At 42.0% G+C, this 288358-nt stretch overlaps 14 protein-coding genes, 2 long non-coding RNA genes and 2 pseudogenes across 21 annotated transcripts; 12 read left to right on the top strand and 6 right to left on the bottom strand.

Annotated features, from left to right (window-relative positions):
* Positions 1–1058: 1058 nt before the first annotated feature.
* LOC120457180 lies at positions 1059–1329 on the bottom strand. Its single transcript, XM_039644476.1, is given in 2 exon segments — positions 1059–1167; positions 1169–1329. Coding segments are annotated over 2 exon segments (270 nt in total).
* A 12721-nt stretch (positions 1330–14050) lies between these two features.
* On the top strand, positions 14051–15084 carry LOC120456987 (serine protease SP24D-like). The gene has a single exon (XM_039644136.2). It carries the CDS (start codon positions 14079–14081, stop codon positions 14865–14867), a length of 789 nt encoding a protein of 262 aa, XP_039500070.1. The 5' UTR covers positions 14051–14078; the 3' UTR covers positions 14868–15084.
* Positions 15085–16170: 1086 nt separating this feature from the next.
* Positions 16171–17207, top strand: LOC120456973 (serine protease SP24D). The gene has a single exon (XM_039644120.2). It carries the CDS (start codon positions 16181–16183, stop codon positions 16958–16960), a length of 780 nt encoding a protein of 259 aa, XP_039500054.1. The 5' UTR covers positions 16171–16180; the 3' UTR covers positions 16961–17207.
* A 17066-nt stretch (positions 17208–34273) lies between these two features.
* LOC120456521 (NPC intracellular cholesterol transporter 1 homolog 1b) lies at positions 34274–38940 on the bottom strand. Its single transcript, XM_039643389.2, has 6 exons — positions 37658–38940; positions 37235–37536; positions 36185–37135; positions 35660–36069; positions 35309–35463; positions 34274–35208 (listed from the first exon to the last, which is right to left on the bottom strand). The coding sequence occupies exons 1-6, from the start codon at positions 38828–38830 to the stop codon at positions 34447–34449; spliced, it is 3753 nt and encodes a 1250-aa protein (XP_039499323.1). The 5' UTR covers positions 38831–38940; the 3' UTR covers positions 34274–34446.
* A 1387-nt stretch (positions 38941–40327) lies between these two features.
* On the top strand, positions 40328–43210 carry LOC120456925. The gene is made up of 2 exons (XM_039644064.2): positions 40328–40596; positions 40658–43210. Exons 1-2 carry the CDS (start codon positions 40425–40427, stop codon positions 42940–42942), a joined length of 2457 nt encoding a protein of 818 aa, XP_039499998.1. The 5' UTR covers positions 40328–40424; the 3' UTR covers positions 42943–43210.
* A 4504-nt stretch (positions 43211–47714) lies between these two features.
* On the top strand, positions 47715–55654 carry LOC120456129. 2 transcript variants are annotated; one of them, XR_005616814.1, is made up of 3 exons: positions 47715–47744; positions 49146–49452; positions 55608–55654. It is a non-coding gene; the product is annotated as an uncharacterized LOC120456129 (long non-coding RNA). The 2 variants fall into 2 exon arrangements; XR_005616813.1 differs by having other exon boundaries at positions 49143–49452.
* A 259-nt stretch (positions 55655–55913) lies between these two features.
* On the top strand, positions 55914–203911 carry LOC120457327 (innexin shaking-B). Of its 4 annotated transcripts, XM_039644833.2 has the most exons (10): positions 55914–56208; positions 136420–137314; positions 170502–170658; positions 183917–184050; positions 184130–184319; positions 198993–199147; positions 199599–199663; positions 201755–201921; positions 201986–202164; positions 202507–203909. In XM_039644833.2, exons 3-10 carry the CDS (start codon positions 170608–170610, stop codon positions 202697–202699), a joined length of 1134 nt encoding a protein of 377 aa, XP_039500767.1. In that variant the 5' UTR covers positions 55914–56208; positions 136420–137314; positions 170502–170607; the 3' UTR covers positions 202700–203909. The 4 variants fall into 4 exon arrangements, with proteins under 4 accessions (XP_039500767.1, XP_039500766.1, XP_039500769.1 ...); XM_039644832.2 differs by lacking the exons at positions 55914–56208; positions 136420–137314 and adding an exon at positions 138981–139730 and having other exon boundaries at positions 202507–203911; XM_039644835.2 differs by lacking the exons at positions 55914–56208; positions 136420–137314; positions 170502–170658; positions 183917–184050; positions 184130–184319 and adding exons at positions 192474–192592; positions 192692–192913.
* On the top strand, positions 78768–79470 carry LOC120455724 (annotated as a pseudogene).
* LOC120457330 (type 1 phosphatases regulator ypi1) lies at positions 90974–91781 on the top strand. Its single transcript, XM_039644838.1, has one exon. The coding sequence runs from the start codon at positions 91117–91119 to the stop codon at positions 91741–91743; it is 627 nt and encodes a 208-aa protein (XP_039500772.1). The 5' UTR covers positions 90974–91116; the 3' UTR covers positions 91744–91781.
* LOC120457329 lies at positions 103365–104821 on the top strand. Its single transcript, XM_039644837.2, has one exon. The coding sequence runs from the start codon at positions 103475–103477 to the stop codon at positions 104624–104626; it is 1152 nt and encodes a 383-aa protein (XP_039500771.1). The 5' UTR covers positions 103365–103474; the 3' UTR covers positions 104627–104821.
* Positions 106847–107789, bottom strand: LOC120455723 (annotated as a pseudogene).
* LOC120457334 lies at positions 131703–134113 on the bottom strand. The gene is made up of 3 exons (XR_005616940.1): positions 133955–134113; positions 133452–133877; positions 131703–132676 (listed from the first exon to the last, which is right to left on the bottom strand). It is a non-coding gene; the product is annotated as an uncharacterized LOC120457334 (long non-coding RNA).
* Positions 140054–143886, bottom strand: LOC120457328 (glycerol-3-phosphate acyltransferase 3). Its single transcript, XM_039644836.2, has 2 exons — positions 143716–143886; positions 140054–141577 (listed from the first exon to the last, which is right to left on the bottom strand). The coding sequence occupies exon 2, from the start codon at positions 141573–141575 to the stop codon at positions 140253–140255; it is 1323 nt and encodes a 440-aa protein (XP_039500770.1). The 5' UTR covers positions 141576–141577; positions 143716–143886; the 3' UTR covers positions 140054–140252.
* Positions 187090–187835, top strand: LOC120457333. The gene is made up of 2 exons (XM_039644840.2): positions 187090–187384; positions 187442–187835. Exons 1-2 carry the CDS (start codon positions 187095–187097, stop codon positions 187584–187586), a joined length of 435 nt encoding a protein of 144 aa, XP_039500774.1. The 5' UTR covers positions 187090–187094; the 3' UTR covers positions 187587–187835.
* LOC120457331 (30S ribosomal protein S2-like) lies at positions 194294–195313 on the top strand. Its single transcript, XM_039644839.2, has 2 exons — positions 194294–195036; positions 195104–195313. Exon 1 carries the CDS (start codon positions 194377–194379, stop codon positions 194992–194994), a length of 618 nt encoding a protein of 205 aa, XP_039500773.1. The 5' UTR covers positions 194294–194376; the 3' UTR covers positions 194995–195036; positions 195104–195313.
* Positions 203912–227045: 23134 nt separating the features above from the next.
* LOC120456005 lies at positions 227046–228057 on the top strand. Its single transcript, XM_039642563.2, has 2 exons — positions 227046–227368; positions 227581–228057. Exons 1-2 carry the CDS (start codon positions 227302–227304, stop codon positions 227859–227861), a joined length of 348 nt encoding a protein of 115 aa, XP_039498497.1. The 5' UTR covers positions 227046–227301; the 3' UTR covers positions 227862–228057.
* A 9271-nt stretch (positions 228058–237328) lies between these two features.
* LOC120456993 lies at positions 237329–238597 on the top strand. The gene has a single exon (XM_039644145.2). It carries the CDS (start codon positions 237651–237653, stop codon positions 238509–238511), a length of 861 nt encoding a protein of 286 aa, XP_039500079.1. The 5' UTR covers positions 237329–237650; the 3' UTR covers positions 238512–238597.
* Positions 238598–277257: 38660 nt separating this feature from the next.
* Positions 277258–280104, bottom strand: LOC120456908 (segmentation protein Runt). Of its 2 annotated transcripts, none has more exons than XM_039644036.1 (2): positions 279110–280104; positions 277258–278719 (listed from the first exon to the last, which is right to left on the bottom strand). In XM_039644036.1, exons 1-2 carry the CDS (start codon positions 279831–279833, stop codon positions 277890–277892), a joined length of 1554 nt encoding a protein of 517 aa, XP_039499970.1. In that variant the 5' UTR covers positions 279834–280104; the 3' UTR covers positions 277258–277889. The 2 variants fall into 2 exon arrangements, with proteins under 2 accessions (XP_039499970.1, XP_039499971.1); XM_039644037.1 differs by having other exon boundaries at positions 279119–280104.
* Positions 280105–288358: the final 8254 nt, after the last annotated feature.

Below are 288358 nucleotides of genomic sequence, written 5' to 3'. Positions count from 1 at the left end.
TAATACATACATATATCTGTATCTGTGTACATATATATCAGCATATATGAGTGTATGCATATGAAATATATGTGGGCCTGGACGTGACTCCTGACTCCTCATGACTCATGACTCATGACTCCTGTCTCCGTATCCTGGCTGGTTTCCTTGTCCTGCTCCCGAGCCCATTATTGGGTTAAATTATAATTTGTTCATTTAAATGATTACAACGGCAGGGGGCAAGCAGGCCTCGTATGAATGTGTGCACTTGCAACTATAAAAATGTAGTGTCCTTTTTTATTACCACCAAGGAAATGGTTTGCTTAACGTTATAGATGTTTTACTCAAATCGCATTTATTATTGGATTGTAAATTGTTGTTTGAAGATTTGGTTTTATTTCTTGTAAGTCAGTCTTAACAAAGTTATCAAGTGAATGAACTGCCAAACGATATTGAATAGTTTCTATAATAATCCATTTTTGCTGAATAATGGTTACAAAGAGATATAGCTAGTTACTGTTTGTTTTCATTTATAAATTCGTAAAAGTCGATAAAAAGTCGATAGAACGGACTCTAAATTACTTAAAATAATTGGATATTTGAAATGTATTTATATGGCTTTACTGGAAAATTGCCATTTCTGCCAGGAGTGCAAGACATCTAAACTTTAGGGAGCATAGAAATAGCCCACATCTTGTGCAAAGCGAAAATGACATTCTCGGCTACATGAAAGAAAATGGAAGTTAATGTCTTAGGGGAATGCAAGATTTTACTGGAAAATAAGCACGTGTTTTTTTTTTGTTTTTTTTTTTTTTGTTTTGTTTTAAGGAATGCAACCATTTGTGGCACCTGGTCATTAGGGAGCATGTGTGTGCGCATCCGACTGACACAACTGAAATTTAAAGTGCAACATCAATCACTGGTGCAAACGGGGACAAGACTTCTTCTCTTCTCGCCTTTTGGCAAGGAGCATTTATGCCTTGGCTAGGCCCAGAATATATATCCTGGCTTCCTGTTGCTCAACACTTCAGATGATCCCCCCGCAAAAGTCCCAACTCGAATTGTAATGACGCAACAATTTAAAGTTTGTCGTTGATGCTGCAAAACTCGGTGCTAATGGCGTCAGCGTCAACGTCTCTCAACTCATCTTTGAGCCCCCCCCCTCTCTCCGCCGCCCCTGCCCTATTTCGTCCTCAGGAACCAGGACCCAATCCTGTCGTCCTGATCCTGTCCTGCCATCTTGTTTTTGTTGTTGTTGATGGCGGCGATTATTTGCGCCATGAACACATGGAAGCAGCTGCAAAAGGTGGCGTCCTGCATCCTGTAATCCTCCTCCATCGACGTCCGCATTTTTAACCCCCACCCCCTTCCCCACCCCTTCCCCTCATCCAGCTGCATCATGGTTCCAACCTTCGGCCAGGTTGTCCAGGCGGAAAGACACTGCTATACATTCAAATGTCCTTTGATATAATTCTTCATTATATACTTTAACTCGAATTAAAAGAATAAGATAAAATTCCATTATTCAAATGTCTCAGATTCGATTATCACTCTAAGCTAAATGCCGAAATAATCAATGTCCAATGTTGAAACAATACAATTTCTACGTTCAAACGACAATTTCACTGTCAATCGCGATAAGAATTAGTTTAATTGCTAGTTTCTCTCAGTGGATTAGCGACTCCGTGTGCAGCAATTCAAACTTTAAGCTGTCGACGAGGCAAAGTCGAGCACTGCAACTGCAGACAGTGCGAGCGAGAAAGAGAGAAAGACAGAAAGAGACAGATAGAGCTAGACACTTGGCAATACAAATTGAAATACTTCTTCCTCAGCTTCTTGTATAGCTATACATATACCTATATCTATCTCCGTCTCTTTCGCAGTGAGTTTGACTGTTGCTCTGCAGGATGTATTAATATAAATGAATTATTCGGATGAAGCAGTATACGGTATACGGTAGTATTCCCCTCGTCTCTCTGATAGATATTATGATGGATACGCCTTAACGATGCTGAGGACGACATCGGCGACAGGATGAGGGGGGCGGGAAAAAGGATGGAGAATGAAGGATGCGGAAGGACGATGCAGTTTGTCTCCAAAAAGTTGGACAAACTTCATGACCACACAGAAAGGAGGGCGCATTATGGCCACGAAAACCTCAAACCTGACATTCGCAACGGAGTCTGAAAGTCAGCTAAGAGTACATGAAGAAATCACTGGAGGCCTGCGTCAGGATCTAGTAATTGAAATGAGCAATGGCATACATACATATGTATGTATGTATGTACATACCATAGGTGTGTAGGTGGCATTGACCGATGGCAACTGTACTAGTTTTTAGTTGGTTATAAACCAAGTACAAACCTTATGGGCACACGTCCTGACCCGGAAATTCGAATTTCCATAGCCTCCCGTTCGAGTTTTCGGTGTTGCAACCGATTTTGGCCATGGCCCTGAGGAGGTAGGTGCATTTAAGACAAGTATATTTATACGACTGTGCGGCCCCGGGACACACAACGCACACAGCTTAGCACACGAGGATCTGCTTCCAAGGATCTGCGTATGTTGCTGCTGTGCTCGAAACTTATTGTCGTCGCATGGCACATTGAGAATGCGCCCGGGGCAAGTTCGCCCGTCCAGTGCACTGGCAGCTAATGATATAATGAGCTAATCAATACAATTAATTAGCATTATCTGCATCTTGAACGGAGCTGTGGCAAAGGGCAAACGGCGACGTGGAGTGGATTGGAATTGGAATGCAGTAGAACTGAGCGAGGTGACCCCAAAAATTCCGCAACTGAATCCCAATTTGACTGACTACTTGAACGGCCGAGCCACGGGTAACTTTATACCCGCACACTTGCAGAAATGAAGGTGCTACGATATCCTGTTTAAACTTTAAGAGCATGCTTTTGGACATTAGTTCACTAAGCACACATTCACTAAGTAACGGCGAATGAAATAACCTTAAATAAGATCTATGAAATAAATTAAAGTTCAGTTGAAAATCTGAGGTATGTGGTGCTACTCGCAAGTAATTTATCAAGACTTTAACTTTAACTTTAACTGGTTAACAAAATCATTCAAAAAGGTATATGAAAACAATTACACTCCACAGCACCATAAGCTTTTCATGTAAATATGGGTAAAGTAAGGTAAGTTTTTCGGCTCTTGTTCCTTCCACATTTTGTTCTTGGTGTAGAGGAGGGAGGGGTGCATAAGAAGGGGTCACTCGGGGCACCTTCCAGGGTTGGTTGGGGGGTGGAGGTTTCATTCCGTACTCCGGTTCCTGTGGTGCCCGCTGCTGCGTAAAAAGTGGGCTAAATGTCGTTGGCAGTCGACTGGCAGCACAGCTGGGATCTCCACCCAATGCCATTCCCATTCTCGTTCCCATTCTCGTTCCCATTCTCAGTCCCATTCTCAATCCCAATCCCAATCCCAAACCCAAGGCAACTTGAGCGCCGTGAAGCGCTCAACGAAATGGTCCAATTGCCGGGCAAGTGGACCAAAAGTGCCGACGTCGCCTGTTGGATCTGTGTCTACTTTCTGTCTCCCATTTGCCCCTTTACTCGGACCACCCACCCACCATTTCCGACTTTATATATTCAGCTACCATATCCGGCTCGTTCACACCTTGGCTTTGGTCCTCTACTTAAACTTAAGCTGTGAAGGATTTATAGCAAGTACAGCCACTGTTCATCAATAAGCATATATATATATAGCATACGATTGACTCTCCGTTTTTGCGCCAACAAATGTGATAAGTTGATTACAAGTAAGCCAAACATAACTTAATTACGTTCAGAAATTATAAATGCTTTATAGCTAGATCCGTAAAAAATAAATTCATTTTGCAAGCTGATGTATTTCAAGCTAAAAACTTTGTAATTGGCACACGTTTCGTCAATGGAAGTGCAACACTTTTCACATTTTAATAAGCTAAATTTTCATTTGTTCTTCGGTGTTTGAAAGTCATATTGAAAACAACCCGATCAATGGCGAGAAGTCCCTAAGCCCCCAAACAATTTACGCACATTTGCCAATTAATTATGGCACGAAATTTGATTTCGTTTTGCAATTAGAATGCAATTCCATTTTTATCAACGGATATGCGAACCACGATAATTTATGATGGAAAAACAATTAAATTTATTCAACCCAAATGTGCTGTAATGAACGTGGGTCAGCCAAACGAGCTATATCGTTGGATAGTTAGTTGTATATATTATTGATAACAATAACAAATAACTTAAGCAGCTTTTTGCGGTTGCAATTCCGCAATTGGGGCTTTTTGTTAAATGTTTCTTTTTTTTTTTTATTCGTTTTTTTTGTTGTTGTTGTTGTTTTTGTATATTTGGGAGGAGTTGCACAAATATGTAAGCATAATGTAACTACAATGCACGGGAGCGTGGAGCAGAATGCGAGACAATACAAAATGGTTGGGCCAAAAATTCTAAACAAAATTGTGGCCACTAACCGAAATTGAATTTGTTGCACTCCACCATTCTCCATTTTCCACTTTCCACCCATTTTCCGGGTCCGCTTTTATTGTTGCATGTCATAAATGATGCTGCTAAAGAGTCAAAAATAATCCGCTTTTGTGTGCATATCACAATCAAATGCTAACCACCAAAACGCACGGCTTTACGATATACTCCCCCCCACAATAAAAAATTCAAAATAAAAAAGGACGAAATAAAAGGTCCTCACAGTTGGCTTATCTGCGACAGGGAGGATGATAGTTTAGGGATGGCTCCCAAAGGATTCAGAGTGGCATAGCTCCCTAAAAAACGGTACCTGGTAAAGCCGCATCAAGTGCAATCTACTCATAGACCTGAGAAATCAGGGAAAATTAATTTTCCAAGCGCTTGAGATGGGACTTCAGAAGGAGTTTGGAGTTTGGTAAGACTGCCAATCAAATAAAGCAGGAGCCGCTAAACAATCTTTGTATTTCTAACTTACAATTTGTAGAAATGCTAAGCATTTAGTTTTCTGACAAGCTGTTGAATGTTTTATGCTGCTATGTAATTTTCCAGTTTTAATGTAGCTGAGACGATTTTCGATTTTCTTATATCCACACCAAGCAAAGCAGATCACTAACAAAAATTGCAACTCTCTGACATATTTTACCAAAAATGTTCCCCAAATTTACTTAAGATGGGGGCGTGGCAGAGTGTTGAGGCAGGGAGTTGTGGCAGGGGGTTGGGGCAGGGGCCATGTGCGGATCATGAGGACGTTACAAACAACATGACGCAGCATACCAGCAACGAAAGTTACAACAACAGCAGGCACATCAAACGCTGCAAGAACTGGAACGCTCATACACACGCAAACAAACACAATACTTAAGTACGGGCACACACACAGTTGCATGACCCCGTGGCACGATGGGAGATTGTACCAATTTTGTTGCCCAAATTCCATTTTTAATGCTGCAAGCCAGAAACTTCAAGAGATGGCGCCACTAAAAAGATATTACCTCTGCTCTGGAGATTTTAATATTAGCCCAAAAAAACCCGTCTTATTTCAAATAATGAATGGATATTTGATACAATATATTTTTTCGTGTTCTTTACTTAAGTTAATAATAACTTTGGGAATTTTCTTTGGAAAAATTAGGCGTGTTTAGATTACTTTCTAAAATTCTAAATAAGAATAGTTTAATCTAGAATTAGGTTCCGTGTCAGCATAATCATATAATTATTTAATATTTTTTTAAAAACTAAACTGTTTAGCCCAGAGTACAAGGGCAGGATCTATACAAATGTCCGGTAGATAGCGCTGGACCAGGCATCATACACACAAAAATATATTATGTAATAATAAAATATTGTATAATAAAAATAGAGTTACTCTGCGAGTAACGGGTATAAAATTGTGTTCCAAACACCGTAAACACAATTACACAATAACACCTTAAACACAATTCAAATCACAATTAAATTACGCCTAATATTATTTTAAGTCGTAAGACTATCCAAATTTTTTTCACTGCACTCCAAAGTTGAGGCTTCAAATTCGAAGCCTAAGAAAACGCAACAACAGCTAGGAAACAAAAACGAAGAAAAGTAGGAGAAGAAATCAACAGTAACACATACTCACCACAAACACACTCACACACATGCCGCCATGCGCATACGTATACACACACACAAATTAAAAATGCAGATTCCTATTGCAACATTCGGAAGTGCTTGAAAAATTGTTGTTGCCACTGCCGCTGCATCATTCCCAGTCATCGTTATTGCCAGCTCCATTCCCCATCGTCCTCGTATACCACCTCCTCGGTCTATATGGTATATCCCCATAGCTTCCTGCTGTTCCTGCTTCGGTTTAAAAAGCCTCACAGAGCTCCCTCACCCTCATTGTTTGCCGCCCTTCTCTATTCTGCCAGCCCATCCTTCTCCAAATCTCCATCTCCACGTCTTCTGTGCTTCATTCGGTTGTTTTGAATTCTCTGAATGGGGTACCCAGAAATTCGGGAATATCCTTTAACTAAAATCTAATACCAGGTTTAAAATTCATAAAATTCTATAATAGGCATTTGCAAAAGATAATTGGTATTGTAACGAATAAAACAATGATAATCACTAAAAAAAAAACATATTATTTGTTTGCATGTCAAGAAAATATATAACACAATTTTAGAGGATGATGTGTGTATGCGCCGATGTACATATCTGTGAAATATACCACTAAAACTATTGCCTAAAATATTTGCAGAACACAATCTTCTAAGAGTGTTAGAAACTTCGTTTACTTTCGAGGCGGGCCGCACTTTTGGTTTTCTCCTTTTTGTGTTCAGCAATAGCATCAAAATTGCAAAGAAAAGCCAGCAAACAGTCAGTAAAATATTGTAGCTGGCAGCTGCGCGAGGGCTCCAAAAGAGGAAAAACGCAGAGGACTGGGGCTAGTTTTGTATGAAAAGCGAGCGTAACAAAACAATGAAAACATCGTCGTCATCACAATCATCGCCATGCGGTGTTTTCTTGCCATTTGTTTCCCGAAACTCTTTCACTCACTCCTCTGGCTATCTCTCTTCCTCGCTTTAGCACGCATAAGACCAACAAAATGAAAGCGCAACAACAACAATAACGGCTAGAACATCCGAGTGAAACGTGGCCAACAAAAAGTACAAATAACCCACAGAGGAGGCGGTAATCCAGAGTCCAGCGTCCAGAGACGAACTTTGAAATATCCTTAAAAACAAAGAAACGATGCAAATCGATAAGCCATTTACTCAAAAAACTAAACTAAAGACTAAACTCAAATGTGTGATCAAATCTTGACCCATTTATTTATTTTTGGCGCCCAACATGGGGCCCTCATTGATCATATGCTCCTGTTGTACTAGGTATATAGCAATTCGTGTTGGATCTATTGTCCTTATTTACAAGCCAGAAAACTGAAAAAGTTCTTCAAGAAATATTAATATTCGATGGCTTGTTGTCTGTAGCTAAGGATCTTGGCACCAGATAAGCTTCTTATGTAGCAACTGGTCGTGTAAAGTGTGTTACTTTAATAGCTGAACTAATAGAAAAGCATGAGACAGTGTCCTCTAAGATTTTACCAGGAATATAGTCAGTAAACTGGTTCTTAACAAACACAGACAAAAAAATCCTGATAGCCAAAGGAGCAAGTGGTGCTTGCAGATTATCATCGGTTGATACTACACCCGGAATTAGGGAAACTGAAATTTCAGATCTGAAATTCACCAGCCATCGGGTGGGCCGGAGTTGAGGCCTTATACTGCCATCCTGCCGGGCCCATCTTCTTTATTTTAGCCAAACCCAGTTACCAAAGTCTGGTGCTGCTCCATGGGCTTGCATCGAGTTGACCCCCTTCCCTCTTATGGTGGTGCATGTGTGCATTGTCTTTGATGTTTGTTGTACGTTCGGCTTCATCTTCAGCTGCAGTTACAGCTCTGCACTCGCACTCGCATTCGCATTCTCGCACTCGTAGCGGTAGTCGTACTATATCTGTGCCACGTCTAGGTCTAATGTTTCAAGCGTCAGCAGCAGGAGTACTGCACAAAATACAACACACAAGAAAAAAGTGCACAGGGGGGAAAAGAACAAAAGCCATGGCCAGACAATTAACCAGCCATCAGTCATTTGGTTTTCCGCATGGCACGCATCAGGGAAGGTTGGTTAAGCCCCAGTTTCCCAGTACCATCCCAGGCAGAAGGCAGTGGGTGGTAAGGAATGATAGTCCCGAGGTGGTAATCCTACGCTTAGGACAAAAAATATCAACGAAAATGGTACAAAAGCAGGTCATATCGCTTACAAGCGACTAAGAAACATACTAGAGTTTGCATGGAAATGCTTATTTTCATACTTTAGTTGAGTTGAAAATGGTAAACGTAGAGAGATAATTTGGCATTAAACACACCTGGCACCTGATTGTGTGATTTTCAAATTCAATAAAACGAACAAAATAAATAAATAAGCAGCATTTCCAAAGCAGATGACTCTAAGAATTAGTTGCCATGCTTCCTCTTAAGTGTAAAGCTTTCAATTGACACTCCAATATAATAAACAAGTAAGTCAAGTAAAACTGCTTTCTTTGCGGGATCTAATGATTTTCATATGCACACGCCAGTGAAGATAGATATGTATGTATATACTTGTATGGGTATGTAATGGCATATATGTGTGTGTATTCGCGCCTTTGACTGCACAAAACTTCGCATTGAATTTTGAGAAAATTTCAAACATATTTAAAAGATGGCGCATAAATTATGTGCAGACATATTGGCCAAGTGCAAGACAAGGCTTGAATCCTGCCCGAGTTCGAGTTTCCACACTTTTCCTCCCAGCCTCACCACCCACTTGGTGTGTATGTAGAAATTTATGGCCACCATAAATTGCATATTTCCCTTTTATTGACTTAATTAATTTCACAAATAAAATTGTGAAATACAAAGAAGGCCAGAAATAAGAATTTGAAATTGCCAATATTGATTAGAGTACAATTTTACGACGGCGACATTGGAGTTTTATTGATTGATTTAATTAGGAAAAGATGTCTGAAATAAATACGCATTTTTGTATATACCTTTTTAGTTATTACTTGAACTTTTTGAAAGTTAGAAGCAGTAAATTGCAATAAATTTTACGAAATATAAATTGTTTACTTAACCTCAAACCACTAAAAGTAGATGCAAAATATTATCTAGATTAATGTTTAAAGCTTGATATACTTTATATATATTCATGCTACGGTTTTTAGCACCTGCACTTTGAAAAGTCCGTACCAGCGATTTTCTCTCATTTTCCCACATCTCAAACTGGGAAATTAGACCACAACTGACAGGCGGCCATCAAACAAATAGGCCCGAAATCGAAATAATCAACTGCAGTGGATTGCAGGCCTTCGAGGGATATTCAGGCAGTGGAGAAGGGCTGTATCAGTCAGAGGAGAGAGCTCCTGGCCAATCCTTTGGGCTGACAGACAACATGTAAATTCCATTATATGTCAGAAATGGAAATTAATTTCGGTTGCATACCAAAACACATATATGCGAGGATTTTTATGTTTTCATTACCGAGTCGAATCTCCAAAGGGGAATCATGCGCCAGTAGTGAGAAAGTGAAATGAGCTGTCAGCGGATAAGGGGTGGTGGGTGATGGGTAGTTGGTAGTCGGTAGTGAGAGTAGTAAGAGTAGTGAGTGCTTTAGGATGTGAAGGAGGCTGACCCCTGGCCAGGCCAATGCTAATTTGAATTGCCTGGTGCATGGTCCTTTGGCGCATGTCGTTGACTCCTTGCGGCAACTAAATCAAGTGCTGCACGTGGCAGATGCACTGGGCCACCCCTCCCTTTCATCTTTCTCCAGTTCTCCTTTCTTTTCCGCCCCTTTTCCCGCCTTATGCTTCGCAATGCTTGTCCTCCTTCTTTGCTCTCTGTCTGGAGCGAGGTTGATGCTCTGTTATCGCAGTTTGGGCACACTGAGATGAAAATTATAGCGCGTTGGTAACACTGCATTAAATGTCTAGTTGTAGTTTCGCCTACCAATTGTCAACACCAAGTGGTATTATATCTCCGTCTACGAATTATTTTAAAATAATCAATACAATAAAATATTATAATAAGACAAAAATAATAATGAAATGCGTCTAATACTTTTAGTTTGAAAGCACCACGAAATTAAGTTGCTAAAATTGCAGTTCTTTTAAAGGCAGTTTTTAAAGAAACAAAGTTTTTTTCAGTGCCCGAAATGAAACGTGGGGGTGAGGTTGGGTTGGCGGGAATGTGAGTGGCTATACGCCTCCTTTTTTGGCAAATGTCGCGAGTCGCGAGGCGTCGCTAACGTGGACATGGACATGAGCAATGTGCAATGGCGATAAGGAGGAATTCTCGCAGCGGACATGGCCATTCCCATTAGAGAATACCCCCCTTTTCGGGGGCATAATTGGCCAGTCAGTCACCCCGCGTCACCCCGCCCGCGGCACTCCACAATCAATTGAAGCGTAATGGCAACAGTTCAATAACTTTTTGGCCAGTCTCCACGAGAGATTCCGTTGCAGGCTGAAGATGATGGCCACCACCACGCCGATGACGATGATGATGCTTCAATTATCTATTATGGATCTAATGAGTTGTCATGTTCGGATATTACGGGAATTGATTCGATTGCGACTGTTTTGTTACTTGCAGACGACGATAAAAGTATTTCAAGTTGAGGGTTCTTCATACTTGCCAGCCTTTAGTGGCTTTATATCTGCCTGGATGGCTTTCAATGGCTCTATGTATGACCCTGCGGAGTCTTTTATATATCTGTCTAATTTACCTGATTTAAAAATTCTTGCGTGGTGACTTTATGTCGCAATCGGTACAAAGTATGTATATAACATACAAACCTGTAAAAATAAAATATACATAATAATTTTTTTTTTGTATTAATGTTGCGAATTGTAAGTAACGTTATTTAAGGGCATCTTAGCCTTCGTTTAAGCCAAGTCTCTGAGAAATGTCCACTGCATTAATCAAAAGCCAAAGAAGTTAAAGGCAATGGCTAATATTTTTCGCTATCAGCAGCGCCAAATGGCCAACGCTCGCCGCCCCTGGAGAGACCCCCCCCTGCCCAACAAACCCCCCTTTTTGGCCCACATCTATGTGCATATTTAAGCTGCAGGGATATACATACATACATGCAATTGGTGGAGTACATGGTTTACCTGGCTTCGGGTTTTCGGAGTCGCTCGGTGTGGAGTTCGAGGGTGCTGAACAGCAGGAGGAGGAGGTGGTGGTGGTGGTGGTGGTGGTGGTGGAGTTGGAGGTGGGCTTTTCCGAGGATTGATGCTGCTGGTTTTGGCTTTCGGTGGTTCGCTATCATTGCACAAGTGCGCAAAATTTTGGACTCAATTCACGTGCTCGGCTGCCAAAATTGTTGCCTGGCCTCCGTACCGCCCAACCTACCTATAACAAACAGCACCCCACCGCCCCTTTCGCATGCCCCACTGGTACCGCCTTTCGCTCCATAAATTTGCACATTGATCGCCCTGTGGCGCTGCCTTCAAATGTATGTATGTATGTATGTCTGTCTGTCTGTATGTGTTTAATTCGATAACAGCGCCAACGGTAAAGGGAGTTGTTCGAAAGATTTTTACCCAACTCAGCGCAACTCCAGCGCCGCTCCGCCGTTTTCGATCCAACTGCCGCCCTTGCGCCCTTCCGCCCTTTTGCCACGCCCCCTGCCACCAGTATTGCACTCTCAAGTGCAGTGAAATAGTTGTGAAACACTTTGCCAAAGATGAAAGATAAATCCAAAAAAGCAAATGGCAGCGCACAGGCAACGCTCCAGACCGGAATCATTTTTGCATAACTTTAAAAAATTTAATCAAAAGTATTTGAGGTATTGTAACTGCACTGGTAAAAGAAACCTTATTTCTATGCTTAGAGAATACAATCCTTTTCTTATTACGAGCGTTACTATGGAAGTTAACAAAATAAATTCGCCATTTAACCCATAATTACACTTGTTTTTACAATTACACCAATTTTGATAAAAGGTATTTATTTGGTTATTATTATTAAATATGTAAACGGGCTTGCAATTAAAAGTCTGTCGATCGAACCACTGCTGGTGAGTTCTCTAACAGGTCGAACGAAAGCCGTGCATAATTTAAATGTCTAGACCTCATCCCGCTGCCCCGCTGCCCCCCCTTTCGCTGACCGCAGGCCGTGGATTGGCATGGAAACCTGGAAAAGGGCAAAAGAAAATGCTAAAGGAAAACAGAAGCTCATTTCCGCAAGCCGAAGCTGAAATACACTCGCTGGAAAAAAGAAGAGTTCGAGTGTGTGCTTTTCAGAAAACATAAATTATCCATCAAATTAATTAATTAAAAATAACAGAAAGTAAAATATATATTTAATTCATATTTAATATATTTAACTTGTATTCCATGACCGAAGATATTTACAATTTTCTAAATAAAATATAAATTTATACGCGAATAATAATGCTTCATAAGCAGAAGCATTCTGAGTGTGAGTGCGCAAGAATCCAAACTGCCCACTAGGTATTCCCTTTATCAAGAGCGAATACCTCAAGCTTCCGGCCTGCCACTGTCAATAATTAAGTGCGAACCTTGATATAAACTTTACGCCAACTCCGCTGACGGTCGCCGCGTCTTCCGTCTCTCTCGCAGTCAGTGCACTCGAAAAAAAGTAGTGTTGTGAAGTAATACGGAAGTCTGATTACAAATGGACTCCACCCAAGCTTTTAGGCTAGAGCTATTGAGCCGTAGTGAAGGTTTTACTCACAAATCTTCTATATCGAACACTCAAACATAAAGAAATTTTAATGAACATTTGTTAGTGTACCAGCTCTTTGTTTTCTTTCAGTGCACTACTGCATAGTCCATTTCATTTGCTCTGTCTGCGTTTATCCTTTCCCAGGCTCCTCTCACTTTGCGTTCGCTTCGTTTTGATTAAATTAAAAAGTTACCACAGCCTCAGTCGCCCACAAGCACAAACAAACCCACATTCAAATGCAAGCGAACAAGTAAGTGACGAGAATTCCCTCACTTTCCCACCGTTCGTTCTCTAATTGTGTCTTCGGCCGTCAATGGTTGCTATCTCTTTCTGCCCGCCACAGCCCCTCTCTTTCGCACGCCCGAGAACAATGCGACCTGGATGTGCTAATAGATTTATCATGAATCATTACTGTTATTGTTCCTAAGCCACAGGTTGAGGCATTGTCTTTCAGCTGTCTTTTTTGTGTTCTTTGCCAATTCTTCAGGACACTTTGGCATGCCTGCAGAATTCTTCTTCAGGAGTGTTTAGCCTTAGATTTAGTGATTTTCATAAGCAAGAGCTTCCCGTATTTCGTAAATATAAAAGGTAAACAACATGTGTAGACAAGTATTAAATAGAAAGCAGTGTTTTTGGTTTCGAGAACTGTAAAAGATAGAAAACTAGAATTAATAAGTAGAATATTTCAATGTTTCAAATCACTTACACCCCCTCCTCACAAACAACAAAACGCTTTCATGCCCACATTGCTGAAACCTAAGTAAACGTTTCAGTATCAATTGTCAATTCATTTGTGTAACAATTATCAAAGGTCTTTGTTTTTGCCTGTGGATTTGACCATCAAAAGACTTTAATGCCGCAAAGTATGCATCTTTCCAATCGACGGACAAGGTCAAACTACAGAATGGATTGCCCCATCAAGATAAGTCAAGCTTATCTGCTAGTGACATTCTCCAAATCTCCGTAATAGTTGACAATTTCGATTAGATTTCCCACATAAGGCCAAAATAGATCGATAAGATATTACAGGCTTAACGGCAAACCAAGCAGCGGGGTTAAAATGTGAATGGACACAGAAATAAATCTATTTACTACTCGACTGCTTCAGCGGTATTTTAAAAAGAATATTTATTTAAGAATTTAGGGAAAACGATTCTCAAACACATTTAGAAAAGGTTTTTACTTATTGGACAATTTTGCGTTCGTCTTATACATAAACCATTTGGTCTTAGATTGGAAGTACACATACTGGTTAAGTACAGATAGTGCAAGTGTTATAAATTAAGTTAAATGCCAATCTATATAAGGAGGTAACCCCCGTTGGGGTTTGCCCATTTGAAAAATGAGATCCGTTGAGCGATTTGCAGCGATTTTCCTTGGTAGTTGTTTGCTACTGTTGGCACTGCCCGTACAGTCGGCACCTGGTAAACTAAACGGTCGTGTGGTGGGCGGTGAGGATGCGGCGAAAAATCAGTTTCCCCACCAGGTGTCCCTCAGAAATGGTGGCTCCCACAGCTGTGGAGGTTCGATTCTGTCCAGGAACTACATCTTAACCGCCGCCCATTGTGTAACCAACCAGGACTCAAATGGAAATCACATTCCAATTGCTGCGGAGCGTTTTACCATTCGAGCTGGCTCCAACGACCGATTCAGCGGTGGAGTCCTCATCCAGGTGGCCGAGGTGATTGTCCACGAGGAGTACGGCAACTTCCTCAACGACGTGGCCCTGCTGCGACTAGAGACCCCCCTGATCCTGTCCACGAGCATTCAGCCCATCGATCTACCCACTGTGGACACGCCAGCGGACGTGGATGTCGTCATCTCCGGCTGGGGAAGAATCAAGCACCTGGGAGATCTGCCCCGCTATCTGCAGTACAACACCCTGAAGTCCATTTCCTTGGACAGGTGCGACGACCTGATCGGCTGGGGGGTCCAAAGCGAGTTGTGCCTGATCCACGAGGCCGACAATGGGGCGTGCAATGGGGACTCTGGTGGTCCGGCCGTGTACAACAACCAACTGGTGGGCGTGGCCGGGTTCGTGTGGTCTGCCTGTGGAACCAGCTATCCAGATGGATATGCCAGGGTGCACTACCACAACGCATGGATCAAGAATAACTCGGATGTGAAATAGTGCTGTCATAGCTGCAAACTGCACTCCGGGAACTTAATTTGAATAACTGCTGGACAATAATTAAAATTTTAGATTGCACTATCAATAAAATATTAACTTTTAATTGTTTTTCTCTTTCCCGCCAGCTATAAGTCTCAGCATATGGTAAAAATGATCGTAATAACAGGGGAACAACATCGGTTTATATTGCAATTGAATAAATATTCTTTAGAAACTATTTAATCTTTAATATGGTTGGAATGTTTGCAATGGTAAAATTAAATGGTTGGATGAGGATATTCTTAAAACGATTAGTTTAAAAACATGCTGTTTATGTGGTAATGATTTCATGCAAAGCTTAGCTTAGCTTAACACAGATACTGTGTTAATTGGATAAACTTTACGCGGTTTTTAATTCATAAAAACCACTAACCCATGTGCATAAGTCACTTTTCATGATTTCTCTAACATGCGAAAGTTGACTATGAGTTCAGAAACAGTGCGTGATAAGGTAAGTTTGATTAAAAGCCGTGAAACCTCATAGCATAAATAAAGTACATAAAAATTTGTCGTAATTATTGAATTCTTGTTTTTTGATTATTGGCTAACCAAACCATTCTAAATAGTAGGAACTGGCGATTACATCGTAACATTCATACTAATATTACATTGGTCGGGGACCAAACATTACGAAAAAAGCACAAAAATATCTATGCATATATTCTATCTATATATTCTTAATATTTAAAACCTTAAAGTAGTAAGAAATATTTTTTTTTAAACAAATCTTCAACTATATAACTTCTGCAAAAATTGTTCTTTAGAGAATAGTCAGTTGATGTTAAAGAAGTATTCTTATGTAAGAATAGTTTTGTTGAAACGACGGCTTTTATTTTTTTTAGTGTGAAATTAATTTATTGATTCTAGAATAGCCAAATAGGCTGGGGAAAGATATTAAACAGGTATTTTTCCGATAATCATCGATGATCATCGACATATTTACATAAAATTGCTATATGATACATTCTTAATAACCATTTTATACATTATTTGGACAATGGGTTATTGATTGCAATGTGTTCAAAACTGGGCAAAGAAAGTAACTTCTTTAGATTTGACCACAAGATAAGCCTACAAGCCGTAAAACAATTAGCAATGACATAATTTATCGCCACGACTCTTCGATTGGATTTATACATATTAAAACACCTATAAAATAAATATCGCTCGATAAGATACGGATAAGATAGTGACTGCTGCAAATCAGAAGGCTAGATCACCGGGTGATCACATATAAGAGGCTTCGCCGAGTTGGGCATTGTCCATTTGAAAAAATGACAATCGGTAAAGTGACGATTTTGCTTTGCAGCTTTCTGCTGTTCCTGGTGCTTCCCGTACAGTCGGCCCCTGGTAAACTAAACGGCCGAGTGGTGGGCGGTGAGGATGCATCGAAAAACCAGTTTCCCCACCAGGTGTCCCTCAGAAATGGTGGTTCCCACAGTTGTGGGGGTTCAATTCTGACCAGAACCTACATCCTAACCGCCGCCCATTGTGTGTCCAACGAGGACGAGAACCATGTGATTACGCCAATCGCAGCTGAGCGTTTTACCATTCGAGCGGGCTCCAACGACCGATTCAGCGGTGGAGTCCTCATCCAGGTGGCCGAGGTGATTGTCCACGAGGAGTACGGCAACTTCCTCAACGACGTGGCCCTGCTGCGACTAGAGACCCCCCTGATCCTGTCCACGAGCATTCAGCCCATCGATCTACCCACTGTGGACACGCCAGCGGATGTGGATGTCGTCATCTCCGGCTGGGGAAGGATCAAGCACCAGGGAGATCTGCCCCGCTATCTGCAGTACAACACCCTGAAGTCGATTACCACGGAGCAGTGCGAGGAGCTGATCGAATTCGGATTCGAGGGTGAGCTCTGTCTGCTTCACATGGTGGACAATGGTGCTTGCAATGGCGACTCTGGTGGTCCGGCCGTATACAACAACCAACTGGTGGGCGTGGCCGGATTCGTCGTGGACGGGTGTGGGTCCAGCTATCCGGATGGATATGCCAGGGTCTTCTACTTTAAGGACTGGATCAAGAAGCACTCTGATGTCTAAGAATATAAAACAAGAAAATACTTTTGTTAATCAAACTTAGCACATAAACGGAATTTTTTTTTTTTATTTAAAGCTTTATAAATAAAAAATACTTTGTTTATAATATTGTTTATTATGAAAAGCGGAAACTTAATGGGTATGTGTGTTATTTGGTGTTTGATGTACATGATACTGCAAAAAATGATAGTTTTGTATGCTACAATTTCCGTAAATTAAATGCTCTATCACTATCTCTGAAAAGTGAAAAGATTGGCGTTTTGTTTGCACTTGAGTGATAAGCAAAAGCTCGGGAAATCACGGGTTTAGGTGTTTTGATCTAGCCAATAAATTAATGTTTAGGGTCGATTAATCACGATGAATACCAGGGCTGTGAATCCATATCATATCAGCTTTGGTGCGGTTCGGGGTTCGAACCTCAACGGATGATAAGGTCCCAGTTTGCGAACCGGTTCGTCGACATGCTGGACTAGATTCCGGTTCGGACGCGGGTGACATAAATTGGCTTGTATACAAGTATATATATATTTTTTTATTAATACAAATTAATTTCATTGTTATACCCTTGCAGAATATATTGTAAAGGAGGTATAAGTTCAGAATGAGTGCTTACTCGGTTTTTATTAATTAGTTTGGTTTTTATATTTCTATATACTGCAGTTGCATATATAATTACGCTGGCTACAGTGGTTCACTGCACTGATAAATACCCATAGTTGAGATCCTTAAAGGACTCTTATCTTTTGTATATTTTACTCCGCCGAATCGCTGAAATTTCTGGCAGGTCTTCGCCTTTAAAGTGTTGGCTTCTCTGAGCTGGCGCGCCTTCAGTGGGTTACACATTTTTTGCATATTTGTCAAGCAATTTTACTCTAAATTTGCCAATTATGCGCATTTTTTGAGCGTGACCCGAATGGCCACCAATACCCACCCAAAAAACACATACCGATACGGAATTGTACGTGTGTGTGTGTATTGGGAATATGGCCCTTTATCGATATGGCTACATTGTCTCCTGGCCATTGTTTTCAACGAGGGTTGATACAAAATATTAATACTACTGTCGTCTAACTGGGCTGGAAATTAGATGAAAAGCGGTAAAAGGATAAGTAAAAGTGCTCTGCAAGTATGGACTTAAAGAGTGTATCTCATGAATTGTTTTGTAACTGTGTTACTAACTTTTTAAGTTTCGAAAATTAATTAAAATTAATGAGCGTTTTAATTATTAAATTCAAATTAATTAAAATTACTGAGGATTTTAATTAATTTTTGAAGGCAGGTAAAAATGTGGTTTCAAAACCAATGATCCCAATTGCCTACACATTTAATGGTTAGCTTTTCGTTCCCTTGTCTTGTATGTCAATGGAGAAGTTTCCTATTAATTAATTAAACCCATTATAGGTCACTGTTTCTGTTAGTTTATTTTATTTCCCAAATGTGTTTCACAGTAAGTTTTCAAAAAGCAATCTGTGGCATTCGACGCCAACCGGAGTAAGAGATCGCAGATCTCACTCATCGATCGATCTTTTCCTCAACCGATAATATCGATGCACAATGGTTCCTTATATTCTAATATAATGTTCACAAACTATAGTTATGCTATATTTATACAATAATGTTAATATGTACAACAAGGTACTTCTACTATGGTCCTACACCACGAGCATTTGCTTTTAATCAGAACTTTGTTTGCCGCCCTCGCTTAACTTTGGTGTCACTTTTTCTCACTCGTGGCCCATGTTGTTGCTGCGATCTCGCGCATTTACCAACTTATATTGGCATAATTTATACTTTAGCAGCATTTTTATCGCTGCGCTCCGCGCGATACACCAAATACAAAATCAAATAAACAATGGGCCGCTGCACAGGAACAATAGCAATAACAATATGCCAGTTCAGCGTTAGCCCCTCTGCCCAGCGAAAAAAAAAAAATGTCTATACTATATGTATGAATGTATGTGTATGCCCTTAACCCTCTGCCTTAACCCTTTCTGGTGCACTTTTCGTGCAGTGTTCTGTGCGTCACTTTGCGCGCTTTATTTATTTACGATTTTTGCGTGAGCCCCGTTCGATTCTTGTTTTTTTCGTTTATTTATTGATTTACAATTTATACATGCTCGGTCGCACACACATGCAGTCACACAGTACGTATGCGTTATATTTGCCAACGAGTGTGTGTTGTCATCATCGCAGTCATCATCGGCATCTTTATTTGGCTTCGGTTGCGAATCCGCAGGAGTCCTCCGAGGCGCCCTCTCCCTTCGGCCCTATGTCAATGCCATCAATCATTGCTAGCAGCATTTTTATGTAAATAATTAAAATAGAAAATAATCGTAAAATAAAAGGACCGAGGACCGAGTGTAATTCTTTTTTGACGCAGTCTGCCGAAGAAGATGACTGCAGCGCAGCAGTTTGTGGCGATAAAAGGCCGGAATTTCCCATGAACCTTGTCGCGTGTCGCTCTTCATAATTTCCCTCTTAAATTGTCGCTGAAATCGCTGACTGAAAAGCCACAGCAGTGGAAATGAAGTGGAAATATTTGAGTTCATAAATATGGGGAATGCAATGAGGGCGACTCGACCTCCATATCTATTTGCTTGCAAGCAATCCGCCTATTTGACTCCCAATTAAGGTAATAACTATTAATAAAGTATTACGTATGGCACTTGTGGCGGAAAATGGCTTTATTACTTCGTTAGTGTTCCACTGGAGCAGGAAGTGCAGGAAGTTACCATCTATCACCTCATTCCTATACGCTTGCCCTCAAACTGCCACTTGCAGGGGCACTCGCAATTTGAATATTGAATAACTCAAGTCAAGAGTTATTAAATTCCACAAAAATACAACCATATCGATCATTATTTTTCTTGTTTCTGCCGCAAATCGAACAAGTTCGAAGCGGAAATTGTAAACAAGAGTGGACTGGAACTTCGATCTGGCAAACTCCTTCACGCCTCACTCTTCTGACGGACACGTTTTGCGATGTGTCATCATTCGGCATCGATGAAATGGAGGGACTCAATTATATTGTCGATGCGACTAGTGCAGGCACATTGGAATTTTAAATGAAAAGGAGCATCGGGGCTGGCTCGACTTTAAATACTGGGCAATGAAGGGGCCGGAACCGTGTGTGTTTGGCATAAGAATGCGTCCAAGTGTATCAACGATATAAACTTCTACGTCCACATAGACAAGCGAGTAGTATGGGCCAGCAGCATATAGCCATGTTTGCGCACATATCTGAGCATATATGTGTTTTTATTTAAATGAATTGCACGGAACAGCAATTCCGAAAATTGGTTTCGGCAGGAGAAAGGAGTTGTGCGATAAGAGATATTTTTTTACTCCATGCTTTTTCAAGGAGCCAGTTGGCTCTAAGTGACACGGTATGTGCACGGCACTAATTGGCTTATTGCGCAATATTTATTTTCTACCTATTGCCAACTGAGCGTAATGTGTAACATCAATATTAATGGTAGAGGTTAGAAAACTAATCATTTTTCCAGAGCTACCTAAGAGATGTCGCACATTACTAGCAAATTACGTATACGACACGTGGTTGTTAGGGGTAATTTTTCAAAGTAAAAATATGCAGTTGTTGCTTAAAACAAAAACTTTGGTAAAAACTAAATGCATAGTACGAGATAGAGTAACTCGGTTAATTAAATCAATCATTCAGGCTTAAAACACAGGCTGGTAGGTGCCGCTTTGCATTATAATTTTGGCTCATTCGTCACATTGGTTCCTACAATAATGGTTAAACAAAAATAATGGAAATAACTCTCTGGAACGCACACATAAATAAGTCCACCCATACACTCACACGCAGAAGGCACAACAAGCGGGGGCGACAGACATGTGTAAGTACATACATCTGTGTATATTGGGAAGTGTCGTCGGTTGGTGCTACTTTTGCCGCAGGAAGCGGTCGCAGCTGTGGGTTTTAAAATTTCAATTCATTTCCGTTGTGCATACCGTGTGTGTACGTGTGTATAGGCGGGTGTGTGTGTGTGTGTGTGTGTGTGTCAGCCGACAATACACACGCAGGAGGGCACACGCACTGGCTAAAATGAAAAACAAAATGCGGCTAAATGGCAGACAGGCACAAAAACAACATACCAACAGAAACAGAAACAGCAACAGCAACAACACAGACAGCTCCTTTCTGGTCTGGCCAGGGCAATTTATGTGCCGAAAAGGCCAAACAGAGCCGAGCCTGAGGCATGTTACCGGGGATCCCCCGAAACCCGAAGCCCCACACCCTATACCCTATACACTACTTCCTATACCCTACACCCTATACCCTACACCCTATACCCTACACCCTATACCCTACACACCATACCCTACATACCATACCCTACATACCATACCTACACCGATACCCTATACATGAGACCCACAACACCAGGAACCCATACTAAAGCCGTATGCAAACACTAGCAGGACCTATGGAGCTCTCCACTGCCATGCCAGATGGGATTCGAATCGGTGTTATCCTCTAATCACTCTATTCTGTATGGAAGAACTATGTAATTGAGTTGTGGAAATTTGGAATGCATGCCACACTGCCACGTCATCAAAGTGCAACTATTGAATGATGAACCCACACATGAACCCCTTAGAATACAGGGTATCTGCTGGTCGATCCGGTCGACACATTGGCTCTGCTTGCTTGCTTTATGTTTAAAATGTAAAATGCTCGAAGTCACAAAATTCAATAAATGCTCAGTGCCCAGTGCAGTGCCACTCCCTTTTCGCCACCCAACGCCCCCTCCCCCCAACGCCCACTCAGTGGGCGTGGCACAATGGGGTAAATTGCATAAATGTATGACAAATGAATGCGTTGAATGCAGCACTAGTACAACGTTCGCTCAGGTGGCATATCATAGGTGCTATTGTGTGGCAATGGCACACACACACACACACACACACACACACACAAACACACGGAGTGTGCTTTTTTGAGAGGGTTAAAGGGGGAAATTGGGTTAAAATGGGGCTTCCCAGCGGTTGGCACCCTCGAAATTAAGCGATTGATGAGAGGCTAATGAGCGGGCACCGCAAAATGAAATGCAATGAAAAGTCCGCTCGATTGTGAAACGGTGACAAAAGGAAACTGTGCACTCCACATATCAGTAGGCATTTTGCGTGATTTGGTCACTCTGAGGTTGGTTCAACGATTTTGAATTGCAAAAAGTGAGCAATTTGGCACCAAACCCGAACAAAAGTCCCACTGGCTGAATATGAATGGCAGAAAGTTGGGCAGCTATGTACATATGTATGTATGTATATTCATGTCAATGGCAATTTGGTGTACTATTACTACCAAACTAGATAATAAAAACAAGAGAGAACGCTATAGTCGAGTTCCCCGACTATCTGATACCCGTTACTCAGCTAGTGGAAGGGAGAAGGAGAGTCTTAAACACAGTTTTTTGCGGTTTGTAGGCGTTATAGTGGGCGTGGCAAAAAGTTTTTTGGTAAATCGATAGAAAATTAGAAGACTAATACAAAAATGAAAAAATTTCAAAACATTTTTCAAAAGTGTGGGCGTGGCAGTTTTGGGCGGTTTGTGGGCGTTAGAGTGGGCGTGGCAACATGAATCGACAAACTTGCGCTGCGTCTATGTCCCTGGAGTCTGTATACTTAATCTCAACTTTCTAGCTTTTGTAGTTCCTGAGATCTCGACGTTCATACGGACAGACGGACAGACGGACAGACGGACAGACGGACAGACAGACGGACGGACAGACGGACATGGCCAGATCGACTCGACTATTGATCCTGATCAAGAATATATATACTTTATATGGTCGGAAACGCTTCCTTCTGCCTGTTACATACTTTTCAACGAATCTAGTATACCCTTTTACTCTACGAGTAACGGGTATAACTAGTCTCCACCGCTGGACATAGTTCCTTGCTTAGTTTGTTCTGATAAAGTTCTTACAAAAAGCAAAATTGTTCAATAATAATTTTCAGACCACTGCTGTGAAACTAAAGTGGCTTAAAAATTGCAAATACGTTTGCTTTGTAAATATTCGTTGTTTCTCTACAATTGATAAATTGATAAACAACATTTGCAAGCACTTCAACTTGGATTCCAAAGTGGAAATGAAATGAAAGTTTTAGCTTTTCAATTTGCCTGATTGGGCGTTATCCCAATACAAACTAGATGATTGCCTAGTACAACAAACAGGTAAAACGAGCCGAGCCGATCTCACGTTGCGAATTCCCCAGAGCAACCAAACATTGAACATTCGCATCGATGTTGGTTATGAGTATCGCATAAAGTAAACATATTTTTGGGGCTACAGCACTTGGCCACGCCTACCATCGACCAACAGTAACAACAACAACAACAACAACGATAGCATACAATATCCAACAAATGCAACTACAGCTACAACAACTTTGACCGCAGCAATGTTTGGGTCTCAAAACTTTGAGGACGTTGCAGCTTGGCCTACACTTTCCATGGGAGCCGTCAACTGCAGTCGAAGGTTTGGGACTCATTTGAAAGATTGAATAAGGAAGCAATAATCTCCATTTGTTTGAGTGGTAAGAATCCAGGTTTATTGGCGATTCAGCAGTACCTTCAGCTGTAAATATAAAATATATATGAAAACAGTGACTTTTTCAGTCCGCATATACACTTTATTTAATTTTTAATTATATGGTATGGATTATATTTATACTTACCAAGTAAACATTACGCAGGGCAGCAAGAAGTTCGTTTGCGAAAAATAGCCGACAAAGTTTCACCATTTGCCCAGGTTGCCTTTTGTTGCTTTTTGTTGCGCTACTGGGAACGTGCAAAGATTTAGCAAAAGTACTTAGGCAAGCAGCCAGTTTGGCCGGGAAAATGGAGTTCATCCCGTCTCGGAGCTGAATCTGAACCCGAATCTGAACCCGCATCTGCGGCTGGAGCTTGAGCTGAAGCTGGAGCTGGAGCTGAAGCTGAAGGTGGTGTTGCTGCAGCAGCTCTGGGCCATGGCAATAAAGGTAACCTTCTTAATTTGTTATGACTGTCATTTTGGAGCACGTGTATGGGTGCGGCTCCGCCGGGCAGCTGTCCTGACCCGTCTCGAATCCTCCTGCGATTCCCATTTCCCTCCTCTTCTTGCACGGAGTACTTGGTTTGCCAGGGGTATGTTGAGATTCTTCTTCTCAGCTTCTTCGGAGAAAATGAAATTTAGCATGATTCAGTTGGAAGAGAATTTGTAAAACTAACTTAAATCTTTAGTAATAATATGTATATTTCAGTATTTATAATTTCTTCTTAAATTGTCTATATTATACATGGTTTTTCAATATTAAAACATGCTTAAACGTGAAAAAAGTTATTCAGTTGGCACTTAACTCTTAGGTATATATTGTTTAATAATATTTTAAATATAGTTTAGGTAACCTTTTGACCAATATGAATGAATTTAAGATTATGCGTTAACTATTTACATAGCATTGCATTACATTCTGGGATTACAGGGTAACTTTCGACTTAAAACTGCTGCCTGGGCTCTCCCACTGTTGCAGTTCTTTTGGCCAGTTGGCGTTTTTGGTTCGTCGCCGAAACGCCGCTGGCGATTTTGGCCCAAAAGTGGGGGCCACGTCTGCGTTTTGTCCCAAAAGTTGCTGGAATATTTGCATTGGGCTGTCGCCGGCGTTGGAGGAACTGCGATTTGGTGGATATGAAGAGTGCGAAACACAATGAAAAAAGCAACGGCGAAGGGGTGGAAAAGTTTGCATTGTTTACTCTTTGTTTTATTTTTCTTGTTATGAATACTTCTGATATTTCCCTTTTTTTAACCACGTGGTGTCACCAACTGCGGATAGTACAAGATGAAATTGAGATGGCTAGCAGAAATTAAGAAAATATTTTGTTTACCTACTAGCAATACGCGGCCCTTTAATTATAACAAATGTTGAACATTGAACAATTGTAGCGAAAAATATATCGACATGAGATCGAAACTTGAGGAATAGGAACAAATCCCCATTGAAAACTAACCAATAGACAGTGCCCAATTTTGGGCTTAAAGAGAGAAGAGAGAAGAATTCCCTTCAGGTCATCGATAGAAATGTTAGCAGGAGCATGTTCATCCCGCTGACTATTTTCCCACTCCCCAAAAGCCGCCTGCTGTGCTACCTTGTGCCAAGTGCTCTGGATTTTTCCCCTCTGTATTTCCTGTGTTTTTTCCTCATTTTTTTGGGCCCACGCTAAGCACACAAAAACATAATTTGTTTGCTTGTCATTTTGCCATAATACGCTGACAACAACAACAAGGACGAGCACAGCAAGGAGGCCAGGAAAATTCTGGGATGTTTCAAAAAGGCGGTAGGGAAAGTGGAAGGGGATGGGGTGGGGTGTGGGTTCCACCAAAGGAGCGGGCGAAAAAGAAAATCAAGCACGAATACTAATAAACGTGAATGGAGGGATGCTGCGGAGAAAAGCAAAGCTCGCGCTCACCACTAATGTGTTTTAATTTTTGGTCAAAGTGTGAAAAGCGGAAGGTGGCTCGGTTCCATTTGGATCAAAGTTTTCAAAGCACCAGAACGCTCTTTGAGTAAAATCGTCACATAGAACTGAAATGTAAATGTTTCACGAAAATAATACAACATTCCGAAAACATACAACTTTTTTAAAAATGTTTAGCCTATTCATCTGCATCAAATGGTATTAAAACTATTAGAAAGTGGCTAGTCGCGAGACTAGTTATATGAACTGCAGTCATTAATCATTTGTACTTTCGCTTTATATTACTATTATGAGTAATTTTTGCTGCCTAGTTTATGTTCACGAATATTCCAAATGTTAAATAATTTGGTATAGATAAATATTCTTTCACTGCTGAATTTACAAATATATTTCGAAATTGTATCATTGCAATAAAGAGGCTTGTCTTTAAGCCAAGATTTCGCTGGCCATTTCAGTGTGAGACGATTTTAAAGGTATCTACTCGGACTACTCAGGCCAATGGCATGCCTATTTTCGGACTCAGGACTCTGCTTACAGAGCGTAATGAATGTGCTTACGAATTGGTTATTATATTCTTGGGGGCAGAAGGACTTGCAGGACACTAGGGTGGACCGAGACAGGCGGAGGATGCAGGACTCTCTGTTGGTTTGTTTGCTGTTTGCTGTTTGCTGGCAATGTGTTTGCTTTTTTGGCTGCCTGTTGACCTGCAGAGCACAAATGGCTAAAAAGAAAATTGAGCGCAAAATGCTTAACAAATATTTTATGACTCCGAAGTTCAAACGCTTAAATGTGGCAACATTGTTCTTGGCCCTGCTTTTCGGCTCTTCTTTTGTTGTTGCCGGCAAATTACCCACAGCAGCAGCAGCAGCAGCAACTATTTTCCGGCATGGCATATTTTTGGTCATGCTCCTAAGCGAAACAAAGGAACAACAACAGCAACACATAGCACACAGGGAAAAATAGCAGGAAAAGCAGGGAAAATGAAAAAAATGTTATACTCGTATATACGAAAATCAAAATAACAAAAATCAGCAGCAGCGGCACAAGAAGCCGAAAGAGTGGAAAAAAATGGTTCGAAATTCCTAACAAAGCATTTTAACAATTTGCTGACATTATAACGGCGACAAGTTGAGCGAAGTCAATAAACTGTTAACTAAAACTGAACAACAAAATATGACAAAACAGCTTTGGCAAGCCGAAGATTATATACCCTTCAACGGAAGGACGTGTACATTGAATAAAAATTTGTTTTCAATTTATACATTTGTATAAATTTTAGCAGACTAGATCGACAGATCGGCATGGTTCATAAAATGTTATTTTAAAGATATGTAAAAATACTACCACAATATTTGAATTTCTTTACTGAGCGGATAAAATGTGCTATTGATAGGGTATATAATATATAATATATATATATATATATATATATAATATTGCAGCATTCGGGATAAATTCGAAAGGTTAAGTTTTTGTGTTTCGTGATACCCATTAAATGGTCTTTCGGAAGAATAGTTTTATTTCTGTAAAATGGTCAAACAAAAGAAAGTTTATTAAGTTTGCGTTTTTTAATTCAATTAATGAAATCTATAGGTTTAAAAAAAGAGCCCAGTTCAGTGCTTTTAATTAGAGCTTAATATATTTTCTGTGTATTAACATCCTTGTTATCTTGGCATATTCTATAAGTTTTTGTTTGTTTTAAGCGAATGCAATACCTAAGCCATGCTGTTTTCTTGCTGAAAGTACAATGCTTCCTTGAATGCCGAGTATATGATGGGTATAAAAACCAGGAAAAACGAAATGCGCCAAAGTGAAAAAGTGCTGATAGTAATAGACTGGAAAGACGTGCATCAATAGCGCCTCAAATGCCCCATAACATTGCTCGGTCAGGATGGGATAAACGGTGGTGAGGATCCATAGAGGAACTCGCCGTGGAATTGACGAAAAAGTTTTTAACAAAATTTCCGCAACAGCAGCAGCAACATCAATGTTTGGCAGCTGGCAGCATAAACGGCCTGAAACTTTATTATAGCGATAAAAATCAGAGTCGAGGTGGCAACTAAAATCGAGCTACTGAAATGGCCAAGGAAACTAACAGACAATTTGCTGCCCTACGATCTAAGCCAAAAATCATTTTCTATTCAATATACGGAAAATTGCAATAACAGGTGGATGAAAAATAGAAAAAGGCACTTCTGAAATAAAATATGGAAAATATGTTTTTTGAACTTTCGTCCATATGCATACGTTTAAATCGTATTTAATGAACATTGAGCTGTGCTTTATAGGCTGATTAAACGTTTACCATTTTCAAATGGAAAGAGTAAAATCAGAGGCTCCGAGTGAAAATCCGGGCTCAAAGTATGCCCTGCTCGCCACAGTCAAAATATCCAGAGGAGCCACATCACCTAAACGTGCAACAGTGGGCAACAGGGGGTTAAGCCTCGCCAGGATGGACCCCCGCAAAATACAAAGGCTCCCAAAGTTATTAAACTTGTTCGAGAGCATGTTTATGCAGCAGGATTCCCGCAGATTCCCACACTCACCTGGATGTGGACCACCTGCCTCAGCTGATTAAACGCCGGGCTCGCCAGTCAAAGATTTATGACGAATTGTCTGCCCTCCTTGGTGGATGCGGTGGTGTGATTATTAATTAAGGGGCGTGGCATTGGGAATGGCCTGCAGGCGCCTGGAGGGGGGAAAAAGTGTGATTTAATGTGCAGGTGCTGCCAGCACATATTACTATAGCCTTTTTGCACTCGCCCATGATGGACATTGATGGACGTGAATGGAAGTTTATGCCCTGGCACTGCATATGCCGCAGATCGCCCCGAAAATGTATAGGCTCGTATTCACTTGTGCATGTCAGCCCAAAAGTAGGCATTACACATTTTCGGCATGGTAATTCCCCTTGAAAGCCCAAAAAGGATGGTACAGCATGTTTAATAAACGTATGTAGTTTAAATGAACCATTACTTAATGAACTTGCCAGTGAGAAAAAGATAGGCAATCAACATTGCGCCTACCTTGAAATGCGGCCTGTTCATTAGGGGCAACTTAAGTGGATCTAGCCAAGTCAACACTATTAACGTTCGGCCAAGATTTTAGTGGGCAACCACAGTGGCGAAACCACCAACCACCAGAAAGAAAATGTTATGTAACAAAAAGAATAAAGGGGCAGCAGCAACAAAAGAGCGTCATAATTTGTGCCATATCAAAAATAGTTGCCCGGTTGCGTGTTTCCTTCGCTTTCGTCACTTTCCCGCTCCAATCTCGAAGCGGAAAATCCGGGGGGAGATACATAGACAGGCGTAAAGGAAATCAACTATTTTGATTTAACGCAGACACACACACATGAGCGCACAGCGGAGCTGAGCAGCGCTTTTCGGATAGCAAAGATTCATAATTACGATAAACAACGCAGCACTGAAAGAAAACATGGAGTGTCAGTGGGGGGGTGGGAAAATGTTGGGCGGCAAACAGCAGCGTAGATAAGCAAATGCTCCCCAGGCTGAGGTTTCCTTCTTGTTGCCAAACGGTTCTGCTGCTTCTGCTGCTGCTTTGTGATAAATCACAAGGGGATGCCTCCTTCGTCTTCACGGGGCCATAAAAGTGCTCAGAAAAAGGGGAAAAGCGGGTGGTGGAGGTGGCAATGGAGGTGGAGGCCCAAACATCAGTGGCCCAGGGATAAGAGCCGCACTCACCGCAATCAGTGCTCTCAGTGCTTTTCATTGATATCATTGGCCATGATTTTAATTGAACAGTGGCTGGCCATAAGCCAGTAAAAATTATCCTTGCTCGGCCGCATTCCACAAAACGAACGCATCAGCGAAGCTGAATCAGTCTAGAAAACAAAATATGTAATTAACAATAACTAATTTTATGAAATGTAAAGTAAATGAAATACGACATTTGTAAATAAATGATTTTTCAACTTAGACGATACCTGTGGTACTGTTGACTTTTATAGTAAGGCAAAGATTTTTCCAACATCTGAAATACTGACAGTATTTGCCACATCCGGGAACAACTCCGTAGCCCGTGCTGTATGTGCATCCGTACGTGTCTCTCAGTGTTTACCATGCCATTAATTGGATTATCTAGCGCTTCGTGGCAGCACAACAAAATAATTATAATTTGTATAGTTTTTATTCTCGCACACATTCGTGGGTTCGGTTCACTCGCATTTCATTGTGGGGTGAAAAAATTAATTAAAAGTTACTATCTTGCGTGTTGCGATCTATCGAAGGCCAATCAATCGATAGCTGCATTGCCATCTTGGCTGCCATTTTGCATGGCATTTATAAGCCACCACACAACATCACACACCACCCCCTCCCTCATCATGATTTTCCACCAGTTTTCACCAGCTGACGACAGCGCAGTTAGAGATGGTGGGGCATTTTCCGGACTGCTGTTGAACTCATGCTGTGCAGGCTTTTCCATGTGTTGGTCAAATGTGTGTTTGACATTTTCGTTATGTTCGGTGGATGGAGGCGGGTTGCGGCAAAATCGGGGAAACGTTTTTTTGGGGAGCGGGGGGAGTTCGGTGTGGAAAACGTGCGCCATTTAATGCAACCAGCTGCTGATGCTGATGCCTTTGTTGCTGCCACTTTTTGCGGCATGTCCTGCGTCCTGGCTCCTGCATTTTGCATGAAATTTCTCAAAACTGTGCGCATTTGTTGAGGTTGTTGTTATAATTTAGTTGGAAATTGCTGTCACACCCACACAATCGCAGCCCCCACACATACACACACCCACGCACACACACATTCGCACAACATTAACCCACTGAGGCAGCGGTGTCATCTCAGCTTGTATTTAATCTGCAGTAATTTGTTTGATTTCTGTTATTGGCCTGTCACTCCTCCACTGCCGGCCACAAGGAAATCCAGCAAACATTTACCACAAATTTGAAATGATGAAAGGGCTTTCTTGCATTTTTCTTGCATTCCTAGGGCGTTTGAAATTTTTAAAATCATTTATGCATTCATTTAAAGCTGCAGCAGCTTTAGTTCCAACTTGTATTTTAGCATTTGCTAATTATTTTTAATAATTTAGATATGTAACAAACTCTACATATTATTTGCTATTGTCCTAAGCCCATTCCTAATGAATTATATCTATTTATAATTTTAATTATGCTGCTTAGGGTTAAGCGTTTATGAATTTCCAATTTAATTTTAGAGGCAAAAATAAAAACAGGACTAGTTGCAAAAAAAAATGGAAACCGAGCTCATTCGCTCACGCGCTTTCGCTTGGCTTCAGTTTCAGCTTCAGTTTCAGTTTGCTAGTTTCAGTTTTAGCTCTCAGTCTGGCCAAAACCCCTTGGACTGGCTCTAACCAGCCAGCCCCCTTTTCTCTGGGCCAATTCCACGGCCATGGCCATGGCCAGTTGGCCAGTTGGCCAGTTGTGAGTTTTGTCAGTGTTGATAACTTTCTGGCTAGTGAAAAACTAAAATAGGCTAAAACGGGCTAAAATGGGCTAAAATGGGCTAAAGTGCAGAGGGGTGCTTGGATGGCTGGGGGTGTGGGGGTGTGGGGAAAACTGTTGAAAATGGGTTTTTGGCCTGCTGCAAGTGTAATTTTAGCCAAAACGCGAATTGCGAATTGCGAATTGGATTGCGGCTTATAAGCACGTTTATAAATTACTGATTCGTCTGTGGACTACGGCCAGGTTAGCCATCGTCCCACGGTCCATAGTTCATCGTCCCAAGCCGAACCCGGGCTTATGTCAGCGAATGAATAAATTAAATATTCCATCTCCATCATTGAAAATGTGGCCGTGTATTTATGTGTGTGCTCTCGCGCTCGGCTTTAATTAACTTTTTTACGTATGGCTGTGGCAGATTGGCAACTGCTAAAAATTGAATTTCCTCTTTTGTAATTAATTTGTATTAAAAACCAATATTAGACGGCGACCAGCCAGAAATTCCGGCTTAGTCCGGCTTAGGCCTTGTCATTTGACCCAAATGCAACAACTGACTTTGCTCCTCCGGTTGATTGCATTAATTAGGCAAAAAATGGACAACTACGAGTATGGAAATGCAATAAAGTGTATAATCCAAAGCAAATACAACTGCTAATTGGATAATAATTGAAAAGTTTCCACCATTCTGGATGAAAGCAGAAGATGAATATGTCATCCTGACACTTTGACTCAATTAAAAATATTGTAAATAATAGTTTCAAGTATTTGCCTTAATTCAATCCATTTGCTTGCCCGTTGTAAAGTGTAAATTCATTGAAATAAAAACACAGAACAGAACAGAACAGAAAAGGGCAGAACAGAAAAAACCACCACTTATCTCAGTCCAATTTCCGTTTCACTCTTGAACGAATCCCGAAATTCCCCAACTAATTAAAAAACGCATTATTCAAAGTGCCACAAAAAATATTGAAAATGAAAGGAAATCCCCAAGGGCAGCCAAGTGAGTTTCCCTTTTGGAAATCGGGTTTTTGTTTGACCGCCGGTTTTATGGGCAGATTGCAGATACGGAGATACAGATAAATACGCTTTTCCGGCCTTTCCACGCATCCAATAACCGATTAATAAATATGCGCAAATTTTATTTTAATGCCTTCCCTGGCGGCACGTGAGTTATGACCTGGTTAAGAGTCCTGGCTTTTGGCCTTTTGGCCTTTTACGACCTATGCCAAGCCGCCTAAATTGGCCACAAATCGTGCGAAAATAGCGAAGATCTGTTCTGTTTCGCTTTTGCATTTTGGGGCCTTTGCACATGCCGCAGCCAGCGCAAAATCAATTAATTTAAATTTTTATTGCCACACTTGCCACATTAATTCGTTGATTCGCCTCAATTTCTGTGCGAAATGTGTTGTCTGCTCACACGCATGATTTATGTGAGTCTGCAAAGATGCTTCTAATGGATAATTCATCTGCATGCCGCTTATGTGTTTTCCTTTCCGTCTCCAGTTCTCCACAGAGATCACACACATGGCCCATGAAGGGCCCTTTGGAGATATATATTTAAATAAATATTTATATTAAAAATAAATTAATAGATATCCCATTTATTTATTATGGTTGAAGTTACAAATAAGTGCAACACATTGTTTCCTATAATAACAAAATACACTAGAGGGGTATTTTTAATGGTAAAATAAGAATTCATACATTCAATTCATACATCGACTCCTCGGTATGAAGTACACTTAAAATTCACAGTTTACGAACTCAATCGCACTTGTCCTGCTTTACGCCTCCAAAAATACTCAAAGATTATTTGGGCATTCGATGGGCGCCATTCACGTGTTTATTTTCTGGCCGAGATGTTCCAGCTCATTGTGTTCATTTTTGGCATTAGCACTTGGCATTGTTAAAGCACTTTGAATGGCAATTAAGTAGAGGATGAAAAACATTCCCACCCACACACGAAAACAAACACGCACACACACGTACAGGCAGCAATGGAAATATGGGAAAATACGAGTGCAAACACACACCGCACACCACACACCACACACCACTCACACTCTTACACGGACAACTCAATTTGCACTTCATCTGTTGATGCGAGTGTGCTGGTAATTGCTAATTGATTTTGCCATATGCATTAGTTGATACATTTATAATTATGCCTTTCAATTGTCGGCCGTTTGAAGTGCCGGCGACTCGATGAGGCATGAATCTTAATGCCGCACACATTTCTCATTAGGTGATTATGATTGAGGGCGAGAAAATCTGGAAAAGCAGCAGAGGCTGGAACAGCAACCCCAAATTGCTTGGCTTACTGACCACGGTGCATGCGATGCGGAACAACACTCTAAACTTTATTAATTTTAATTAAAAACACTCGACTCATTTTGAGGGTTAAGCGATTTTCCTTCAGCTTTTCTCTGTGTGTGTCTGGTTTCCATAAGCCGCAGAACACTCGAATGGCCAGCATGCGGCGAGAACAGTTAAAAACAAGGAAGCCATCCTCAGGAAAACTTACTCCATTCGCCCATTGCAGTCTCGACGACTCAGTGAGTTCCCTACACCAACGGGTTCACCTTGGGATGGCCATCTCAAGTGAGATGGTTGCATCTCAACTGACGAATGATGCTTTATTCAAATAGCTGGTACATATAACTGGTATAGTAGTACTTTTCGGGTTAAAATATTTTCAAGGCTTTGAATTGGTAATGGGATAGGTATAAAAATGAATAATTTCAACACAATCATTTGTAGTCCTGCGAAACTGTTAGGCAATCGTAAACTGAGTAGAGCACCCGGGCTTCTCCCAAAGCGACTAGGAAATATCATTAAAAAATCTGAAGTGAAGTTAAACTTCTGCCCAAAAGGCGTAAGACGTTTTGTGTATTCCGGAAGTCCAGAACCAGAGACGAGAGACGAGAGACGAGGGCACCAAGGAGTCAGGATAAACAGGGGTTGGCCAGAAGCCCGGGCCCGGGGCCGGGAAATCGTTGGGTTGTGCGACTTTTTGTTTATTGTTTTGACGCCGCACGCGGCAGTTGGTCGCTTTACGCCATAAAACGCAAAGGTGCGACGGCGATAAACAATGGGCAATGGGCAAAAGGCTCAACCCCCAACTGTTAATTGTCTTGGGCCAAATGTACGTTGGAAAGGAGAAATTATCTTTATAAATATACGTAAAAATGGAAAATAAGAATGGGTTAACTCTACTTCCACGAACTCAAGGCTGGATTAAGTGACTGGTTTTGGCTGTAGGTTTCGAATGGCAAATTGTGTTCACCTAACTTCATCGAAAACTTTATTTACTTAAATATTATGTCTGTGTTTAATATTGAACTAAAAAAAATAATACGAAAATTGTTTTCGTACATAAAGATACGTTAAATAGTCCATTTTTTTTGTCTTTTTTTTGTCGTATTTGTTCGATTTATTTTTACATTAAAAGCTCATGGTTAATGGAAAAATCAGACCGTTTTAGGCAGGCATACAAAAGATTTCAGACACACACTGGCAGGCACACCTTACTGACTAAACACATATTTATATAATTATTTCCTTTTTGGGATCCGATCAGTAGACTGTGATGGTGCTGGATGTCACGGGATCGGCATTTGAGCTTCCGGCCAACTTATTTGGACCCAGGAGACTGAGGAGAACCGGCAACAGGATCAAGCCGTGGGCGGCTCCAATCAGGACAATGCCCAGATACATCCGGAAGTAGAAGACTTGGAAGATCTGCGAATTGGAGAAGCCCAGGACAACGATGCCCGCGAACTTGGTGAGAGTTATGCCCGACAGGACACTGCTGCCAGTTACATTTAGGGAGTGACGAGCCCGCTCCTGGGCAGTTCCTTCCGCCCTTTTAAAGGACCTCACAATATGGGCCACAAACTCCACTCCAATGCCCACGCAAACCACCAGATTCACCAGCGATATGGCATTCAGATTAATGCTCCACGCCCACATCATGCCCAGCATATTGATCAATATGCAGATAACCATGAAGAGTACGATGAACGTAGATGTGATGTCCAGGCCGGTTACCAATAGGGTGACCAAGAATATGGCCACCAAGGACATTCCCAGCGAAAACATGGCATCCTCCCAGATCGTCAGGTACTGCTCGTAGTAGATGTAGAACACACAGTAGGGGAATATCTCCGCATCCACGCCATTCTCTTCGAACATCGCGTTTATTTCACCTGCAATCCTTCGAACTTCGCGCAGCTGGGAGTAGAATTCTTCCGAGGTGGTCGATGTTGTGGAGTATTGCATGAAGTAGGTGTCCTGTACGGTGGACATTCCCACATCGTCGATGGTGTAGATCACGGCCTTGAAAAAATTCGACATTTTATTCAATTATATTCACCTCCAAGGCATAGAATGGTATATGGTATATGGTATATGGTTTTCTAATTATGATAGTACTCACATCTGCGTATGAAGCTCTACCAGCCTTGGCACACTCGGCATCTGGCAGATCGAATAGGAAGTAGGGAATGTACTTGTTGAAGGTTTCGGCATCTGGTCTTAGGCCATTCTCAGTAAATCCGCGTTCACAGGGCAGGCAGTCTTCACTCTTTGAGTCTAGAAATGACAATCTTATCAGTTCTAAGTTGTTTATAACCCATTAAATATATTCTGTGAAAACATATGGTATCAAAGAACCACCTGCAAACTAAACACTTTCATTAATTCATTAATGGTCATTCAATCACTTATAATATGAATTGCTGATAATAGGTGAATGTGCATTTTTCTTGTAATACCAATGGATACTCACTGCTGGAACAGAATCCGCCGGTGGTGATGTTGTACTTGCAGCAATCGCTGATGGCCAGCCAATCGATGTAGTCATCCAGCCAGGATGAGGCCGGTCGGATCAATGCCGTGATTTCCGGGTACCGCGACTGCGTGTACAGCTGGACGGACAGTGAGTTGTTATTGCACTCGACTCCGCCGCATATGAGATTCTGCTGCAGCGGCTCGGCGTAGTTGAGTCCGGGCTTGAGGACCCAGTAGACCGGAGCACCCATCGTCAGCAGGTCGACCATGTAGCGGAAATACTTGACCACATGGGAGTTCTTCGGCATGGACATCTCTTGATCGAGGCCCTTCTCAATGGAGGGCGTCACCATCAGCGATAGACATGTAATCACGGTGAAGATCAGCAGCACGGACACCTTGACGGGCCTGAAATGGTAGTAAGAAGTAAGTTAGTATAGAAATGGGTGCCCAGGGATACGATTTTGTAACATAATTTGTATGCACTAACGCTTTCTGACCGCTTCTGAACGCATCAACTTACTTGGACAGCAGGAAGGGAGAATAAAAGTTCTTAAACATGGTCTCCAGTAGGCCGACCTCCTTGGGTCTATCCACGCCCTCCACGTCCCTCGTCTTCCTTTTACCGCCCCTCACGCAGCACAACATGTCCAGTCGTCCGTCCATGTAACGCTTCTCATCGATGGCCATCAGGGCCACAAATGCGGTGATCTGGAGCAGAAAGTCCAGGAGAATGGCGATGGCGGCATACATGGCAAAGGTTTTCACAGCCGGCATATCCGATATACAGCCGATGGCAAAGCAGGCCATTTCGCTGCCCGCCGTCTGGAGGATCGATGGACCTACCTGGCCAATGGCCTCTCCAATCGCCTCATGTGTGCTCTCAAATTTGGAATGGTCCAGTCTCTGGTATGTATGCACCATTATAAAGATGTTATCCACTCCCACGGCGAGCACCAAAAACGGAATCACTTCGATCGCCAGCATTGTGGTGGTTACGTCGAGATAGCCCCAGAAACCCAAACTGCACACCACCGAGGCCAAGACAATGACTATGCCTCCAATGGCCAGCATTATTCGTGACTCCCTGAGGAATCCCCGACAGCTGCGAATGTGACCCAAAGCTATGGCCACGTAAACGAACATCACCACATAGCTGATGACCACTGTGCCCACTTCTCCCTCGGATAACTCCACTATTGCATCCTGGATGGATCTCTCGGCCATGTAGGCAATGTCCAGTCGATCGCTCTTGTAGTCCCGCAAAAAGTCAACGAATAGCTTCTCCCACTTCATATTCGGCTCCAGCTTGGACTCGTCGTTGGAGTTCCGACCCAAAAAGGTGATCACAAGTCCGGTGGCCAGCATGTAGTCGGGGTCCTCACCCACCGCCACCTTGGGCATGCCACCCACCGCAATGCCGGGCTCGATGGGTCCGCCAAATGTTCCAAAGCAATCCTCCATCATGGGGACACTAAAAACGTGAAATGGTATATATCATATGTTAGTTGACCCAAATTAAACATATTTACTTTTAAATTGAATAGTATAATTGAAGAAACATCTTGCTTACCGAAGACAATCCTCCATTTGATTGAGGTAGTTAATGGTGTAGTTGTTGCCATCAACATAGGAGTTCTCAAATCGATCCATATCGTGCTGGAAATATCCATAGACCGACTGGATAGCACAACGCTCGACTGTGGGCGTTTCGCCAGCCATTAACACAGGGGCATAGCAGATCTTATCGAGGCCCTCGTTATCCGCCATACCCAATTTCATAATGGAGTCCTGCAGTTCAAAGACTTCCTTCAGGAAGTTATACTCGAAGGCTGGACCAAAGTTCAGCAAACCGCTGGGAGCGTCGTGGGTGAACTTTAAAGAGTTTCGAAGATCGGTTTTGATCGGTTTTTAGGAAGACTTTTGAACACTGAAGTTACGCTTCAAGCGATTCCTTCTTTACTTCAGATGAAGTAGGAGGATATATGCAACTTACATATGTCTGATTGACGGCCCTTATGAAAATCTGATTGGTGCGATAGAACGGGCCGAAGTGCAGATCGAAGTAGTCCTTCTCAATCCTCGTCTGACTCTGCTCGCTCGCCCACAATTCCACGGGATCCGTGGTGATGCTCATGTACCGAATGCCATAGGACAGTCCAGCGATGGCCCAGGAACAGAGGGCCAGGACCAAAACCGGGTACTTGGCACAGAAGGTGCCCCAGATGCGGAAGCCATGGTAGAAGAACTCCCCGAAGAGGGTGGGCATGCAGACACTGACAGCCGATCGCTTTCCATAGGCACCCCAGAAAATAAATATGGACAGGGCGCAGGCGATGATCAAGGCCAGGATGAAGGTGACCCCGTACAGTCCAGCGATCTTCCACAGTTCCTCGTGACTCGTGGGAGGATCCGTCAACGGGCAGGACTCCTCGCAGTCGATGCAGGCGCACGCATAGCTGTCCTCGTAACTCTCGCCGCACTTGAGAGGGCTCAGATCGAGGTATATCTCACTGGTACCCTCCTCCGCATCCTCCGACCACTTATAGTTGATCTGGAATGGCACGTAGTCGCCGGTAACGTCGCCCATGAACTCGTACCATCGCCGGTAGCTGCAGGTCTTGGCATTGTAACTGCCACAGCCCAGATCCATGGCAGGACGTCCGGTTTGGGTGTGCTGTATCTCAATGCAGCTGTTGTAGATCCTCGATACGGTGTCATCCGTAATTCGATAGTCGATGTATTCCACATATTCCTCATTTGCGTCGTTTATATCATTGTAGGCGGTCAAGAAGAGAGTGTGGTTCTTGGCACAGGTCATGGCGCACACGGTCAAGGCCATGTTCCTAGTGCACGTGGGACACCTGGAGAAGACGCCATCTGCCTGCGATAATCCAGCCTCCATGGAATCGATTTGGGCAGCATCGCAGCACAGACTCAGCTCGTCCTCGCCACTCTCACCCTTGTACTCCTTGTACAGCAGCGGACATCGCTTGGCGAATAGAGCCTCCGCAGTCGGATTATTCAGAGGTCTTGCCGGATTCGTATCGGCCTTATTCACCCAATGAGGGCCTACCATGTGACTCTGTCCATACCAAATGCATCCCAGCTCTGCGCTTTGCGACCAAACTTCGGCTATTAGCCATACAAAGGCAAAAATCACTTTCATTTCGACACTAACAGCAACAAAAAAAGAAAAATAAATAAATCTTGAGAACTCTACTCTTCGTAGAGAGTGAAAACAACTCGCGCCGGCAGCACGCCACTAACTGAAGCAAACCCAGCCCAATCCACTGACCATTAACACATTAAATGGTGGGCAGACTATATCGAAAATCGCGTGGAGTACCCACCGATTAGATTACCGCCGTTTTGGGTTTCTTTCACCACTTTTTCCCCCGGCCTTATCATCAGGCGATAAGCTTCTGAATTCATTTGGATTGTGTTGAAGCAGACTTAATGGGAATGCTGGAACCTTATCTTCACGCGGATTAATATGATATGACATGGCGACAGGTGATCGAAAAACGATTAGATATTAAAGGTCAATTCTGGAGCTTAGCACCTGGGACCACACATCTTTGGATGGCAGAGTAGCCAGACGGTAGCTTTCTTGGAAAGCACAAACATTTACCACATTACTTTATAGTCAAAAATTACTTTATAGCCTTAAAACTTAGATAAGTAATTGATTTATTTTTTCTAGAGATGATAGTATAGTTTATACTAATACTAACATAAGCGTAAAAAGCGCTAGCAACGAGATAATTGCTTCCAAACAATGTTTTAAAACAAAAGTTTTTTATATGCTCTTGGCAAAGGTGCACAATAATTCTTACTCCAAAGTTTTATACGTTACCACTTTCCTGAAACTACACCTGTGCAGACACCTGAGCTTGTATCTTGGGCTTATCGTAGGGTGAATTGGCCCAAAAGCAGCTGGCACAGCTCGACGGCACAATAAAATCGGCTACCGGCTCTTTTCTGGAACACCTGTTCCCTTGCTTGTTGATAAGTGAAAAGAACACTCGAGATCCTCGATTGCCATAAAGTTTATACGGCTCGGCAACTTCGGCGCGAAGGCCTTAATCTGCGCCGGATGAGTGATTCACTGACACATACCAACCACAATACCAAAGTAGTCACTAAACTGTTGGCCTATCGAGTGGCAATGCTCATTCTTCGTATTCAAAGAATAGAATGCTTCGTTCCTCGAACTAAATCAGATTTGATTAATCCTCAATCGCACTTTGGTTTGTATTTGTAGTTAAACATATTTGAGTGTTGGCAAGTTTTCCCAACATAGTTACATATAGTTCATCTTGATGCTATAAAAATATCACTAGATGTTGATTAAATTGTGATATTTTAGGACGAGCGTCCCAAGAAAGGCTTTAAGTTAACATTGTATACTGATCCACGTAGTTCGTTTACAGAAAAAGTATATTTACATTCCATTCCATTTGCCAGGAAGAAAAGTTTTGCACCTAATAAAATGTTTTGTGGCATATGTATATGTATATAGGTAAAATAAAAAGCATTCGTTAGAAACAATATACAGATGTTATCAGTCGCGACACGATTTTGGGTAAATTATTGAAAACCATTACCGAGTTTGAATTCGATATTTATTGAAAGCACCAAATTTCAATCGTAGCTCGTTTGTTTAATCCATCAGATGGCAAGCAATTGTTTGCTCGATTTATGAGAAAGTCTGGTAAAATTTCAAGTTTTCATAAAGTTTATAAATTATTTTAAATGAAATGGGAAAGAAGTTCTGCTACTCGGAGAAAAAGACCCTAGCGCATATCGAAAAAAACCCGATTCGCCAGGGAGGTCGGGATTCTCAATTTGAGAAGGGTCAGCATGGCGAGAAGGAGGAGGATGATGGCGGTGAGGCTATGGCTCCTAGGAACTCCGCAAAGACACCGCAGAGTATGTTCTATATCAAATGAATCTATATATGAGTGTAGTCTATGTTGTCTATATTACCTAGAGTTGGGAGTTCTGAAAAACCTTGCCAATGGTTACTTGAAGTTGGTCAACGAAATCGAGACCAACCTCTGCCTTCCAGCGCCTCCTTTGCTCGAAGCTAAACCAGAGCGTGAGTTGGGCGGGGCAATCGCTGGAAATTCCCAAGCCGAGGAGGAAATATCGCAATCTTCTGAGGATACCACTCATTCAGGAATAGGCTTTGTGGATTTGTATCGGCGCAGTCTACATTTCGAGTGCTTGGGAATTCCACTCACTTCCCTAGAGCTTTTCTCCATTGAATGCCAGAAAAATGAAGAACTAGAGGGAAGAATCATGGGAGGCCATCGAGCTGACGCTGAAGGGCTGCATTCATTGAAAGCTTTAGATGAGCGCTTGACCAAGAACACTGAATGGGTTCCTAAAAAAAATCTTTCGAATAGAGCTGATTGTCATCCATACGAATGCAGAAACACCAAAAAAAATACTTCTGATTCGATTTTGTTCCCGGGGAAATCCACAAAACTGAAGCCTATGCTAAACATGCCAACTAAAACTGAACTGGATGAGGAAACGGAAGCAGTACTTGATGAGGAACATGAAAATCAATTTTCCACGATCGAGCTATATCATCATTCGTCCAAGTTCCAGAGTCGATCTTCATGGAAAAGTACCAATAAAAAAACAGCAAGGAGTTCTCCCGGTTCACATTTTGAGTCAGATCTAAGCTCCGTTCGTTCAACAGAGAAAACAGCAGTCCAAAATCCAGTTGATGAGGTACCATCCAAAGGGTCCGTTCAATTACCAAAACAATCTTATAAATGGGGTAAATTACCAGCTAAAAGTTCAAGCAAAGTTCTTGGTGCCAAAAAGAAATCGGCAAGTCCAGAAAATCGTCAAGTCCATGACTGCAGTGAAATGACCAGAAAAAGATGGCACAACGATTTTAGAGACTTGGGTGAGCCGAATTCGTCTAGATCTAATAAGAAAACCGGAAGTACCAAGGTCAAGGGATCATCTTCACGTTGGCTGCCTTGTAGGCCAGATTGTAAATCGAATACATGTAGAAGATTACATGCAGGCTCAGAACTCAAGGCAGCCACACCCTTGGCGTTCGAGTCCCATTTACGTGGAAGTGACAGTGAGGTGTTTGGGGATGCACCTCCTCTATTAGAGGAGCTAATAAAAAGAAAGCCAAAAAAAGAAAAGAAGAAGAAGTCTATCAGCCCGATTGTTGAGTCCGATTTTGAGACAATGGAGCCTCTGCGTTCTAACGATACCTTCACGGAGGCGTGGAAGAATTCGCACTTGAAAAGGGGCCAACGCCACCAAGACCTACGGATCGGCGGGTTTTATAGTCGGGCCGAGAAGCTAAAGTTCCAGCCCATAGATCGCCTGGACGCGGGCGGTGCTGGACTGCCGCTGTTCAGGAACTCGGACGAGTCCCTGGAGCGGACACAGTTCTTTGTGACCGAGTTCGACAAGCTGAGTCGCGCTGAAAGGATGCAGAACATAGAGTTTCGAATAAGCCAGTTGCGGTGTCTGCAGGCCACTTCGGATCAGCAATATCGCCAGCACTTCCGCAAACAGAGGATTGATTTCAAGAGGGTCTTGACTAAATCGGCGCAGTTTGCGTGTCCTTTGGGACACGACGAATGTCCGGCTGTGATGAACGCCACTCTACTGGCACACGTCGTATCCCGCCATTTGGATGAGCCGGGCAAGGAGCTGCGTGAGGTTTTCAATGGCGAACAGGTGCTAATGGTCTTCACTCCCATGGCCTTCCAGCTGGGCAAGACTGAGTGCATGGCCGTGCTGAGCTACGGGGGCATCCGGAATAAGCCCTGCACCCTGCCCGCCGTCAGATTTATGCCAACCCGGAACAGCTGTTTGCCAGAAGCCTACGCCAATTTCGACGCCCATTTGCCCCTGCTCGTGATGATTAGTAGGAATCGCCTGAGTAGCGTAGAAGGCAGAAAGGTGCGGTTCGATGGACTAAAAGACGAGGACACCCTCGCTCTGTGGATGGTCACTAGAGATCTGCCTTGCCCCATCCACGTGATGATGACCGTAATCAACCGACGACTAGACATCACCAGAAGCTCCATCATGAAGGTCCGAGGACTTCAAAAGTCGCACGATCCTCTCGACTTTATGCTAACAAGCAAAAACTATATGCGACTCACCGATCACGACTTGCGCGTCCTCACCAACGATCATACAGAGCCCATTTATATGGAGATCGTTGTGAAGGAGTACAACGGTATACATCCACGTCACTTTCCAGGCCACTTCCACGGCGCCGCCTGAATCTATCACATTTCCCTCAGTTGGACCTCAGTTTCTGGAATACGTTAGTATTTATTTAAAACCATTTTCGGCCAGAGTTATATAATTTTTGAAACTTTTAAGAGACTATATTCATAATGTATGGTATGTACATATGCAGTTTTACGATTTCAGACAGTGTTTTGCAACTCAGAAATGGATTTTTTTTCCACATCTATAACATTGGATCAAGGCAATTAATTCAAAGGGACAAAATTACTTAAAAACTGTGTGTTAAAGATTAAATATCCTTAAAATTTTTAAAACTACAAAGGAAATATAAACTACGTCTTGTCCACGTTGGCTTGTCTTTTTTGTAAACAATTTCTTATTCAATTGTGTCTTTTTTACCGCCCGAACCGCGACGTTAAGAGGCTGAAAAAAAAGTCTTTTTGGTCTATTTCCTAAAAATAAAATACAGTTTAATAAAACTGTATTATAAAGGTGTTGATAAAGACTTAATTTACTTATTTATAATTATAGGGCATACATGACTTGTTGAAAAGTAAGTAACAGGTTGACATTCGAGATAATCAACAATAGCATTCCATCTTGTTGTAATTTTAAGTGCATTTAAGGAAAAACAAATGTCAAATATAAAACAATAAATAAGTATGCGGTAATGCAAATAAATAAATTAATAAAGACCATACCAAGATCAAAAGATCATTTTCGGAAATCAACGGGAATTTGGGTAAGCAGCTAACCACTCCCAGTGAAATAATGAAGAAGAAATGAATGAATAAATGAAGAACCTCCAAAAACTAAAGGCGTTACATTCATCTACAAGGCATAACATTCATTAAGTTTATAGCACCTGTTCAGCCCTATTACGGAGGAGTTTAAGAATTGAGGAGTAAGGGACTAGGCGTTAAGTGAAGTATTAAAAATAAATAAACATTTTGTAATTTTCAAGTTCATATGATATTCTACAATACCACCTCGCACAATCGATGACGGAAGGCATATTTATTTATAATTAGTTAGCTGGGTAACAGGTATCTGGTAGTCGAGGCAGCGTTTGCTTAATTCTTGTCGTTCATGTCAGTTCAACAATTAGTATGCTTTATAGGTTACATATGCAAAATGCATTTCACTTTACTTAATTGTTATGTAATCTAATCTAATTATCTAATTACTATGTTAGCTTGCTGATTTTTTTATTACCCCAACAATATTATTTATTTATTTTATTTATTTATTATATTTATTTTATTTATTTACCGCTCAGTCAAAAATAGTCAGTTTCTTTCGCTTACTAAAGCTAATCAAATTCAAACATACTCGACTACACGCTTTATGATGCAAAAACGTTTCCGATTACTTATCTAATCCTAGTTGGGGACCCTAAGCGATAGATCACTACAAAGTGGGCATAATCGAGTGGTTTCCATTCCAATGTGTGATTTGATTGAGTCATTGAGTGAAAAGTAACTTTACCTGTCAGTGCTTATCGCTATGTCAACCCCTTTTAATTTTTCTAAAATTTACTGCTTGACCAACTAGGTCAGTGACGTCATTGTCAGTAGGTTAATGTAAATTTTACACGGGGTATAGACCAATACTTAAGAATCAAAATAACTTAATAATGGTATTTTTTGTTATTATTATTTGCCCTTTTATAGGTTATTTCACATTGATTATGTGATCAGTAAAGACATTTAATGTTAATGTTTTCTTGGCTTAATTTTGAAAGTGAGCATTGTGTTTTCAGATCGCCTAAGAGCAAGCGATCACTTTGCAGGGCCATTTAATCTCTTGGTCGTTAGTTTTGGCTCTTAAAAGCTTTGCCTTTAATCTCTCGACGCGTTAACAGCCTGTTAAGCTACCTGTCTCACTTCCGCCTTTCTCTCTCCCTTTCGCCGTGTCTTTTTCTCTCTCACTGCACTGCAGCTGCAAACTTTTGGTTTTATTTATTTTTTATTTCCCAGCCCAAAATGCTATTGAACTCACACGCACACACACACCCAAACGCGTACAGCCAGACTTACCCACACACGCGCACGCACACACACACGTACACATGCATACATATATAGTGGGAACAGATTAAAATATTTAGCTCGCCATGAAGCAGACCTGTATCGGATATAATTCCGTAGAATTTTCAAATAAAATTAAAAAGATTCGAGATAAACCGAAAATCGGCCAATTATAAAGCCCACCCGCCGCAGGACCACCCAGGACAGGAGCACGCAGTACCGCCGGGGACACGTGTCCTGAAAATCCAGACCTACATCAACAAATGCAGAACCGAGTCCCAAATCCCGAATCCCGAATCACGAATCCCGAATCGCGAATAGCGATTCCCGATTCCCGAAGCCGAAAAACTCGTAATGCGCCGCTGCAAAGCTATGCCCCCTTAGCCCCGGTTACCCGCAAACCCCTATAACCCCTATATGATTGCTCCCGTTTTTGTTACTGGTTTTCGGCTGGCTATCCCCCGCTCCATTCCAGGCGCATTTTCTGGAAAATTGTGTCAAGCTGACGACACAATTTTCAAATCGCATGCCCGGAGTTTTGCACATTGCAGTTTTCCGGCTGCACGTCGGCGAAATGCGGCTTTGCTGAGCGAACTGCGAGCGGGTAAAAATCGCCAACGGAGAGTCAGAGAGAGAGAAAGAGAGAGCGTGTGCGAGAGAAGTGCCGTTCTTTTGCCGGCATGCCACACAAAATAATAACGGTACAGTAGCCCAACAGGAAGTGGTGCATTAACACGCGCCGCTTTTCACCTCGAAAATTCGTGCTAAAATCAACACAAAAAGAAAAGTGGAAAACTTCGCGTAACAGTAAACAACAAAAAACATTTTAGAGTGCTTGTGTGTCTATGTATGCATGTGTGTGCGAAACTCCGTGTGTGTGTGTGTGGGTGGAATGCCGCATTCGATTGCATCACCTAAATAAAGCAGAAACAACAGCCAGCAATGCCTTTTGTGTTTTTTTTGTAAATGTTCAGGTGTGTGTGTATGTGTTAGTGCTTGTGTTTGTGGGAGATTCTGTTTGTTGGTGCATTTTTTAAACTCAATTCAAAATCATTTCGCGTATTTCCTGAATTGTTTAGTTTTTTTTTGCGGTGCCTCAGTTTGGTTGAAGTTTCTTTAGTAACTAGAACATTAAACAAGATTTACCCCCAGGAGGTGGCTACAAACGTGTAGTTGCACAGCGATTTAAAAGATCCAATATTCTTGAAATTAGGTCCTGCTATAAAGGTTTATTTAATATGCACGTTGAATTTCCGATTTTCATTTGGAAATTACCGATAATAAAACGTTATATTTTTTCTCCGGCAATATTAAATTAATAGATATATTTAAAAATATGGCTATTAAGGGAATTAAATTTTGATATAAGAAATACAGCACAGTATAGTTTGCACTTAGTTTTGTGATAAGCCTTCGGTTTTCCGGACCTAAGAAAATTTGTAGTATTTATACGCTTAAATTTAAAACATTTGTCCATGAATATGCCCACATTAATATGCAATATTTTTGTTAACCGCAAAATGGCAAAACCGGCAGGCCAAAAACCCCACAAAGGGCGAAAGATGGCCAGGGGTGGAGCGGGGGTCGAGGGAAAGAGAGAGAGGGGATGCTCGGCTTGAAAACGTGAAAAGCACGTGCAGCACGAAAAGCGACGGAAAAGCGGCGAAAACTTTTCGGTGTGAATGCCTTCTGCACAGACACAAAAACGAGTTTTTTTCGGCCAACGTCGCTAGAGACGTCGACAGCGCTGCCGACGCTAACAGTGCTGCAGTTGGGAGCGATCTCTGTTAGGCGGCTAATGTTAACTGGGGCAAAATGTGAAAGGACAAAATGTTAGCAGGCAGCTTTTTGATTCTGTTGCACATCCTATCATATATTAAGTTTTTCACTAAATGCTCGAATTGCAAGCGGCCAGAGATGGATTTCAGAATATGAAAATAAAATTTACATGTTTTATTTAAATTAAATATCTAATTCCATATTACCGTTTAATTTTAAATTAAACTGAAACTCCTTTTGATATAATATTGTTAGGGTTCTTGTAATATAACTTATTTATAAAAAACAAGAAAATTTTCCAATTTGGTATTTTTCTATTTCTTTGGTGGGTTTTGCTTAAAGCATTTCAAAAACAACCCAATACAATTGTTAGTCACGTTTTTCAAAATGTTGTAATTTCTATGGTATTCAAACTTCCTAAAGGGCTTCAAATATAGTTTACGAGTTTTATTTGGCTTGATGCAATACTAAAGTAAATATATTTAAGAATCTTCACATTGATTCATCGTTAAATGTGTGAAAATGATTTTTCTGATTATAGTTGTTGTATTTGGTCTTACTTTCACCAATCCCACTCCCCCCTTTGCCGCACTTTTTTCTCTTGCTGAAAAATTAGCGCTTCAATGTAGGCAATTTGTCAATTACTGATGGCAATGCAGCAAGCGCACAACAGGAAGACAAACAGCTGCAGCAGGAGCTCGTCCATCTCTCCAGCACCGACTCTTCGGAAAGCTCTGCTCCCTCGCAGGAGAGAGCGCGGCAGAGACGTCGGCAGAGAGGCACGAAGTGGCATCGCGCCACTTCGTGTTCCTGCCGAGCAGCTTGGCCTTCCGCTCTCGCTTACGCACGCTTACCGCAATTGTCTGTCTGCCGAAGACTTCGGCTCAACTTCGGGCGGCGCTTCGGCTGCGCTGCCGTCGTCGGCGTCGCCGTCGGCTTTTCAGCTGAATTTCGTTTTTCCGAATTTCCCTGCAGCAAAAACAGTTTGCATTTGTTTTTCCGCGTGTTCGCACACGTTCACGGGTCTGCGTTTTGATTTGCTCTTCCCACATTCCTATATTCTCCACCTGCCACACATCCATATCCACATTCATTCAAATTCTCCATTACTCTCTTCTTGCGGCTTTTTTTTTTGGCAGCCGTAACACCGTTATTGCACCGCGTGTGTGTGAGCCAGTGTGTTGTGTGTGTGAAGGATTTGAAAAACTACACTTGGGATTACTAGTTTTTGGGGGTTTCTTGACGCTTCCCGGTTTATTTTGGCAGGCAATAAGAATGGAGAATGCGTTTTTCCATTTCCAAAATCGTAATATTATTACCATTGATTGAAGCCAGATCAAAAGATTTTCAAATGAAATATTGTAGTTACAATGATTTAAATTATTTTGAATAGATTTTGTTTGGTTGCAAATTTAGTAAAACTTGGGAACTAGAAAATTATTTCAAATAATTTTGTTTTTACGTTTAGCAATTTCGATAAATTATTAGTAGTATGTGTAGGCTCAGAAAATTTAAACGAAAACTTTTTTTGTGAAAAACGAGAATAAATCAACCGAATGAACCAAAATATTACGCCATTTTTATAAGTGTGCATACTGTAAATCTGCGAGCAGTTAAAAGATTCAGAGCAAAAACTTTGTTCACAACTTTGTTTTTTCTTAAATAACTATTTTTGTTTAAATAGGGTTTTAATTCTCTTACTCGCTGTTATTTCGAAAATTTAGATTGTGGAGCTGAAAACCATTTAAAATAAGGGGCTTAACAGAAATATACTTCTTTACATTCAAAATGGCCTGATCATATTTGAAAGGATACGGTTTAATGTAGGGAATTGAGCCAAATCTATAATATAATTTCAAAAATTGCCACTAGTTTTAGACAAAGTTCGTAGGCAATGCAGTTTTGGAGAGAACCGAATCTCTCCAGAAGTTGCAACTCCGCAGCGCCGACGTTAACTCTCCCGCTGCCACCGCCACAGCTGGCGTCTCTGCCGACCGCGATAGCGACGCCGACTGCGGGCAGAGCAGAACTGAAACTGAAACATGGAAATCGTGAAGAAAAGTCGAGTCGTGTCGAGATCGAAGCGCCGAACGGAACGGAACGAACGGAGCTGAACGGAAGTGCAGTGCAAAGCGGAAACGGAAGCTGGAGCAGTATTCCCACTTAGTGCTTGGCACGCACACACACCAGCTCGCACACACCACACACACAGTCAATCGAACACGCTCGCACACACACACGTGCGTTTGGCGGCGTTCCCCAATAATATTGTTTCTTATATTTTTTCAAACTTACAACGCGTGCAAGCGATTGAATTTTTTTTGCAAATTTTTTTAACGTGCTCTCTGTCTTTATATATAAAAATACAAAATAAAAACAAAATGTATGAAATAAAATGTAACGAAAAACAACCCTAAACAGCAGCGAGAACAACAACGTGCGGTGTTGTGTGTGAGCCTGCCGCAAAAATCAAATGAAAGTCCAACTGCAAAGTAAGGCTAAAAGAAAGTCGACAAAACTGGCAATATGCAGTGCGTGTGCATAGAAAAACCAGATATACAGCGGCAACAGGGTATTGTACTTTGGACAAGTGAAATATCCCCCAAACGCCAGTGAAAATCGAAGGAAAAACCAACGCAGCATACGCAGAAAACACCGTAATCACTGGGAAACCGGACAAAATGCTAGGCAGCCAAATTGGCTGCCTTTGAGGCTGAGTGAGTGGCTCAAGGTGTGTGAATCTAAATATTGCCTCATGCACGTATTCTATATGCATATATTGAAAATTGTACAACAGTGTTTATCCCCCATTGTTTTTTGTGTATTTGTCTTGTGTTTTTTATGAGCTAAGTCCGCTGATTTGTGGCCAATTTTTGGCCGAACACTTCCGCTTTTTGGATATACGCGCTGATCGGAATGACCTATTTCACCGGCAAATCAAAGAATATCTCAAACAAATAAATATTGAGAAAACTATATGTTTTCTCTGCTTAGCCATGGCATATGTATTCAAATAATTCCACTGGGAATTCCATACCAGTGATGAAGTGCGAAAAGGCAATTGTTTATCAATTGTTCAATAATAGCAAATGAATAATTAAATATGCCAAAAATACTTCAAAAAAAGCAACGAATGGCTCATCGACAAGCTTTTTTCCGTGGGCTTAAATTAAATGCCTGAAATTTAAACGCAAAAATTTTATTGGAAATTCCATCTAGCTTGTTCAACAATATTATTTTAATGTTATTGTACATTTAGCAGATAAAAATACTTTTTATATGAATCTATTGGTATTGCATCATTAATGTGTTTTTAAATATATATCATTGCAATTGCTTTTCTAAGATATTTAATTATAATTATATGATTAGTTATATTGCAAAATGTTAAAAGTGCTATTATTCCATTTCTTTATTATTTTAATGCTTAACAATAACAATATGTAAATCTGCAAATTTTTGTACTCCTAACCCATCCGTCTATAGCCCTTTCATTTTTGTAATTTAAGCAAGTTTGTAAACAAACTCTGCCGTCAGCTGCCGTCGCTAGACAAACATAAACAAAATCGAAAATCATTCAAGCGAAATGGGAAAAAGTTACAATATTTTTAAAATAAATGCCGAGTTGATTTGATGATTTGTTCATGTCTTTCGGCATCTTTGCCTGGCCATCTCTCATTGAGAACCCAGCGAACCGCAGCGGGAAAAACATCTCCCGATCTCAACGGTCTTTTTTTGACGGTCTATTAATAATTTGGATGCATAGCCATCGCCTTTGGTCCATCCTATTGGCCAGATCGTTCTTATGCTAACTTTAGAGGGCCTTAGGCCTTTGATATACGAGTTTCGACTTTTACTGCGAATTACACAAGTTCTTTTATGTTTGCGGGAAAATTAGTTCAATGCCATTGGGGGACTAGAGAAAAAAATTAATTTGATTTATTATTCTGATCAAAGTTATGTTGTTGTTTTTATATTTGGAATAAGAAGGAGTAATTGTCCATTAAGAGACTTAAAAGAAAACCACCCTATCGTAAAAAAATGGGTTTGAAAATGCGTGTTCATAAATAAAAAGCCATTTGGTATATTTGGTTAACTTTTGAATAGTTTTCCGTATATATTGGCATTCGGTATAATTGATAAATTATTTAAAACACAACTGCACAAATCCTTCACTCCCAAAATAATGGGCAAAATAATTGCCCATCGAGTCTTAAACATATTTTCATTTTATTTGTTCAATTTGGTTATATTAAAAACAACGCTGTCACATCCATTAATGCTCAATCGTAAAATTATTCAGAATTTCGCAAAGAAATGGCCACTTGGCTTCCTCCATCACAAATAATTATTGTCAGGGGCTTTCTCCCCTCTTCGGTTTTATTTCCATGCATACATGTGTATGTTTCCAAATTGGTTCCGCACATTTTGCCATATTAAATCATCAAAATGGAGGAAAAACATCAAAATGGCCACAAAAAATTAATGCAAATGCTGGCGCTTTCGCATTTAATATGCAGAAATAACAAAAAACGGTCGATAGAGTAAAAAAAATTCAGGCGAAGCAAAGTTGAAAGCAAAAAAACAATTGGAATAATTGTGCAATATAATGACATATGAAATTTCATTTCAATTTTGTTTTTGCATCTCTTTATTTATTTATATAAGCAGAAACGGCGCAGAGGAAATCATGTCCATAAACTGAAAATTGCCATGCCAGTAAAAACTCAGTCACACACGAAATGAACAACAAGGACTGCAGTCCAAATAAAATAAAGTATGAAAAAGCCCGAAAAACTAATTGATGAAAAATATTATAAATAAATTAAAATAAAATAAATTTACTCGGAGCCAGCATCATCAATTGGTCAGGCAAGCAGAAGAGAAATTGTCGGAATCATAATCAAACTTTTCCGGTACAGGGTAATCAAGGGCATACTTGTTTAGCGATCATTTGTATAAACCATTTTGAGCTATATCTGTATGTAAATACACTTACGATAGATACTCTTATTTTGCCTTGTAAGATTAATAAATTTAATTCCCAAAATCTTTTGTTCTTCGGAACGTATAATATAATATATAGGAACAGAGAGGGCCTAATACTTCAGTTACTGCTTCTGATTTTTTCCGCACTTTCGGTAGCCAATAGGTGGTCCGCTTTTGATAGATTTCATTTTAGCTATTGTCATTTTACGCTTGACCTAATTTACGAGCAGGAAAAAGGAAACAACATCCCAGTACGAAAAATCAGATGGCAGGATATTCAGGGAGAATGTACATGGACGAAAGTGTCGCATATTTGTCGCTATCTTTTTTTGATTTAAGCCTGGTAAAAATCCACACTGGAGCACACTGCATAATGGCGAATAATGCGGGCTGAAAACAAAAGTGACTTCCTTTATTGTCGTCTCGACATATCCTTCCATTGTGATCTGAGTTTCAGCTACGGATTTGGGCTGTGGATTGTTGGTTCTGGGTTTTGGGTTTTGGGTTTTCGGGTCCTGCGCCTGGCCTCATTTGTCCTAGTTTAAATGGTCTTTAGGTCGCGCATTAAACCATTGCAAAATTTTGCATACATACATGCACACGGCCAGCTCTCTCTCGCCTCCTTTGTGTTGGTGACTATCTGTGTGTGTGTGTGTGTGTGTGTGTGAGTCTTCCTTTGTGTTTGTATTTATTTGTTTGCTGTTGGCTTTGATTTGGTTTCTGGCCTGGCCTGCTATCGCCATCAAATCAGGCACACAAACATAATTGTGCATGTGCTCGTGTGTATGTGTATGTGTCTGCGCCAGGATCTTCGCTCGATGTGAGAGTGAGTATCTGTGTGTGTGTGAGTGTGCCAGTGTAAATAGCAATTACAGGCCAACTATCCGCGACCCCCTCTCCATCCTTGCTCCATGTGTTAGGGTAAATATACATAATCAAGCGAATGCCCCCAAAAACGAAAATGCAATGAGGCAGCGCACAGAAAACAACAAAAACACTATTTTTACACTAGCCAAGCAAAAACACCAACTAGGGTACACTTGAAAATAAGTCAGCTCTCGATTTCAGACCGACAGAAAAGGTATTAGGGTCAAACCTAAAAATTTTACGTACGAATAAAAGTGATTTTATAGCGAAAGAGTCAGCTGCAACAAGGAAATGACTGTGGATTTATTTTTCTTAATATTTCTTACCTTTAAGTTGAAAATCTCTTCTACATACTAGAAAAAAATATAGCAAATGACAGCGCTAATGCCCTATATATTATAAAACTAGTTGCAATCGTGCCATATCCATGTTTCTTGGAAGTTAATGTATAATATTTTTCCGTGCAAGCCCACAGCAACAATGTTGCACTTAAGCTTCGCCTGCGCCCATAAGTATGCTTCGATAAGTGAGAATAAGCGTGCCTCGTGATGACGATGAATAGCGAGGAAAATGGGTGGCTAAAGAGGAGAGTACATAACGATGCACTAACTTAGTTAAAGTACTTGAATGAAGATGAAAAATTGTCTATCTAAAAATAGAATAAGCAACGTGTACACTTAAAGGAGAGGACAGCTAATGGTTGTACAAAATGCCATTGGATGGATAGAGTGCAGTAAATAGTTGCTTTAGGACAAGTGCCTTAATTGTAATATACCAAATTAATATAAATTTTATATTACCAACAAAATATAAAAAGAATAAAGAATATGATATGCATTCGCAAAGGAAGTATGATCCGCTGTTTATTACACGCTTGAATACCATCAACATTCTATCCACTAGCTGCTGTTTTCACTTCGAGTAGGTCGCCCAACGAAACTCTTAGCAGCAAAATCATCTTCATTACCTTCTGCAAGTGGCTTCCACAAAGTCCAAATGAAAAGCCCGACAAACCCGGCAAAACCGCGTGAAAGGATCGCGCAAATGGGGCCGCTTCTCATGTCCGGACCCATATGTAAATTGGTGAAACTAACTGAATCAGACAAGTAACACCAAATTTAATTACATACATAGTTCGGAACCCAGCGATGGGGGGCATACTCGCAAAGGGAGACAGACGGCACATTACGGAATATTTATTTAATGGCATGCCCTTTCATACATAGAACCGCCGTCAATTTATGTCGCCCAGCACAGAGGACTTCTCCACCGAAGCCATCCCCAGTTTTCGCCCCGTGACCGAGATTCAGAGCTGGCGATGACGGCGGAGAAGTCCCAACTCAACCCCTTTTGGCCCCGAAGAAGTTCGACTTTTGGCTTTGTCTTGAAATCGAAAGCAGCCCGGAAATGTTTGTGCTGGCCTCATCGTATACAGTAACTACTTAACTGTACTAGACCGTACACCAAACAAGGGGGATTGGCAAGGGTGTGTGCTTATATTATGCAGTTACTTTGCAGATGGATCGGGAATGTCTTTGCTAACACAATGCAAGAAATGTTGCAACACTATTTTCTCCAATAAATGTTTCTTTAAAATGAGCACATGAAAAGCATCGAAGAGTGAAGACCTTAAAATATAATATTAGATTAGAAGTTACAGAAAAGGAGAAAAGCAGAACAAATAGTGTAATGATCAGTAGGTAAACTGTGCGTTTAAAACAAATAAAATTAGCACTAAATACTTGCAAAGATAAAGTTATTTTAAAATGATTAAGTCAACAATAGAACTCATATTAGTGTGGCTCTTTTTCCACAATGTTCTTTTCGAGTTTTAAACTCTATTTTCCCCAGTGAATCTTTTGCACATATTTTATCTTTTCTCTGCCGCTCCTTTTGCGCTATCTCTGACCAACTTTTCGCTTGCCTTTCGCAGTTTCGCTTTAAGTTGGCTTTAATCACGGCCCGCATATGCATGTGGGTAAATGCACTGGTGCACAGATATACATACATACATATATAGCTTGCATATGCATATATCTTGTGTATATATGTCCATATATATATGTATATATGTGTATATATACATATATACACCGACAAGTCTGACAAGCCCGATTTTCCACTTCTCCGCCACTCTTCTGTCTCAATAACTTTGGGCTTTGAATTTTCGTTACGTTTCGTATGCAGCTTTCGCATTAGTCTATCTCGCTCGCACTGCGGATGGACGGTGGGCGGTGGCAGTGGGCTGGTGCCACGCCCCTCTGCTCGCTTGTTTAATAGCATCCGAAGTTGCTGTTGTTGTTGTTGTTCTTGTCGATGGTACGTGTTGGGAATGTAGGACATTGTTATGCAGGCAGGCGGCACAAAAGGAAGAGCAAATGAGTGCGACAGAGACGGGGCTTGTGGGCGGTACGGCGTGATGAGGTGGAAAGGGTAGGGGTGGGGTGTGTGGCAGGAGTAGGGCAGCCGCATGGCACGAAATGTGCAACACAAAAGTTTTCGTCATTATTGGCTTATGAGGTGAAATTTATTGCAGCATAATTCAATGGAAGACGGTAACGATCGCGGCGTCTCTTTCACACTCTGCCGTCTCTTTCTTTGTCTTTGGGTCATGCAGTCAAGCAATAAAATGGAATACAGATGATAAAATTTGATGGAATCGAGAAATCGTTCCCTTCAGTCGTCGCCAATATAATAAATATTAATATTATTATTATTCTTATACCCGTTACTCGTAGAGTAAAAGGGTATACTTGATTAGTTGAAAAGCGTTTCTGACCATATAAAGTGTATATATTCTTGATCAGGATCAATAGCCGAGTCGATCTGGTTTCTATCCCACTCTAACGCACACAAACCGCCAAAAACTGTCAGTGTTGAAGACTCTCTTTGGCACTTCCACTAGCTGAGTAACGGGTATCAGATAGTCGGGAAACTCGACTATAGCGTTCTCTCTTGTGTAAACTGCACTAGCATAAATAGAATTTTCGACTTACTCATTAACTGCTCTTTAACATTTTTTCATTTCAGCACGGAGACCTTTTTTAAGACAAAAGCCTAGAGACACTAAACAAAACTTTCGAATTATTATGAGAATCTTCTATATTTGAAATATTTTCAAATTCAAATTTAAATAACTTTATTCTTAATAAACTAATTGATAATTAATTACATAATAGTAAACAAAGCTCAAATAGACTGAAATAGAGTCCAAATATATTACGAAAGTAAAATGCAATTAATTCAACATATCATATAAATTAATTAGAACAAATTGCATTTAAGTTATTAAAAAGCAAGATCAACCAAAACAAAGCAAAACAAGCGTAAAATTAAACAAAAAACACAGGGCTGCAAATCCAATGAACAAAAGTCAAAAATAAACACGAAAAGAGGCGAGAATTAAGTGAACAAATATTAAAAAGCAGATCAAAGTGCAAAAAGTGTGTGGTGGCTTCATCGCGAAGAACAATAACCTAACATCTAATACAGCATAATTAATTTCTTTCAAATACTCCGTTTAGTTCGCGTTTTAATTCAATTCAATAAATTAATATGTTAAACCCAACAGCCAGAAGAACGGCGACATAAATGGATCATCAATCGTAGAGGCAGCCGAAAAGAAATCAAGGTAAATACTATAAATGGAAATTCCTCCAAGATCTGCTGGATTATTTGTAGTAATTTTCCGGAATTTAAGACATGCAATGGATGGATTGAATGGGATTTTCCTGGGAAATGTATGAGAGGTCATGGCATTGCCGACTATCTTGCCTCTCGCTCTCCCTCTCCCTCTCCGTCTCGTTTCATTTTCAACAAGTGCCTGTTCCCCTAGGTTTCTATTCTTAGCCAAACGATGCCATTCCCCCGGTCCCTCCATTCAAATTGTCTTTATTTATTTGTTGCTGCCGCCCGTATGTTTGTTTGGCTCCTTGTGAAAAATGATTTCTTAATGAGTCGCAACTGTGCGGTAGATTGAACAGAAAACGGCCCACGAAAAGATTTTTGGAATAGATTGGCATAGATCATCGTGAGTATTACACTGACAAATGAGTGGAAGAAGTGAAGTGATGCCTGAGAGTACAAAAGATATCAAACAAATGGAAAATATGAAGTATCAAAGCCAGTTCACAATTTTAATATATTATATTCAAGAAAATGTCACAAATCGGATATAAATTTTTAAATAGGTCAGCTTTTTGTACACTCTTATTACTTATATTTAATCGAAGTCAGCAAAATTGTCATCTGTGGATGCGAAAACTAGCTGATGAAAACCGCAAAGTAGCAAATTGCTGATAGGAAGTTGAGATTTCGGAATATAAGTGAAAAATCAAAAAATCGCACACACAGACAGCGAAGAGCACACGGCGCTTCATTAACATCATTCCACTTTCGTAACTCAATTTGGAAGCTGAAAATTCGTGGCACATGTGCGACAGCTCAGGAAACAAGCTAATTTCAGAATCAGACTCAGAGTCCTGCACACACACACAAACACACACACACATTGATATGTACGGATAACGCTGACGAAGTGAAACCAATTTCAGCACTGAAAAATCGAGCAAAAAATCATAAAAAGGGGAATGATTTCTCTTCTTTGTGGCCATTCATCGGGATTCATTCATAGAGCAATCAGAAGAAGATGGAGCGGGGTTAGCACTAATCAAATCAAAGAGTTCGAAGGAGCTAAAAAAAGACACTTCCGAAGGAGGAAGGCAAGCAAACAAACTCGAGACAGGAAATGAGGAGCCATGGGAGGTTTTCTTCGGTTCAGTCAGCCAACTGAGATGATAAAAAATGCTACAAGCGTAATATCAATAATATGTATTTCAAAATGTTTCCCCAAACCCAAAATATACCGAGTCAGTTAAGTTTTGTGGTTCTAAACGTGAACAAAAATTTGAGAAATTAAAAGTTCGGCCATGTCGTGGCCTACTCCACCTCCTGGTAGCAATAAAAAAGCTGTTTATAAAACAAACATGCCAGCCATGTTTTGCCTGCTTTGTCACTCGGCGGCTTGTAAGACTTTCCAACAGCTTCACTCCCCTTTTGCATGTGTGTGAACCCCCGCCCCTCACATGATTTTCCACTTGACTCGGGCGGCAATAAATACAATGAAAATCCCTGCATTGGAGATCAACACATTTCGTTCAAATTTCTAGGCGAATTCCAGGAATGAAGTGGTGCTCATATAAATTAAAGAAGATTGGCCGAATTGTGAGTTTATGTATCTTTTAATCCCTTAATTACATTTCTTGGAATTGACTTTGGCTTCCATTTTTGTTTGTTAATTTAATATGGATAAGCATTCTACTTCTACCTGAAATATGAATATTAAATGCATACTTTTTAGTCAAAAATTGTATATTCTAATTTTATTTTTATTTTTTGGTATTAGTTAATTTAAATTAGTAATTTAAATTTTTTTTTCTCTAAAATATAATGTATGGCTTACCTTTTCATTTAATATAACTTTTCGCAAAATCCTTTTAACGTTTATTTTTATATAACAGAGTGTAGTACACCAGTGCACTGAAAGATTATACAAAATTCGGCTTGGACCTGGATTCTCTTTGTTTGCCCTCCAATTTGTCCGGCGGGGAAACACCTTTCAACGTGGTGTGAAAGTCCCCAACATGTGTCCCATTTCCAGGGGGGGCATGGCACGGAGTGCTGATGGATTTTTAGTTGTTACGGTCGCCGAGTGCCTTTGCTGAAGGCGTTGCGCATACGCCCCGTGGGATGCCAATGGCATAACCCTTTTAATGCGCTTCCATATTTTATGCCGCCCACACAATTTGTATTCATCAGACGTAGATTTCTGGGCTACGATTTCAGTTGTAATTAATTTTAATGCAAACATTTTTGCGGCTTGGAGCAGCGTTTCATTTGTTCCCGTTTACCGCTTGATGTTGCTAATTTTTATGAGCATAATGATTGATTGATTGATGGATGGATGGATGCCTGAACGGCTGAACGGTTGAGGGTGTCGGGGATGAATCCAAATGAATGCTGATGGTTCGGTTGAGTGAATTGCTTTTTGATAGATCACAAATATGTCAGAGGGGGTAAAGGGGGCTGCCAGAACGGTCCCAGTTCATTGTTCGTTGTTGTCGGGCGGACCAAATGGAAATCGAAATGGAAATTCAATAAAAAGAGACAAACGAAAATAGAAACGAAATTCAGTTTTTGAAGCGCAAAAATGGAACAGCGACAGCTTAAATTGGATTAGCCTCATTACCCAAACTAACTTAACAAATACTAAAATAAAAAAGCGATAACTGCAGTGACATCTATGGAAGAAGGTATTTCAAGCAATAGAAAAATAACTTTAACTATTTTTTATAGTAATATAGTATAGTATATTTATGTACCTTTTTTTCGCAATTAAATTTAATATATTACAAATATGTATATGAACCATCACTTTCGGAAGCTTATTCGCTGTTTTCTTAAATCTAAGAAATTTTAAAATAGTCACAAGAGTATGGCACTTCTTCCGCTTCCTTTATTTAAAAATACGCTTTTACTCGTTTTTTAACTCGCCGCGCAGCCATTTTTCTTTGTCCCGATATCAGAATTCTGCTGAACTTTTTGGCTTTGGCCAAACAAATTGTAAATTTAATTTGAGCCCCAAAAAGAAGAGTGGAAGGGCGAGGCCACACACACAAATAATTGCCACATGTGGAAAGGGCTCAAAGGACGTTGCTGTTGCAGTGGAATGCATTTGGTTTTGCATCTCGCATAAAGTTAAACTCTCATTTTTTCTGCGCCACGACGATCACAATAAATAAAACTCTTTTTCCAACAGCAGAGGCATGAATAAATTTTGCACAGCGAATGCCTGAATGGGTGGGAAAACTGAGACACATTTGACAAGTTCATAAATTATCAGGCATGGCAGAAAAATGTGTGTAATTTTTTTGATTGTTGAAAATTTTTCATTGAAAGCCATTCGCCTACGTTCCCACTCCTTTGAAAAGTATTAAACACAATATAAAATGGCTGAGAACATTTCCATTTTAAATGGGGCGTGGCAGGCACTTGCAAGGCAGGAAATAAATAAAAGGAAAGTTTCGCTGGCGCAAAAAATATAAAGAAGAGAATAAAAACTTGTGTACAGCGCATAAAAAGCAACAATAAAAACCCAACAAAGTGAGACACAGCCACCAAAACTATCGCCAAGTATAGTTATCCCGTTCCCCAATAAGGGAAGCCCCAACGTATAGTACAAACAAAGCTGGTAGAAGGCGATTTGGGAGGAGAATTGTAAGTGGAAATAATGGCCAATGCGGCGATTTAAATTTTTCATTTCCAGTACCCCAACACAAAAAAGGGGCTGAACGGGGCTTTAAATTATACAAAGACTTCTTGCAAAAGGAAGGATATACTGGCAATAGATTATACAAAAATTCCATGGAAACTGCGAGCATTTAAGATAGCGTACAGGGTCAAGCGAATCTTTAAATCGCTGTATGCACCAAATAAATTAGGTTGATGATTAAGAATAAGAATAGATTGCTCCTGGAACTTGTAAGATCTGATTTCAAAAGATTGATTTGAGAAGAATAAATAAATAAATTTGTGGAATATCTGTAAGAATATGTTTTAAATGAAAGCTCAACTATAAAATGTAAATAAACATTTAATACATTGACTTTATTTTATTTATTACTTTAAGTTTCTAAAAAAACTAAGTAGTATTTTTATAGGGAATATATATTCCCCATGTTCCTTTCTCACATAACTTTCAAATTGTTGTTTCCATTTCTCAACTACTATCCGTATTGCTTCATCTTGTAAATCTGTAATTTTCCTCAATTTCGAGCCCGCTTGACTTCTTCATTTATCAATCATCCGCCCAGTTGCACTTGGATGACTTCATATGCAAATAGTTTGCCCTAAGTGAATATTTTCTAATGTGTTTTGCGCTCGCTGCTGGGAAGGAGTCTGGTCAAAAGCCTTTCAAGTGAAATGCATTTGCCCCTTTGGACAGGCCATTTTTTTTTTATTGCCCCAGCCTTAGCCCCAACACTATCGCATATATACAAAATTTTTGAGGGTCATTTTTCTTAGGGGCAAAACAAACTTCTTGCGCCCCATTTTCGTTGCTGCTCCTTAACTATCTCATGGGGTAAAAAATGAATCGGGCCCGGCACACACACACACACACACACACACACATGCAACATATACTTGAGTATGTGTGGAGGGGTAGCCTATATGGTATGGCATACAATGAATAATGGAGGCCGGGGGTCCTGGAAACCAAAAAGAACGAGATGCCGTAGCTGAAGCGTTGACAACTATAGAAAATATTATAAGGATATGCGACCATAAAGCACAAGGAGACCAAGAACAACGACCAGCGACAACGAACGTTGCCGGGGAAGACAAATAAAAGAGAAATCGTTTATTGCAAAAGAGCCCATAAATTGATTTTTTCAAATAAAAATAAAATATCGACACACGAATGGGGGGCCACCAACACCACCATCGCCCGAGAGTCAGACAGATAAAATAAGCCATCTACCATAAGGAGTTGGGTGGTGTTGGGCTGTTGGGCGCTTGGGCTGATGGGGTTTTGGGTGGAAAGGACTAAGTGAGATGCTGCCAAGATACACGACTCAATAGCCTGCTTGTGGTCCAAAAAGAAGCCGCCTCCAAGACGCCATGAAGAAAAAAACGCACAGCCGGAGAGGAGCGAGGAAATGGCCAGAAAGAGTGGAAGATAGTTTAAGTAGAAATACGTAGGAGATGGCTGATGGGGAAACATTGTCCTCGGCGTCTTTGTCGTCATCAGAGATTCGCCTGCGTCCTTTTTGGCCAAGGTATATTGTCTCCCAGCCCATTTTCCTATTTTCCCATTTAAGTTAAAAACTATTAGGAGGCACCCACAAAGTCCACTACCCACTGTAGTAGTACATAAATTAGATGAACCCACATACTCACCCAAAAAAAGAGAGAAAAAAAAAGGAACGACGGAGTTTCCTTTGGCGGGGGTTGAATGAATTTTTATTAAAAACTACGACCGTCTCTTTAATAAAGATGTGAGCGGCACACGAACACATGGAAACACGGAAACCATCACCAGCCAGGGAACATAAATAAGGACACACACAGACGGCATTTATCTAGCGCAGAAAAAATGATACAAAAAATGGTAAAATGGTGGAGGCAGTGCAAAGTTTGTAGAATGGGCGGAAAGATAGTTTTCCGGAGGAGAGAGATGGTGGTTAAATAAGAAGGATATTTGATTCCATTTCAGTTCACTTCATTCAGCTGAAAAAATATGTTTTACTTTATGGATTTTTGCGATGCTGCTAGGTCTTTTTGGCCTCATTTCAGTGGAAACCCAAATTTAGTTGAGTATTTTGACCAAGAACCTCTCTAATGATCGTAATAATTGTAAGCCTACCCCTACTTAAATTAATGTTGAATAATTTATAATTGGCAAATACATCACCTTTTGAAATACAGGTCGTATTGTTAATACGAGTCTTCCACACTTGCTCTTTCTAGTTTTGAAAGTTGGTAGCCGCAGTTCTACGGTCTTTCAATCCCAGAACCCCCACCATAATCCTCCTCTAGGAAAAAAACCACACTCTGCTCCAGTGTCGTTGGTTTCTCCGCCCATAACTCGCAACATAAATCAATTTGGCCATTTATTTAGCAGCAGGCAGCAGGCGACATTTGCATTTGCTTATTAAAAGCGGGGCGGGAGACAAAGAGGATGGAACGAGTAGTCGTGACAAATATATTTCACAATTTTAATTGGCCAAACAAACTTGAAGTTTTGAAGTTGGAACCGAGTTGAAGTTAAGGCTAAAAACTTGATTCCTTTCTTCATTCGCTGCAGTTTCTGTCTTTGCCGCTTCTTTTTCTTTTACTTATTCATCGTCTTATTGTATTCATATACTCTTTTGTTTCGACGGCATGGCAATTATAGCGTGCAGCCTGGAATTGGGTGACTGATTTCTGTTTCTAAAAATGTGTCTATGTCTTTTTGTTACGGTTGTTAATGATTTAAAAATGAATAAATCTTTAAGGTAGAAAATGTAAGTCAGGAACTAGTTGCTCAATACTTAAGTGGCGTCCAACGTGGGGCATTGTAATTTTGACGTCTCTACCGATTTATGAGTACAAGTAAATGTGCATTTGGTAAATCTAATTTACTCCGATTAAACCTAATCCAGATATGGTGGCCACCGTCAAGTGTATTTGAAAGTTGGAGAGCAACCAAACTTTCGCTTGGCCTGTTTTGTTTGCTGGCAAGGGACAAGTTTTCAATCCAAAAAGGCAGGTTGGCTAAATTAAAAAGAGTGCGTGGAAGGAGCGGGGTGGAGATTCATTGGCGGCAGTTCCAACTTGGCCATAAACTTTATCGCCAAAGCGGAAACGGGCGCATCTGCCGGAGATTCTCGATGTTCTTGGAGATTGAAGAGTGGGGAGTCTGGGGCAATCATACATCCATGTCCTCATGTTTATTTAATGATGCTTTTTATGTGCAGCGCAAAATGCAAAAAGGATTAAAAGTCATCCCACTCAGCCCTCATCTCGGGATCCTTAAAGTGGCGTGAAATTTGGCACTTTGAGTGGCGTTTTGCGGTCTTTACGTAACTTTTAACTAAACTGAAAGCACTTTTGTGTGTGCGTGGTAAAATATTAAAAAACCTCGTTTACTTTCGAGGCGCATAAAGCGTCAAAGTGGTTTTCCATCCCCATCCCCAATCCGGAAAAGTGTAGGCACTCGCCAGAAAACTTTTCGCTTCGATTAGTAGCCTTTGATTTAGTTGTCATGAATTGCATTTGATGTGAAGTAAATATCATGTTTCTATAAATAAATTGTCAGCAGGAAGCAACATCAAAGTGGTGTGTCCTTCCATCGCGATCGATGTATTCGATTTTTAATTGAACATTTTGAGCTTACAAATCGGAGAGACAGACTTTTGATTTTTTTTGGCTTACTGCTTATGTAACTATTCCATGATGAAACGAATTTAATTTCTTTTTTAAGGCGACAATATGTATATATAATATCCTAGCCTATTAAACGAGCATTGATTCGTTGGCATTTCTGTGTTCGCTGAATATTGCTTCTGTTTTTTACATTCTCTTTTTACATTTTCATACACTGTTTTTTTGTGCACTTTGCTGCTTGGTTTCATACTCTTTGCATTGGCCAATTACGTCGGGAAAATGCAAACGGAACGCATGCCAATTGGTTGCCAGATAAAGAATATGCAAATGCAAACTCGGATTCAGACTCAGACCCAAACCAGATCGGCAGAGAAACAGGTAGGGAAATACGCAAATACGGCTACAAATGCCAGCGCGGGTATATTTTTTAATATCACAAATGGAAGGAATTATTATTGAAATATTTCCAAGGCACATATACAATTGAAGCGGCGGCAGGAGGAGTCAGACTCCTTCGTGTCCTTTGGCTCCTGTTTCAGTTTCTGTTTCTGTTTCAGTTTCAGTTCCGGCTCCGGCTCCAGACCGAGATGACATTATTTATGGCAGCTAGTGGAGTGGAGACAAGTGTCCTCCAGCGGTCTCCCCCGGGCAATTAAAACGCCAAACTAATTAGATGAATTCTGTGTGATTTCCGTATAATTAAATTGCCCATTTGAGTGAAGTCGAGCACAGTGGAGTCTCCATTCAGCTGGAAGATACTTGATCTCTATAAAGAAGGCAGCAATTTTAATGTTTACAGAAGGTTGAGAGAAGGCATTTGTACATGGTATAAAATTGCTAGTAATTGGCTTAAGATTCAAATTTATTTAGACTCTAAATTATTTTACCGCAAGCCTGTAAAAATGTCTATATATTTTTTTGTAAGCCATAAAACATTAGTTATTAGATAAAATAAGAGCTTAACCGAAAGTTTACTCTATAAAGTCTTTTTTAATTGATGTAGAACGAAATACGCGCCGTTTAATATCTCCTTTATGTCTTTCAGTGTGTGAAGATGTTTTACAACATTTATAACATGCTAACTATACACAACACACGGCTGGGACTTTCTGCAGCCACCCACTCGACGTTTAAGTTTTCGGTACTTAACGTAATTTCCTTTTGCTGGCAACTTTTCCACCCACTTTCCGGGTGGGGGCGGGTGGCATTTTTTTGTTTGGTGGGCTGGGTGGTCGGCGGCTCATGTTGATGGAGCCTCTAGTTGAGCCAAAGATAAATAAGCAAATAGGCAAATAAATCTTCATTTCAACTTCTTGTGAGGCTTTCTTAACTTTTTCTCAGCTGTTCAGTGATGCCACACCGCCTCATGCCTTTTAAGTTTTTGCGTTTCGCTTCCTTTCCTTTCCGCCCTGCTCTTCCCTTCTGAGCTGCTTGTGCTTCTTAGCCAATTCAAAAATTTCCAACTTACGCTAGTAAATTGTTCGGGTAACATGCACTTAAGTATGCCGTACCCCACTCCGCCCGCCGACCGCCGCCCGCCGTCGGAAAAACCCCCGATTTTCCTGCTCTTGTTTTTGGAACCCGCAGCTGGAACATGTGTACCATGCACACGCTTCTGTGCCTCGACCCTGTTCTCTTTGCTCTTGCCATTAAAAGTTGAGCCCTGCAGGGCGTAAGTTTTCCCCGAAAACGCTTAGCCCTGCTAACCAGCCATACAGCCATACTGCCATACAGCTATTCTGCCAACCAGTCACCCAACCGCCCACTTTTCCAGCTTTTCATTTTTGGGTTCTTCATTGTTCGAATATTTTTGGTATTTTACTTTGGTATTTCATTTGCGTTGTCTTCCCTCTTTATTTGTTCTTGCCATTCCCGTTGTCAAGTGCAACATTTTGGGGTTGCAATTGGGAAAATTCTCAAGTGGGCGGGGAGCGGTAGTGGAAATGGGGCCGTGAGTGATATGTAGGTGACACGGCAAAAAGAAAAGGGAAAACTTTGCTGGCCGTAAGTTAAGTGTCAGGCTTTGGGAAGTAATTAACATATCGAGTAGCACAATTAGGTCACCACTGAGATGGATAAATAATTTAATCGCACGCCGAGTAAAAAGTCTAGGAATTACTTATTAATATTTTACCTGATACGATTGTTAGTTAGTTGCTAATTGAGATGGACTGTTTAAAATGAGCACTAAGTTTTACATTTCCATGTTTTGTAATTTAGGACGTACAACTTAAGTCAGCGTATGGGGTTCTTTAGTTCGGTTTCTCTAGAGAATGCACGAGAATTTCTCCGTTTCTCCGCTTACTGAGTTGCATTGATTTAAATGTATTATGCCCAACGTCAGCAGCCTGGCAAAAATTTGATTACAAACATAAAAGTTTATTTGTTCCCCTCAGTTTTTTTTCGTTGGCTTGTTTGTTCGCCGTTGTTGCCAGTTTCAAATGAAATAACTTCGTGTCCTCACCTTGCCTTAGCACTAATTTCATTTTGCAGGTGAGCCTGCTCAACTATTCAGCGAAAAAGAAGGAGAGTAGCATATCTGCCTTGGTTGCCCGCTGGAAATGCCCTCTGGTGTTAGACTAAGCAGGGTATATGGTCAATCAGAAATTGGGAAGAGCGCAAACAATTTTAAAGTAAAAGATCGGGAGTTGAAACGCCGGCCAACAACTCCTATAGGTTTTCGTACAGTAGAAAATATAATATCATATTTTGCATTCTCAAGTGGTTACCATTACTAATTCCATAATCCCAATCCTACAAATATTTCCAGTAAATTATAAATAGTACCATAACTAAAAGTGTCCAATTAAAGAATATAATTAAATGCTAAAGTGTTTCTATGCCATCTTCTCGCAATAATGCCACTTTGAGTAATTTTAAAAGCAAGGGGTATCAAGTAGTTTAGCCCACTTCCTTCTGGCTGCCAAGTTTTTCGTCATAATCCGTCTGTCTGCTCTTCTAGGCTGAGTCATTCACTCAGTCAGTCATTTATTCAGTCATTCATTCGTACACTTCCTGCATACCTTTGCATATTTTTGCAATTCAGCGGAAAGTTCACTTCGCTCTCGCGCTCCTCGCCACTTCCTCTCGCTTTTCCGCTTTTCCGCTCTTCCAGTCTTCCGCTTATTCGCCGTCGCCGTCGCCTTTCTTCTTCTAAAGCTTTGTGTCCTCGGCTTATGTCAGTAAACTGTAAATATTTAATTAATTTGCATGGATATTTTTTTATGCCAGCTAAGTTGAGTTTATTAGTCGCGCTGAGATGATGGTGGCTCTGTGTGCGGGTGTGTGTGTGTGTGTGTATGTGTGCTTTGTCCCCGCTTTTCCGCTTTTCCGCTGTGCTGCTTTTCCTCTTCACTCTGCTTGGTTTTCCCAGCTTTGTGGCTCTGCATAATTTACCAAGCTCTTTAAATGCGTTCACGTGTGTTTGTGTGCCAGTGTTAAGTTTGCTTTTCGCTACACCTGTCCCCTCCCAAAAAAAAGAAAACCTGTGACTCGGAAAATGACCACAGCTGGCGGACCATTTTCCGTCCGCATTTTCTTGAGCCTGCGACAGAACACTGACCAACCGACGGAATTTGTAGGGTAAAGTAATTAATTCACAGGGCGTATGCTTTTCACAAGGAAAATGTTAGTGCAACCTATTTTAGCTTATTTGATTTTTAATAGTAGCCTAGTTAGATCTTTAAATTATTCGTAGCATAACTTTATCCTTTAAATACTGTTTCGTCTAAATCTAAAAATGCGCAAAAATATTCCCCGCACAGCAGAAACTGCTATAGAAAGGTCTCTTCCTGACCCCACCTCCTTGTCACGCCGTAGTCCTTTTTTATCTGCCCCCCATTTTCCATTTTCCATTTTCCACTTTGCACCGCTCTCGTGCGTTTGTCCGTGTTCATTATTGCGGTTAATCTGTTTGTTCTACTCCACTCGTTGTTTGGGTTTCACTGACAAAGTTTGCCCAAAAAAAAATATAAAAAAAACCGAGCCCAAAAAATGCCATTCCTATTTTTTCGTTTTTTATTTGAGGTGAGTGTGTTTTTTGTCCATTTGTAATAAGCTTTACTGGATGGTCAGGTGCAAAAAATGAAGCGAAAGTGTTGGCCAATGGGGCGGGGGGGATGATGAACAAATTTTGGAAGGGGAGGGCAGATTTTCCGGGGCAATCATCTCCCTGGCACGTTGTTGACATCCAAATAATGGCTTTGGTGCGGGGGACTGGAAAATTCGGGGATGGTGCGGTGAAAATGGCCAAAAAATTGAAGCTGTTATGCGGCAACAATGCAAACATATGCTCAGGATACACACGGAGAAAATTCACTGTTACACGATAAAGAAGACTTGCTTATGATTAAGAACACTTACCACTAAAAGTATGTACCGTGCACAGCACTCTTGTGAAAAGAGATGGATATGCAGTGAGTGAAAGAGATGGTCTGACACATAAAGCCCGCGAAAAACTGGCGCTACTCATCAGCTCGCGCTATTCTTCCCTTTTGCTTTATCACATTTGTTGCTTTCCCTCTTCATCAACGTTTCCTTATCATTTTCTTCTTAATCAACATCATTATCATCATCTCGCTTTTAATTACAAAAAAATGCAAAAGCACGAAAATGCCGCTGTTTACCAAATTAAATGCTACTAATTGGACGAGTTTAGCGTCGCTCAAGTGTGTGCTCACCCCGCCCCCAATCTCCCATACGACCCAGCAACAATTTTCCACCGCCTGTCATCATTTTCCGCCCACATACACGCCCACGCCCACGCCCCTTTCGACGGTTATGGCTTTTGACGGCAGCCCATAAGAATTTTTAATGAAAGAAGTTATTAGTATGTATCAGCAGCATCGTTAGCAGCCCAAAATGAAAGTTGAACGATGCGGCCGGGGGGAGGTACTTACATATGGATGTATGTAAATGTACATACAAGTATGTACATACATACATATGTAGGCAAGTGGAAAATACTTACCAGTAAACTCCTGACTAGTTAAAGCCCCGAAACAAGCACTAAGCCGCCGTTAAGCATTTTATGGGGATTACAAAAACTAACACTCGGGGTGAATAATATGGTTTGAAAGCTTTTGTGCCACATAACTTGTTGTTTTCCCATTATTCCTGAAAAATATTTAAATGCACCTTAAGCTGTTTTCAAACTTCAAACTTCCGGACCTTAGTTGCTCACTAATCTTTGCTGTCCTCAGGTTTTGGGATGATGCAAGGAAACCTTAGCAACGGACCAATGATTTCATTCAGCTGCTTGCCACATTATTTATTTATATACATATATGTATGTATTTTTTTTTTATTTCGTATTTACTCATTTCACGGGCGCTGCAGCAGCTGTAACCAGCAATGACATACTTACGAGGAAAGGCAACCAAATGCAATCCACTCGGCGTATGAGTAACGTCAGATGAGCCGCTCCACTTTCCACTCCCCCATTCATCCATTCACCCACCCACCCACCACTCGCCCTTCTAACTGCTCCTCTGTACACTCTCTCTGCACTCTCCTTTCTCCACTTTCTTCGTACACACTCTTTGGCGCTTTATGTGGGGCATTAAAAGCGCCGACTGCCTGCAACATTTCCTCGTAACCCCATCAGCCCTTCAAGTATTATTAATAAAACGTTGTCGCATCGTTGAGCGCATGATGTAGCCGCTTAGGAAAAGTGGGCGGGTAAAAAGCGGCCAAATGGGGCCAGTGGGCTGTGGGCTGTGGGCGTGGCCTGACAATGCTTATGGAACAGCGCACATTTGCAACAAAACAAAATCCGGAAACCACGACAACGACCAACAAATAAATACGGGAAAGAACCGGGCGAAAATGGGCGGCATGGGCTGCATAGGCGGAATGGGGCGGACAAAAGCTGGGTTAATAGGTCTCCATATGGGAAGGTCTAGCTCGGAGTGATTGTGCCCATCGTATCGTCGTTGGCCACCGAGATAAATTGCACTCATATATTCGCAGAAATTTTCGCTTAGTTTCCGGTTTCAGCTCTAATTCTCTACTACCAACGCTTGTAATGGGCGAACCTTTAGCAGTAAAGTTGCTTTTGCAAACTGGAAATCGTTGATAAAGATTTTTAGAGCTGTTTTGTACGCTTCTCTGTTGGCACTAAAAAACGAACTTACTCCAAGATAATTATATATTTCAAAATATGAACTGCTTAAAAATATGTTTGTTGCTTAATCAACTTTGAGTTGGAATCACAAAAAGGTTTCTGCAACTTCCAGTTGCGCACTCAGTTTTCCTTTTAAAAACGGACTCCGGCCCAGCTAAAAAATATTGCATCCTTGCACTCACACACACCAAGTATACACACCCATACAGAAGTACACACACACACACAAACAGAGCAGTGCCACACAGTGGAAATGTGATGACGTAGATGTTGATGAGACGTCGACGTGGCCTGATTGACGCTGCGAGCCATTGTTGTTGACTTGGCAGTTGGTTGAGAGCCAGTGGCAATGCCATGACGGAAGTGGCAGTGGAAGTGGCTCCCAAAAATATAATTCATATTTAATACGCACGCGGCTTAGTGTGTGCCGTGTGTGAGGACTGAGCTCACATAATTAGTTGCAGCACACACAAACACACACTGGGGCACACACACACACATACGCACGCGGGCAGACAACGGAAATCAGAATTTATTTGTACCAGAAATAAATAATTAAAAATGCTTGGGCGGAGGTTTTTCCGGAGATCTTCCAACGAAAACTGTGCACAATTTAATAAATAAATAAATAGCAGACAAAGTACACTCACACACACACTCACACTCACAATATTTGACATGCCGCACAGCTTCCAAGTTAATTAAAAATCGCCAAGAAGAGCCGGAAAATTGTTCCCAATTTTCCCCGCAATTCGGGCCGAGGAATGCTAGATATTTGTTAGAAATTTGCAAAATCTAGCATCGCTCTTCAGCGAAAAATTTTGCTTTATCTTTGCTGAATTTAATTTTAGCTATCGGATAAATTAATATGTTTTCATAACTTTAATGCGCATTATCTATTGAATTCTCTTTTAAAATACATGTCTTCCGTTCGCTTTCTTTTGCACACTGTTAATGATATAGTTTTAATAAGATAATTTAATAAGAGAAGGTTTTTACAACAGAATAACAACTTTTCACTAAACCTTAAACTATTTATTAAAAAAATTTCTTTTTTATTCTAAACGAAACATTAACCAAAACATTTTAAAATAATTTATAAAATAATCCCAAATGATTCGGTACATTTATTGATTTTCTTACTTTAAAAGTGGCAATTTTCCGCTTTTTTATTGGTTGACCAAAATATTCTGTTCATTGCGATTACATATTATTAATATAGCTAGCTTTCTGAACTGCCTCCTAGTATTGGGCTTGCTTAAGTAATGTGGGAACTGGCAAAGTGTGGCTGGCAGCTTTCCTTTCATGGCTCATTTAAATGCAAACAAGAATGAAACAAATTGAATTTTCTATTTAATTAGACAAGCTTGAAATCGGTTCTATGTGCAGATAATATTCTCTATATATTTTCGAAGAGTATTTGCCAGAGACTTGCCGTTAGTGAAATGCAAATATAACTAACATAAATCCCCCGTGCGGAAATGAGTTCACAAAGCTTCAAATGATTTCTATCTGTGGGGAGGAGGGGGCGGCGGAAAAGAGGGGCGTGGCGGAGCTGCGCCTCATTAATTTAAATTTTCAGCATGTGTGTATGTGATTTTATGAAATTAATTTCCACTGCATGGCACATTCTGTGGTTATGAATTTATTAAAATCGCTGGGCAAAAAGAGCACCAAATGGCAAATTAAGCAGTTTAGGAGCAGATTTATGTGGGCCTGTATAGGCCAAAAGTCTTTATGAAGTTGCTAACATTTATGGCCAATAAATATGCATGTGTTCTCAGATAAAACATTTGATTTTTATACCGCTGACAAATCAAAGCGAAATTGCGCATAAGCCATGTGCGCCCTTGTATAGTATCTGTATCTGTATATGTATATGTATATGTATATGTATATGTATATGTATATGTATCTGTATCTGTAAATGTATCTGTATCTGTGTGGCTTTGAGTCAACCGAATCGGTTTTTATCGCCGCCAATTACGTTTGATGGCACGCAAAATCTATGGATTATCCCCGACTGCGATTGAGCTTATTTTTTCGGATACATAATCATTAGAAACGCTGGCCCCAAATGGCGCTCAGTGGCCTTTCATTTTTTGCACATTTTCCGCGAAATTTTTGCATTCAACGCTCAGGGTCGCTGCTCATTTCAACCTGACATGATTTTCCTCTTGGTGGTCATAAATTTCATTTGCCTGTTCATTGTTTTGGCGTCTGAAAATCAACGCATCAAAAAGATTTGACCGATCCAGTTTTGCAATGTCGAAAGATGCAAAATAACAGAAAAGGTGGGGTATATAGTTTTTGAAAAATATAGGCGTTTCTTACCAACTAAACATTATTCAGTGTAAAGTTTAAACAAGTTTATTTTATTACCCGTAAAAGGGATTAGCTAAACAATATATTACAAGTAATAGCTTTCTGAATTATAATTCATATTAACCGGACACTTGCGATATGATTTTACATTTCTAAAAACAAGTAAGGGTTTCTTGTTTTGAAGCAGTTTTCTAAAGTTTTCAAATATTCTGTTAGTTGTACTGTACTTTAGGATATCTGACATTCCTCAAACTTACTCATAACTTAGACATTGTTAGTGGTTTCACTACTGTGCGTCTGCATTTGCATTTGTTCGCTGGCTTCTGTTTTTCTTTCTTGTTTATCTCGGCATTTATTTAACATTTTCCGCGCTGTTTACCGGCCAAATAAACTTTTCCACACATCATTAGTTGGAAAATGGCAATCAATGCCAGACGCGGGACAACATCGAGCAGTCTCCCCCCCCGCTCGGTATTTGCAACCCGATTTTGCCATAGTTTCCCCCTTCGGTTTTCCGAGCTCGATTTTCGCCCTGTGCTAATTTGGTGCATTCTTGCAGACAGCCTGGCTTTTCCAGCTTTTCTTGATTTCCTTGGGAACGTGCTAAGTGCTGGGCAGCAACAAAAAAAAGTACATTGCACGATCAAGTGAGCAGCTCCATAATGGTCGTTTTTAGGCCACTGACTTCACGATGAGCTCGTCTGACAATCTGAAAAAACAGGGGCCGGGGCCACTGATGAATTCCCTGTTATTGGTCACGTACAGCCGGAAAAGCCGGGAAACAGGGGCTGGCGGAAAAGCCACACAAAACAGTTGACTTGTGCACTTTGTAAAGAAATTAATAAGTGAACGTCGTCAAGTGCAATTTATTAATCGGGAGGAGGGTCTGCTCCACGGTTATTGAGGGAACATTTTTAGCTATACTTCACTAAAAGAAGATAATTTCTAAAATCACAGATAGCAAAGTGTAAAGTAAATTGTTTGTTAGCTTAGGGAGGAAAATCAAAACCACGCGAGTCAGCTATATTAACTACTATTATTATCATTAACAAATAATCGATGCATTTTTCTGTGGCTTTTTATCCGTCTATGCGGATCATGAATATGTAAGTTACACTGCCCTCCGCAGGGTAGCCAAAGTAAATAAGGAACCATTTTATTTAGCTATATTTATAAATCGAAAATGAAGTCTTCTTCTAAATACCATAAATACTGTATTACTTCCTTTGGAAACGAAAATGCTGGTAATTTGCCCTTAAACGTTCCTTAATTGATTTATGGCCCTGAAACGCACTGTAGTCGCCATAGAGAGCCAGCAAATCAAATTTGTTTGTGGCTGGTTACATTATTATGCGTATTATTATCATTAGCCCAAGTCCTTCCTTCCTTTGGCACTTCCTTTCCCGATTTTTCCACCCCTCCCCACTTCAGGCGCACATAATTCTATTTTCCTTGACGACATTTCCTTCGCTGATTTTTTTTTCGCCAGCGACTCTCACTGGTTTTTATGAGCCAAAGTCGTAAAGGCAAATACCAGAACTGGAGACGAAACTAGATGGGGCTGTCACGGAAAAGTGTGTGGAAATTGCGGGGAGGGGCGGGGGGGAAACTCAGCGCTTGTGGCAGTGTTAATGCGATCTTTCGGCCACGTTTATGGCATTGTTTAAAGCCACGAAAATCACAGGACTTGGCATAAAATTCCTTGCAAATCTATAAGGAGCTATATACATAGATATATATGTTTATATGAATGTAGGAGCAGCAGTTGAGCGTTTACAAATTCAATTTAATGGCTCGTATAATGCTCGTTTACGATCCCTTAAATATTATGCTCGAGCACAAGTTAATTATGCTGAACGTTAAATAAACATCAATTAAAAAGTTGTTGCCATGCAAACATATTTCGTGCATTTTAAAGACAGCAGCGGAAAAGACGGAAAAGCGGAAAATGGACGCCCGGCACGACAATAAATATTCATAGCCGAGGCTGAATCGTAAAACAAATCAAAAGTCATCAAAAAGTGCACTTTGCTCTAATTCCCTATCACTCTATCTCTCTCTCTCGCTCGCTCTCTCTCTCTCTCTCTCACTCGCTCTCTCTGTCTGCTTATTCTGGTTTTTCTTATTTATTTTTCCCCATTTTCCTGACAAGTCATGCTATGACCTATGACCCCATCCCCAGCACCAGCGAGTAAAGTATCGAAAAAATGGGAAATCAAGGAGAAAACACACAGCAGGAGCAACAATCAGCATGGCAACAACTGAGCCGGCCGAAAAACTTATTAATAAACGTTATGACGACAACAACAAGCCACTGTGCCCCCCATCAGCCCCCTTTTCCACGCCCCTGCACGACCCCTTTGGCAGCTCCCGAAACTCCAAACGACTTCCAAATTGGCAAAGTTGGTACGAAAACGAAACGGGCCAGCAAATAACAAAAAACAAAAAGAAAAAAAGGGGGAAGCCAGTGCAAAAAGCAATGACAACAAAGGCAGCAGCAACTAAAGGAGCAACATCCACGGCACCAGCAGCAGCAGCAGCAACAACGACAACAGCAGCAACATTAAGAAAATTCGGAAAACAGAAACAGCAGCAGCAGCAGCAACTGAAGAAGAAGCAGCTACTGCAGCAGCAGCAGCAACACCAAATACGAAGCCATTCGGGCGGCATAATTGAGAAACTGTTTTCATAAAGCCCAGCAGCACAGCAGCAACAGCAGCAACATCAACAGCCTAGCAGCCAGCAGTAACTCGCAACAGCAGAAACTTGCAACAATGAGGCAAGCAGGCTGGAAAACAAGGAATGCCGCACACAATCGAAGCCCAAAAATGGCGAAAGTCTCGAGTACAGTGGAAACTCCACCGTAATCATTTCGAGCTTATGAACAACCATCACTTCTCATTCTTTTTTGTTAGTATTTATTTATTTATTTATTGGAGCAGAAGAGAATGCAGCAGGCATTTGGGGCTCCAATAATTAAGACTTCAGGACAATTCGGCACTACGGTCGAATTGGATAAAAATATATAAACAGAAAACCAACTTTGAATATTTGAATATTTTTGCGTAGCTTTTCAACAAATTCGTATGTGTATAAATGTGCTAGGAAACAACAGTATTATTTATATCTATCTAGCAAACTTTAAATTTTGCTTCACATAACTTACATTCACACGACTTATTTTTGTTAAGGGGATGGATATGTTCTATAGAACATACAAAAATAGCATATTCTTCATTTAATATGTAACTGATCTACTGCTGAATTATTGGTGTATCTCACGAATTCAAAATGATCGATTTTTCTACACGCTACACAAGAGTAGAAGGATATATTTGATTCTATGAAAAGTAAAAATGAAATATTTATATTCTTGAGTAAATCTGGCCATGTCCCTCTGTTCGTATAAGCGTCCAGTTCCGGGGAACTATGAAACCTAGAAAGCTAATGAAGATTGAACCCAAATATTGAGCACTTCAGAAAAGCGTTCTTCCAAGCAGAAACTAAATGGTATAAAACTCACGCTTGAAAGTTGTACATTTTCTATCTCGAAAATAATTGTCAAATTGTAATGTCAAGATGATTTGCAATGATGTGAATATGCTTAATTATTTCACATTCTCCCAGCTCATGGGGCCATTGTCACCCAGGCAGCCAGGACAATTAGCATTTTGTAGGCGATTCCTTGGACATTTCTCATTTACCAATTTCCATTGTCTGGCAGGACCTCGAGAACCGCAGCTAGCGTGTAGCACTGGGAGTGTATAATTTCAGCTATTTTGTGGGTTTTTGTTGTCGTCGCAACATTTGTGGCAATTATAAGCGTAGGTTTCGGATGGGGCGGAGTTGATTTCATCATTTTATGGGCCCCGCGGTGTGTAAACAATTTACAATCGATGCCCAGCTGCTGCGATGTCCGTATTATATGTATGAAAATGAAATTTGTTTCGCCATAAAATATTCATTAGTGCCGATTCCTATTGTAATTTGCATTAATTGAATTGTTTGTTAAATTGGAAAATTCTCGCCAACATTATAAATTGTGCTTAGTTTCCGCCCCCGAACTCCGGTCCAATAACCATAACCATTTCCTTCTCGACAATCCCGCAACAAGGACCATAACCATAATAATAAAATGAATTAAATATGACCCGAAAGCCGGCATCAAAACCCCAAACCCCAAACACAAAACCCAAAACCCAAAACCCCAACCGATTCGCACCGAACTGAAACGGGTAAATCCAACCGCACTGTGATTAAACAGCTCAAACAATTGTCGCACGTGCGTCCATCTCGGCACAATGGCAAAAATCTCACACTCGACCGCAAATTGAATTTAAAATGAGATACGAATATGCACGTGTACAGTGGGTTTCGGGAGTGTAAGGTGGATGTCGGTTGGACATTCCTCAGACCAAGTCGTGCTTAGAAAATACAGTAAGCAACATAGTGGAAAAGTGAAAAAGTGGCAAAGGATGCTTGATAACTCTATCCGAGTCACTTCGCAATAATATTTAGTTAATTAGGGTATGCGATAGTGTTTCTTTCTTTTATGGGTATAATCCTTAAAAAATAACGTCTTTGGTTTATACCGCTTAGAGAAAATCCTTAAAATCTTTAATAAACGTACCATTTTATGCCGCAAATTGCTTGCTAAATTTTACAAACTTTTCCCCATTTCCCTTCGACTTTTCCAGGTAAGCCCACGTAAATTTCCCCCCGGAGCATCATCAATTTATGCGCCCAAATGTAATGATGTGTATGTAAGTGAAAAGACGATTTTCTTATTGATTAAATTACACACACATGAGCACACACACTGGAAGGAATATATATTCCGGTTCCCCCCGGGGGCGATAAATTTCGGTAAAAATCTATATCTGTAAATGTGATTTCGGTTTGTTGGTTATTATACTTTGATGGCCATTGGATTTGGCCAAAATGGGCATATTCGATTTGGTTTTTTGGCCAAAACGTTATACAATCGCTACGCAATTTGCGCAGAAGAGTTCGCAGAGTGAGTGCAATTTTTTATCCTCGAAATTATGGGCAGTAAAAGGACACTCGCATTGCATAAACGATTTCTACACACAATAAAGCGGATTATTTCAAGCGATAGTTAATTCGCTATAAACACCATAAAGAAGATAAACCCGTAGGGCATGCCATCACTTTGACCACAATTTAAGTTTTTTATGCAGGTTTTTAGTGTTTACGGAAGTTTGAGAGCCTTGGATGCTTATTTCCAGAATCAACGCTTTAAAATATCTGAAAAATGGTCTTGTTTAACCAGTCAATAAATCGTAATCTTAATGCTTGCGCGATTCCGCACATATGGAATTATTATTTCGGACCATCTTAGTACTTTTTATCTAGTAAGGTAACTTTTCTCTCAGTCAAGCAAATCTTTAAGATCTGTGCTCTTTAAGGGGTAATCTCCTGCAGTTCTGCCCATTCTTCTTTGGCTGGCCATATTAATCTCACAATTCGTTATGGACACGATTCCATTGCCGCCACTTAATTAATCCTGTCACACATTGCCCAGGCATCCCGCACTGTCTCTTTCCGTCTCTTTCCATCCGTGTATGGCCCTCTCCCTCTGCTGTTCACCTTCGTTGACCGCATGCGGTGCTTGAATTTTATGTGTGGCGCACGTAAGTATGCTACGCCATTTGGCCCATGAATTAAGCTAGGGGGATTTCCCCTCCAGCCGCCACCCTTCGCACGGTTAGGCAATCCTCCTGCTTTGCCAGGAGCCAGGAGCCAGGAGCCAGGACCCCTTGCACGCCCCTTGAGCAGGACACGCCAAATAGTTTTGATGGCCATTTAATAAAATTTTCTATCTATTTTCCTGTCTCAGCTCGACGACTTCTCCCTGAATTCGTTTTGTCATTTATAGTGTTTTCCCCACTCCATGGACACGCCCCACATACCGCCCACAACGTCACAGCTTTTCCTCGACTTCCTTCTCGAAAGCCGGAAAGTGAAAAATCCCAAACGGAAATACATTCATTTGCTTGTTTTACTTTTCCAATTTCAATGCCGGAGATGTTTCCCTCTCTGTCGCGCACATCGTTACATATGTAGGCAATGTGGGCGGCAAGGGCGGAGTGGGCGTGGTCCGGGAACCTCGTGCCGCAGTCACGTTTAAAACATTAAAGTTAGATTTATGACTTTTCGGGTTATAAAATGACTTTAGATTGATTCCCGTCACATGATGACAGTTTTTCGTTTTTCATTCGCCAACCAGCAAAAGGACGTTTCCCTCCCCCTCCCCCACCTACCCACTTTCCCTGGAGATCCTGTGGCAAGAGATCCTGGGCACCATGTGTAGACAATGAATTTTTGAGTTGTTCGAAAGCCAGGCAATCGGGGGCATTTGCGCTGTGTAAAAAGTTGCGATTACTTGGAATTTTCTTAGGAGTTGCTTACACATTTGTTTTACTTCACTTCCAACTATTTTTACCAGAATAATTTTGCGTATATGTTTTTTACGATATCAAAACAAATTATACATTTTCTTAAGCTTTTGTAAGTAAAGCAATAGATTAATCTTTTACAAATCTTTTAACTTGTAGCCTGACTAAGCTGCCCAATATAACAGAAAGCCATATCAAAGTTGGCTAAAACGGCGCTTTCTGGCGCGCACTAATGTTAATTTAAAATTTTGGCCTAATCAAAGGCCATTTTTAATTAGCCGCCGTCCATTTGCACGCTTTTCCCCGCTGATCTGCGCGGATTTTCCGCTAACCTCAAATGCTGATGAAGAAATGCCATGACAGAGTTGCATTTCCGATGGAAACCCCTTTTGGAAAATGAAACGGGGCCATCGTGCATTCATTAGCGTGTCGTTGGGATCTGCTTTCCACTTGCAACCACTCTTCTTCACTCCTGCTCCCAATCTCTCCCTCTCTGTGGGCAAATGGAAAAGTCGGAAAAGTGGGAAAAGCGGGAAAAAGGAAAATCAGTGGCAACCGGACCGCGATAGAGTTATCAAACGTAGCCACAGCGAACTATTAATGAAGGTGGCGGTGCGGGGGGTCCTGATGCGAGTCCCGGGGGGAAAGTGGGTGGAAAATGGTGGGGGGGTGGGGAGGTTTGGGTTACACTTTACGTGCCACTGCACACATTGTGGCCGAAAAGGACGGCAAGATGCAGAGCGCACAGAGCGAATGAGAAGGATAGATTTGAAGCGCTAATTACGTGGTCATTAATTGCGCTAATTATTTTTCATTTTGCCCCCCCACCACCCCTTCGCTGGCCACGTTGCCCTCAGGTTTTCAATTTCCATCCATTTCCATTTTTGCGTCATTTGCATTCCGTTTGTTCCTTGTCTCCAGATTCCCCATTTTGTTGTCCTGTTTTTTACGCCTTGGTATTTTCAATTTGCAGCCCGTTGTTCCCGAGGGGGGAATGCAAAAGAAAAAAAAAAAAGCGTGGAAAATGAAAATGCAATGCAGGCAGGTGACTTTTCCTCTGTTCCATTCCATTGCATTTCCCGATTACTCGCATTTTTAGCTCGGCTTCACTTTTCCAGTGAATATTTGATCACCATTCCTTTTCTATTCGCTTTAAGCAAGGTTTCCATTAGTTTATTTCCCGTTGTTTTTTTTTGTAGTGCTATCTTTCTGATTTCAGTACTTGTTTTTATCTTTAAACATTTGCCTATTTGCCCATTCTATTCGCATTTCTAATTTAAAGATTTTTCCGTATTTAAAATGTTGATTTATTATTTTTAGTAACACGAAAAGACAAATTTCAATTGACTTCTGTATTTAATATTTATCGAATTATTGGGAATATGATTTATTTTGTACGCAACTTTTTTGCATTTCTGCTTTTAATGCATAACTAATTGTTTTATATTCTCCCTCTCGGAAAATCCCATTAATTTCATTTGAATATTTCAAAATAAATTGTTTCATTTCCGTTGAATTCCCAACAGGTATTTTTCACTTCGACTATTTTCCCTCACTGCGTTTTCCGCCACCATTCCCTTACTCACCTCCGACCACCCACAGCCCACAAACCACCACACACCACCCACTGGTTTCTTGTTGTTGTTATTCAGATTTTTTCATTACGTCCATTTTCTTATGCACATTTCTGTAATAAGAAAATGCGCATGAGGTAATTTTCCTGGCTATTTGCAGCATTCTACAAATTGAGCACACTGAAGTGCGGGGCAAGTGATGGGGAAAGGGGGAGCGAGGGGCTAAGACCGGTGGCAGGGGCTTTGGAAAAGAAGGTGGAGGAGGTGGAGGAGCCGGAGAAGGAGGAAGAGGAGGAGGAGGGGGCGTGGCAAGTGGATGGTTTGGGGTAAGCCGCAAGTGACCGACATTTTGTGTCATCGTCGACCAGAAATGAAAATGGCTAAAACCGTGGCAACGGAAAGATGAACACGCTGAGGGGGCGGGGAGAGGAAGTGCTGGGGGCGTGGCATCCGCCCAGAGGGAGCCCATGGGTGGAGAGGGAGAGGGAGGGGGAGGGCGCCAGGGAATCGGTTGTGTTGGTGTCACTGGTAATTTGATGAAAATGATGCCACCGCTGCTCCATTTTACACTTGGCGCTAATTGAAAGTTTCATCAGTGGGAACGAACTGGGTATGGAAAAGGCAGAGGGGCGTGGCATTTGTCAAATGGAAAATGAGGCAAAATAAAACCAGAGCAGTGAGCATGGGATTTCCTTTGAATGCCAGATGATCAAAAAGGATAATTGAAGGAGATTAAAGCGGATTAATTAGATGATGAGATAATGAAGAGTTAAGGTGACTTGCAAATTCCTCAAGTCAGCAGAGGTTTGATGAGCTCAAAATGAGAAAAACCAATCAATTCAGTTCAATTAGTAAACTGAAAACCCTGGAATTATGAGTACTAGTACATTTCTAAAGCTCTCTATACCAAAATGTATGAGTATGTAATGAAATATGTTCGCTTTCCCTTAATCCCTATCAGGGATTGCAATTTCGCGGTGAAAGAAGCTTACTGGAAAAACAGAGACTTTTCCAACGCTCTGTCGAATTCATGTAACAAATACGCTAGTGGAAAAGCGGAGTTTTTAAGACAAATTACGGGAGTGGGACATTTAAGCACACATGTTTCCAAAGTCATTTTCTTGGCACCCATTTAGGGTCTTTAGTTATCCGCAAAAGTTTTTGGCTCGGGATTCCGGTTTGTCTAATGAAATAAATGCGAACTAATTATTTATTTAGATCTTGCTCCCTCGCTCGCAGTTTGCTCAGCCATTCAGTGAAGAGGGGAAAACTTTTCATTTGGCTGTCGGCGCAAAAAGGCCAACGGAAAATCGGGAAAGCCGAGGAAAGCACAATTTTCGGGGAACACATAAGAGGGCATCAGCATCAGCATCAGCATCAGCATCATGGCCATTATCACCATCATCATCATCATCATCATGATGATCATCATCATTTTGGAATGTTTCAACAGTTTACACAAAACTTGAAATTAATCAGAAAATTGTTTGGCCAGTCCAAACTGCAATTTGCAGTTTTTGCCGGCCGCCAAGTTGAGGGCAAATATATGATGGCGCACTGTTATGATGACCGAAGGACCAGCAGGACATAATCTGTGACACCGTGTATCCCACCGCCCAGCATAGTCCATCCCATCCCATCCCATACCATCACATCCCAGCACAACCCCATTTATCCCTTCCATCGCCGCCTTTGTTTGTTTAAAGCTCAAACAATCGAGGAAAGAGAAGGATTTGGCGGGATGTCCCGATGTCCTGGACTTGGGCGGGCACGTATCTAATTTATGCCATCTAAACAAAATACAAACAACAAAGGACCAACACAAAAGTTTTCCTTACCACCAGGACATGTATGTGGGTGTTGCCCGATTTGGCTATCTATAAAACGCTTTTCCACCACGTCTCTTTGCCAAAGTGTTTTGTCTAACTTTTGTCTTTCGGCTTTATGAATTGTATCTTTTACGGTTCTGGTTCTGGTTCTGGTTCTGGTTTCTGGCTGGATGCCGTAAATAGCCCGATATGATTGTTTGTCTGTCTCCCGATATTAAATACAAATATATATAGATATATATATATATAGATATATATACTTTTGGAGAACAGGGAAAATGGAGACATAAACGGACAGTTGAGAATTATTGCCGATAAAGTTCAGATTGGAAGGGACGGACGCAGACGCCGTGACTTGGGCAGATTGAACATGTCGCCGCTTTTCCTCTTGCCGGCGAAAACTGTTACGCTCCAATGTCCCTTATATATATTCTATTTATTTTCGTTAAGTTTTCCCCCGGACGGACTGGCGAGGCGTGTAATTCGAAACTTGCCACTCCACGGGGGTCGCCGGCTCTCTTGAACGGGGTAAGATGCTAATTCCCCCAGGAATCCGGAGAAGCATACAAACACTCTAATATATATACAAATATATATTTTATTTTACATAGTAAGGTGGACAAAATGTGTACGATTTCAATGGCTGCTGGGCCAGCAGTTTTAAACCTTTTAATAGAACATTAATTAAACAAGTTAACGATGACTACCTATGATCTGGAAATTATTTAAAAGAAATATTATTCGGCATATAAATAAGTATTGGCAATTGAAAGTAATTTTAATTTAAACGCTTTGCAATAGTTTTATGGCGATAAAACACTTTATCTCATTGCTTGTAATGTTTCGACGTCCATACGGACAGATGGGCGGACGGACAAACGGACGGACAAAGCCGTAGCTACAATATACATTATAGGGTCGGAAAAAGGTTTTTAAAAGTATTAAAGAAGTGGACAGCAAACCTTTAGAGGCCTAAGACCTAAAAACGATGTTAAAGTAAGCAAGTAGGATATAGGAAATTAGCAGAGCTTTTCCTTCTTATATCTGTAAACCCTTTCAACAGCTACGGTCTCATTTTTCCTTGATGGTTTCTGGATTTTTCACTAATATTTTCAGTTCTACGGACTTGCAACACTCTGAACTTATATCCCACACTTGGCGAAGCGCTTTGGCCACACAAACGAGTATGCAATATGCAATATGCAGGATATTTCCCCTGTGTGTGTGGCTGGGTAAATATTATTTGACAACATTTGGCTTTGCAAAAAGCCAAACGGCAAACGGGAGCAGATGTGGCAACGCCTTATCCGCATGTCCCTACCTACTCGAGTGCGAATGGGTGTGTGCTTAAGCATGTGTCAAGTGGCCGCCATTGTCGAGGGAAAAGCGAGGAAAAGTGCGAAAAAATTGCACAAAAAAAAGTGCTGGAAAAACTGTCCGCAAACTTTGCATATTCGACTGCTGCTTGCATTAATCAAAATGTTAAATAAGAAAGTGGAATTGAAATTGATTTGCAGGCGAGAAGGCAAATCCTCAATATTATTCCACCTTTTTGAGCGCCCCAAGTGGCAGTTGCAACATCATTTATACTCCGGCACCCGGTGGGCTGTGCGACACCTGACAAAAGGACACTTTTTTCTGCTCCTTATTGGACATGGTCCAAGGACTCGATCTGCAGGAAGTTTGCCCCGTGAAAAACTGCAACAGCATTCTTTTATCGCCCCTGCGAACATTGATTGGGAAGTTGACTTCGAATTAGGAGTCTTGCTTTCCTTATTTCCCATCAACTTTCAGTTTGATGGGGATTGGTTTTATAATGCAGAACGGTGAGGGAGTTTGACAGTGTTGACAGTGAAAAAACGCTTGGGAAAAGCTTGAAGTGCTCACAAACTATTAAACAACTCATTTACATATGTATATCATAGGAAACCTTATTTATAGATATAGCCGATAAATATGTTATATTGTTTGAATATATATAGATAAAAACAGGATTTTACTAAAGGCTAAATGCATTTAGTTGGTTTTAAATCTAAAAGAAAGCTTGTCTGCTCTCGAATTCCTAGTTGTGAAATTCTGCAACGCACTGTGCCCTGTGTTTCCGTATCGTACATACATCTGGCCATAAAAAAATTGGTGTCGAGAGCTGGGTTTGTCGATTGTCGAGAGGTTCGCCTTACCGCCTTACCGCCTTACCGCCCGTCGCCTTTCGTTGGTAATGCGCTAATTAAAATGCCTGAGCTGTAGCAAAAAGCCGAGCATTTTCCTGGCTCTTAGCTGCAATGGAATGCAACTTGCCACTCAAGTGTGCATGTGTATGGGTATGGGTGTGTGTGTGGTGTGTGTGTGTGGCGGTTCTTTGGGGAAATGGGAAAAAATAAGTGCGAGGGGGTTCTGGGTCCAGGGGATAAGCTTTTTGACTTGCCACTTATTAACTTGCCAAGCAATTATGGCCTGAAGATGGAGCTGAGAAAAGATTTCAGGTCGTTAGACCTTTTCCTTTTAGCCTGGTTTCGCTATCCTTATCCTTATGCTTATCCTGCCGATGCTTTCTCTCTAATTGCTCGGTGCCCGGAGAAGTTCCAAGGGACAGGTGCAGGAAGTCCTCGCCCGTGTATGTGCTCCTAATAGGTAAGAATTTTCCAAAAGACAGACAACGTCCGACCATCTCCATGGATCCAGATCCAGATTCGCATCCACATCCACACTTTTCCCCTCTTCTCTGGACTGGCTGACTGTCATTATCTGCATCAGCACGCGTAAACTTCGTTTGCACCAAAAAAACAAAAAAAAGAAGCAGAATGAAGAAAACACCTAAGAAAATAGAAAAAAAACATTTATAAGGAAAAAAAGGGAACTCGTGAAATATGGCGAGAAAAGCTGGAAGAGGGGTAACTGCAGGCGGAACAAGAAGTCATTTCTTTTAAGCTCAGCGGAGGCACTTTGCCAGGTGCATTTTGAACTCGCCGCCTTTTGCCTGGACGCACAGTGGAACATGTGTAAAAAAAATATAGGGAAAAACTAAAACAGCTGAAAATAACAAACCAAAGTAAAATACACTCTAAAATGGTCTTGCCCTTTTCTGCACCATAACTTTCAGAATGAATGGTTGAAGTGTAGAAAGACTACGAAATCAGTGTTTATTAAATTTCATCTTCTTATATGAACATGTAACCATAACTTCGTATGCACTATTATTTTATAATATAATAACAATAATAATAATATAATATTTGTGTCAGCACTATCAACTTATAAATATATATTTGCAACAGCGACTTCAATAAATTGAAAACAATTGGCAGCAAAAGCACCAAGTGCTTACATTATTGCAAATTTTGTGGATTTGGTTAATGCCTTTACACTTTAACCATCTTTTTCCTATGGATAACTGTTCTTCTATTTCCAGCACTCTTTTAGGGCCGTCCAAAAAATCTGGTTACGTTTTTGCTCCTTCAAGTTAAATTATTTTTATTTCCCACATTATTTGCTGCTGCCTCTAGCAATTTTTTGGTTATTTATTTATGCATGTAACATACCACACACTTACCTACTTACCCTCTTGCATCTCCTCAGAGGCCGCTTCTCTTTCTCTTTTTATTTTGTATTTTTTATTTTTGGTTTCATTTCATTTCCTCGGCTTACTTTCTTGCTTCCTTCATGATGCGTTTTCCCCGCACCGCCGGCGCAATTCTAATGGGAATTTACAATTTTTCACCAAAAAGCGAGCTTTTCCTCCTGCTTTCCGCCAGCGTTGTTTCTTGCATAAAATGAAATTGTATTGCATTTTCCCCCATTTTTTGTGTTTGCTGCTTTATGGCTGGACACAGAATTGCTGCCTCGGCACTAGAGCACCAATGAGTGCACTGCGCGAAAGTACGAAAATCTAACCATCATTTTTGGAAATCGTTGGAGGTATGAAAGTACATTCTCTTCTATTAAAGTGCCGCAAACCAGTGTTTCACTTTGATGTTCCGAGTCCCAACAGGTACTAAATTTATAGTCATTCTTACAACCCATATATTGATATTGATGTGGGAAAAGGCCAGGGCACAATTCAAACTGTTTTTATTTAAATAGTTTAATAGTTTCTAGCTGTGTACTACTAGGCATCAGCTCCAGTTACTGCTACTCCAGTTGAAAGTTGCCGCTGTCTTGGGCTTGGCTTTTTATGTCCATTGCTCGCCACTCTCCAGTGAAGCACAATGGAAAATCGCGAGAGCAACATGAAAATTTATGATGCATTTCTTTAGCTGTCCCTCACCGTTTTCCTATTCCCCCCTTTTTTGCTGCCTGCTGCCTGCTGCCTGCTGTTTGCTGCTCAGTACAGTACTCCCTCGCTCAACTCGTTTCTGTCGCAAGTCAGGCTTTCAAATTATTGCAAACTTCAGTGAAATTTATATAATTGTAATGGAATTTATATTAGATTTTTTCTTTGCTCCACTAAGGGAAACTGACAAATGGTTGGATGCAGCCCAACGAGCTCCCAGTCCATAGGGAATACCATTGTCAACGGCTTCATCTCGTCCTCGTTCTTGTTCCCGTTCCCGTTCCCATTCTTTTATTTATTTTGTTTACATTTTGTTCGGCCAGATGGCAGAAAATCTGTGACACAGATTCCGTTTTATTTATTTCGATTACTTAAGCTCAAGAATCATAAAAATAGTTTGAGTGAGCCAAGAAAGGAGAAAGGAGGCGCAAGTGGAAGTGGAAGTGGAAGTGGAAGTGGAGCTGGAGAAAGAGACAGAAATTAGCTGGAGCTTAAGCTCGGACAAATAAAAGAAATTGAAAGGATCTCAACGGGCGAAAGGATGTCTGAACTGAACTTTCAACAGCAAGAGCAAACTTATTTGATTGAGAGCAGTGCAAAATTGACATTTATTGTGGAGGGTAAAAATAAGTGGCGAAGTGGGAAGTGAGCTTGCGAAGTCCAATGAAGATGTTGATAGTGAGATAAAGTGGCGGCAAATGTAAATGGTCAAGGGGCAACTGAAGTCTCAACGATGTCTCACTTTGTTTACTTGGAAAGCAGAATATGCAATTTGTTAAGCTAAGGAAGGTGTGGAATTTATTTAAGTTTTAGAAGTGACTTTCTATAGCTACTTCCCCATTAATGTGATTGGTCCAATTACGTTTGGCAACATAGCTGTTTTCATTAAATAAAATAAATAATAAATAAATAAAATACAAGTATTGCAAAAGATTGCGTTTCTTTTCACATTTAAAATTTAAAAACAGATTTTGCCTGTCTGAGCAGTACTTTAAAGTGATGAGAGTTGTGATGGCAGTAGAGGCAGAAGCATACAAAAGACTTTGGAAATCCCAAGTGAGGAGTAGGCTTTCGGCTTTCAGATGTTTTCCTTTTTTGTGGCCATCATTTGTGGATGTTGGATAATAGAGAAAAGAAAAGTGTGGCAAAATGCGAGCAAATAGTTTTCCGCCTGCCGCCGCCGTTACAATAGATTTTCTGAGGGTAGATTAAGGGCGGCGGCGTCTTCTTTATCAATTTTATCTGTGAAATATATTTCCGAAACATTTGCCATTATATTTGCATTAGTAGCCACAGCTTCCGCTTCCCCTTCCCCTTCCCATTCCCGCCTTAACTATGAAATGTGCCTCAATTCCAAATCCTTGCCTTCTTTTTTGTTGGCCTACGGAAAAAAGGTTTTTGCCATCCCTACACTTGAAAAAAATACCCGCCTAGTTCCGTTTTTATAGTAAAATTTAACCAAACTAGGATATTCAATTGAGTATATTTTTAGGTTTTTTGTTTTGCGGAATTCAATAAAATACCTTGCTAATTAGCATGGCCACAATTTACAGATGGGATTAATTTAAATAAGTCATCTTTCACAAATAAGCATATATTTTGTACAATACGTAAAATATTTAAAATTGGTCAGAAAATTAAATGTTTTTCTATATGTGGGCATGTCGTGCTGGACAGTTTGACGCCAATAATAAGAAAAAGGACGCAGCCGAGGCATTCATAGAACTATCTTCGCACACCATGCCACATACATATACATATATGTTCATATGTATATACGAGTATAGCCACTATATATATGTGTGTGGTCTATTCCCCAGCGGAAACTGCTTATCACACATTTCCACACAGCCTCGCAAAATCACACACACACACACACACACACACAACGAAAGCAAATACAATACAGGAGGAAAACCCAAAAAGAAAAAGAAATACACTATGGTGCGGAAAAGGGGAGTCGACTAGTAGAGTAATAGCACAAAGAATGATGCGTAGACATGATTTCCGTGCGGTTGATTTCGCTCTCTGTCTTCCTTTTTACCGGCACACTGCTTTCGATGCAAGGCGGAAATTGTTAAATGGAAATTTTCATAAATTTCGAATAGCATGGGGTAGCAGCTGGATGGATCGGTTTCGGCGGAGGAACTTGGCCTGCAAATTGTGTTACTGTCGAATATCTTTTAGAAACATTTTTCTTCTGCTGGCTTAGATGATATTGGGCACAGTCTTTAAAGAATGGCGTTTGGAGTCACAAACTTACACTTTTAAGTTCAGCTCAATGTTAATTGCATTTACATGCCTTACATTGGATAAGAAGAGATCGTTGCATGGTCACTTCACTAAACAAGGGTCATCATTTGTTTCATAGACAAACTAAAATTTCTGGAAAAGAAACGTTGTTGTACAAATAAATTAAGCAAGCATCTTTTAGTTTTTGTACAAATAAATTAAGCAAGCATCTTTTAGTCTTTTCCTATTGTACCTCTGAGTTTCCCATTCGCAATTCTTCTCCTCTCCGCTCCTTTCTTTTCTGAGGTTTTTTGTTTTTTTCTCATATTTCTTAGAGCCCAAGTTCCACTGTTTTTAGACGGACTTCCTGCTGCGAAACTATGCGCTTGGGGATTTAGTTTCTGGTACCTTTTTGTGCGTTATCTGCATGATTTTGCATGCGGAGGCAGAAGAGTGCCGAGCGGCGATAGGGACTTTCAAAGGAGCAGAAGGACGAGAAGGAGCACGAGATGGAGGCTGCCTGAAGTAGCATGTAATTCATCTTATTCCCCAAAGACAACCACACCAGCGACAAAGGAGACACGGACGCTTGAGCTTACAATTCCGGCGGGTAAATTTCTCGCGCAGATGGGCGTGCAGGAAAATCCGGAGGAAAGGCGAGCAAAACAGGAGACAGTCGAAGGCGTTGCTGTCGTCGCATTTTGTGCGTGTCTCCATTGGGACATAAATGCCATTTGTGGCATGGGGCAGGTTCAGACCAGACACGCGCCTCATTATGTGCCACCCAGCTACTGCTCCACTACCCTCCTGCCCTTCTCCGCTCCTCCTTTCCTCCTCCAGACCCAATCCCAATCCCCAATCTCCTTTTGACGCATAAAATGCGTAATGAATTTTAGATTTCATTTCAATGGCTCACAGAAAGAAAGTTATGGCCACAGGCGCTCGAGGATTTGGGTTTCCTTGGAAATAACGCCCCCGCCATTCCACCTTTTCCTGCTTTTCCCGCTTTTCCGCCTTGCCGCCCACCGGCAGCTTTTATTTGACCGTTAAGTGCGTGAAGAGCAGCCGCCAAGTGTTTAGTCCAATGGTCTGCAAATAGTTTTAGGTGATTCCCCAACTGGGTGTCGCGACAAGTGCCATCAGTAAAAATCCCACGCCCCACAAACGGTTAAGGATAAGGGTGTGAATGTTTAAGCTTCAAGATTGAATGTTTCAAATATGAGTGAGAAATACATTTTAGCCAACAAGCTGCTTAAAGCTTATTTGTAATTAAAATGTCTTAAAGTTAAAGCGCATGCATTCTGTGTCTCGTTAGTTTGTAAGTTATATGGCAACTGGCAACTTTGTAACACTAAGTGATGCAACAAATTATTCTAGTCAAAAAACGGTGCAACACAAAAAAAGAAGTAACTCTAATTGATCAATCAATTAGAGCCACATTTTAATGGCAAACAACAAAATGGAAACTCTCTTCACCTCGATTTCCCTCTGTGCGTTGCACTTGAACCTCAGGCCACGCCTTCTTTCCGCAGGGAGGGCGGGGAAGGCGTAACTATTCAAACAGCATTGAGCATAATTTTTCATTCAGGGTCTTTGCCTGGGCTCTGTTCCCATTTTCAAACGCTGCGGCTTCGTTTTTATTATCTGCTGCAGAGCAGACAAAACCCCACTTTTTTCGCCCGCAAACATAATTTTTCTTGCTTCTAATGCCAGATAAACGCAGACAAGAAGTAAAAAACACGAGGCCACCAGAATAAAAAAGTTAAAAAATAGTACAAAATACCAAAAAAAAAAAAAAACTAGTGGAAAACTGGAAAACTGAAAGCCAAGAAAACGAAAACGAAGTTGGCAAAAAGTTCCTTAACCCCACAGCACAGCAGCCATCATATTATTTTCAACATTTATTTGCCATGCGTAAATAAAAAAAATAAATATATATATATATATACATGAGGGAAGGGCGGATTTTTTGTGCAGTTTTCAAAGGCAAAAGTGGTAAAGTAAAATGGAAAATGGCTTTTCCAAGCCGCCAACCACCCCCTCCCATTTCTCACCCACTCCACCAATAATAAATGCAAAACTGCACCGGGCAAGGAGGATTGCATTTTAGGTAAACATAGAGCCTGGCAAAGGAGCTGCTCTGGGAATTGGGAAACTGTTTGCTGCGGGAACGGAGAGCGGGGAGTGGTGTAGAAGTGGAAGTGGGTGGCTGCGGGTTAAATGGGACGGGGGCACTGCGGGGTTAAGGCGTGTCCTGGCGCTTGTCCAATTGACGTAAATCGTGCACAAGTTTTGGCAGCCAAAATGACTGCGGCTAAAGCTGGAGACGAGACAGCCAGAAAGAGAGGGGCAGACGAATGGAGAGTGAGACGGGTGAACAGGCGGAGAAAGACAGGGGACCAAAGGCAAGAGGTCAGCAAACTTGGTGGCTCACTGGCTGCCGCAACACCCATCGATTCTCGCATTTCACTAGCTGTAATTTAAATATGTATCGTCTTGAAAAGTTAAGCTAATGCTGTAAAATAGGAATAAATGGCTTATAGTGTTAAAAATAAGATTGGAGATATATTAAAAATAAACTAATAGCATTTACATGTAGCACCTGACAAGTTTCCGAAAATAAATGAAATGTGGTGGTGCAAAACTAGCTTTTCTAAAAAAATGTTATGTAAGCAAGAGTTAAGATCACAAAGGCTCTTCTAAAGTTATCATACTGGTGAAGACAGCTTGTTTCCATAAAATTTTTGTACAAAACAGAGCAAAGTTTGGTTTTTAAACCTGTAAATTGGGTTATTTTTTCACCTCTAAATTTTGAAGCGTTTAGTTCTATTTTCATCGATATGGATCAGTCGAACTTTGAGGTATCGATGGTCGATGGTCAGACGGAGTCCAAGGACCCAAGAAGGGCGACGACGACAACCCAGACGTTTCCCGGGGCATTAGAAACCGATTCCGGATTCAGTTGGGCGGTAAGCAGCGAAACCTCCGTGCAGCCAGTGGCCACGCCCTGTCTGCTCCGCCTCCGATTGTCGCCGCAGAGGGTTACGTCGACCGAACGTCACGTCGGCTTCCATGCTGGCGTTATCGATAACGAGCACATGAATCGGCGCAAATCGAAGTGCTGCTGCATCTATCGAAAGCCGCATCCTTTCGGCGAGAGCTCGTCCTCCACGGACGACGAGTGCGAACACTGTTTCGGTCATCCGGAGGTGAGAGCTCGCAATCGCCTGGAAAAGCAGCGCAGGCAGGCGCAGCAAAACGGGTGCAGCTGCTGTCATCATCACCATCATACACGCAGTAATCGGAATAATCGACCGCCAATCGAAGAGATCGCACAGCATAAGGACGATAAACAAGCCGAAGGGGAAGAGAAATCGGTTGTTAATACTAAAAGCCCTTTACATCTTTTAAAGGAGAAGACTGTTAAATCATCTAATTATCCTCAGTGTAGGCCAGAAAAAAAATAATACAAATTTCCACTTCGAGTAACTTTTGTACAGATTAATTTAAATTGTATTATCGTAAGTGTAAGTGCCCGATTTCCAAATTAGGAACAAAAGAGCGAGAAATATGTACCGAGGCGAACAGTTTTGTATCTCTGAGAATGATGATCCTTTAAATAAATTTATTTCGTTTTCGAGTCCGAGGCTTAAAATCTTTGCTGTTAAATAGTACATGTACTTATCCTGTTTTACGTGCTCGTATTAATTGCTTTTGGCAAATCACTTTCATACATACGTCCAGACACTTAGATTAGAAGAGATTAAGAACAAGTCCGTTTTCAAGGATAACTCATTCAGTGAAAATAATTCTCAACTCGACAACTTTGTTCGTGAGATGCAACATATGGACTTGACCCAAAGAGATAAGATCAGAATGATCATTTAAATATATTAAGTACAGCAGAGGTTCTAAATCTGATCCAATACCTTTCACGAAATTTAAGGAAGTCGTAGAGCAACTGCTGCTGTTTTTTTGGAAACAGATTACATTCATACGGGTTTTGATATAATCCAGGCATTTTTAAGATATTTTCAATTACACCTTCTGAAGTTTCTCACATATCAACCCGTTTAAACACATATGTAGTATATGTACATCTCGAGCAAGAGTCCAGAAAGTGCTCTTGTTCCCTGATCTTTATGGACAGTGTTCTAACTTAATTAATTTTTTCACGCCACATCTTTCACTGTTTCTCTAGCAGTTTTCGCAGGCAGCGGAAAGCCGAAGAAAGCCCGCTTAGAAAATGCTATCCTGTTCCTGTCACTCAGCGGGCAGAAAACCGCAAAAAACTGTCACACGCCCCGCCCCGCACCGCCCCGCCTTCTCCAGCAGTCACGCCTACCTATACCGTGGCGCGGGGGAGGGGGGCGGTAGGTCTTCAACATGTTTACGCCCCAGAATTTCCTTTCCCATGCCGAGGAAGCGCCATCGTGTGTCTATTGATTGATTATGCGAACTGTCTGCGCGAACTTGTAACTAGATTAATGAACTTTTTGCCGTGGATGCAGTGCAGCAGAGATGCTTGTGGGGAAACCCCCTTTGAATGGCATCCCCACACCCCCATGCGAAATCCCTCTTGAAAGCAGCACTCTATTTGAACTCCGTCACTGTGTGGAGTGGGGGGAAAATTTAAGTTGCCAGCGAAGCGAATGTGGAACTCGATGAGGCGGGCGGAAAATGGGAAATGGGAAATGGAAGCGTTGCTGTGCTGATGGCTTTGTGGTTGTCGCCCTGTCATCCTAATCCCTAATTCCAGTTGCGTTTGCAGCTCTATTTTAAATTGAAATATCAGATGCAGATCAACCCAGAAATCTTTACAATTCAAGTTTCCATTGTGCACGAGAATAATTTCGAAAAAATGTTAAAAAAATATATAATAAAATTATTTTCTGCAACACATTTTTCAGCTTGCAAAGTGAACCAGTTTTAAAGCCTTCTATTGTATTTAATTTGTTCGTATTTCTGCCATTACTCTTGCCGTTCTCGTTGAATGAAATTATTCGATGTATATTAAGCTTATTTTTTAGAATTACCCCTTCCACATTTAATTACATAATTCATTTCGGCGATTTAACATTACTTTATTCACAGTTACGGCTGCTGTTCCGACTCCTCGTCTAGTTTCAATTCCCTGTTTAATCTGCGAAATATTTCTGTTGCCAAATGAAGCTGTGGCTGACAGGGGCGTGGTGAAAGGGGCTGCAGGCCTCCTGAAAAGGGGGTTATGCAATCCCGAGCACATGGCATGACACAATTTTTGTGGGAAGAAAATATTAAAAAAAAAAAAAACTCGTACAAAAAAGTGGAGCGAAATATTTCTGTTTTGGTTTTTGCGCTCCTTCTGCCAAACTTTGAACCCCTATGTGTGTGTGTCGGTGTGCTTGTGTGTGTGTCTCTGTGTGGCATTAAGCCGCAACTCAATATGTGCGCCAGTGTGAGTGCGTATCTGTGTGAGCCAGTCGCGTTAGTCGTTTTTATGAGGTCTCTTGGCGCTTGATTCCGCGGCCCCAAGCCGCATTTGAAGTGCCTCCGCAGCAAGAGGAAAATATATATCATATATATGATTTGCATAACTCATACATGTGTGGCCATATCCCCATACGAGTGTATGCCGTATAGCTCTTGCCTTTTTAACTTGGTCAATGGGTCGCCGTCAACGAAGCTGAATGTTTCCTCTTCTCACATTATTTATTTTCCCTCCTTCTTTTTCCTTTTTTTTTGTGCTGCGCCCTGCTCTTTTCACCGCTTTTTCAGTTTTAGGCAGGACGCTGCGCGAAAGGACGAAGGATCTGTGCAAGGCAAATTGCTCCTTCTTCTTCAATGATTAAGTTGATGAGGCCGCGGATGACATCAAAAAATGGTTGCTTTGAACATGAAACAAATGCAAGAAATAAAAGGGGACAAATTATGAAGACATATATCCTTCAACATACATATATCCTCCAACAAACGCATGAAACAAATAAAGGAGCTCTTCACGCTTGAGTTTCACTTAGCTTTTGGTGAATTTAGGAGCAAGCTTATATTCTGTCCTCAATATGCATATATGTAATTTAGGTGCAGACCGATAGCTTAAAATCAGAAATGGGAGTTTTTTAAATTTTGGGTTTCATCAAAATGCTTGGCAAGTAAGTAAGTGTAAGCTTAATATTTTCCTTCAATCCCATAATTAAAACGATCATTTAATTAACTGAAAGATAAAATGTAATCGGGGTAGTCCCATTTTCGACAAGAGCAACAAGTTAGCGCCATAAACTCTGCTCTAATATCACTCACTAAGTGCCATTTAAATTAATCCAAAGCCAGCTCGGGGGTCAGAAAATAGGGCAAATGATGGCCAACACCTTGTTTCTGTTGGCCATAATCCCCGAATAGCTTTGAGGTCAGCAATAAACAATTTGCGAGCAATTCCACAAAAATATTGTGGTTAAATGTAGGAAAATGTAGGAAATGTGCTAGAAGCCCAAAGGACCCGAAACTCAAAAGACTCGGAAAATGAACCACAATTAAAGGGGATGGAGCTGGGATTTTTTGAGAGGGGAGTGGTATCTGCTTTGGGGCTCGCTTTTTACCCGCTTTTCCACCGCTTTCCCTTGACCAGATACAAATAATGAGGCAGACCACAACAATTACAGCAAACAACAAACAAACAGAGCAAATAAAAGCAGAGCAAATAAAAAATATAAATCTGTAAAAAATAAAAAAGCAATTGAGGCAAAGGAAGCTGGGAAAACACTGGCACGAGTTTGTACGGGTATGTGCGTTTGTGCCAAAGTGAATAATTTCTTTTTAATTTCCACTTAAGTGACTTTTAAATGCTTCACATACCGAAAAGGAAAGGGGACTCGGCGAGGCGCGGTAAATGCAAGGAAGCCAAGGTGGCAAGGAGGGGAGGAGAGTGACGAATGGGGCCGAAAAAGAGGAAGAATCGGGAAAAGCGGGAAAAGTGGGAAAAGCGGGAAAAGCCAGCCAGCCAGCCAGCCAGCCAGACGACACGTCACTTTGACGCCCTCTGGTGTTGGAAATTGGCAGGCAAATGGAATACTCGGCGTGGGGCTGGACAGGGGGGGCGTGACAGGTGTTGACTGGCGGCTGACCCCGTGTTTGATTTTCCCCCAAGTCACTTTTCCTACTCAGGTTTATGCCCGTCTTACTTCCGCCTTCTTTGTGACTTGTTAATTCACTCACCAATTAATATAATTATATTGCCACCCCTTTTTGAGCGTCTTTTAATATTTGCTAAGCACGTGTTTCTCCGTTTATTTCAATTAAATGGGCGTTTTAAATTCAATTATGTGTTGAAAGTCTATCCTCCTACTGAATACTTCATTAGATTTCTCTTATATCAATTTAAATCTACATAAAAATAAACGATGTATTCATTTCATTTTGCCTAAACAAAATAACCGCCTTTCATCTAAACTCATTACCCATCCCTCATATTTTTATTTCAGGCTCTTCTTCGTATCATTTGACTACCTCATGATTTCCAAATTTAACGGCCGCTCTTATTTTTCCTTGCCGTTTATGTAATTGACTTCATTGCCAACAATCGATTCAAGTACAAAAGCAGCCTTCTTCCTTTGTGCCCATCACTTGGGCTTCCTGGCTCTTTTCCCTGTTATTTATGGATCACAATTTGAAGGCTTTTGAGCAATTTTTGAGTATCGAAATGAATCCCACTTGAGAACGCACAAAAAAATTCGTAAATGTGATATGCAAATGGGGTCGAAAGTGGAGGCTGTGGATGGGGGCAACATCGACAGCTGAGTCAGCGACAAGAACAACAAATAAAAAGCAGTGAAAATGCTGCATATACGGTAAAATAATGGCCGGAAAAAGTTGGGGGAAAATTTGAAGAAGGGAGAAAAAGAAAGTCGTGCGTGTTTACCTTATAATTGTTTGGCAATTTATCGTTGTTAAAGCTACACGCAAGTTACTGCCAAAATCAAGAAGTGTTTTTAATTTATGTGTGCTTGATACTTGATAAATTTTCATAAATACTTCGAAACTTGTTAGCTATACTATGCACATTTTAAGCACTATGATAATAAAACCCATTAATTCCCAATGTTTAACGTTAAGTTACGCATACGCCCTGAAAAATTGAGTATTCGCATGAGACCTACAGTTATACCATGAAAAGTTTAAAAAACAATTGGCAAAGTATGCATTCAGTTTCCCTAATTAAAGCATCCAAAGCCACTTAGTTCCTCCCGAGCCACCGAACCCAAGTTGCGTATACGTCCCGTGCATCAGAAGGGGCAAGCAAAGCTGGCCAAAAAGGGCAAACCGTAAACATAAATAAATAACAATAAACAACAATAAAAATTGACTCCTCGTGGCATTCCTCCTCTGCCACTCTGACCAACACAAATCATGGGAGCAAATCATGCGAGGCACCAAAAACATACACACCCTGAGTTCGAGTCACGGGGGTCGGAGGTCATCTTTACGCTGATGTCTATGACATTATCAGCAGAATTTATTAAATGACAGACACATAAATATATAATATATTAGGCCATAAATATATGGGGCAGGCAGGAGAAGGACTTAGATAGCTGCTGGTTGTGCGACCAAAGGTCGACCAGCTGGTTACCCTGGAAATGTGAGTTGCCACCGCCTGCATTACATAGTACATTCCACCAATTATTAAGCCACATACAGCGAACTGAATATATTTCCTTTGTGCGGGGTATTTGAAAAAAATCCAACCAGACAGGAGCAGCAAAAAAAGAATACATAAAAACGAATTACAATATTTTAATTTGATGTTATTATTATCGCGCACACATGCTACACATTCTCCCTACCCCTCAATACTATATACATTTTTTTGATATTTTATTTATTTTCTAATGGTTTTGGGGAGTGCAAAAATAATGGCAAAAAAGTGGCTAAACCACACACACATGTATTTCTGTCGGGTGTGTGCTAAACAAACGAAATTATTGACATCTAAATTAGAGGAATTTGGGGTCTCTGGCACTCTTTTTTGCTATTTGGGTGCTTCGCATTCGCTTAATTTCGATTTTATTCCGTTTGATGTTGCGCCCCGATTGGAAGTGTTGTTTAAATGCAAATAAATCTTGATTCAAGGAAAATTCGACTTCGCAGTTTACTTTTCGCCCTGTTTATCACACATCCGCTGTTAAGCGTTTTAAAGTCGAAGTTAATTCGCTTATTTCAGTGGAAGTTGTCCTTAAAAATACGTTTTTTTTATTGGAAATTATTATTTGTGTCTCTAATATGCTTTTACTTTTATAATTTTTCCGAATTATCTCTATGCGAATACAATATTTTACTGAATGAAGAATATATATTTAAATATTTAAGTATTTCTGGGAAGGCCAGAAAAATAAGGAAAAATCCCTATGCAACGCCCATGCCCCCTGTGTGTGAGTGTGTGTGTGTGTGCGAGAGGCGCTTATGTCTTTGTTTGCTACGTGGCCTGCTTTTCCCGCCCCCCTTTGCGCCTCACCCCTGCCGCATTTCCCAGCCCCTCGCGCTGCCCCTCTGTTTACTCCTTACAATCAGTTACAGTCTCAGCTGTCAATAGATTGTTGACATTTTTTCCTTTATACTTTCGCTTCGGCGAAAGAGACGGCAGCAGGGGTTGTGGAATGAGAGGGGTAGAAGTGTTGTTTGGGCCATGTTTCGTTGGCCGTTTTTTCCTTTTTTTGTTTACTGCTTAAATCTGCCAATTTACTCGTTTACGTTTAGGCTTTGTGCGTGTGTGCGCGGCGAACTGGGAGGAAAAGCGGGCACATGTGTGCGGAAAATTAATATCTGTGTCATTTTTTGGGTTAATAAGGCCAAATTGAGTATATGTGCGAGACACACTTAATTATCATCATATTTATGGCCGTCACGGGGCGACACTTTTGGGTCCCGTGTCCTGCGTACATTTCCCACGCTTTTCCTCGTTTTTTATACCCGTTTATTATGATTACGGGTAATTAGGTCTAATTTCAAATAGGGCGATATGTTATCAAAGCCTCCAGTCGAGGGCGAACTTTTTGTCTATGGGCGTTGCAACATTTCAAGACAACTTTAAGAACTCACTAGATGCTCTACATTATTTAAAAAATATTATAGGACTATAAGATAAGAAAGGCAGTTTTCTAATTTCCACTTTCTCCATCATCTACATTATTGTTGAAAGTGGTTAATGGAAATGGCCCTTGCTGTTTCTGCAACTTTCGCGGAGGCTCCCTGTCTATTTCCTGGTGTCGATGATAAAGTAGATTAGAGGCAATTTAGTATTCGTCGGAAAATGACTGTTGAGAAGCCATCGACAGATGTCTGTCGTCGGCCCGGCCATAATATATGTGGCTGTATAAGTAGGTTCCCCTCTATATCTTTGCCGATGTCTCAGGTCAGTGCGAATGTCTAATCTCCGGGCTGACTGTCTAATCGCATTTGATGATGACTCGACTTGACTCCACTTGATTCGATTCCATTCGCTTCCACTTGCTTCCATTCCATTCGATTCGATTCCATTCCATTCGACTCACTCACTTCGCTTCGATTCAATGCGACTTGACTTTTCCCGGCTTTCCCCCGCGCTTCCCTGGGAAAATCCGGACTTAATCAATCATTGGCACCCCGCCTTTGCGCTCTCGTTCGCTTCCTGAACTTATCTATTCGGTTTCAATTAATTTTCCAGCTTTTATGCCAGCTGCATTGGCCACAAAATTTTGTTTGGCCAAAAGTTAAGGTTTGATTGGGGAATCCCTCAACTTTGAACTGACCGAAAACCCAGGCAATCGAAAGTTTGTCAAGTGTTTAGGGCAAAAGTTCGGAAGTGACCTGAAAAGTGTGTTCGGGGAAATTTGATTCGATTAGATGGGATTTTTGGTCTTGCTACTCGCTATTGCTTTTGTTTTATTATTTTGCGTATTTTTCAACCTTTGTTGAACAATATTTTGCGGCGCAAAGTTTTCCTCTACCTTTTCTTATGACAGGGACACAGGTGCAAACAGAAAGTAAAACAACACGAACAGCAGCCTCAGAATTTACATAAAAAAGTTTGTCATGCCCGAGGAAAAGCGGGAAAAAGCGGGAAAAAGCCAGCACATGCATGTTTTTGTGTATATTAAAACTGAAAACGCTGAAAACGCCTGGGCATCAGGAAAAGTCCCGTCTTCGGGTTCAACGCTACTGTCTGCGCCTTACAAGCTCCCTTCAGGTGCGCATATATATGCATGATCATGTCTGGATTAGCTTAATGAAAGCAAAGACTCTGGCGAACAACAGCTGATGGGAAAGCCGGGAAAGCTGGAAAAGCTGGGAAGCTGGGAAGCTGGGAAGCTGGTAGAATGTTAACAGTTAGCGCCAAGAAAATGCTGTCACGCAAAACACTGAGACGCTGACAATGTACGTTTTCTCCTTGGTTGTTTCGCAAGTGGAAGTTCGTCGAAACTGCGCGGTTATACTCTGAGTTTTTGTTTATAATTATAGATTAGTCCATTATTCAGATACAAATTGTTTATTTAATAAGAAATCGAGCAATAAAATCGATGTCTCTTTACAGCTTTTTGTAATTTCATGCTTAACTATGTATCATAGATATTTTAACTAACATCTTTCTAACTATTGGTTGTTTGTTAGAACTTGTACTTTCATCTAAGTGTTATTGTTTAATTGATCTTAAGTTTGAAGCAGTTTTGTCATAATTTGTATATTTTTAATTTTTTTTTTGAGTTATTTCCTTTAGCATTTTGTATATTTTAAATTTATTTTTGAGTTATTTTATTAACTTGCATCCTTTAACATTTTGAGTTTGTTATGAGAATGAACTTTTCCCGCTCGTAAAGGGCACTTAAAGGGCGACTTTAGCCGCGTTTTCCTTCCCAACATGTGCTTACATGTGTGTAAGCGCATTTTGCAACGTGTTAGGGGCTCTGACATGCTGACGGCAACATGCAACACAAGCCACCGAGCGCAGCAGCAACATCAGCAGCACATACGTGCAACGTATCAGCAGCGGCAATGGCAAGGGGGAAATGGGGAAACGGGGAAAGCCTTAGCTACCAGCCATGAAAATCCTTCAGAGTCGCGTCGAAACATCCGCGTGACGACGTCATCGTCGTCGTCATCGTCCTTGTCTTCTATTGTTGCTGTTGTAGCCAGTGTTGCTGTTGTTTCTGCTGCTGCTGCTGCCGCTGGCAGACATTGCTGCAAAGATTTACCGAAAGTTTACAGCCTCAGACATTTGTTGTGGCTTTTATAAATTGTGTCTGTGCGTGGGTGCCAAGGTGTCTCCTCCGGGGGCGTTGTGGCTATGGGGCGTGGCACGGCTGCCTTTGTTGCATTGCAGTAACAGCAGCAGCAACAGCAGCAACACGGAACACGTTAAGCGCATTGCCATTTGTGCCACATCACGGCAAACGGCGAGGGAGGTCCTTCCTTGGTTCATGGGAATCCCCGCAGCTGGCACAAGTTGTTCAATTCAGCAAACAAAACAAGGCAGAGAATAAATAGAGAAAAATAAAAATACATACATACTCCTACATACATATAGAAGCAAAAATAAAACACGAAAAATAGCCTGCCTTTGTGCAAGCGAATGGCTTAAGCGGGATTTATCGGCATTCCAAAAGGTGAGTTCGATTGATTGCTCGATAAAGATGAGCGATGACTCGGGCTATTGTTATAAACGAAATTGTATGAAGCCTGTCGCTCAGTTAATTCTACAATTAATCAGTGGCTAAGCGGAACTTATTGTCAAAAGACTTTGCTCTTCCTATCCATTTGCAACACCTAAATAACTACGATCCCAAAAAAAGATTACTTAGCAACGTTAATTGAACGCAACGATTCATGATTGCGCGATAGTTTCCCCTTTCTCTAAACTCAATTGCTGTGCCAAGTGGATGTACCTCGAGTCTTAATTTACAAACAGACTCATTCGCGCTTCGTGCATCCATCACGCATCAATTTTTCACATCTATCGATTACGCTTATTAATCATTCCCTTTCGGTGCGATTCGATGCACCTTTGTCGACTCACTCGATGCTGAATCCTTCGGCTTAAGCGCTTTCAGTTTGTTAAATGCGCTGCTGGCGAATTGCATTTCCCATTCCCCGTTACCAATTACCCCGCCATTTTCCACTTGCCACCCACACTTGCCGCCCACTTCCTGACAGGACACAGATGTTGCCACGGCCGTGCGAGTGAGATGGATAGCTATGCTCGCGTTGTAATTAACATTAATTTCGCATAAACTTTGGCACATTGCGTATACGCCATGTGTGCGAGTGTCACTCGCAGTAATATTATCATACAGCATACACTGAGCATTCGGCAAACTGTATTCACATTTGAAATCATTATTTTAATCATTTTAATTTAATAAACTTTGTTAATCATGAGAATGCGCTACTGAATATGTGGCTATGTGTCTTGATATGCCATCCCATTGCTAGATAGGAGAACCCGAGCTCTGCACGTTTTTTCTCCCAGTGCTGAGGTGATACTAAATTGTCGTACCACACAAATTAACTGCGAGTACAATTGTTTTACACATTGTTGTCTGGGCTGTTTGTAAGCCAGCAGCAGGGAAATGGAAATCTTTATGTGTGAATACGTGCTTTATGAACACCATGCTTAACCCCACTGCAGCCCCGGGGGTCTGCGTGCGTGTAAATGTGCAAACTCAAAGTTGAATTTTCCTCAATTAACCTTTTAAAACCCGGCTCTTGTTTGTTCTTTCACGCGAGCACTTCTTGACTGCTGATTTGCTGACAAAAATATTTTCTTCCTTTCTTTCAGGTGAGTTTTGCTACTGACGAATTGTAATTTTCCCCCGGCAGGCTGTCAAATTGTGAAAACTCAATTAAAGCAAACGGTAAGCTATGCAAATCCGTCTTAAAGATGTCATCGAATCCGGGGATACAGCGGATTTGGCCTATTTGCCACTTGCGGTTGGCTGCACTGCAAGCTGACAATTGCAGCTCAAAGCTCGGAAAGGAAAAGCGATACGAAATGGGTGGTGGGAAGTGGAAAGTGGGGAAAACGCAGGGTAGCATGGCTAAGAAGAAGAAGTTGGATTCCTTCCCCTCGAAACTAATGAAGTAAAAGCAAAGTAAAAGGGAGAAAGCCATAAACAAATGACGCATGCACGTGACTCAGCTCGCTTCTATTATTGCCGCCAAGTTGCACGACAAGAATGTATGCAAGTTTCCAAAGAATGACATTTATTCTTTACTCTTCATTTTTATTCTCATCTTTTTCATATATTTTATTTTAATATATTAAGCATATTAGCTTAAATTAGCTTATTGTCATCTTTTTTTTATATATTTTATTTTAATATATTAAGCATATAAGCTTTAATAAACAAAGTACTTGCAACTTACAATCAAAATCGATTCAATAATAATTTTTCTTTCTTTTTAAATGTATAACAAAAAATATTTAAAAAATTACAAAAAAGTGGAGGATCTTATATATAATATATATTATATATATATTCAGAAGAGATTGCCATATTTTGACTTAACTTCGATTTTGCTGCAATGGACCGCACTTCCTCTGCGCCGGCACATTCCATTGTCGATTTGAAGCTAAAGGAGTTGCCAGTGGGCGGTGGTGGCGGAGGGGGCGTGGCCGCAGGGAGTTTGCAGTTCTAGTCCGACTGTTGCCCTCTCCCTCTGCAGCGACTCCCCTCTCTTTTTACCCTCTAGTTGCATTCCGTTGTTCTACAGAGGCAACTTGAGTTGTGTTTGTGTTTTGCTTTGTCTTGTATGTTGACACATTTTTCTTTCGCATTTTCTTTTGCAGCTATGTGTGCCTATGTTCATGTGTGTGTGTGCCTGTGTGCGGCTGTCTGTGTGTGAAACCGGAAATTGCAAATGCAACAAAATGTTCTCCAGAGTTTTGATCGTCGTATTGTTTCAGTGGCAGTCTAGGAATCCATTCTAAAGACGTAATTCACCGCTTGTGATTCCATCATATAACTGTCATTTAAATCAAAATCTTATAATATTTACACATATACTAGAAATCGTTGAAAAAATAAGCTACTCAAGTAGCTCATGAAATCAGTTGTCAAAACTTTATTTACTTTCTCTACCTTTGGTTTGACCAGTACCATTTCACATCGAGACGAGAACACATCACACACAATTCTCATTCGTAAATAAAACAGCATTTACATAAAGGTATACTAAAATTAAAATTCTTAAATGGAAAGCAACCAGTACGACTGCGAGCTACCATCGACCTCGGGGGCATCGGGCAGGCACTCCAGGTCCGGGACTGGTATATCGGCCATCCTGGGCTTCGCCAAGTCGGAGTACTCCCTGGACACCCTGGACACGGAGGCGATGATGGCGAACGGGCGTCGTCTGGAGAGCGAAAACGATGGCAACGATACCGATGAGGAGGTCGAGATCTGCTTCACCCGCCTGAGCCTAATGCCCGACCGTGGCAGGCGTCTCTACATGGACTGCAAGCTGTCACTTCCGGCGGGCGGAAGTGTGCCCATGCGCGGCGGCGCAGAAGCCATTGCTACTTCTCCGCATGAGAGTACCAGTTCGCCGGAAGTTCGCTATGAGCGGCTAAGAAATACTGCAGTCGAGGTGCGGAAATACTGGAGATTGCAGAACCTGCCCATCACTTGTCCGCTGAGCAGCTGCGATTTGATTTTCAATCCTGGGCAGCTTCTCAGTCACTGCCTGATGTGCCACAAGGAGATTCTGATAATGGAGATGAAGGCCAAGGAGCCGAAGTGCCTGAAGATTTTTGGCAAATCCCTGCCAGAGGACAGGGGCAAGAGCAACTGTGTGGGTCTGTTGATCTACAAGAGTGTGAGGAAGGCGACCCAAAACGCAAATCTAGCCCGGATCTACAAGGATTGGGAGAGCCGTTTACCCATCCTGATAATACTGTGGAAGACCTCCTGGGACTCGAATACCAGCGGCCCCCGGGTGACCCATATCTATAACCTCTGGCTGTTCTGTCCCCAGGCCCAAACGCCTTTGATGGTGACCGTGGAGATCGTAGAAAAGACTCCGGGGCTGCCACGTCGGCAGGTGCTCCAGACCTGTTCCAGCCCGGAGATCATGGAGAATTGCGACCTCCTTTCGGACAGTCCGTATTTCATGAGATTCACCCATCGCGAGATGAAGGACCACACCGAAGACTACACGCAGGACATCGACCTGCAGCTCACCATTGATGAGGATGCGACTAGAGTGGCGCCAAGTTTCCTCAATGCTCAGAAGGAGGACACCACCTACGAGGATGAAATGGAAATAGAACTGGAGGAAAACGATAATATCAACGATAATATTGCGGTGTCCATTGAGAAACCAGGAGACACTCAACCCAACTAGACGCAATTAGCAGCAAGATTTTTGGCATGATTTTAAATGCAAAATTCTTTGTTTCGCAAGTCTTTTTTTTGTAAATATTTTGGATCTCTTTACACTTGGACGCAAGACCATATTTCATAAGCAATTTAACATATGTGATCTTGTAAAATTTTCATCAAAATTTATAAGTAAATAACAAATTCATTTTTAAATTGATGCGGCGACATAGTAGACTGAAAATGCCATTTATATTGTAGGAATAGCAACATAGTTGACTTTTATGCAGCAAAGGTTTGCTTATGAAATTATTTAGACGAAAAACAAAGTGCGTGAAAAAAGTAGTTTCGAACTGCAATTAAATCAGCCTTGTTATGTGTACATATGAAAGTGCATCATCATTGTGAGTGCATTTGTAGTCAGACTGACAGCTTAATTTAATTATTCTTGAACACAAATGTTGTGGCAAACTCGCCCACTTAACCCGCTGTGTGTTTGCTTGGTCAAAATGCTGTTCGCTGGAAATTTTTCGCTTACGCCGCAGCGTATGCAACATGTTTGCCATGTGGGCGGGGGGAGGGGGGCAGGGTCGTCGTAAAGGGGGGGGTGGTTTGGTTCGGTTTTGGTGTCCAGGTCGTTGGCAGCCATTAGCACAAATGTCGTCGCAAAAAGGGGGCGTGGCAGGCTGGAGGAGGAGTAACTGGAGTAACTGCATCAACAACTTTTTAACCAACTTGCCAGCCCAGACTAACAAGACCGCAGAAATGGTGGACATGGGTGCTAAGGGGGGGAGCGGGGCTAAGGGGGCTGTGGCGGCAAACTAACTAACTCGATGCTTTCGCCCGGCACTTGTAATGTACCGTTATTGTTGCAACAGCACCGCCGCTGGTAAGAGGGGTGGGGTAGTAGGAGGTGGCTGCTTTGTCCGCGAAATACTTTTTTGTCCTTTTTATTCGGTTGCAAAAAAAAAATGTAAGCTCAACAACTTCAGCTGCAGAGATTTTTCGGTCAGCGTTAATGCAGCAGTGTTAACCCCCCAAAGGCCCCTTGGCTTCACCGCTCCCCTCCCCTCCCCGCCCCACCCAACCCTCTGTGGACCAGGGCCGCTGAACGCTTTATGAGCAATGCATGCGAGCACTGAGAGAAACGGGTAAGTAATAGGAAACTGAAGTGATAGAAACTTGCTAAGTTACATTTTGTGATGCAAGTTTGCCTCTTTTTTTTGGCCAGTGAGTCCCCGCGGTCAGTTCCATTGCGGTCTGCTCATCTGTGTCCGTGTCTGCCAAGTTTTGGGGCCCTTTGGTACCCCTCCACACTCCACACTGCCCCCCTCCCTGGCAGCTATGGTAAAATAGTTGGCAACTTTTTGTGTATGTACTACGGAGCACAGGCTCCCCTTTCGGACACTTTAAATTGCACACAAATTGGCAGAAATGGTTGTTGCCAGAGTTCCATTTTTGGCCGTTGCCTTTGACAATTTTTGGCCGGCAAAGTTGCTGTTTTCCACCCAAAAAAAATATAAAAAAGAACGCATTTTAATAAAACTAAGACAATAACGACTTTGTGTCTCCCTTTGTTCCCCGCTTATTTTTTTCAGCCATTTTAGCGACTTTTTGTCTAGTCTGGTCCTCGGAGAATTAAGTGCTGTGGTTTGATGTTGTCGTTGTCCAGGGGCAGCCGCAGAATAAGTGGCAATTCAACATTTGATTGGGCGGCGAGTCTGAGAAGTTTGCAGCCACGGCTGTGAGTTTTGAAATATTACTCGACAATCAGATAGCTGGCTTTAATTATGGTTTCAGCATAATTTGTATATTTGCGAACTTAACTGGCGCAGCATTCGGCATTCTATTTATAATTGTTGTACAAATTGCAATTTGTACAATTTGTGCGGCTGTCTTGCTGGCCCTTAACAATTAATCATACAATTGCATTCAATTTATGATTATTTGCTTTCATGGCTTGTTGTTTTTCGCTTGAGCAGGCCAACTAACCAATTAAATAATGTAATTTCGATTCACATTGCCTAATTTTTTGCGATTGCCGCACTTATTGCAGGTTTCGAATTCCATTGTTAATTTCTGTTTCTGTTTGAATTTAGGCTAACAATTTTAGTTCAATTAATTAAATCAGCAAACTCTGATTAATTCACTTTAAGCCATTACATTTCTTGCAGGTACTTTATTATTTAACTGCCTTGTGGTCTAATGTGCTTGTAAAATATTTATATACAGCCCATTACCTTTCCTAACTCTTGTACAATGGAGTTATTGTATTAAATCTTACTGTCATATTTGGTAATTTTGAATACCGGAGTTGAGGTCTGTGAGGTTTCCAAATAAAGTGGAGTAAAGCAACAGAAAATATAATTCTAAAATAAGGCCCAAAATAATCCATCAAACATTGCCATTTATGTGCCGGTAACTGGTAATTTCTGGGTCACTTGCCCGGCCACGTTTCTCCGCAGCTCCAGTGCTCCGCCGTCCGCAGGAGCAGGACAATAAACGACAGCAGTCACCCTTTGTCCGGAGTTCGGAGCCGGAGTTCTCAGACCTGCGTCCCGCGTCCCGTGTCCTTTTCCCCGGAATTCTGCTCTTTTGCGCCATGCAGGCTGCATGAATTACGAGGTTAATTAGAAGTTTGACACGAGGCATGGGGCACTTACAATATGTACATGGAATAAATATATATGCGCACACAGGGTCCCAAAGTGGAGGCTGGAGGGAGGAGGCAGGAGGCTGGAGGATCTAGGATCCAGGATCCAGGATCCTGGTTCCGGGTAACTGGGGCAGGAGCAGCTGTCGTTGCAGTTCGAGGCACGTACGTGGCGCACACACACACTCACGCACGAATGGTGGCCTGCATAAATAATGCAAGAGTGTGAAAAGACACACACACACACACACACAGACACATTGATGCTGGACAACATTTGCTTAGCTTTGCAGGCAGCAGTTTTCAATATCAGCCTAGCAACTGGGAAATGGAAAAGCCCCTACACCTTCGCATTCACATTCACATTCACATTCACACTGCCACGCCCATTTGGCCAGCTTGCACTTGTTTATCATTTATTACTGCAGTCGGAAAATCTGCTTCAGCTCCTTCTACATTTCACATTGTTTGTCTTCCGTATACGTATACTCGCTTTGCATGTTTTCCTACCATTCTGCCCATTCTGCCCCAGCATTTTGCCAGAGAGTTTTTTCTAGATTTTCACTCCTGCTGACACTTTTGCTGGCTGCTGAAAATGTTAAATTGAATGTGGCAAAGGTATTTTGCACGATGAAAATCTCAAATGTAATCGGAGGTAACGAAATTGTATTTATAAATGAAATTTGTGTCTTTCTGTGCAGCAATTTAACTGAGCTTCAAAGCACAGTGTTTCTTTATAGTTTTCATTGCTTAAAGTGGCCTTCTCCATTAAATTAACAAAGTGGTTGAATGCAGATCACTTGGATTATGGTTAATCTGCGCATCTTCGACTGGCTACCTCTGCATCCTCAAAGGGTTTCCTGTCCTGCATTCAATCCCAGTGGTTTGGGCCTTAATTATTCGACACCTTGCAAGCTGTAAACCAATTTAACGCCACTTGAAGATTGCGCAAATTCGTGACACCCGAAGCAAAACGTTTTTAATGATGTTTGCAAATTTAATGCGTTCCTTAATTTAATAAATATAAATGCAGGCGCAGCAATTCAATTTCATAACCAGAAGTGGATGGCACACACAGACACACAGACAGCCACACAGGCACACAGACAATTGCAGCTGCAATTGCAGTCGCTGGCAGTATGTTCAGTATGTTCGGTATATGTGTGTGCTTGTGTGTGCATGTGTGTGTGTGGTGTGGGTGGTGTGGGTGGGTGTGCACCCCGTTTCTTGTTCGGTTGATAAAGTTCATTTACCTTTTGGCGTTTATCTAAATGTCCTCTCTCTTTCTGGCTGCCTCGCGCCGTCTCCCTCTTGCAGTGGCAAAAGTGTAATTGTCTATCTTATGCTTTACATTTGCACACAGATACACATGTGCACTGCAAGAAATAAGCGTAAATATGTGAAATCTATTCTTAGTATGAGGTCTTTAAATGGGAGTTGCACATGTGTAAATACTTAACAACAAATTCGGCCTCTATTCTAATTCGAACATCTATTTTTCTGAATTTAAGTTCTACTTCAGATATGTATATTTTTTCGAGTGCACTGAAGCCAGCTTTAACTTTGTTTGCTTGTTTGCATTTGGCAATATGTCTGAGCAGACTGGCTAAGTCTCTTTCTCTTAGTGTTCATGCCCCTGTGTGTGTGTGTGCGTGTGCTCTTGAGTGTGTGTGTGTATGTGTGAGTGCCTGAGTGTGTGACAGCGGGTCATGCCAACGTCTTCCTCTTCTTCGCCGCCTCTGCAGCTGGCATTTTCGCGCAATTTGAACTTGGTTTTATGGCCGAGTCGAAGCCAAAGTCACAACAGAATGAAATGCACAAAATTAAGCAAAACTTGGATGGGTTAGGTTTTAATTTTGGGTTTTTGTGTCGAAAACATTTCAAGTTGAACGGGGAAAACGACGGGGTATTAAAGCTGACAAAATTGTGCACTTTTTACAAAATTAGAAAATTAATTTCCACTGACATTTCATTTTCCGATTTGAAGTGAATTACTTTTTGTGGGCGGTAAGCACATTAGCGCATTAAAAATTAATAACTAGACAACACTTGAACTCAATTTATTATACTATTTAGGACTAAAATAGTTTTGGTTTCTCGCGTGCCATTCATTTGCCGTAATTATTTATTTCGCTTAGGTGAAAAGGATAAACCAATGGAATGTCGACTTAATAAAGGCTTTCAAAAATATGCGCACTATCCCTTGCAATTAACCCATTCGTATTTTAATTTCGAGCTTGTTTCGCATTCGCTTTCGATTCAATTTCCATTTTCAATTTGATGCAATTAGCTGAAGTTCTGTGCAGAAAGCGAGCTCAATAAATTGAATTTAATTTCCCCCCCCCACCCCATTTCCAATTACCCATTTAATGCAGGCCCAAAGGTATATATGTTCGCATATATATATTTATTCGCACAAATATCGGGCATTGTGCGGTTGGTGCAGTTAACATTTATTGCCTTTTCATACCTTCACGCTGTTAAATGAAATGTTTTATTTCCCATTTCGCAGGGGGCTTTCCATGGCATGGAAACCCTCTTGGCATTCCATTTCAATTTCACTTGAAAATGCACTTCGAATCGCACACACACACACACACACACACACACACACACAAAAACACATCGAATCGCGAGCCACTCGGAAATCAGAGAAATCAGAGGAGCGCGGCCAAACGCAATTACACGGCACCGGCTGCCATGGGTTAAGGGGCCATCGTGGTGTTAAGGGGTGCGGGAGGGGCGCGGGGCAGGTGGTCCATATAAAGCATTGGCAAAACTTCATTACTAATTCCATTTCCAGCACAAATTTACCCACATATGCTCGCAAATGCCGTTGGAAATTGTACGCAATTTATTTTTTAAATCTCATCTGCAGATGGGCGGTATTCGTGAGGGGGGCGTGGTGGGGTTCTAGTTCGTTGGCAATTGGGGGGGGGAGGAGTATTTCTGCGGTAAGCTAGAGTTCAATTTTGGGAAATCAAAGAGAAAATTGCTAGCAGGCTAAAGGCGGAAAAAGGAAGAAGTCGGAATTTTAGCATGTTTCACTTCGATTTAATTTTAATTTTAACTTGAATATGAATTTTAATCGGTTCTGATATTTTATTGCATTTCCAATAATATGAACAATTTGCTCAGTTTAGAAATAAGCAGACATTTCCGCCCATCCAGCTACTGCTAATATTTTTCCAGCCAGGGATTTTCAATCCTGAAATTCGAGTGGAAAACGGCAAGCGTATCGCAAATTTATTCATCAAATTGAGCTGCCACCCCGCGGTTTAATCAATTGTTGCCGTTCCCTGTAGTTCAGTATTTCAGTATTTCTGCATTTCTGTATTTCTCTAGCCGACTATTTCCGCGGCAATATCTCCTCTATCGCTTCTTCCGCCTCCCTGAAGCCGCTTTCCCCCACTTTCCCCCAGTTTCCCACACTTTTCCGTTGCTTTTCCTTTTGCTGCTCACGATTTGGTGCACCCAATCGACCCATAAACCCAGTTATTTACTTAGAAGCGCCTTTTAACATTTTTTGCCACTGCTGCCGCTTCTTCTTCTTCTTGCTGTTGCTGTTGCAACGGTTTAATGGCAGCTTGGCGTCGCAGTCGACGTCGCAGTCGCTGCAGTCGGCTTTTTGCATTAAATCAACGCGCGACCACCGCCAACAATAATCAACAAAACAGAGCGCACAGAGAAAACTTTGGCCGCAATAAACGCCGGCACCACCCACTGCACCTCCCCCAGGTTTCCACTTCCCACACAGCAAGGAATTTCCACTCAATTCTATTTCGATTTTGATCATTTTTAGTTTCTTATTCCAACCTTTTCAATAATTGGTACGGTTTTAAAATATTAAGATATTTTCATTGCATTATATATGCAGTTTAATGGTTATTTAAAAACATTGCAAATTCCCAAGCTGAAGGAATCAAGACTTTCTACACCACCGGAATGTAAGATTACATATTCACCATGAAATCGAACATGATGGCACTGTATTTTGTGCAGTGCACATAGCCCTAGCCCACTATGCAGTGCAACCAAACTCAATTGCAATTCGAACTCCAATACGAGAATTCGTTTCAATTTGTTGGTCACCCAACATCCATCGCCCCCCCCCCCTTTTTTTGGCGGAACCAACCGCAATGTTGGGGGGATTTCTGATGGGGGGCAGATAGTTCGAAAAGGGAAAAGGGGTGGGGGCCACCATCCTGCCAAGAATTGATTCGCGCCGACTCGCGGCGCATGCAAATAAGGTCAACGTGCGCTGGCCAAAAGCCGGCAGTCAGTCAAGGAGGGGCCGAGACGAATGCGAATGCGAATGCGACTGAGCCCTGAGCCAGCGGCCCATTTCGGCGATGCACTGTGCGAAAAACTGGCGAATTCGGATCGAGTCTATGTACAGGAGCTCACTTCATACGCGGCTGAATAGAAATGGTTTTGGGTGCACCTTAAGATATTTATCTTATTCATCTTATTACGTTTAAAGGTGCACTTGCTGAATCCGCGATATTAATAAAAACTTCGCTAGATTGAAAACAATTTAATCAGGAGCAAAGTGTTTTAAAAACACAAACAAATTGAAACACATGTGTACTGCTTCTTTTCTCGCATTGCACCTAGGCCGGAAAGTATGCAACACTGCGCCAACCGCTTGACTGAGTGACGCTTGATGTAGAAGGGTGGCAAGGTGGCAAGGGTGGTGTTTGGGTGGTTGGATGGATAGTTCCGTGGTGGGGTTGTGAGGTGTTTGGGTGGGTTAGTGTCGGTTGCCTTGTCTGTGGCGCTTGTTTGCCACGTTGCCATTTGGCACATTTCGAATGAGCGAACGAACGAATGAGCGTGCCACAGAACAAGATGAACCAGCGCACTATGGGGAATTTGACCTGTTTTTTTGGCATAAATGTATTTTTTAAAGTGTTTCAAATTTTGAAATTTTTTTTTTTAACATATTAAGAATTGATCAAAGATTTATAATCTGTAACGCAAATGTTAAATTAACAGTCCACTGTTAAAATTAACAGCTGTAAAGTCAGCTGTTGCAAACACAAAGCACATGCCATCGGAGAGCTTCTTTTTTTAGTGCTTACTAAAATTAATATTTCTTGAACCACAAGGCCTAAACCCGTCAAATTTGAAATGAATACTCATTCTTGAGGTGTGTACTAAGTGTTTCTACTAATATGTTGCTTAGTTCGTGCGCGTAAACTTAACAATTTGTATATTTATCAAGTGATGCTCTCGTCCAACTTTCAAAATAAAATTTCAACTTTGAATAGAGTTTTAAAAAATTGTTCAAATTTGTTTAGTAAGTGTGTTAGTCCATGATGTAGAGTGATTAATTCCCTATTTAGAACACATAGGTTTCATTTGCGAATTTTTGCGACTTTTCGCGAAAATTAAATTATTAGGTAGCAACCTCTCAATTTTCAATGCGGCCCTCCTAGAAGCGTGGCGCACGCATTGTTGGGCATATCGACGACAGTCTTCTTGAAATTAATCAAGGTAACTTATGGCATGTTTCATAACACTTTTTTGCATAAATGAAAAATAAAAATAAATAAATAAATGAAATAAAAAACTTTATAATACCCGGCCTGGACGGAAGGCAAGGCCAGTTGAACATCATATGAAAACTACTACTGAAACGGCTCTGGCCTTATGACGAACAAAAATGAAAAATAAAAATTTCTTATTTTTCAACGTTAAAATAGATACTGAAGAATATATTGGGTAGAAAAAAAAAAATCGTAAAGATAGGGGGGCGGGGGGCTGATGTGGGCGGTTGTTCGAAGGCGGCGACACGCCCACTTTGCCAAATTGATTGTAAAGGTGTGTATAGGAATAGACAAAAAAATTATCATCGTATCTTAAATATTTTACGAGATATTAATTTATGCCAAAAAAACAGGTCGAATTCCCCATAGTGCAGCGGAAGGGGAATAGGAATTTCTCTTTGGTCTTTGCCGTTGTTGTGCAATTGCAAACATTTAGCATGGCGACCTAAAACAGTTGGCACACAAACGAACACGCTAGAAGCGGGAAGAGCACGAGGAGCGCAGAGAGGTCTTCAAAATGGCGCAAAAAGAAAGTGGGGAAAGGCTGGGCTAGGGAAACATAGGAAAGCTGCCAGGGGAAAGACCATGAGACCATAAATTCAAATCGAAATGAATAATTGAGTCAGCAGCAATGACCACCAAGCTTACTGATTTTTTGAGCCAAATGCAATGAACATATCTAATTGCATTATTCAAAGACTAGAAGGCGATCTAAAATTTTGGCGCCCAACGAGGGGCGCTCTTAGGCCGTGAAGCATAAAACTGGTTTTTAATCCTTAGAAAAACCCCTTAATATTTCATTGCTGAGTAATTAAATACGTATAAAAAATGCATGAAAAATATATTCATTTATGCAGACTCATACTTGGTAAGCAATGCATTCTGCATCGATATGTTCGTTTTGCGACAGTGCACGCAATTTAATTAAAGCCATGTACCATTTATAAAATGCATAAACACCAAGAGCCGTTCACAAATTGCTATATATTGAATGAATAAATGAACTGGCCTGCACGACCATCTTCATTTCCCTTCCTTTCATATAAATTTTCGTATTTATTCGGGCTTGGGCGGTGAATAAAATGTACCCACCCACTTGCCTGGCTAGCTGAGTGAAACTCACAAATCAACAAATTTTAGATTTAAATTCAGTTTACCCACCTCCCACCTCCCACCCCCCGGCTCTCGTTTCCCCTCATCCGCAACCTGTTAATGGCTTGCATTTTCATTCATACAAATCTCATAATGGATAGTGCGAAAGAGATAGCCTGCGTGTGTGCGAGGGTGATGGGAGAGTGTGTGGCAGGTGGACAGATGGACAGGTGGACAGGCAGCGAGAGGCAGAGAGGGAAAATGCATTCTAATGAAAAGCGTTTAAGACAAAATCAACAACAGAATTGGCCAAAAATGCAAACAAATCCAGATTGGCAGGTGGTAAAATTCGCTGCATTTTGGGCCAGCACGAGTGCTTTTTGCGAAAATGTGAATGCACTTTAGTTTCTGCTACTGGGGACGATCAATAAAAACGTTGGCCAGTTGATATATCCTACCTCTGTTGGAGGTATCTTTATATCACATGGATGTCGGTGGAATTACATAATTAGTATCTTCTTTATATAAAAACCATATATCTTTTTACATGCCCAAACTACTGAATACTTTAAAACTCAAATCACTACATTAAGTTCTGCCGTGTATTGCCATCAATGGTTTGGCGTACCAGCTCCATTTTCAATTCGTTGCCACAGCACGTGAAATGGATCAAAATGCGCTCTATTTGGCAACAACAATGGGCGCCAGCAAGAATCTGTTGCGGGGGAGGGTGGGAAATGGGTGAAAGTGGAAAAGTGGGGGCTTGTTAAGCCCTGTAAGTGGAGCACCAAAAGTATGGAAAACAGAGAGGCAGGAAGGCAGGGAGAACTCTCGCTTCGTTTCAATCAATTAAGCGCCAATAATTAATTCAATTGATTTCATTTCAACCGGCTTCGCAGTCTCCCTTTCCCCTTTCCCCTTTCCCAGCGAAATTTTCCCAACCCCCAACCCCCCAATCAAGTCCTTGCGAAGCGCCACAATGTCGCTGAGGGTGGAAACGTCGAGGGTGGAATTGTAAGCTGCAGAATGTCTTAGGCCATTTCAATCTCGAGCGCCATTAATTCATTTTAAAATTTATGGCTTACAAATTGGCGTTTTGTACAGATTTTACAACTTCACCATATAAAAGTATAAATTCATTATTAAATATTAAGCTCACACATTTCAAAGTGAAATATTAACCCATTTTTAACTCCTGTTAGTGCTCTGAGGGAAACCTCTTTAACCAACAAGGGACACACTGCGTATGTGTGAAAATCCTTAAATCCTTGTGGCAGGCCTCTATAATGATTTTTACAACCTTCATTTTGAAACGCCAGCAGTGAACCACCCTGCTGCTTGAATATGTATATTTTATAAATAATTGCAGATTTATTTTTCGGTCTTTGCGGTAATTTAATGGCTTCGACAGCTGCTTTGGGACCGAGTTCAGAATTCGTTTGGGGGAGTTTAATGGCATGGATTTGGGGGAAAGAGGCGCTGTGAAAATATACTGGAATCGAGGCAAAGTGGAAGCATAGTGAAGCGTTGGGAATTTATGAAATTATTTCATGAAAATCCCTGCCTTCCCACACACTTATTGCACACATCTGAATCTGGCTTAGCATCTACATACTTGTCAGCATTTAATATGAAATAATTTCTTTCTGTTTGCCCTGTTTTTTTTTGCCCATTTTTCCAGCAACTGAAATCTTTTCGGCCAACAACTTCATAAATTTCTCTTTCTTGCCGTTGCAGGTAAATTCCCACAGCAAAGGTGACTCCACTCGAGACTTTTGTTGAATGTAAGCCAAAAATCCATTTACATAATAAGATACCAGAGAAATTCGAGCAAAACAAGGAGGCAGGCAAGGCAAGGCAAGGCAACAAGACAAATATGGACAGTGAACTCGGTTCGACTAATGCCACATAAGTCATGCATATGTGACTCACTCTTGAATTTGGCAACAAAATTAACAAAACATAAATCGTGCCAAGGCACTTTACATGACAGGGAAAGGCACAAGTGCTCGCATATATCTTATACATAAGAATAGAGGGAAAATATTTAGCAGCCACATGAAATGGGCAGTAGCATTCGAACTCATATATATTAAGGCCTTCGTTTTAAAGGCAAACTGCCTTCTTTGAAATATTTGAAAACATTTTCTTATTATTTTTGTTGGAGTCTTTATACTCAAAATTATAATTATTTGTATTGGAAGTATTTTCAGAAACCCATTTACCTACAGAGTAATCAGGTATCTAAGAGACTTTATCGACATTCCGAATTCGTAGAGCGCAATTTCAGCAAGTCTAAGCAAAGAAACCACGAAAACTAACCCAATATAACCCAGTTTTGGAAAGATATACATATGTAGATATACGTATAGAGTACGTACCTCTGGAGGGCCAACTTGGGCTTGTGTTTTCATCATTTATTCGAACATTCTTCAGGCTGGAAACGAAACTTCGACTCTCAGACGCAGCCATTACTCTTTCGACCCGCCCCCCCTCAAAGCCCCTTTCCGTCGACGCCACTGCCGAACACTTGAGCCCCTCGCCGTTGGGGGCGCCACTTTAAAAAAGGCAAAACGAAGGAAGAAAAAATTCACACTATAAAATCATAAATTACGCCATTTAAGTGGGTCAAATGGAGGCATTTGTGCGGAAGACACCCCGCTAAGGGGTTTTTCCAGGGGGGAGGGAGGGGCTTGCTTGGGCTAGGCCTGCGGTGGGAGGGGGGTGGTAGTTGGGCGGTGGGTTGGCAGGACTAAGAGGATGAGGATACAACGACTGCGGCGTTTTCCATGTTACTGGGTCACTGCAGGCACACACAAATTGTGGTGAACGGGCGCTTCAGATCGGTTTGGGGAGGTGGGCTTCGATATAAATGAGCAATGTTAGGCCTGCCAAATTGCCCCTCAACTCGCCCCTTGCCCCTTGCCACGGACGCCACTGGTTTGTTGTTAAGTAAAAGAAGCCGCAATAAAACAAACGAAAAATAGAAAGCGAAACGCCAACGGAAAGAGCGGCAAATGGGAACTGGGAAATGGGAGAGGGGAAATGGGAAATGGGAAACCGAACGCGCGCGACGTCATCGTAGTTGTTTTTTGTTCTTGTTGCCACAGTGGCAATTATTGCAAAACAAGAAGGACCCCCTGCGGCGCCCCTGCTGCATCGACCTTGTCAGCATTTTTCGTCTTCTGCTGCAGTCACGTTGACAATTTTTCCAATTGCAGTTTTCCACAGCGAACAGCAAAAACTTCGCCTTTAGCAGTAATCAGTTAACGGAGGGGGGTTTTGGATAAATGGAAAATGGAAAATGGAAAACGGAAAATGGCAACTGACGACCAAGAGACCTAATCAATAATGCCTTCAATGTTGGCTCTGGATTCTATTTCTTTTTTTCCGATGCCCTGCAAACGGGGCATGTTGCATGTGAGGTATTTTTGTTTATTAAATTTCCATTCGTCTGACAAGCGGTGTATGTATAATCGATGCAGTTATGATAACATGCATATGTGAATACTACCTTTGGGCGTATTAATTCAATACCAATGATTTTGCAGATTTTTGGCTCACTTCAAAATCATTGTAGTGAAAATGGATACAAGTATAAGAATATTCTGGGAACCATCAAAAATATATATTTAAATATTCAGTTGCAGCTTAATTTTATGCAGCCAATCTGAGGGTTAAAGAAAAAAAAAAAAGCATCGTTGAAATACTATTTTATACAGGCTTCTAGAAAGGCGAACTGCAAACCTTTAGGAAACTCCGCATTGTAATGGCAATGTTTCCATCGAAAATATTTGTTGCCTAGCTGAAAAATATCTTGTAGTTATGAGGGACCGACAACTTGGACTGCTTAGATTCAAAGTACTCCAATTCAATCATTGAAATCATTCCGTTTGTATGTACAAAACGAATCAAATAAATTTGTACATTGTTTACTAAAGCTTACAAATATTTTCCAAGTAAGCAAGGCCGAATAGGAGTCGAAGGGTATAGCAGCCTTCACTTTTCACATTTGTTTCTGGCTCGCCGCAGTCGGAATTTCATTAGCCCAGCTCGAATGGGGAAAAGTGGGGCCGGCTGGGAAACAGAGGCCTCACTTGATTCGCTTTCATGTTCAGGGGTCGTCCTAGCCCCCCAGTCCCCCTTTTCATGTGTCATGTCACGGCTGACTGAAGGGAGTTGCGAGTGTCGAGGGTTATGGCTCATATGTCGCTGGCTTTACATTATTTCCCAGCGATTTCCCCCTCCGCAGCGCCCTTGACCCCAATTGATGGTAATTCAGCTCACTTTTTCCTGGCTTTTCCTCCTATTTTCTTATTTTTTGTTGCTGTTTTTTTTTTTCCTGATGAGCGTGTGTCCCCACAGTGAAAAACTGACAGGAGAGCTGAGATATTTGCATGTCACACGGCCTAGATGTCGGAAAATACTTGGAGCACAAGGTCGCTCGATCTGAATCGGCAAAATGGCTTCCTAAATTGGGAATAAAAGGACCTTCGCGGTTTAGCTCACTGTTTTCAAGACCTATTTCCCTTCAATTTAAGATAGCTTTTGTTTTATAATTATGGTTCAATCCACTTTCTGTGGTGATTTCCTGTACTTCCTTGCTCTTTTCATTAACTGTGTGGTGTTAGCATCCCATCAATTCTAAGTTTTTGTTATGTTCAGTTCGGCTTATACATATTTAGCCATTCAGTTGAATTAGCCATCCAAAGCACTTCCACTATCAAGCAATTTATTTCGCTTTTTATTTAGTGCATTTGGTAGAAGCGTTTGATGCGGCTTTAATTTCGCATCGACTTATCGGCCATCTTTGTCTAACTATGCAAATGATATATGCACAGCATGTCCAAGTGTGTATTGGTGTCAGTTTGTTTGCGCTGGTGTGTGCTGGTGTGTGCTGGTGTGTGGCCATATACCACTGATATCTGGCTCACTAATCTTAGATACAAACAATATATTCAAATAGCGACCTAGATCCTTGCTTAACGTTCGAACAACAGCCACAAAACCAACAAGGATGGCGATAATAATAACAATGAGTGTGAGCGAGTGAATGGGTGGGCACGAGTGCTGGTCAGAGGGAGAGGGAAGTAGGCCCACGAAAGAGAGGGCGAAATATTTCACAATCTACACTCCAAATGAAATGTGGCCCACAATGGTTTTCCTCACTCTCTGCTCTCTGGTCCCGGCTTTCCATTTCCACTTTTTGCTTTCCGGAAAACGGGCTAAGAAAGTGGGCAAATGTCAGGCGCAACGGAAGAAAGGGGAAAATGAAAATCTTCTACTCCCGAAAATTGTGCAACCGCAAATGAAATAAGTAGGGCAGAAATGAACGCTATTGAGGTTTCAAGAACGGTAGCTCGCTCAAGTGAGACCCTTGAAAAAATCATTTTTCATTTAATGTAATGGTAAAAGAAACAAAGAATACAAGATTGCATTTACTATCTGTAAACATGTAAATACAAGAATGCATTTACTATCCGTAAACATGTTTAAAATATCCATTCTTAAGTAGGCTTTGGCACATGCAAAGCTCATAAGAACTTATAATAATCTGTTTTGGTTCCATTGAATTCGTTCTTTGTAGTAGTGACTCATATCTGAGATAGTTGGCTCTATGGAGCTAGCCAACATATCCCCACTGTAATGGCACCCATTCTGCTCGAAAATAAACTTGACTCTAGCACTCCATTCGCATAATTCTGGCCCTCGAAACCGCGAGTGAGAACATTAAATTAATTTAAGTGGCTCACTTGCTCCCATCGAAACAATTGTCAGTGCATTAATGCCAAGTACTTGAAGAGGGAAGTATCCCCAATCCAAACATGGCCAAGATGGCTATGGTTGGCAGGAAACGAAAACGGAAACGGAAACGAAAACGGGCCAAGTCTCGACGAGAATCCATTTCCATGTGCCTGGGATTGTGGATCCCTGTGGGATTGCCTGCAATTGTGCGGGGATAAAGAAAACAGAAGCATAAAATCAAATTACAAACTAATATTACTCACAGTGCGTTTACTTTTCCGTATCGTTAGTTTTCACTGTCAATTGACAAAAGAACAAAATCAAATGGTGTGTTTTCCTTTTTTGGGGCGCTTTTCGGGGGGTGGGGCGGTGGAAACTGCAGCAGCGGCGGAAACATAAAAGACAAAAGAAGGGCAAGGATGGCAAAATGGAAGGGGCAAGCAAAACACACAAAGGAGAAACAAACATGAAACAGCAAGAAAGCCAGTTGTGCATGTGTTGGGTGGTCGGATGGGGGAGGGCTTTTCCGAGGGAGCAGGGGGTGTGGCTCCAAACAATGCCAGAAATAATGTAACGAAAATTGTGTCGACGTCATCGATACCCAGAAATGACGCGGAACCCCTCAAGCAACCCCAAATAGTGTGGCATATTCGAAGCAAAGACCGCATATACAGGGTGCTGTACTAATGGGTATCACCGCATTTAAGGAGCCGTACGAATATTCTATATTTTATATATAGTTACATATTTATACCTTTTTTTGTTTTCATTAGTTGAGTTAGGAAAACGTATTTTCGAATATTTTGCTATAGAAAAGCCAGAGACGATATGATAACTGAAAAGGGGACAGGGTATTCGATTGATTGGCCTGCCTTAATCTTTATTCCCTGTTTCGCTTGCATGTTGGTTTGCTGTTACACACACACTCACACCCACTCACACCCTCACACACACACACACACACATTTATGGCCAAGTACGTATACATTATGGAAACGGGGCCAGCAGGCATCAAAAAATCACGTATACGTCAGCGCGGCCGGCGGCGTCGTTGGAGCTTATCTGGTTTTCTGTTCTGTTCTGTCCCGTTCTGTTGTTGCCGCTGCTCCCATAATCGCACAGGCCATAAAAAACGCATTGTTTATGCGACGTAATTGGACACCATCGAATCGCCCACCACCCACCACCCACTGGCATTTGGTCATCATTGGATCTTCGGTGCGACCATTTTCAATGCCATTAAAAGCGGCCATTGGGCGCGTATCCGCACAAAAGGGCGATGGTGGTGGTATTGCCACGCCCACTGCCCCCCAGAGACAGCCCCTTGTTGTTCGCTAATCCTTCGCGTACTTTATGCTGTTCACTTGGCTTGGCAGAGCTCCCAAAAACCGAAAAGATAATGAAACATCCCCAGGAGTCCGGCGATTTACAGGCCGATTTCTGAGCTAAACAAAAGTACAGAACAACGGGCGGGGAATTAAACTTTTCACTACGCCAAAAATGAAATCCTGGAAAATCTAAAGTAAGGAATCGCATTGCCAGGCGATAAGGCAGTTCAAAGTATTAACACTATAAGCTAGAATGAAATCCTAATTATTTCGTATGCAAGTTTTACGTGTTCAGTTTGACATTATAAAATGCGCTCTTAAATATAGTTTGCAATACGATGCTTAGCAATCGCTGTGCATAAAAGTCAAGCGAAATTGTGGTAATTCCTTTAAAATGCACGCATTTTGAAACAATTGTTTTCCTTTTTATTGGCCAGCCTGACGCTCATGAAACGCACTGTGCGAAGTGTGGCCAAAAGAGATCCTTCTGCAGTTTCGGTTTCGGTTTCAGTTTCAGCTTATGTAAATGGCTTATCGGGAGCGAAAGAGTGGGCTGCCACTGGCCGGAAAGAGATAGACAACTTGGCAAACAAGTTTTGAAGCGATTTTCGCTTTAGTTTATGTTGGCACATAATTTCATCCTCCTCTCTCTCTCTCTCTCGATTTTCCTCCGTTTTTTCTTTTCTTTCTTTTTTTTTGCATAATTTTTCGTTTTTGGCAAATATTTTGCCAGGCAGCCAAACTTTTTGTCCACACACACACACACACACCCAGGCTCATATACACACACGCACCGAACTCGTCGAAAATTTCAAATTAAAATTCTGCAAAGTTTGCCATGTTCTCGTGTGTGTTTGCTAGTGTGTTTGTGTTTGGGCAAACACTGCGCATAATTTTGCTCAAATCTTTGACAAATATTTTCGCATGCTAATTTCACGTGAGCGAGAGCGGCCCAAATACCAAAAAGGCACATGAAACTTTGTTTGCCGCCACTTCACTTGGCTTTTTTTGTTGGCCAGAGTCCTTGAAACCACGTACACCGCCCACCGCCCACCAATTGGACCAAAGGATTTATTGTTGCATAATCAAATTCCTGGGGATAAAACAAGCCAAGAAAATTGTCAGCGTTCCTCAACTTTTAACGCTCTCCCTCTCGAATTTTTGGTTGGGCCGTAGGGCATCTCGGCAAAAGGGGGCGTGGCCGGCTGAACTATTCACAAACTTGGCAAGGAAAATAGCTGAGATACTTGGTGTGGAAACTCTACGCCGCCGCTTGCCGTTTTTGAATTAAGTGCTAAACAAACGAAAATGATGGCGAAAATTTTACGTTTTGCTGAAGCCAAGTCACGAGTACAGTGAACTCTGACTGAGGAAGTTTCCACACATACTTGACATTGCATCCAGAGCTTTTGGGGGATCTGGCATAAAAAATTTGTATGTCTGTGGTAGTTTAATGGTGGAGACTCTCTTGGCGAACTCCTTAAGTTGAGAGCCTTGGGTTTCGGCATTTTCGTGCTTTTAAAGCCGGAAAGTTCGCATTTCCCGTTGCGCGACTTTAATTACAGCTGGTTTTCCGGGCGGGCTGGGGAAAGTGGGTTGTGGGTGGGGAACTGTGTGGCAAATGGGCGCTGCCTTCTGACTGGCTCTAAAACCGTGCCCCAAGAAGCATTCCTTTAGCCCGGCACAAAATTACACACAGCACCACCTATTTTGGCCACCTAAATTCCGCCTTTCCCCTTGCACGTAGTTAAAAACTTTTCGTTTGCAATTTTTCTCGAGCTGGCAGAGCCATTATTTCTGGCATTTGCCCCCTGACTCCCGATTCGTGACCCCCCAAGAGCTCCAAACTCCCCGCAAATTGAGCAGCATGTGCAACGTGCAGCGTCAACCAAAAAAAAAAACTGTTTCAATTCCCAGAGTCGACGGTAAATTTAAATGCGGCTTCGTCTGCTTTTTTGGGTCCTGCACTATTTTTGGGGGTTAATGTAGAAACTTGTGCACCAGCCAGCAAAAAAAAAAAACATCTGTCAGGGCTAAAACCATGTCTGCCAGAGAGCGGGTTAAAGTGGGGGCGGAAAAGTCGAAAAAAAACTAAATAAAGTAAGCTGGAAACCCCCCAGAGAAAGCTGACAAATCTAAAGGAATTGCCTCCGAAAACTTTTGGATTTGTGTCAGCAAATCTCCATCTCTCTCTCTCTCTTTCTCTATATCTCTCTCTTTCTTTTCCCTAGCCATCTATTTCCGGCTTACTGCAGCCATCTCTTTCGTCCACTCACATGCGAGTTTAATTTTTGCTTTCAAAAACAAGACTGGTCGCAGAACGCATCAATCAACGGACAGAGATTGATGTGTGTCCACAGGCGGGTTAACAAACTCCTCCACCGCCCTCCGCCAGCCACGCCCATGCCACCCGCTTAATTAGCCAGAAAGAGAGGGGAGCAGAGACAGAGAGCGAGAGGGCGAAAAGGCAAATCAAATCCTTGGCCAAAAGAGCAGAATCATTCTCGATTTCCAGGCAATTCTATTACCAATAATTGAAACTTAAGCATGCCATTAGCTTTTGCTTTAGTTGGCTCCCAGGACATATAATTTCCCCCACACGGATACAGTGCTGGGATCAGGGGGGAGAGGGGAAAGTCGAGGGAAAGTTAGTGCCCAGACAAACATTAGCATGTATTTTTATCATTTATATGCATGGCAGACACATGAAAGTCATCTTTATTTTATATACCCAACTTGGAGGAACATTATGCGAAGCAACGCAAAATAAGCGGCGAATACTCTTCGTAAAATATTTTCACTGGACTGGGAATTGGTATTCCGCGAGTTGCCGCGAGATTTGGGGACACAAGAAGTAAATAGATGTGACAGGGATTTTTTGTTTTCATCATAGCTAAACTTTGCTATTAATCTCCCAACTTTTCACTACGGCATAAAGTAGCAGAATCCATAATATTCCTGGCTCAAATCTTTCTGCAAGATGCTACATCTTCAGCCTGAAAAAGTTAGGGTATCCCAACTGCAGTTTATTAGGTGAGAAGGGACTGCGGGTCCTGTGGAGTCCTCGAGTCCTGTCGAGTCCTGGACTCCGCTGAGTTACGACCGCTGCGACAATAAACCGGCGCTCGACGCCGTGACGTAATAGATTTTACGCGCCCATAAACATTCATAAAACATTCTTGACCGTAACTCACATAATCGTGTAATCTTGCCGCTGGTACGTAATCGTACCACCCACTCGGTTTTGTGTTTCATTAAATAATTCATTTAATTTGATTTCGGTTTGGCGCTCCGCTCGTTATTTTTTTTATTCGCGCGCCAGCAAATCGATTAGGAATTCACATGTATGTATGTATGCAGGATATATATACGAGTATCCTCGAAATATATGGGGCACAGCGGAGCGTCCAGTGGCTTTTATGTTCGCATATCCCCAACTCAGTGCGCCCCTATCGGAATTTATTTGGCAGCGTATCCAGTGCAAATTCACTCTGGATGAGAAACATCCGCTTATCCCCCTCCCCCTCCCCCGGAAAAACCCATAGCAAACATACACTTCACAAAAAATGTAGTTCTTGGCGAATGAAGAACAAACCAAATGGCATTTTAAACCAAACGCATTAACAGTCACAAAGTGAATGCAAATAAAATAATTTGCTCAATAATATTATAATATTGAAAGGAACAGCAATATTTTTCCAGTGAACTGCACCTATACCACGAATATATCTGTGGATATTTCGCCCCATATCTGTTTGTTTCGCCTCTAAATGGCTATTTGGTTCTCGTTCGCTTTTCGCATGGCTTGCTCGTGTTGCCTTGAATAACTTAAAACTGATTTAGTTGTTTTGGGACTTGCCATATTTTTATGGACCCTGTGCACGCTCGCTTTTTGCAGTGGCTCTCTAATCGGTTATTGGAGGAGTGATCCATTTAACTGGGCACTGAATCGCTGAATAGCTGAATCCCTGCTTCATGGACTGCAGGATGAGCCAACTAGTTGGCACATTGATTAGGTTACGTTTCCGAGCTATTTGCACTTTCCCTGGCTTTTCCCCACTTTTGACCCAGCTTTGAGCTCGGATGTTGCAAGTAGTTTTCCGTCTATCTTGATTAGCAATTGACATTGAATTGATTAGCCCATAACCAATTTTGCAGCTCGTTGTTCGTTGTCCCCCCTCTCTTAAGTCTCTTTGGAACAACCCTCTCGAATTCTCGATGGCTCTTTGTTGGCTTTCGAAGGTCGTTGCTGGCTTAATTAGAAAAAAGGCAGTCGGGCTTTTTCGAGAGGCGCACACTTTTGTTAGCATATTTTCCGAGATTTCCCCTTGATTTCCGTGTGCTTGAGGTGAGCACTTAAAGCACCGAACATCAATCAATTGGCTGAGACTCGTCTCAAGGTAGAGCTCATCCACCTTGATCTCGCTGCGAACCTCTCTTTGGAACAACGGAAAAATGGAAAAATGGAAAATCGGAAAAATGGAAGAGCGGTAAAACGGAAAAGGGGCGGACTCAGCAGAAAAAAATCGCTTTTGAAGTCGGTGCAGAAAATGAGATGGGAACGTGTTTATCTAGTCGCAGGGCCGGTCTAATCAGCTGATGATGAGCGATGAGCTCGGCATTGTCCTCAGTTCAGTGTTGATTTAACCCTTGGGTGCCCATGCTTATGCCCAAGCTCATACCCATACCCATACCCATTCATACACATCCTTGCGGGACACTTTGACTAATTAGTGCGCCAGCGGAAAATGATCAATTTGCATTTCACAGACGCCAATTACTATGGCCTAAATAAACTTGGGCACACAAACAAGCTGGGTGACAAGTGAAGGGGGGGGAGGGGCGGGGCAAAAACAAAGGATCTCGGAAAAGGGTTAAGGGATTCGCCTTTTTTATTCTTTTGTCTTCTCTGACTTAACCCAAACAAATCGTAAATGGCCAAAGGTGAGGTGGCACATTTGAAGAAATTGAATTTTCAATTTATGGTTTCACTATCTCTGGCCCCTTTTTTCCCTCTCGGTTAACTGCTCGTGTAAGCTAAAAATTTTATCACTTGACAAAAACATAAATTTTCCCTTAGCCCCCTTCAGGCCCCCTCGGACCCCCCACAAGCCCCTTTAACCCTCGAACGGTCCAAGGCAGGAGCCAAATTTTATGGCTTTGACGAGGTGAGTCGAGGGGCAGCGCTACTTCATATTCAAGTCCCGAAAGGCTAATAAAGCATAATTTAATGAAGCATATATGGCAGACGCTGGCCCAGGACTTCCGCTTTGTGTAAACAATAGTTTATAATTCGCACACACACACACACACACACACACTCGCAGGCGCAGCACACACACACACACGCACGCAAGGGGCAATAAAGTGGCCCGGCAAAAGGGTTAAACACGCCGAGACTGAAATGAACAGGGAAAACAGGCCCACAGGGGCCGGGGAAGGGTTAAGGGAAAGCCAGGCGTTTTTCCTGATTGCGGCAAATACCCTTTCCCATTGAGTGGGCGCACAAAAATTCAACAGATTGAGAGGTATGTTAAAAATTATTGGTTTCACCTTTAAACATTTTTTAAAAATTAATTGGTAAAGACAGGGGCTTGCATCATGAATTGTATATTTTTTAGATCTTAACATAATAAATATGTATATATTTTATATATATGTTATGATATAATAAATATGTATATATTTTATATATATGTTATGATATAATAATCAATATGCATATATTTTATATATATGTTATGATATAATAATAAATATGTATATATTTTATATATGTATATGTTATGATATAATAAATATGTATATATTTTATATATGTATATGTTATGATATAATAAATATGTATATATTTTATACATATATATGTTTTGATATAATAATAAATATGTATATATTTTATATATATGTTATGAAAGTATACATTTTCGTGGTCAGTTCAATTATTTTGGTTAAGAAAAGCCCGTAAAGGTGTTTGAAATTATGCAGCAAAGGAATTTATACCCAGGATAATGGGTTAACAACGTATTTCTGAATAGTTTTACACACATTTGTGCTTTTAAAGCACTTTCTTTGGTATTTTGAGATCCTTCCTTAGCTTATAAACTATTTCAGCCGACAAGAAAATAAACCTTGAGTTAGTGGAAATACCCAGGCTGGGTAGTTTCCTTGGCTCTGTACTTAGTTCCCGGGTTAAAGGTTTAAAGTGTTCGTCTAAAATATGTCCTGTTCGTGCGTGTGTGTGTGTGTGTGTGTTAGCCAATGCTCCCCTGTGCTGGTGTGTGTGTGTGTTTTTGTGTTAGCCCGACTGTCGCTCGCTTGAGCACGCCTACGTGCCTAAATCAAAGACGGGAAACGACAAAGGGGAAACGGGGAGGGGGGCTCTTCTGAATAGGCCGCAAAAGGTCGTGATAAGGCCAGCAGCCAGGTGAATGAAATGAGGGCCGCAAGATGAGTGCCACAATTGAAAAACCCCCAGTGGGCGTGGCGGGGCGGGGCGGTCAGAGTAAGGTATGGAGAGGTGGCAGCACTACTGACCACTTTGCATTAAGTATGATTGCACCTGGTCGAGATCTGGCAATTATAGATATGCGTTGTGAATGTGTCTGGCCTGCTAATTACTATGATGGCAACCATGGGGCTTCAAAGCGGGAGGAGAACCAATATTTTTCATTTAAATCTAGCCTGACTTTCGTAGCTCTTATGTAAGGGCCGACAATAAAAGTATGTGCACTTCAATTCAATACTAGCCTTTCAATTATCTCGTTAGCTGATAGGATATTTTTGCTTTAAGACTGAGCACCAAAAAACTTTAAAGTGCCTTTAAATTCAGCATAATATTTCGAGTTTCTGCTCGCTGTCATCGGGATCTCGCTGTGCCCAGGACCTCCCATCTGCCATCTGATGGACCTCCAGCGAAGGTCCCGAGTTATCCCAATCTGTCCGCTGTCACCCGTTTTACCTGTCCGCTGACCTCTCAAAAAACGAAAGAAAACAAAAGCAAAGAGAAAAAAAAGGTAAAATTCCAGCCAAACCCCAATCGTTTTTTTGTGGCATTTAATTTGGCCACACTCGTGGGGGCGGAGGGGGTTCTTTTTCGGGGTCTGAGAGGGCCGATCATAAAAACCAGAAGGGGAAAAATGACACAAAAAAGGGAACCCCAAAGAAGCGCAAACACACATACACGCCGCAAAACGAGCAGCGACACAATATGCTTGGGTTTTCCCTTTTCCGATTTTCCCTTTTCCGCACTCACCCCTGAATTTCCTTTACATTTAAATGTTATTATTTTTTATCACTGCGCACCTTTTTCAATGCCCTTTCAATGGGCTTACCTCATTTTTGGCCAAAAAAAAAAGGACAACCGGTATGAAGTGTAGTCCATCACTTAATCTTAACTTATAATACAAACAAAATTAATAATTGGGCTTAAAAAAATCCGTACGTATTTGGTAGTACTGCACAACTTATAATTTAAGAACAAAGTTAAAATATTGATGTGCGCTTATCTAGAAATTTTCCATTTTTCCCACGCCAGATCTTGTTCATTGTGGGATGATCCTCTTTAAAAATACAGAGTATTTTGCAGTTCCGTCGTCTTAAATAATAATTTATCTGGCTTTTTGTCTTATTTTCCCGCTTTATGGATGCCTAACCCTTTCGCTCAGATGGCTGAAAACAGCAAAATATGCTTTTTTCAGCTACACCTTTGTGGAACTCAGTAGGTTTATTGCCGCCTTTTGTCTTTGGGTCCTTCGGTTATGTTCTTTGCTTCCTCCTGCCGAGCCCTCTTTTGTGTTTTGTGTCCTGTGTTTTCTTTTTCCTCGGACACCTTTTCGACTTTCTGGCCACATTGTGTTGATTTTCGCAAGGAGCGAGATAGTCCTTCCTCCCACCTCCCAGCTCCTGTTTGAGTTTCTTCGAGTGGTGTTGACAGGTAACTCAGATTACCTTAAAAAGTTAAATAACTCGAATAAATTCAAATTCAATTATTAAGGGGTGTAATATTTACTTAATCATTTTGTGGAAGATGTTTGACGTGATCTGCTATATTTATAAAAACCGAAAATGAATTGCTTCGAACTCTCTATTTTTTTAATGACTATACACGTTAGGGTTAGGAACCAGATTATGGTTTTGCAATTTCACATAATAAATTTGCAAATGTACGTTTTATAATTAATAATAAGGTAAGTGATACTCGGTTAAAAAGTGAATAAGAAGTAGTTTGTCATTCAGGTGCTCAATCTTAAATGTGTTACTTGTGGGACGTTAAATATTTTTAAAGGATTTCCACCTTAAAGTCTTTTTCACGCTGTGAGTGCAATTTGATTTAACGAAAATCGCTTGTGAAAAAGACTCTTACAAGTGCAGCAAAAGGGGACCGACGATATCGCTTGGATTCAATCTGTTTTGCATATTGAATCAATATGAGATTTAAGCCGGGATGCAACGGGAGATGACCAGTTTCGATCCGTCTCTCTCAGTTCCAATGGCTGGCATTTTCCATAGCTCTTTTCCATTTCCATTTGCGGTGCCTGCAGTTCTTTATGGATAATCGATGCTTAAAGTCGAGACGTACTCAAAGAGGGGCGGTGAAGGCGGGGAAAAGGACGAAAGGCGAACAAAAACCTAACGACAGCTTAATCCTTTTAAAACTGAGACCACATAAAAGCTGCAGAAACAACAACAGCAACAGCAGCAAACAGAGAAATAAACCGCAAAGCGGCAAAAAGAAAAAAAAAAGTAAGGAAAAGCTGGAAAAAGCGAGGAAAACTGAAGAAATCGACGACGATGGATGAAGGGCGATGAGAACAATAAGGTGCTTGAGAGAAACACCCATTTCCCACCAGCTTTACCACCCCCATTCGCCATTCCCCACTCCTCCACTCCTCCACTCTCCAGTCCTCCAGAACCCCGCTTTCCCACCTATTTTCCACATCCCAAGGCAAAGAGTTGAAGCGACAGCGTGACACAATAAAGACAACCCACGCCAAAGGCAGGGTGTAATAACTATAAAAATAAACCGATGACAAAAAAAAGCCAAACAGAAACAGAGACTGAGACAGAGGCGGGGATGGGGATGGGGAAAAGCCAAAAACAGACAGCGGAAAAGTAAGCCCAGAAAAGGGATTAAGTGGGAAAAGCGGGGGGTTACAGCTCCTCTCCGCCAGCAGCGATACCTAGAAAAGCCCCCCTCGGCGAAAAAGCATTTTGTCCATGAATTTTCTTACTTTCGCTGAAAAAAAGTCGCAAAAATTTGGGAAAACAAATTTACAATTTGTCCTTTACCGCCAAAATGAAGTGTATGTAGTGTAAAGTCTAAAGCTGAGCCGAAGCTTATGCAAAAAGAACCATAAAGGAGTAAAATGATTGTTTGATAGGCGATAAAAAGTAGTTTAATATTTTTAGTACAAAAACCCCAGACGTAGTATAAAATAAAAATTCAATTAGTTTGCCTCGCACAAAAGAAGCTTACCATACATTCTTGGCAGCTTCCTATATTTTCTTTTAATAAATCTGTTTGGAAAATAACATGACCTACTTCTTCGAGCTGCCTTTGTTTATTTTCCTTTTGTCTCAAATTAGATTTCAAGTCTGGGGTAAAAACTCAGCTGCAAGCAACTTCTGTTCCGCGCCACTTATTTGTTTTTCCTTGTAGCCATTAAATATTGAGCAACACTTGAAGTGCAGGTCCTTGCCTCGGTCCCTGGACTTCACCCGAAGTTCCTGGGCCATAAAACGTAGCAAATTTGTTGCTCTTAAGATGCTCATAATCGGTTTTGCCAGGATACGGCACACACCCGCACACAAGAACACTTTATGGCCTTAAAGCTGTATTTTGGCCAAGCATTTTCACCTAAATTGATTATTAGACAGCAGAGAGGAAAAAGTGATGGCGAAACTTTCTAAATTTCAACACGTACACAAATCCCATAACAAAGCCTTTTAATGGCAGCCAGGAAGAACTAACAAACCACATTAGCAGAGGGATTGGATTGGATTTGGTTGTGGGGTTCTCGGGTTCTGGGTTCTGGGTTCTGGGTGCCCAGGATGCCGGGTGCTATGTCCTGGATGCCGATGCTGTGTTCAGGGTCCGGGGAAATCTAACTAAAGTTGCCACGCATATTTGCCGAGATTTGCTACACAACAGGAAGACATTACACACATCCTGCCAGCGGACAAATCCAATAATAAATCCAGGACACTTAACGCCTCGGCCGCAGCCACCATGACCCACAAACTAGCTAAGGGATTGCCCAAATCCTGGGATGCGGGGCTCAGAATGGGGCTGGGCAAATTTCAGCTGGCCAAGTTTCCCAAACGAGGGATGCAAATCGCCGAAAACCCAGCGAACCGTCAAGGAGCTCCTTAGCTCCTTGGGGAAAACGGGGCGAGCCGCTGGAATAGTGCCGCAAATCCATATCACCCATTTTCAGGGCTCTCTTTTCCATGCCAGTACACTGAGTTTTTCTTGGCTTATTTCGGTTCAATTGGCTGGGCTATAAGCTGGGAATAAAGTTGTTAACAGCACTCCTATCGATCGACTTTACATAAACTGAAACTATGGGAAATCCCTGCTGATCTTCACGTTAGATTTAATATACAAAAAATGAGAGTATTGCTGGTAAATGGTAGTCAAATTGTATATTCCCACGAACTTTTAAACTGACCATGAAATAAGATTTAATATATTTATTTATATTTATTGATTTCTGAAGGAATGGGGTATTTAAATAAAGATCTTAACGAAAATTGAAATATGGCAAACATTACCTAAAAATATAAACGAAATAGTCATAGTGTGACTCTGCTGAGTGCAAATAGTTGGTATCAGCATTATAGGGCATCGCCTAGTCCATGCGATCCGTTTTCCTACTGAGTTGACATTTCCGGATTTTCGGTAATTTAATTGAGCTTGCGGTCACAGCGCCGAGGAATCATGGCAAATTACTTGATTCTGATTTGATTTGCCCGGATAACAACTCGCCAGATTCTGGCCTTCCCCATTCCCTCGACTTATCCGCCCCCTTTGCCCGGCGCCAGAAGATGATTTTCTTTTGTTTCAAGTGGCCGCAGCAAACACTTTTGGCCAGAAGGGCGCATCCTTTTTGCCATGGCAATGTGTAAATGATTGAACCACCAGGCTGGGAGTGCTATTGGCAGTAGGCTCGTCTGATTGCCCAAAGCTAATTTGAATTTTATTGATTCGATTCGCGGTCCTGGAGCCAAGGAGTCCTTGCCGGCTTTTCGCCCTGTCCTAATCCCTGGCAAAGGAAAGGATTGTGTCCCCAGCTGAATGCTTTTGATCCGCAATTTCTGGCCTCGTTTCCTCCTTTTTTAATATGCCAAATTGTCTTTTAATGTGATAAACGCATATGCTCATTGAAATCGCATTATCAACGCGTCACTCGGATGTCCTTTTGGGGAATTTGCATGCATTTATACCCGTAAGTAGCTTAAGTCGATGTAACGAATTTCGGTCCTCTTCGGTATCTTTTCGGGCTGCCTGTTGTTGACAAAAGTCAGTCTCCTTTTTTGCTGTATGTGTGTATGTGTGCTTTCAAGGACTTAGGCTAGTTTCCACAGGATTATAGGGATTTTCGGAGCTCTGATTTGGGATGTGAGTGCTACACCTCAGCTTCAACTTTTCAGTGAACTCGCGAAGACCCCAATGACATGGGCAAATAAACGCTGCTCTGCGGCTATAATATTACGTGTAATTACACAGGAGATAATGAAATTTGATTAATTCAATATTTACACTCGCTTTTCCCCCTTAAAACGTGCTGGAGCGAAAGTTACTCTCGGGTGTGTGTGTGTGTGTGTGTGTGTGAATTTCCATGTTTGCTTAGCTAATAAATTCCGAGAGCAAAAGTAATCAAATAATTGCAGAATATACAGAAACAGAAACACGCACCCACATACACATGTTTTTCGGCATGTTTTATTGCCATTTTATTTCATAAAATTTACGAGCCACAAAAAGTTTGCCACTGCCACCGGAAAAAGGCCCAAACACACAATGAATGTGCCCAGAAGATGTAGTGAAAGTGGAAGCAGTTTGCCAAGAATAATAAAGTTGAACAAAGCACTACGAGTCTATCAGTCAAAAGTGGCGGAAATCGTGTTTTTTTTCTGTTTGCTGGTAACTTAATATTGATGTCGCTGCTTAGAGGAGCAAGAACCCAATAATCCTGACAAATCGCGGTTAATTCTATGGCTAACCAAGTGACATTCGCTTTATGACGCATGCTGTATACTGCAGCAATTGAAAGAACTTACAAAATATGCATTTAATAGGTAAACTTTTTAAGTAGAACCTAATAATAGCCTCTGGGAAGAACGTAAAAAGGAGTCAAGCGATTAAAAGGTTGGGTTACTCCGAGATTTTTAATTTGATGAATCATAAAAGCAGAAGCAGCAACAAAGTTAGATTTTCTGGTGTAAGCACCAGCGACTATCCAAATATTTACTTACTGGCTCCATTTCACGTTAATCGCACATTAAAGAAGCCCACTTGCAATACACTTCGTTTGATTTTGATTCACTCAAAAGTGTGTGCGTGTGTACATCGCGGCAAAAGGATTCGAGTTCTTTCCTTTGCAGTGGTCGTTTTGTGATGTCTGAAAATTCATTTCGTACGACTCGTGCATATCGAATTCGCCTCTTTTCGCCTTTTTTTTTTGGGTGGGATCGGAATCCTGGTCGAGGACCCCCAAGGAACGGGGGCCACCCACATTGTCACTTTTGTGTGCCTTCTACGTGCGGTTGATTGATGGATTCGCTTGTTTACTTGTCAAGCCGCAACAAGAATGTACATTTGGGTTGAGAAAAGTGCGGGCGGGCAGACGGGCAAGGCTGGAAAAGCGGGAAAAGCGAGAAAGGCGGGAAAGGGGGAGAAAGCTGGGGAAAACGGTCGGGAGAACGGATTTCAAAATAAGCAATAGTCAGCAGTAATCGTGATATATCATATTGCATACCGTAGGGGAACAGCAGCCGCATGATGTGGGTCTTTTTCCGCCTCGATTTCAGTTTTCCCAGTCCAAAACTCTGCTGTTTTTCCGCCCCCCTTCCCCCCATTTTCCTTTCATACGAATTTTCCCCTGACAGCTGCCGCGAGGCATTTTAAGAATACATTTTAAAGCCGGCAAATGTAAATTCCGACTCGAGCGGAGACATAAATCATAGCAATTCATTGCCCCCGAGCACGCACTCCCGGGCAATTGACGCCAAGACAAAGCGCTTCCTGATGGGGTTAAGGACTCGGGCCAAGGACTCGGGGGAGCCGCGGTAATCGGACGACAAATAACGCTCGGAGCTCCAAAGTGACACTCACGTTTTACGGGCTTTTAAATACAATTCTGTTGCAATTTTCGTTCCTCGAAGGAATCACTCTTGAATGGATTTGATGTAACTTCTCAGCCTGGAAAAGGCTTTCTAATGCTACTTATCTCCGGTATTTATTGAAATGCATAAAGAAACGCGTCCCTGGAATTATAATTCAGCATTTGTTTAAAAATATCTTATAATCTTTCCCCTAAATTAAGTAACTTTCTGCACCTCTTGTATTACAAACTCTTGGACTTAAAGAGCAAGTGTCAGGAGAAATTTAGCATAAATTTGTCGGGGGAACGGACGGTCTGCGAGTTTAGTTTTATACTGACTGGCAGCGGATAAAGTTTTTGGGAAACATGAAAAACTTATTTTCCACACAATCTTTAATAATTTGCACCCGGACACATTCCGGGATGATCTAATAAACTTGCCTGAATGTCAGCAAAATCCCATTTGGAGTGGCTCAGAATGGCGCTGCCCTTTCAGTCTCGCATTTCCATTTCTGTGCGTGTTGCTTGAATCTCATTACAATTGCAAAGGAAAGCAGGAAAGCGGGAAAGCGGGAAAGCAGGAAAGGCGGGGAAAAGCCCCGCAGCCAGTTTCCTTGAGGCCAAGAATACGCATTTCATTTGCAAGAAGCCAGCGCCACTAGTTCTCCCATTTCCCGGACCCCCTCAACTAGCCGGGGAAAACTCAGAAAAGCCATCTAAAAGTTAATTACAATTGCCTCAGCCAGCTCTGCTGCAACTTTAACTGCCGCAACGAGTTCGCATTAAGCAGAAACGAGGCAAGCGAAAAAAGGAGCACGTGAAAAAATGGGAAAAGTGTGCTATGCGAAGCGAGGAATACCCTGGAATGTTCTAGGTAAAGAATGTTCAAGGGTCAAAACTATGCAAAATAGTGCAAATATATCCGCTGAATTAAAAAGGCAATAATTTAGACACCTTGAAATGTTTTGTTGCTGTTCTGGATAATTACTAGCAAATGTGATATAAACATATATGTATTTAGAACGTTTTATTGATGAATGAAGATGTGTTTCCCGGCCTATCCAAGCTCATGCTGTGATTCAAAAAGTGGACTTAGCCGGCGACATTGGGATCCTGCACAGGGTATTCCGAAAACAGAGTTTACCCCTAAGCTGTGCCAGTGGCTGGAGCAGTAATGTCAGAAGTATCTGGCAGTGCCAGTATCTAAATGCTGCAGTTTTCGCTGCGAGGGGGGCGTATAAATATTAAAAAGAAAATCTGCTACATGGCTACGTGCGACGCATTTCAACGCAGCCAACGCGACCTAAGTGAACTCCTGCCACTCCCACATTTCCGCCCATGTTCCCACACACACACACACACACGCGCACACAAACGTGTATGCAAAGGGGGGGTGGGGAAGAAGATACCCAGGCAGAGGGAAAAAATGAAGAGAAATTTACTTTGACATATTTTTGTGCTTAGCAAAGCAAATACTTTCATTATTTTTGCTGTTGGGCACAAAATTTCCCTCTCTCGCCCACTTTTATTCGACCCGCAGGAAAAGCGGGCAAATGGAAGGGAGCTGCATTTGAGTGGCTTAAAACATTCTGCGGTCCACGCCCACAACTTGAGTGGAAAATGACGGAAAATCTCGGCCGGTGGCGATCGGGGGTTGGGGGTAAAAGTCCACCCAATGACCTAAACGTGGACGGCATCTGTAGTAATTTGGCAACATTTTTTGCCTCTTCAACAACGGAGCTGATTTTAGATAGGTCACGAAAAAGTTACCGAAAACCAGAGTGCGATTAGAAATTTTCCTATCTATCGATTATTTGTGGCATCGTTAAAGCGCTAAAGAGATTTACAGAATTATCAATCCACGCCATAGAATAAAGGAAAGTTTCCAAAAAAAAACAGAAAATTTTAGAAAGTAAGCTGAAATTGATACTTAACAAATGGACGATAAAGTTGCACATTTTGCAGGAAACTTTGGTTAGTGCTTAAAGTAATAGAATAGATAAAATCAATATTGGGTCTTGAGACTATAATAACTAAACATAAATATATAAATCAATAAAATACAATTTTTTATTTTCATAGCTATTATTAATATTTATATATATATTCACTATTTTCAGATCGTCGAGTGTCTATGAGGACAGCTGAAAGTATTTCGTTTTTTTTTTTTGGGGGGCGCGGCTCCAACTGCCCCACGCCCACGCACGCCAACAGGAGCAAGTGAGACGGCAGACAGTGCGACTGAGAGGGCGAGACAAATGTGCGAGCGACGGTGAGTGAGCGGACTCGGATTCGGTTTCCGGATTCCGGGGGGCTGAGAAGGAGGTGAAGCCGCTGAAGGACGCAGGACGAAGGCCATGGATTGGTCCCGGTGGCAAATGGCCAGAGAAGGAGCTGGCAACCCTGGACAAGTCAGGAACAACCCTGGGCGCAAGGATTGCGATCGCGAGACCCGATTGGAGTGGTTGCCCATTTGATTCGTTGCGGCGTCACACGTAGGTTCTATCAGTCAGTCAGTCAGTCAGTCAGTCAATCAATCAGTCAGTCAGTCAGTCAGTCAGTCAGTCACCCACTCAATAAATCAATCGTGCCACAGTGCTCGGTTATCGTTGTTCCCCACATCATCAGTTAAAAACAGAAATACAATACCAAGCGATCAAGGCATGCACATTACTGTAAATACTCAAAACTAGTTTCATACAAGTAAAAAGCAAAAACTCTTAACAACCAAAACCTAAAAACCGAATTACAAAAGTGCAGTGTTCAGTGTTTACCGACAAAGGAAAACAGAAGCGGCGTGGAATATCGAGTGAAGAAACTCCGAAAGTGAGAGGGCGGCCGGGGGCTGCCCCGCAAAAGAAAAGTTCATCTTCAAGATCAACAGCAACGAAATCAACAATTAAATCCACTATAGCAACAGCAACAACAACAGCATAACGCCCCCAACACTGCCAATGACATTGCCATTATCAAGAACAACGTTCGTTCATCATCGTTCGTTTAGATTTGACACAAGTGAGTTTAGCTTATATCATTATCACTATACTATCTATCTATCTATCCTTTCGATTCGGAAGTGTCCGTCGAATTCCGAAACTCCCATTTTGTGGCAGAAAAGTATCGAAGTTACTTTGGTACCTTTTGTCTACGGAAACAGAGTTTTCGTTTTCACGGAACTTCGATATACATTCTAAGCACTATTAGTTATAAGTGAACTGTAAATAAAATCCCTCGTCAAAATCTAGTACTCATGCATATAGGACAATTACTTTTGCTGCATCACAAACATTCAAAAGTTTCATGGAAGGGCACCTCTTATGCTTACGAAGAATGATCTTTATGAATGTGTAATTCATATTTCAAACATCGATAGCTATGTATGTTTGCTTTTTGTACATATGATTCTATCTCAGAACTAGTTAAATGAAATTGTACGGATCTCCTTCCATAATCCATTCTACTTTGCCTATTTGAGATTACTTTTGCTGTAGCATGCTAACCACATCTAAGAAATCTTGATGAGTGATTTACTAATTGGAACTAAGCACGTTATCCAGAAGAGTTTCGTGATTAGGCACTATTCATTATGAAGTTGCCGTGCGAAATTCAAGTAATACGTTTTACCTGTTGATTACCTGCCAGAATTGGTCTTAATATCTAGACGAATTTTCACATAATGAATTTGAAGGACAAAAAGAATCCTAATACTTAATTTTAAAAAGACATTAAATTACTTCAATTAGTGAAAGACCCTACGAATAATGAGGAAATATGAAATAGGTACCGTAGGAACTCGGAACTAGACCATGTCCCACCAAGCAAGTGAATTTGGGATCGCAGTGAATTACTCATTAGCGCGTCGAGCTGATTACTAAATAGCCCTTAGTGATTAGCGACTAGTGTCAAGTGCCATCAATCAGAGTTGCTTTCGATGAATCACTTAGCCGACAGCTGCCGCAAATGCACTCGTTGCAAATGTGGCGCGTCGGAGGGCGAGTTGCACTCGCCATCCATCAATTAGTTGAGCACTTGCCACCCACCACACAGTTGCCCACCCACTCAGCATATTCGTTTAGTCGGGCGCAACCCCGCAGGGGAACTCCCGCGTGTCCATTCCCTATCGCAATGGCAATCTGCAATCTGACAAATCAAATCTTGTATGCAAAGCAGCCAAAGCAAAGCGGCAACTGGCGACACGAGCAGCAGCAAAAGCAACAAGGCGACGAGCAATTTGTACGAGCATTTGTGCCAACAAAACGCTGCCACGCAGGCAAGCAGCAAATCAGGCAAGCAGTAAGACACGAGAGAAAGCACGCAAGTTAAAGGGAGACAAAGCAAAGCAAAAGTATAAGCATAGACACAGCTGTAAAGCGCGCAAGCAGAAGTATAGAAAACTAAAAAGGTAGCCAGGCGAAAAAGTAGTGCAATAGTCAATCAGATAGGAAAGTTAGTCCATCGAGGCAAAGAAGAATGCTTAGGCTAACAAGAGCTGCGCAGCACGAAAGAAAGCAAAAGCACGTAAGCACATAGAGTAGCAGAAGATACCTGAAGAAGCAAGAAAGCGAGCGAGTTGGCAGAAGCAGCAGAAAAAAAGATCCAGAAGAAGCAGAGTAGTTAGGAAAGCAAAGCAAGAAAGCAGCAGTTAGAAAAGCTAGCAGACAAAGCAAGTTAGCAGCAAGCAAGTAGAACAAGGAAAAGCAAAGCAGGAAAGCAAGAAGACGAAAGCAAAAATCAAAGAGTCAAGTAACCGATAGCAAGTGAGCGCAAAGCAGCTCGGCAGAAGAGCAAGCTAGCAGGCAAGTAAGCAAGTAAGCAAGTAAGCAAGTAAGCAAGTAAGCAAGTAAGCAAGTAAGCAATCCAGGGAGCAGGAGAGACGACTACTAAATAGTTGCGTGACCAGCGCGTTTTGCACACTAAATAGCGTAATTGGTCATAAAGCGACTGCTGCGAATGACCCGCACGCCGGACTAACCGACGCTTTACGGCAATTACGAACCGGAGCAGAGGAGGTGACAAGCAATTAGGCGGACGGCAGGCAGCGGCGGGGGGTCGGCCGGCCCCCCCAACCCCGGATGTATAAGCCGGACACGCTCACGCGCCGCGGCAGCCTGAGATCCCTGCGCAGCGCCCCGCTCCTGAGCACCGTGCTCGAAAGCACGCTTTCACTGACCCGCATACACCCGATCGCCTCCTTGGAGCTGCCCGGCCTCGACTATGCCGTGCACTCGCAGTCGGCCTTCGGCGCCTACGGGCTAGCCCATCCCCGGGATCTAGCCACCTGCACCTCGTTGCGCAGCGGCCTTGCGGCGATCACCGCGGCCTCCGCCTCCGCCGCCGGCGGCGTTTCCCAGTCGCAGAGCGCCCTCCTCGGACGGTACGGGCCCAACGCCTCGATTCGCCACGGAGAAAGAAAGATTGTCCAGCCGAAACGGTAGGTCCTCGCTATACATAAGGTTACACCTCGAGGTAGCGTCCCAGAAATGGCGACTAGAGTCATACGTCATGAGAGTGTAGTGAATCATATCTAATAAGTGCTTACATGGTATCAGGTCCTCAGGACTACAGACGAAATAAGCTAGTCATTTCCCAATCGATCTATTGTTTCCTATCATCGCAAAGAAAAACCTATAATAATTGGTAACTGGAGTATAATACAGAACACATAGGCTCTTCCCTTCTGGTCATCTTGGGATCAGCTGCTCAAGAATTCGCGGCTACTGTACAGTGAAATAAATGAATTACACGCATCAAACGTTATTTTGCTCTCTAAAATATATCGATCGATTTACTATTTGGTTGTCTGGTAACAGATCATTATAAAAGTATCATACAATATACTTAGGAGCCAACAGCGTGCGGTGTTGTAAGCGGGAAATAGCAAAGATTGGGCCTGGATTTCTTCGAATTTCTCTTCGGATTAACGGATGTAGGAAGGACTTAAGCTCTGGTCAAACTACTGCCAGTCCCTGACGGGACTCCAGCGCTTCAGGTTTCCGTCCCATGGCAGATTATCGAGCTTCGCCTGGTCGGCAATGGCGGCTTTCACTCGATTCGAGAACTCCACTGGCGACTCATCCTTCCAACGGTTGAGGGGCGGCATGTACCAGACATCGCAGCAGATGCACCACGAGCTGACCACCATCAGCATGTATCTGAGCATCGAGTGGCGGGTGCTGTCCCAGTAGGCCTCGCCAAATCGCCGATCGTAGCGAATGGCCACCGGATAGACGACGTCGCTGACCGCAAAGCTCCCCTTTTTGAACTGCATTACGGCGGTGTTGTTGATGCAAGTGCCCTCGGGGAAGAGCAGCACCGGCGGTCGGTCCTTCATGGAGCAGTGCAGGCGGAGCACCAGACCCAGGGCCTCTCGGTCTGCCAGTTGATAGCGGTCGAACCACATGTGGTGGGAGACCCTCGAGAGGGCGCGCTGCAGGACGCCCAGGATGCCGGTGTGAACCTGGCCGGTCAGCGAGTAGTTGGCATCGCACATCAGCACCAGGACATCCAAAGGACTCGTGTGATTGCACACACAGATGCCCTTGGTGGGCCGGTACTCCGTGTTGTGGAATCTGCGGATCATCGGCAGGCAGCCGGCGGTGATGCGAAAGCACTGCCGCAGTACCAGCTCCACCAGCTTCTTCTTGAAGAACCACTCGGGTAGGTGGCCCAGCAGCATTGAGACTCCACTGATCATGAACAGGCACAGCCAGCAGGCAATGGTCCTGATGGGCAAAAGCAGTCCGTAGCGGACTGCCAAGCTCAGCAGCCAGGCCATCCTTAAGCGCCAGTTGAGGAAGCGATGCCTCTGACGGAGGTTGCGGGTCAGCAGGTTCCATTCCCCGACGGGCGAGGGTGGGGCCACAAACCTCTGGGTCACGTCGTCCTCGAGCACCAAACCCAAGCCGGCGGCTATGAGGTCGCAGCACTGCTCCACTCTCTTATTGAGGCGATTCTTGATCGGCGGCGAGAGCATGCCATCCATGCCATCGCCCTTGTTCCGGTCCTGAAACTTTTCATCGGAATCGGATGCGTTGTCCTCAAACTTCATCACCTTTCTGTCCTTCATGTTCTTTCTGTCTTCCCTGCCCTGGCCATTTCCAACAGCCCAGTCTTGGGCCAGGCGGCACCGCTCTTCAAGAGCCCGTATTCTGCGAGTTATCGCCAACTGACGGGCAATCCAGGCGAAGAGGACTTCCAGGACATCCAGGTAGCGGCACTGCATCCAAGAGAAGGACGCCCACGACAGAATACCCAGGAGGACCAGCTGAATAAACATGACTACAAGTTGGAAGAGTTATAAAAAATTTATACAAATTTTGATCCTACTTCTATCGACAGTAATAATGTAATGAGGCTTGACAGCAATGCCACGAAACGAAATGCCCATATCTAAAACGTCATTCAAACAGCCTACTTAAATAGGGATTACATTCTAAAACAATGGCATTGATGTTTAATTCGAGTGCGGCTTATTGGTAATAGAAAACAAAAAAAGGGTCGTCGATTAGAATTCCCAGAAATGAATTTAAGTAATCCTGGGTGAACTGCATTAATGCGCCTATAAGAGTTCACCCACAAATTTCGCAATTAAAGTCCTAATTCAATTTGGCGCCGGCTTTTTGGCTTTTCCTCGCATTTCTCAGTTTTCCTTACATTTTTTTTTTTTTTTTGGTAAGCGCCCAAAAGACTTTTGATTTATTTAGCCCGAGATGTAAAGGAAAAATAAGAAAGCGAACAAGAAACTTTGCCGTCGACTTCCCTTTTTTTTTGTTTTGGGCTGCCGGTTGGGTTTGAGTTTTTGGGTCTTTGGGTTCGGCGTTTCGACTGGGGTCTTAGCCCATATTTTGTTTTTTCATATGGCAATAATTCAATTATGCCATAACAAGGCCGCAAAATGTTTGCCTTCGGGCGACCCGAAATCACTTAAAAACCACAGAAACTTCTGGCTTTGTTAATTCGTTAATTAAATGGGGTTTGCGATTTCGCCACCGCTCCTGCAGGATTACGCAATGAGCGATGATGACGATGGCGATGGCGATGGCTTAGCGGTATTTTGGTATGTTGGTATGATGGCGGTGCTTCCTTCCGCCGCCCTCCATTGATTACATTGGCTGGCAACAATCTTGGCTTATCAAATGCAAACAACGGCGACAGGCAACGTCTACGTCAACGACAACGGCTACGACAACGACAACTCATTTAGGCCCAAGCCCGGGCCCTTAATTAGCATAGAATGTGTTTTAAAAAGCCACTTGAGCTAAACATTCAAAACACCTACAGGGTGTTTTCCCCAGCCACCAGCCACCAGCCAACAACCTCCTCCCCACCTGTCTCTCGCTTTTCCTCGCTTTTCCACTTTTCCAGCGACAACGACAACGACCTTAGGCGCTTTCTGCGCGGTAAAGTATCTGCGTGGCACAGTTTGGCAAGTCTGAGGCCGGACAGATTTAAATACCCTAACTGCCGAAAGCGAGGAATTAACGTGGCACCAGCGACTGGGGCAGAGGTTTGGCCACCCAAACATTCGCAGATCCTCCGTATATGCAAGATAAACATTTTAATAGACTCAAATGCTTTCCGCTTTTTGGGCAGAGATTGAAAGTTGTATGTACCTTATTTTAAATAAGTGGTATTCAATGGTATTTCATGGTACTTCAGCTAATGAACTTCGATTTAGGAGTTAGAAGCATTGCTGTTCTTATTTTAATCTATATTATCTAATCTATATATCTATTAATCTATATATTTTACCTTTACAAAATATACTTTTATACTTTTAAAAATGTTCTTTAATTTCTTAACCATGCCGATTCTTAAGTTCAGTACTTTATACTTCTCTGATGTTCTGACTTTACTCGCAATTAAAACATCTTCCTTTGGGTTTCGATCACTTTCAAGTAGCATGCCACACTAACCAGTTACCAGTAACAACTACACTACCACTATTGTGGCTTGCGATTCGCATACATTCAGGTAGGGTATCCGAGCGTCGGTGTCGGCGCAGGACTGCGTCGACTGCGGCAGCACGTGACGCTCAAGTGTTGGGATAAGCATTTCCGCTCTTCAGACGTTACACGAAAAAAGCGCCCCTCTTGTGACAAAGCGCTTGTTGTTGTCGCGGTGGAAAAGCGGTGGAAAAGCGTCGGGCGAGGGGCGAGGGGCGAGGGGGGCGGGAAAATGAGGGAGCAGAAAATTAAATTGTGACGCTGGCGCTGCGACACGCCCACATGACGAGGCGCCGCCACGCCCACCTGCCATTCCAAAGTAATTTGGCGTTTAAAAAACATTTTTCTGCCTGACTTTTAAAAGTTGCGCGTAATGCGAGTGTGTGTATTTGTGGGTATTTGTGTGTGCTCTTGGGCTGTCGGAAAAGCAGGTGGAAAAGCGAACCAGTGCGCGAAAAAGCCGCCACTCACCTAGTTGTTGTATCCACGTTTCGATTTCGATGTCGTCGTCTGTCCGATCCGCCCGATTGTATTTTGTAATGGCTCGACTGTAAAGGGAGCGAGAAAACCAACTGCTTCCAAATTTTTGTGCTTATTGACTTTGACGTTTCAGCAACCAGCTACGTGAGTGTATTTATCAAGGAGTGAAATGCCGGGGAAAATCTGTGAAAATGTCTGTAAAAGTGCTGCTTAGATTATGGAAAATCTACGCTATGACAAAAAATGGAAGAGCAGGATAATGAGATTAGAGAAGTTGTTAGCACTTAAGCGTGCAAGAAAATGCCATATTAAAAAAAATACAAAAATGCTAGAGTCGAATATCGCGACTATTAGTAAGTTTATGCTATAAGGTATCGCGATATTTTCAAAGAATGAAAGCAAAGTATCCCCTGTTTATGCGGATCTCCAAAAATCATTCTATTTTTGTTTCCCTCGATAAGAAAAAGTAACAATTTAACTTTCGACTCTGGTAACTCTGCTAATATCGATTACATAACAGAAAGTTTTTAAGCCAAAAAAAGGTTGTATTTTGTACATCTATCTATTACTAACTTGCACTCGTAAAAAGGAAGAAAAGGTATTATTTTCTCACCTGAGCTAGAAAGTTATCAGAGTTGAGATTTACCTTTTCACGTATTCCGTTTGAATTTACAGTCAACTTTCGTTAATTGGAGAATTCGTGTCGAAGTAGTTTATGCTCAGACGAGGTTATTTAATGTAATAAGAAATATCATATTGCGGTACCAAGTAAATTATAAAAAATTGATTTAATTTATATTTATGATTTGAAGAAAATGAAACTGAAATATAAAGATCATACATTTTAAAATATATAGCGGAAAGTTATAAATATAACTCTGAATGCAGCAGCTTAAGTATAGTTACTTAAACTATTTATTGACTAATTATAATCAACGAAAGCATTTAAGTCAAGTCATTGAAGCCAAGTCACAAGCCAGGAAAGCCTTTTGCCATTAGATGAAATTAAAAGGCATCAGTGCGGGAAATAATGTAAACAATCAAGTGGAATAATGACAATGAGAAAACATTCACCCCACTTCCCCGCATTTGCATAATTTGGGGCAATTATTTCCATAAGTTCTTCATCCCCCCGAAAGCCATGCAAAATTATAATTTCCTTGGGATTTTTGTCCGTTTTTTTTTGTATCCCCCCCTGGAAGTCTGTGTGCGGCTGTTCCGAGCCAAGTTAATTAAAAAGTGTTGCCATTTGACCCTCGAAACTTGGAGCTAGCAGCTAGCAGCTCAAATCCCTTTGACACTCGATGGGGAAAGCTCGCCCGCACTTTCCCATAATTGGTTTATGCCATTTTCCCGGCTTGTTTACGCGCCGTCAACATTTGCATAATGGAACTGGAATCAAATACAAGAAATGTGATTTATAATTTTTCTGTTGTTCAGCGACGGCCATTTTAATTAGTCCCGGAAGAGGACGAGGACCCATCGTCTAATTATGTGGGGTTGGATCTGCCCGCCATCAAATCATTATTTAATAAAACATGGAAGGGGGGCGGCTTCCCTTCCATGTTTTGATAAATTATTTCCGCCTGATGGACGCTACGTGACGAAAGTTGTCAGAAAAGCCAGAAAGGGGCTAGGAATCTGAGTCTTATGTATTTTTGATTTGCGGCCGCATCGAGCAGTTTGCCAATCATCCATCCTTGAAGCCTCGTTTATTTGCGGCAATTAATCAAGTTGGCCACTAGCGGAGCGACTTATCCCCGAATAAGTGATAAAGATTTATCACTCAGCCGGCCCGTTGCCGAGGTGCTTAAAGCGATTTAAAGCGCCGGACTCTCAGCGTTCATTGAACCAAGCATTTTGACTTTTGCGTCTGAACGCACATGAAAAGCGTTTGAAAAATGTGAAATGGAAAATGGAAAATGGAAAATGCGGGGGCAGGCTCTTATTTTGACTAAGAACCGGCAAAACTGCAGGCGTAATAAGTAGCGCACGCAGCCTAGTCGCACAAAATATGCCCTTGCTTCCACTTAACTACTTCTACCTTTTTTAATCATAGTTTATAGTTTAAAGTTACTCTTTTTTAATACTTAATTTTTAATGATTTAAACCAAATGGTTTAAATTACCTGAATATTGTTATTTAACATAGCTGCCCAATTAATTGTAAAGTGCGAAGCGAAATTCAAAGCTAAGAGCGGTGGAAATGTTGAACATAAATCTTTAAAAGTGAAGAGCAAACGATACTGCTCATTCCGACCCCCAATTTCCCGACCACCCAGCCAGTTTTTCCATCCCGCCCCACCATCATTTAGCCGGCTGCAGTTTTCCACTTTTTTTAAGCGACTCCATGTGGGAGAGCAACGGGGGTCAATGCACCCAGAAAATGCGGGAAAATGGGCTGGTGAGGCGGGAAAACAGAGGGGGAAACCCAGTCAGACGACGTCGACGACGACGACGAGTCGTTCACGATGTTTACGTTTTGAGCCACGCTTTTCGGGGCTTGTCAACACCATCCTCCCAACTTATTACTGGAAATTTTGGCCAGAAGCAGGAGAATTTCTTGGGTGCAAAAAGTTGCACTTCACCTGCAGCTTTGGGTGGTGCACATTGTGGGTGCTGCTGAGTTGGGTGGTTGGGTGGTGGTGTGTGCCGGTTCGGCGGCGTCGTGCTAAGTGAAGTGTAGGCGCAAAGGCGAAACACGCGAAACTTGTCGGTGCAATGTAATAAATTTCGAAAACGTCCAAACGCTCGACCCATAACGAATGGCTTGCCCAATGCACATGGACAGAAGCCGCCGCACCACCGACTCTGCACCGCCCACCTAGCACCACCCAGTCTAGCACCACCCGCTGCACCACCATGTTAGGCCGCTGCAATAAGTCTTTTATGGCTTAGAGAGCCGCCGAAAGAGAACTGCGAACTTTTATCATTAAAGTTGAAAGGTAAAATTCGGCCATAAAAAGTGCGCGAGAAGAAAATGGGAAATGGGCGAAATTTCGAAAAACCGGTAGGAGTAAGAGAGTGCGGCAAAGTGTGTGCTCGCGAAACGTGACTCACAAAATATGCTCACGTGACCGAGTCAATAAAGTGTGCAAGAGATTTGCGAGTAAATGAATTTCCCCCTCCTAATGCTAGCGCCGATGCTATTCGACGTGCTCAAGCTTTTTGCGGATCATCCAACACTGATATAAATAACTGAGAGTCCAAAAGCCCTGATTAGTAACATTTATCTACTGGAATTCAATGAATGAAATACGTATTTCTAAAATTATACAAAAATAAATTATTGCCCTATTAACGCACTTTCAGTCAGCTTATTTTAAATATTTTTTGAAATACTTGAAATATCATCCAACACTGATATAAATAACTGAGAGTCCAAAAGCGCTGTTTAGTAACATTTATCTACTGGAAGTCAATGAATGAAATACGTATTTCTAAAATTCTACAAAAATAAATTATTGCCCTATTAACGCACTTTCAGTCTGCCTATTTTAAATATTTTTTGAAACAGTTGAAATATCTTCCAACACTGATATAAATAACTGAGAGTCCAAAAGCACTGGTTAGTAACATTTATCTACTGGAATTCAATGTATGAAATACGTATTTCTTAAATTCTACAAATATATATTATTGCTCTATTAACGCACTTTCAGTCTGCTTATTTTAAATATTTTTTTAAACACTTGAAATATCTTCTAACACTGATATAAATAACTGAGAGTCCAAAAGCGCTGGTTAGTAACCTTTATCTACTGGAATTTAATGAATGAAATACGTATTTCTAAAATTCTACAAATATATCATTTTGCAATATTAACGCACTTTCAGTCTGCTAATTTTAAATATTTTTTGAAATACTTGAAATATCAACCAACACTGATATAAATAACTGAGAGTCTAAAAGCGCTGATTAGTAACCTTTATCTACTGGAATTCAATGAATGAAATACGTATTTCTAAAATTATACAAATTTATATTATGGGCCTATTAACGCACTTTTAGTCTGCTTATTTTAAATATTTTTTGAAATACTTGAAATATTATACAACACTGATATAAATTACAGTGTCTAACAGCACTGATTGAAACATTTATTTACTGGAATTCAATGAATGAAATACGTATATCTAAAACTCTACAAATTTATCATTAACGTCTGTTTGCTTAAAATTTAAATATTTAAAATATTAAATTCTCGAAATATTCTTGATAATGCCCAAGTGCATCGTAGTCCAGTGTGCTGCATTGCACTTATCACCGCAGAGTCTAAAGAGTCCAAAGTCCTGCCCACATGTGCAACCCTAATCCCCAAATCGATCAACCTGACCCCGGTTGTCGAACTTGACTTTGCCACTTGCCCGGCCCTCGAATGCTCCATTGTGGGCTCCTCGTCGATACTCCGATTCTCAGGTTCCCGGTTACCAATTCGGCAGCACCTGCTCCAATATCCGCAGGGTTTCGCTGAATTTCCAAGCATTTCCCAGTTCGTTCAGGTAACTGAACTCGCACGTACTGCCGCCCCACTTTGAGTTTTCCCCTTTTCCTTCCCCTTCCCCACCCGTTTTGCCACCCCAATTTATTTCATTTCATTTCCTGCCATTTGCAATTTTCCATTTCGGGTGAGCTGCCAGTGCACATTTTATTGATTTCGAATGCAATATTTTCGGCTTGAGGGATGACAAATGGCGGGGAGAGGCTAGGGGCTTAGATGGCAAATATTCGTTTATGGCTCTTTTCGCCCTGCTCTTTTCGGGATCCGTTCCGGCAATTTGTTAATTGTATTTCATATGCAAGCGTCGCATGCATTGCAAATTTTATTAGCTGGACTGCCAGAGCAAATAGATGTGGGCGGCATTTTGGGGGGTTTGGGGCTTGGGGGAGGGAGCAACCAACACACAATTGAAACATAAATGGAAATCAACTTAAATATGCATGACATGTAAATAAAGCGTGTAGAATCGATGCCTTCGAGGGTTAGTCGTGTGTCCTTCGTCCTTTCTGTTTAATTCTGTTAAATATTTGTGCATAGTCTTTGCGTTTTTGGGCTGTCTCACAGCCCTGGGCAAAGTTTCCTTGGCATTTGCACTTGGGCTTCGGCAAATGGGTCCATACACCGAGGAACACGCCTGGAGAAGGTTTAAAGCTGGACAACATTGCTTAAACAATGGAAGCTTTGGTAACCTCATCTTCCTACTTCAAAATAGTTAAGATTGATTTGATCTATCCCAAACTAATTTAAAATAAAATTAAAATTAATTTATTTCGAGTCTTTAAAGCTTCTGCACTGCCTCAATTAGCTTGACTTTCTCTGGTCAGCGACTTCAAGTACCCATGTTCTGGTGCCCCTGATATGCAAATTTAAAATATTACTTGCACTGTAAGCCAGAAGCCAGTGGGAGTGGGAGTGAGTGGAAAGGGGAGGGGAGGCGAGCGAGAGAAAAGAAAGGAAAACCAAACAAAAGTACACACAAAAGTTTAGCTGGGCGAAAAAAGGAACACACATATAACTGCAAATATTTTCTTACGCTCGTATGAAATGTAAGCATGTAAATACCAGCACTCGCACACACTCATACACACACTGATACTTTGGAAAACACTCACAGACATGCATAACTTTGCTGCAGTCGCTGGAAAAGTGGGGGAGCGGGAAAGTGGGAAAAGCGAGGCTTTCCCCAAAGACAGCTGCGTGACGACGAGGGCCGCTTGAATAGTAATCGCAAATAAAGGAAATGCCTGCTCTAAATCAAATTTCTGTTTTTACAGCATACTTTTTGGGGCCTTCCCTCGCAGATATGAAAACTTTGCCTAACTCTCCTTCTCTCTCTCTTCCTCTCTCTCTCTCACTTTTGCGTATGTATTTTTTGTGTAAAATATTAATAACAAAAGAAGAATTTAAACTTTCAATGAAGAGAGAACCCGTCCCAGTACTTTTTCCGTGTGTGCTTCTTGTACATTGTATTTGTAAACAAATATGGAAATTGCTGCCGCTGTTTGTGCTGCGTTGAGGAGCTGAATGACAAGTAGTCGCCTAAGAGGGGCGCAAGAGGGGGCGTGGCCCAACATCAGCATAAATGCCAAGTTGTAGTGGGCGGCAGAGGCAGAAGTCGGCCTTGCACTTTACATTTGGGTTTTTAAAGTGACTCGGAAATCTGTGAAGGCAGCAAGGGATTTATCAGTATCGCCGACTAGATTTCAATGGGAGGCTTAAAAGATCGTATTAAAATAATAGCAGATTTGGGTGGACAAAGAAAATTGCAGCCTAAAACGGCTCTCAATTATTAATATTCAAATTGAACAGAAATGACACAAGCTCAAGCTTTAATAATTGAATGAAAGTCCCTATAAGCTGAGAGCCAACAGACAGGACTTAAAATCATATTTTCTTGTATGTAATGAAATGAATGTATGCCACTGTTTGCTAATCCAATCTCTTTGTTGTCCATGACATAAATTGTAACTCTCTATTTCACATTGCAGCTGCCATTAAGAGTTAGAATGCTATGACAGGCAATATTTAGCTGCCAAAACGTCAGGCAATTTAAAGTGAAAATCGCCTAAGAATACCAAAAGAGCAATACACACACATTCACACATGCAAATTGGGCGACTATTAAGAAATTAATCTACGGGCAGCCAGTTGTTAAGCACAGCTGGATGCGACAACACTGCGGTCCCTTTGACATTCCGATGCATCCGACTCTTAAGCGGTTTATGCGGGGGTGGCAACTCTGGCCGCATCGATCGATCCCATTACCGCCCAGTTCGCAATATCCTGCTGGGCTTTTTAATATCGCAAAGGCTTTCACTTGTTTGCCGCTTTATGCAAATTTCATTGTGAGTCCACTGCAGTTCACTGGCCATCCTTTGATTTCTCTGCTAACTATGTACATACATGTTTTGTATACATATATGTATGTGAACACATGGTTAAGGATGTCTATATGCAAAGTGTAAGCTTCATAGGCACACTTTTCTCTGAAGAAGTTGGGCAGTCAGTTACGGGCAGTCAGTTCATGGGCAGTAAAATAAACATTGGTGGAGCATGAAAATATTAAAACTTTTCAAGTGGGCGGCATAAATCAATAAGGAATATGTTAGGCAGATCTCTGGCATATCAATTGCCCGTTGAATTTCCAAATTTCTGCATCACAGACAATGAGCAAATGGAACACTGTGGGAAAAATCAGCGGATTACTCTTTGTGGTTTAACTTGGACGAATTGTTAAAGGTTCAAATAAGCACATCCTTTTGCAAATTAACCATATTGTAGGAAAAGGTTTTGAGTCTTAAGAGATGACAAAAAGTGTACCGTATTTTCCTAATTTAAAGTAAAATTGATTTCGTTTTTGTAATTGCATTGCAACACTGTGCGACTGCTCCGCCCATTTGCTCATTACGCATACGCACTGTTGCCCGTTGGGGCTCAATGGGAATTAATTATTCGCCTAAGTGAATATTGAATAAATTCATCATATGCGGGCAGAGGTCAGGCCAAGGGCTGTAGGCACAATTAAGAAAATTATTCACCAAATGGTAATGCATATTTAAGTCCAGCTCCAGGGCTCTAAAGGGAGCGGGCTTGCCAAAAGCTGCTTAAAGCAAGTAATTCAATTGGCATCTGGTTTATTAACATGTGTGCCAAACTACTTCCTTTACTCGTTTCAACTGGGAATTTCTCAATTGAACTTACGGCATTGGATAACGGCATTCCAATCTTTATTGGATACGGCAGAAGGTGAACTAATTTAATGAATACATTTCCTGCATAACTTGTTCAAGCATTTAATACATTTGTACTGCCTCAATATCCAGTTTCCTTAAAACGAATTCTAAAATTGAGCTTAGAATACCAATTAATGCAATTGGAGCGATGAACATAGAGTTCTGAATATGCCAGAACGTGAAAAATCATTGACAATTAATCGGGTTCCTTTGACAACTCCCACTTCCCAACTTCACTCCCATGTTGGCCAGCACTTAGGGCCAAGGACCATTTCGACATCGCAAATTGGCCCATTCAGTTGGCCGCCCAGCACTCAAGAGCTTTCCACGCAGGACTCCACCTTCGGTTAGATGTGTACTTAAATATAGATATATATATATATTTATATGAGCGTACATAGGGCCCTACCTATACCTAACCTATAGGGGATCCCCCAACCGCCGCCTGATCCTTGGGCAAAGTGTAATTAAATATCCATTTAGTGTACATTACGTTTCCTTTCGGCCCGCCTGAGTCGGGTAGACACATTACCAACTTTGCGACGGCAAAAAATGAAAGGAGATGTGTAATGGTCGGCATGGTAAGCGAAAAGAATTTGCAAATAGAAAAAATTATAAAGGCAATGTTGGCCACTTACAACTGAGAACTTGACTCTAGGGATGGGTTAGTTCATTCAGTGGGTATGCTTTTAGGCTGTGGTCGATAACCTCAGTCTAATCAGCGATTAACATGTCCGAAAACGTTGCCCAACACTGAGAGCGTCTTCCAACTTTCCAATAGAAGCACAGCTATAATTATTGGAATTTGGTGGTATATAAATGCCCACGCGGCTACAGTCCCGCTCTTTTCGTAACCAGAAACATATTCCTGCTAAATCATTGTGCAAGTCCTCTTAATAGAGTTAAAGATTAAGCGCCACTACCTACTACCGTCGTTTGATCGGTGACGTGATCTGATCACAGACTGGAGGGAAAAACGAAAGTGCCCCAAAATTTTAAGTGACAACTGGGTTCTTCGCGGTGGTTGCCTCGCCTTGGAGCGCCAACCACGTGATTCGCATAACCCCCTCGGAGGGAATTCTCCCCAAGAGAATAGGTATGTCGCCGACTTGCACTAGTGCCCCAACTAAAACCCGCTCTGTTGGCAGTATCAAGTTTTCATCTGGCCACCGCGCCTCTGCAAATACTGGCTGGTCGGAGGGATTCCTGACCACCAACTAGCGTATTATACTGAGTAGGACAACCCCTGTCTACGGATAATTGAAGCAATTGTCTTCCTGGGAGCTACACCAACGTAACGAAGCCTTACCCTTCGATTAATCACTGACTGCACACCCCGATCTATCTATCTATGTATAGATAGGTGCGCAGTAGAACAATTACAACTAACTTCGCACCGCAGGATGAGCTAAGCCGCACCAGTTACTTTTCCCCGTCAGGATCATTCATGGAAACCAAAACCTGGACCGTCAGCGGATAAGGGATTAGGATAAAAGTAGTGCAGGTTGCTAGACCATACGGAAGTCGACTTGCGAGAGAGTGTTTTATCGTAACCGCAGTCATGTAGCCCCGTAATTTTTATACTTTAATTAATCTCCGCTAGCATCCATCATTTCACCGCTGGAAGGCCTTTCAACGCTGGAACTGGACACATGTGAGTTCGTAAAGCTAAGAGTAATTTCGAATTGTCGTAGCGTATGCCATACCTACATTCTTACAAGAACATTTCAAATGAATATAAAGATTAGGGGGTGACGGAAAAGAAAACAAAACGTTGTATATCTACTAGAGAGCCCGTTACGAAAGGACATTTTTTTTTAATTTTTTTCCATAACGCGACCCCATATGGCCTAGCATCCTTATTCAAAAAAAATATTTCTAACCTTATGCATAGTTCGTTTGATAGCAACCCCAACATTTAACCATAAATATTAAGATAAGACATTACAAAATGAATTAAATGAAATACTTTTAGATCTAAGGAAATGTACTGAATGGAAATTTCGATAGTAGTTTAAGTAACTGAAGGAGATTTTATTTTAGTTTTCTTAATTGGTTTTGAGTAAGCGCTCAATGAAGTTGCGTAAATGAATACTAGTACTACATCTTATTTGTTCGGCCAACCAGCCTCTTTTGTAAATAAATTTATTATCTGAACTTAAAAAAATCATGAATTGCTAAACCTGTAATCATCCTGAGTTGACATGGCAGCTTAAATAAAATCGGAAGTCTCTATAGGGAATCTTCGAAGATGCTATCGTGAAGATTATGGTCGGGTTGGGTAGAGAAAGCGAGGTTCAAATTCCACCAAAGACCTTGCTACCGTTTAGTTTTGCTGTCGTCTGTAACATTTTTCTTTTTTTTCACTTGGCGAGTTCCGTTTTATATTTTTCACTTTTCGTCTTCTAGTATGGAATGTACAAGCCTAGTAACTCATAGTTTCCGTAGGAATCCTAACAATTAAAGTATGTGTGGACCGTTATGAAAGGCAATCCGACCCACCCCATCGCCGAAAGAGCTAAGGCACCAGAGGATTCCGCCCGCCATTATTCATAATCGAGTAGAAGAGTGAGAGCCCGAATCACCAGTGTTTGGGTACTGTTATACCCCTCGGCTTCTCATGCTTAAGTCAACCATTACATAACTTTTGGCGCCCAACGTGGGGCAGGCCACGGTACGATTACAACGTTCAGTGGTATAGATTTCCTAATCCAATTTATTGTCCTTTATGGGATTTCCCAAGGATACTGAAGTGTGGAAGTAGTTAGATCGGCTTGATCTTTCTATCGCATTTCAGAGGGAGAAGTGCGACCATTAATAAGGCCTACGACGTTGCTATTCGGACGCGGATATCAAACCGAGAAACCTGAAGTGTACACCAACCCATGAATTTAGCAAAACATCAGCTATTCGGAAATCTTGTGTCCCTAACTATCAATGCTCTTTTGTTCAGTGGTAGGAGTTTGTGCAAAATACCAGTCGCTTATTTGCAAGCGAAAGGGACGAGCACTTAAAGAATATTGATGATTTGACTCTGATCGAATATCAATACTTAATGATCGCTCAGCTGGTAGAGTATTGTTTCCACAGGCCGCTACTGCTGCAAATTCCTTAAAACACATCTGATAGCTCTGTGAGTTGCGAGTTGTCAGTAAAAATACGATCTAGAAGTATCTGTTGTCTGGAACTTGTGAGGATGCAGCTTAATGCTTCCACTTGCCGAACAGAAACCTTTAGAAAGTTAGTCAACGCACTCATTTCAATCGGGAAATCAGACTTTCAATAATCCAGTCCTCAACGCTAGTTATAGATACGGCAGGCTAATACAATTACCTCCATTTTATTAAGTTGCCATCAAATGTCAAATTCAGGATAAAAATCTAAAGGAAAAAAAATTAAGATAACCAGCAATGCCAGTAGTGAATACGCCTCCCAGAACTTCTTCGGAAGGTAATATGGAGAATAATTGCGCCCTTTGCTCAACGGTTATGGATAACACCAATCCTTGTTATCATTTAGCGTGCAAGCATGTCTTTCACAAAAATTGTGTAGAAGCCTGGTTAACCGAGAATTCGTGTTGTTATTCTTGTACTGTTCCGATTAATAAAAAAGAGATTAAAGTAGTGGTTGGAAATTGTTCGCCATTTCGAGCACAACCATTGCCTATGCCGACAGCGCCGGTTCAGCGTGGAGTAACTACTAGAAACTTAGCCAGAGCTCTAGCCCAGTTAGAAGAAGCTAATCCGGCCAACATACCGGAACCACTTCCCTTGAATACCAGTGGTGCTCCGTCTTCTGTATTGGATGCTAGTCAAAGTACCGAGCATCGTGAGGGTATTACTAGACCCCCTCGTGGTAGGCCTCGTTCGGGTAGACCAGTCAGAACCATAGACTCACGTCGAACTCAAGCGGTGGATTATAATACAATCCAAGATATGATAGAGCAAACCATTACCAGGGTTTTATCGTCCTTATCCATACAGAACCTTCCACCACCAAGCAACTCCCAAGGGCCGGAAATGACTCGGGAGCAAGCCTCTTTCAGTTCGTCGTCAATAAGTTCTCGGCAGACAGTCGACATCATGCAAAAATGGGGAGTACATTTCGATGGATCTACTGACGGGTTAGGCGTTGAAGAATTTATATATAGAATTAAAGCGCTCACAGACGAAACCTTGGGCAGTGACTTTACAAGTATGTGTAAGATCATGCATGTATTGTTCACCGGTAAGGCTAGATCCTGGTATTGGAGATACCACAAGCAGGTAGATGGAATAGTTTGGTCTAACATTTGTGCGTCACTCCGTCAACAATATAAGGACTATCGATCAGATTTTATGAGCATGGAGTTGATAAGAGCACGAAAGCAAAAACACGGTGAACCTTTTTCCGCTTTCTATGAGGCAGTGGCTTCTTTAATTGATAAGGCATCGATAAAAATTGAAGAAGAGGAGTTTATTGAAATCTTAAAGAACAACCTGTTACCAGAGACTAGGCAAAAGTTGCTGTATCAGCCCGTGCATTCGGTGGGACACTTACGTCGCCTAGTTCAAATGAGTGAAAACTTATCCCATGAAATCAGTTGCCGGACAGAACAAGTTAAGACAAAATCAATTCCAAATCGCCGACAGGTTTTTGCGTTAGAAGATAATAGTTCGGAGGTAGAAGAAATTTCTCCAACGGGTGCAGAAATTGCTGCTTTACGTAGATCTACGGAAAAGCTAAAGTGTTGGAATTGCGAAGAAATAGGTCATATCTGGGAGAACTGCTTAGCAGATCGTCGAGTATTTTGCTACGGCTGTGGCAGGCCAGACACCTACAAGCCGCAATGTCAAAATTGTCTTCAAAAGCAATCGGAAAACCGACATACGGGAGCATTCAACAAGAACCGAATGCCCCCGAAAATTTAAATCAAAAGGCCACCTTGCATAAGCCAACGATGGCTAACTGCCTTCCAATGCGATTGCGCCCATATGAAGAACGGGTCAAAAACTATGCTGAAGTAAGGAAGCGTCTATTTCAGGATATAAAGCCGCACCGCAATCGGCGCACACTTAGATTAAAGTCATTTTATGCCGAGGTTAGGAGAAATAAACAATTACAAATTTCCACTATCTTTAACAAATCGAGTGACTTGCGAAGCTATGCGGAAGTATCGTTCATGGGGTATACAGAACTTGGTCTGTTGGACACAGGAGCGAACATTAGTTGTCTTGGAGAAGAGCTAGCACAACAGGATTTTTCAAGTCATCCTCAATTTAAACCTATCAAATCGCGAGCTAAGACAGCAAGTGGTGAAAATCAAACCATAATAGGGTTCCTAGACATCGAACTAACCTATAATAAAGTTAGGAGACCCCTGCGTTTGTATATAATTCCCAGCATCAAACAAAGACTTATTCTTGGCCACGACTTTTGGAGAACTTTCCAAATTGCTCCAAATATTATATCATCCGTACACGTACCAATCGAAGACAATAAGTTGGCCGGGGAAAACATGTATCCCTTAACGTCGTCTGAAAGTCAGCGTCTAGCAGTAGTGAAGCAATTATTTCCAATAGCTTCAGAGAGATTAGGTCGCACCTCACTTATTGAACATTGCATTGACGTCGGAAATGCAAAGCCCGTAAAACAGAGGTTCTATCCAGTCAGTCCCGCAGTAGAGAAATTACTGTCTGCAGAAATTGATCGAATGCTGCGATTAGATGTTATTGAGCCTTCTGTAAGCCCATGGAGTTCTCCAATGCGTCTGGTCGTCAAACCTAATAAAATTCGACTTTGCCTGGATGCACGCAGGCTTAACGATGCTACCAAGAAGGATGCTTATCCGTTGCCCAGCATTGACGGAATATTTTCCCGATTGCCCAAAGCTAACATCATATCTAAGCTCGATTTAAAAGATGCTTATTGGCAAATACAGCTCAGTGCTGAATCAAAACCTTTAACTGCATTCACGGTGCCAGGGCGACCGTTATACCAGTTTAAGGTTATGCCATTCGGGCTTTGTAATGCACCATCTACGATGTGTCGCTTAATGGATCAGATCATTCCAGCCGATCTGCGCTATTGTGTCTTTGGATACTTAGACGATCTTTGCGTTGTGTCCGAAGATTTTGAATCTCACTCCGCAGTACTGATTCGATTGGCCGAGGAATTTCGCAAAGCCAATCTTACTCTTAACATGGACAAAAGCCAGTTTGGAGTAACAAGCATCAATTATTTGGGTTACGTTATGGGTAATGGAGGTATTTGTACGGACCCAGCTAAAATCTCGTGTATAGTAAATTGGCCAGCTCCCAAAAATCTGAAACAAGTAAGGGGATTTCTTGGAGTTTGTGGCTGGTACCGTCGGTTCATACCCAATTTCGCGGATCTCACATGTCCAATCACAGATGTGCTTTCTAAAAAGTTAAAATTTGCTTGGCCTCCAGAAGCTCAAGTAGCGATGGATAGACTAAAAATCATATTGACCTCTGCACCGGTTTTAACAAACCCAGACTTTGAGAAGAAGTTTTATCTTCACTGTGACGCCAGTGATTTCGGCATCGGCGCAGTGTTGGTTCAACTAGCGGAAGATAAAGCTGAAAAGCCCATTGCCTATATGTCAAAAAATTAAGTCGATCACAACGTAATTATAGCGTCACCGAACGAGAATGTTTAGCAGTGGTATTAGCCATTGAAAAGTTTCGCTGCTACTTAGAACTGCAGGACTTTGAAGTAGTTACCGATCATTCTAGCTTATTATGGCTCATGAGGCAACAGAATGTAACAGGAAGACTGGCTAGGTGGATTTTTAGATTGCAACAGTTCAAATTTTCATTTTCGCATCGAAAAGGAAAAGATCATGTTGTCCCTGACGCTTTGTCTAGACTATTCGAGAACGAAATAAATGCATTAGACATGGCCCCTATAATCGACCTTAGCTCGGAAGCGTTTAACGAGGACACTTACACGACGCTAAAAACTAAATTTACGAATAGCGAAGAAAAATTTCCCGACATTAAAATAGTAGATAAATTTTTGTACATTCGTACAGAACACGCTGACCGAAATGAGTTTCACGACAAACAGTCCTGGAAACTCTGGGTTCCCGAAACGTTAAGACCGAAAGTGCTTCGACAGGCACACGATAGTCTTACGTCCTCCCATGCCGGAATGCAGAAGACCATCGCAAGGCTACGCCGGAATCTATTTTGGCCCGGGTTAGCAAAAGATGTTAGAGATTACATTCGATCCTGTGACGCATGTAAGGAGAACAAAGCCCCGAATTATACGTTACGTCCACCCATGGGTGAGCATTGTCCATCGTATCGACCATTTCAACGGCTATATATTGACTTGCTCGGACCCTATCCCCGTAGTAAGCAAGGACATGTTGGATTGCTTATAGTAGTAGACCACTTTAGCAAATATCCTTGGTTACAACCCCTAAAAAGATTTACCGCAACGGCAATCATAGATTTCCTTTTAAAACAGGTCTTTCATAGTGTAGGTGTTCCCGAAACCATCGTGAGCGACAATGGAGTCCAATTTAAAGCTGTGGAATTCAATGCCTTTCTTACGGAATTAGGAGTAAACCACGTCTATACCGCATTATACTCACCACAAAGTAATGCGGCCGAAAGAGTAAATCGTTCTCTATTAGCTGCCATTCGCACTTACTTAAAAACCGACCAAACCGAGTGGGACAGAAACATCACTAGTATCTCATGTTCGTTAAGATCAGCGTTGCATCAATCGTTAGGATGTTCACCATACCGTGCGTTATACGGATTAGATATGATTACCCATGGATCTGATTATAAACTGCTAAAAAATTTATCCCTATTGGAAGAGCCGATAACACCGATTTCCCGATCTGACAATTTAGCCATCATTCGAAAAGACATTCAAGCCAATATTCGTCGTGCCTATGATCGCAATGTGCGGCAATATAACCTACGCGCGAAACCCATTTCCTTTAAGGAAGGACAGGAAGTATTCCGTCGAAATTTTGCCCAAAGCAAATTCGCGCAGAATTTTAACTCGAAATTAGGCCCACAATTTGTAAAGTCCCGAATCAAGAAGAAACTAGGAAATTGTTATTACCAGCTTGAAAATTTACAAGGAAAAGAGGTAGGAACGTATCATGCAAAGGACATTCGAAGCTAATTCCCGCTAATATTGCATCTAACGAAGAAATATTATCGGGTGGTGTAATGGTCGGCATGGTAAGCGAAAAGAATTTGCAAATAGAAAAAATTATAAAGGCAATGTTGGCCACTTACAACTGAGAACTTGACTCTAGGGATGGGTTAGTTCATTCAGTGGGTATGCTTTTAGGCTGTGGTCGATAACCTCAGTCTAATCAGCGATTAACATGTCCGAAAACGTTGCCCAACACTGAGAGCGTCTTCCAACTTTCCAATAGAAGCACAGCTATAATTATTGGAATTTGGTGGTATATAAATGCCCACGCGGCTACAGTCCCGCTCTTTTCGTAACCAGAAACATATTCCTGCTAAATCATTGTGCAAGTCCTCTTAATAGAGTTAAAGATTAAGCGCCACTACCTACTACCGTCGTTTGATCGGTGACGTGATCTGATCACAGACTGGAGGGAAAAACGAAAGTGCCCCAAAATTTTAAGTGACAACTGGGTTCTTCGCGGTGGTTGCCTCGCCTTGGAGCGCCAACCACGTGATTCGCATAACCCCCTCGGAGGGAATTCTCCCCAAGAGAATAGGTATGTCGCCGACTTGCACTAGTGCCCCAACTAAAACCCGCTCTGTTGGCAGTATCAAGTTTTCATCTGGCCACCGCGCCTCTGCAAATACTGGCTGGTCGGAGGGATTCCTGACCACCAACTAGCGTATTATACTGAGTAGGACAACCCCTGTCTACGGATAATTGAAGCAATTGTCTTCCTGGGAGCTACACCAACGTAACGAAGCCTTACCCTTCGATTAATCACTGACTGCACACCCCGATCTATCTATCTATGTATAGATAGGTGCGCAGTAGAACAATTACAACTAACTTCGCACCGCAGGATGAGCTAAGCCGCACCAGTTACTTTTCCCCGTCAGGATCATTCATGGAAACCAAAACCTGGACCGTCAGCGGATAAGGGATTAGGATAAAAGTAGTGCAGGTTGCTAGACCATACGGAAGTCGACTTGCGAGAGAGTGTTTTATCGTAACCGCAGTCATGTAGCCCCGTAATTTTTATACTTTAATTAATCTCCGCTAGCATCCATCATTTCACCGCTGGAAGGCCTTTCAACGCTGGAACTGGACACATGTGAGTTCGTAAAGCTAAGAGTAATTTCGAATTGTCGTAGCGTATGCCATACCTACATTCTTACAAGAACATTTCAAATGAATATAAAGATTAGGGGGTGACGGAAAAGAAAACAAAACGTTGTATATCTACTAGAGAGCCCGTTACGAAAGGACATTTTTTTTTAATTTTTTCCATAACGCGACCCCATATGGCCTAGCATCCTTATTCAAAAAAAATATTTCTAACCTTATGCATAGTTCGTTTGATAGCAACCCCAACATTTAACCATAAATATTAAGATAAGACATTACAAAATGAATTAAATGAAATACTTTTAGATCTAAGGAAATGTACTGAATGGAAATTTCGATAGTAGTTTAAGTAACTGAAGGAGATTTTATTTTAGTTTTCTTAATTGGTTTTGAGTAAGCGCTCAATGAAGTTGCGTAAATGAATACTAGTACTACATCTTATTTGTTCGGCCAACCAGCCTCTTTTGTAAATAAATTTATTATCTGAACTTAAAAAAATCATGAATTGCTAAACCTGTAATCATCCTGAGTTGACATGGCAGCTTAAATAAAATCGGAAGTCTCTATAGGGAATCTTCGAAGATGCTATCGTGAAGATTATGGTCGGGTTGGGTAGAGAAAGCGAGGTTCAAATTCCACCAAAGACCTTGCTACCGTTTAGTTTTGCTGTCGTCTGTAACATTTTTCTTTTTTTCACTTGGCGAGTTCCGTTTTATATTTTTCACTTTTCGTCTTCTAGTATGGAATGTACAAGCCTAGTAACTCATAGTTTCCGTAGGAATCCTAACAATTAAAGTATGTGTGGACCGTTATGAAAGGCAATCCGACCCACCCCATCGCCGAAAGAGCTAAGGCACCAGAGGATTCCGCCCGCCATTATTCATAATCGAGTAGAAGAGTGAGAGCCCGAATCACCAGTGTTTGGGTACTGTTATACCCCTCGGCTTCTCATGCTTAAGTCAACCATTACAGATGGACGCACTCACTCACTGCGATACGGTAGCCCTCAAGAAATAGACAGAGGCAAGGAAAAGCTGGGGAAACTCAAGGAAAACAGGGGAGACAGGAAAAACACGAACCGCTTAGCCGGTTCTAAGGCAAAAGTTTAAAGAGCTGCTTATGTCTAAATTAATTTAAAAAGTTCGTTCACTTGAAAAATCGCACTGCCCCGCCCACTGGCGCATCTTTTCCCTTAGCATCCTCTTGTCCATTTGCGGCCGCTTGAGAGTTTTCCCGCGGCTTTTCCACCATCCCAACTTCTGTTGGTTCCCTGGTGTTCACTCGTTTATTAAAGATTATGCTTATAATGACGATGACAATGACGACGACAAGCACGGGATACTGGAGGTGTGGGAGCGAAGGGAAATGGTGGAAAACCCCCTTGGGCTGACGATGATGCTGCTATTTTCCAACATTTTCTTTCACCGAGTCTGACTGCGCTTCATTTCATTCCATTTTATTTTATTTCATTTTATTTAATACTTCTCTTTTCCACCTACATTTACCATTCCTTCTCTCGTTCTCTAGATCTTCTGGGTTTTCCCGCTTCTCAGAACTTCTCGGGGTGTTTGAATTTTTAATAGAAGACTACCTTTCATACTAGAATCCACTATTATGTTAATATTCAAGCATAAATTAAATAAAACTGACAAAAAATATGCTAATTTGTGTATTAAATATTCCTGATAATGTCTAAGTGTGTGGTGATCCAATCATCTTCCTTAGGCTTTTTCATTTCTTTAGCTTAAATTCCCACAATCTTAGCTTAGGGTTACGTAATGTTTACTATTTATATATATGGGGAATACATTTATCTGGTGCGCTTTATTTCCCTGAACTCTTCAGTTTTTGTGTTTCCTAATACCCTACCCGCATCCGCGTTGCCCTGAATCCTTGTCCTGTTTTTTCTGAATCTGAAATTCTTGTGGGCTTCTCGCTTTCAACCGAGAATTCCGTGACCCATATAGAATTCATATATGGGTTAGACTCCAACTTTCGCCTGCGACACCGGATTTGTGCCACTGTCGTCATCGCTGTCGCCGTTTGCTGTCGTCATCGTCATTGTCATCACATCGGGGCTTTATCCTTATTCTCGGAGCCAAGTCATTTGGCCATTGTGTGTTGGCCCGAAACCTTTGCGGTGAGAGGTGAGAGATGGCTTTCATTGTGTTGGCTCTGCCCCTGTGCCACGCCCCCTCCTCCACAACCAGCCCTTTTGGCACCCCCGTATACTGGGCATTGTTTCTGCTTTCTGTTTCATTTCTATGTCATTTCCGCAGCCCCTCTCCGCTCTCCCTCCTCTCCCTCCTGGGCACACTGGTCCAAAAGCCGCAGTTTCCAATACGAATTCAAGGCAAAACTGGGCAGAACCATCCATACAACACCTAATCCAATGATGTAAGTAGGTGTGGTCCAAGAAGTAGTTCGGACATGGGAATTACTGGTTCGTCTTGAAGAATCACTTTTTTAAAACGGATGAGTTATAGCAAAACAGGAGTATGGAACTCATAGGGAGTTCATTTACCAAAAGTTAGCGATACTCACGACTGACTTTCGCAGTGTTTTGAGCAGTGTACCCAAGCCTGTCGGCATTTCACAGCTAATTTCAACGAGCGTTTTTCGGATCGTGAGATTAGTGGACAACGGGGCTGGTGGTGGGAGTGGTGGAAGGGGGGGAGGGGCTTTCCAAGAGGCTTTTCCGGAGGGAGCGGTGGCAGCGGTGGGGTGCTGCTCCAAAAAGAGGGCCTGGTGTTTCGGGCAGGACAACCATAAGTCATCCGACCGCTTGCCAGAGTGCGCTTATGCAAATTTGTGCCAGCTGACAAATGGGACAGCATTTGCACAATGCCGCAAAGGGGGGGTGGGGATCGGAAAGGTGGCTGGGTGGGTGGTTGTCGGGGGCGCTGGGGCGTGTCTATATAAATGTCATTTGTGTTGTTGTTTGCTTTTATTTTTTGTATTATTTTTCCTTTTTTTTCTTTTTTTTCTTGTGGGGGTGTGAAGGGAGTTCTCCTCGCTTAGCCTGACATGATGATGATAAAGTGCACATTAAAAAATATTTTCCCATTGCCTTTTTGGTTGTTTCTCGCTTGTTGTTTGTTCTTGATTCCGTTGTTATGTTGTGTGTGCTGTTTTAGTTTCTGTTGTTGTTTCTGCCGTTGCGGCTGACTGCTTAACTCTAGTTGCGAATTATTTATGGCCAGAGAGCGCGTTTTGAATTTTAAAACTATAGGAAAATGCAAAATTCCAATTCTCGTCATAAAATGGCTTTCGGAAATGGGATTAAAGCGTTGATGCTCTGGAGCATACATAATTCTGAGATCCATCGGGGATTTACTTAATCAAAGGAGGAAGAAGATCGGCTTCCTGCCGAAATTCAGATAGTGTATCAACATCGCATATTCGCAATTTATTTTGATTATTTTAGTATTGATGTAAATGCGCAAAAATGTAACCCCTTCAGATCTAAGCCTTTCTGTAACCAAAGAAAAGTCAAAATATGGCAATTTCATTATTCGCCTGATATGCTAACACAAAAAGCACAAGTTCATTTATAATACCTTTTCTTTTTGCGGCCAAGAAATTCCACTTACCCAACTGGTGTGCGAAAGTTTTACTTTAAGCTACCAGATTTCTCACACTTTTGAGTATGTGGGCGGGAGTATATAATCATTATTACACATTATTATACATATAATGCTGGGGCATATAATTCACACTTGCACACGTGCCACGCCCCCTTCCTCGGTGGACGCCTCTTATCAACATTCTGCAAGCCGCACGAATGAAGTCTTCTCTTTTCATTTTCCGGCTGTACCTCTCGCTCGCACAGCCGCACATAAAATTATTTTCTCCATATAATAAGTGAAATAACTTTCATGTGTCGCCCTTTCGAAGCGGGAAAGTTGGAAAGTCGGGAAGGCGAAAAGCACTGCGCCAAAATTTAAGAGACCGAAAATAGAAAAACGTCCGAGGAAAACCTGTCCATAAAACTTCCTGAAAACCCTATAGAAACTCTGCGAATTTGAGGAAATTAAGCAATATATACAAAATATATTACGTAACACGGTAATTATTTATTCAGTAATCAATGAGAGCAATGGCTTTAATAAGGCTATCATTAATAAACCCTCATAAGATAATTAAAGGTTCTGGGTGCTGTAGGTACTCTATCTGATCCCGATATCCTCGAGCCTGATTTCAAATCAGTTCAAGGGAGAAAAGTGGCCAAAAAGAAAAGACGAAAGCAAAGCTCATTCCATGCAACGCGACCACAGGCTATTTAACCACAAGTAGGGCAAGGTATGCATGCTAAACTGCACCACTTTAGGGGTCATCAGGTGGTTCTGTGCCCCGCTGGGACACTGACAGGTTGTGTGGTCCAATTAACGGCAAACAAAAGCCTGAAAATTACAAAAAAAGGTCACAATACAAATTTATGGTCAGTGGAAACGGCAGCATTGATGTAAAATGCGAGCTTCGAATGCTCTACATTATTTGTGTTGAAGCTAAATCTTTTGCTGTTCCATACATTCAATATCTTAAAATATTTAAGAAGCCATCATTATAAATTTAAGATTGATTTAAAAGTACGTTAAATAAGTTTTCGGAACTGAGGGTTTTGAGATACTAGTCCATGCTTGGCAATGAGCTGAGTCCACTTTCGTCATTAAGGCCTAATTATCTAGCCCGATTTAGCATGCTGATTTAGTATGCTAATGATGGTGCCCATGCAATATGGCCCTATTTAAATTTAATATAATTATCTAAACGTGGCCAGCCAACTAGATGTGTGCATGGTCAAGTAAACGTAAATATGAACAAGGCGACTGTGGGGTATAAAATCCAAAACGGAATTATGCACAATTATTTTGGCATTGACTGTTGCTGCCCCCTCTTTCCATGCAATTTAATTGACCACCGTCAGCAGGAGTAATTATAGAGCAGCAAGGAGGTAACTTTGAAGGCCTCGCAACAAAGGACAAATAAGCCAAGTGGTTTGAGTTTGCAGTGAGAGATTGCGACAGGGTTGTAAAAGTCATCCGATAAGGGTTGCCAAGTGGACATGTGATTTTATTATTTACCTAGTGAAAGCTCTCTATTTGAATAACTTCTAATAAGCATTGGGACTATAAATGTACTCAAACACCTTTGACTAGCTTAGAATATTTTATAGTGGGAAATGAAAGAGAAAAAAAATAATTCCTTTGACGAGTATTGGACATACAAGTTCATTGCACAGTCCACAATTAATTATGCGCTGACTGTATTATCTCAAAGTCCTTATTTCCATTTTTGCATTATAGTTCCTTACCCACTTCCCACTACCCACTACCCACTTGACTTGCACTTGGCTTTTAATTCGCTCTCCTCCCATTGCATGCTCAAGTGGCTTTCCTTGTACCATTTCCCTCCACAATTTTGCGCTCACTGTCCCCCTGCTAATTGCGCTTATTACGCTGACAAGAAATGGCAAGCGGATAAAATAAAAATGCACAAAATAGAGGGAGAAAGAAATAAAATCTGAAATAAGAAATGCAATAACGTTTTGGTCATATAGTATTTAGCCATCCCTGCCTCCTTTTTTGCTGTCGCTGACACAAGCACGAGAATATTTTATTGTTGTACACTTTTCACTTTTAGGAAACCCTGCTTTTTCTTCACTGTTGCTCAGATTTGTTCATTTTCCCCCTGTTTAACTATTGCAACTGCGCTGCTTTTACTTCTCGGTTTGCGGCAAGTATCCGCAAGTGCGCAATTATGGGTTAGTAGTCGCGGCATCGCCTCAGAATCCAGATACGCAATACCCTCTATTTAAAATCGATCTAAAAGTTAACCACAATTAATACTGATAACAAACTTAAATTAGAGTCCGGTAGTTAACAATTAACTTGTAATTTAATGTGATTTTGACTGAGTGCAATTCTCTTTTCATTGCTACTATTAATTTGTTGTGTGTTCAAAGCAATCAGAACAAATCAACAGAAAGGGAGTTTATATTAAATTTATATTAAATGCTGTACATTTTATTTAGAATTTGCGATTCCCAATTAGTTAGAAGAAAGCGATTTTGATAGTTTCATATTAAAGTGACTGACACGACGTCTACCTTCCAACCTGAGCTCCGGCATAGCTGGTTGCATCAGAAAAGCCACGATTTTCCTTTTGTTGCTGAGAAGGAAAATTTGCAATTCCATCGCTTCGAGTATCAGATGGCAGAAGTGAATTGGCTGCGGCTGAAAAATAACCAGACAGTCTCTAGTTATTCCCTCTTACTATATACAAGTATATATACGAGTTCATATATATACACACATATTTATGTACTATATATTGCCCGCCAGCCGATGCACCAAAAATGATTGCGACTGTATGCCAGCCCGGATTCCGATTTAGGTTCTGATTCAGATTCAGATTCAGATTCAGATTCCGATGCAGATTCAGTAACGGCTGCTGTTTTACTTGCTGCATTATGCAATTGCCTGCAGTGTGTGCTGCTTTTGGGGGGCGTGGCATATAGTGCCGTGGAAAATGAAACAAAACTACATATTAATTTGATGGAATTGAAAAACAGAGTGGCTGTGTGCCCTCTGATATATGTATGGTATTTAATTTCACTGTTAGTGACAATTTTTGCCAGCAACCTTTAAAATTGTCCAATATTTATCCAATAGCTTATGAAGGACCCAGCATGATTGCAACGAAATGAAAATGTTTCAATGTTGATTTTTCTGAAGCTTCACTTATTTTTCACAATTTTGCATATTTCGCAATTTGTCTCGGTTGCGTGCATTTTTAATAAACGGATCGTAAAGAGGCGCGAAATATTGGCTCAAAAATTAAGTACTTAATTTTCACGATGCCCAGTTTTAACTTTTACTAATTTTAATAAATTAAATCAACACAGTTTTTATGTCAACCCTTCAACGCGTTGGGTATTTGCTTTATCATTCAACTCCAGAGAAAGGCGATTACTGGATAATTTTGCCACTCGGCTTTCATATTTATAAATTGAGCGACTTGAATCACAAGCGTTACTCTTCTTCGAAGCCCCCAATTGGGTCCAACCTTTAAATAAAATTTCGTCACCTTTACCTTTTTTGGGTTTCCTTCTTTCTTTCAAATTAAATAATCTGTTCTTTTAACCGCCAACAAGCGATAGCCAGTGGAGTGGGAAAGTGAAAGCACATTTATCTCGATTTTCACGCTGTCAGCGGCAACTCAAAAAGGCGACAGTTTGTGAAAAAACACTAAATAAATAAAACAAAAACCGGGAAATTTATATATAAAAAAGGCGACTGGGACCAAAGCAAACCGAACCCTGCACAAAGTCAATTTCAAGATTTATTTTTCGCAATTTAACATTTCTGTTACGCCTGTCAGCCGGGAAAACAAAAAGCCAAAGAAAAAACAAGTCGAAAAGAGCCAAAAAACAAGGGAAAAGTCTGCGAGAAAAGGTGTGGGTCGCACAGGCAGAAGGTGAACGCGGTTAAGAAAATAATAATAAATTAAAAGCCTGTGCCCCCCTCAGCCGAAAGGTCAAATAATTTCAATAACACAAAAACGGGACAAATCTGTGTCCCTTCCCGATTTGGAATTGTAATGAAACGCCGAAGGCAGTGCGAAAAAGTTAAGGTGGAAGGTTAAACCGCAGACAGTCGACAGGAATGTACCCCAAAAATGTTTTAAAATGTATTGACCAACTCCTTAAACATTACATAACCACTTAATTCAATATAAAGAAATGCAATTTTTATGGAATCTTAAGTCGTACAGTCTAATTTTCTATTGCTGAGAACACTCTATTTGTATTGATTTGATTAAATCAAACATATAAAAGTTAAGGTAAATGTGCATGTGGCTGAGATATTTTTGAAATTGGTTGTTTTTTAATACTTCATCCCACCGACAGCATTAAAACCAACACACCCTTCTGGTCAAGACAATAAGGTCAAAGGACAAGTTGAAAAGTCCTGTTCCGATGCTTTTTAAGTAATTTCAATTTCAGCAGCCAGAACGGCACTTGCCACGCCCCCGACCTCTGTTTTTGTACTCAAATTTATTTGACCCCGAGGGTCAATATGCAGAGGACTCGCGTTTAACAGTCGAAAAGCCAAGCGAAATTCGTGTGTTTCCCGAGCAAATGGACACCGCCCTCCCTTCCCTTCCCTTCCCTTCCCACCCTACTTTTTTTCATTAATAATAAATTAGGAGCACACCGGAAACGGAAATGCGCGTTGGCAGCCCGCCCAGTGCTACTTTATTAGTTTCTTTTTCGCCGCTTTTTGCTCCGGGAATATGCGGCATTAGAAGGAATTCATTTTTGCATTTTTCAAGAATTAAATTCCACAGACCCCGCCCCTGCGCCCCTGGTGTCTGCAGTACGAGTATTGAAATATATGCTCATTTTGGGTGCCCTTCTGTCTTTGTACTCACATGGGAATCCAATTAAATGCCCTGCTAATCCACAGAAATGCGGGGAAAATCACAGAAAATCTGCGCTCAAGTCTGCTGTCGGCTGCTTAAGTCAATAGAGTAGTAAATGAAGCCTCAGTCTTATCAGCCAACTGAATGATGCACACTGACGAAAAGGAATCGCAATTCCTAAGTGTATGTATCCTATGTATTCCTATGTATTAAAATACTTAAATATTTACTAGCATGTTATAGGAAAGACATTAAAGTTACGTAAATTACGTTTTATTTTGTGTATAAATAAAATGTTTTTTTGGAGTTTTGTTAAATACAATTTTTAATTGCCTCAATAGCAGACTCATTTTTCGCCCTGTGTAAATCGCAATCTCCGTTTCTCTGGTTAGTCACAGCTTAAAAGCTTGGCTAATAAAAACTGGAATTATGCGTGAATGTGTGCCAGAGCAGTCAGAAGCAGCTACATAGATGTAGATGGTAACTCTGGTGAAAACTGAAGATGAAAACGCAGACACAGAGATGGAAATGGCAATGGAAATGGGCAACCTCCCTGTTGCTGGGAGCAATTAAACGATAAGCCTTATCTGCGTTGTCAATTCACACAAAATGCGTAAAGTCGTCAGTCGAGGAGGATTTCAATTAGCCGGCACAAAAATTCCAACCGCCCTGGCAGCACTATCCTGTGCACATATCCATGTACATACATATCGTGGCCCGCATCCGCATACCGTGTACATACATAAATATACTATATTGTGGAGAGTCGGAAAAGCGGAAAAGTGGGTGGGCCACTAAGTGCGGCCAATTAGCACAAAGGCTGGGGAAAGTGTTTCCGTTTAGCAGATGAGAAAGGCGAGTACCTCTCAAGTGACAATTTGCTTAGCGCTTCAATTTGGATGCGAGCCGAGGGCCAAGTGGTGAGCTGGAAAACTGTGGAAAATGGGCGATGGGAGGTGGAAAAGCGGGTCTTGCCGCGAAGTGGTGACCTCGACCAAGAATAACCCACATGCCGCCGCTCCAACATGATGCACTAAAAAAGTCAGAAATCGTGTGAAAATGATTTTTTTTCATATTTTGGCTATAGCTATTTTGTATTATGTAAAAATGTCTTTTGTTTATAGTTCGTTTACAACCATACTTTTGGGGCTTTGAAGAGGATTACTCTGAAAACCCTTTCTGCGATATACATACATATTATTTTGAAAGCCTGCTTGGCTTGCAGAGGTATAACATGTTTGTGTAGTTCTATGAACCGATTTGCTCTTAAGACTCAAAGACCAACCGAAATCACAGCCGAACAAACCGTTTTCTTGCAGGGTTCTATCACGCAAACTAAAGCCACATCTTGTTGCGGACACCGTAAAGCAGTATATAAGTCGGGCCCAACGCACAACCAAAAAGGGTTCTCAAGAGCAGCAAAATATGGAGTTTTTACGCGGCGTCTATGCGTTTATGCAAGTGAGTAGATCATCGGTGAGTGTCCACTTCCTTTTTAACAAGCGTACTAATCCATGTGAACTTGCTCTACTTTTATACCGCCTTTGGTTGATTGATTGATTATACCATACCATACTGTACTACTACAACTCAACTCGAACTCAAACGCTAACTCAAACTCGAAATCAAATCAATTATATCTCTAATGCCAAAAATCGATTTGAGTCACAAAAAACCGCAAAACAAAAACGCAAAGCAAAAGCAAAAGCAAAAGCGAAAGCGAAACAAATATGTTACCAATACCTTCTACTACCTATTTATTTATAACACTACTCTACTACTATCATTCTTATAAGCGTATCTAATGGGTCAACCAATTGCAAAGTACCAAAGACAAAAGACAAAAAAGCCGAGAGTATCAAATGTACCTTACACTATGTACTGACCCCCAAGAAAAACATTTAAAAACACCAATTCCTCCCATGTGTAAACTTCGGAACCAGACAGATGCCTGTGGACCGTCGTAATTTGGGGGCTAACCCCAACTAACCATCATCGAGTATCAATGCAAAAATATCTGTATTCCATGCCCAGACCATTCCATTCCCGTCAAAAGTAATACTCTTCCCACCACTTTAGTTTTTCTTTCTCAAGCCCCCACCATTTATTTTGTTTGTGTTTAAAGTTTGAAGGCCATGACTTTTTAACCATTGCCATTCCATATAACCCGGCCCATAGATTATAAAAATTATGCGAAATGCAAATAAAAGTAAAAAGAACCAGAATAACAATACTCGTAATAATGTACTTACCGCGAGCACATTCCTCTAAAAACTCACAACAAAAGACAAAAAGAAAGAAAAACAATAAAGACAAGAAACAAAAACGAAAAAAAAAAAAAACCAAATGAACATTCACAAGAAAAGGTCATCAAAAGTCAGAGAAAAAGAACGCAGAAAAATGAAATTAATATGCAAAACATTCATCAAGTAGGAATTCAAACATGACAAACCAGCGGCGGGACAAAAGAACGTGACGTCTCTTTCTCGCCCTTCTAGAGCCGTCTCTTTCGAACGTTGCAAATTCTACATTGAGACCCATTTCTGAGCCCATTGTCCATTAATAACCATTGTCCATCCAACATTCCCATCGCTCTATCTCTTTCTCTATCGGACTATCTCTCTCTTTCCAACACACACACACAAAATATACAAGTCTCTGTCTCTCTTTTTCTATTTGATGTCTCTACTTCTTTCTCTGCGTCTCTGTCTGTGTTGAATTTGATTTTTGTTTGTAATCGGCTGTGTAATTGATTAGTTAATATGTTTGAAGTCAATGAATAAATAAATGTAACCGTTATTATATCTATGTCTGTCTCCCTCTTGCTGTATGTGTGTTTGTTTGTTTGTTTTTTTTGTTTGAGCAAAATTATTAAGCGATTTTTTTGTTAAGCTCTATTATAGAACTTCCAAATTGTGTGCGTGCTTAACCCAAAAAACTACAGCAAATCAACACCGACACTCTTACAAAACTCCAAACCCCTGAAAGCTCCTCGCTCCGAAAAAGTTTTTTTTTAGGGTTTAGAGACGATCTACATACATATGTACATATTTAAAACCCAAACCAAATGCTTTATATATTCTATACCAAATGAAACCCGAAAACCGAAACGAAATTAAAATCGATTGTGCCGCCGTGAAGGTTGACTACAGCGGAAACGGATACGGAAGCGGCGACTATGAGACAACCGTGACAACCCTGCCCAGCGACAACCCAGAGCCGACAGCGATAATCGGAGACGGAATCAACATCCGATCGATAACTGACAACGACGCGGAGACCGAGGCTGCAGCAGGAACAACAACAGCTGGGGAAGCCGAAGTCCTTTGGCCAAACTCGATAGACAGCTGTAATAACACTAGCTGTACCAGTACCAGTACCAGTTCCAGTTCCAGATCAGATCCTGCCCAAAAAAGAAGTCTACCTGGTACGAAAATATCGACGAACAAACCCAGAGACAGTTGAGAGTGCGGCAGATATAATGGGCATCGGTGCCAGATGCGGTGAATTACGAGCAAGAACTATGAACTACGATCGAATAATGCTAACGAATGTGATAACTCGTATGTACATATAGCCACGTATATATCCAAGCATATAACAAAACATATTTACAAGCGAACTGCAAAACCAAATCAAAGCAAATCAAAAATAAAAACGAAACGTAACGAAACAAAGCGTGAAAGAAAAACCTAAAATCAAAAAATCTCTAATCGTAAAATCAAATAAAAACAGGGCAACTCGTGAAAAGGTGGCCTTAGCTTGTGCGACTGAAAAACCAAATCAATTCATCGATTAATGATAACCTATAAGCAATAAGCCGATAATCGAATCAGCGAATAATCGATTTAAGAGCGATACCCCGAAATCGAAATCGATCAAAAACGATCTCAACGCAAGAGGCGGCGGCGGCGATAACAAATATCGATAGCCGATAGACTGTGTCTAAACCACTGCTGGCGGTGTGTGTGTGTGCGCGTGTGTGTGCGGTGCCGCCCACGCCCATCCATCCCCACCCCCGCCAAAAGCAAAGTGATAGAAAATGGTAATTACAAATCAAGCAATTCTAGTTCTCATTTAAACAGATCACCAACCACTCTCCACCCGATTCCCCCAAAACTATCGAAAGTTTAGAACTTCAGCTCTGCTTCTCTCTTTAAGTACCTAATTAGGGATCTATCGCTTTCTCCCTATCTCTCTATCTATCTCAACAGTCCTGCCCGTTCCTTTTTTCTCTATTTGTCAATCTCTTTCTTTCAAACCACACTTGATCTGCGAATTATTTTGCTTATAATTATTGCAATTGTATAAGTAAATAACTATACAGTAGTTAATTAGCAAAAAGTGCGCTTTTTGAATTATCGGTTTAGTGTTATCGTTTAAATGGGTAATGATTTTTCATTTTTTTGCCCCAAAACCCAGCATTAGCTAAACTGTTTTTCCGTTACTGTGGTATACTTTGTTTTAGCTTTGTCAACTCTTTCCGTCTCCTTCTGTATATTTATTTTAATCTATCCGGTATCCTTTTTTAGCGACTTTTTAAAGTGCAGTAGAGCGCGTTTACAGGATTTGAAGTTAACGAACAGATTTACTCAGAACAGAAACAGAACAAATCAGGGGATGCAAATTCAAAAAACGATAATCGATATTTTATCAATAACGCAGCCGCACCGTGCCCAGAAAAGAAACAAACGTAAAACGATAACCAGAACTTTAACCCGACGATAACAGATTGCTCGCCTGCCACCACAGATTATGCTGTCGACGTCTACGCTAACAATAATATAACTAAAACTTGTAATATAATGAATTAATAACGAAGAAAAAGTTATGAAAAGCTAAAGCTGAATACTAAATCAAATTTAATACAAGATGAATTTTGTATCTGCGCCCAAGACCCAATTGTGTCTCCTTCTCTTTGTTCCTATCTTGATATCTATCTGTCTCTCTTTAGTAACTCTGACACACTCACAAAGTTACAGACACACATACACACGCAGACTTTGTAAAAGTATAGTAAAGTGTTGCGAGTGCCTGGCGATAACCGATAAACAATTACGATAAACAATATGACAACAATAAGCTGGCAAGAAAGCAATCAGCCAAGGTTAACTTTTTCAGTTGATTTTAACTATGATTTTCCACATCTATCAATAACGATGACTATTTATGCGTATGTAATTAAGTAGGTCAACCAAATGCAATCGATAACTGTACCAAAATGCTATCGCAGGGCAGCAGGATGTGCAGAATCCAGTGAAAATCCTGTGAATCCTGAAAACTAGAGATAGCCCTTTAAATAGCTCTATTGCCGCGTATATGGTGTTCTGTGTAAATATATATATTTTGCAAAAAAAAAAAATAAAACGCGTCATAAGCCCGAAAGTAACGGATTTAAAAAAGAAAACACATAAAAGCAAACTTGAAATTGAGCAAACTTGAAATTGAGCAAACTTGAAACAATCCTTCTCATGTGGAACTATTATCGCCAAGAACCTAAAACAAACCCCCTTTGTATCTATTTCTCTATTAGCCGATCTCTCCGCCTCTTTCTTTCTCTACTTAACTTTTTCTCTGTGAATCCAGATAGTACCTGTACCCTAAGTCTAGATAAAAAATCTTACCTTACTCGAATTCGAAGAACAATACAGAAAGTAAAAGTATCCCATAATTCCGAACGAAAATTTGTTGACCTTTCCACACCGCGCACACTCCAAAAAGCTTTTAATTTGAGATGATCTTTGCTCCAGTAACGCCCATAGTCCCCTCACCAACCCCGTTCTATTAACTACCCCGGTCCCTCAACCAAGTAGTCGAAGCCCCGAAATAACCTTCCTACATTACCGAAAACCAAATCCAAAAACCTCAAATACCCCATAAAAAAAAAGAACAAATTGCACGTGTCCCGAGCCGAAAACTGTACGCAACAACTCAATCAATTGCAGTATCTTGTGTTCTATAATATGCATACTCGTATCTATATCCATAATGCTACTCGTACTGTACCATCTGTATCATTTGTTGTATTGTTTGCCGGATAACCCCGTAGTAACTTGAGCGTACCGTACACGGAAATGTTTCGATCGGCATATCCCAGCAAGCAAGCAAGCAGTGATAATATCCAACCATATGCGTAACGTATCGTTCTCAACCAATATTCAATAAATATCTCGTATTGCGGCATTTGTGGTATTGTATCCGTATTCGTAATATCAAGTGCAAGCTACATTAACTACCAACTAAGCCAGATATATATCAACGCACATATATGCTCCGAGTTCGCATCAAAAGTAAAAGTAATTTCATTGATTCTTTAGTTTTTTCGTTGGTTTATCTATTTTGTCATTCTGCTATTTTTCTTTTTAGCTCCCAAACACATTTTGTTTTAAGTTTGTTCAGCAACAATTTAACAAGTTCACAAATGTATCCAATTCGAATAGTTGAAGAGCCAAGGCTTATATAACGATGATTTAACATAGACGAGGTTGTATCAATTCAAAAAGTTCTTATTAAGAGCGTATATGAGTGTTGACAAATAATCCAAATATAAGTATGTCGCATTGTGTATGTGTATGCTTGTCTGTATGTGTAATAAATTGTACGTATATATCGGTGTAGACATATATTAAATTGATCTATTTATTTAAATTCAAATCATTTTTTACGATCAATAATTCACTGAGGTAAACCGAGCAAGCGAAGTTTGTTTTTATTTTTTAGTAATCGTAAGCGAGTTGGTTTTCGATTGTGCTATCGTTTGGTTTGTAATCGTTTGTAATTGTGTTTTTTATTTCGATTACCGATAAGCGACCGATGGAATTGTGCCGAGCAGAACAACAACTATCGTATTTTACAATATCTATATATATCTATATCCATCTACTCGTACTCATACTAAATATATCTATAATATACAATACTCAATATCCATACATATATACATATATATATCTATATGCATATCTTTACATACATATACCTCCATATATATATCTATATATCTATCTAAAGGAACAAACAAAAAAATATCAATAAATATTACTCGTAATACCAAAAAGTAGTTGTCGTTGTTGATGTTGTTGAAAATGTGCAATTTTAATTGATTGAAAACGCAAAAAAAAAGTATCAGAGAAGACAAATGTAAACAAACGATTTTTTTGTGTCGAATGCCAAAAAACTGAAGCTGAATACCGAATAACCATAATCAAGTATAAACAAATATCACAACAAAATAGAACAAGTACCGGTTCGAAAGCCAAAAAGTATACAACAGTATTCTTCTTGGACTGGCATTTTTGCGAACTCTTTGTTTTTGGAACCGTATGAGGAGTACCACCCACTAAAGACAAAGAAGCAGAAGAGAAGAAAACCCAGACCAGAACCACATACCAAAAAACCCACCCACCACACCACCCCGAAAAAGTTACCAAAAAATACTAGAAAACCAAAGAAGCATATACTTTTCTTTACTTCTCCATCTCTCTCTTTCTCTATCTGTCTCACTCAAAAATGCTAATTTCAATGTTTTTGTGTGTGTGCGTGTGCTGCGTGCGCTTGTGTGTGTACAATTCAAATGTATTAAATTTGGTTTAACAAAAAGATATCTATATACGATATATATATTAACGAAAACCGATAATCATTACCAAAAGAAGAAAATACCAACTGCTTAAAGGACAGGCAGCATATATGTTGGCAATCGAGCAATTTCTGTGTAGAAATCCGCCTTGTGTCTTTCTCCCTCCCTATATATATACATATACATATATCATTATATATACATATATTTATATTTATATGTATATATATTATATATGCATATATATTTGCAAATATATATCTTTATCCCACACTCTCTATCTATTTCACGTCTACCCACTGAGCGTTCGCTGCTCTTTGTATTGTCGAATCTCACTCAGTTCAGATGTATCGAGATTTGTTTTTGTTATCATTTTTGAAATTTCGATAAACGAGAATACAAACTATGATCAACTAAACGAAAATGTGTGAAATATGCCCAAAAAAAAGTATCAAAAGCAAAAACCCGAAACCAATGAAAACCCCACAGTTGACATAAACATATCTATACCGTATACTACCAATATACCGCATATATACTAACCAAATCGAAAAACTATTTACTCCAAGCTAAACTATATACTATACTCAAAAATATACCAAACTATCCATATACTTGTGCAACTTGAGCCGCAGAGACAACAAATAAAAAGCACACAGACACAAAGTAGCAAACACCCAGAGTTGACACCTTTTTTAGTATTTGATACCACTGCATAACTAACTGTATGATACTGCGAACACTTATGATATACACATACACCTATGAACTATCCATGTAATATACGATAACTATGTACGTTTAAACTATAAGTAAGCAGCGATCTACCTAAAGAGTTTCCCTTATTTTGCTGCCAATTGCTCACGCTTGACCTTGTTGTTTGCATTTTGTTGGCCAGCCCTGGCAACCCTGGCTTTAAAAAACCCCGTGGAGCATGCACCTCTATCTATATCTCTTTCTCCCGTCTCTCTGTCTCTCTCCCTCTCCATATCTATTTCGCTCACTCTGAAAGCAATTTTTGTACAAAAAGATAAGCACGTAGAGCTATGTAAACTCATGATTTCCTTAAGTTTTTTCCGCTTTTGTTGTGGCACGTTGAAAATGTTTGATTTGTATATCAGTAAATTGAGTAACTAGCCTTAAAATGAGACCGCAACCAACCCAAGCTCCCGAAGCCTGGACTTGTGTAAATAAGAGCCTAGCCGCAGGAATATGAATTGAGTTTTGCAAACCCATCACAAATGGTTTGACCCACACAACAAAGAACACCTCTTATTTAACACAAACTTGAATAAAATAAAACCGTTAATACTTTATATACATATACTTATAAATATCTTACTATAATCCCTTGTATTTGTATCTTGCATACGTAAAAGCATCCAGTCTGCCTGCTGACTGAAAAAAGCATAAAAACTAAAATCCCGATAACTGATACCCCCAAATACCCCGAAATACACAAAACAAACAATACACTACCCCAGCCCTGAAAAAAAAAGCCTGTTGTTAGTTATCACATTTCTAACCATTTTTATGCTTTCAGTTCTCTGTTGATTTCTCTGCTCAATGTTTCCCATGGCCAATTGTTCGTTTAAGTCGCCAATTTAAAGTCAACTCCAATGATGTGTAACCGGGGGGCGGTTTAGGCGGTGGATGGGAAGGGGCGTGGCCCACTGATGTGTATCTGTCCTTGTTGTTTGCTTGTTTATTGCCACCAGCCACCAGCCACCAGGCACTTGGCACATGGAGCTCAGAGCTCTGGAGCTCCAGCTTCTGAAGACTGAGGGAGCTGGCATCAATTTATTATTGACTGGCTGCAAGAGTTCTTAGACGCATCCTAATGAAGCGTAAGTGGCAAGCACTGCGCCAGGACCCATAACAATAACAAATACGGGGCAGCAAGTACAAATACAAATACAAAGCCAGTGCCAGTGCCTGTGCCAGTGCCTTCTTGGTGTAGAAAAGCTTATTTTTATTGCCCCAAATATATTGCCAATGTTGTTCTAATAGCAGAAACGAGCCGAAGCCACTGAGCTTCGCATTCGCTGTCTACACTGAGAAAAGTTCTATCCCTGTATTCACATGGTTAAATTTTCAGACTTCCAGACAGGTTCTTATCAATATCGCTTTAATCGTTCACTTTAGTGATTGTTTCAGTGATTTCTAGTCCACCAAATAATTTTGTTCTGTTTGTAAATGTCATGAAGGCGCCTGAGCACCAGAAGTGGTTCTCTCTGTGCACCAGCAGTGGCACTAACAGTCGACAGTCAGTGGCAGTTGCCAGGAAGACGGTTTGGGGTCCTTCCGAAAGGGGGCATAAAATTCATTGTTATGGTTCCTGGGCATAAATCAGTCAAGTCAGTCGGGGGAAGCTGGAGTCTCAGAATTATAGTCTCAGTCTTCTGGCCCTCATTTCGTTAATCAGTCCTGAGTAAGTCAGTCCAGCGCACATGAAACTTATTACACGTGCTACTTACTACTTACTTCTAACATGGGAGTCCAACCCAAAGGGGTGGTGGACTTTTGGGGAAGAGGGGAACAGCCGTTGCTCATCCACTTGGGCTGAATTCCATTATAACCCAAGGGTGCACTTGCCCAAATTGTGCTGGTCAAAGGATTTTGGACTTCTTGGGGCGGGGGATCGGCGTACAGTGCGTGCCGCGGGTGTAAGTCGAGTTATTGAGGATCTCCAGCACTGGCTGAGAAGTTCAATTTCAACATGATAAGGAAATCCATTATCTGAAATAGAGTACCTTGAAATATGATAATGAGAACTGGAAAGCAAACAATATATTTGCTGTAGAGTAAAGTGATTTAGAAAGATTTGCGTAATAATGAAAGGCACGACAATAAAGCTCCAAACCAAAGGTTCTAACTGCATGGGACGCACTGTAGCTTTTCCCAGCCCCGGAAAAACCATCCCCTTGGCCCATTTCTGTTTTATGTGTGCGCGCATTTTCCATTTACTTTGCTCGTTTCGATTCCGTTACGTAGACACTTTCGCTTTATGGTTTTCCTTACGTTTACTTTTGATTTACGCCTTCCAAAGATCATCGCTCTGTCTCCACAGCTCACTCCCATCTCTATCTGCCCACTCTCTCCATCTCTTTTCTCTCTCTATCTCTCTTTCTCTCTCTATATATATATTTATATATATATTGCCCTCTCTGTCGTTGATATGAGATGTGTTTTTTGTATAGTGTGTGTTTGAACCCGAGTCTAAGCCCTGGAAAGTGCCATAAAACTGTATGAGAAAAAACACCCAGAAATCCAAAAGTAAACGCCTCACTTAAAGATTGAGCTCTGCTAAATCAAATGTAAAAACTCTGCCAATTTGGACCCAACATCACAACAGAACTCACGCCAAACAAACCAAACCAAAAGAAATTTACTTATACTGTGCCAATTGTGATGAACGTAATGCAAAAATCTGCCTCTGCCTCTCACCAAAATCACCACAAAACTACAACAGCAAATATACAATAAAATATTGCAAGATATTAATGCCAAACAAAATGTTAAGCAATTACCAAAAAAATACAGCAAAAACAGCTAAAAGTGAAACACCGCAAAGCACAGGACACGAATAAACACCAAGTCACGATCACCATCACGAGTTCACGAAAGTCACGTTTCACCAAAAGTCACCAATGTCACGAATCAGCATCAAATTAGCAAATGCCGAAACTAAGCTCACACACGCCAGCACACTATGAAAGCCAGTTATCCCGATTTATATTCCCAGTAATCCCGATTCAAAACTGAAAATCTTGCTCTGATTCAAAACATCCTTTTGCCCAGAAGTAGACTACACATTTTGCGGTAATTCATTCTTAAAACCTATTTTTTTTAGAAACTAATCGTGTAAGCTATTTTATTTTGAATAATTCAAACTGCTTTAATTTTTCCATTATCATGCATATAATTAAAAACATTTCCAATTGCCTTGGTCTATTTTTATTTAAATAACTATGTTTATAACTATGATTATATAATTATCAGCTAACATACATTTTTATACTGTTTGTCAATCATTACCAATTTTTAACAACGTTTAAATCATAAATATTGAACTATTACGTATTTTTAGTTGAAAACTCGTTTGATTCATTATTAAATCACCTTTTATCTTCTCATCTATTTGGTAAAAAACTAAACCTGTAGCCTACTTTTCAGCAAATAATGTATTGTCCACGGAGATTTTGAATATTCCCGAAAACATAATAGTCCCCCAAACTCACACTCTGTCTCACAATTCACGCCGCTCTGTCTCTCTCTGTCACGTTAACTCACAATCACTCTGTCTCTATCCGAAAACCCGAACCCTCTCTATCTCTCTTTTAAATCACAATGGAATGGCCAATTAAATCGCCGTCAGCTGCCAAAACTGAAGACCCCTTAATTTTCTATCTCTGTAGCTGTATCTGCATAAGTACAATGAAACTAATGCGATGTCAATTAAATGCCAAAAGACTAAAGCAAAAGAAATCGAACTAAAATAAACCTATATAAACCTACTCACTATCTATCTCTCTCTATCTCTCGATCAATCAATCACGGATTCACTTACCCACCCAAAAAACCAAATCAGTCTATCTGTATCTCACGTAAACTCACGACCCCACCTATAAAATATACAAACTGCAAAAAAAAGCAAACGAAAAAAACAAGCGTTACCATAACCAAAACAAATAAAAGCAACTACAAGATAATAAACCACACTCTTTATATTTATATACATGTATGTATCTCTGTCAGCTTTAAGTATCCTATATCGTATATATATTTAACATATATATAACAAGAAAGTAAACCGAATCCAGCAAAGAAATAAACAGCAACCAACAAACAACTCCAAACTCGATACCAACAACTCCAAACTACAAGATACAAATGCCAGACCTTACAGCAACAATAACCAATAAAACAACAACAGAGATCCAACAGAAACAAAGCAAACTATATTCGTACCATAATTATATCATTATATAACTATTAGCTAGCTGTATGCTCTCAGTCCCATATGTAATTGACCTCGTTGCGATTTTGTGTTTCAAAATTACCTAGAGCGAACTGCACCCAGTTGACAACCCAGTACTTGTTATAAATAAATCAAAATTGTAATGCAAAAAAAAAAAAAGAACGAAGAAATGTTAGAGCCAAAATATAATAAAACCAGAAAAAAGTATGGCCCCCGCCCATATGGAATTCCATATCCACTTGAGCTTACAAGCCATACATAACAGAATATGAAATCTGAAAATATTGAAGCCTAGAACCCAGCTTTGCCGCGCTATCTGTCTATCTCTCTTTGCCACGAACACTATCTATCTCACTCAGTTAATATATACGCCAATATATAATATATGTATCTCTCTCGCTCTATATGTCTGTTTGTCTCACTCTAACTTGTGTATTGTGTTTGATTTTACTTAAAAACTAGATTAAACGTAAACGATTTTCAACCATCTTATATAAGCAGCTCTCGTACATTTTCGCCACATTTAATTAAATTCAATTTAACTCAATTCAATTCAATCTCAAACTCACCTAGATTTTTCACCACGTATAAATACCTAATTAAATTAACATTCAACTACTTACATATATATTCAATTTGTTTCTATATTGTACTCACTCTCACTCGATATCACTCTATCTCTGTTTCGCTCGCTCTCGCGTTCTCAAACCACACCACCACCACTACCACCAAAAACACCACTAAGCCACCCAACCACTTAACCACCAAGATCACAACTCACCACCAAGTGGCACCACTGATCACTGATCACTTATCACTGATCACTGCAGTATTCAGTATTCACCTCTTAAAGTATGTCTCTCACCACAGCTCACAGCTCACCACAGCTCAGCTCACGAAACTCACCTCGCTAAAGCCGCCACGAACGAACCACCACTCCAAATTTCAATTCAACTGAAACCACTGAACTTAAACCACTCACTTTACCACTCAGCCAATCAATCTGCATTCCAAATCGATTCTTAACCAAATCAATTGTGAACCAAGCATTATCGAAATTTCACAGGTCTCTTCCTCCTAACTCTGTGTTTTCTTTTGATTTGTCAGCCATAGACTAGTCAGTCAGTCAGTCAGTCAGTCAGTCGAGCGATTACATTTTGATAAATATCGATTAAGTGGTCATCGTTAAAATCCATCTATTAGTTTTCAAATAATTCCAATTCGGTAACGAAATCTGCAGCGAACTTTGATTGGCTAAGCTAAAACCCCTATATGGCGGCCATAATGTGGTCAACGTTTCCTTCTCAAAAAGAAGTTCTCATGTCTATGGATCTGTAAATTATGTATCCGACTGAAATGCAAAAAAAAACTCTCAATAATTTGCATTCCCAGCAGTTCAATCACTTTTCTTTTCTCTCACACCCCGCTCTATCTCTTTCTATATATTTCTCATACACATAAAACTTAGTTTTTTGATTTCCTGATTTCTTTGACATTAATACCAGAAAGAAAGAAAAGTTATGTTCAAGCTAGTTGAGGAAGTCGAATCAATTGCTGTGACACCTTACTATACTTACCTGCCATAAGAAAAACAAAAGCCAACCCGAAATGAATTCGAGAATTCTTCCAAAAGCAAATTGTATTTATTTCGCAATAATCCTAACACTTCACAATTCGCCTGCAACTTGATATTATATGCATGCCTCAATCATGAAAATAATAAACATACTCATTGGCAGTAAGCATATAGCTTCAGGTTGCAATCGAATGGGTGCCCCCTATTTATCAATAAGTGAGTTAGCTAATTGTAAGGCCCCTTAAAGCGGAAATGAAATTGCTTATGAAAGTATATAACCAGATACATATATAACCCCATAAGAAAAAGCACGTGAGAGCTGTTCTCTCGATTTCATTCAGATCAGACATGTGGCAAACGTTTTGCGTTCCAGAGATTTGTCTCATCATCCGTTTTCATTTAACTATTTTGGGTTACGTTTTGCGTTTGGACTTATATAACTTAAGCATCTGCCAATACCTCCAATAATAATGCTCTCTCTCTTCGTCCCCACCCAAAAACACCAATAAACCAACTAAACATCAAAACAATCTGTCGGTTGATTGAACCACACACAAAACACGATAACCTTCGATAACGCATCGATATCGGACAACAGGTGTCTCATGTCAAAATCGATTCACCTGTTTTTCGCCTGCACACCAACGCAACGGTCATATTACTGATCACATTCTCGATTGCTGTGACGACGCGGCAGTACGTAGGAAATCCCATAGACTGTGTACATACAAGGTGAGCGATCTTTTTAAAGTGCTACGACTATTTCGATGAGCCCGATTACCCGAAATTAACGCGATTCTTTCGATTGCAGAGACATTCCCGAAGATGTTCTCAACACATATTGTTGGATACACTCAACGTATACAGTGGTCGATGCGTTTATGAAGAAGCAAGGTTCCGAGGTGCCTTTTCCCGGAGTTCACAATTCACAGGGCCGCGGGCCTCTTACAATAAAGCACACAAAATATTATCAATGGGTAGCGTTTACACTATTTTTTCAGGTAAGTAATGCGAAGGATCGCATCCCCTGTAGAAAGCTTAAAAGCACAGCCCATTTCCCAGTGGTAACGGAACTGTCTAAAAGCTTTTGGAAGCATTGCCTGGGTTGGAAACTATAATAGGCATCTTCCACGCGGTGTTTCATACATATCCCACCCATAAAACGGTTGTTTTTCGGAAGCTTTTTATATTTAGGTACAAAACATAAGTCTGTCGGACCAAGAGAAATATTACGACAATACCATTTATGATTAAAAGCATATAAATTAATGAATTTACCAAAATTTTATTTTGGAATCTTTTCATATTTATTCCTTCCCTTAATTTATCTGATAAAAGTTTGGAAAACTTTTACTTAGCTTTTAGCCTTTTGATAAGCTTTAGAAAAGCTTTAAGCTTAGCTGCAGCGAAATCCTGTAGGATGTTTAAAATAGATTAGCTTTGTAATACTGCAAAATGAATTGCCAAATATGCATACCATGAAGAGTATTGGTTATTAATGTTACTAACCTTTTTTCAAAAAGCTTGTAAATTGCATTGCTAGGTCAATCACATATGAATAAAGTAAAAATGTATAGAAAAATAAACAAATTTAACCCGTACAGTTAAAGAAATTGAATAGCTATAATATGTATATATAAAGGATATATCATAATGCAAAAAGGTAAGGAATATGATTAGGATAATAGCAGGCCAGAAGTTATAGCTTCATAGTTTTTTTATCATATTCCTTCTAAGCAATTTTTTCGAAAGCCCCTGCATTCAGAAATATTATGGAAATGACAGCCACAGAAACAATTAAGTTTCTACTGTTGTAAGAATCTGAGCACAACATTTTTAAGGTGCCATTAAAAATGCGAGTTAAACTTCATAAAAGCCAAGTCTATGCAAGTCCATTGCGTAATTTAAACTTATAGGGTATCTAAGATTCTGGTTAACAAATACAGTTCATATGTACATACTTCAGTGATCACACTAGCAATTATTTTATCTTTCAACTTGGGCATTTTATAATTTTTTTCAATTTTCGAACCTAAATTTAGTATACTCAGATCCATAGAAGGCAATAAATATTCGAATCACAGGAGTCTTTACCAAGCAAAGGTCTAAAGTGAAACACCATTTTAAAATCTCTCTATTAGCATTTCTCTTTAGAAAGGGCGTACAGCATTACGCACAAGGCTTGCGTACCGATACCAATGTCCAAAATATGTAGTATTAGCCCTCGATTTTGGCCAAGAGCATGGGGCAGCCGGAGGAACCCGTCTAGCCGCTCCCTGGGGAGATGCGGAACTGGTGGTCACAGCACCAACTACCAGCCACCAGCAACTGGCAACAATGACCTTTCGCACTTTTCGAGGCGTTGTCTCTTTTGTGTCGCCGTAATGCCGAAGGATCGGGTGTGTGATGCATTAATGCGTCGCAGACGCTGCAGTTGCTGCAGTTGCTCCCCGCCCATGATGCATGTGGCACGTTGCACGTTGCACGCTGCAAGTTGCAGTGGGGCAGCGATGTGGCCGCTGCACCGGAAAAAGATGCAGGAACTATTTTGGGACGCCTCGCTTTCTCCAGTTCTTCCAGCTCGGTGCGCTGTGTTATTATATTTGGTCTGCGCTATTTTTGTTAAAAACAGAAAAAAGCACTGAATGCAATCGCTTGACCCCGTTTAAACCCCAACCGAACCGATGGGTGGAGCCCCGTATTCTGCCCCCCAACTTTCCGAACTTCCCCCAATGCGGGAACGCGAACGTCTTTTATCAATTTTATGCGCAGTGTGCTTGATATTTCCATTAATTTTATTTATTTACGCCACCGTCCTGCTGGGCGAGCGGGTGCTGAAAAAATTATAATTTATGTTGCGAGTGTGGCTCGCAATGGGAGGGGGGAGGATGCCGCCCGCGTTTTCTCCACCTGTCTCCCCTGGGGAATACCCAAATAAAACAGAAGAAATTAACAAGCGGCGCATAGAGGAGCTCGTTAAAGCGTTTTTGATATCCAATCTAACAAATCATATTTCTTTCCGATCGCAACAAGAACTGACGCAACCATTTGACATCGCTCATAAAACCGAGTGTGCGGTTCGCTGTCGATCATAAAATCATCCGGATCGCGATGAAGGTCGGGGAGGTGCAGAAAGGGGGTCCCTAAAGGGGCGACTGGCCAACAAACCATCGAGCAGTCCATCAAAGTGCTTGTCGGAAACGAGAGACTACATAAAAGTGGCCGGGAAAGCAGCTCCCAATCTCAGATCTGCCCAATAACCACAAGTTTTATGGGATAACGATTCTATATAGTACATGGCCATAAGAACATCTGAATTCGCTTGACTTTATTTTACACAGAAACGAAAAGAATGGTTTTTGAGGAACTGTTTTCTGAAACTACTGCTCAGAAATGGAATTGAAATGGATTTTACCTGCACAATCATTTTGCCTACAATAACCCCTGTGAGCCGAAGACACATTCCCAAGTCCAAGACATAATTAACATTTATGTTTCTTCGCCTTCGCCAGCCGCCTCCCTTCGCTTTTAATGCATCATTTGGCGCAGGGCCCAATAGCGAGAAATCGGAAAAGTAGCCATGCATTTCCCAGCCGGGTAATGTTTTTCTGGTGCATTAATGAGGGAAAGCAAGGCTTTTTCCGGACATTGTCTACGCCGCGTCAATGTCTGCCAGAATCCCCGGAAACCAGGGCCAACAAAACATAGCCTAATGGCCGAATTATGCAGAGGGATCCGCCATTGTCTCAAGGCGGACAATTTTTTCGGGTCTGAGTATGCCAGGCGACTCACGTAGTGTCTCAAACCAATTGAATTTTGATGGCCAGCCTCCACTCCAGTTGCCATTCTCAATTTCGAGCCCTGCCTCCACTCATTTCTGTGGCGACTGCGGCAGCTGCCGAGATAGAGATACAAGCATAGAACGGGATTTAGATACAGATACTGCCACAGTGGAGGAGCCAGCAATAGGATCGAAGAGCATTCCGATTCCAAATAAAGTGTTCCAAAAAAGATTCAGTGCAAAAGTCACATTCACCCCAAATGGTGGTACAATAGGAACTATAAGGTAACATTTAACAAGAATTAAAATGAAGTGAATACAAAAAACGCACATTTGTCCTAGTATTTTGGCTAGCTGTGTGCCAAGGCAGCTGGTCGCTATGGGACAACTTAATCAAATCGACCAGCGGATATGTCAGACAGCTTTTATGTCCACCACTCCAGCTGCGCTCGTCCTCATAAAACTCCAATTGATATGCTCCGCATGATGTCTAGGCGCAGGAATCAAAATACGAATAAATCCCGACTCCGGCCTCTCGCCACGTCACATGTCCTGCCACAGGACAAAGGGCTTCGGCCGCCTGATTGCAGCAATAATGAGCGGAAATCACAACAATGCAAAGCGGAACCCTTCACTCGCACACTGTGCGAAAATAACACGATGTGGGCGAAAGATCTATTATATGCATGTGGTCTCCCAAATGCACGATGCCTTAAAAACCCATTGCAATTTCCTGAACCAACATATTACTTAATAAATTAATGGTTTAAAGTATTAAGAAAGCTGCAGAAAATAGCAGAATTTTTTTTTTAATTAAGAGAAAACGCATATAAATAACCGAAAATATATTTAATTGCACAATTGAATATCGATCCTCGTGAGATATATATACACGTTTTAGCAAGCAGATTTAATGGATGTGCATCTGATTTCTCGCGGTGTATTTTTGCAATCCCTTTCCGCAATGAGCTTGCAGCTCGAAGTCACACTCCTTATGATGTCGCATCAAATCATTAGATATAGGGTCTTCGTAGGGTTGTCGCTGTCGTCGTTTTCGTTGTCACTCGGATTCTGCTTTCTCCTCCGCACTCCGCACTCCTTTCTCCGTTCTTCGTTCTTAACTCCCCTTTCTCCGCCTCGCTGTCGCTTTCGCTGTCGTTCGCGAGCGTGCGAGAAATAAATACGAATATGTAAATTGTTTGCCCAAATGCACAGTGGTCTGATGCTGTTCTTTTCTTCCGAAATTTTATTGAATATATTCTACAACGCGAAAAGCTAGGCCAATATTAAATAAATCCGAGAAAGCCTACATCAGTATCAGGGAAATTTGTTAAAAGAAGTGATCTTGATAGACACCAAGTCGGAAATTATATGTTTCGAAACTGAAATTATGCAACACATTTGTAGAAAATACAATTAAATATTCCTAAGATGTTGGCCCACCAATGTTTTGATGCCTTAACTCGAAGAAGGGCAAGGGATTCGAATGGAAGTGGGAAGGGTGTGCTCAGGCCTTTTGTTTTAGGCATTGGGCTGGCCGCAGATTGTTGCAACTACTATTGTTGTTTACGGCCGGCGAGTGCAGCTCCTGATTTCTCTTCCGCCACCCCCTCCGCACCCCTCCCTTGCGACACCCTATTCCCCCACTCCCCACTCGCCACTCGTTTTCCCCCGCCGGAAGTGTGCGTGTCTCGCGAGCAGGGAACGTGTTGCTGCCGCCCAAAAATTGTTGGCAGCACAGAGATCTGCTCTCTGGCTTTTCCCCGCTCTCTGTCTGGATTTCCCTCTTATGCTCTCTCTCTCTCTCTCTTTCTCTCTGTCTGCCCATCAGCTGTGGGCAGGCCATTTTCCGAGTGGCTTTTCTTGGCCAGTGCCCGCCAGTGTCTGTTGCGTTGGCAAAGTGAACGTGCGCGTCTTTTCCTGCTCCTGCTGCTCCAAAATCCGCAGTCTTTCCGTCTGAACTGATCTCGAGGAAAAGTCCGGACAGAAAACGTGTGAAGCCGGGGAAAAGCCGTATTTCGATTTCTTTTCCGTAACCCATCGCAAAACCCATCGAAGTTTTATTTTTTAACTGTGAGCGATCGAAAAATGTGAGGTTGAGGTGCCCAGAGTCACCCGATAAAAGCGTCGACCATGTCGGACACGTGACCCGCGCTTGTCCCGCGCGATGAAACCGATAACACGCGCCGACTTAGCCGATTAAGCCGATAACAGCGATAGCGTCGATAGCCCCAGGCCCAAGCCTGACGACGAGTGTGAGACTTCAATTCAAGCAAATACTGTGCAAACAAACACCCAGCGTTTTCTATATTTTCACAACACCCACGAAAGATCATTGACTGCATTGCGGGATCATAACATATAGTAGGAAGCCACATGCCCGCAGAATCAGAAATTATATTTATATATACACGTATATATAGTATTGTAGGGGCTGTGTGCAGGCCACCGCTTGATCATAATTAACTCTTACAAAGTAAATAAACCAACTGCGAATTCGGGGGCCATGTGTTGCCCCCGAAACCGAAAACCGAAAACCAAAAACCAAAAACCGAAAACCAACAGGCGATCCACAAAATTTTACAATTACCATTCGACACGATTGTCCAAAAGCCCAACAGCAAACCGAAAAACACAACAAAAACACAATTTTTATTTTTCATTTTATTTTTATATTTTATGTGAGTTTGTTGTCGTCTCATATCACTCGCACATAGTTGGATATGAAACATAACGTTCTGGCTCATTGTTTATTTAAGTAACTTTTGCTTTAGTTTAGTTAAACATTTAGTTTCTTGCATCGGATTGATTCATGCCGGAAAATTGAATGGACGGTTGGAGGGTTTGTTTTTAAAAAACGGGAAATCGACTAAGTTTGAACACAAAGTGGTTTAACTTGTCATATTGCTGCTCCTGGGTAACAGTTTAAATTTTAAGGTCAGTTTTAATTAGTAATAAAGCAGGTCAGTGAATTCGCAATACAATTTTAATATTACAATGAATAGAAAGTATTTGAGAGTATTTTAAGAAGGCTGCACGTAGAATTGAACGACGTATTAATTATTTCACATTATTAAAATATTTAAAATTTCGATGGAAAAGTCTACATGGTCTTCATATTTAGTTTCCAAAATGTTTTTCCAGTTTTACCGATCGCTGCAGGCATTTTGTAAAAATTAAAAATTGAGAAATATTGAAACCATGGATTTCTGATAACCCTAATCCCTTCAGTCAACTATAAGAACATGGTGTTAAGAAAGCATAAGACAGGGATTTTCAATGTCTTTCCACTGAAAGACTCTTTAAGCCGCATCAGCTGCCTATAAATGTATAAATAATTATGAAATATTTCCACAATTCGGACTTCTTTGGCCACCTCAATCGTATTGACTCTGAAAACATTGAAATCAATTCGGTTCCATTTCGGATTCTGATGCTCGTCGACTTCAAAGTGTGCTGGCCGCTTTTGATCGGGGGAATATATGTTTTTGTTAGCATTCTCCATTGGTTGCATTCGAAAGTGAACTCAAATCGAGCCGATCGGCTGTTGTTCAATTTTACGAGTACCATATCCCGGCGGAAAATGTTCTTCGAGCGTATTTTATTTTCGTTTCTTTGTTTTTGGACGAGGGAAAATCCCAATTAGTCACCTCCCCTGTTTCAAGGAATTCCGTGTCTCACATTCATATTTTGTCCACATTATAATGATGGGCACGCGCTGTGGGGAAAAACAGATGAGAAGTCACAGATTTTTGGTAGTCGCTCAGTTTTATCTCCGACCCCCATTATCTTTGCAGCATTTCTGGCATATTTCACAATGCCGAGCAACGAAATAGTTTCGTTGAAATGTCAAGTGCAGGCAGGAAGCCCAAACAGGTCGATGGGGAGATATCTGCTGTGTGTTTTATAAACAAATCGGAGATCGGCCTGAACTCTGCTGGATTACGAAATAGATTAACGATGCTCTCGCCTTGGGCTATATCCCCCGATCCAATCCGATCTGATACGATCCGGGGCGGATTCTTAGACTGCCGCTGGTCAGCCTTCGCCTTTGACTTTGCTGGCCACGTGTGCGTATACGCAATTTTCCCGGTGTGTGCGTGGACTTTTCTTTATTGAGTACACAGCAGAAAATATAGTCTAATTAATTTAATGTTTCAGCCTAGTGCATAGTATTAAACTATCAATCTAATCTAATTACTATGTTAGCACTTTTACATATGATTTTATTGATATTTAATGAACAAACTTTCCACTTGGTCAAGGCATTTCTACAGTTATTTAAAGTTTATAGTTATTTAAAGACTTTAATGACTAACTTTTTTTGTGTGTACTCAAATTGGTTTTTCGCTTTTAGCTTTTTGCTATCGCTGTTGTTTTGATTTTATTATCGGCAGCTCGGCGGGAAAGTTTGTTTATAAACATTGCAATTTTAAAATTTACAGTTCATTTGGAAACTGTTGTTCTCCAGTTTTTGGTCTTCCATTTTTCCCCTACGTCAGTCAGCATAAGTTTATTAACATATGCGAAGGAGGGGGTGATGCCACATTTTATTTATATTCTCGAATAGTTTTTATTTGTTTTGTTTCTTTTGCGCAATTTGCAATGGTATTTAAGCCTAAAAAAAAGAATATTCAAACATCGTGAAGAGTGCTAGCAATTGATTTCCCATAAAGTTTATTTTAGACATTATTTAAGACTAAAACACACATTATAATTATATTAAACGTGAGCCAGAAATAAGTGTATATGTAAACAATTAGGAGGTAAAAATATTTTTAAATCAGAAATAAGTAGTCTGAGTAACCATTTCAAAATGATTGATAGATGAGCATAGCACATGCGATCTCATAAAATACTGTTTCCAATTAATAAACGAATCTCGATAAGTCCCACAATGCATGCAGTGAGCTTTGTGAAAATATTGAAGTTAAAGCGCGAAAAATAGTGAAATCAACATTGTCATCTTATGCCAGAAGTTACCATTAAAAAAGACCAAGCTCAGAAAAATCACAAAAAAAGTGTCAATGTAAAACTGCGGGTTGAGAATACCGGAGAGCGGAGGAACGAACCCGAAGATGCCCAGCTCTGTGACAGTCACATCCACTACAACGAACACGTCGCAACCCGAAGCATTGGAAAGCCAGCCGCACCACCTGCACCACCAGCACCACCAGCACCACCCGCACCACCGGAACCACCAGCAGCCGCGCTTCCGGTTCCGGTTCGAGTCCCGATTAGCCGATGCGTCGATAATGGGCCTGCCGCGCAAAAGAAAGCAGAGCCAGGAATCGGTAGCACAGTCGGTCGATAGCCACACGATACTCTGATATTCTGACACTGATACTATCGAAAGGCAACGCTAACCAATCGATAAACAACGAACGATAAAAGCAAGAAGAGAGGCCAGAGAGAATCATCGCCGATCTTGCCAGCTTTCGCTGTCGACAAACCATGTTAGATATATTTCGTGGATTGAAAAACCTTGTAAAGGTCAGTCACGTTAAAACCGATTCGATAGTATTCCGCCTGCACTACTCAATAACTGTGATGATTCTGATGTCATTCTCGCTAATTATAACCACACGCCAGTACGTTGGCAATCCGATCGATTGTGTGCACACCAAAGATATTCCAGAGGATGTGCTCAACACGTACTGCTGGATCCAGTCCACCTACACGCTCAAGAGCCTCTTCCTGAAGAAGCAGGGCGTGTCGGTTCCGTACCCGGGCATCGGCAACTCCGACGGTGATCCGGCGGACAAAAAGCACTACAAGTACTACCAGTGGGTCTGCTTCTGCCTCTTCTTTCAGGTATTACAAGGTTGTGTCTCCGGACCATTTGAAGCAATGATTATTTTTAAGATACCGATTAATTACCGATTAAAACACCGACCTTTAATATTCCCACACTCCCACATCCACACTGATAACCTTATCAACTATCGAATCCTCATTTACCGATCTGGCTATGACTAGTAAATACCTTTGTGGCCAATTTAGTTCCAAAGAAGGAACGCGGCAGCATTCTTTCCAGCAATATTCATAATTAGTTTGACACTTAAATTTGTATTTATCATCAATAGCTACCAGTAACTATCCATACCATCCCAAAAGACAACCCATAACCATGCAAACCTTTCAAATCGTATTATTATTTCGTTGTGTACTTGAACTATCTAATAAACTCGTAAAGGGGATTTACTCATATAACTTATCAACTATAAAAGCAAGTGGCTTCGGTGCAACCGAATTCACTTCCGTCCCATTTAAAGCATCTCTCTGAAAGTGTTTTTCAAGATATTCAAATGTCAAACGAAAAGGTAATGAATGTCTTCTGACCAATGAAAGCAAATCAAGCAAATGTGCTTTTTTAAGGCAACATTAATTAAAATTCGACGCCATAACTCATCCCCTAAAAGGCTACGCCTGCGCAGCGATTAAGCCAGAAAAAGTCGACCGAGAAATCGGCCATAGATCAGTGGATCGTTATGTTTGGGGGCGTTGAATGATTTGATGGATTAAGTAATTAAGCGATTTTTCGCCGACTGAGCGCACCATTGGGATACATCGCCATACATACTTTCAATATCCAAATATTTGTTCCACTTTTTTCCGATTTTTCGATTTTTCGATTTTCCGATTTTCTTTTTTTCTATTTTCTTTTGCGGTTTTGGCCTTTTGTGAGCCAAATGAAATTGTTTAAGTATCTCGTGTGTGCTTTGTTATTGCTGCTGCTGAATGGGCTGGCCTTGTATCGCTGCGAGTATCCTAAAGATAGTTCGATCTGTGACGTAGGCGATGTCAGGCAGAGACGGGTATACTGGGCGAGAAAGAGGGGGGGCGAGAGAGAGAGAGAGAGAGCGATTGATTGATCGGCAATCGATGGGATGAAAAATGAGCTGGGGCGCTAGAAACAAATTTATTTGGGGGAAGTAAAGTACGTGGAATAAATAAATGCATTAGCCTGAAGAAACTTTCTCACCCTCAACCTTAGTATTAGGAACTTTTGAATTAAATCATAATAATAAATCGAAATATGAACTGAAATGGAACTGAAAAGAAATATATTTAAAAATATTAAATGAAATTACCATTCTGATACGAAACAACTAAAGAAACTATGAACATTTCACAATTCAAATTTTTTCCAAGCGGTAGGCAATGAAATTAATGCAAAGGTGTTTTGTGAACCCAGACATCAGTTCCCAGTCGGAATATAACGAGAGTGCGTGTTTTTGAATTCACTACAAAACGATTTAAGTAAAACTGAAAAAATGAATTTCTTCAAAAAATTACGCAACCGTCTGGTACCTTACCGCGTCCCGGTGAATGCGACTCGCAGGAACAACCGTCAAGGACAGCAGAATGCGGTAGCAGAAGTACGCGACAACTCTCTTCAGGCTGCGACTGTGGCTGATGCTGTGACTGAGGTTGCAAATCTGACTGCGGCTGTGGCTGAGCCTGTGGCTGATGCTGTGACTGAGGCTGTGACTGAGGCTGTGACTGTGAGTGAGCCTGTGACTGAGGCTGTGACTGAGGCTGTGACTGTGAGTGAGCCTGTGGCTGAGGCTGTGGCTACAGCGGCTACTGTGGCTGAGGTCGAGACTGTGGCTATGGCTGTGACTGAAGAAAAGCCGGAGACTGTGGCTGAGGCTGAAGCTGTGGCTGAGGCTGCAGCTGAAGCTGTGGCTGTGGCTGAGGCTGAAGCTGTGACTGAGGCTGTGACTGAGGACGAGCCTGTGACTGAAGTTAAGGTTGGGCCCGAGTCTGAGGCTGTGGCTGATGGAAGAGATGCTGCCCCTGCAGCAGGTGAAGCTAACGAAGTGATTGATGTGGAGTTGGTAGCCGGCACTTCGAATTCTTCTGACCCAACTCCCACCACTAACCCGTAATTGGACGATCTATTGAGGACAAGCACACACGTAAACACAAACGTAATTAAACAAATTTTCTATAGATCCGTTCATAATAATAATTCCTCGCCACCTGATATATTCTCAGACTGTCACCGTTAATTGCTCACACCGCTTAAAGGAGATTGATTGTGTCATAGATGCCCCTTCGCCCCTCCACATTTTCCACCACACACCACGGAGCAAATCGGTGACGTCGCCGCCCATATGGCGTATATGTATATATATAGATCGAGTAGCATACATATTTATATAGAGAGTCTATGATTACACAATAAGTCTTACCGCTAACAATGTACAAATATTAAATGTGTATTTTTATCACACTTGGTCGGGCGGGGAAATCGGGGGAGCTTTTCTCGGTTAGTGTCACAGAGCGATTATAGAGACGTTCTAGTCACCCAAATTCCTATAAATACATTTATCATGGTATTCTCCCTGCTTAATGACGCGAAGACGCGTTTCTATAATTTACACTTTCCCCCAATATGCGTTGCACGATTTATTAATAACGGAAAACAAAACGAGAAATTCGAAATGGGAAATCGAAAATAATGCCGGCTTTCGTGGATCATTGATTTTGATTTGGAGAGGGTATTTACAAACGAGCAGCCTATTCTAATGTTACAAATGTAAGTGCAAATTGCAGCCATTATGTATAATTCTAACAAAAAAAGTAGGCAGTTAGAAATTGTCTGGTTAACAGCACCTGACACAATTACCATTACTTCCCCTTTATCGTTAGATCTCGTGGATAGATCGTCATTGGCTCTGACAATGCCGCCATAAAAACTAAAAGACCTGCACCCATCAATTTCCTTTCAATCGATCCGGTCTTTTCCTCCGATATGTCAAGAATTGGCATTTCTTCTTCCTCGCCACTATACGAGTATAGCCTCTCGTCCGACTTTCCCCGCCATTCCTTCCATATTTCTGCGCCCGGCATGTCTAGATATTTATTGAAAAGGCGCAGACAAACATAAAAGTGAAATAATATTTCTGGCCAGATGCCAGGGAATTGCTGAAACAAAAAGCTATGGATATGCCAGTGGGAATCGGGAAAGGGTATCGGGAATTGTGACTCCGGACTCGGGACTCGGGAACTGGGAACTGGGAACTGGGAACTCGGAGCCGGCATCTTAGGGAATATGGCCAAAGGTTCTTGGGGTGGGAGCTGTTTATATTTGACTTATATGCGTGTATTTTTGGCCTCCCCTCGAGTTTCGAAGATAGAAGGCAGAGGCGTCGCTTGGGGGAGTGACATTTCGGATCAGAAGGGATCAGATACTTCCTCAGTGATTCCTTTGCGACACAGTGGACCATCCTTGTCGAATAACGAGTTTGTGGTTTCAGCATTCTAAGGATAATATATGTTTTGATTTCAGCATTAGCACATTGAAAATGGCAACTTTTCAACAGCAAATTCATGAATTTAAAATAATTTATCAGTAATTTTGATTAGTCATCAGTCAGTGATTATAAATCCAGAGTTAAGTGAATACTGCCTTTGCAATTTTACAGTTCTGGCAAACTTATAATTCTAAGACGCGTTTCAAATAAACGAGCTCTTTTAGACCGCTTTCTATATCTTTTCTTAATTAAAATACCACTGTTGCCCAACTTACTTTTCAGCCTTAAATTGTAATAAAAGTAGTTTAGTTTTTACAGTATTACAGATATCAAGTTCAACTTGCTTTTTTACTACATATCCATAACTTTTTATTGATTGAATTATTTGCTTCAGAAGATTCCAGCTTACCACAAGAAAGCCCCCTATTTTTGAAACATATTACGAATCAATGTGCCTGGAGCCTGCAGGCCCAAAGAAGAATTCTTCGGAGACGATTCTTCGCCCTCCGCCTTTCGCTTTGATTGTTGCTTCTGTTGCAGTTGCATTTACGCGATGCTTTTGCGATTTGAACGCTTGCCAAATTGCTTTCCACACACGCACAGAGGAAAGTGGGAAAGCGGGAAAGCGGGTGGAAAAGGGTGGTGCGGAGGCCACCACTCCCTTCTCTTCTCTTCTCTTCCTCATTCAAACTATCGTCGGGGAAATGCAATTGGCGATTGTATACACAAAAGGGCAGACTTGGATGATGGAGGCCAAAGCAAATCAAACGCATCATTTGACTTCCGGCAGGGCGTGGCAACAGACCTCGCCCTGATAATAACAGATCTGTCCACAAGAATAGCAGCGATTGGCTTTTAAAGAGTCCCGCTGAAAAATTTGTGTGTTGAAAAACTGATGTGCTGCAAACAGATATTATAGTACTGGCCAATTCTAAAGAGCCATCTTTGTGGGAAATGTTCTTACCTGGAATTTAAATGTGTTCTATTCATTACCATTTTCGATCTTAAAAAGTATACTTGATCTGGCCGTGTCCATATGACGCCTATTTTGCTGGTTAAGAAACGGGTATCTATTTGTTTTATTTAATTAATAAGGATATGAAATATATAGCAGTTAATACCCTGTACTAGATAGACTCTCAAAATCGCCCAAATCAGCTGAAACATTTTAAGTAAAATTGTAAAAAGTAAGATTTTTTTAAATATTTGATTAAATGTGTCTCAAATACATTGACCACCACTGTCCACGGCGACTGCCGTCATCAGCCGATAGAATGCGGAGCAGATGTTGTCTGGGCCAATTGCAGCCAAATGCCAACGACAATGGCGAATAGTTTGGAGCTGCAGGCCCCGAAAAGCAAGAAGTGAAAGGCCAAAAAAGCCAAAAAGCCAGAAAGCGAAATCCAAAATGAAACGAAAGATCGCCGAGATGCACGGTGGACAGCGCGTGTGGGGAAATATATTTTAGAGTGGAAAATTGCTGGCCAAGATTAAGGAACCGCCGCCAGTCGGGCGCCCACTAAACAAACTGAACTTTCACCTCTCACAACGTAAGACATGGGGATTACCACCTGCCAGGGACTCAGACTCAAGATCACGATGATGGGGCGACATTGTCATGTGCCAAAGCAAACACGCCATATACAATTTGCACAACTCGGCCAATCTTCAGCTGTCTGAGGATTGTCCGAATCCGCGGCTAATTTACGATACAAGTTATTATTAATTTGTCATCGGGTCGGCATTAAAATCCCCCGGCAAGGAAAATACACAAGACTTATATCGAACAGAAATGCTTGCGTGTCGGGTTTTTTGGTACTCCTTAATATCGTGTACTATTCATTTGGTCGTTTAGTAGAAAATAGGGTAATAGTAAAGAAGGGAATATATTAATAATAAATAAATAACGGACAGAGGTTTTATTTCACAGGTTTCTAAAAGTGTGCAGTTTTTAGGAGAAATATATACTTTTTCATACTTTTCGCCTTCTACTGCCTTTAATATTAAAAGAGAAACCACAAATTGTTTTACCGCTCTCATTGTTAATTGTTCCACCTTCAGAGGTAGCACATTCGTATGCCCGATCTGGACTTTAAATTAAGCGAATACACCCAACGCTTGCCCAACTAATGGGTACAATTAAGCAAGAATTCGTGTCTGCCTGTCTGTCTTTCGGATCGCCCGATATTGTGGTAGGTGAACCGGGCGGATAGACTGCCCCTAATGGCTCACGGCTAATTGACAAGGGCCAACAAAAATAAAAGAAATGGAATGGTATTCTATGGTATGGTATGGTATGGTATGGTATGGAATTAGCAAAGACAATTATGTAGCTGGGGAAGGTCAGTCTCTAATGCCTATGGCTGAATGTCATTAATGCCATTTGGCATTGTTCTCGGCTGGAATCGGGCGGGGGTCCACAATCTAGAAACTAGAAACTAGAATCTAGAGTCTAGAGTCTAGAATCTAGAGAACAGCTGGCGAATGTCACTTGTCAGGGGTATTTTTCTCGCTTTTACGACAGTTCCAATGCGACATTACGCCCACACGGAACTCACCTTTGCAGATCTCTATAAATACATATACTATATCCCCACCATTCTCTGCTCTTTATTCGCTTTTTGCAGGCAATCTTATTTTATACACCAAGATGGCTGTGGAAATCTTGGGAGGGTGGCAAGATTCATGCGCTCATCATGGACTTAGACATAGGCATTTGTTCCGAAGCCGAGAAAAAACAAAAAAAGAAATTACTTTTAGATTATTTGTGGGAAAATTTAAGGTAAGTACAGCCCATCTGTTATCTCTCTCTGACTAGATAAATGTACTTGCAAGAGGCTCTGTAACGAAAAGATGTGAAATTAATGTGGTAAAATTTGCCAGTCTTAGAAAAAGTTCATTTTCGAGATTTAACTTGAAACAACGTAAAGAGTCATGTTCAAAAGACCAAGACAGTTTATTAAATTTACAATCGAATTCAGGCAGCGCAATGCACGCGAACTCACCTTTGTAGCCGATTCCCAAAACAAACATTTCCCAAAACAAAGTCCCACTAATGAACAAAGAATTATCCGGAAATCGACTGTGAGTCACGACCCACGACCCAGAGTTCTCCAGAGACAAAGGATACTCGGCCAAACGTTTTGGCATTTGTAGAGCTGCAAATTTACTCGTACATTTATTTAGCTCTGAATCACAGCTAATGGCCAAATTTCCGCCGATTTCGTTTGCAGATATCACAATTGGTGGGCGTACAGATATTACGTGTGTGAGCTGCTCGCCCTTATAAATGTGATAGGTGAGTACTAGTACTAGTGCATGGTAAAAAATAAATACAAATAAATATCCAAATATCCAAATATCCAACCGATGTGTCCTGAGATCGTCCTGTGCCAAAGGGGGCCCATCGAACTCAGTTCGCATCATCAACTGCTGCAAGAATATTGCTTTGACCTTGGCTCATCTATGTGTTTGAACCAAATAGATCAAACTGATATGATAATGGAAGAAAGCTATGGTCGAGTGTCTTGACGGGGAAAAACCCGGTACTCATACTAGGAAATACTTGTATAAGGAAAACTACTTAAAATTAACACCTTGTAAAGTGCGTTTTTCGCCAATAAAATGAGTGACCATGCAGTCGAAAATGAATAGCCGAATGATAGTTGAGTAACAAAATCTTGCGATAAAACAGAACATAGAACGCAGAAAACAGTGCGGTGTTTTTCGCGGTGCACATGCCAATCTGTCGACTTCTCCAGGTGGCAGTGAGATCGGTAAACAAAGTTTCGGGGTTAGCAAAACGGTTTCTTGCGACGGGCCTCATAAATTCGGCATTCATTAACATTCCCCGTTCGATTTTACGCCGAAAAATCAATGACGAATTTTTATCGACTGACCGCCCCGCATCAAAATAAACAAATGCTTCCCGATACTGATATTTCTGGTCCCCTCGTGGGGCGCGCGCGCCGAGACTCGAACTCTGACAAAATAATGAACTGTCAGAAGACATGGGAAATAAACAATAATATTGTGAGTAAAACACGTTTATAAAATGGCTGACATCGTTTCAAGCAGCGCGAGGGGCGGCGATCGGTTGAAAAATTTCAAATGGGCTAATTAGGCGGCAGGGAATAGGATAAATGTAAATGGAAATCGGGGGAAATCGTTGGAAATCGGTGGAAATTCATTGACTGAAAGGTGAGGCGCCGCGAAAATGCAGCTAATTGCAGAGCCAGCTATACAATCGCATATTTGAAATATTTTCCTGGGTACGTCAACACGTTCATAGGAATTATTTTATTCATTATCAGTAGATGATATCGGCTAAACGAATTGCGTGTGGTCAAAATCTCATTTTAGTGGCAATTAAACTAGCTTTAACTGAGTCGCAAAACAACCATTTCCTCATATTATACATACATCACCAATTGAGTACTGTCGAGACCCTCAACTATAGCCTTCTTGCCTGGATAATGTACATTCGGTCGGGATGTAGAAATATGTGTCAGTGGAATCAGGCTTTTTCCTCTATAAATGAAAAATGAGAAATCCCATCTATCTAGCCCACTTAGTTGCCAAGTGACTTTAAAAGTAAATTAGGAGCTGTTCAGCAGAGGCTTTTCCCTGAATAATGTAGTCTTCCTTTGAGCATTCATTGGTTATTCTTTCAAAAGTTTATTATGCAAATCATTATGACCACAGTGCTTGCGCAGAAAGTGCTCGTTAAAATTTGTTTAGTGCCCCTGTGGCAGCATATCCCAATGGTTAATCCTTTATTGTTCTCTCCATAAAACCAATGAAATGCGCATCAGTTCGCCATAAAAATTAACGTACCTTGGAGCATTGTTTGTTCATTGACCTCCATCTCCATCTCCATCTCGATCCCATTTAGCCGCAATTAGCGCGGTCGATTGATGGATTCTGATTTCGATTCCGAATCCGAATACGCATCTGTATTTGTATCTGTATCTGTATCTGTATCTGCATCCGATGTCGGTCTATCTGCCATAATTAATGGGCTGCGCGGGTGCGGGTGAGTTGTAATTGAGGAGAAAATCGATTCATTCCCGCCCCGCTGGCCTCAAATCAATCGATCAAGCGGATCCGAATGCATCGGATCGGGAAAAGTCCGTACCGATTCGATACGCCGAATTTTCCAAAAAGCACCTATGCACTCATGCACAAATAGGGGGTTAATGGAAAAGAAAAGGTGGAAATTCGGTGGGAAATCGGTGGCAAAGAACCCATCAATCCCAGTGTCCGGTCCGATAAACAGATATTCAAGTAGGACAGATGAGATGTATAGGCAGATAAACCGAACGAACGAAAAGTGTATCTCTGTATCTCTTTGGTGCTGATTTGTATCTTTTTTGTGGTTCCTTTGCAGGTCAAATGTTTCTTATGAATCGATTTTTCGATGGCGAATTTATGACATTTGGCCTGAAAGTGATAGATTATATGGAGACCGATCAGGAAGATCGCATGGATCCGATGATTTACATATTTCCCAGAATGACCAAATGTACATTTTTTAAATATGGTTCAAGTGGGGAGGTGAGTAACGAATGCAGCTCTCGACAAACCCAAGACTCAATAATAATTTAATCTGCTTTTCTAGGTGGAGAAACACGACGCCATTTGCATTTTACCATTAAACGTTGTTAATGAGAAGATTTACATTTTCCTTTGGTTTTGGTTTATATTATTAACGTTTCTCACATTATTAACGCTAATATACAGGGTGGTTATTATATTCTCTCCTCGAATGAGGGTCTACTTATTTCGTATGCGATTTAGGTGAGTTGCGTAGACATTGGGGGGCTCACTGGCGTTGATACGGGAATAAATAGGGAAAAATATAAATTTAAATTAAACAAAGCAAACAAGCAGCTTTCTGGCTAATGATTCGCCACAAAAATCCCTATATAGGTGTCTAGAAGTATGCAGCATAAATATATACTAGTTCGCATTCGAGTTCGTCTTTCACTGCATACTTTGTAGACCCTATGCGAATTTGATACCTTAGCTCTTTCTTTGGCACCCTGTTGTACCCTTATCAAATCTAGTGATTCCCATTACATAATATTTTATATAATATTTTAAACAATACCATACTGAATACCATTTTTCCCATTGCAGGTTAGTGCGTCGTGACGCTATTGAAATAATCGTTCGTCGTTCGAAGATGGGCGATTGGTTTTTGTTGTATTTACTAGGTGAAAACATAGATACAGTTATATTTCGTGATGTTGTACAGGACTTAGCGAATCGTTTAGGACATAACCAACACCACAGGGTGCCTGGCTTAAAAGGTGAAATACAGGATGCATGATATTGGGAGTATTAGAAAGAATACAAAATGCAATTTGTCGTCTCCATTTGAAAACCATCGAATTCAACAACAAACATGTCGAAAGCTAGAACAAGACTAAGAAAGGACAATTACAACCACAAAGGAATCTAGAGATCTTCGCAGCAGCCGCTTCATTAAAACTTACAACTCAACACACCGCTAAAAAATCTTTAAAAAAAAACGTATCTCAAAAATACAACCAAAAAAACTATCGTCAGCTCGCAGTCAGTCATAAATCAGCATTTTCAATCATGGAGACTAAGTCTATCGATAGTCGGTACAAACACATCCAAAACCACAGGACATAGAATACAGCATAGCAAAATGGAAGCGGAATGAAAGCATGGAGAAATATGGAAAAAATAGGAAAGCATTAACAGCCACGCAACGAAAGGAATTACTCAGAATTCAATACCAATCAATTAAAGTAACGTAAATGAGAAAACGGATATCGAATAATCGAGATCGACAGATCGAGAGATCGAGAACGGAAGTCCTGGGACTTCCGGACAGGACACCCAAGCCGGTGGCAAGTAGCGCCTGCCGTCGGCCAGGGGTCACAAGGTCACAAGTCACAAGGGATCGCCTGGCAATCAGCGATCAGCGACCCATAGAAAGTTGCCCCAAGGACAAGATCAAAGTGTGAGGAGAACAGCAAATGGACAGCACCGGAAACGGAAACCACAGACAAATACGCACACACACACCCACCCACCCACACACACACACACACACAGACGACGCCACACATACGCTTACAGCGAAATCACTCATACGCCCCGTAGAACACATCGCACTTTGCTTGTCATGCAGCGTTAACTAAACCAAACATCAACAAAGTCGAGACGACGCCCGCGGAAAATTGCATTTCTGTATTAACCCCAAGAAGAGAAGAGACGGAGAAGAATCGAAAGTCAGCATCACTCTCACCGAGGAAAAGCAGGAGAACCATACAAACGAGATGCTACAACAACGCAACAAGACGGGGAAAGAAAAGCCTCCCCGCTTTGTGAAAGCAGCAAATGAAAGTCAAGAAAATCGCAAGTGGAAATCGCAGAGGGGAGTAACAGTTTAATTAAATTAAATTCAATTCAATTAAATTACTTATTACAATGATATCTTGAAGTGTTCATGTATTCGAATGTAGGTTAACTAAGTCAAGCATACAAGTAATTCTACATATATGTATAATATATATATTATATATATATATATATATATATATATATATATATAAACAATTTTTTTTTTAACTCTAAGCATTTGTATTACCCGCTAAACAAATGAACAAGAAAACAAAACGAAAAAAAAAACATAGAAAAAAAAACAACCAAAAAAAGGCAAACTGAAAACAGAATTTTTTTGTATACAGAAATGAATGAAAATTGAAACCCGAAATGAGCAGATAGCGAAATAATGATAAAGAAAAAGAAAGAGTAAAACCTAAAACCGAGACGAAACGAACAGAAAATATCAGTAAATATCAAAGAAAGTTCAGAAAATACCATACCGAATACCGAAAACCGAAACAAAGGATACATTTACATAGTTTAATTAGAAGAAACTATAGCGCGCATCATTATATAACCGAAAAACTGAAAAACTGAAAAACCGACCGAACAGAACGTAACTTTCAACTCACAAAGACAAACAGACAGACGGAAACGGAAATGTTTTAAGCTCACACACACTCACACTCACAACACAACACCACACCACACACAAACACACACGTATATAGCATGTAAAGCATATATAAATATATATAATTATCAATCGATCATTCAGCAAAAGAGAGCAGCCAACATTCGCATCATAAAACAATTAACTCCACTAATAATAGAGCATACTCAACTCTATCTCTCTCTACGAAAAATACGCCTAGTACTCAAGCGGTAAATGCGAAAGGAAAAACCCAGGAAAATCGGGCGGCACACTCACGCTTTGCCACATGAATCAAGTGTAAACGCAACGATAATAACTTTATAATACCGCTAGTGATTAAAGTCCTAAACAGGAGGGTACAGTTCGGGAGTTCGACAATTCCCCCAGGCATTGCAGGTGGTCCTACAGTAAGCCCCTTTTATGACAAACATCACCCCCTCCGTAAAAGTAAAATAGTCACCCATCCACGAGTTCATCATGTGCTACAAATCGTAATATCCGTCCAGAAAACCTTTTGAAGCGCACCTCCCGCTCTCTAACTCCAATCTCTGCTCCTTTCTTGGATCCTGATCCTTGATCCAGGGTCCATCCCACTTTCCACTTTCCACTTCCCAGTTCCAACTTCCGCAACTCCCAGCCCCCAAGAAGTGGACCAAAGAACCAGTCACACAGATGCCTCAAAAGTTTTCCCCCCTGCCCACGTCGCATTTTCCCATCTTTAGAAGGACGACCAAGAAAAACAGATACACAGCCAGAAAAAGCCAAGCCAGAGATGCAAATCTAACAACAAATGTCACTGCCAACAAAACCAGTAATTGTAAAATCAAATTTAAATAGCTAAAGACCGTACATACAAGTATATGAATCGAAATGGGGGTGGACCTGATATGAAATAGATAGGGTATTTCCGTAGGGCTAGCACTGCAATGCCGAAAGTAGTTACAAGAAAGCAAAAGGAATTAACACCCACACCCGATGATTGTTCCTTGTCACAGAATCAGGAATTGCCGATGTGGACCTGCTCAAAACCTCACTCCTTTCGGGAATTCATTTTGGATTTAGATCACCTAATTTGAGTGCTTTTTCCGTCTACTCACACTACTCAGCATACTCAAAGACGCATTACAATTTAGAGGGAGGAGAAAGTGGGTATGAGGTTGAAGCGAAAAAACAATAAATGTAACAATAAATGGTAATAAGTAATTTTAACGTATTTTTTTTTAACTGCTTATAGCCAACTAAGTGTAATTGTAATTCTAGTTCAAACTGAACCATTTTTGTCCGCGTTTTTTTTTTTGTCGTGGATTCGTAGGTTAAGCCCCATACACACGAACTTATAGCCACACACACACAACACAAGCAACCACAAACATGGTAAACGACAAGAAATGTATAAATATCGAGGATACTTACACTGTAATTAAAGGGGGGCGAATAAGAAGGAATACCATACCAAAACGTAAGCATATTACAAGGAAATTGCCATTAGTCGATAGTGTTAAAGCGATACGTATATGATCTACACGCTAGGCTAACGAAAAACAAACAAACAAACAAAAGAAATAAAAGAAAAGAAAATAAATGAAAGGAATACTTAGTGTAGCTCAAGATGGAATCTCTCGTATCTCGTAACTCGTAACTCCAACTAAAAGCAATTGTAAAATATCGTAATAGATCTAGGGGCGATCGAACAAACAAACAAAAGCAAAAGCAAACGAACAATACGCAAGACTTTATTTTTCAAAGTATGCCGCAATATTAGGTCGAAGAGTTCGAATTGTACTAGCTGAATCTAGAAAATAAGAAGGACATTTCATAGACGCAATCCTAGAAGCAATAAGCACATCCGGAAACGGAAATGAAAATTAGAACGGAAACGGAATCAGGCAGAGCTAACGGTAACAACGATGACTCTTCACCACGTTTCACCACCTCCGGTACAATTCTGTCCACTTCTCACCACACAGCACTGCACTTTTTTGCTCTCTCTCTCACTCTTTCTCCCTCTCTCTCTTACACCCTATTTCCATCTCTTTCCCACTAAAAGTATCTGTTAACTATTGGTTGACTACATAGCCTGTTTCCACTTGAAGAAAAAAATGACAAAATGCACGCATGAAAATTTTGGGTTTTATCAAAGCATTTCACACTTTACAGAGAATGAAAATGAATTAATTAAGTGTGATCATCGCCAGTTTATCTCTTATAGAGAAAATGTGGCTTACACGTTTTACACACACCCAACATGTGACAGTGGAAAGAGGCTATAAAACTCGTGTATCCCATTTAAAAGAATCTGAATCCGTAAGAATATTGCAAAATTCTGTTGAAATCATCGTTTTTTTTCAGTGTTTAATGTTTGTGTTCGTTTGTTCATTTGTTTGTCTGTTTGTTTGCTCCCGATCTGAATTTGGTTTCTGCCATATTTTTTGTGTATAATTATTATGTATTGTTTGGTGGCTAAGATAAGGTTTTAGTTCTGTAACTTCTACCGTACTTTCTCACTCATTTGTTCATTCGTGCAATAAAAAAGAGACTTGTATACATATCATTGTTTTTTTGGTTTTATTTTGGGGTTTTATTTCAGATTCTCCACCCACCTGTCCTCTATCCCTCCCTCTCTCTCTTTATGCTCTTATCCCCTTCACTATCTACCTTTCTCTTTCTCAGCACCCACTCAATTTACAGCGACGAAGAAAGTCAATTTCTCACGGCTCAAAAACGCAGTAAAAACTGAACCAGGAAATCGAACGAACTAAAAGCAACAATTAGTGAAGCATATTGGTGAAATACTCGTAACTTATATTTGAAATCGAATTAGTGAGTGATTAGCGCAACGATAACGATAAAAGAAAACAATTTAGTTGAATTCCCTAGCTGAATCGAATTGAATAGTGAGAACTTTTTATTAGGAAGCGAAAGCGTTTTTTAATTATATACTAATCGAATCAAAATTGTAAAGATCAAATACCAAATAACGAATAACAAATATTGCATACAAATTGAAACTGCCAATTCACATTCTCAGACAAATTTTTACGAAGCTAAAGCTTAAACCAAAACCAAAACCACACCTTAAGAACATCCAATTAATAGCACTAAGCGAAGATATACAAAATTGCTGAAAATTATTAATTACCGAGAAGCGAAACCAAATTGAAGAATCGCAAAATCGAGCTCGTATCTTGATCATTTACCTAGGCCCACGACTTTAACCCTCCTTCGTTTCGGTTTCTCCCGATTCTCGATTTCGATTTCGATAGCCAATATCCGATGGTCGTCACTTGATTAACCATTTTGGATTGCGGTTCAGGATTACTTTAGGCACTTAGCGTATATATCAATTTGTGTGTGTGTGAACAAATAGCAGACAATAATTAGTGAGGGAACTTTTTAGGCGAGATCGAAGGACCAGGACTGAAATGACGAGGGAAAATCAGAAATCAGTTTTCCTGGACTAAAAGGGGCGTGGCTGGGGACTTTCACAAGCAGCTAATTTATTGTCTTCCAGCAAAGCGTATATATTTCACTATTTGAGTCGAAATACCTTGTTTCCCCAACTGGAATAACGTTGCAGCTTAAATGTGATTTATATCTCATTTTTAATTGGGTTTTGTTTTTGTTGAAGTTTTCTATACTATTGGCCACGCCCCCAGATCTCAGCGGCTTGAAAATGATAGAAAGCGATTTATTTCGTTGGTGGCCCAGAGTTCAGCAGCAAAATTAGCGAGCCGCATTTGATGGAGTGTATAGGAAAACTGCCTTAAAGATTTTCAAGTGAGACCGATCGATCAACCAGCAAACCGTGTATATATTTATTATATAGAGGCCGAGTCGGTGAGCATTTTTTTTACTAAATACAATTTACGAGTAAGCATAACTTTTAACACAGATCAACCAATACACGACCTGTACATAGCCGACATACATAAAAGACCCAGCATATATATATACATATATATAAATATAAATACAAACAAGCATATACATAACTATATATAAAGTGTTTTACAACAGCGTGGATTAGTTGATAACCGTAGAGCGAGACATTCTTAGCAAAATTACACCTAAGTTTTCCAGATTCAGATGACTTTTTAACCAGACAAAAGCGAAGGGCAAAAAGCAGCAGGCTGGCAGGTAGACAAATTATGAAATTATTAAATTATGTAGAAAAGCAGTCAGAGTAAGGAACTATTTGTATTTCAACTTGTTTTCCAGGAGATCCTAAGTTTAGTAAAACGTAATATAATGTAAATGATAAAACGAAACGAACGTATGTAAAATAATTGCATAAATAATTTCAAATATATTCGCCGATTGCCTTCAACTAGAGGAATTTTGATTACACTTAATAACGAATACTAAATAATTAATAATAATTAAATAATGCATTGAATATTTATACAAAACAAAAGGTAAAAGCAACTATTAATATATGGAAGAATGGGCAGAAGAGGTCGAGAAGAAGGACGCAGAAAGGCAGGCGCAGACAGAAAAGAACAAATCTACACAAAAATGAAATTCAAAAAGAACTGAAGTAAAAACAAAGATTTTAAAGCAGTAACAAATGGCAAACAAAAGAGAACAAACGAAAAAATAAAAAATCAAGATAAAGCATTCATATTTGTACACTAAAGGTCCGTTAAGGAATACGCAACTTATACACGCAATATTAGACTAAACCGACTTCGATAACCAATAACCGATAGATTTCCCCAGATCCCAGCACAGAAGAAATGAGAGGGTTCCGATGAAATCCCCATCTTCAGCTGCTTCAAATTGATTAATATTTTTTTTAACTAGAGACACTCGCACATATCCAATGAAAGACGTCGATTACTTTCCATTCCCATTCCTATCGAAAAACCACCACCCCTAGATACGCACACCCCCAAGAATCGAATACGAAAACGAAATCGATGGCTGAATCGAGATCACAACCACAATTACGATAACAATTACAATGGCCACCACAACCACAGATGCACAACCACTGGAGCGAAGGACATGCGAATTAAGAAGGCGGATGTAGGAGCTGAAAGGAGTAGATCGAATCTAGTGAATACTTTTAGGCGTTAAGCGTACTTCTAGTTTGTATCTCTTATATACACACAGATATATCTAGGTATATGGATATAGCATAATTATACAGATATACAGACCTATGGATAACATAAATAACGCATACAACTAGCCAGTGGAGCGATGTCGAGTGTAAGTCGCTGCGTATCGATAATAATCGATCGAAATCGATAGAGAAGTAGTAGATCCAATCTTTTTTTTGTACTTGTACTTGTATGGTAAATGCTAACGGTAATGGTAATGGTAATGGTAATGGTAAACAGTAACGATAAACGGTAACGGTAATGGACATTTAACTAGTTATAACGTGCAGTTATCGTAATTTATGATTATCGATTTTTGAGTCTTGAGTACGATTATTACGAACGTTTAATTTTGTTAATACGAAAACAAAACGCGAGCATGGTTAATAAAGCTTTAATTTGAAGCTATATAGAAATATATATATACGCGAATACATATATATATATATATATATATATATATATAGCCATACACAAACACACACCAGACGCAGTACACACACATAGACACATGAACACATACACACAAGAAAACGTCCTCAGTTTATAAATTTTCAAATGAGTGACACGGTAAACTTGAAACGAAACGAACGAAACGAAACGAAACACGTAGGCAGTACGGATTAGGTCTTAAGGCCCCATATAAGTAATATACAATTTAAATTATTTAACAAATCAATTTATTATTGATGGCAAATGGGAACGAAAGCGGAACGATGGCGATAGCGATAGTGATGCCGATAACGATAACGATAGCGAGAAGGGAGAGCCAGGCAGTATAGATCGGAGCCGCGAACATATATATGTGATCATATATCCGATATCCGTCGATATATATGCACGTCCGATATATGCGCACGTGCCCCGATCGCCATACATATACACACACATATACTATATGCATAATACCAGTGACGAGAATTTTTAGTATATACTACTCGAATCGATCCGATCGGAGGAGGAGATGAGGAGGCAAAACAAATCTATATACAGTACATGGCATACACTTATATGAAGCCCCTATATTGAGGATATAAACGTGAATTTTTAGCAGACTAAGTAATAAATTATACACTCACAGGCGTTCATATTCGAACTACACACACACAAGGGCGGTATGCAGAATTATATATACACGAGTATATGAAATATATATATATATATATATGTATATGTATATGTATGTATATATGTATGTATATATTTATATATTATATACGTCAGCAAAACAAATACCAATAATAATGAAATTATGCAATAAAGCGAGGAGGAGTGAGTACTAAGCGGAAACGGAAGTGGAGGCGAGGACACCTAACATTTAAGACACTGAACAAAAAATCGAAAAATCGAATTGTAAATAACACGCACACGCATACATACAGCCAACACACACAGACAGACCGCAGACAGTCACATCAGTATACATACACCCACTCACACATACCCACACACACACACATACACACACATTTTACGATTAGTTAATTTTACAAACTAAAATTATTGCAGCAGGCGCATTACATAAAATAAATAACAACTAAAAGGCGGCAGAGAAGAACGAAGAAATAAAACCAAAAATCATATGCATTAAAAGTAAAGTAAAGGCAAAGACAAACAAAGGCAGAAGCAAAAGCAGAGGCAAAGCAAATGCAAAGCAAATGAAAAAGCAAAGCAAAGCGAAAGAGCCCAGTCGGAAGAAGGGAGCGGGGGAACTCTCTTTCCGAGCCACCCCCGCCCCCGATGCTCCCACACAAAAAAAAAAAAAAAAAGGCCAGGGACGTTGATGGGAATTAATAATTACCAAGTAATATTATAAAATATTATTATATAAATTATAAATTATTATTAAAGAAGCAAGCAACAAACGTAAAAACCAAAAACAGACAAGATTAAAAATACAAAACGAAAAAAACGAAAAACACAAAAAAAAATCAAACAAAACCAAACATAAACCAAAAACACATTATTATAATGCGATAATTGAGTAATCAAGAAAACGAATTGACAACGTTGTATGATTTTGATCAGAAAGTAATAAAAACAATTTTCGATTTGTTACGAAATATACATAAATATGCAATGGCTTTTACTTCATCGGGGGGCGAAACACTGTCTACTAATCTAAAACTAAAACTTATTATAATTTTATGTTTATTTTTTGTTTCTGTTTACAACAATTTAAATGTACAAAGTGAGTTCCGAAAACCTCTTTTCTGGGGGCGCACAATGGTCTTAAATCGCATTCCTCATACGTACTGTTGTCGTTGAGCGAAATACACATTCTAGTTACATAGGTGGCGCTTTTGTAATCAATCTCTAAGTAAGGCTTAAGTGTATATTTGTATAGTGTGGCATTCCTTCACAGCCATAATTATTTAGATTTCCAAATAATTAATTTGCAAAATATTTAACACTATATTATAAGTAGGTATTAATGGTAAAAGTAGGTTCATAGCTTAAAGAAGCTCCACATGGCGCTTTTTGTAAGTTTTGGGAACTATTTCTTAAAAGCGCCTCTAGAATCGCGGCGTAGTCAGGAACTACGTGTTGGGCTTAACAGTGGCGAAAGGAGCTTTTACGGTAAGCTTTGGTACTAAGGATACTGGCCTAGGAAAGCACCACCTATGAGGGCGCAGTGTAGAATAATATGTAGATATGGCAGTAAAAGTGTATCCAACACCCGCTAGAGGGCGCTATAGATTGCATATTTCTGAAGCGCACAAACAGCCAAAAAGAAGGCTACAAAGGTTGGTTTTCCGTTTTTAGCCTTACGTTAATTATATCGGTCACTCGCAGAATAAAAGGGTATACTCGATTCGTTGAAAAGTATTTATTATTATTATTATTTTTACTTTTATTAATGCATTCGGGGAATTCCATCAAACTTTTTGTGTTCTTGGGCGCGCTGTCTCACTACTGTTAACTGTGTCTAATTAATAATAAATAATAAATGGCATAAATGTAAGTGTCTACTGTTCCATTTTAAAGGGAAACTGCGAATGAGGTCTCTTTGTCCTCTTTTGTGAGCCTCCTTGGTGGATTCTTGAATTCCTGTGGCGCCTCAGCCTTTCGTGGCAGCGAGTCTAGTGCTGGTTGAAAGTCAGTGGTCGCCAAAGGGTCAGCTTCAAGTTTCTGTGCAGGGTGGCGATTCGCACAAGTCTCGCAGCCGTCTTCTGGATATCTTTTGATTTGGATCCTTTTGACTTGGCTGTCGCAAGCTAAGCCCCAGATTTAGCACCCGTACTTCCAAATATGTAGAAGCTATGATCCTTTTGTGAGTTGTCACCTTATGGGATAGTGACAATTTACTGCGCGACCTGAGTTGCTAACATCTTGGCACGTATTCGTATTATTAATAAGCAATTTTCAAACAAACAGTACGTACTTCAGCTTTAAATTATAGCCAGTTCTAATTTGTTGGTGTCAGCCGTTTGTTTATTACAAGAATGCACTGTAATGGGATTTTTATAAATTTGATGATGGTATTAGATACTAAATGTTCCACAATTCATTATTAACCCACTAATTTCTCATTCCTTTCTATGGCACCTATATGAATAATTTCAAACTTAAAAAAGTGCTGTTGCCGTAGGAGAAGATGCCGTAAGTGATCTGCTGAATTGGCTTTAACTGCAAGGGTATTTCACCTTAACTAGGTACAACATTATCTTGTGTGTTTTCGGCTGGGTGTATCATGCCAAGTGTGCTACCTGTTTGCTCGTTGTCGCTGCAAATAAACGGCTCTATCGCTTTCCGCTGATCTCAGGTGCAGTGCGCAGATTTGCGATGGAAATCGACATCCGGCCCTCGGATGCAACACTCGGCACTGCCAATATAATCAGGCTACTGCGTAACTAAGCCCTTCGATAGTCATCTGAATTCCATTCACGGCTGCTTTTAATAAACACGGAGTTGTAATCCCCTGGCCCTTCTGGTTCTGGTTCGGTTTCGGTTTCGGTTTCAGTTTCAGTTTGGGCTGTGAGTCGGGAGTTTTGAGTTTCGGAGCGATCTGGCAGGAGGATAAAGGACTTGCATGCGACATAATTACCGCTGATTGAATTGGGCCCGTCACAAAGGTGATGAATCGCATATCAGCGATGTCGGATAAGCGCACCTTTCGACTGTTTACCCATTTTTGCAAAGTTTCCTCGTTTTTTGTTTTGCTTAGCGGAAATGCGCACTCGCAAAAAATGCAGAGTCCTGCGCCTTTGTTGACTCACTCACTCGCTTGTTTGCCAGCCTGTTTATTTGGCTGTTTGGCTGTTTGGCTGTCAAATCAATGGGAGATTCGAGTAAGTGTGCACTGCAGTGGGACTCCGATGCGGGGACGCAACTCCCTTGGCGTTCCATCCTCAGAGGCTCCACTGTGTCAGTGTTTTTGCACGGCTGGTGTTCATTAGTTTATCCACCAGCACCATGTTTGCTCACCTCTTGTAAGGGAAAAACTGCACAAATGAGGTTCTCGGACATCGGCCACTCTTGAATGCCCAAAAGGAGGGACACACAAGCTAACTAACACTCCTCGACAATTTAATGGTAAATTTGTGCATTTAAAGCTCTTTGATTACCAATCAGTCTGTAGAGTATTAAAGAATCCGAGGCACAAACTCATTTTTCCTTTTTCAGGTGTGTTTACTGAACTTATTATGCAGGTTTTTTAAGAATTCAAAATTGTATGCTGCCTAAAATAGAATACAAAAACTAATTTTAAACAAATGAAATGCATGACAAATGAAAATATGTATCGTAAAAGTGGCAGAGGATTTTGCAAGGTTTTTAATATTAAGGTATATATTGGCAGGTGGAATGAGTTGCTTATTTCAGGTGGAAAACTGGATTTCTGAACTGCAAAACTGCCTCTTCCTCGGGCGGATGAAGAAATGGTGTCAAAGGAGTGACTATCACTGGGGGACCACAGCCCATCGATTCGGGGCGGATTGAAAGGGCTCAGCCCGGAATCCGATTGCAGTTGGAGTTGTGAGAGCTCCGCTCTTCCGCTTCTGGGCGGTGCTAAATGGGATTTTATTTGGGCAGCGCTGCATAATAGATGATATGATATAATATGATTTGCCTACACAAAACGAAAATCAGGCTGCTGCCGCTCGACAATCAACTTGTCCATAATACATGAGTGTTTCGGGGGGTGGGACGGCTGGTGTCGGCAATCAGTCAAATGTAATAATAAATAAATAAATAAATCAGGAGCAGGCACATAAACAACGGCACTCGCTGTTAATGGCAACACAAATGGAGCTGTCGGGATTAGAAATCACAAATGGAAATCAAAATCAAAAATAAAAACGCCAGCCTCGACATTGTATATACTTGTCTTTTTTCCGATTCCATTGCAAATGTCTGGTGATCCTGGACAACTCGTTTTTGGATTTGGAAATGCAAATTACTATTCATCGCGAGCCCATCTCCAGCAGCTGCCAAAAGAGCAATTAAAACGAAAACCGTATTTAGAAATGACATTTATAATTGGCTAATGCAAATATACGTCGCCAAATCTAAAACTAACAAGAGTTTGCTATTTTTAAAAGCTGTTCTCTTCCTCTCACTGATAGTAAACGGTTGTATTGTAGATCAAAACGTATATTAAAATAAATGACAACACTTGGATTGCTTGGAACTTAAGCCATTCGAAGAATAGAGCAACAAGTAGAACTACTGATTTAACTAATGATTTAAACTAGGTTCAATAATGAGACATTTATTTTTCGAACCTTCTTGCTAACAAGGAACCGCACACACCGTCGACATATCGATGAAATTTGAAAAGCTGTTCCACAAATCGAACCCTCGCAAAAAGTGACTTTTGCCCCGGGTCGGGATTTTGGGTTCGAAGGTCCTGGGGCCATTAGCAAAATCAACAGCCACACTCAGCCAGCCATTCACTCGTGCACCCATTCACCACTCAGTGAATAAGGACACTCGCACTCGCAGTTGCATTCACATTCACACTCGCGAGAAAAGGACATTTCGTCCCACTTACACTCACTCAGCTAGAAGGCATCTACATCCTCCATCCTGCGTCCTCCCTCCTTCGCTCTCTCTCTCTCTCTCTGTCGCTCCGCATGCGGCGGTCTCTTTCTGCAGGACTCGCTGCGGCACCGTCGATGTGGAAAATGTTACGCTACAATTTAATTGAAAGGATAATCAGGCGCACAGCGGACGAGCGTTAGCGTTATGTGAGGAGCGCACTCATTCAAAAAAAGAAATAAAAACGGCGTGAGGAGAAAGATGCCAGAGGGAGATGGGGCGATGGGCATTAGAAAGGGACAGGGCGATAAGCACGGACAAAAGGCAGCGCTAAAAGCTGCAAATGAATGAATGAGGCGAATAGAAATAAAATAGCAAACGGTGGCAGCACAACATCGGCTTTTGTTGTACCCGTCAAGTGTCCTTTTTGATGACGATGACACACAGCAAGGCGACGACTCGCCGCACACTGCGACAAATCGGGGCGCCATTCAGCGAGGCATGTGGTTTTGTCAGTTCAAAATATGTCCCAAATAAATGGGAGCTATTACAACAGTAGTAAGCACAAGTATCGTCCTATATTTTACAGTTAAGCATAGAAAATCATAGGATGCTGGTGCATTTGAAATTATTAATTTTTCCACTTCTATATGTCTGAATATATATTCTATATGTTTAGCTTTGGTTTTTTCCGTTCTGTAAGTTAACTTAAAACAAATCTTTACTCACCCAGTCTTGCCTTGCAATTCATTTCAACATATTAAGCTCTTCCAAAATCAGGACAACCTTCTACTTTCGCTCAGTGTGCTTACGGGGTGGCTTCTGGTAGACCTCGCTTGTGGCCGGGTACGTGAGCCCACAACGTGGCCAGCTTTGCTTCCTGCCCGAGTCGCCCGAGTCGCCCGATCCTCGCTAGAACCAGTGTCCTGTGGCGCGGAAGGTCCTGCGAAGGGTTGTCAACTGCGAGTGGGAAAGACGAAGTACCAAATAGAAAATACAAAATACAAAATACAAAATGCGAAACACTGAATACAAAATAAAATAAAATATAAAACACGGTAGCTGCGGGGCTGCAGGACTGCGGGCTGCGGGGCGGCGATTGGCAAATGAAACTCGAATGAAATAAAATTAAATGCGTTGCACAAGTTGCAAATGCGAGCGAGCAACAATCGAAAGGAATCACGCTGCGTGTCCTGTTCCTCGCTGTGAAAAATGTAATTTTAATCGAATTCACTCACCCCTTTCTAGCTTCCTTCAGCCTCCACTCCCCTTCTAGTTTCCCAGGTCCTGGTGCCGGCATAGTTTTCCTCCGCCCTCCAAGTGCCAAGCGTATTAGAGCAACTAAGTCCTGTTCCTGTTCCTGTTCCGATCCTGTCCTGATTTGTGTTGTGCCAACAACAGTTGGCGAGCTTACTCAGTTTTTCGAGTTGACGCAGCGGGCGCCGCCGAAGGCCAAAGGCATTCTTCCGCGAGAAATGCAATTAACTTGGCCAACGGCAACTACGGCAACTAACCCCTTTGTTTTGCCGACTCGCATCCCCCCGCAATTAAAACAAAGGGCAGGAGTCGCTAATTAACATTGTTAGTATTAGCGCAGCTCATCTCAGCTCATGAAAACAAACGGAGAACGGAAAAACAAGCCAGAGTGCCCAAAAAATCGGGTGGCTGTGGGCAAACTTTGACCTTTTCGGCGGCAAGGCCCTCGTCCACGTCGAAGCATCGATTCCCTGCCAGCTTTAGTTGCTCCAAATACAGTAAATACAGGTCCTGCACTGAATTCAAGCTGAAAGGAGTTGCACCTAACTAACCACAAATATTAATGTGGCAGTGCTAAAAATGTTTTTCCTTGCAGCCAAGGACTCGGTATTTCTTAGAGAACGTATCCTGCAAATATATCTGAAAATGACAACTGTATCCCTAACAATATCACATCACGATGTGCTAGTTTGCAAGATCTGAATATTAACTGAGTATCCTTACAATTTCTAAATGGAGTTGAGCACATCCTGTGCCTGCCAAGCCCTGAATCTAATCAAATTTGCCCACCGACAGCCAGTCCCCTTTTCCGCGATTCTTTTTCTGTGGCATCATCAGCGACACATGTTAAATTAAATATTGTTTATTGTCAGAGCTAACCCGACCTTTGGCCCCGTATTAATCAACCTCCTGTGTGCCTAGCCCCCAATCCCCAATCCCCCCCTTTTTTTGCCCAGGCTGTCACTTGTTTATTTATCGACTTGCCAACCGTTTTGCACTCGGATTTCCCCTTTTTTTGTTTTTCGGCTTTTTTGGTTCGTGTGGCAGTCGCTTGTTAAACAAAAAAGCGAAAAAGGGGCCACATTTATAGCTAATTTTCTTGTCATTGTTTTGACTTTTACACCTCCGCTGGCGCGTGTTTACCTGTGAATTCGTTGGTCGAAGGGGGGAAATTGGGGATTCGGGGTGTCGGGGTGTCGGGGCTCTCGAGTGGCGTCGTCGCATTGTTTGGCCATGTAAAATAATATTGTTTTTGGGCTGTTTGCCTGCGCAACCTGGCTAATGAAGGGGTGGACTGTGTGGATCGGGTGGATCGGTGGGTATGCTCCACACACTACACCAGTCTACACGTTAGTCCTCCTCGCAAGGAAGGCTTCTCGGCGAAGCCCCACAAGAATGGGTTTTGCACGCGAACTGCGTACCTGTATCACTTGAAAGGCATTTCAGTTATCTCCAGAGTTGTTGGCTTTTATCTCTAGTACTTCAGGTATCGAACTAAAAGAATTACATTTCTTAAATATAAATTTCCTAATTATTGCATGCATGGAATTCTATTGTCGTCTATTTCTCTGGCACTTCAAGGATTAGATTACCCAAGAAACATCCAAAAGAAACTATCCGAATCGCCAAGACGATGTGAAATACCTTACGCCACTTGAATATTGTCATAAAAGTGAAATGTGTAAATAAAGCTGGGACTAATTAATCTAACTGCAGAGATGAAGAAGATCGTTTTATTTGAATGCTCAAGTTCGAATCCCATCCATAACGCTTATGGATTAGACAGATTTAAATATTCTTAAATTACAGGAATTATACAAGTAACAACCTCGTTGTTCAGCTTGTACCAAAAATGCCCGAGTTGATAAGATTGCGCAACTGATAAGGATACAAATGCCCATCTCACTTCCAATTTGGGCACTCGACACAATTGGTATTTACATAAACAGCAGGAAGGAGGAAAAATGTGACACTTGACAAATTTGTAGAAATCAGACTGGCGCCACTCTCGGTTTTCGATCTGATTTATGGGCTTCGTTTTGTAGCTGAAACCGAACAGCAGTTGCAGGCCCAGATCTCGATCTCGATCTGGATCAGGATCAGGATCAGGATGAGGAGCAGGATCAGGATCGGAATCGGGTCGAATTAATGCGAAGCACTTTGCAATTGAGTTGTCAAATGCGGGCAAACAAGTGGCACCTACGGGGAAATAGGAGAGCGGTAATTGAACCCGAAACCGAGCCGAGACTCGTCACTTGGACGGCAACGGGGCAACGGGGGACGGGGAAACTAAGGACGATCCAGGACGAACACAGGCACCCAACTAGCGCACCCATTTCCAGCTTATTACTCAATCAACGTGCTCATTTGTTTTTAACTGGAAGCAGTTGCTCTCGAGTTCTCGAGGGCCGGCGTGGGATGTTGCCTGTTTTGACAGCATCCTCGGTGTAATTGGAACTCCAGTTAGTTTGAGATCCTTGGTCCTGTCGCTCCTCGATCCTAGATCCTCGCTTTGGCGCGTCCTTTGACGGCGATCCATTTCCATTTCCATTTGCAGTTCGATTTCCTCGTCGACGACGAGTTCTGACCCACTTACTACCTGATCCAAATGCGAGGCCACGACAGCTGTTCAGATTTGGCCACTGTCGTGGGTCCTGGAAGGTCCTTTATCGATTTGTTTTCTACACTGCAAACACACTCCGTGCATAGCTGTCAAGTATGTAAGACTGTTATTGTTCTTTCACTCAATTTAAGCTTGCAGTGCCACTAAATGGGTTAAGCTGCTTCCAAAAGGAAATGTGGCTGTGCCAATGAAAAGCTGAAGACTGGACCCATTTAAACCATGTTTTGTTCTGTTCTGCACTGAGCAGAGCTAATTTCGTCGAGTGTACAACTGCCTCCGCAATGTTGGCCGTGTGTCAGGAGGCAATTAGCCCGGCATGAGGTCCTCCGAATCAGCTGTAGATAAGCAGCCTGCTCCTAGGGCACCACATGCTTGACCACTGGGTGCCCTGGACAAATTGCCTCGGGTGCGCACTTTGCAGTGGGCCTGGCGACTTGGAATCTGGATGGGCAATATTCACGACTTGACCGCGGAAGTGACCAAAGGCAGGGGCGCATGCGCGGCGGATTAGCAGAGGGGCGAAGGAGGGGCGCCGAGATCGCATTGTCCGCATCACGGACCGCCTGGAATGAAGCCGTTAGCGACTTCCAGCATCATAATTAAGGTGTCGTAATTGCCGCCCCTGAGACGCGGCATTAGTGCCCCGGCACGCAGCCTCAGCCGCCCCTCCAGCCCCTCAAAGACCCTCAAAGTAACTCAAGTCCCTCGGAAGCGGACAAACACCAGCATGGAGAAACCAACATGGACAAACCCGGCAGCTGCAGAACTCAACCTCAATGCCAACCGCCGACAAAGTCGCCTTTGTTGCAAACTTCATCAGCATGCAAATAAAAACCTTCGAGTCCCATTCACAGGAAGGCATGAGAGAGGCGGCAGCGGATTAGACACCAAGTCGGACACCAAGTGGCCGGAAACCCATCGCAATACTGACACACGGGCTCCAAGTGGAGCACTCTGCCCAACGGAATCGAGTTTACAGCAGTTTGACAGTTGGACAAGACCCTCTCTGATCCCCTCTGAAATGGTTGGAGGGCAGCTAATTCACCGGTGAATTGCTGGGGGGAAAGGTAAATGTTTCCCTTATAATCTCTCAACTTGAACAGAACTGTCTTTTAAATGGAATAAATGGGCAATATTAAAGCAGCCATAGTTTTCACTTCAATTAAGTTTAGTTGTCATATTTAATAATGTACAAAACACTACAGAATCTAGCCATTTTTGTCCCTTATAAGCCGCCTCTTTCGACGTTCCAGTCGAGTTCACTCCACACCCCAGAGCCTGGCACATCTCTCTATTTTCTCTCTTCACAGGACCTCTACATGTGCCATTTGCCACGGGCCAGGAATATATTTTTGTATCGCATCGCACGGCCAATTTGATGGCATTATTACGCAGAACTGCACAAAGTGTCGAGTGGAGCGACTAGTGACTAGTCGCAGTGGCAAAGGACACGGGGAGTGTCCTTTTCGCCAGCGGTCTTGGCATGTGTTGCTGAGCATGAAAATTGCAATTTTTCGCCAGATAATCCTGGGACCCAGAAATAGAAGCCCAGAAATCGGGAACAATGCTGCAATGTTGCTCGGCAATCGGCAATTGGCAATTGGGTGAGTGGCAATTGATTCGTTGCACCATCAGCATCGTCCTGCGAATGGATCCTTTATGTTTTTTGCTCTTTTGGGCTGTCATGTTGTGGGGTCGACCGCAGTCGTTTGGCCACAGCGGGCAGTCCAAATAGTGTATATGTGGAATCTGTGCATCCCGACGATCGCAGCGCATCGAAAGTATGGACAATGGCTCAATTTGGCGCATTCTTAACGCTTTGCTGAGGTGCCGAGGTGTGATCCATTCTCCATTCCGGTGATCATCATTGTCATTATCTGAAGTGCTAAGTGGTGGTCGGTCGCGTGAGACCAATTTTCAGCTGGCCAGCGGCAAATGGCGGCAAAGGATGTTCATCCGAGTAAGTTGCCAAACTATATTTATTGGGCTGTACAGCGATTATCAAAAAAACTACTAAAAAACAACCAAAACAAGATTACAATTTAATTTACATAAAATATATTAAAAAATAAGAACCACTTTAGACAAAGAATGAATGTCGATCGATTAGTTAAAAACTAGTTAGTGGCATCTCTACAGAGTTCCTCAACATTCGCAGGCAAAGGGAGGAACTAAAGAAAATTCTTTATTTGAAATAAAATTAAAGAAAAATACCTGCAGCTCGAGTTGACTTTGGGCTGTCCAAATTGACTTGTCCATTGCCGAACTGAATATTCTGTGTACATTTCCCTCCAATGCGTTCGGCTTTTCATCTATTGGAGCTAAAAAATAGGAGAGGAAATGAAATGACCGGAAGTTAAATCAAACCAACTTCAAATGCCGAACGCCCGAAATTGTCGAGGAATTCGAGACCAGAACTGAAAGCCGTCGCATTCCGAACACGTAACAAACTAGCCAAAATTCAGCTGGAAATACATTCACAAACACGTTGCTCTCGACCTTTTGCGAATAATTCAAATAAAATTTACACCTTTGAGCCAAGCGGAAGGGGGGGGCGTGGCCATTGGCCAAGGGACTGCAGGCGGAAATCCTTTTTCCATTTCATTTTACTCGTATCACAAGTGCAAACGCACACACTGCTGAAATATCGCCTCTCTGCAAATTTATAAGCCAATGCTTCGTGTTATCGAGATATTTCAAATCACCAACGAGTGATGTTGTTCAGTATCTTAAGCAAAGGGAACTCAAGAAATTCACAACGAGTGAAAATATGAGTCGCAAATTTAATATCACAGAAAGTGTAGTCTTACTACAGTATTTTCTCGCCGTGCAGACACACAGCTGCTGTAAGTTATAGCCGAAAAATAAATTGAGTCTTGGCCACTGAAGTTGATTATGGTCTACGCCTCAACGGAGCTCAGCCAGCAAATTTCCTCGATTCGGTTGAAAAATCAACACCAAGCCGACCTTTAACAGTGGGTGGGGCTGGTCATGTGTGCATGGGTAGTCTTTCCACCCGTTTCCACCTTCCACTCCTACCACTCCACCCACTCATCCCACTTTCCCAGACCTTTTGCCCTGTCCTTTGGGGCAATGTGTCTGGCCTAAGCCCTGCGGCTCACATATCAGCGCGCATTAAAACAAAGTGGGCATCAATGTAGAACCCGAAGCCGGGCCAGAAACCTACACTGTCCCCCCGCCGACGCCTCTGGCCGACGAAGGGGGTAACTCAATTTGCACAAAAGAAAGGCAAAACAAAAAAATTTAGGGGAGATCCTTTGCATTAAGGACCGGGCCAGCAGGATGGCTTATACCCTGGAAAATGGTCATGTGTGATATTTTCACTAAATGTGTGAGTATGTGTGAATATGTAAAAGACTTTCGAACATAAGAATAAATAAATTTAAGACATGTATTTCCTTTTTGTTAGCTTGAGCTGTTCATTTTCATCGCAGTTCGTATCGATGTATTTTTAATTAGTATTTCAACAAACATGCAAGTATGGACGACAAATAAATCATTTCTGATACTCGAACCTAAAGGCTGCCATATCGCATAGTTGGCCCTCCCGCTTTTCGTTTTTACAGGGTACTCTGGGAAAGGATCAAACGGACAGCGGCAGCTCTTACTTATCGCAGCGGTCGGGGTCCCAATTATTAACGCCCAGAGCTTCAAATCCGCTTAGCCGAGCCCCCGGCCAAGTCAATCCAGTTGCCTAAGTCCCCGCATCCTTGATCCTGGAGACTGGAATCTAGCAACTGCAATCTGAGTTCTGAGTTCTGAGTCCTGGGCCTTTCACACTCGATATATGTATGCTAAGTAGGAGCAGGGCATTCAGACAGATGTCGCTGGTCCGAGTTCTTCGATTCTCCGGAGAGTTCCAGACGGAAGTGCACTTGAGGCCGTGGCGCCGGAATTCGTGTGAAAAGTGTTGCAGGACACAACGCGGACAAGATGCACTTGAGGAACTTAGAGGTGGAGAGGTTGAGAGGTTGAGAGGTGGAGAAGTTCAGGAGATGCGACCTGACCCTCACACATCCGAGGACAAGTGTGTTGGGCCAACACATCCTGCGAGGACCCATTAATCGCAGTTCGATAATAATTTCATGCTCGTTAACGGGCACGCTCGTTCCCCCTAATGTTCTGGCATATTAGTTACAGGACCTCCGACCCGTCGCCTCGTCCTTGTTATATTGTTAAGCAGTCGCTAATTAGACGCACATGTGTAACTCGAAACCGCATTTAAGTTTCGGGGAATGGAAAGTGGAAAATGGGAATGGGAATGGGAATTGGAGTGGGAAAGGAAGGACGCAATGGAAACACAGGAGCAACCACCGACACCAAAACACCAAAACAGAAAAACACCAAAAACCTCGCTCCTTTTTGTTCCGGCGAAGCACTAAAACTGTCCCAATTGTTACGAAATTATACACTTGAACTTCTCAACTTTTTGTCCTCTGTCTTTTGCTCCCTTGCTCCTTTTTGCCTTTTTTTTTTGTGCCATTTTTCCACCCCCTCGACCAGCAGCGGGTTAAGTACTTGCCCGGCGGCCAGTCTGTGAATTGTGATCCCGAAACTGAAACTGGAATTGGAAATGGAAATGGGAATGGAACTGCCCTGGTCACAGTCACACTTCCTTAGCGCTAATCCTGCCAAAAAACATTTATTGGCAAAAGTGTCAAATGATTGTTAATGGTCTTCGTGTGGGAAATTGCACATGCGAGGGGATTCGGGCGGAAAAGCAACTTTTGTCACATGTATTTGCAAAAATTTCACTCAAAAATCAGAAGTGCCTTCGATTCATTGGTAAATGAACCGACGGAACCAATTGTATATTGTTGTATTTAAAAACAGAAAACACAGTATATGAATAAATATATAAGATTATTGTAAAGTGTGCGTTAATAAAAAAACTAAAAGTAGTTAGGCCAAGTGTAACATATATTTTCCTTTGATTCCTTATATTAACTAGCTTTAGTTTGAATAATGTTAGGTAATCAAATTAATTTACGCCAGAAAATGAAATAAAACAGCAGAAAATCCCCCAAAATAGACTGGCTTCAAATAAGAAGCACCGCCAGATATCCTTACCATTTCCTCCCCTTTGCGGATAGCCTATTTCTTTAATAATCTCTCCGCGGCTGAGGAATGCGGCAGCGGGGAGGGGAACAGATTTAATATCTGGCCGCCCTTTAATCTATCAGGCCAACAGCTGTGGCCAATGGCCAAAAATCGGGCAATCCACCATCGAAAGCCGCCGCCCCTCTGGATATTGTTATTTTCGCCGTGGCTCTCCGCTCCGGATTTATTTTCGTCCTTCTTTGTTTTTAATAAATTTCAGGGCGGGATGGGCCAAGAGAAGGAGCAGGAGCAGGAGCAGGAGCAGGACGTGGTCATGATAGAGCTGATGGCTCTGTTGCTGCCCGCTTGGCCATTCCCACTCTGGTACTCTTGTCCTTTGTTATTTCGCCTGGCGACATTTGCATGCCTCATTTGAGGACAAGTTCCTCTTCATTTATTTATTTTATTGCGGCCTCATTCGCGTTATGAACTCAATGGCCTGTGGACATTATTTTAATAATTGCACTCCCCTTCGCTCGCCCTGTTTATTACTCGCATTCCATTGATTTTCATGGATTTCTCGTAATAAACTTTTCTGTATTGTAATTTTTTATGCACACAATTTCAGCTGCCCGGTGATTTCGCTCTGCCCTCTACATTGCGAGGTCCGCAATTTCCTCCTGCAAAATTATTGATCAGAAGCAGATACTCGAGGGAACTGAAAGACACGGGGATAGGCAGATGGAGAGTGTTTGAGAGTTCTGCCACAAGGACTACTACACATAATACTACATTTAATCAATTCAACCAAGAAATATAGTTTACTGCTTGGTGAGATCTGCTCTGTATACACATGTAGGCTTCTTAAGTTTAAAATACTCAACACTCATTTGCAGCCATGCACTAGAAGCATCATATTCGAGGACCATGTTCGTGGTGCATGCGAGTGCATCACATGAGTACATCCGCAATCAAGCGGAAGACACGCCGTCTGAGATGATGAGATGAGATCTCCCGCCTACCTAACCATACCTAACCCTACCCCTAGCTATCCATGTCCAGGAGCCGCGCTCAAACCCCCGGAATGGAAACTAATCCGGGCTAAGCTTACACACACTTTGCGGGCTAATTTATCTTGAGTGGATCGCGGAGAGAAGCCGTAGAAGGACAAAGGGCTATCGATCGGCATTCAGCATTCAGCATTCAGCATACAGAATGCAGAATACAGAATGTCCTTTGTGGCCGGGTGTGCTTTTGTGCAGTTGGATATGCGTAGGTGCATCGCATTCGCCGGATATGTGGGCAAGTGTCGGTTGCACAATGGCACACACAAAGGACCTGCTCGTCGATCGCCCGATGGAGGATTATCCCAGACAGCCAGTCTGCGGAATCCTTTTGCGGGGCATGCATATATTAGGCCTAAGTGCGGCTTAGCCGAATGCTAATAGCCAGAAAATGGAATGGCCAGAGATACAAACTACAAACTACAAACTACAAACACCAAACCCATTCGGAACACACTGCACTCGGCAATCCGTAATCCGAGTCCACACATGAGAATGCAACCTGTAGTCTTAGGTGGCTTTTATTGTGCGCCGCCCTTTGTGCCAATTGTTGCCACAAATTGCTGAACAAAGACAAGTGTAGCGCCGGCGCTGCCACCGATCCCGTTTCCATTCCCATTCCCATTCCCGTTCCCGATCCGGATTCGAATTCGGATCCCTTATCCTCTCTATATCCATTGCCACCCATTAATATTTCAATCGCTGAAATATGCGGCTCGAGCTCACCAATCGATGCAGCCATTTTGTATTCATAGCATGGGATTTGCTTAGGTGGGGGAGTGTGGAAAAAGGACTCTGCAGAATGTGCAATCCCAGGACAAGTGCATTTCAAAGAATTCCCACTCGAAATCCGCCGAACTATTCATGCCCTATATTTATTCACGGCTGCACAAAACCAGTAATCAAGGGTAACAATGGGACTAGTCTCTAAGCTCTATGTATTCATCAAAGATTTAATAAATACAGCTGTATTAATCAACTGCGACAACCAGGCGAGTGTGTTGATTGGCAACCTTAAGGTACGTTTCCAAAATGGATAGAGATGTAAAAAAAAATGACGGCGAGTTAAAAAAGCTTTTTCTGGTTTAAAACTGCAAAATCCCATCAGAATTCAAAGTGCCGCCAATTCATCCATGCTATTTTCTAAATTCCCGCACTGCTTCACTGCAAACTCTTGGTTCCCCACCAAAATGCGAAGTAATCAAAGAGTGTGGGGCACGTCGGTTCCGAGGTTTTTCCGCGCATTTTGTGGACACACGGCCAGTGTGCGTGCTTTTTTTTCGCCATCACCAGCAGTTTTTCAGCGTGGACACCACACTATGTTTCTAATCAGTGCAGCTTCCGCCTTTTTCCGACTTTCCCGCTCCGCCGATGAATTTTCCGTCAGTCAACAGAGCGCGATATTTGTCAACAAGCGGAACTATAAATATGCATGCAAAGGGAGCGAGCACTGGTGAGAGTCGGAAAATGGGAAAACGGGAAAATGTTGGGGAAAATCCGAGTGGGGGGAGAAGTGGGCGAATGGAAATGGATGCCATCAGGGCATTTTTGGGGCAGGAGACTCTGATTTTCCACTCACAGTCAGGCATTTCATTTCATTCCATTTCCCGTGCACTTTTTACTTTCTGGCAAACTCATTTTTTACACTTTCCCCACTTTCCCCCCGGAAAAATCGAAAAAAGTATTTCGGCATTCGGAACGCTTGCAACTTACCGGCAAGGGAATAGAAAATCAACCGAAACCGTGTTCATCCAGCCAACCAACCGTACACTCTCCACATCAACTTAAAGGCATCTCGTCCCGAAGAAGTTGCAAATCCACAGGATGCTTAGCACTTTCAAGATGCGATCTGTTCTGCAGACTCAGAAGATAATGCGATCGTTGTGCCATGGTAAGTGAAGTGCAGGAATAGTTTATGCAAAAAGCGATATCTTAAACCAGAACAAGCTATATGTTTGTAATTTATAAGATACACTCGTTCCGTTCGACTTGCAGACTATCTGAAGAACTTAAAGAAAGTTGTAAGCAGATAGTTCTAGGACTGAAATGACCGTCTAGTAGTAGTATCTAGTAGTACTCTTTGTACCCTTTATATTTCCACAGATTCGCAGCGCATTAAGGCGCAGTTTCTAGTCCAAAATGAGGAGTCCCCTTCCAACGTCGAGGAAGCTGAGCAGGATAAGGAGGAGCAGCCGGCGGCGGAGCCACGCCCCCGCGCACCCCTGTACAATCCGCTAAGTCGACGCCACACTGTAAACAGCTCTCGACTGCAGTACATCAATGACAAGTACAAGGAACTGGCCAACGAGGTGGAGTTGCGCAAACCGAAGGCCAAGCCATTCGTCTCCCGCCACGCCCTCCATTCGGGGCGGTTCGACAAGTAGAATCCCAGTCTCCCAGTCTCACAGTCTTCCAGTCTCCAGACCTCGCATTGCCCAATGATCGAAAATGATTCTGAAAGCTGCATTTATTTCCGGTTAAAACAAAAAGGAGGATACTCCTCCGTCAACTGTTCAATATATCTCTTATTCTTGCCTGTTAGATCACAAATAAAAATGCTAATAAATGGGTTAAGCCAAAGTAATTGTCGTTTAGATGGATAATGGTTATCTAATTTTGTTTTTTATAGAACTAAAAGTTTTTAAAAAATGTGTTAGGAACAAGACATCCTAGGGCCAAGCCAGTCACTTATTTTAATCTGGCTGCAAGTAGTTAGTAGTAGTTGTGGATCCACACAATCTGTAAGTTTTATAATATCTTTTAATCCATTAAAATCATATTTAATCGAAAACCCAGAATGCTCCTTATTTGTATTTTTTTATGTCTAGGCCCAAAGAAAATCATAGCAAAATCAAATCAAACAAGAAGCAACATGTAACGGATGCGAGTGCGACATCGACTTCGAATGTTGCATTTTCCTGCGGCGGGTGGGAAATCGACCCGATTTTGAGACAAAGTTAGGCATCCCGGGCGGGGTAGTAGGAAAATCCAGAGGCAAGTCGGAAAATGCCAAGGGTCAGTGGAAAAGTTGCTAAGCTAAGAGCGTAGGGAGAAATCAAGTTCATGAGCTTGCACATGCACCTTCTCTGAGTTCGTAGACCCATAAACTAGTTTATAAGTATTTTATTTATTTATAATTATTTTGGAACGAGTAATATTTTTCCATATATTTATGATAGGATATATATACCTTTTTCCAGATTCGTACATTAATGCTGGTTGTGCTTGGCTATGTGTGGCTATGATGTGGTTCAAACAAAAGAGCTCTTTGAAAGGTAGATACTTTGAATCCTAACGTGTATCTATATATAATTACGTATTGCGACTTTCATATATGTGCTGAAGTAATTGTTAACGCAAGAATGCAGTTGCAGCATTCCCGTGCAAGGCAATTTAATGCCGTTTTCTTCTTATTGTCTTCTTCAGAAGATTTCGCAAGTCCTTGTCCCAGGCTGAGCCACATCCATCTCCTGTTGCCGGTTGCCGGCCATTCAAAACGGAATCTGAGTCCCGGGCATGGGGGTCGATGGGAAATGGGGAAAAGTGGAAAAAATTGGGAAAATGGGGACTAAGCGTTTCACTTTCAGCTCCGTTTGATGGCCAGTCGCTTTTGAGCATGAAATCGCAATGCAAGCGTAGCCCGAGCTACACACATCCCACACACACACACTTTCCACGGGCGCCTTTCATCCATACAAATCACACTAAACCGAATACGTCAAGGCGGCGAGCGGGTGGAAAAATGGGTGAAAAATGGGTGAAAAATCGGAGGGAAAGCACCAGCACCAGCACCAGCACTGGCTTTGCTTTGAGTGCCAGCCGGCTCAATATCACAGGGCAAATAGCCGCAGAAAAAAGCGGCTCTCTCTCGATAAGAAACAAAGGCACGATACAAAAAACAAAACAAAAAAAACAAAAATCGTGCGAGAGAGGAGAAGAGAGAGGTGGCCAAAAGGGAAAACAGGAGCTGACTTGACTACAAAACCCAAGTCGCAACGGATGCCCCATCGGCCCCATCAGCCCCATAGACAACATGGAAAGCTAGGAAGTAGGGAGGCGGAAGTGGTGGTCCTGTGCGAAGGATTGACTTTGACTGCCGAGCCATATGTATATCCTGTTTGTGCCGAGATTTGGCTTTGAGCTATGGATATCGTTAGAGCAGCTCATCGATTTGGCACCCAGAGGGGCTGAAAAGGGATGCCATCCCCCTTCGACTGTTGTCGCAACTTCGAGTGTCGTGCGCTGCAAAGTTTACAAGCTCGCAAGCTCTTTTTTTTTGTCTGCGCCAACATGCTGTTGCTCTGGCCCTTTTTTAATTACATCCTTCGCGAAACAAAAAAGAGCAAAAGGACCTTAGGGTAAAGGGAACAAGGCAAAAAGGGAAAAAGGGGAGCCCAGCAAAACCAAAAACTTGTACAAATGCCATGGTTTGGCTTTGGCCTACGAGTATCACATCCTTTTTTCTGCACTCTGAGCTCCACAGCTTCACGTTAGTTTATTGTGAAATTCCAATAAATGCAGTGGGCGTGGCTGCCATAAAGGTAGTCGTGCGACGGGGCAAAAAATGCACGGAAATGGAAAATGGGCACCAGAGGAAGCTCTGCCTGGAGAACGATGCAAAACGAGCAGTTGAAAATCGTAGAAAATCGGAAAATTGGCCACGCAATGTGGGAAAAAGGGTTCTTAAGAACTCGGTTGAGTGGACCAATCAAATGTGCTACCTCATATAGCAACAAATTATAATTTTCAGAATAAACGTAAAATTTTTAATAGTTTAATTTCCATTCTTTAAATGTTTTACACTATAGCTTAATTAGAATCCTATGTAGTATTTAAACCTTTATCAATTTTACTGGGTTTCATTAGATGTTTATGTTATATGAATAACCACAAACGTCGGCTTTTAATTGATGTTGTAAATTTATATATTTTTTGGTAACCGCAAGAAATATAAAAATATTCAGTGCAAAATTGGAACTAAATTATATGGGAAATAAGAGTTGGACGACGCTTTTCAAACTTAAATAAATATTAAATAAATTCCACTTTCATGATACTCAGTTGGGTGGCCAAAAGGTATTCCTTCTGCTCGGTGAACAATTCAGAAGACACCTGCAGCGCCTTGAATCAGTCACAAAGGACGAACACACCTGGAATAAGCGGCCAGGTAACCCAGCACACCCATCTCCTCGCAGGACGCCACTCGGTTCAATTGTGCCAGGGATTGCGATCCGATGCGCTGCGCTGCGATGCGCTGCGCCAAGGACATCATTGTCCTGGGGGGAGGGGGAGGTGGAGGGGGAAGGTGGGAGAACACTGTGTCTTCCTTTGGGTACTTCGGGTACTTGGGTACTTTAGGGATTTTGTGCAGATTTACATGCAAACAATCAAGATATGCCCGGGCTTTCAAGTGCCCCGAGTTGCGAATGCGAGCAGGAAAAGCGGAAAAGCGGAAAAGCGGAAAAATGGGGGCTAGGGTCCGCCTGCCAATACGTCATGTGTGCCTCAGCAGCGGCTTACCCATGAGCAGCAGGTGGAGGTGGTAAGTGGAAGGTGGAATGTGGAAAAGCGGGAAATGGGAAATGGACGGGCGGTTAAATGCCCCCTGTGCACGTTTCGTTTGCTTTTCACATCTTTTCACCTTTGATTTTCCATTCGCATTTCGATTGTCGCCAGACCCTTTTCCCCAAACTCATGGGGTTTCTCCGCTTTTTTTCTTTCACTGAGCAAAAATATTTACACTCCGCCTTTTGCATGTCTCCGTTTATAAAGCACAGGTCTTGGTTTATAAGGTTACAAATTATTATTACCACATTTATTCCATGTAATTTAAGGCAAGTTATTTCTAGCTTTCACAAATAATCGTGCCAATTATTTGCTCTCAGTGTGTTTTTTCTGCGTGCCTCTGGTTTCGTTCTTGTTATTTTCTCAATGTTTGTTAAATAAATATCTCTACACATGTTCCGTTTACAATCCCCTGCCCTTCTTCCGCTCGTTACTTTTTACTTTTGGTTGACATTATTGGTTTTTAATGCAATTGCCACTTGCCTATGCTAAATGTTTTCTTTTGGGGATTACTTGACATTGTCTGAGCCCAGCATATACCCTTCCTCGCCATCCTCGTGTCCTTATTAATGTTGAATGCGAGTTAATTATTTAATGCCTGTCGCCCAGTGGCTAACACGACCCCTTCAAATGCAAATTGCCTTCGTCACCAGCTGGAATTTCGCTTGGGATAGGGATAGGGATTTGGACGTGAACGTGGACACAAACAACACGGTCCGCAGAATGTCGTACTATTCTGGCCATGACGAGAGTCTGTTAAAGACCAACTGAAGGACAGAAGAGTCGGGCCCCAATACTTCTTTAAAGAGAATTTAAAAAACCGTGTTTTTAGGCATGTATTTATTACTCCATGTATTTACTTATTAGAAATGTGAGTGCAAAACTCGCTTTAAGTTAACGCTTTAGTAAGTAAGGTTCTTTTTAGTTAAATATTCAAAGTCAACGGATAAAATGTATAGAAAATTAACCCTAAGCACCCCAGCACCCCAGCAACCCAGCAACCCCAAGCCTAGACAACAATCCCATCCATCCCCAGTTTTGGTCAAATATGGCCGCTGGGGTTGCTTGAAATCAGTGGGTCAAATTATGGTCAATATGGCAGAGAGAAGAATTATCTCTGCGCATGCTCATTAGCCACAAACGATCTAAATTGGCAACACTTTAAGCATTTTCATCGCTTCAACCACTCATTTGAAATAAACTTTAAATACTTTCAATCGCCTTCCAGCTTTCAACCTCTACGCTTGTCATAAATGTAAATACCCGAAACCTTATTTGTGTATGATATTAAATGCATTCTATAATTAGGTACCCCTACAAATTATTATAACTTGCAAGCGCAATGTTCTGTTGCAGACAGCCGTTCTCCGCGCTTCTCAAACAGCTCAGTTAAGCCCCCAAAGTGCCCCCAGGTTAATGCCCCAGATTCCCACATGTGTGAAAGGAATTTAGGGCCAAGATAAGGGGGTTTTCGGGTTCTTTTGGCCAGCAAAGCCAGAAGCGGACACTACAATGGTCAACGGCCGAGCCTACGCTATTTACGAGTTTGCTACGCGCATTATCATTAATTTAACGGATTAGCTGGGCACATCAGAAACCACAAAACCGCCTGGAAAAAGGACACAAGAGCAGTTGCGCTACATTCCAGGAATTTTAATTGAGTTGTTCCGACTGCTGCATGCTAGTGCGTGATTTAAGGCAAATCCCGAAAATTGTGATAATCGACTTTGATGCCCGACTGTCGCCGCCGACATTGTCGCCTGCCTATCTGGGTTTTTGAAAATGGAAAATGGTAAATGGAAAATGGAAAAATGGAAAACAGAAATGCACCAGAGACAGAAACAGACAGAGATTGTGACTGAGACTAAAATCGAGTTGTAGATGTCCTGTTGTTTTTACCACTGCCCCACGAGATGGAGAGAGGTCCTTTTATTATTACGACAGGACGACACTTGGGTGCAAACGAGCCGATTATTGCCGCCTGATAATGTTCTAATTGCCCTGCAGTTCTCGATTCGGAGCTGCAGTTCTCTCACTCGAGACTGTCCTCTCCATGGGCTCCTACTGTTTGGGCCCATTCTGTCCATCCTGCCCAACTTGCTCATCCTTTCAATCCTTGGCAGCAGTTGCAATCGAGTCGACTGTCGACTGTCGGTTGTCCTTTTGTGTGGACGGCACGCTGGGCCTCCTCCTATCTGCCATATATCTGGCGTATCGGGCTTGTCGGTAGGTGTTTTATTTGCCAAATGCATCCGACAACGCCCCGGGGGCCCAGCTACAGATACGGATACCACTGGAGGACCAGCGAGCACTTCATTAGTATCTGCATCCTCCAAGTCGCAGACCGACCGAGTCCAGTCGACATCGAAGTCGAGACCAAGAAACCGAAAACAACAACGATCGAAGATGAAACTCAAGCTGAAACTGAAAATGAAACTGGGGAACTGAAACTGGAACTGAACTGACGGCCTATCACTAACCGCAGTTGGTCACTTTCCTGGAATTTTCGGACAGCATCGGTCCTTTTCAAGTTGTCACCTAGCCGGGATAATTGATTCCTCAACTTTTTCAAATTACACAAACATACATCTTTTATGGGCGCTTAAGGAGTGGCAATTGAAGGCATTTTTAAATTCGCAATATAGGCCATGTACTTTCAATTCATTTGCTTGTCCGATATAAATGTAAATAATATTTCTCAAGATCAGACTAGAGAGATTATCAAGGGATTTCCCGAGCCGCGAGACTCCGCTGCCATTATCTTATACGCCGTTCATTCAATCTGATTGCGCCCAGATGGAGACCCAATAAAAGCGAATCGTCGGCAGTAAGGGAAAATTGAAACGCATAACAGCCGCAATGGGATACCCCCAATTGGGTCGCCAAATCGGTGGAATGGGGCCTCGAATGTCCAACAAGATTTGATTTTTATCGCAAGTATATTTGAATTTTATTGCGTACGAAATTCTCGATACAATCGCCGGCCATAAAAGCGACTGGAGCCAAGTCCACCTAGCCATGGGGCCAAAATGGTCAAATGCTGAAATGCTGAAATGGTGAAATGGTGAAATGGTCAAAATGGGGTAAACAGCAGCCGGAGAGCAGTCACCATTTCTTGGCCACGTTGGCGTCATTTTCCACGCAATAAAATAAACATTCAAAACGAAATCAACTTAAACGCCTCAAACTGACCCGGCCTTAACCCCTTGGGTCCAACTCCTTGTCCGTTCCTCAATGTGGCACATTTAGTTTTATGCTTATTTTTATGTCACTCTTTCGAGTGATACTCTGTCCAGAAGGTAACCCACAATGATTGGCGAGAGTTGCACTACTTGAAACCAAGAAAGGTGCTTTTTCTTAGTTGATTATGGAATCGTTTTATAAAATGATCAACATTTAAAGAGTGGTCAACATTCAAAAGTGTTTGGCTGTTAACAATTTAAAATTGATTGAGGTGGTTAGTTAATTATACAAGGTTTGCTAAATTTATGACTTCGATAGAATATAGAACACGTTTCCGATTTGTTTAAAATTAAGGTGTTTGTATTGGAGTGAAATAAGTCTCTTTTAAGCGCTCTAAAATACCCAGCGTATTTAAATTCTTTAAAAATGCGTTCTTGTTTCATAAACATCCACACAGAGAGTATATGTCCTTTCGTACGTTTACGTAATTTTTGTTTTGTTTTTGCTGCCTTTTTTTTGTTGTTTTTTTACAGCCCCTCCTCACGGGTCAAAGTTTCAATGGCCAGTGGCCGCAAATCCCCGCCAGCTTGCAGCTAATAGTTTGGGTAAACAAGGGAATCGGGCAGAAAAGGGTTGATTTAATAAGCTGGACCGATTCGATTCGATTCGAATTCTATTATCTGTTGTCCCCCCAACAGGACCCAAATCAAATGCGTATTTATCGGGACTTAAATGAGCCAAGAAGGGGGCTGGAAATCGGAACACCCACGAGCTGCTGAATAGCCCAAAGTGCCTTGGCCACAATGGGTTCGGTTCGGTTTTTGGTTTGGGTATAGGAATGGGAATGGGAATGGGAATTGGAATGGAACTGGGTATGGGTGTGGGCTTCTGCTTCTGTTTAGGTTTAGGTTTCGGAGCTGGGACTGGGACTGGGACTGGGACTGAGACTGGGGGCTTTGTTGGCCATTTGATGGAAGCCAAAAGTCAGGGCACAGAAGCAGCAGTAAACAATCGTAAAATCTCGAAGGAGACAATGGGCTGGCCAGGAAGTGGAAACGACAATGCCGGCTTCTGGCTTCTGGCTTCTGGCTGCTCGTTCTCCGTGTGCGGTGACATCATCGGCCAATGCCAAATAGCAAATGCCAAACAACAATTACCCAGGGCTGTTACCATTTTCTCGGCCCTGATTGCTTCATTTTCGGTGGCCAGCAACTCCGCTGGATGAGTTATGGCCACATGGATGGCTCATCTCCAGTCGGCTCAGTTTCGGTTTCGGTTCAGTTCAGTTTCAGTTCAGTTTCAGTTTCAGCTCAGTTGCAGTCCACAATAAGATCTCAATGGGATGTTTGAGGGATCCTCGGACGGGTTTGATTTATACTGCGGATGCGTCTGGCACAGACCAGCCGTTGGCCTCATAAAAGTCCCAAAAGGACCTCCGCCAGCTGCCAGCACTCATTTCAGGGTATTTTTAAGCCATCATTTTATTGCGACAAGCTCCTTTTAAATAGTTTCTTTATTTCAAAAGCCAACTCATCTTTACAATTTCTCACTCGCAGCTTCTTTCTCTTCACGAGGAACACAGTATCAAAGAAAGTTATTATTTAGCCAACATATAATATTTGAAATACATTAATCTGTAGTTAATTTATTCTTTTATAATTATTTTAATTATTTCTTTTAAAATGCTTCTTTTACATCTGTGCTTGCTAATTTTGATAGTAATTTGCATTTCACCATTTTGCAAATAAACACTTGTTAGCGATCGTGGAGGATTGGTTTTGGCAAGGGAAATGCGTTATTTCCAAATTGGTCGGCTGTTTATGGCGTCGCCATGTTATGAAAGCCCGTGTTTCCGAGTCCTAAAAACCTTGGACCAAATAGCAAACGACTTTTATGCGCTCACATAAAAGGGTGCAGCATCAAAAATGAATAACGATAAAAACGGACTCCCAACTTTTTATTTTACCCCTCATGTGGAGCTGCAAATTGTCATTAGACATGCCGAATTTATGATTTTCGACTGTGATTTCGCTGTTTCGGATTTTTTTTTTCTTTTGCGCAATCTGCCATTCGCCATTCGATCCAGCAACACCCACCGACGCCCGCTTAAGTATGCTACACACATTTTTTTGGTAACCCTTACCGAGGCCCAAATCACCCCTTCACTTTACTCCACCCCGCCGCCGCCGATGTGGCGCACAAACTCATAAATTGTATAAATTGTTCGGCTATTATTTCTCGTGGCTGTCAACGCAATATTGCAGGCAAATTGTCCTGGACAATGACGACAACATGTTGGCGGGGAAAGGGGCAAGCAGGGGTTAAAGGTCGGCTTGGCAAGCCGAGACCCTCAAATACATATTTGTGTGAGCTTTTATGAGCCCCAAAAGTGAGTTGGAGGCGCTTCAAAATGGAGATTACCCCTAGTTTCGTATATATGAGAAATCCAGCCTTTTAAATACGAATTTGCGTATTTATTTCTGGCCACATTTTATGTTAAAAAGTTTTTACCGCTCTAATTATTTGTTTAACTGTGCGATTTCAATTCAACTGTGAATAGGCTGCTTAGGTTCAGCAATTCTTTCAATGCAATCTATCATTTTCGGACGGCAGTTTCAAACTCCCCTAACCATTTATGGATTTTTTACCCAACCATTTTTATGGCTTTTTCGCTTTTTCGGCGCGTTTGTGTCACATTTTTACCCATTTTCCGCAATTGACTTTGCAGCCTTGACTTACGCCAAATGACATAATTAGCCATGGGCAGGGGGCGTGGCAGGTAGTCGTTTTAGCGCTAGGGTTATTATATAGCACGTAACCCTAGCCAATGGCCCTAGCTCTGCACCATAAAAGATGCAATTTCGCGTGAATTCTAACCCCAGCAAATCCTTTTTCGCCCTTTCGCACTTTAATGCCCGTTTTTTTCCACCGAAAATACCCATTTTTCCTCCCTTTTTATGCCTTTTTATTATTATTTGCGAAAACGGTTAGAAAGTCAATTGTTTTATGGGATTGCGGAACAGCAGCAGGCGGGGCATTCCAGTAGGTGCTGCCTTATAAGTCAGCTGGCCAAACATTTGGGGACTTCAACGCTAGCCCCACATCCCCAGTCGTAAGCCGAACACCGACTCGACAACACCAGAAATATATTTGAGTTCAATAGTTTATACTTTCGAGCAAAGTCCGGGCTTCAAAATTTGTTCATATAAAATTAACCGTTGAAAAGCAAATTTTTTTCCATTTTCCGTTTCGTTTCTTTTTTTTTTTTTATTTAAAATCGAATATATATTTTAGGTCACAACTGACCCGGAAACCAACCCCATAACATACTGCATGTGAAACGATAGAAAAATTGCAAACCTTTTGAAATCCAAGCAAAAAATAATAAATACACTTTAAAAGGCGTTCGAACTTACTACGCAACAATGCAACGATCGGTTTTCAAGAGTGGCTGTTCCAGGACACTGGTCCTCTTCAACTCGCTGAAATCCCTGTTCCACAATAGCCTGCACGCGGAGCAGCTATTGGAGGCAGCTCCTGTGCCCAAGAACCGCTGCCTGGATCTTCTGGGACGCCTGCTCCATGGCCGACTGAGTCTGCTGGGAGGACGTCCCGTGCCGCCCAGATTCTTGCCGCTGTTGTTGGGAGATTTCAGGCTGCACTTCAATGCAGAGGAGGACGAGGAGTTCCGTAGACGATTGGCCATGCAGCTGAAGGAGTTGCGCGAGACCCTGCAGGAAACGCAGGAACTGCGGGAGGGGGAGGAGCAAGACTTTCAGGAGCTGGAGCCACAGGACGAGGAGGAGGATCAGCCGTACGTGCCCAGATCTCAGGAGATCTCCATGGAGGATCTCACCGACGAGGAGCTCAGCGAAGTGCGTGCGCTGCGGATGAGTGCCAGTCATGATGATGGCAAGTTCGGTAGTTCCGAGCAGCCAGAAACCAGTGAATTGGAGGGCGAGGATAAGGCCGAGGCCAAGGCCAAGGATCACCAGGAGCCGCAAGATGCCAACGAAGCCGTCGAACACGTTATCGAGGGTGAAATCGAAGGAGTTTACTGGACGGGCGAGGGCAAAAGGATAGTCACTCAAACGCCTAAGCGCAAGACTGGCCATTCTGGGTTCATCGATGGCCAGGGCGAAGAGATTCACCAGGAGGAGTCGCCGCACGAAGCCGCTCCCTATCACCCTGAGCCCAGGGCCCAAGCCACCTCCAAGGTGGTGAGGAAGGGCCGCAAGTCCAAGTCCTCATCCAAAACCTACACGCCCAGCGATTCCGACGAATAGCTAAATTGCCGGCAAATGAAAGCAAAACCCTCGAGCGCTGGGATCACTAAAATAAAATAAATAAATACAAAAGGCTAAAGACAAAACTCGATGCTCTATGCTCTATGCTCTATGCCGTGTTTCCCTTTCCCGGTAACCATCTGAGGTTTCTGCGGGTTGCATTCAGTTGAGTCATCTGCAGGCAGCACTACCTGCCCACCGCTTAGCAAATTTTATGCAATGCCCAGGAGTCAAGGACGATTTACCTGGGCGGACAACACACGCTTCCCACACGCGGCGGACACTCACTCACTCTCACTCTTTTTTGCGTCCTCTGAAATCCTTTTTTACAGCCCTATCCTTTTTTCGCTTTGGCGGAATTCTGGAAACATTTTACATAAAGATCATTGTTTTTCTCAAGTATAATTTTCACAGAGATTCAAATGTTACTAGCAAAACATAAATCGCTCGCTTGATGTTTTCATTAACGTGGACAACAGCCAATACAAAGATGTCTTAGCCAAAAGCGGTATCCACTTCTGAGGAATTTCTCACCGTCTGTGGTTGTGCCATCCGTACCTGCTCCATTGACCCAAGATGATAAATGGTGTTTGCCAATCTAGCTGACCCAAGGCCGGAAATTAAATTTGTTCGAAAATTTGCCACTTTTCTCAGTCTGTTTCTTATTTGTTCTTCTTATTTGTTGTTTGTTTCCCCCTCAGAGTCACGCCCGGAAAAAAATCTGGGAAAACGACGGTGGGAACGGCGGCAAATGGGGCGGAGATAACCTAGGGAACTAATATCTAGTTGTACAGCAAGAAATCTCACATGCTCGTGAGTGGAAAACCTAAAATATGCATAAGCCTAAATTCAGTTTTTATTTTGCAAAACATTTTTAAAGCCACAAGCAGTAGAAATCTTAGGCACAAAGTGCACATTTTCAGAGATTTTTAAATAGCATAATATGCTATAAGTTCTCAGTTCATATATGTATGTTTGTTATCTTTGTAGTAGCTGTTCGTGGTGAAGCAAACATTGAACTCAGTTGGCCAATTAAGTTATTAATGTAACTGGGACTCCAGAATCTCCACAACCGGTTATTAGATGGAGGTTTGTAATGTGGGAGCTGTTAGAGGTTGGGACGACCTCCCATTGAGCAGCCTGCAACCTGCGACAGTTTATTGAAACATTTTTCAGCATTTCCTACACAAATCCATAGAGTGGACAATGGGGGGATACTGAATACTGTGGATCCTCATAAATCATGTCACATTTAGACCGTATACGAGTATAAGTATACCGGCTGCGGTTGCTGACGGTGCCTGGTCGTCTGCCGAGATCCCTGAAAGTGAAATCCCAACTATTATCGGAGATTTTTCACTCTCGCCTTTGTGCGGTTTGTTGGGGTTCGGTTTTTCCAAAAAGAGGAATCAAATAAAAAGAAAAAGAAAAAACGCGGGGACAAATGAAAACATCATATCATTCATAACACTTGTTTGGCTGGCATTGATTGAGCCAACAACACACACCCCATGATCCTGACCATTTCCTCTGCATTGTCCTAAGCGATTCCTAAGTTCTCTGTGCCCGGTTCTCGATTCTTGATTCTCAGTTCTTAATTCTCATTTCTCGGTTTTATACCCCATTTCTCATTTCCAGTTCCCAGTTCCCAGTTGCCAACCTGTTCACTTTCATTGATGGCCAGATCCTCATTGTTTACGGAAAACATTTCGAGTTCAACTGAATCGCTCATTGTTTGATTGGAATTGATTAATGTGCCCCTGGTTCTGAGTTCTATTCATCGTTTAGCGTTTCCCTTTTTTTTCTGTTTTTTTTTTTTTTTGGAAAGTCGGGGGTGTACCAGCATGGAGCGGGACCAGTACAGGTTGGCCTGGGTTAATGAGGCCCTCAATAAGTCAATTAGTTGGCTGCAGCGGGGATTAGGGTTGATCCTGTCTTTGTTCGAAGGCCTCAACTGACTTGGTCAATTGACTTGTTCGCTTCTTTCTCATTTTAATAGAGCAATAAGGATTAGGTCAAGTTCAAAACTCAATTTTCAGTAAGAAAATCCTTACAGAAAAACATATGAAAAGAATGCGCTTTTAGCAAACAGCAGCTTAAAAGTTTCCTTTGAGAGAAGATGTTTTTTCGGTCCAAGTTTGGGGCAGATTTTGTGGCCGGTCAAATTCACGAGGTAATAAATAAGAACTGCCATTAAAATAGTTCATCTGCATCGTGCACTGAAAATATTGACCCAATGCCAATCGACAGCTTGACCTTTTCGATCGATTCGACCCCGCAAAAACACTTTTTGATTGCAAGTCTCCTGATTTTTGGGCAATTAAAATTTCACGCCATGGCAACGCCAGAGATACAAAGATACAAATGTATCTTCAACCGAGGAGAGATACATTGTGCGTGTGACACAGGTGGCCTACAGTGGTTCGGTGGTTCGGTGGTTTCGGTGGTGCTGGTGGTGGGTTTCCCCTCCGCACTTGTTTTTGGAAAATTCGCAACGCCCGGGATATAAATGATATCTCAGCAGCTAGTTCCCCACCCATTCTGCCACCCTTCGATTCGTTTGGGTTTTTTTCGGTTTGGTGATAACGCGAAATAATTGCGTGACAACCATGTTGCGATAATTTTCAATTAAACTGCGTTTTCCCTTTTTTTCGGCGAGCGCAAAAAACGGCGAGCGGTGGCGTGAAATTTCATATTAAAATCAACTGATTTTCTGCTTTCGTTTATTCATGCTGTTCCTTGTTCGAGTTTCTGTTGTTGTACACTGAGAGAAACGTTCAAACTCGCTTACGCTTTGCACCATCCACAACAGTGGCCAACAATTTCACTGCACTTTTCGTTGTACTGTTTTATTTACACTGTTTTATTATACCCGTTACTCGTAGAGTAAAAGGGTATACTAGATTCGTTGAAAAGTATGTAACAGGCAGAAGGAAGCGTTTCCGACCATATAAAGTATATATATTCTTGATCAGGACCAATAGCCGAGTCGATATGACCATGTCCGTCTGTCCGTCTGTCCGTCTGTCCGTCTGTCCGTCTGTCTGTCCGTCCGTATGAACGCTGTGATCTCAGGAACTACAAAAGCTAGAAAGTTGAGATTAAGCATACAGACTTCAGAGACATAGAAGCAGCGCAAGTTTGTCGATTCATGTTGCCACGCCCACTCTAACGCCCACAAACCGCCAAAAACTGCCACGCCCACACTTTTGAAAAATGTTTTGATATTTTTTCATTTTTGTATTAGTCTTCTAAATTTCTATCGATTTGCCAAAAAACTTTCTGCCACGCCCACTATAACGCCCACAAACCGCCCAAAGCTGCTACGCCCACACTTTTGAAAAATGTTTTGATATTTTTTCATTTTTGTATTAGTCTTGTAAATTTCTACCGATTTGCCAAAAAACTTTCTGCCACGCCCACTATAACGCCTACAAATCGCCAAAAACTGTGTTTAAGACTCTCCTTCTCCCTTCCACTAGCTGAGTAACGGGTATCAGATAGTCGGGGAACTCGACTATAGCGTTCTCTCTTGTTTTTATTCTAAATACCAATGCCTTTTGTGAGTATCCAAAGAAGGACAACGAAAATAGTTACTTAATATAATTTAAAGCTGAAAGATTTTATTAAACTTTGGTGTTCCCTTTAATTCGTGAGCAAATGCATATTAACATAGCTGTTCACTTACAGTGGCTTTTTTTGCTGCACCTTTTAGAGCGTTCTTGAACCACTGTGGCTGGAGAAAAGTGTCACACTTGTGCGTCATTAACGCCGCCGGGTCACAGCTGGTGGATGGGTGGTTGGGTGGTTGGGTGGATGGGTGGTTGGGGGTTGGATGGTTGGATGGTGGGCGGATTGGCGGATGGGTGGTGTGGCCTTGTGGGCTGGGGGGGCGCTTCTTTTTGACTGTTTGACTGGGTGGCTGTTTTTGGGATCCGGGATCTATTCGGTCGGTTGAGTATCCTTTGTGGCCGCCCTTTGCCTTTTTGGGCTTTTCGGGGATGGCCTGCAGGATACGCCTGCGCCACTGTGGTTGCCAACGACATCGCCAACCATTTCTCTGCGGTGCAGGACGCGTTGTTAATTTGATTTGTGCGCTTTGCAGTTTAACAATAATATTGTCATCAGGTTTCGCTGGTTTCGGTGCTGGGCGAAAAGGGCGTAACCAATGCCCATTTAATTAGATCACACTGCGCAGCTCTTTGATGGCCTCAAAAGCTGTGAGCTGTGAGCTGTGAGGTCTACCATCTTGTTGGTTTTGATGCGACCCCTTGGCTTGTTCCATAACAAAATGTTCCAATTGGGTTTCGATCGAATTAATTCAAGCTCCTGAGTTACATGCCAAAGGCAAGATTTTAGCATATATCCGCAAGTATTTAATTTATTTTATATGGAGTACTGTAATCTTAATTTCGATATAATAATCTTGTAAATCAGGGTGCAGTTTACAATACTGCGTCTTAAGATAACGCCTTTGAGTTCCCCCAACAATTGAATTCACTCAGAATTCTCATATAATTCTCATATAATTTTTCCAGCCACTTCAAAGACATGATTTTCCTCTTCCTCCGCTTGTTTTCCTTATCAAAATCAAATCTTTCGCGATCCGAGGTCCACTTAACCCCCAACTCGCTTAACACTGCGTAGGCTTAACCCACGCGCACGCCGCAACAACCGCATGTGCACCACCCAAAAGCAACCACCCACATGTGGATGGGTTATTGGGTTAATCAGCACGCACGGGGATTTCGAAGGCGGCGGAGCTTTCGACCGATTTTCGAGGGCATTTTGAAAAGGACATGATTTTGAACTTAAGGGCAAACACTTTTCGGGCATTCGCGTGCGAATCGCGTCATATGGATAAATGAGTTCTGGAATAAAGCAACCGAATACCAAATACCGAAAACCAAAAACAGTAAACTGAAAACCTAAAACCGAAAACCGAAAACCGAACCCGACGACTTGTAGGGCAACAAGTTTTGCGTGGACACGTGTTCTTCTCACCGATGGAGTGGGCAGAATGGGACTTAAGCCAGGACACGAGTCCTGCCTGTTTATATAAATCGCGCAGCCACCCCCAATTGTCGGGCGATTCCTGAAGTAGTTTCTACGTGCCTGGCCATTGTTTGATGTGGATTTTAATTGAACTCAAGTTGATGCCTCGATGGCTTAACAACAGCGACAACCGCAAATATTAAAAAATAAAACCGAAACCGGGCATCAAAAACGAATAATAAAGCGGAGTAGAAAGCCAAGAGCCCAAAGCATCAACAAAGGACCTGCGGTGGGTGCTGCAACAGCAGCGGGCAAAACTATAGTGGCGGTAGTAGAAATGATTTTATTCAATTCACAGTGGCTCTATGCGAGTATGCTACGTTACAAAAATTATATTTACTTACATATGGCTTTACGAAATTGTAGAAAATGAATTTAAAAGAGTTTCAACTATAAATCCCGATATTTGATAAGATTTAAGCTCCTATTTGGAGATATTGTAAGCAGCAGCGTTATTGCATTGATGCCATTATGCAAATCCCCTACCATTTGAACCATCGCTGTGTATCCTGGCCCAAACAAAAACACACGTTGAACTCATTAAAAAAGCTGAAGAGCGGAAGGACGGAAGGATGGAAGGATGGAAGGATGGAAGGACGGCAGGGGGATGGCAAAACGCATATGTCACTTAAATGAGGCGAAGGATGACGCCGTTCCGGGGTGGTTAGGGTGGACCTTGTTGTTGTTACTCACTTGTCAGAGCCCATTGTTAATGACAGGCACCTCTGCAGGCCGAAAAAATCGCAATCGTCAATCGGCAAGCGCAATTGCGCTTTAATTTGAATTCGGACGCGAGTTTGATAAATGACTGACTGCAGTTCATGGCAGCCCCGAAAGTCACTTAAGTCGGGGCTCTTTTGCATGTTTTTTTCTTTTTTTCGTTTTTTTTCTTTTTTGGCATCCTGTCGCGGTTTCCGCTCAGTAAATGGTGAGCCAAAGAAAATATGGAAAAAGGCAGGCGGCTTACATAAATTGAATTATCCTTGTCGCCCAGGGCAAATCTAATTTCTCAGCTCCTTACGTTTCGCCAGGACATTTTTGCCAGATTTAACCAGATTTAAGAGCCTTAAAGTGGGACAAAGGATCCTCATTTCACACATTCAATGGGAATGCTAAGAGGATCAATCCCAGCGGAGGGATATATGTACATATGCACAAAGTGACTCATCCAAGCAACCTGATGAACCACACCACCCCCCACTCCGGGCGTCCTCGTTCCGGTTTCCCGGTTTCCCGGTTTCCCGGTTTTTTGGTCAGGAGTCAGGGCAACGTTGGCCGAAAAAATGCGGGGAATGCCTTGTAAGCCAATTAATGCGCCAACTTATTAGTTTTTCCGACTCGGGCAGGGGGGAAATGGAGGCGGGGGTGGGCCAATTCAACCCCGGGGCAAGTGGTGCAGCTGCCTCCTCTTAAATTGCCCCACCCACTGGACCTTTGATTTCCTTCGCTGCCATTGCCATTCCGCATTACCAACCACCCACAAGCCCGCTTCATTATTGAAATCCGAAAGAGAGACAGACTCGCATCAAAAGCGGCAAAAGCGGCAAAAGCGGCGAAAGCAAACCAGCAAGTTGCAAACCATTGTGGCCACCCCAAACATCCAAAAAAAAATGGGTATATATAGGTCTATGCGTTGCTTTAAATGGACGAAATGAAGGGGAGAAGCATTTGTTCGATTTCTCAGGATGCAGGACCTCTCGTGTGGGCCCACACAAGAGGACATCGAGTGCAATTAATGTTAATGTTGAGATATTTATGATGCATCCCCCTTCAAGTTTATTCTTCTATTTTTCGCTTTTTTACAGAGCCACAGAGGCGCACCCTTTGAGGCTGGCCGGATATTTGCGTACACCTCAACAAAATGGGAGTTAGTTTAACATTTAGTTAAGTCCGTTCATTTTTTAAAAGCTCTTTTAATTTGAAACATTTGAATTTGATTCGAGGATCACTATAAGTTAACTGCTTGAAAGACGCACTTAGATATAATCTAAAAGTATTTTCGATATATTGTTAAAATGTCTACCAAGTTCTCGCAGTGTAATCGCTCGACACATGCAAATCCGAATGCCACCCTCGTGGCCTTCGGGAGTTCAATTTTTGTCAAATAGTTTCGTATTGTTCGAGGATTTGTCAAATCAAAAACTTATGTTACAGCTGGATTAAAATTATACATGTCACTGCGCTCGAGGGGCGGCAGCTGAGGTCCTTCGTCCTGCGAGTCCTGCAAGTCCTGCGCTCTGATTTGAGCGCTATATCGATGCCCTGACACTGTTTGTTGTGCCCGATTTAACGGTCCGGCGCGCAAAAGTAAAACTTTCAAATGAACAGCTAAATGCGCACTAATAGGGGTTCGGATTGCAGATCTCGTCCTCTCGGATTGATTGTGACATTAAGCAGGATTTATTTATTTATTTACTCCTTTCGTTGCCGCCACGAGATGCAAATTATGCCCGCACTTTTGTTCCGCTTGAGGTGAATCCGCCTGCAACTCTCTAGATTTGTATTATTTCGCCTTATTTGGGGTTGAGTTCTCAGTGAGCTTTCTGTTTGCCATTTGATTTTGTGCATTTCGCGCCTCGGCCTTTTGTTTTCCATCGGCCCTTTTTTTTTTTTAAGGTTTTAGACAAACAATTTGAAACCGAATTGAAAATGAAAATGTTGCGCGCTGTGTTTCAATTTCAATTTGGCATCGACGGACTTAGTGGTAAATCGCCCAGTGACACTCCCCGAATCGGATTCGGAATCGAGCAGAATCGAGCAGAATCGAACAATAAACGGATTGCCGGGACATATAAACGTCCTCCTTCCTTCCTGACAGCTTTATGTTTTGAATTTGTAATGAAGCAATATATGCATTCCATATGGACTTCTAGCGCCGCTCCAAAAAATTGCACAAAAACCCCAATCCGATTCACTACAATGTTCGCGATAGTTTGTCCACTGCGGTTCGGTTTACTTGACCACTTCGAGTACCCTACACACCCAACCAGTTTTTAAAACCACAGAAAATAGTTGTATATACTTATCCTCCTTGGCCCAAAATTAATATACTTGAGTCGATTAAGCTCCTCTTAGTTTGTCATCTTAAGTTATCTTTTAACTATTTACTGGATGAATAAAAAATCCATATAATATACGAAAACCCTGATGTATAGTAATAAGTTATGATTATTACGCTTAAATCTAATCAAGCAACTAGTTTTTAATTTTTTGTTGCTTAAATTGTTCATATAATATGTTGTCCTAGAGCTGAATTGGTTATGTGCCCAGTTGGTTTTCCTCCGAATCGTCCTTTTTGCGTGTATCCTTATACGTATCCGTATCTGCAGCTTTATCTCTGATCCTGTCGTGTCAATAAGCCCCAATCAAGGAGCATCAAGTAGCGCATCGACGTGTGGAAAATCTGCCCCAAAATCTGCACATATAAATCTACGGGAGCAGCAAAAAAAGGACCTGCGAATTTATACATACAAACATACATATGTATATGTGCGAATAGATGTCTGGATAACGTAACGGAAAGTTTGCCGATTTTATTTTATTTTTTGCTCGCTGTGATTCGGTGCACGGTTTAGTGATTCAATTATTTTTGTGCGCAATTTAGATTTATTGAGTTTGAAGCCGTTCCCCGGCTGACTGGCTATGGCAGATTCTGCTGCTACACTGCGAGAAAGCGGGGGTTATATTGAATGCAACACATATACATTTTGGTTTTTTTGGTTTTTGAAATTCGACAGCAAGTACCTATGTATCTCAAGTCTTTGTGAAATGTCATACATGCTGTTGTTAATGGCACTAAAAGCACGAATGCTTTGAATGCACTTTTTTAAGAACCAGCTACGCCTTAAAGATAATTGTACAACTGAATCAAGGAGTTCGGAATCAATGTGCGGCCATTATTAAGACATGATTAATAACGTGATTCACAAACGTGATTCTCCGTGACCCAATTTTCTCGCCGTGTGTGGCTGATGTGCAGTTGGTGTTGCTGCTGTGTCAGTTTTTTGCTGCTGCCGAGATTTGCAGCAACAAACTGCATAATCAATACTAGAACGCAAGCGTGTTTGCCATTTGATGGAATACGATAATACGAGAATACGGGCTGGGACTTGAAATGGGACTAGGATTGGGATGGGATTGGGATTGGGACTGCACCGGGATATATCCAAGTGTATCCCCGTAGAATCGGACTGCTGGGGATGAGTGCAAATCGGCGCTAAAAGCTTAATGCCCGGCATGCGTCCGCATTCCGTCCGTCCGTCCGTCCGTCCGTCCGTCTGGCTGTCACGTGACGCATGCAATTTGCATCCGCTTCCGGCAGTGGCGGGTTAAGCGGACGGGGGGTTAAAAATCATTTGGAAACCATAAAAAATAAACTCACTCGCGTGTCTGTCTAAAATAAATAAATAGCGAGCATCGGCAAAATAAGAGAAATATTTTTGTTTCGGCATCGCCAGTGTGTTTATTTTGTTTATCACATTTTTTATTTAGCCCTTTTTGATTCCTGTTTAAGCTTTTCACGTTTTTGTTGGCAAATCCCTTCACTTAGCACGTGATCTGCTCCCTTTTGTTTTCTGTGGGCTTGTGGAAAAATTGCAATTTAGAACATTTGCCATTCCCTTTGCCTTTGCTAGACCTTTGCCTAAACCTTAACCCCCGACTGCCCCACCTCTGCACTTGATCCAACGCAAATACAAATTGGGCGGCAAAGGAATTTCACAAATTCTTCGGCAAATTCGGCTGGGAATAATCCAAGATTCGCATTGCTTGGTGGTTGAATGTTAAATGGAAAGTACATCTTCTGCCTTTATTAACAACATTCCATCAACAAATTATTTGTTAATTACTAGTAAGTATTTCCCTGTAAGTGTTGACGTTGTGCACTCTTTAATATTTCATCTTTGTTTATGACATCTTTATATTAAGAGTAACATCAATCTTATGGTCAACCAAGCAAGTATAAGTAGAACTGCAGTTTTCATATGATTGTTCTGAATAGAATAGGTGGTACGATTAGACCTTTTATCTCATCCAATGATGATTTCAAGGAGTATCTTTGGCATCTTTGTGTGCCTTGTATGCTATGCGAAGGGAGTGTTCCCGGACTCATGTTCCGTGTGCTGGGACCTCAATTAGCTGGGCTGTCACAACCGGGATCGGGATCGGAATCGGGATCGGGATCTGGTTTCCGATCCGATCGGCTCCATTTCGAGTCAGCTCTTTAGCCTGCGGACTTTATCCCTATCGCCTCGCCTCGCCTGTCGCGCAAATTGCAGATTCCATTATAATGCTTAATTTTTCATTACAACATCAACACCCTGTGTTGGACAACTTGTGAACATGACAATGCAATTGAGCGAATGCCTCACCCCACTGGCGGCAAAAAAGGGTACAAAAAACTGCTTAGGGGTTGGCCGTGTTTTTGGAACCCCTTTTTTGTGAGCGAGCGCGCCTCATAATTTGGCCTTTGTGCGTCAAATTTATTGAAGTTAATATTTGTCGCCGGGAAAACTGCAGGCCGCTCGGAACGATGAAAGGGTGAAAATCGCAGCGAGCATAAATCATGCAACATATTGCATAATCATCCCAAGCAGCCGCGTGATTTGTCGTCCCCTTTTTGGCTAATAGACTCTCTGCTTTGCTGTTGCCATCGCCATTAGATTGCCTTTCACCTTTCGCTTTTCCCTTTGCCTCCTTTGCCTCCTTTTCCTCCTTTCGCTCGAGTTGACCAGTTTCCCGGGGCATTTTCCTCAAGGTCAGCGCTATGCGGGTGATTTGCATAAATGCAATGTTGCATATTCCGTCCGGTTTTATGATGCAATTTTGAAATACCATGTTGCATGCCCCGTTTCACCCGCTGCGAGTTCCCGGAAAACTGGAGTTATGCGCACTCCGCACTCCGCACTCCGCTGTCCAAATTGCGAGTGGGTTCGGTTTAATGAGAGAGTTTTCCGCGGAAATGATGCATTGCCGATGATACCTTTTCGCTTTTGCCCTTCTGTTTGCTCTACTTTCGCCGCCGCCGCCGCCTTTCACTTCCTTTCCCCGGTTTTTGGGTTAACTTCGGCCAGATCCTTTGTTTTTGTGTTTTTGTGTTTTTGTATCTATGCAAATAGCCCCGTCCTTCGAGGCCCTTTATTGTCGCAATGTTATACAAATATCGGGCATGCCTCAACCCAAAAGTGCCCAGAACAAAGCCCATGCCCGAAACTCAAAACCTATCCCAATTCCAATCCCGAATCGTATTCCCATTACTATTACTATTCCTATTCCTATTTCTATTCCTATACCGAATCGCGGTTGTCGTCTGCCCGCTGCATTTATGGGCCATCATAAAAGCGTTTTGTGCTCTCATAACTGGTAACTTGTCTTGGCCTTCGGGGAAATCCTTTGAAAAGATTTTTCAAAACCCAAACAAAAAAGGAGTATAAACACACAGCCATTCGTAACGCCCGTTTAGCATTACCCGAACTTTTTAACTCACCCCTTTTTTACTTTTTTTGCTTTTTTGTGAGCTGTATTTCTTTTTGGTTACGGCGGCCGACCGTTAATCTCTTAATTTATCAATTGAGCGAGGACAGCATTTCCATTTCCATTTGCATTTACGGTTTCAGTTTCAATTTCAATTTGAGTTTCGCAAATTAATTTCCATAAATGCGCGACGACGTGTCGTCGTCGGGTGAGAAACGTGTCAAAGGGTTTTTCGAAAATCGGAACTCAGGGGCAGGGGGCTGGGGGTTGGAAAAGGGTTCGGCCAGAGTTATGTTTACATAATTAATTAAACAACACAAAGCCGCCGAAGGAGACTGTGCACACATGTGCCGCCGGAAAGTGTGAAATTTTAGAGGAGCGAAGGTGAAACAAAGGATCTTCTGCACAGTGGTTGAAACTCGAGCTGTAATAGTAAGTTCTTGGATTGCATTCAGCTGGGTGAGCATTTGTATCTGAGGGATACCTAGGGTCAGTGGGTTAAAGATATCCTAGGTATCCTAGGTATGCTTAGGAGAAATCATCCAGTAAAGCATCTTGCTTTAGTATGAAGTTCGTTTGTCTAAATGTCCCTATATTATGTATTTTCCTGGATATATTCATCTGCTCTCGTTGCTGATTACCCAGCAAAATCACTCTTCGTTGTTGCCCAAGATACATATAGATTCGAGGGTATACACATAGTTCTTCTAAAGGGTTGCTACTGATGCTGCGTGGTAATAAACTCATAAAAAGCGAACTAAAAGGGGTACATTAAAACAAAACTAAATTGTCATCTACGCACGCCCAAAAGCCAACCCACCGACATGGCCGCATAATGGGTTAAAAGGGGGTGGGGCGAGTCGGTGAGCGGCAAAGGGTTAACAGCAGATGCAGATACAGATACAGATACATTTACACGGTGGGCGTGCCACTTGGCCCATTTGTCATCAAGAACCGGACCGAACTGGTTCCCCACATACACTCGGGTTCAACCCTACAGCTGTGGCAAGCACAATAGTCACGCTCATTGTGAAATTCTTCATTTGTTTTAATAAATAGAAATGGCACACTTTGTTGGTAAATAACTTAAATAAACACTTTAATCGCACACCTTTCAAATATCTTCTTTCTTTTTCATTTCTTTTAGGGCTTGATTGGTTAATTGGCAAGTTCCTTGGTGACTCACGGCTGTAGAATATATATTATTGACCGCAGCTGTACACCCAAGTCGACTAAGAGAAATGACTTTTTGATTCACTTGCGCTAAACAGGCGCAAATGTCCCAAAGGAGTCGGACGAGTTTCCACCAGCTGGCGCCTCGACTTTTCCGCTTTTCTCCTTTTCCAGCTTTTCCTGCTTTTCCCGCTTTCCCACCCCGCCCACCTTGTCTCCGGCCTGCCCTCGAGTGTGGAAATTAAATCGCAGCCATTTGGTGTCGCCATTTTATGGCACTTCTGCGACGCTCTTCCACTTGGCCGCCTTTGCAGGAGCAGGAGCAGGAGGTGGAGCTGGAGCTCCGACCTCGGCCAGGTGTGAAATTAGCTCAATTTTCCAGCCCACACACACACACACACATGACTGGGCTGGGACAGGGCTATCGCCCAATGTGGCCAAAAATCTGCGGATGAGCTAGAAACTGAGTAGGGAAAAGGGAAAGTTGGGCTAAGTGAGGCAAGCTGTTCATGCCAATGCTCAGTGTGAAGCTTAAAATATTTTCAATTTAATGTATTTACTTGAATATTTGATTATCCAAGTGGATAATTGGGGGATTTAAATCTTTCCTTAGTTAAAATAGTATTTGTATGAACTAAAAGTTTTAATTTGCTTGTTTCGCTTAGTAGAAAGCTGATATATGATTTCGGTTCAGTTTAAAGTATAAATATATTTTTAAATACATTTTGCTATAACTTATCATAGAATGCGAGAAATGTTTATGTTTGTGTGTCTTTTCAACAACTTAAAACTCCGCATTAAAGGCTTTGCCTGGAAAAACATCCCCCCTTCTGCACAAATCATACCGAAATTTCATCGATGGACCGACCGACAACAGTTCTTATAAATGCCCCCACTTATTTGGGCGACTAATCCCATAAATTTTCGGCTATTTAAGAACTCAATCGCCCAAATGAGCGGCACGAAAACAATTGTCTAAGACTCGAGAGGGCCGAAAATAAGCCGCCAATCAAGGGGGCTCCCTCTTTCCAGAGGGGGAGTAATCACTTAATGCCGCACACGAAACAAAAGTTCAACTCCCCCTCATCATTTTCCCGATTTCCGATTTTCCCCCCCATTTTCCGCTTGCCCCTTTCCGCGGCGACACTGTTGTTTTCTTGACAACATTCTTGAGATGCTTTTATGACGCACGGCTAAATGACGACAAAGTCGAGGGAGTAAATCACATGACCCTCTGTGACCCACTGTCAGAACCCAATCCCTCTCAACCCCTCCCAACCCCCTCTCCACCCCCTACTAGCACCCCTTTCCCTTTTCCCCTTTCCATCCGACGCGACGCCTCTGTTTGGCGCGTGAGTAATGCGCCTGGTTTAATTTCAGCTTGTTGCCACATATTTTGAAGATGTCCCCCACTAAACACTTAGTACACTTCAAAAAACTTCCGTAGACCTTTCCACACCAGGCACTACCAATGTGAAACACATTTTGCAGAGTAAATATAGTTTTAACAAACATTAGACATTAAACCAGACATTATTTGCACCTGCAAGTCCTAAGAATCCAAAATGACCAACTTGCAATACTCAAGCGTTTGCTTCGAGTGTCTGGCATGGAATACCCTGCAAGTTGGGCCACTTTTGTTTTAAGTGTAGAGGGAGGCATATATATAAATATTTATAGCGCTGCAGCCCCTTCACAGATTAGAAAACGCTCAAGTGCGACTTTTGGCTCGTGACTTGTCTTAAGTGTCCCCCGTCCACGGCCACGCCCCCTTTTCGCCTAGGTGATCCACCGCCCAGCCACCCGCATGTGTTTTATAGTTTGGGTCTTGTGTAATTTGAGGAATCCTCCAACTTACTCTGCGCCACTCGGCGATGTGACTTGTTTGATTATGTCGTCGCACGCGCTGTTTAATTTTGAATGAATATGAAAATAGAGCCAACCCCACCGAAGAACTCAGAAGAACACGAGGGTGGCTCGTTTCCATGGGTTTTCCACGGCGCCAGGGCGGGTTAATTGAAAAACTTAAGTGGCAACAGTCGCCCCGGATTAAGGCATGTTAAAAATTTAATTAACGCCTTTCGAAACTATCTAAGCCCCGGCTTCCTCGCCTCCTCTTCTTGCCCTATTTGGGCAGATATTAAGACAACAAGGGGGCGTGGCTGTCACATAATGAGCTTCAATTAGTCGCAGGCGAACACGTTGAAGTTCTGTTGGGACATGATAATATTTTCGCGAATATGGCGATAATTGTTGTGGACTTTGTTTTCTTTTCAAAGGGAAAACTCATATTCAGTTGCAATACTAAGTAACTGTATTGCATTGCTACATTTACTAATAAAATAAGCATAAAACATGGAAGTCAGGATAATGTCTTTTGGTGAACAATAAAAAATGCCATTTCTATCAAAATCCGTCATATAAGGATCGTAACAACAAATCAGGAATCTGGGACAATCGTAAAATCTCCATTAGCCAGTAAGCCCACAGATCAGGTTTATTGTTCGGCGGATTAACAGTCATTGGTCTTTTATTGGTCAAATCGCAGCCTGCAGCAGTGGAATCTCCGCCAGCAACGTGCAACCTCAACGGTGGCAACTAGCAACCAGCAGCCAGCAATGGGGAACTGGCAAGTGGCAACTGGCAACCTGCAACACGAAGCGGCGGACAGCAATCAGCAATGGCCAGAGGGCATTTACGGCCTTGTAGGGCAAGTAAAACACTTTTGGTAATTCATTAAGTTACGGAAGTTGAACTCAGGACTGCAATTTCCCCTAGAACCAATTATAGAAAAATTTAAATTCGTTTTAAAACGCCAGACCAGACCGACGACCCGTGTCCAGTGCTCACTGTTTGCCAGTTACCAGTAACCAGTTACCAGTTGCCAGTTGCCAGTTGCCCAGTTGCCAGTTGCCCAGTTGCGCTGAGTTTTTCCCAGCTTCCGAGAGAGTTTCCCAGACATGGAAAACGAGCAAGATGGATGAGTGTAATGCCACGAGTGTGGGTGTGTGGACAGCGGCATGTTCATAAATTGAAATCACTTCCATATCCACCGAGTGTCCGGGCGGGGCGCAAAAGTTCGGCAACAAAATCGAGCAAAAACGACGTTTTCAGACCCAAAAAAAAAAGCAGAGCAACAAAAAAAAAAGTAAAAAGGCAAAACGAAAATAGTACGATTTCTGCCCCGCTCCACAGGCAATAAAAAATTCCGTTTTAAAACCGGGCAGTGGGCAGTGACTGGACACAGGACCAAAATCGAGGACCGAACCATGTACGACAAGTGGGCAACACTTGACACAGTTGCCACTTTCAATTGCCAACATAACTCGAGTGCCACTGCCGACTGAAGATGCCTCAGAGGGGTGGGCGGCTGCCTCAGTGGGTTTTGGGTGGATGGCTGGCTGCTTTCGCCCGGTTTTTGGGTGGTTTTGGGTGGTTTTGGGTGGCTTTGGGTGGTTCTGAGTGGTGCTGCCCCGTAGCTGGGCCTGAATATAAATACCGCCTGTGGCCATAAAAGTGGAGGCCAGCCGACCAGCGACGGTGTAACAAGCTCCACTTCCACTTCCCATTCGCATCCCATCCACAGCGCACAAAAAACTCGCCAGCAGAGTTGCAATTGAACCCACCAGCAGCAGCACCGCCCAACCACCCAACCACCCAACCACCCAACCACCCAATTCAAGCGGCCAAAGTGGGCAGGGTGGTGCACTAAAAAATGGCTAACCGAATGTGTGTGGGCGCGATGCTGTGGGTGTGTGCATATGCTCGCCGTTGGTCAGGGTACACCACCGACTATTGTGATACCCTTTGTGGCAATTCGATGTATGATAAATATCTATCTAAATCAACGGAATCAATTTGTTATTTATCTTAACTGTCAAAAACACAGTATACAATATATTGAAAATTGAAATTTATTTTTGAAAATTATAGAAACATATTTATTATTTTTTGATAAAAAATATTAATGAAAATTCTGTCTTAAATATACCGCTTCTTGTTTGAAGCTATGCCAATTTGCGATATCTGAATATATGCAGGGCATTGCCCATTCGTGCTTCGATTCGCGAATGTATCTTGAAAAGTTGCCTTTGCCCCCTTAACCCTTGATGGCCCGGGTTTTTGCTGGCTCTTTTGCCCTCTTTTGCTTCTGCTGCCGTGTCATCCCGGGCATGTCCTTTGGCTCCTGCCGCCGATTTCGCCACTGCTCCTGTTGTTTAGTTACTTTGGTAGTTTCGTTATATTTATTGGCCCACATCGGGTGAAAAATGTTCAACGCTTTGGCAATTTAGTTGAGTACCCCGTTATATGCTGGTGGTGCTGCTGGGTGCCCCTTTGGTGGTGGCAGTGGGTGGTGCACTGGGTGGTGCCAGTGGCTGTGGCGCTTGGTCAAGCTCATAAAAAGCGAGGCGAGCCGGAGGCAAAACAATGAAACAAGACCTGGCAGAGGGATTTCACCTAGTCAATGATGAAGTGGGGGTGATGTGGTGCAGTGGGTGGTGCTGGGTGGTGCTGGGTGGTGCTGGGTGGTGCTGGGTGGTGCTGGGTGGTGCTGGTAGTGGAGTTGCTTGACGATTTACGATTTGGCATTTTGCTGCTCAACTGGGCCGTGAAGAGATGCCCAAAGCCAAATGTGGAGAGCGCAAAAAGCACAGGAAAACTCACGGCAAAAGTGCGGAGGCAAAGTGGTTCGGAGAAGGCGGAAAATGTGGGCTGTCCACCTGAACCTCAGCTTTATTTCATATTACATAATTGGGCGTGTAACGAGTCTAATTGAGTTTTTATGTTTCTGCCCCAGACAAAAGTCCAGCAAATTTCGCTTTTGTCTCGTCTTCTTTTTTTTTCTTTTTTTTTCCTTTGCACTTCATGTGCTTAGCAACCCCTTTGAGACACACACATGTGGTACATTTTATGGCCGCTGGTCATTGCCACGCCCACCCAGCTGAGGGGATGGGCGGATGTCTAGCTCATTTTGCCCCCGAACTGGGGTCAGCAAATCAATTAACTCCGCCGGCAACATGTGTTAATATCCTTTCCAACTTCCGACCTGGGAATGGATTTTCAAACGGCTAACTGGTTCAGGTTCTTCGAGCTAAAGGCCTGCGTACTCTTAAGAGTGCAGAAGAGCTCATGTATCGATTTACTTAAATATATATTTTGTGAACACTATATACACGACATTTCAACCTGAGAAGCGTATCTCATTATTTTTGTTTAGCAGTTATTTAGCACTAAGTGCATACCAAATCCCATACTAGAGATCTTGGTCCTTTAACTAGGGGCGTTGAGTGCCGAGGTCCTTGCCGCTAGGTGGCGTGTGCCGCGTCTGCTGCGCAACGAATCGCGTTGGCCACGCCCTCTGCGGACCGCCCGCCGCCCCCTATTTTAGGCGTTTGTTATGTTCGTCCTTGGGCGGATGCTAATGAGAGGACGACGAGGTGCCCGCTGTTCGTTGTCCTTGCCGAAACCTTTGCACGCGTGCACAGAAGCCGTGTACCTTTCCTCAATTTTCCCTCGATTTCTTTCTTATTTTCCTCGTCATTTTCCTTCAGATATTCTCGCTGTTTCCTGCGCCAGTAACTGTCAACACTCGGCAGGACACCAAAACGGCAGCCAGTCGAGTTGCGCACGCGAATTGCGACCAGAGATTTCGAACTCGGACTCTCTGCGGAGAGCGAGAGCGAGCGAACAGGACATTCTGCGAAGGCAGATCGCGCCTGTGGCTTTACGATCTGCGCTTAGCTGGAACGCAATCCCTCGGATATCTGAGATATCTCGCATATCTGGGATATCTCGCATATCTGGCACATAGCTGGTAGCTCGCATCCCTCGGATACGCCGGATCTGCGGGATGTCCTGCCGAAGGAACTCGCAAGCTGCGCGAGTCCCGCTGCGTCAGTCGCGTGCATTCCGCCCGCTGAGCGCGTGCAAACTAGAATTCATATTGATTTGGGTACGTATTCATAGGACACATAGGGCAAGCAAGGCGGAAAATCGGGTACGAGGGGGGCGTAGAGGGCGTGGCCGGCCCTCGCTAAATGCTAAATGCAGATACATTGAAACATGTCGAGAGGAAGCCACATGCCGAGCAATTGATTTCCCGTCACTACACTTTTCGGCGCAGCTAAAGTGATTTTTCACAGGCTCCTAATTAAAGTACACAATTTGGGCGCCCAAATCAAACACCACCTAATAACCAGAAATTATGTTGAGAGCTAACCGATATATACATACACTAATAGTACTGTTTTCGTTACAGATATGTACTTAATTCAAGTTGGCTTTTGGAACGAGCCATAAATCATATATTACTTATTCTTATTCATTGTTTATTTCAAATTTTCGTGTAAGAAAACCTGAATTTGGTTGTAAGAATACGGGCCTTACTCGCTCTGAATTTAACATTGGGGCTTTTGCAATAGCCTGTTTATAGCCACTTTTTTTACTTTTCTTCCCAAGAAACATTCTAGCCAGTCACTTTATTGTTTGGCTAAGCGTGGCCATAAATTAAAGCCGCCTCATATCACACTTATCCCCCAGATGCATCCACAATAAATGTTCCTCACTGTCAGAGGCTTTTCCTTAACCCTCCCCGGGCACACGGGCACACCCCCACCCTTAACCCCCATGTGCCCGCCCATCTTCAGGTTTTTCTGGAATCGGTTTGGCTCGGGGGCGCGGGGGCTCGGGGGCAACAAGGATCCCATGCCTCCGGCCCCAAATTGCTAACGGCAGATGCAGTGTGCGCCGAACCAGCCTTTAACCATTAACCCCTTAACTCCCGCTGCTCTTAACCCATTCTGTTGCGCTTTGTCAGCCATTCAACAAAAAAAAAGTGTAGGAAAAGAAATGCCGCTTTTTTGTGTGATTTTCCTTTCTGAATGCTTTATGGTGCAAATTTTGTTTCGTTTCTTTGCCGCTTTTTGAGCTTCCTTGCAGTTTGTCTGCTGCTTCGCTGCTGCTGCTGTTGCTGCTGCTTCTGCTTCTGCAACATGCTGCAATTGTGCCACACCCGCATGCCCTGCCCCATTTTCCAGCCCCCCCGCCCCCATTTGTTCCGATTTCCCCCCGCTTTTCAGTGCGCTCTCGTACATTTTTTTGCGGGTATCCAATATAGTTGGGTCAGCGCTTGTGGCCAGAATGGTTCTGGTTGCCAACTCCACCGCGTTCGGTGGTGCAATGGTTGAGGGGAGGGCGGTGGGTGGTGATTCGGGTGGTTCGGAGGGAAGAAGGGTGCGGGTGGTGCTGGGTGTTATTGAGTGCAAATAGCAATTTCGCAACAATTCTGCCGAATCTCTTCTCGTTCTCTCATCTCGGTGCCGATTTTTTTGCAGCTCGTTTTTGCTTTCAGCACTTTAGGCCGAGATTCCCCAACCCCCTTACATGCACTGGAAAAATAACTACAGTCCCTTTACGGCTTTTCATAATAATAATATGCATTATATACGCATAGTTGTATAACTTGTAAGTTTTATCATTTCATGAAACTTGCCCAAATGTACGAATTTTATCCTTTGATATCTGGTAGATGCGATGGTAGAACTTTCCCACTGACTTGCCAAGGATATCACTGTGTATTTTTTCCAGCGTAATCCCCTATTGTTTCCCCTCTTCGATTTGTGCCACATGCAACATTCTTTGCATCCATTGACTTGGCTGGTTGTTGTTGCTCCAAACGCAATCACGGGGGATGAAGATTGCCGCGGGTTTTCCTATAACACTTTTTGGCTTTTTTGGGCCACTGAAATTTTAGGTGGGAGGGGGTTGGGATTTTAGCCGGGTTTTCGCACAATGAACTGTCAAAAATTCAGTTTTTTTTGGGCCACTGCCTTAGCTGGTTTTTTTGTTTTCTTTTTTTTGTGTTTTGTTTTTTGAACGGCAACATTCCTGCAGTCGATTTTATTGGATTACGGTTTAGATTGCATTGGCGAAAAAGTGCATCAGGCAATTCATGTTGCTGTTGCTGTTGTTGTTTAGAAAACATGCAAAAAACTTAACGGCACTTGGCCGCTTGTCCTTGTCATCCTTGCCGCCTTTTTTCGCCTCGCCGCTGTCCTTTTTGAGCCCTTTTTTCGGGTCGCTCACTCTGCCGCAATTTGTTGCTGCCGCTCGTGTTGCTGTTGCAGCTACAACAGCAGCAGCAACAGCAACAGCAACATCTACAATAGGCCGGGCGCCAACGAATTGAAATTTGTTTGTTTGTTGCTGCTGCTGGTTGTTTGCCATTTGTTGCAGTTGTTTTTGCCAATTTTTCCAGCTGCTTTTTGTGATTTTTGCAACCGTTGTTTGTTGTTTGCTGTTCGATTTCGTGCGCTTCCGTTTTTTAAATGTACGTGCACCACTGCAATCACTGGGTGGTGCATCCATTCGCTGGTGCGGGTGGTGCGGGTGGTGCGGATGGTGCCCGGGGAATACACGTTGAATGTCTGATGGATGAGTGGCCGCCGGTGGGCAGCGGATATGGCCGCAAATACCTTCAAAAGGCTGCAGGAAACGGCGAAATCCTTCAAGGATCGCTCAAAAGCTGCCACTTCCCACTGAGAAATGCCACGAAATATTTAAGGTCTGCCTTATGTATAATATTTCGTATATTTGCTTAAATTTGAAAACATCTCATTCTCTGTTCACTTGCTTTTTAAGTAATTAATATGTTGTATTATAATATTCTGAACACCCAATTGCCATGAATCAAAATTGTTTATTGCTTAATTTAAATTTTGTACCAAATAAAAGACATTCTGTCGTTTTCGTAGTGTATGCATATTTTTGCCTGGTCATTTGCATCTTTTTTATTGAAGGTCCCATTGCCATTTCAGGATACTCGCAACGTGTTGTGGCAACTGACAAATCCGCTCGTCCGTCCAGCACATTTCTAATGCAAAATCCGAAAATCCCAAACACGAAAAAAGGAAAACGAACAGGAACAGAAACAGAAACAGGAACAGGAGAGGAATGCCAATGGAACCGGAAGTGAGTTAGATACTCGCACATGCAAATTTCGACTGTTTTTTGCCCGCTCTTCAGCAGCCAACAGAGATTCCTCGGCAAAGTGTTTCTTTTTGGCTTCTTGTCAAAGGAGCTGAAGCAGCTAAGCTAATTAAATTTTAACCACGCGGTCGGGGTCGCAAAATGGGTGGAGTGGCGGGGGGGGCGGGGCTTTGAAAGGTCAAAGGCAAATGAGCCAGCAGCATTTTAATTAAAAAATTTTCACTAAGCAGGAGCGTGGAGCGTGGATCAAAGCTATCGCTATCGCAGATGCGGCGACTGGCGACCACAAGCTGCAGGACACGAGCAGGAGCAGCGCCCAACCACCCACTCCCCAGGATTAGAATCATGTGTGTGTAGACAACCGGGGTCACAACAGCAACAGCACGGGTTCAAAATTAAAATTGGCCCTGTTGGAAACAACTTATGTGGTGGCATTAACCGCGCAACATTCAATAATCAGCAAGCTAAATATAAATAAGAACATCATTTGCAATGGCATTATTGTAAAACTCCTTTTGTTGTAAACGGCTATTCAGCACTTTGAAATCGGAACATTTTATAGGCTTATACATAGCACGCCTTGCCAATTGCGCTCCTAGTATTTTGCCCTCTGCTGTGCTTGAGCACGAGTGTGTGGGGCGGTTTGTTTAACTTAATGCGCTGCGATGTGTGTCCAGCGATAATCCGAAAACGTTAAACTAATTAAATTGTCAAATATTTTTGTTTCGCAAGGGCGTGCATACGAGTCTCTCGGAAAAGTGCAGGTAGGAGAGCGGATCTGTATCGGGATCAATCCTTTTTCCTTGGGCTGCGGTCAGAAAACGCGGAGAAATGGAGGGGAAAGGAGTGAGGCCATAAACAGCCCTTTTTTGTCCGCCCATCTCTGAAAATTCGTGTTTATTTATGCACTTGCATTGTGTGGCGAGAGCAAACTGTATTTCCCGAACTGATTTCCCGTTCCACTTCTCTGCGGCCCTTTTCGCGGGAAATTCGTTACCCTTTTAACTCGTCCTTTTGCCACCGCCTTTTCCGCGCCCTTTCCCGCTTTCCTCGCTTTCCCCGCTTTTTGCAACTTGTCAGTCATTTGAACAAAACTAATTTGCATGTCATTTCTTTAGCACTCTTGAAATTCGTGCACGAAATGCCCGAAAACGAGGGTAGCTCCGAAATTTACAGGGAATTCAACGATTTGCTATTACACCTTTGTACAATGTTCCAATGGATTGTGCAAAATGAATATTATTATTAAAAACTGGACTGTAACTTTTTTAATGTGAACTAAGTTAGTAAACTAAGTTGTATTGTATTTAAGTTGTATGTTTATGTTAATATTAATGGTGCAATTAAGTACGGTTTTACCACTATTTATTAGCCATCGCTGCCTTTATTTTTAATGGGTTTTATTCGTTGCTTTTAATTCTTCACCTGACGCACCTCGGCACTACGAAAATTAGCAATTTCACATGAGTAAATATAATTTGCCAATGAGAATGGCAACTAGTTTAGGGCAGGTCTTAAGCATATAAGCCAACATCCCAATGATCCACCCTATAGATGCAATCACCTATCCAAAACTGTCAATATATCAAATGGATTTCTAGTACAAAATATAAATTACAAAATTTATTTAGTTTAAAAACTATGTTTTAACTTAAAAGACACCAAGTTATAGCTAATACATTTTATAAATGTATTTCATAATAAACTGCATACGGTTTTGGTAACCCAGTGAACTGCCACTTTGCCTGAAAAATCCACATACATTACCTGCTGCGAGTTGCCAGGAGCACGAACAGGACCTAGGCCAGGACATGTTCATAAAAACAAGGACACTCGAGCTGGCCAACAAATCATATTACAAAACTTTACACGCTTAAAAGCGCATGTAATTGGCTTTTGAAATGGACGCGCCTCTGCCGACCGGCGGCGAAGGGTTAACACGTTTTTGGCCAGGTCCTTTTGGCCTTTTGGCCCGATCCCGGACCCAGGGATGCTAATAACAATAAGTGTCGATGTCGCTGCGACTGGCGGACGGCGTCTGTGAAATATGAGGAGCAGCCGGAGCAAGGACACTGCGTTGGTCAACCCCCAGGACTCTCGTTCCCTTCTCCAGTCATTTTCAACATTCTGTTCTTCTCACTTGGGGCTAATTTTGGTCCTCCCCAAAATGGGGTGGAAATTACCGGCGAAAAGGGTTCCTTTTTTAGTGGCATTGTAGGGTTTCAAGTTTTTACGTTTAATGAAATACAATTAAATCAATAAATACACAGTTAAATCGATTTACTAGAATTGAAATAAGTATCGAATCCTTATGTTGATTACTTAAAACAGATAAATTACTGTAAACTAAATTTATTTGAAGTTATTTTGGTGTTCAATCGAAATAATATCTATGAAGCATTTCATAGAAAAAACGTTGTTAATATGTAGATAGATAGATAGATTCTTAGAAAATATGCTATTTTAAGTGATCGATTCCTCCAGATGCAAATTTAAAATATTAATTAGCCCAAAATAAAGTGTTGAATCCAGGCCAGCAGTACCTAGTAGTCTGAAAATCACCACAAATCAGGAGCGCTATGGGGCAGGGCTCATCGTCATCCTGATTTACTTCCATTTTGGGATTGGAAATCGCCTCTCCAATTGCATTGGCATGTTTAAAGCTTATTGCCATGTGCATTAGCCCGCACACGTGCAATGTTGTTGTTATGCATTTTCGTCAATTGTCTGGCACACACACACACACACACACACACACACACACACACACACACACAGCCATACTATAAAGTTATCGCTTTTGGGGAAAAGCGCCTGTCAATTTTTCCAATCATCAGGCCTAATGAAAAATCTAGCTCGCTGGCAGGCGTGGCAGCTGGAAAATTGGGGGAACCACCAGACCAGCCGCCAGGCGAAAATGTTGCATACGATTCTGACAATTTTCTGACAGCAAACATGCCAACACTCAGAAATCGTAGCGTTCTTTTTGGCGTCGGGACTTGGAAAACCTCGTGAAAAAGTGCAGAGCGGAGTGGGTGGCTCCATACCGTGATGGGTGTCGGCGGTTCGGAGTTGCGGTGCGGCATGTTAAATATACGTCACTGGCTACAACGAGCACATGCCTGGCGCCGAAAAAAGTTTCAAGGATATGGCAACAAGGATATAATAACAACCACACCACCATTGCCACCCGACCACCAACAACGAGGTGGGCCCAAAACGTTAAGTTGTTGGCAGAGCAGAATTAAACCCAAAAAACTTCTATGACGCGACTTTTCCACAAACAATCATTGTCGAAAATGGTAAGTCGGGTTGAGAAGTCAGGAGTGGAGTGCACCTACTTATATACTTGAGAAATATAAAATATCATCTTGACATAAGTATTTTCTGTAAAAATAAAAACAAGCAGTCCTTCAGTTTTAGTATATAATTCATATGAAAGCTAAAAAATGTGGGTGCTCTAAAATCTAGCATATTGCTCAAGCTTATTATTATAAAATGTATGTACCTAAATATTGTGCGTTATTGCACATATGTACATCTCACATCCGGTGACACAATGTGTAAATTCGGAGTCACAGCCTACCGCTACTGCTATTAACCGCAAAGTGTTATATCCGAAGGCATTAAACGTAAGCACGAGTCTGCCTTCATTTTTAATTAGCCGCAAAAGTGTTGTGCGCCTAATGAGACGGCGCCACGCTGCGTATGCGTGATATGCGCCGGCTGCGAATTAATATTTTTAGCAGCGGGGAACTCAGTTGCCTTGAGCAAGCATTCAGAAAGCCAGGCAATGGACTAAATTGTCCATTGTTTTTTCAGGTAGTTTTAGCACTGGTTTGGAAAGTATTCATTTTTACTAGAATTTTACTCAATGCTAACTTTCAACTGCTCTCAGATGAGTAAGCTTATTAAAATACTCTGCTTAACCTACTTAATGTGAATGCTTTGCTTTTATAAATGTAAGTCGCCAACCTAAAATATTTCTCACCTGTTTGCGATTTCTTGGTCAATCTACATGGTTTTAAATATGGAATCTGCTTGTGGATCTCCAGATTTATATAGCCGGCCTTGACACAGATTTTGTGCAAATGGCCGCAGCTCCTGGGAGGACTTTCTATTATCTGCATCCAGTGGCGTTGGCCACTGTTTCCACTCGGCTTTGTTTCAGTTACCCCAAATCTCTCGAGTCGAGAGGCTGCGATGCCATTGTTTGGTTATCTAATACCCGGCGGGGGTTCGAAAACGGCAATAAAAAAGTGAAGGGAGTACATTCGTCATAAGTGCGTCTGCATATGCCCGATAATAGCGGAACCCTGGAATTCTGGAACCACCCAACCACCCAAGCCACCCAAAACCAACCAAACCAAACCAAACCGAACTGAACGAAACGGAACGGAACCACCCGGCTGAAGTGGTTGGTTGTACGATTTGGATTTGAAATTTGCGATTTCAATGCCACTCAACTGGCCGCTGGGAAAATCGCCTTAAAAAGTCCTTTACCCCGCATCCGCGCATCCGTATCCGCAAATGTATTTGTAGCTGTATCTGTATCTGTATCCGAATCCGAATCCGTATCTGTATCTGCACAGAGATACATTTGTATAATGGCAGGAAGAAGGTCGAGCCATTGGCCCTTCGGTGGGGTGGCTTTTTCATTATCATTTGCCGCTGCACATAAATAATTTATTGTTAGCGATTTTCCCAAAAAGATAACGCAAATGGGAGGGGTTGCTTTTCGAGAGGGTCGCAGCATTTTATTTACTCTGGTCGCGAATCTCTACAAGTATATCTCCCATATATGTATGTATACACCCCATGTACAGGCCATATCCCCGCTTGTAATCCTCCTGTTTTCGCCTAACGATTTCGGCCGGATGTAAATAAATATTTATAAGTTGGCTGCCTTTGCCGCATTATGCGAGGTAACAACATCATAAACATAATATTAACATGGCCTCTGTTCGCTCGAATAAATAGCCAAAGGCGGGGAACTTCGTGTATACTGCGATTCATCAAGGGTTCTTTATTTACAAAACGCGGATCAAATATGGTTGATCGCAGGCCAAATAAATGAACGGAACTATTAATTACATTTTCAACAAACATCATATATGTATGTAAGCCCTTCATAATTGCAACATTAATACTTGAATTATAAAATAATTAATGCATTGTAAATATAAATATTCTTCCTTAATTTGAGGTTTCATTGCCCCGAGAGCACTCCACCCAACCTTTCAAATAATGCTGAAGCCTCCTCAACCAAAAATGCAAGTTGAGTTGAAATAACTTTATTAAAGCCATCAGCATTTATTAAATCCATTAGCATCACCTCATAAACCCTCGAAAACGCGCTGAAATACACGAATTGAACCCCCAACGACCCTTTACATGTTTGACCTTTGACTAACAAGTTGCAAATTTGTTTTCATTCAAAAAAGAAGTCCGCGATTTTCGCTCGAAAAAAAGTGCCTACCGTGACCGCCAAACAACGCCACTACATTAGCAGCTGCAGTGGGCGCAAAAAAAAAAAAAAACAAAAACGATAGCAGAATGAGTGAAAATCACCCCTTAACCCCCCACTGCCCGCCAGCCGAACAATGCCAAATAATTGGACCTTATGCAGGAGCAATACGCAAAATCTGCCCGGATTTCCATCTCTGTCTAGCCACAAGAGCGGAAGTTAACTTGCGTGCCGGGCGCCAAAGAGCCAAAGAGCCGCCCCACCACCACCCACTGCAGCACCACCCACTGCAGCACCACCCAGGGCACTCGCACCTTAACCCTTCTGTGGCCCCACGGGTGATATTGCTGTTGCTGGCGGCTTGGCTCGTTCGGTTGCGGTTCAAATTTAATATTCACTCGCGCAAATAATCCACACAGACCCAACAGACAGACACAACAAACACACACAAAATGGCGCCGCTAAGCTGACAAGGGGGGTGGAGTGGTGCGGAGTGGGGTGGAGTGGGGCGGAGTGGGGTTAAGGGTGCTGCCACCACCCGGCGGTTGGGTGATTGGGGGACTGGGTGGACCGAGTAGCGGGGGCGGGGGCGGTGCAGGATGCCAGCTAACTGCAAACTGCAACTGCAAGTGAAGTGTTGTCTGTGGCTAGCCAGCAGCCAGGATTCCAGTTTCATATGCGTGAATGCACACAAAAAAAAGAGGGGTAACGTTTCCCAAGTACACTCAAAAGTTACCCAGCAAAAATGATTCCTTTTCTGCGTGCCCTTTTTGAGAAATGAATGAGATAACGCCATCTTTGGCAACATGTTTTGTTTTCAAAAATACATTTTATGAATCTTCCAAGCAACTTGCACATTTTTTCCAGTGCACAGCTCTCATAACTCGATAGGAAAATGAAAGAGGGTGCTACTGGAGACAGATTATTTATTATTTGCCTGCGGAGATTTCATTTACACAAAGAGCCTTTCGAGCAGCGAGGAGTGCATTAATCATCAATTGCTTCGATCGAGGTGTATAGTGAGATGAGTCGAGTAAAACGAGGCAAATCTGATTAAATACTAGGAGAAAAGGAAACCTTGCCTTTATGCCGATTAACTTAGCAAGTCCATCTTGCCAAAGGCAGGAGCTTAGACTTTCAGCAGGACAAACAATAAATATGCCTAAAATGCAAACAAAATCAGAAATAGTCAACTTGGCTTGGCACTTCCCACCAAGCTAAATAAACCAATTTGCGATCCATCTAAATTGCGCATACGCCGCATGTTACGCCCGAGATGAGATCCAAAGCTAAAATCGAAGAGCACAAATGGCCCGCTAAGTGAGGACATTTGGCCATTAGTTGGCCTTAATTAGCCGCAAATTGGCGGCTCCGTCGGTTCAATGGCCAAAACCATTTCCCAGAAAGAGCGACGTGTTGGGCTAACAATTAGGAAAAAGGTTTGACTCTAATTTGGCTTGATTTGCTGACTGACCGCCACTGCAGTTTTCAGTTTTCAGTTTTCAGCCCTGCCGGCGCAAAGTTCTGGCCGCTGGCCGCTGTCCGCCCGGAAAATGCAACTCCAGCCAGGACTCCGGGACTCTGGAACTCCGGGATGATTTCCCCGCCCTCTCAGCCGCCAATAAAATGCCTTCATGTCACTGTCGCGACGCTTTTTGTTTCTCTAGTGTTTGCTCCGCTTCACTCCGTTGATGTTGCTGCCGTGCAGTTGATGCTTCTGATGCTGATGCTGTTGCTGTTGCTGTTGCTGTTGCAGTTGCTGCTGCTGTTGCTGCCGCCGCTCGTACAACTGTCCAAGTGACAGCTGCCGCCGTGACTGTCAGCCAACCGCCCTGGAAAAAAGCCTGGCCAAAAACAACAGGGGACAAAAAAAGCAAAGGTGGTTGGGCGTCGTGTTAACCGCTTGTGAATGCCCTTCCACAAATTGTAATTGCAACTTTTTGGATTGCCAAAATGTATGTACAAAACATAAGCATTAGATGGCTAGATAAAAGGGTTCTTTTCGATTACTTGACTTAAAATATGTCGATCTCTAGTTATAGCACTTTAATGATGATAACTTTTTGATAACCCATATAGCTTTTGGAAATTCGAAAAAATGCAATTTAAATGAACTCAAATAAATTGTTTATTCAAAAATATTTAAGAACCATTGATTTGTTTTACACATATCTCACTGTTTCCAGACTGCTGGCCAAAATCAAAGTACCCGAAGGAAAAGCGTGGCAACCTCTGCTCGATCTCTGGCTCTGCAGCAATGCGCAATCAGTTGCAACGCAATTTGATTTTGTCGCTTCATGGCTCATGCACCACTGCCACGCCCCCGTTTCCCGCCTACGCCCCCGTCCCGTCGCCCGCCATTTTCCACCCATAAAGTGCACATGTCGCTCCATGTTCACAGTGACATTCATTCGCCGTCGCAGCGCTTTCTTTTCCACCAGCCATAAAAAGTTTCCGGCCAACACTCGACCCCCAGCCCATGACCCCCCTCGTCTGGCCACTGCAATTGTTTCACCTTTCACCCCCCGACTGCCCCCACTTCCTGCCGCTCCACCCCCGGAGCTGGCGGAATTTTTTGGCAATTTATTTGACGGCTTCAAGTTGCCGACGTTGCTGCGGTTGCAAAAGTGCATTAGCCGCTGCCTGTCATTCATCGAATCAAGTGTTATGCGGCTGTCACAAAGTGTGGGGCTTAGGAGGGTTAAAAGATGGGGGTTGAATTGGCAGGGACGGCGAGTTTGCCACCAACCCCTCCCCACCACATTTTTTGTTGTACCGCGGTTTTCGGCCACATGGACAAATGACAAAAACTTCAGCCGAGAATTTGCTGGATTCGCGGTTGGCGATTTGGACGGCTTAGACTGCGAAATGGACTTTAAAAATCCCCACACATGCGGTAAGAAATAATTCGGTAAAAATAAACATTATTTACAACTTTTCAGTTGGTTTTTTTTATTGAAGAAAATAAGAACTAGCAATCTTGTTTAAAATATGATAACGAAATAAATAAAAAATCAAAATAAAATGATAAAATGATAAATGATAAAACTTATAGCAAATTGCAAACTGAAAAACCTAGTGGCTTCCATTTCGTAATACATGTAATTGCATTTAATAGAATAAATTTATTTGGTAGCAAAATATATGCTTATGGAATTGTATAATGCAAAGCCAAGAAAATCCATTTCAATGTGAATATAAACCTAAACGGGTTTTAAAACAGGTTTTTCTCGTGTTTGGCGTTTGGCTTTATTTCGTAATAGCCTTTTCACGATTTTCGAAAGTGAATTCCTTCTTTGGCCTGAGTCTGAGTGCTAACAACTGCGCCACTCCTTCTTGGCCATTGTTGGGTTTTATCACTCAATTGGTTTTGTTGTTATTGTTTCGGGGCCGTTGTTGATGTTATGGCTACTGCCTTACATTATGGCATGTCCTCCTCTTTTTGGGCCTATTTTTAATGTTCATTTTTATTTGTGAGCTTGCCTCTTGCTGTTCTTTTTCCATCGTATATTGCTGGATTTTTTTCGCTCTGCAATGTGGCAAAGACCCCCCGTTGAATTTCGCGCCACTGGCGCCCGTGCCAACTGCATTTCGACCCCCTTTTTGCAGCTCGTTTGTGAAATACCCGAAGCATTGCGGTCGCCATATTGCGTTTGCATACACGCCCACATGCCAAACACACACGCACACACACACACACGCACTCATACAAGCTGTGATAGCGCCACACGGATACAAGCCCCCATCACGCACACACTCACATGCTCACACAATCGGACACTCACACACTCGCATTGACAAGAGCGTATTGATGGCCATGTTTCATGCGCCGTTGTCAGCCAAATTTAATGCGCGCCGCAAATATGCAAGGCCACCCAATGTACCGCCCCGCACCACCCTTCCATTTTCGCCCAATTTTCCACCAACCCCTGGCGCGATTTTCCGACCCCATCCCCACTTTTGCGCTTTCCCCTCCTGTCCTCCTGTCAGTAAGGCAGACAACAAGCGCGACTTTTCATTTGGTCATTTAATAAAATGCAATGCCCAGCCGCCATGTGGACAAGAAGGGGGCGCAGGCGGCGGCGCAGTCAGGGGCGTAGATGGAGGGGGTGCAGAAAAGGGCAGCACCCCCTGCTTTATTACAATGCTGGGCAGCAAAATTGTTGTTGGATTTATGGCGGCATTACATGACATGATTAATGGGCTCCAATAGCGGCAAAAATCAAGGGAAAACCCAGAGGGGCGTGGTGCGTGAGACATGGGTGGGGAGGAGGGGGATGCGAGGACAATGGACACGCCGGCAAATGTTGACCAGAAGGCGGATTTAAAACGCAGCTCCATCAGCATCATCATCATCGCAAGTTGCATCAAAGCAGCTGCCACGAAAGGCTGTCACGAAAAGGGGGTTTCGCTTAAGGGGCTTACGCTCCCCCCAAAGTCATAGAGGCGACTTGTCTGTGGCATCGAAAGATCACTGTAGCGCAGCACCAAAATAGGACCATTCAAGACACAAAAAGCCACACAAGCAACACAAGTATTAGTTAACCTTTAATAACAAATAATTATAATTGTTAAATAATATTTGTAGCATTAATGATGAATATTTGATGATAGCACTGAGCCTTATATCTTAATTTCTTTTTACATACGTAACACTAATGTTACTCCTTACAAATTGAGTGGAAACAAAGCTTACATTATATTGGAACCAAAAGCTTTCTTGGGATATTTAAATTTCTATTTTTATATTTAATAGAACACTAATTTGACCTAATATATTTTTATTTTAGGAGAAGCACTTCTTATAGAACGAATGATAGTTTCAGTTCTTGATTGCAAATTGATTCATTGTTCTCGCCTCATTGTTGTGGCTTTGATTTCAAATACACTTTCGTGGCTCGCTAGTAATCCATACTTAATTTAGGCTTCTGTTAAGCAGCCCTTGAGAAGTGCATTTTCCACAAATCGAGCTTAGTGACGTTTTTTGCAGGCTCCATTTCCACCTGAAGAGAGAGCCCCCACCTGCCATTCTGTCAGTTCTTTGGATGCCATAAAATTTGAGACATTTCCGCTATGCAAATGACTCCCAATTAGTTCAATCTGCCATCCCAGGAACTCCATAAAGTGTCTCCACAAATATGACACACTCAGACGGGAGCTCTTAACTCTTGACTCCAGGACTCGAAACTCCTTTCCTTCAGTCAGCCAGCCAACCAGTCAGTAGTCAGTCAGCCAATCAATGGAATTCGAACGGACGGGGGAAAAGCGAAGAGTGGGAAATGGTTGGGTGCTGGGAAATTCCGAAAGCCAAACTGTAGCAGATTCCCAATTACCCGGGGCTAAACTCCGACTACCTCGCTTACGATTCGTTTATTCTGTTGATCCATTAAATTAAAAATGTAATGCTCCGAAATTTAAACACCCTAATGCAGCTCGAGGAGGGGATCAGGGATCACTAATAAGTGCAATCAGTAAACGATGGACTCGTCTGCATGTCTGCCCGTCCGTCCGCCTGGAGTCACCTGTACAGTGTGCACCCGAAACTCTATTTGAATCCACCTCCCCGACTGCAGTTTGCCTTTTGTTTTTGCACAGCTCGCTCGCTAGCTTTTTTGTTTTATTTCGGCACTCGTCTCCTAATGAACTCGCTCTGGGGGGAAAAGTGCGAGGTAAAATTCACCCTCACTGGAAAAAAATACCTGCTACTAAGCCAGAAAGTAGTTTACTAGAAGCCAATACTAAAAATCGATTAGCAGTACCCCAAAACACCAAACGGTACTATTATTATTACATTATGTACATTTATATATATAGTATAAGCTCATAGACAATGATAACTACGATGTTACAATACTATTGAGAAAGTGCCATTTCGCTCAGTGCAGTTCAGTCATCAAGTGGCATCAACGTTGTCATGATTTCAGCTTGTTAACATGGCTACCGTAGGAGTTGTGCCATCCTCACTCCTTTTCCAATTCAGTTCGGTTCGGTTTGGTTTGGTTCGGTTTGGTTTTCCTGTCTTTCAAATTGGGACTTCTGAAAATTTAACTCTTAACGTTGCCCTCGTCGGTTTTTTCGGGGTGGGGTTTTTCGGTGGGGCACTGCCATAATTCCTCGTCGACATGTCAACAGAGTGCCTCCATCCCAAAGATTGGCTGCCGAAAAGAGTTTCCACACCGATGCGACAAACGGATGGGGAATCCGAAGCTGAATCTGAATCTGAATCTGAACCTGTATCTGTATCTGAATCTGAATCTGAGTCCGGGCGGAGTCGCGTTGGCGGACTAACGGACAGACGGACAGACGGACGGACGGAGCGACGTGTTAGTTCATTTTGATTGCTAATTGGTTTGTTAAACAATGGCGTCGGGGGTTTTAACGAATTGCGAACCCAAAAATACAACGGGAGGAGGGGTGAAGAGTGTGGGGTCAGGGGGCATATCACTGATGAAGGGCTGCCGCAAATCATTCTTGGGTTTATCTTTCCGGCATGAAAATGTACTCAACTGAAATCTAGAAAACACTGATACCGAAGCGCTATTATCATTATACACCATTAAGAAAAAGCACAGCTATACATATAACAGGTATAAAAACTAGTGATTTCTTAAGCAAGTACCTTATTTATTTATAAATTAAATTAAATTAAGCACTCTAGATTTGTAATCTCTAAATTTGTAATAAAGAAATTCTTACATTTTCAAGAATGTTGATTTCTCATTAAAAATCCATAATTTCTGTGCGACCTAAGCTTACTCCAGATTCTTCAAGCAACCCTCTAGCTCTTTGTGTTTGCCCTCATCTCTAGTTAAGTAATTTCCACGAACAGTTTCCCAGTTGACATTGACTGACCGCAAAGGGATGGGGGCGTGCAGAAAGGGGGAAAGCTAACTACGATTTCCCCAGCGAATTTTCCTTGGCAAGTGGCTAAGCATTTCGGAGGAATTCGACGCTGGAACTGGGGAAGCAGTGGGGATGGACTATAATTGTGCCGCTCAAAAGGCACTAGGCACAGGTGATTCGGCAACAAGTGAGACGACCGCATAATCCACAGCGACCACAAAGGCCACACGGTGGCGCATTAATAAATTTGCTCTGGCAAAAAGCTGAAAAATATTGAAAAAGCGATCTCTACACAATTGTCCATAAAGTGGACACTTTTTGCATTACTTTTTATTATTTTTTGTTTTTCCAGCGCTGTGGCTGTTGCTGTTGCTGTTGCAGTTGCTGTTGCAGTTGCTGTTGCTGTTGCAGTTGTTATTGCCGCCGGGTGTCCTTGTTTTTGCCGGGCAACCACAGTGAGGATTAAAGCGGACAGTAAAGCGGACGCGGTGCCATTTGTTGTGACAATGTGGCTAACAAAAGCGAACAGCGACACTGACTCGTTGATATTGACAACTTTTTAATCACTTAATAAATTCAATAAAATTAAATGCGGTTAAGCGTCAACAAGGACAGCGGCTAGCCCCCCATCCCCCCATCCCCCCACATTTCCTGGCCCCAATCAAAGTCCCACCTCAATCACAAACCCTTTCATCCGTCACTCAATCAAAAATACTCAGGCGCCTGACAATGAACAAAAGACTTGGAAAAATGCTGTCGAAAGGATTCAATAGCCTTCGGCTCCTCAAATGTTTGGTTGCCCTTTTTTTCTGGCCACTACAACTGCTCGTCAATGTAAAAATGTATATGCAATTAATTACGGATTAATACTTAATTTAAAAATGAATTCCTAAGACTTTCTGAAAATTGTCACGTTGTTAAATGAATAATTTGAAAAGGATACCTTTGATAGATTTTCCAAAGTAAGGACATTCCCACGTCGAACTTCTGTTGCGTAAGAAGGCCCCCTTTGAAGGATATTCAATTAGCGTGAATTATTTTGTGCGCAGCATTTTAATTTCGCAAATTAAGTGGCTCGGACCGAAATCATCGGATGGAATGTTTTGGCTAGGGATCTCTAATCCCCAGCCATTGCAAAATACGCGACAGACTTGGATTTAGTTGGGGAAATCTCGGCTATTGGGGATTATGTTGGAGCAGCTACTAATTGGAGTTGTTTTCCTGGGCTTCCATTTTCCGGCTCAATCTAAGCGCATTAGAAAAGCGGAGGAAAAGCAGTCTGAGTTGCGGGTTAACCGCCAAGGCCCTTAGGCTTTTTATATGGGGGAATCCCCGACCAAATGAGCCTAAGTATTTCCCGTGACAGCTAACAAATTGCCAACATTGGCACTTAAATTGTAATGCCCTTTTAAAGGCCCGTTTAAAGTTTTCCCAGACAATTGACTTTGCTCGCGTGACACTTTGGATTTTGCGGGCAACTCGACCCCCCTAAACCCACGGCCATGGCCACATGCAATCAGCGCTGACCAACGCATTTCATTAGCACCAAATTAAGCAAAAATCACCCAAAAAAGGAAGCAAACAAAAAAGAGTCGTATTTTAGGGAGCATACAGCTGCAGTCAAGCTAATAGTTGCGATCCTATTAGAAAGGTTTAAAACCGTTTTAGCTCTTAACAGAAACTATCTGTCAATCTATTAAAATATTTGCCTAATTTTCTGAGAGTATATCTAGGATAATATTCTCGCACATGTAAAAACGTTTAAAAATATTTACATTTTAACTAATTTATATTGGATAATTTTTATACACGTACTTAAAGTACGCTAAACTAACTGATTATTTTTTTACATGTTAATTTGAGCTAAAACAGTAAGTTATTATAGTTTCTGCGCCGTGTTATTGATTTATTCACAAAGGAGAGTTTTGGTTTATAACCTTCTTGTTACGTTAAGCATTTAAACACATAATATTTTTTAACATTTAAATAAAATGTTATGACTGGCAACTGCCACTATTATTTGGAACTCCGCTATTTACATATTGGGAGCTTTGTTGATCGTACTCTGTATAAAGGGTTCTCCCCTCAAAGGCAATTGCACTTCGTTTGGTTAAAATACAAAATAAAGAAAAAAAACAAAACGAACTCGCCTCATTTCGATTGTAATTTGTTCGGGGGAAATTGGTAGGAAAAATGGGGGGAGTGGGCGCACAACAGTTCGTTTACCTTTTCGGCGGAGAACCCCCCAAAATCATGGCCCCGTGCCTCTTTGTAATTTCTGGCCAAGCATTTTCCATTGGCCATTTTTATATTTTCGGTTCATTTCGCTGGCCCCTCCCCCTGCATTTTCCGCCCCATCCATCGCCCATTTTCCCCATCTTGTTTGTTTTGTTTCGCTTGTGATTCGATTTGTTTCGCGTGGCGCGGTTTCGCGTATCTTTGTATCTTTTCACGGTGTATCGGTGTATCCCTTGCTGCAACAGTGCCTGTGCATGTGTCTTTGTATCTGAATATGCATCCAAATGTGCACTTTTTCCGACTGGCGATCCAAACCGCCAGTAATCACATGAAAAAACCTCAGAAGCGACAACAATTAAGGCAGCGACTTAAAACGAAACTTTGAGCAACAAATTCTGAGACTGCAAATGCAGTATAAAAGAATAATAGAAGTATATATTTCACGCCATGCCTATATGAGTTTACAATTTATTCACCAACAAAAAACCAACGATTTTCGTATAAAAACACCTCCAAATAACCAAACAGCAAGCACGAAAAGTAAAGCATTAATGCCTAACAAAATCAAACACAGAGTCAAAAACAAACGCAGCAAAAATACACGAACGCCAAAAATAAACGAGCAAGAGCCCATTACTTTTGTTTTAACAAAAAAGCGGCATACACTTTTCGCCTGAAAAAAGGAAAACACGACCCGAGTACGGGGGGCTGAGAAAAACATGGGGGAGTAGTGTACAACACATTGTGAAAATGTAAATTTTCCATTGATTAAATGCGAAAATGCAAGTGGTGGGCTGCAAAAGTGATGTGGTGCAAGTGGGAGAGAAGTCATTACGGCTGCAAGTATTTTTCGGCAAAATATTTGAGCAAATGCCAGTCATAAAATTCGAAATTCGCAGCTTCAATCGGATGCGCTTGGGTGAGGGAAATTCGCTCAAAATGTGTCTGCACATCGAAATTTCCATTTCATTTTTTTCTAATGGTTAATGGTTCGGTATTATTTTATTTTGGCATGCAATAGAGTTCATGATTTCTACTTTCAATCGCTTGTAATCAACAGTTATTAAAAAAATGTGTTAAGATTGAGTTGCGACCAATTGAGGGTCTTAATAGTTTCCCTCTGACAGCTCACCTACGGCGATTTGGTCAAGAGAGAAACCCCATCGTTCTGTCACCAAATCGAGGACCTGCGACCTTGACCAATCGAAGGCAAGGTCGGGCGGCAGCGGGATGACCTTGACGGGCCACACAAACCAAATGAACCAAGGTGTTGACCAGCGAAAGGAGATAACTCAGCGCGACTGTGCGGTTAATGGCCCCGACCAATTTCACTGCGGTTGGCCAACTGCATGTCCTGCATGTCCTGCATGTCCTGCTGCATCCAGCGTATGCTGAATGTCCTTTCTGCTACATCTGCATCTGTGTATCTGCATGCCGCATCCGAGGCTGTATCCTGGCTACGGAATCGAGTTAGTTATGCCAATTAATGCGGCAATTGTCGAAAAGCGAACTCCTGCCGACTCAACGAGGTTCCCTAATCACCAATAATCCGCATTAATTGCCATCAATTTGGGCTTTGGCCATGTCCATGTCCTGCGGTCAGCAGATGTCCTTCGATTAGCGAGAACCACCAATGACAGATTGTTGAAAATTTTCAGCATTTTTTAAAATCACTAAATTTGATTTTTGTATAACCAATAACCATCACATTTCTGCAGAAAATGCTATCGAAACAATGAATATAAAAATAATATAATATATTCCTGCTGTATGTTTTTATTTCTGTATAAAGTTGTTTTAAGCAACCCAAACTTAGATGGTTCTCAAAAATATCAAAACACTTGCGTTCTAAATGAATGGGAAAACCCAAGAACAACCAGTGCGATAGAGTGGTTCGAATTATGAAACTAATTATATACCCGAGATACTCAACCATTGTTTTGATTGATTAGCAAAAAGATTCTTTGATGAAAGTACCAGACACTTGGATTTTTCCCCCCAGCTGACAATCACAAATAGTTGTTATCGATAATGCTCAGTAGATAAGTTAATGGAAATATTAATTCGCGGTTGGGTTTTCCAAATGTTTTGGCTTGATAATTTAGCTTCGGGCTTTCTTAGGTTGCGAGGCGATTCATTGTCGCATTTTATTATCATTTAATTTTTGATTTGAAGTCTGCTGGCCATACGTGATAGGGAGTTCATTTTTTTAAAGGGAAAATCCAATTTTAAATAAGCGTTATTGGTTTATTAAGGTGGAATTCCCCAAGCAGCCGAAGACTGTTGGACAAAATTTTGGATTAGAAGATTAAAAAATGAAATCCAAAGAAAAAGTCGATACATTTCAATATAGGAATTGGAAAACTCTTAAATGTTGTTTGGAACCCCAATAGTTGGGAATGTGTTTGACTTTTAGCTGAAAGAGAATTCCTAAAAGTATTGGGAAACATTTTAAGAAATGAAAACAAATACGTCATATTTTGTAAATACTTTTTGTGTGTGATTTTTGTTTTTTATTTGGTTTTGTTTCAAATTCGATTTTTGTGTTAGATCTCTTTTCGCGCTAAAACTTATGGCTAGACAAAAAAATTGATTTCTCGCTTAGACGACTAGTTAAACATAATGATTAAAAATAGCTAAATTCGCATATTATCCATCGAAAAAAATAGGTTCTCAAAAAAAAAAGTTGGGTGTGTTACAACTAGTTAGCTATGTACAAATTGTTTTTTTTTTTTTTGTTTGTGTTGAAATGAAATTGAACTAAAGTTGGCTTTCTTGGTATTTTCTTTTTGGGTTGAGTTTTCGTGTTTTCTGCTGGGATTTGTAAAAAATCCTGGTGAAAATCGAGGGCCTGTGATTCAGACTCGTCGCACGATTTTATGAGTCCGAGCATAAAACTTCGCCGGAGTCTGATGTCCAGGATGGGGCTTCTTTGTCCTTGATCCTTTATCCTGCTGTGGCTGCTGCCGCTGTTTATCCTTCTTTTCCGCTGATGAGGCTGCTCCGTTTGCCGGCCGGAGGCGTCGTAACTTATAACACTATATCACAATTATAATTTTTGCCCGCTTGCCGCTCTGCGCCGCCGCTGTTTTATCACTTTGTTTTCTTCACTCCTCCAGATTCTTGGGGATCAGGATCAGGACCTAATAGGGCCGCCACACGGTCTTCTGCTGGACGGCGGCGCTCTTGATCTTGGTGGTCGTTTCCGGCGACGGCTGGCGGCTGCTGGCGACCGCTCCAGGACCGCTCTCGTGGTAGAGGGGCTTCATGGCCGAGGGCGCCTTGAGGTCGCAGCGCATGCGAAGGGGCGCCACATCCAGGCTCTTGTCCAGGTCGAACTCCGACTTGACCACGTCGATCTGCTCGTCGTCGGAGTCGCCGTCGCTGGCGGACTGCTCGTGGATGGAGCTCGTCTCGATGGAGGTGTTCAGCTTCAGCAGGACGTGCTGCTGGGTGGGCGAGGAGCTGGAGGGCCTGGAGGAGGCGGGGCTGACGTGGACCGGCTCGCTCTGGTGGTGCAGTGCAGCATTGCGAGCCCGCAGGCCCGCTGCCGCGGCAAAGTTATACGGATGGAAGGCGTGTGGCGTGGCTGCCTTGGCGGCGGCTGCGGCGGCCACATGGTTGAATGGGAACTGGGGCATGGCATAGGGTGTGGCAGGCGCCGCACCTGGTGGCGATGGCATCATGGCCGCCGGTTGTCCCGCCGCCGCCGCTGCCGCTACTGCTGCCGCCGGATGTGGATACTCGGCTGGCTGGACCGCCGACGAGGAGCTGGTGGCCACCGATGGATTGGGATTTGGCGACACCGAGGAGGCGGAGGACTTGGCCAGCGCCGGATGATGCACCTGGGCTGCCTGGGCGGCTGCCTGGTGGCGGAAGTAGTCCGCATAGCCGTAGGTCATGTACGCCGCATCCAGCCAAGCGGGATTCAGCATGAACGGGTTAAACGCGCCGGGATGGGGATAGCCATAGCCTGGAAGGATAATGAAAAAGAGCGGAAAGTCAGTAAAGCACAACTCGGGTTTCATCGGGATGCGTTTTAAAAAGGGTTTTGGGTGGGGGATTTGGTTGGCGGTAAAGGATTGCAATGGATATTCAAGTGCTAAAATCTTCAAGTTGTTTCAAAAGTGACTGATCATTTAAAGTTGGATTAAAAAAGGTTTTACTGATTGAAGATCATAAATAGTTCAAAGAACTCTTGGCAAATATTTTAAAAAATTTTAAGTTTATAATGAAATTAAAGAAATGCAACTAAGTTGCTCTCGAGATATGCAAACGATTTTTGAATTGGTTTTTGGGGAGGTTTTTGGGGATCTTTGGGAGTGGATCAAACTGAAAACATAACGGAAACTAAAAAACTCACTTTGCTTACTTCTTGGCTCCCGTGGCCCGTCGACGGTCACCTTGATGGCTTTGCTGTAGCTGGCGATCTGCACCGGATAGGTGGCAATGGTGATGGTCAGCGTGAAGGACTTGCCGCGTCCCGATCGGCCCACAAAGCGCAGATCGTTGAACTTGGCCACCTGGTTCTTCATGGTCGTGGTGCAGTTCCTCAGCTCGCCGCAGTAGTTCTCATCGTTGCCGCACTTGATGGACACCAATGTGCCATCGGGGACATCGTCCAGGGCGATCACCTTGAAGGCACCGGGCAGCGACTTGTTCGACCGCCAGTGGTTGGGCAGGGCGCTGCAGAGGATCGATGGCGATCCGGTCTGGGCCAGTTCGCCGTGGTACTCCTGCAGCATCTCGTGCAGGCTGGCGAACATGTCGGTCATCGAGCTGGGCATCTTGGCGGAGTTCTGCGGACTGGTGCTGGTGGTGGCGTTGCTGCTCGAGCTGGTGTTGTTCGTGCTGAGATCCGGGGTGGAGCTGCCGGTGCTGCTGGCCGAGTGGGTGCTCGTGTTGGCCAGACTCTGGGCGGGATTGATGGCGATTGCGGAGGCGGTGGCGGTGGCGGCATTGCTACTCTGCTGCTGCGGCCCAGGACCCTGAGCAACTGCGGCCGCAGCGGCGGCTGCTGCGGCGGCGGCAGCGGCCAGGACCTGTGTGTTGTTGGCCACCATGGTTGGACCCGCTGGCAGATGCATCTCGTATCCGAATGTGGAAATCGTAGCCGTAATCCTGGGGCTGTCGTCGATTGCCGGTATTCTATTCTATTGCGGATTCTCGGTATGCACTTCACTTTATCGGGGGTCACTTGGAAAAAATTCGTTTGGTCGTGTTTGGTTTGGGATTGGTATTGTTTCGCGATTTCGAACTCTGCTTCTTTCGAGCCTGTTTCTGTTTCGGTTTGTGTGTTTTCCAAAGTCGAAATCGATATTATTTCTCTGTGCGTTCTCGACACGCTAAAGTCGCTGAGTGAACTGATTCTCTGCTGCGATCGTTGGCAGTATTTAAAGTGGAATGCGCTGCTCGCCGCCTCTGCCGACGGCTCTGTCGGCGTTTGTGCCCCGTCCCACTTGCACGGCGGTAGCGCCGTCTCTTTCCCGCCCATTATCCTGGGCGGTATGGTGGTGTGGTTGGCTACCTACGCACACAGGCGCGCCTTTAAGGGTGCCGGGGCAGGTATATATCGGTATATCGAGCAACCACCATTGCCGCCGCAACAACAACCACAGCAAAAAATTTCCCATTTTTCCATTGCGGTCTCTCTGTGTGTATGGCTGTGTGTGTGTGTATGAGTGTGTCTGTGTTCGTGAGAGAGAAGTCGCTTGTTACTTGTGGCCGAAAAGGAAAAAATAACAGCGGAAAAAGGAAAATCGCACGGGCGAGAGCGAGAGAGAGAGAGAGTGATGGCCTGGAAATTGCACCAAAGAAAAACTCAAAAAAGAAATACACCGAGACTTTTCCACTCTCTCGCTCTGGCTCTCGCTCCCTCTCTCGCTTTTCCCCACGGGCGGTCTGGAAATTGTGTGCGTTTTCCTTTTCTTCGCTTTGAATAATTTTTTTTTTTTCGCCACGCACGCCAAAAGAAAACGGCCATGCAACAGTTTCCCATTTTCCACTTCCAGCGGCGCGCGTGTTTTGGCAGCCCTCCTGCGGATGGGGTCGCCGAGGGGGGGCGGGGGCGGGCGGTACAGGTAGGCACCCATGTCCACACGGGGAGTTCCCTTCACCATCACCATCACCATCACCTTCTCGTTCACTTCCCCTTCCCGAGCTGCTAGGATGCCAGGGGCGTCCTGCCGACAGGACATGAGGACTCAATTAGTCAGTGCGAGAAGGGATCAGGTTGCGAAATTATCATAAATATTATCACAAGCATCGGGAGAGCTATGATTACCCCCAATCCCAATCCTTGGGATCAAAGGATTGGTAGATAATACTATAATCAATTGATACGAAAGTGGAGTTCAGAAAATTAACCATATGATTTTGAGATCTAAAATGAACACAGGACTTCAAATATATGACAGTATATTTATAAATATTTATGTAGTTATGTTACACGATTCCCTAGATGATGTGGATGGTATACCATCACAAAATTATTTATCTTTTCTTTATATTTGTATTTAGTATTATATGACTTATTTATTCATTTATTTAAGGTATTTCAGCACCATATACCATTTTTATTGCGGTCTTTCAGACTTAATCGTTTTAATATTCTGTTCAGAAAACTATTAATAATCGTATTCAACGATTATAAAATTTCATTATAATTAAGTTATGTTAAGTAATTTAAGATTATATCTAATTATTAAACATATACACGTGTGTAACCATACGTTCCATTGTTTTAGAATGTCCCAAAAATTAGTGCTTCATTCAAAATAATCAGAAATCCCCGGCTGATCATATTACGGCACACTGATCCCTCACTGTTGCTCAATGTTTTTCCCAATTCCGCCCAAATTTACTTCATCGCCGATCGCCGATCTCCGATCTCGGAACTCGGAACTCGATCAACTGATCTGCAATCTCCGATCTGGATCTGTCCAACTAACACCCATTGTCAGGTCCGGTCCGCTTCCAGTACTATCTCGAAATTCACTGCCACCGATCTCTGCGGGGATCGAACTTAATCCTAATGCTGATCGGGCGATTATCCTGCGATTAGTCATGTAAATATTTGAGCGCCTCTCAGTTCGTGTGGCGCAATCCTCTTCGATTTCATTTCCATTTTCGCTGCCTGCGATCGCCGATCCTTGATTGGATCAGGTTTAGCTAGCTGATCGGATTTAATCTGATCCGGAAGTGTCATACTTGGAAGAACATCGAGTGTCTTAGGCCGCCTGGCGGAAATCGACGGACAGCAGATGAACTCCCTTTAATCTATATATTTATCTGTATCCGTATTTTTAAGTTTCCAGGTTTCTACTTTCAGCTTAACTAGCCCATCGTGCTTAGCAGTTACATAATTATTTAGATTACGAAACTCATCTTTAAATAATAAATATGAACTCATTTAATTCACTTTAAATAATAACAAAGGGCTGTCTAATTTAAATTTAATTCTTGAGTGCTGCAGAAAAGCACTTGACAGCATAAGCTATATATTGGCACACTATACTTTTCCAGAATTCTAAGTAATATTTTCAATTTCGTGAACACCCATTTCGCGCAGTGCAACGCAAATCAAGTGCCTGACTGGCCAAAAAATTGCGGCCCACCAAAACAACCTTAAAAACGAGGCCACACAGGACCCGCGAGTTTTCCGAGGTCGGGAACTCTTCCAACCACCGGGAGGAGTAGGAGAAGGAGAAGAAGATAGAGCAGGAGCACAAGGAGTGGGGAGCATTGCCATCCTGGTAGGGGAACCACGAGGCAAGACCAACCAAAATGTCGCGAGAACGCGCCGCTCTCAGCTGGACATTATAGACGCACACTTCCAGTAAATCCTGTGTATCGTGCGCGGCCGCTCGCTGCGAAGGACCTCGTGTCCCTACACCGATTCCACGCCATATAGCCCCGGGATATATGGCAGGACAGCGCAGGTTTAGCGGGCGTGCGACAAGGACGCGATTGCCGATGGGCAATGGGCGATTCACGATTGCCGGTTTCCCGGGAAATCAGCGCTTCTGTCGTCGCTGCTTGGATCCTGCTGCGATTCCTTGGCAATTTGCGACAGGAGCTGCCGCAGCACGCGCATCGCAGGACCCGCGGGACTGCCTCACAGAGATCACCGAGCACCAAGTACCTGCTCTCCATACTGAACTCGTTGCGAGCCCACAGGAGCCAAGGATCAACCCTTTTTTATGGGCCCTCCGATGCTTTTTTTGCGGCCCCAAAAAAGTGGGAAAACTACGGTCTTACGGGCTTTCAAGTACCTGTGATCCTCAGATGTATCACCATATACAGCACCTCGCAACTCGCACCTCAAAAACAGGTAGTCCAACCGCGCAATCTTAATCCTTTGCTTATGAAAGTCAATCTCCCGGATTAAGCAGCACGCCCCGCAAATATTTTGGCCGATTAGCCGCCGCCACGGGCCATAAACTATGGTCCCAAAAAATATACTACGAGCATGTGATACGGGAAATGCCTACCTGGCCACCAAAAACTCAAAAGACTTCGCTTTTTAGTGGGATTAACGGAAGGCGGATTAAGGTGACAAAAATCTGTATTCTAGTGTAATTTGGCTAAATAAACTATCAGCGTAATTAACAATTTCTTTACTTACCCCCAACAGAGCAGCCCCAAATATTACTTAGTGCAGCTATTATTTACAGCAGTATTTTTAGTGTTCAAGCGATATCTGTGAGATGCGATTTCACTTATGCAAATGCCATGCGCTCCCCGAATAAAGATCCTCCAAATGAATGGCTATCGCAACAACGATCTCTGCAAGATCTAGCTCCGAGGAGCGGACGGAGGAGAACTCCGTTCATCCCCCAATCGCCTTGCCGCTCTTGCCGATTTGCATTACTCATGTACATACGCGAGATCCCTCCCCCTCGCAGAAAGAGACGGCACGAGACGAGCGAAAGAGAGGCAGCTGCGCTCGATGGGCAAGGGGTGGGGGTAACCGCAGAGATCGGCCAACCGTTGGCGAGAGCAGATGGTACGGAAATAGCAGACATCCAAGAGGGGATGATTTATTAGTAGGGCGATCGTTGTATCGTTGTGGGAGAGAACGAGACGGCTGCGGCGATCGTGGCTCCGCCTCTCCTCAGGGAGCTCCTCGCTCAGCCGTTAACTGGGCAATACTGACGGCACATGGATCCATCCCAGGCACAGGACTCAGAACCCAAGGATATGCACTGGGCCCCAGCAGAAGCTCAGAAGCTCAGAAGCCCAGAAGCGCCAACAAAAAACAGCGACAGAGAGCGGAAAACTCTGGCTCTGGCGCCGTGGAAATTCCAGTGGCGCAGGGGAAATTCTCACGGCCGATTCTCACAGCAGAATAAAAACAAAAGCGACTGCCAATCGAGGCACATTTTTGTACTCTTCAGTGTTTGGTTAATTTAACTATTCCAAATGACAAGCTTAAGGGTAATCTAAAAGTAAAACTAATAAATAAAACAAAATAAAATAATATGTAGAACGCTCTTAGTGCAACTTGATTCATTTCACACAAGCTTTAAACGTATTTTGGAGTAAAAAGTAAATAACATAACAAATAACATTTATAAAAAATATAATGTTAATGTATTAACATCCAACAAATGTATGTAAAGTAAGAAATAACGGGCAGAAAACAAATAAATGTCTCACAAAATGCTACTAAATAGTTCCTTAAAAACGTATTTAAAAATATACTGAAAAAGTGTATTTAACAATTTGTGCCGCCAATTTGCGCATTGTTCTTTATTTACAAAAAGCAGCAGTGGAAAAGCGAAAAAGCGGGCAGCGCGGCGGCAGCAGAGCGACTGCGACTGCGACAGCGACTGCGGCTGCGGCGTTGTGTAAGTGAATTGTGGTTTGTTGTTTTGGTTGTGGCGCTGGCAGCGCTGCCGGCAGCGACGTCGGCTGCGGCTGCGGCTTCCGACCGCCCACCCTCCCCATCCTCACCCCCTCCCCCGCCGGCGACGTCCTTCAACCCTCGGAAAAAATTACACCACAGCCGGTTCACCACTTTCCATTGGAAAACGCTTGTTTGAGTGATTTTTTTTCTGCGTTCTGGGGGTGTTTTTTATTTTCTTTCGTGTGGTGGAAAACGGGGAATGAGTGTGTTTCGGGTTTCCTTCTGTTTTTCTTTTACCTTTTCCTTTTTTTGGTTTTGGTTTTCTGTTTTTTTTTTCTTTGCCTTTGCCTTTGCCTTTGCGACACTCCCACAAAATTGTGTTTTGGTTAGGTGGCCATGCATTGGCTGGCTTTCCACCGTTTTCCACACAGTTTTCCGGCTGCCAGCTGTTCCTTGGCCCGTGTGCGCTACTCCATCTTGGCCCAATCGTGCCGGATCCTCGGATTCTCGTATCCTTGGAATGCTTGGGACACATGTCATGAAGATTTCAGCATTTTTCAGATCATTTGTGCTCCTTGTTTGCACATATTTCCTCAGTTTTCCTCGTTGACTTGGCCCCTCTCTATTTACTTTCCAACAATGGATGTTTGGCAGGAGCGATCCGTAACCATTTTGAATGGACTTTCTTTTGGGCCCGCGACAATTAGCCGAGGAAAAATCGAAGAGGGAAAAATTGGTGGGGGGAAATGCAGCTGTCCGTTCCGCGTTGAAATCCTAATGATCGCCGGCAATTGTTACACATGTCCTCTCCGCTACAAATTGTTTACAAAAAAACTCCCAAAAAACGGGAAACAGTAAAGAAAAGTCGGAGGAGTGTGCAAGTTGTTTCTATTTGTTGGCACAACAAAGGTCCTTTGGTTATGTTTCGGGCTGTTTTTGATCAAAGGACACTTTTCGTGTCAATCGACATCGTTTTATTGCATCTTTTGATATTTATAGTTATTTTATATCAATACAATTCATTTGATTAATGGTTTTTAACTCAGAACCTGGGCTGTTTTTTCTTTTTGAAAGTTACTGAATGTTAATATGGGACTTTTTCCTTTATTGTGCTTCACATATTATTTTGTTGCAGTACGAAATGTTATTAAATACTGTCTTAAAAGGGGTTAGATCTCAATGCAAGGCCACCCTCTACAGAAGTTCGATGTGTTCTTGATTAAATATTTTTTCCCACCAAGCGATCCTCCATTTTTTACTGCTTCCCCCACCCCCCTTCGTCCTTTCGTAACCCTCTTTCCCATGCACTCCTGGCGCTAACTTCTGAACTGCAACTTTTGGCTTTGTATAGTAAATGGGTGTATATATCAAAATCGCGGCTATATACAGCCAGCACGCTCCGCAGACACACACACACACACATGCCCTCGAACTTCCGATGGGCAGACAATGTGCAGATTAGAGCTGGAAATCCGTTAAGTCCGCCCGAGGAGTGCGTCCTTAATGCGATTGCGAGCGACCCCTTTTGGATTTTGGATAGCGGCCAGGAACCCAGGAACCAGTTTTCAGATCTCTTCGCAATTGATATGTAAAAAACGCACTCCGCCTGGGTATCAAATTTCGCATAATTGGCGGCCATTTTGAAGTGGCATATGCCGCGCCATTCGCTTGTAGGGTATCGCGTGGCATCGGGCGGCTTGAATGGTCGGAGTGGTCGAGGACTTGGCTCCTCTGCTGCGCCTTCGTCCATGGCTTTTCCTCGATTTTTTCCATCTTTTTTGCATTTTCCTGCCATTTTCCCCACTTTTTTCCAGCTGCTATTGTGTTTTTCTCCCTTTTCCAGCAGTGGCCCAGACTGCCGAAGGGGGTTTTGTTTCCGTTTATTTAAATTTTCCAGCCTTAGTCATTGGTATAAAACCTTTTAAGTTATTGTTAGTAAGCTAGTTAGTTAAGTAATATACTTATTTCGCAATGAGTCACAATCATTTATATTTTGGTCTTCAGATAAGTTGGGTTTGCCCCCTTGAAAAGTACGCCCCTGTTACGTTCGCGGCTCCATGACAACTCTTTTTTACCAAGTTTGTATCGCTCTCTCTGTCCGTTTGGCACGTTCCGTCTCTATCTGGCTGGAAAAACGGAGAGCGCGTCTTGGAAAACGCTCCTGTCCGCCGAACGTTTCATGTTTCAATTTTGTATTTTTTTTTTTTTTTGTTTGCCCCGTTCCCTTGGCATTTCCTTTTCCTTTCCACCCCGAAAAGCCAGACACCGAGTGGGTTAAAGGGGTGGTCTTCCGCCGGCACTGGGGGCGCGCGGGGGTTAAGGGCGGCGGCAGCTGCGGCCACAAAACTAGTTTGGCTTTGGCTTTGCCAGAGAGAGAGAGGTCCTTCGGCCTTCGGTCCTTTGGTTTCGTTTGGTCCTTTGGTGCTTGGGCGAATAGAGCGGGACGGCACGAGTGGGCGAACGGGGCGGGGGTTAAACCATATTTTCCACCCACTTTTCTGGTTTTTCCTCTGGTCGACCGTCTTAGCCCACCAAGGGTTGCAAATCAAAACGCGGTTTGCTGGTTTGTATTTCTGGCCAAAGTCGTCGTAACTTTTCAAGCATCTCCGCGCGGGAAAGAGACGGGTAGACGGGTGCAAGCGAGACGGAGACAGAGCCAGGGATGTGGGGTTAAAAATAAAACCAAGAAAGCAACGCTCGACATTAAAGAGTTCTCAGCGCCATTATTGACACTTGGGTGCACCGAAAAGAATAAAACAAAGTTTTCTCAAATTTTTACAAAGCGTACATATGTACATACATTTAAGATTATAATTAAATCGCTAACAAAAAAACACTATTTTTTGGCATTCTTGTGAAAATTAAATTTAAGACTATAAATAATTTTAAAATAATAGGTCATTAGGAGAAACCTCTTTCGTATTAAAATATGTAAATAAAAACATGACTTTTTGTAATTTTTATAATTTAACCTAGTTGTATGAAACGTAGGCTTATAGTAATTTTGAGCAATGTTTGGGGGGTTCACACCCCCCGCACTCCATATCCCCCATAAATTGTAGCCCCTCTTACTGGAAGTTGTCAAGTTGTATGCATAATTGCCTTGCATTTTTATGCCCAGCTTGCGCAGTTTTTTACGCTCTCTCATCGCCCCATCTCTGTCGCACCCCATATGGCCGTCTCTCTCTCTTGGGGCTTGGCCTGCCCGGCACTGTGGGGTTAAGCCATTTGTTTGCCGTTCTGCTGTTTGTGTGCAATTTTAGTTTGGGATTTTCGTGGCATTTTTGTGGCCTTTTGTCTGGTTAACCGTGGTTGGTTATTGGTCAACACAGAAAGAGATGGGGCGCTCGAGTGGAAAGAGAGGGCATGCGAGGAAGCGAGTGGGTCGGAAGTTTGTCAATGGAGTAAACCGCTAAAAAAATATTAACTTGACCAAAAATGCTTGATTAACTCGCGTCTCGATTTAAATACGCACTTTAAATCAGATTGCAAACAATGGAGCTCTGCTCTACAGTCATACATACATACTTATGTATGTATGTATGTGAACACGTATGACCATGAAGAGTTATGGCAGGACATCAGGATGGCTATAATCGATGTACACATGTCGACAAATGGACAATGATGTTGGAAGAAAAAGGCTTAATTTTGAATTCGATGGGATATGTATCGGGAAACGTACGTTCAAAATTTATATATATTTATAGACAGCAAGGACAATTGTTCTAATAACTGTGTAAATAATTGTATTCAATTTTA

Source organism: Drosophila santomea, chromosome X (assembly GCF_016746245.2).
Source record: "Drosophila santomea strain STO CAGO 1482 chromosome X, Prin_Dsan_1.1, whole genome shotgun sequence".
In the NCBI taxonomy this organism is placed as follows: Eukaryota; Metazoa; Arthropoda; class Insecta; order Diptera; family Drosophilidae; genus Drosophila; species Drosophila santomea.
This window is presented reverse-complemented; position numbering and strand designations above follow the sequence as displayed.

Excerpts from the sequence above, each read along its gene's own strand:
- LOC120456987 (XM_039644136.2), top strand. The coding sequence starts at position 14,079 with ATGAGATCCGTTGAGCGATTTGCAGCGATTTTCCTTGGTAGTTGTTTG.
- LOC120456973 (XM_039644120.2), top strand. The coding sequence starts at position 16,181 with ATGACAATCGGTAAAGTGACGATTTTGCTTTGCAGCTTTCTGCTGTTC.
- LOC120456521 (XM_039643389.2), bottom strand. The coding sequence starts at position 38,830 with ATGAAAGTGATTTTTGCCTTTGTATGGCTAATAGCCGAAGTTTGGTCG. Across the intron at positions 37,537-37,657 it reads GGGCCGTCAATCAGACATAT|TTCACCCACGACGCTCCCAG; the intron begins GTAAGTTGCATA and ends AACTCTTTAAAG. Across the intron at positions 35,464-35,659 it reads CGGCGGATTCTGTTCCAGCA|ACTCAAAGAGTGAAGACTGC; the intron begins GTGAGTATCCAT and ends TGTCATTTCTAG.
- LOC120456925 (XM_039644064.2), top strand. The coding sequence starts at position 40,425 with ATGGGAAAGAAGTTCTGCTACTCGGAGAAAAAGACCCTAGCGCATATC. Across the intron at positions 40,597-40,657 it reads CTCCGCAAAGACACCGCAGA|AGTTGGGAGTTCTGAAAAAC; the intron begins GTATGTTCTATA and ends TATATTACCTAG.
- LOC120457330 (XM_039644838.1), top strand. The coding sequence starts at position 91,117 with ATGGATCAGTCGAACTTTGAGGTATCGATGGTCGATGGTCAGACGGAG.
- LOC120457329 (XM_039644837.2), top strand. The coding sequence starts at position 103,475 with ATGGAAAGCAACCAGTACGACTGCGAGCTACCATCGACCTCGGGGGCA.
- LOC120457327 (XM_039644832.2), top strand. The coding sequence starts at position 139,372 with ATGTATAAGCCGGACACGCTCACGCGCCGCGGCAGCCTGAGATCCCTG. Across the intron at positions 139,731-170,501 it reads AAGATTGTCCAGCCGAAACG|GGTTCTATCACGCAAACTAA; the intron begins GTAGGTCCTCGC and ends GTTTTCTTGCAG. Across the intron at positions 184,051-184,129 it reads ATAGACTGTGTACATACAAG|AGACATTCCCGAAGATGTTC; the intron begins GTGAGCGATCTT and ends TTTCGATTGCAG.
- LOC120457328 (XM_039644836.2), bottom strand. The coding sequence starts at position 141,575 with ATGTTTATTCAGCTGGTCCTCCTGGGTATTCTGTCGTGGGCGTCCTTC.
- LOC120457333 (XM_039644840.2), top strand. The coding sequence starts at position 187,095 with ATGCCAGGCGACTCACGTAGTGTCTCAAACCAATTGAATTTTGATGGC. Across the intron at positions 187,385-187,441 it reads GGTACAATAGGAACTATAAG|TATTTTGGCTAGCTGTGTGC; the intron begins GTAACATTTAAC and ends CATTTGTCCTAG.
- LOC120457331 (XM_039644839.2), top strand. The coding sequence starts at position 194,377 with ATGAATTTCTTCAAAAAATTACGCAACCGTCTGGTACCTTACCGCGTC.
- LOC120456005 (XM_039642563.2), top strand. The coding sequence starts at position 227,302 with ATGCTTAGCACTTTCAAGATGCGATCTGTTCTGCAGACTCAGAAGATA. Across the intron at positions 227,369-227,580 it reads AATGCGATCGTTGTGCCATG|ATTCGCAGCGCATTAAGGCG; the intron begins GTAAGTGAAGTG and ends ATATTTCCACAG.
- LOC120456993 (XM_039644145.2), top strand. The coding sequence starts at position 237,651 with ATGCAACGATCGGTTTTCAAGAGTGGCTGTTCCAGGACACTGGTCCTC.
- LOC120456908 (XM_039644036.1), bottom strand. The coding sequence starts at position 279,833 with ATGCATCTGCCAGCGGGTCCAACCATGGTGGCCAACAACACACAGGTC. Across the intron at positions 278,720-279,109 it reads GGAGCCAAGAAGTAAGCAAA|GCTATGGCTATCCCCATCCC; the intron begins GTGAGTTTTTTA and ends TTATCCTTCCAG.